At 41.9% G+C, this 287,761-nt stretch overlaps 1 protein-coding gene across 7 annotated transcripts; it reads left to right on the forward strand.

Moving 5' to 3' along the window:
• Positions 1 to 9,514: 9,514 nt before the first annotated feature.
• Positions 9,515 to 225,240, forward strand: NOL4 (nucleolar protein 4). 7 transcript variants are annotated; one of them, XM_070421209.1, is made up of 12 exons: positions 11,263 to 11,360; positions 49,868 to 50,017; positions 50,967 to 51,007; positions 69,222 to 69,333; positions 70,198 to 70,310; positions 73,370 to 73,502; positions 132,542 to 132,825; positions 162,291 to 162,470; positions 163,176 to 163,367; positions 177,186 to 177,299; positions 203,945 to 204,125; positions 223,412 to 225,240. In XM_070421209.1, exons 4-12 carry the CDS (start codon positions 69,273 to 69,275, stop codon positions 223,573 to 223,575), a joined length of 1,422 nt encoding a protein of 473 aa, XP_070277310.1. In that variant the 5' UTR covers positions 11,263 to 11,360; positions 49,868 to 50,017; positions 50,967 to 51,007; positions 69,222 to 69,272; the 3' UTR covers positions 223,576 to 225,240. The 7 variants fall into 7 exon arrangements, with proteins under 7 accessions (XP_070277305.1, XP_070277307.1, XP_070277308.1 ...); XM_070421205.1 differs by lacking the exon at positions 11,263 to 11,360 and adding an exon at positions 12,253 to 12,283; XM_070421204.1 differs by lacking the exon at positions 50,967 to 51,007 and having other exon boundaries at positions 9,515 to 11,360.
• Positions 225,241 to 287,761: the final 62,521 nt, after the last annotated feature.

A 287,761-nucleotide genomic window follows, 5' to 3' on the forward strand; every position in this document is an offset into this window, starting at 1 on the left:
ACTTGATAACTGTTCCATGTGAGCTTGAGAAGAATGTGCACGCTGCTGCTGTTGGATGGAGTGTCCTATAAATGTCTCTTTGATCAAGGTGATTGATAGTACTGTTGGGGCCATCTATATCCTCATTGATTTTCTGCCTGCTTTATCTATCAACACTGGCAGAAAGCTGTTGAAGTCTCAACTGTAGTGGTGGATTTATTTCTCCTTGCAATTCTACCAGGTTTGGCTGATATATTTTCATGTTAGGCACAAGCACATTAATAAAATTGTTATGTGTAATTGAAAAATCAATCACATTATCATTATATGCACCTTATTTATTCCGGATAATCTTTATTGTTCTGAAGTATGCTTGTTTGAAATTAATATAGACTGCCTTCTTTTTATTTTTTTTCCTTGTTTTAATTTTTCTCATCACCATTTAGCTCCCCTATACACTCCTCCAACACCACCACCTTCTCCCCTCCATAATCACCACACTGTTGTCTGTCTGTGAGTTCTTTCTCTTTTTTTCTTTGCTCAATCCCTCCACCACCACCCCCCCAACACACACACACATACACACACACAAAACAGAGCTGTCTATCTGCTCTCTATCTGAGTCTAAGACCAGCTTTTTAAAATTACATCAATGTGCTATATCTTTCTCTATTATTTTACTTTTAATCTATAGGAATTCTTATATTTAAACTCAGTTTCCTGTGGATGAAATATAGTTGGGTCTTCTTTTGCCATCCACTCTGACAATCTCTGTCTTTTAATTGGTGTGTTTAGACCATTTACATTTAAATTTATCATATTTATATCATTGGATCAGTATCTATCATTTTGTAGCTAATTTTTGTATTTGCTGTATTCCTTGTTTCTTTTTCTCCATTTTTACCATCTTCTCTGATTTTAATTATTTTCTATGATCTCATTTTATTTCCTCTCTCAGTATATCAATTGTACTTTAAAAATATTGTTAGTGATTGATCTATAGAGTTTGCATGTTTATTGCTTTTATAGATGTAAACTTTTAAATTGAATATTAACATACATGGGGAAAAGTGCACTAATAATAAGTATATAACTCAATGGATTTTCATAAAGCTAACAGCCTGTGTAATTAGCACATAGATTAGAAAACAGAATGTTACCAGCATTTTAGAGATGCTCTATGTGTCCTCCACCAGTCACTGTGACCAAAAGAAACGCTATACTGACTTCTATTACCGTAGATTAATTGTTGGCTGTTTTTAAATAAAATCTTTCATAGTTTAGTTTTGTTGTTACTTGTGCTGGCTTTTATAGATAATAGTTGGGATTCTTGTTAGACATTTCTAATTGTATGTTCACTTTTGTTTATCTTAATCTGGAGAAAACCTGATTAATCAAATTGTGAATGTTTTCCCCTATAGAGAATTTATATTTACCATGAGCTGGAGGCAAGGCCGACCTCATAACACCCATCAAGGTCTCTGGCTTACTACAGGAGTTTCGGGCACTGATCTAGCAATGTGCTGCTGATCGAATGCTCCATTTCCTACTGTAATGTTGGTATTGACTTTCCTCATAAGATACTCTAGCCCCTTTGGTGTGTTTTCTGCTTTTTGGTCAGTATTCAATGGGTATTTTTGGAGGGGTGGTGTGTGTAAATGAGATACTTTCCCCATGTCCTTTGAGCTCAGCGATGCAATCAAATGTACCCATGTGTGCATCCTTGAGCTATTTCCTTGAAGAAGGGCCTTTTAGAGTCTCTGGTCAGCCACAGCACTAAAAGCAGAAGTCTATATTGAATTTATTCTTAAAATGTATAAAGCAATAGTGTGCCTTTACTTTGATGAGTAGTCATAGGAAAGTGAGCCAGTATTATCACTGTATATTTCATAATTAAATTGGTATTTATAAATAGCATAATTTTCTGATATTTTAAAAAATAATGGTCATTTGAATATTTTGAAACAATTTATACAAGTATAAGGCAGAAGTCACAATTTTACTTGGGCTTAGTAAATTTAATATTCAAACAAAATGGTAAACTCAAATCATTTTATTTGTCAAAGAAATCTTAATATTTCAAGGATGAATGTTGTTTCAAAATTTATCTGAGGATCTATCACTGATCCTCAAGGAGATGCCTTATCTTCCTCTTGTATGTGTGGGAGTTTGTTCCAATCATCACACCTAATTATAAATTACCTAGAGGCCTTCTGCACGAATTCGTGCATGGGTGGGGTCCAGCCAGCCCACCCTGATCGGGGCCCAGGGGAAGGAGCCGCAGGTGGTTGGCCAGCCAGCCCCACCCTCTGGTCGAACTCTCGGTCAAGGGGGTAATTTGCATACCAGCCTTTTATTATATAGGATGGCGAAAATGACTCTTAAAGGTTTGATTGCCTCATAGTGTAATTGAGGCTGTTTTTAATAAGTTGGGCTGTCTGATAGATTAGGCAATAGGTGTCTCCTGAACAAATGTGTAAAGCTCTGCCTGGAAGATTAGTGCAACCTGAAATTTACAATTCACTAAGATAAATGGGTATGTGGCCCAGGATCATCACAACGGAGAGTTTGAGTTGAATTGCCCAAGAGGTATGTGCATATAAGAGGAATACTTCATTTTTTTTTAAGTTAATTCATTTCCAAAACTCGATATAAGCTATAAAAAGAACTTAAATGTTGGAAACCTCTGAATGTTTACACTGCTTATTGATCAACAGGTCTAATGAAAGAATTTCCCATAGAGTTGGGAGATGCTCATTTTAGGAGAGAAAACATGAAAATCTAAAACTTTTCTGCCTTGCTTTTCAATGCCTCTCACAGTACTGTAGACCCAGTGAAACTAAGGGTAGTTATTCCTTCAGCTTCCCCTCCCCCCATTTATTTAAAAAAAAAAAAAAAAAAAGAGGGAAGAAGAAAACTAGTGTTTTGGTATTATTACAGTCATTTTCCAGAGTTTGAACTCAGATGGCTCCCCATGAAAACTATTTCTAGAGTCTGTGATTTTAACCAAGATATTTATGTTCTTATGACTTTTATCTTTCAAGTTAAACAAATGTCCTATCTACACTGAATAACAATATATTATAAGATATAAGGAATAGATGATGATGATGATATTAATCGGTTCACTCAACAGAAATCAGAGTAAAAATAGGACATATGTTAAAATATAATGAAAGTTGGGCAGTGGTAGGTTGCTCCCTTTTCTCAGAAGAGTTATTTTTTATGAGATAATAACTATTCTAAAAGTAGTATAGAAATTCTACAGTAGCACTGTCCATTGCAGTGAAGATGAATATGTGGATTACTGTGTTAAGACATATATTTTGGAGAAAAGATAAGCCATATGGCTAGTGGGAAATAAAGCAGTATTTGGGGCCAGAAAAAAAATGTACTATATTCTCTGATACAAGGGACATGAACACCAGACTATTACATTACTTTGGAGTTTATCATAGCTATAACAGCTAGATAAAGATGGGCGGAGAATTGTTGAATGACATGTGACTATAAAATGCAGGAACTGACTGTGCCATAGTCTTGCTTACACTGAGATGTTAAAGGTGGGAATTCAAGAGAAATTCAAAAAATCCATTAGAATGTCAAATCTAATGTCTTCTTAGTTTGCACACTTAAGTATTTATGGAAATTAACTTTTGGCCAATGCATTATCCTATATAATAAAAGGCTAATATGCAAAGAGACCGAACAGCAGAATGGTCGCTATGATGCTCACTGACCAACAGGGGGCAGATGCTCTATGCAGGGACTGCCCACTGGTGGTCAGTGTGCTCCCACAGGGGGAGCACCACTCAGCCAGAAGCCCTGAGTTGGGCTCACTGCTGGCGAGCGCAGCGCCGGTGGCAGGAGCCTTTCCTGCCTCCGCAGTAGTGCTACTGGGGAAGCAGGCCTAAGTTGTCAGTCGGACATCCCCCGAGGGCTCCTGGACTGCAAGAGGGCACAGGCCAAGCTGAGGGACACCCCTCCCCCCAGGTGCATGAATTTCATGCACCGGGCCTCTAGTATTTAATGATTATCATACCAACCTTGGGGACAAACAACAACATTAAATTTCTAAATTTTTCCTTTGGTTGGAAAATGGAATAAAGATACTGATACTATAGCTTAAAAATAAGCAGGAATGTTTTTCTGTGTCTTAGTAATGATACCCATATAGATCATACAATATTTAAACTCTCTCAAATGTATTTCTTTAATGAAACAAAGGAGAGAGTTAGCATAACTCAGACAGGCTCTTTTCACAGTAGTTTGGGAGAAGAGTCAATAGAATGGAAGTCAACTAATAAAATCAGACTGGTGACATTTTTTATGCAATCCCAACTGTCCCTATCTGCATGAGCTATGCATTTGTTTCTTTGTTTATTCTGTTTCATTTTGAAATCTTACCATGCTATACAGTAATCAAGTTGCTGACTGTGTTGGCCATTTGCTTCCTTTACTAACTCCTTTTGCTTGAAAGAGTTACTAATGCATAAAGATGTCCAGAACTTCCCAGTTTCAAGGGAGGAACTATAATCCAACACAATCTCTAATGAAAAGGGATCAAAATCTCTTAGTGACTCAACTCAGCAGACAAAGTCATTATTTGGTCCCTTCAATGACAGGATCTCTCAAAGGCCATCCTCAAATTTTAGACTCTGGTTTTAACATGCCTCCCGGTCTTGGTCTAATCTAGAATAGATCTAACCTGCGCTTTCAGTCTTCCCTGTAAAAACTTTAAATGATTTTAAAGCCACATAAATTTTGGAACTCACTAAAAGTTTAGGTCTCCTCAAAGACTGACCCGGATGCCTTTGCTCTGTGTCTCAGGCTTCCCCACGATCAGTGTTATACCAATAGAGCCCAACTTCGGCCAGTCAGTGCATGACTTTCTCTTTTAGTCATAGGGTGTACCTGTGTTCAGATCAATATCAAAAGATGGAGGCTTGCTCTTTGGAGGGATGGGGGAATGTGGGTAGAGATGATGTCATTCATTCCTGCGGTTTTAAAGTCACTGTATTTATATCTCCAGCTCAGACGTGTTTTGGAGTTCTTGCTTCTATATTCAAATGCCTGCATGAACAATTCTCCCAGTATTTCAAATTTAACTTTTCTGAAATTAAATTACTTCTTCCTGCCTCTTCTCCCAACCTGCTTCTACTCCTACCTCAGCCTCCAACTCCCAATTTGTTTCTCCCCCAAACTCCCCTCTCTAAGTTAATGGCCTTACTATCCATACTACTGAAGCTATGAGACAAAAGTCATCCTTGACCCAAACTTTTCCTTCCCCTGCCACATGAAATCCCCTGCCTTTTCCTATATTTAAAACATATCTTCAACCTATCATTTCTCTTCCTTTACTCACTTTCTAATCCATCACCACAGTACTTCATCTAAGCTGCAAGGACTACCTCAAGCTCCCTCACTGGTCCTCTTGCTTCCATACTGGCTCGTTGCCATCCTCCACCTCAAAATGGAGTGAAACTTATAAAAATGCATTTCATATCATATAATTCTCCTGCTTAAAATCCTTTATTGACTTTCCGCTGGACCAGTTATAAAATGCAGAGTTCTTATCAGAGCACTGCCCTCCAAGATCTGGCCCCAGAAGACTATTGAGACCTCGTACCCTACCTCTCTTTTAAGCTCATTAAGGTCCAGTGGCCCTGGCCTTGCTTTCATCCCTCAAATGTGCCAACAACTCTTGCCTTCAGCCCTCTGTGCTGTGACTGTCGTTCCCTTTCCTGGATCTTTTTCTGATTGACCCTTTGCCATCCTTTATCCCAAGATAGATGTTACCCATTTAGAGAGAACAGCACTTACCTCAAGCACCAGCTATTTCCCTGCTTATCATGTTTTCTGTAGAAAAAATGTAGTTGCTTTAGATGAGGAGCATCTATCTATATCTATATCTATATCTATATCTATATCTATCTATTATTGACTACTTTAATTCTAGAGCCTACCAGAGTAATTGATGCTCAGTAAATATTTGTTGAATGAAAGCATAATTATATGAATGGATGAAGGCTTATTTATTCTTTGAACACTTATTTTATAATTACAGATTATATGTTATTTGTACTGTAACAGTTTGTTGATGAATATGTAGTGTTGCGTTAATATTTGTGGTTGATAGTAAAAGGTAAGATTTTCAGATTTTAAAAATGTCATAAACAAAATCATCTTAAGTTGGGAGATATTTTATTTTTATAAGAAAATCATATTGATTATACCTCAACATTTGAATTATCTTTAATGAAAATAGAATTCTTGCCTGGCCAGTGTGCTCAGTGGTTGAGCATCAGCCTATGAACCAGGAGGTCACGGTTCGATTCCCAGTCAAGGGCACATGCCTGGGTAGCAGGCTCCATCCTCAGTAGGGGGTGTGCAGGAGGCAGACAGTCACTGATTCTCTGTCATCATTGATGTTTCTCTCTCCCTCTCCCTTCCTCTCTGAAATCAATAAAAAATATACTTAAAAATATAATTCTCTGATATAATAATTCTGACTTCCTCCACCTATAAATAGCTGTCAGGACCCTGGGCTAGGGGTAGGGATGAAGTCATTTTTTGGAGAGAGATGCTCTGTAGAGAAACAATTCTGAAGTCATCTTCTTGGGAAATGGAAAGTTAAGTTCCAGGTAGCCTATTTACATGAAGCATAACTGAGCTGATGAAACTGCTCAGTACGACCCTCTAGGTGGGGCTGGGAGGTCCTGACTCTAGAGAAGTTAAAAGCAAAGGAGGGGAATAAATCCAAAGTTGCTGAAGCGGATGTTAGATTTGTCAGATGCACATGCTCTTAGTCAGGGTGGGGAATGTCTGGCCCATGGACCATATAAGGCCTTTGAAATCATTTGGTCTGGCCCTGCCAAGGCATAATGGGTGAGTTAATAAAATATTTGAACAAATATAAGCAGGCTAATTTTTAAATTGATAATTTTGTATGGCCTGTGAATGATGTTGTAAATATCCAAATGGCCCTTGGCAGAAAAAAAGGTTCCCCATCTCTGCAAGTGGTAAAAGATGTCGACAGCCTAGACAAACAATAATGAGTACGAGTATAGAGCAAAGTACATTTTGGGTTCCACTATGGATAGGAGAATCCACATGGCTCTGAGAGCTTGGCCGATGCAATTCTAGGGCTCTTAATTCCTTTGGTCCAATGTGAATATTATTTCAATAATTAACTGTTTATCTGTGCCTTCTAAAAAGAATGCATCTTGTATGACTTTTAATTTTGTGGGTTTTTCTTTTTGCTTGTATACCAAATTTAGTTAATACAGCTGAGAGTTAATTACACATTAGCTTGTATTCTGTGAATTCTTATGTCTAAAGTGCTCTAATTTATGTGCATTAGAGTATCAAGTATAGTCATAAATCTAATGAACTTGTGTATGTGGTAAGGCCGGGTATTTTCTTAAGACCAACTGTGGGGCGTGGCTACAGTGTTTTGGCCAGGTTCAAGCCTCGGACTAATGAAAGGACAGGGTCCTCTCATTGCCACGTGCAAGTCCCAGCTGGAGTGCAGGGCCCTCCCAGCACAATCATAGCCAACAGCTGTGGTTGTAAGCTTGAACCTATGGTCAGAACACGTTTCCCCACGTGCCTTGTGATAGAGTTCGGCTGCATGTAGTTGAGTGGGGTTGAAACTCACGAGAATGCTGTAAACAACTTGATCATGCCCCTACATTGCCTCGTGGCATCTGCTATAAAATAAAGACACGGCTTGTGGGCGCTGGCGCTGTCTCCTCATCAGGGAGCAGCGTCCCACCGAGACCCAGCTTTCATTCTCTTGTCTGTCTTTTCTCAATCTCCCCCCCTCCCCCCTCAGGATCACCTTTGGCCATAACAACCAACTTTATCCAAACACTACCCAGCAAAGGTCAAAAGGGATGGCCAAGGATTGTGCCTACCTGCTTCTTCTCTAACTCTCTTTCTCTCTCCTTACTATATTAACTAACTCAAAACATATTTACTAAGCACTTACTATATGCATTTTTCATTGTGCTACAGTAACGGGAAAAAACAACAAAACTCTTAGGGGTCTTCCATTCAAGATTCTATTTGACTAATGAAACTATAAATATAGTACAAGGGGGATATACTCTTTATAATCTAAAACAATGTCTTAAAAACTGTTGGTTGCCAGTCATCTTTTGTTGAATCATAAAATAAATGTATTGGGTTGGGGCCGCACATCAGAGTAATAATCATAAATGGGAGCAAATGGCAAATCTCAGTGTGCATTGCTTGTAATCAAATATTTTTCATAACATTTTTGGAGGACAAATGTGCTTATGTGCTGTATGTCAATTAAAGTGCATGTCTCACTATGAGACAAGGTTCAAAATGTTTGAAAGGCAGTATGCAGAGGAGTTTAAAGACATTGTTTTAATGTGAGTAGCCAAGGAAGGCAGGCTTCATGGGTCTGAAAGTACTTGGCTAAGACTTAGAGGAGATGGGATGACTTTTCAGACAAAAGCAACCAAAAGAATTCGGAAACTGTGAGTTAAGTGATAACCATAAGAGAAAGTAAATTTTACAGAACCACAGCGTACTCTTGAATGAATGGCCACCCTAGGACTAACTCTACTTCCAGAATCTTATAGGAACCATGAAACCACATACAATAAAGTCTAGATCTCCCCGCTTGGAATCATTCTCTATCTCTGATGCTCAAGGAAAACTTTTAACAGAGCCATTCTTGTGAGCTACACCACACTGAGGTGATGCAAGAGATTCTGTTCAACTGCTTGTTCCAAATATTTATGTATTTAAGGTACTACATTCTTAAAAGGCCTGCAGATAAATACCCAATTCAGGAAGTTCAAAGTGACTCCCCCGCACACTTGGATTAGATTATTAGATATTGTGTCTTCTAGCCCACGTGTACTCTCTGAGCTCTATTGGTGTAATATTTATTGGGGGGAAATTCAAGGACTCAGGACAACGGATTTATCTGAACATTTTAATATAGATACAAAAGGAGGAAATAAAAAGAATAAAAGCAGTCAGGGTGGCCTCCAGAGAAGAGGAACTGTTGTTGCAGGAGTCTTGCGAGTTAATGAGAATTCACGCGGGACCCCAGAGGGGCGGGGGGGGGGGGGGGGTGGCGGTGGATAAAAACTCTTCCTTTGCAGCTGGCCCTCTCCCTCATTTGTTGCTCCAATAAGCAGTAATTAGGTCCTGAGCTAATGGTGTCAGCTGATCCGCCGTTTTTAGGCTAGACCCAGAGGAATCTCCATGGAAACCCTGCCGGAGTCGTCCCCCCACCTGGATGCTGAGTGCTCCTCGCCGCCACCTGGCTGCGGCCCGGCCCGCTGCTGCCCCCGCCGCCGCGAACCTACCGCCGGCAGCATGCGCACTGCCCCCGGGATCCCTAAATGGGACAATTCTGCCCGTGACGTCAGCGCCCAGCCGTCTCCACAGAAACTTTTGTCCCGTTGACCAATCAGCGAGCTGGGAGAGGGCCGGGGAGGTGGGGGTGGGAGGAGAGGGGAGTGGGAGGGGTGGGGTGAGGAGAGAGGCGAGAGGGTGAGTGTGTGGAGCTGCTCGCGCTCTGCCCGGGCTGTCAGTCCCGGCGCCCGCGCCGCCAGACCTTCCCGGGGACGCGCGCACCCCGCTCCCCGAACCCCGCTCCCACACGCACGCACTCAGGGTGGCCGAGCAGGAGCTACTGACCGTTTTGCGAGGGCCGGACCGGCCGCGGCGCAGGGGGTACAAGCACAGCGTCCCCATTCGGGGCTTTCGTTTTGGACGCGACGACCGGGGGCGAAGGTGGGCACCGGCCGGGCCGCCCGCCTGGCGGAGCCGCCTCCCGGGACGGGCGCGGGCCTCCGCCGAGAGTGGAAGAAACAGGAGCGGCCGCGATCGCCGGGCGCGGAGGATGGGAACTGCCCTCTTCCCGGCTCCATAGCAGACGGTGGGCATCCTGGATGGAGGCGCCGCGGATTGCCTTTGCCTGAGAAAACCGTCCCCGGGAACTCCTCGGTGGCCACTCGGAGCGGTGCAGGGGTGTCCATGACGTGGCGGAGGGAAAACAGACGCCCGACACCTCCCGTGTGAGCTGCAAACTGTAACCAAGCAGGGGAAAATGGTTTCTCGATATCTTTCCATCTCATGCCATGGGTGTTAAGCATCTGTGTCATCAACGTCCTTCGATGGATGCCTGTGCCCAGCTCGGCAGGAGCCAGAGGCGTCCTGTCTGAGGACCCGGCGCCCTCGGGGGCCCTGCCTCCGCCCAGCGGCCTGCCTGCGCCCTCCCGCAGCCCCTGGAGCGAGACCTGCTAGGGCCACCCCTCTCCCTGCCTCCCGTGGAACTAGGGCCCCAGCTCCGTGAATGCTTTGGCTCATCCTGGGACCTCACTCCGGGAACCTACCTGGGGGGCAGGCATTTAGCCTAAATGCCTCTGAAGAAAAGGTCTTTTAAGCCGTTTCAAAAAATACCTTTTAGAAATGTCCTGTGTAGCAGGATTTGATAGGCTGAACAACATGACAGGTAAGAACTTTCTCTCCCTCTAGTCTAGTCTCTCAACGCCCCACGCAGGGGAGGCCGAGGCGGACCGGACCCTGGAGAAAGGGAAGCCGGGGCCGGGGTCTCCGAGCTCCGAGGCGCTAGGCCGGGCGGCCGTTCTCCCGGGAGGCGCAGCCCTCGCTCCGGTCCGCGGGGCCCACGGCCGGGAAGCGTCAGGGGCGCACGCGGGGAGGCGGCGCCGCGCTCACCTGCCCGCCCAGGACACAGCCCGGAGCGAGGCGAGGAGGGCCCACCTGAAGTCAACATCGGGATTTGTCATCAACCGAGGAATGAGATTTTAATTATTCAAAACCCAGCTCCTCTGGCTCGGCGCTGGTGGGATGGTCCTGCTCACACAATTTTAGATCCATCCCGGAGGAGGAGGAGGGCGTCCGCGCGTCGCGGCGACTGCGAAAGGACCGGAGACTTGGCCGCACCGGGCATTGATTGCGGGTGCCCGACCGGACCCTCCTCCCTGCCCCATCCCTCCCCGCACCCGCGACGGGCTCCGGCGGCGGCCGGGACCGCGGGCCCCTGCATCGTGGCGGGGGCCGCCTTCTTCATGAGCCCGGGGTGAACAGGTGCGAAGCGCGCGGGGAGCATGGAGAGCGAGCGCGACATGTACCGCCAGTTCCAGGACTGGTGCCTCCGGACTTACGGGGACTCGGGCAAGACCAAGACGGTGACCCGTAAGAAATACGAGCGGATCGTGCAGCTCCTCCACGGCTCCGAGTCCAGCTCCACAGACAACGCGAAATTTAAATTCTGGGTGAAGTCCAAGGGCTTCCAGCTGGGCCAGCCCGAGGAGGCGCGCGCCGGCGGCGGCGCCAAGCCAGTGCTCTACGTGCCGGTCAAGACCACGGTGAGTGCCTCGCCTGTTATTTGTCTGCGGCGGCAGCGCTGCGGGGAGGGGGAGGGGGGGGGGCGAGAGGGGGAGAAGGGGGAGCCGGGAGCCACCGTTGGCTCGTGTGCCCCCTCCCTCCGCCACCCCCTCCCCAAGTCGCCCCCACTCTCGTCCCCCCATCGCGGAGGCTTTGTGGTCCTTTATTTTAAAGCGGCAGCGCCGCCCGGAGCCCGCCGCCCCTCGCGGGCGTCGCTGCTGCGGGACGCGCTGCCAGAGCCTCCGGCCCGGGGTCGGGCGGCGTCCCGCGCCCTCGTGCGGGGCCATTGTCCCAGGTCCTGCCTGGCGCCCGGCGCGTGTCCGCCTTCGCCGCGGCGCGTGAAGGCCGCGCTGGCACCCCAGCTGCGCGCTCTCAGAACCAACGATTCTGATCGATAGGCTACCGTGTCTCCTTATTGGTACAAAGACCGAGTGTGGCGCTAGTCGCGAATGCGGGGTCCCCTCCCCGACACTGTCAGGTTTTATTGTCACCCAGCCGCCTGGGAGGCGCGCGGCTGTCCGATCGCCCCGCGGCTCCCAGGGATGCTGCCCGGACTGTTTATTGTAGATGAGGCTCTGGGATGACTCCTCCCCGCCCCCATCCCCTTCCTCTCGTCCCGCTTCCACGAATAAAGGCGTAGCTGCTCGGTGAACCACAAAGAGAGATGGGTCTGGGCGCCATCCAATGGGGCTGGTGTTGGGTTCTCGGTCTGGGATGGCACTAGCCTCATGGCCGCACCGCGCTGAGCCTGGGCGCTGCGAGGGGCTGGCGCTCGGAGCCCAGTGTGTCCGCCTCGCCGGGCGGCGGGCAGCGGCGGCGGCAGCAGCGATTTCCTTGGAGAGAAGATGGGAACGAGTGGGATTTCAGATGAGATCCCCGAGACCTCTCTCTCCATCGCGCCACGGTGGGTACTGGCCTGGAGGCGGGCGGGGGAGGGCGTCTGGCGTCCTCTGCATGTTTGCCTGGCTGTGGGGTTGCTTGGCGTTGGCTCCTTCTCCTCCCTCCCCGCCGGCCACGGCTTCCCGTGCGGTATTCCTGGAGGGTGCTGGAAAGGAGGGGTCTGAAAGCCATTCTTCTGTCTCCAACGGGGCACATTAAATGGGAAATATGCATAGGAAAGGTTTCTCAAAGGGTTCCTGGGAGGAATCTTTCAGGTTTGGAAAACAGTTTTTGGTTTCCCGAGGTTAGGTGTAGTTGTTTGAAGGAGGTATATTTGTTTTGGAAATATATGAGAAGTGGAAATAAAGGTGAAGTGAAACATAAAAGTTCTGCTGTGTTGTTGTTTTAATGTTATTGTTGGAAGTTCTAGGAGGTAAATTTATAAATGCAGCTTTCTTTACCATGTGGCGTTGCTAAAGAAGATGCTGAGATTACTGCCTTGTTTTCCTAATTAATGAGGATGAGATGGCCATGGATTAAAACTGAGGTTTATTTACATCTGGATGAGCCCAGAAGTCTGCTGTAGCCAATGAAGTGTTTTGATTCATTTGCATGAGGAGTAGCATTAAGAACCTGATTTTAAAAAATAAATTATTGTTAGACAAAATGGGAATTCAGAACATCGGACTGTATTTTCCTTTGGGCAATATCGAGGTAATTAAATGAACAGAATAATTGTTTAAGATCTATTTACCTAAATATTATTTAATAATATTGTATATGTTTTTTTAAAACATTGTTAGCTGGGAAGTTTGTTTTTCATTCTTTTCATGTTGCCAGCTGATAGCGTCACCTGGTCCAGTAGTTTATACTTGCATAGATTTGATTATACCCGCTATGTATAAAACATTAATAAAAAATTCTAAGTAATATAAATTCTGTAATAGTTACCGAGGCACTACGATAAACATGGATGCCAGTAATTCAAGCCAGCATTCTTATACTCGGATACACACATTTTCATTCGAAAATTAATGCAGAGTTCTTAAAGAATTACTGTTAATACACCTAATAGAGCGTAACAACTCCCAGGTTACAAATAAAGAAACACTTTTTTTTTCATTTCAGTAAAGATTCCACATATTTATGGGAGAAAATGTAATCCATCAATTGATATTCTTAGTTAACAGTTTCCATGGAGCATTTAAAAGCCCTGCTCTTCATTCAAGGCTGTTTTGAAATGTTGAAGAGGTATTTAATTCATGAACTCTTCTATTGCTCTTTATGAAATTTTTATGCTGCTCTAGACATAGAATTATAGGCTCCTCCTTCTCCGAGAGACAGCCAATCGTCATTTCGACAAGTTAAAAAAATGATCCCTTTTTAGCCAGTGTTTCCCCACATCTCACATTATTTCTTCCTTAGAAATACCTTGGCTTTTTTTTAATAGCCAGAGTACAATCACCAGAGAATCAGAAATGATATTTTCGTTCCCTTCAAAGGCATATATGGGTTGAATAAAATGCTGCATTTGAATGGTATTTTCAACTAGACTGGGAATCATTCTAGCTACTTGAAGCTGGCTTGCTGTCAGCGAGAGAGATCTGCACCTGAGGTTGCTGTTGATAATTAGACATCATTACTACTGAGAAAAGGGAAAGAGAGAAGGGGAGAGGACAGGCTGTGGCTAATTAACTACTAGTGTTTAATGAAGGAAAGGGAGACTGCTAGCAACTGGGAGGTTGGTTGTACGAGGAGAGAGTAGACACACCATACACAGCTAATTGAAACAATATCTTTCCATCTGAAAGCAGCTCGGTTCTACCTCTTATTTTCCCCAAAGCATATAGATGTAGCTTTGAGAATATGCTTTCTCCTGAAGCCTACATTTAACAGATGATAAAATCAAGCAAGTGTCAACTGGCATAAAATAAAAGATACGTAGAATACTGGAAAAGATGAAAATGCCCTTCCATATTTGTCCTGGCTGTGCCTAAAGCTGAGAGGACATACCTCTCACTGTTTAGATTACTTTGTGGCTGAGGAGATACTGATTGGTCACCAAGCAACAGCATCCTGCAACTCAGCCATTTTAGGCCTAGGTGGGCCCTGTTTGCATGTGCAAGCAGCGCACACGTGTATACACACACACACACACACACACACACGCAGCTTGTGGAGCATGGCATCTAGGTTTTTTCCATAGGAGAAAACTGACCCTTTTATTTTTACATGATCTTTCACTAAAGGTGTCAGAAATTTAGAAGAATGGCATGATGAATAACTCATAATAGTTCTGTAAAAGATATAGCAAGTTTCTGACACTGGTTACAAAAAATGTTTAATCAGTGATCATTTTAAATTAGCATTACTATGGTTACTCTAGTTTACAAATTTGAGAGTTCTAGTTTAGTTTGTTTTTAGCAGCTTTTCATCTTGATTGACTTTTTTTTTCTGGCAGCAATTAGCTGAAGCAGCACACATACAATTTGAACCACCAAAACACATTATACCACTTGATATTATGAAAAGTAAATTTGGAAAATAACCAGAAAATTCATTAAGGCTTTCCATTAGTCATGAGACTCATGCATTATTGTGTATTTGTAAAAAGCCCACTACACTGTGTAGACAGTAGGAAATTTGGTGAACTCACATTTTTATTTGTTTTTCCATCTTAAATAGAGGCTGATGAATATCCAAACTGTAAAATCAAATAATGTGAGTGATGCTTTCGTGACCTGTATGTGTAGGGACAGACACATCTAATTTTTTGCCTTTTATGTATTTTTACCTTCTATTTATTCCACTGGGGAACATGAAATGACTTTTTTTATCCAGAAAGGAAAATGCATTATCTGTAGTATGCCATTTAAAAATGCTGATGTATTCAGTTCTGCAGTCATGTAGCCTCAGATTTCACATTGTTCTTGCTGTGCATGCTTCTAATTGTTGCTGTACAGTGATTAGAATAAATATTCATGGACTGGTTCATGCACAGATACTGGTTTTTTGTTTGTGTAGTTTTTTCTGGTTTTGGTTATAAATTCTTGAGGCTGCATCAGATTGAAGGAAATAATGCCTCATACAGAGTTTGTATACATTCCACCTGGCCTAACATCATGCCTGAGGCATATATCACATATATTAGGTCTTGATCTGGATGCTACAGAACTTTCAGAAAACATAGCTGAGGAGCAGCACCAGCTATATATTAGGAGATGTTATATCTATGACAGAGACAAATCGTAATTGTAGTCACTGAGACATAAGGGAAATTTTGCTTATCCCTGATATGTTCACAGTGGGCATTGCTATTGGTAACTGATGCATTTTTCTCTTCATTTGAAGTATTTTGAGACACTCCCTATATAGAATAGGTCTTTGGAGTCAAAAGATACTAAGTATGTTTCTCAGCAATGTAGGTTATTAGTTGACTTTAGTGGCCCCTTATGAGTTGCACTGAGGAAAACATTGTGAGTGGCAAGTCCCTAGCACAGTGCCTATGTAAGGCTCTCTAGAGACCAGTCTGGCATGAGAATTAGGGGTCCAAAGGCTGCAGATATAACTTACCTGAATATGAGGAGGAAATCAGATCCTATTAATCTATCCTATATAATAAAAGGCTAATATGCAAATCGACCAAATGGCAGAACAACTGGTCACTATCATGTGCACTGATCACCAGGGGGCAGACGTTCAATGCAGGAGCTGCCCCCTGGTGGTCAGTGCGCTCCCACAGGCGTGCACCGCTCAGCCAGAAGCTGGGCTCACTGCTGACAAGCACAGCAGGGTGGCAGGAGCCTCTCCCGCCTCCATGGCAGCGCTAAGGATGTCCAACTGATGGCTTAGGCCCTGTCCCCCTGGGGAGCGGGCCTAAGCCGTCAGTCGGACATCCCCTGAGGGCTCCTGGACTGCAAGAGGGCGCAGGCCAGGCTGAGGGACCCCCCCGCACACACACACACAGAGTGCACAAATCTCATGCATTGAGCCTCTAGTGTGTGTGTGTGTGTGTGTTGGTGTGTGTGTGTGTATATAAATAAGCCTAAGCAACTGAATGACTGAACACCCGGTTGACCAGTTGCTATGATGCGCACTGACCACCAGGAGGCAGATGCTCAATGCAGGAGATGCCTCCTGGTGGTCAGTGCACTCCCACAGCCAACCTCCCATGGCCGGCCAACCTCCCGTGGTCTCTCCCCCCAGCTGCCTGGCCCAACCATCGGCCCCGATTGGGGGGGTGGGGGGGCGCTGCCAGCCAACCTCCCGTGGTCCCTTCTCCTAGTCAGCTGGCCCCCCAATTGGCCCTGATCGCCAGCCAGGCTGAGGGATCTCACCCGTGCACAAATTCATGCACCAGGCCTCTAGTATATGAAGACTACCTCACACTAATTTTCTATGATATGAATTCTTTTTTAAAATATATTTTTATTGATTTGAGAGAGAAAAGGAGAGGGAGAGAGAAAAACATCAATGATGAGAGAGAATCATTGGCTGCCTCCTGCATGGCCCCTACTGGGGATTGAGCCCCCAACCTGGGCATGTGCCCTGACCAGAATCGAACCCGGGACTCTTCAGTCCACAGGCTGATGCTCTATCCACTGAGTAATACTGGCCAGGGCTGATACCAATTATTGACTTTAACATTGGTTCCTTGTCTTATTAGTAACCACAGTGGGATGAGGGGCAAGATTCAGCACTCGTATATATTATTTCTAAACCTCTGGAACCAGCTAAGCTTCAACTTTTAAGGATTTTATACTCCAGACCAGGGGTCCTCAAGCTACGGCCCGCGGGCCACATGCAAATACAAATATTCGTTCCCGTTTTGTTTTTTTTACTTCAAAATAAGATGTGCAGTGTGCATAGGAATTTGTTCATAGTTTTTTTTTTTTAAACTATAGTCCAGCCCTCCAATGGTCTGAGGGACAGTGAACTGGCCCCCTGTTTAAAAAGTTTGAGGACCCCTGCTACAGACTTTCTGCATAGGATAGAGGAAAGATGAAGAAGTACAAGGTTGTGGCAGCAGAAGTTCTATGAACTTCAATCCTGTGTGGAGAGCATAAAGGCTTTTCCCTAATAGCTGTTGTATTTGCTAAGACTCTTTATATCTAATCAGGAAAGATGAATGTGAATCTAATACGTTTTAGGTTACATGCATTTTCATAATACTGGGATAACAAGATAAAATATACTTTGGACACATAGATGGCAGGATATAGGTTTTAGAACAAGATTTAAATCCTAGATTTGATATTTACTGGAGCTAGGAGTTAGGGGAAGTTTCTTAAAGATGCAGTTTCTCTGTGAATGTCAGTAATAATATTTGTCTAACTGGCTTTGAATAAGAATAACTAATTATAATTCATAAGCATATAGCATATGCCTAGCACATAATAAATGCTAAAATATATACTCTTTTTAAATATTATTAAGAAATCAAGAACACAATGATATAATGAAAATTGGGTATATGTTATAAACTCAAAAAAACACGGTAACAAAGTTAAAATACTATATTACTCAGCTATTTTTCTTTTCTTTGTTTTTTTTTTTGTTGTGTTTTTTTTTAGAAGGAAGGATGGGAAGGAAGGAAGCATTTTTTAAAAAATATATATTTTATTGATTTTTTTACAGAGAGGAAGAGAGAGGGATAGAAACATCGATGAGAGAGAAACATCGATTAGCTGCCTCCTGCACACCTCCCACTGGGAATGTGCCGGCAACTAAGGTACATGCCCTTGACCAGAATCGAACCTGGGACCTTTCAGTCCGCAGGCCGACTCTCTATCCACTGAGCCAAACTGGTTAGGGCCAGCTATTTTTTCTTGCGTGCTTATGTATCTGTATGTATTATTCAGCTATTTTTCCTGCCTACTTCATTTTTAGAAAATAAAAATGACTGTAAATCTGGTATATTCCCATTATATAAAAAATCTAAGTGAAAAGGAAATAAAGTTGAAAAGTCATACTAAATCGCCTACCTAGATATAACCACCATTAACTGTGAGTATTATTATAGATGTCTCTCTAAAGATTTATACCAAAGTATTAGATATAACGATTGATATAAAGATTAATATGGACAGGCAGAAATAATTTTCCAAACCTGGATGATAATTAGATGCTAATTTAAGTAAGAAGAATAAAAAGATTACCAAAATATAACAAAAGTAAAAGAAAGACATGAAATTCAAAAAATTGCTGGTAGATAAATACTTTTTCCCGGGGTATTTATTTCTGAACTTAATAGAAAAGATTAAGAAAAATATTAAGAGATGGAATTATTTTTACCTATACATTTCAATGTTATACATATCATTGACTTCCTCCTATGGTAGATGAGGAACAAGCCTATTTCACTTTCTACCTCGTTGTTACTTCCTCTTAATATTGTATTACATTTATTGTAGTATAATTATTTTATATTTTATTGTATTTTTTATACTTATTATATCATTATATATTATAATTGTTTTTACTGTTAAGTATTTTTTGTATTTATGTTACACTATATAATTTAGTTCTCACAATTATTTTTCCTTTGCTTTAATTTCAATGCTAATCCGTTCTTTGGCGTGGGTTTCCTTACTTCTGAATCTTTGATTTGATTCATTACTTGATAGGCTGTCATTACTGATTTTTAAAAAAAATCTCAGGAACGGTTAATGTGTTTTATTCTTTGAGATCTGTCTGCAATTGAAAATATTTTTCATTTGCCTTTTTTACGTAAAGTACAACTTAACTAGGTAAACTCTTACCCTTTGCAACAGCATGGATAGACCTGGAGATATTTATGCTAAGTGATATAAGCCAGTCTGAGAAAGACACATACCATATGATCTCACTTATACTTGGAAACTAATGAACAAAAAAACTGATGAAAAAATAGAAACAGAGGCATGGATACTTGGAACAGACTGACAGCTATCAGAGTGGGGGAGGGGATAGAACTGATGAAAGAAGGCAAAGGGATTAGCCAAAGAACATACATGCATAACTCATAGATACAGACAATAGTGTGGTGATGGTAGAGGGAAGTGTGGGTGAGGGATGGGTGGAGGCGGGTAAAAGGGGGAAATTGGGACATCTGTAATAGTGTCAACAATAAAAATAAAGTTAAAATAAATGAATAAATATTTAGGACTGATATTAAAATACATATAAATATACATTTTTGTATTTACTTATTCCAGCGATGGCAAACCTATGACACACGTGTCAGAGGTGACACGCGAACTCATTTTTTTGGTTGATTTTTCTTTGTTAAATGGCATTTAAACATATAAAATAAATATCAAAAATATAAGTCTTTGTTTTACTATGGTTGCAAATATCAAAAAAGTTCTATATGTGACATGGCACCAGAGTTAATTTAGGGTTTTTTAAAATGCTGACACGCCGAGCTCAAAAGGTTCGCCATCACTGACTTATTCAATAGGTCATCTCATGTACTCTTTGGGGTATACATATACGAACTTGGAGACAATTCTTCTAATCCATAGTAAAATATTGCTTCACAGTAGAACATTGTGGTTAAGACCTTACGCTTCAGCTAAATATTATCTCCTCTATTACAAGGGGTGTCTCTTTACTTCTCCTGCACAATATTGAAATAAGATCTAAGCGATACCAATCTGTGACATCCATAAGAGAATTATATGCACTTGGTGTTGGTACAAGGGAAGAGATTTCATCAAAGGCATATTCAGGGAAAGGTGCCCAGTTAGGAGCTGATGTGTAGGGTACAGTGGGAAATGAGGTTGGAAAATTAGGCTGGGAAAAAATGATGGGAACTCTTTTCTGCCATGTTATGAAGTTTGGACTTCATTCTGTAGGGAGTGGCAGCTACTAAGAGTGTTGAAGTAGGTATGTCACAATTTAGGTCTTCTTATACATAGAGAATAGATGTCTCTCAGTGGTTTATGTTGCAAAATATAAATCAGATGATTAAAGAATAAAAGTTAAATAGTTCCATTGACTCACTATGGTGTTTGAACTAGCCTATCTAATAAAAGAGTGATATGCAAATTGACCATCACTCCAACACAAGATGGCCACCACCAGATGGCCAGCAGGGGAGGGCAGTTGTGGGTGATCAGGTCTGCAGGGGAGGGCAGTTGGGGGCGACCAGGCCTGCAGGGGAGGGCAGTTAAGGGTGACCAGGTCGGCAGTGGAGGGCAGTTAGGCATTGATCAGGCTGGCAGGGAAATGGTTAGGGGCAATAAGGCAGGCAGGCAAGCGATTGGGAGCCAGCAGTCCTGGATTGTGAGAGGGATGTCTGACTGCCTGTTTTGGCCCGATCCCACCGGGATCGGGGTGGGATCGGGCCTAAACGGGCAGTCAGACATCCCTCGAGGGGTCCCAGATTGGAGAGGGTGCAGGCTGGGCTGAGGGACACCCCCTACCCCCTGTGCACGAATTTCGTGCACCAGGCCTCTAGTAGTTATAAATAAATGTTATACAGGTATTAAAATAAAATTATCAAGCAGTAAATCAATATAATCCAACAGCTTGATGTTGCTGTGTAGTTGAATCAGCTGTACAGATATGTCTTCATTAATTCAAAGAAAATATTAATAAGATTCTATGAAACTTAAGAAAGAATAGATTTAAAGGCACTTAAAAAGAACATATATGGATCAGAAGAAATAATTATTGACCTCTTAGTTGTTACTACATCAACAACTGCAAAGACTTCCAAAAGAAATCTTTCTAAAAACCCAAGTAGAGAATTCTATAGACTTATTCAAGCACAGACCTTCAAAGTAAAGTGAATATCAATTCAAAAATTTCTTAACACATTGAGTTTATTCTTTAAGGAAATATTCTAAATCTTATCCCAAGTTGTTTCTTGTTGTTACTTTGGTTTTATATCCACGTGTCTGTCTCTGCCATTAAGGGTCTTCCCCGTGGTTTTATGCTTTGTGGGAAGCAGGATTCTACAATATCTCCCAAATGACTCTCATGCTTGGATAATCCCCTCCCCCTTGGGTGTAGGTGGAACCTGTGAATATGATGAGCTATGACTCCTGTCTTTCTGTCATGCTGTCTGGTAGGAACCATTAGCTTTAAGAAAGGGGGTCTTTCAGGTGAGTCTGACTTAGTCACACTAGCCTTTTGAAAGAGAGCTTTCTTCCTGGCTCCAGGCAGAATAAGTGAGGGTTTCAAAGCCTGAGATGGATTCAATGCCAAGAAGATTCTCTGTTGTTGAGATGGAGGGGGTCATGTGGTTAGAACTGACATTGCTGAGAGCATGCTTTGCCACCGCTAGCAAAACAGTGGGGACCCAACTCCTACAACCACAAGGGACTTAATTCTGCCAGCAACACAGGGGAGCTTGGAAGTGGGTCTTTTCCTAGTTGAGCTTCCAAATAAAAACGCAATTGGCTGACATCTTTATTTCAACTTCATGAGAACCTGAGCAGAGGGCCCATTTGAAATGTGCTGGAATTCTGACCCACAGGAATTATGAGATAATAAGTTTGTGATGTTTCAAGACACCCAATTTGTCACGATCAGTTATAGTAGCAAAAGGAAACGAATGCATAAGCGTTTGGCATTAATTTTTCCAAAAGCATTTGTGCAGTTAAAACAAGTCAACTCTTTAAGAAACTTATTTGAGTTAAGATTATTTTTTGGTTTAAGATACAGCTGGGAAAAATTTAAATTTCTTTTATCCTAATGTGTTGCCATTTTATAGTTTTTGATGAGATGGTCATTCATAATTAAGTAAAATATATAATTTTTAACAAATGATTTGAAATATTTAATGATGGCATATATATTATATATATGTAATATATAAATCATTTTTATTTTTCTTCTAATGTTTTAATTTTAAACATTTTTATTTTATTATATTTCATCTATCTCCTAAATAGAACACAATATGGCCAACTGTGTTAGCTTTTTAATGAGAGGATGGAGACAGATGAGGGCACATAGCAAGAGATTATTATTCACATAATTATATTAATGCACATTTAAAAGTTTTTTAAAAAATATTTTTATTGATTTCAGAGAGGAAGGGAGAAAGAGAGATAGAAACATCAATGATGAGAGAGAATCATTGATTGGCTGCCTGATTGAGCCAGTAACGAGGCCATGTGCCTTAACTGGGAATCAAACTGTGACCTTCTGGTTCATAGGCTGACGCTCAACCACTAAGCAACACCAGCCAGGCTTAAGAATTTTTGAAAACAATACATAGAAGAAACTATAACAAAACATAACATTTGTTCTGATCTATAGAAATAACCATTCTATAATTTTATTTTTAAATATTTTTCCTATGTAATAAAAGGGTAATATGCATATAGACCGAACGGCAGAACAACCGAACAACCAATCAAAGTGTAATATGCTAATGATATGTTAAGGCTGCTCAACCGCTCGCTATGACATGCACTGACCACCAGGGGGCAGACAGTCAACTGGTTGACCAGTCACTATGACGTGCACTGACCACCAGGGGGCAGATGCTCCGACCAGTAGGTTAGCTTGCTGCTGGGGTCCGGCTGATTGGGACTGAGCGAGATAGGCCAGACATGCCCTGGAGCCCTCCCGCTGCCCCTCCCATGCCCAATCGTGTACCAGTGGGGTACCCCAGCCTCATCTGCACCCTCTCGCAATCTGGGACCCCTCAGGGGATGTCCAAGAGCCTGTTTCAGCCCGATCCCGCAGGCCACTCCCCTTGGGAGGGTGCCAGATGCTGGACTCATGGCTAGCTAGCGCTGCTGTGGCAACGGGAGCTTCTCCTGATCGGGACTAATTGGGTGTGAGCCCATGGCAGGCACAGTGGGGCCGGGATGAGTGGGAGCACTACGTAGGAGCTGCAGGCAGCGTTGGACTGTGGGTTTTGGCCAGATCCCTGCAGGCCACCCAGAGGGACCCCACCTGTGCATGAATTCGTGTGCCGGGCCTCTAGTTTTAATATAATATTATACATTTTAAAGAATACATAATCTCTGGGGAGTAGAATATAGAAAATAACCATAACAGGTTGATCTTTTTCAGTTGTTAAAATGTTAGAGGGAACTGGAAATGATAGAGAAGGAAAACTATTTTGATTTTCTTCCCTTTTTTCTCTATGAGGTTTATGCAATAGGCTCTTCTGTTCCACTCTTCCTAATTTTAATCAGGTATTCATTTGTGGTAGTTCTCCTCACAGCTATTGATTTTTCAAGTGTTTGGAACTGTAAGAAAACCAGAAGGTTGAGAAGAAGAGTCAGAAATAAGCCCAGGAGTTGGAAGCTTAACTTGGGTAATAATGAGAAGAAATAACCTGTCTTAGAGGCAGAGCTGGTGTTCTCAGTAGCAGTAATTATTTTTCTCTCTTCTAAAGTTATAATGCGTTTTCAGAAAATGTCACATGACTATTTGTGTCTCATCATTAGGCATGGAGAGAGTAGTCATTGAGGTGAGATTGGTTGGGTTTTTTTGAAGTTTTGTTGTTACTGGACTTGGGGGCTGGGTGTGGTAGAATAGCATGGGCCTGAAGTGAGCCAGAGACAGCCTTGCCCTGGGTTTTCAGTGGACCTAACTGCAGTTGCCAGATGGTGGAGGGTTTAGGCTTTAATCTAAGGACATGGGTCACAACTGAGTGGCACATGTTAGGATCTAGTGTCTAGCTGGGTCATATTAGTACTGTGCTATAACCAATTGACCTAATTAGATGAGATTTTCAAATCTAGTATCAAAGGTTTGGTTGCAGCTATGGGCTATTGTTCTCCTGCTGGACTCTGCTTGCATGCTCATTGGTGTTTACCTGAGGTCAAGAAAGGAGTTGTGCTCTATTTGTTATAGTTCGACGTTTTTTTCTCTTTGAGAGCCAACATTATAAAACAATTCATTTGCTGATGTGACTGGCCTCACTTACTTGGAATATGTTAATTTAGAATTAGCATTAATTTGAATGGGGGTAGAATGCCACTACCTTGAACTATTAAAGGAGGATTTATCTGCAAATTCGTAATTAATAAGATAGCAAGGGGGCATGCTTATCTTCTATAATGAGAAAAAAACTTTTCCTTAAACCAGCTCTATCCTCAAATAAACAATTCATATGTCCAATTAATCATAAATGGCTTTCTACTTAGTACAGTAGGTGTTATGAATTAAGTACCCTTAGCTAATTTGCATTACTGTGTTTGTTGCCAATACATAGAGCATTAAGAGTGATGTGTTTCTTAGAACTTCCAAATAAGGAAGATAATATATCCCTCTAGAATTAAGTTTAAAATAATCAAAGTTAAGCAATTCAGTGATATTTAAAGTCACTTTAAAGTGACAGAGTGGCTACTACGCTTTAAGGTTGGATGGTATCTTGCATGAAATTATTATAAAAGCTTTCTTAATAGAGCATCACTAGTAAATGAACCAGAAATCTCTCTTCTCTCTACAACATACTGATTCCCAGGGCGTGGGCACACTCATGCATAGTAGTCTACCCTGTAGTTACTTGCAATTTGTGCTCATAAATTGAGTTGTATGCATAGCATTTGTTATGTTCTTCCCATGCCTCTTTTTGCTATTTTCATTTTTAAGTATGTGATTTAAATATTTCATACACTGGTGAAGTGATTGCAAGAACTTAATACAATGCTTTATAAAGGCTCAAATGTGAATCACTAAAAACAACTGGGAAAATAGGGAAAAAGAAAGAAAACAGGTTTCTACACTGCCTGGGTTGCTTCTTGTTTTACTTTAAAGTAACTGAAACTGGAAATCAGAGCAATGCATATTTAAAGAGAGCTCCAAGTGGAATGTCAGTCAGTAGACCCACATTTAAAGACCTTTGTCCTATCTCAAAAGTATAGACAAAAAAAGTTAAGCAAAGAATTATATATAATACTAGAGGCCTGATGCACAAAATTCGTGCAAGAGTACACCTTCCTTCCCCAGTTGCCGGCACTGGCTTCCCTCGCAGCCCCTGCTTTGTCCAGAAGGATGTCCGTGTAATTAGCGTATTATGCTTTTATTATTATAAATGTATTAAATGAAAATTTGATATTAAGATGTGTGTTTTATGGCTTCCAGCTTATGGTGGGTGCAGAGCAGATTTCTGTGGATGACCTGCTGCTCTCCCATACTGCCGGCAATATTGAAATAAACTCTCATATGTGATTCAATCCTGTCTCTGCTTAATTGGCTCAAGTAGTGACAGGCAGCATGGACCCATTGATTGCCTGGTCACATATTCTGGCGACCAGGATGGGGATGTAAACAGGGGACTCCTTCGGTGAGTACTGGGGATCCCACTTGCTGCCTGGGCTGGGGTTTCTCGGGGCTGAGGCCTCGACTCCTGTTTGCAGCACTTCCAGGAATTTTCCTGTTCGGAGTCCCAGCCCCAGCCTCAGCAATCCCCGTTGTCTCACCTAAGACAGGAATCAAGCGTGTTTGTACGACATGAGAAGCGCTTGCTGCTGCTCGTCTGGGCTTTTTTGCAAGGAAGCATGTACTATGTATGGCACTGGAGGCATTTTACTGCCTCTCCTCTGGGCGAGCCTGATCGGCTCCCGATGGTAAGAGACCTGCAGTGGTCCTTGGCCTGGTTTCCAAGCCCTTAGTCTGTTCCAAGAACACCATGCAGGACAAATGCCTCAAAAACATACACGCAGGGGTGTCATTTTCAAATGACCGAAAATCCAAGATAAAGAAAAAAAATCCTGAAAGAAACCAGAGGAATAAAATACCTTACCTATATAGGAACAAAGATAAGAATGACATCCAACTTCACAGAAATAATGAATTAAATAAAAATGAAATATCTAAGGAGTTATAAAATTGTGTTTTTGTACCACATATGATTAAATTACAGTCATTCAATTTAGAGGAAATAGTCATTTGTTGAATGTTATTTCCTGAACCTTTCAGTGTGGCTTCTCTAAGTCAGTGTGAAAGGAACTATTGCAGGGGAACAGTCTTTTCCTGGTTGATTCTGTAAATGCCAAGAAATCTTTCCACTGTATGGAAGTTCACTGCAAATTCCTGTTTTGCAGTGAAAGGGTGACTTAAATCTCCAGAGAAATATTTGCTTGAAGACCCTCAACTGCCTGCTGTGAACATCTACTCAAAATTCATGTTGTATTGACAGTAGTTCACTGATGGCAACTTCTCCTCTAGGACAAGCCATTTAGCTTATTATTTATTGAATTAGAGTGTGTTCTAAAACAGTTTGTGATTCTGACTCTGTGAATCTGATTCTAATGGTTTAAGATGTGAATGTGTGTGGTTTCCAGTCCCAAATGGCTCTGAGGAGCAATTTCTTTACTTTGATTAAAACAAGATGATGGAGTCCTTGCAATCTCGTTGACTGTCCTTGGTACTTGTTGGTGCACGCATTTAAGCAGCCATCTCCTCCTAACTTTAAGATTTCATGAACCAGATACAATAGTAGAAATAATTTATCTGTGTCCTAGAGGGATATAAAGGAAACAGTTTTCAGAAAGGGCATTTCTGAAGGGAATCTGTTATTTAATAATAAATGCATTCTTCCCAAACATAAGAAGAAAACAAAGGTGCATGCAATGGTGCATAACGATCTTTTTTTGTTGTTTGTTGTTTTTTTTTGGTCAGAAAATGAGGTTTTATTATCTTTTATGGGTCTCTGTGAATACATATATTTCTTGTGTGGTCTTCTATAGTTATCTAGTTTTTTTAAGTGGGAAAGTTGGGTAGGGATTAGATTGGAGATTAGAAAAATAAATTCATAATATATTGACAGAGATTTAAAGAAAATATTAATCTATTTTTGCACCGATGTCAATGTCATGCCATTTCACCTTACTGAAGTAATGCTAGCAAGGAATTCCAGATAGGGAGACACTTATTAAGGTTTCAGATATCTTGGCCAATGTTAATGGAGAATAAAATGCATTCAGCCACTTATAAAATTGGCATAATTGGCCTCAACGCAATGCCAGCATAAAAGCTTATTTTGGCACACACAGGTGCACGGCTACATTGCATATGTCTTGGGAAAACTAACGTGTTTTACAGACACTGAGACTTAATGGAAAACATGGTGGTATGACTTTAAAAGGATACTATCTATCAATAGACATAAAATTTACACAAACTCAGATTGGCCTTTTCATTATTTTGCATTAATAGAATCATCAAGACTTGCAACTTCTGTTTTTACTTGGCTGCTTGGATTTTTATGTTGATAAATATTAATTTTGTATTTGTGACTCATCCTTAGATTATTCTTTTTATTAAGTTCAGCTTTAAGAAAGAGTAATTAGAAAGGGCATATGCAGGTCAGAAATAAAATTCATAAAATTTGCAATTGAGAAAAAGGATGCAGTCATGTTTTAGTATTTAATAAAAACTCTTCCAATAATTTCTGATAAAGTGTCATTTTCAATATTATTTGTAAGATTTTACACAAACCTGTAATCACAAGAATCTGGTAAGTCACTTGAAAATCCCCTTTTCACTGTAAACTTCTATTAATTTGAATTAATTAGGTTGGAGTCAGTTAAATATCTGTATGTCAAGTCTTAGATCTTTAAAATATATTTGCATTTAGGTGTGTAATCTTTATTAATTACATGCAAAAATAATCTACAGTCTTATTCAAAAACTGCTCTTACAATAAGCCCTATTATCCTTTTAAAACATGTTTATTTTCTTTATAGTTATGTTTAGACTAGAGGCCTGTGGCACCAGTAGGGTCCCTCGGCCTGGCCTCTGCCCTCTCACAGTCCGGCCCGGGAGGGACCACGGGAGGTTGGCCAGCTGGGGAGGGACCACAGGAGGACTCACCCAGTCCCAATAGGCCGGACCCCAGCAGCATGCTTACCTACTGGTTGGAGCGTCTGCCCCCTGGTGGTCAGTGTGCATCATAGCAACTGGTGGAATGGTTGAACAAACGGGCGCATGAACGGTCGGACACTTAGCATATTACGCTTTTATTACATAGGATTGCAACTAAACATGTTTTTAAAAGGATAATAGGGCTTTAATATATTCACCGTGGGTGAGGGAGGACGAAGAAATAGACTCAGAGGTTGAGCCTGGATTATTAGTGCAATGGGGGTACAGGCAGCTGGGGAGACTTGAGGCAGATTTGTGTCTGATGTATGTAGAACATGTGAGGTGTTTGTTTTGGAAATAGGAAACTTAAATATTTTTAACACATAAGTGAGAAATTTCTAGCAAGGAATTAGCAATAAAGAGTGAACAATTCAGAGAAGTCCAAACTGGTTTGCAAGTCGTGCTTATACAAGTTGCGAACTTGGTGGACTCAAAAGGATGTTAAGGTGAGTAAAGAAAAGGACAAGAGAAATATGCACACTTAAGTCCAGTGAACTTTTGCTGGGCATGTACCAGTCCTCAGCTATGCTAGGTGTGTGATAGTCAAAGGATTCTGTTCTTAGACATTCTCACTTCCATTCCAATAGTGGTGCATGGCTGTTCTATCCCTGTTGCTGAAGGACTCTGAGGGCAGTACCGGTCACTTGGTTTTGGTTGACAAGGAGGGAACACATCAGGTTGACTAATGTAATTTTATATGTGGTTTATATTTGTGAAATTTACATATTGACATATTGCATGACATCCTGAATTCACCATAGAGGACCAGGGAAATTAGATGCGTTAAAACATAAAAAATAATGTAACACAACGAAGTGAACAAAATAGAGAATACGGGTATACATGTGTCAGGATAAATGGACTTTCATGCGTAGTATTTCCACCCAGATACCCAAAAAGTAAAGTTACATAGAAAATATAATGATAAATATGTGAAAATTTGGTTTTTGACTGTGCATGTATGCATCCTCTTTTCCTTGACATTGGCAATAGTAAAGCTATCAAACAGCACTTGACACGAAATTTTTTGCTTTGATTTCCAAAAAAGAAAACACTCTGATGTATTTATAAAGCAATCAAAACTGTCTTTTGAGCAAGAGTAAAACAGCAGTTTCTGTAATAAAATAAATCATTATTGTAAGGCAAGGCCAAAAAGTTATGTGACGTTTTCTAAAACTGAAGATATCTTTGCCAAACAAGCTTGGTTGTTTCTGATAACACTAGAGGCCTGGTGCACAAAATTCGTGCACTTGGGGTGGGGGGGGCCCTCAGCATGGCCTGCACCCTCTCGCAGTCCAGGAGCCTCAGGGGAGCTGGCCTTAGTCGGCAGTCAGACATCCTTAGCGCCACCTCCGCTGTGCTCCCCAGCCACGAGCCCGGCTCAGGGCTTCTGGCTGAGCGGCACTCCCCCTGTGGGAGCACACTGACTACCAGGGGGCAGCTCCCCCTGGTGGCCAGTGTGCATCATAGTGACCTATCATTCCGCCATTTGGTCAATTTGCATATTAGCCTGTTATTATATAGGATTGTGAAACTATTTATAAGCCTAGTAACTAATCTGAAGTAAAGGGAAAATATTTTTCTGATCAAAGGACTGTTAGTTGTCACATCATATTAGGCATAAGTGTAAAATAAAAATATATGTATATGTTCTAGACTAAACAGATGACATTTTAGGTCTTTTGAGGCAGAGAGAGAGGAGCTAAATTGTTAGCTTGCAAGAAGGGCAGAATCTCAGATCCTTCATAGTTCTTGAAAGTTATCCAGATTTTAAGTTAGACATTGTTTCCCATGGGGTCTGGGTGTATGAAGGCAAGCGAGACTGAGAAATGAACTGATAATTGGAAAGATAGAAGAGCATGAGGTAACTGAAATCCTTAACCAGGGACAAAATAGACAGTCAGTATAGTGAGTGGGTGAGATGCCAGGAAAGAAAAATGTGAACCCCTAATCTGAGATAATGTTTTGCCTCCACAGAGATTTCTACTGATTACCTTTGAACCCTAACTTTTCCTTTTCCTAATTGCAGTCCCATCAATTTATTACTTCTGTGTTTTCTTCACATTTGTTTATGCAAACATTTGGTTTCTTGTGGTTTATTTTCATAAAGAGTTTGACAGTGGGCCATTTGATTACTCCGTAAATCACATAGACAACCTTTATATCAGCTAGATATTCATTCCCCTCCCCATCTAAAGGAGATTGGTTTGAGCCTCCATTCTAAAATTTGAAAAGTCAAATGCTCGCCCCAAATTTCTGAGAATTCGTGAGGGACTTTTATTGCCATGTAATTTTAAAAATATATATATTTTTATTGATTTCAGAGAGGAAGGGAGAGGGAGAGAGAGAAACATCAATGACGAGAGGGAATCACTGATTGGCTGCTGCCTGCATGCCCCCCACTGGAGATCGAGCTCACAACCCTGGCATGTGCTCTTGACCAGAATAAAACCCAGGACCCTTTAGTCCGCAGGCTGATGCTCTATTCACTGAGCCAAACCAGCTAAGGCTGCCATGTCATTTTTTTATCTGATAAAATAAAAAATTTATTTATTTTTTCAGAATTCATGTTATTCACTCTGTCCCTTGTGGCTCTTGCTGTGTCATCAGACTGAAATCACCCAAACATGAAATTCAGGCTCTTCCTTGAATTCCTTACTGCCACCTGCCTCACTCCATGTTCTCTCTCTTTGTTGTAGATTTTACTGACATTTGGGGTGAAATATCAAAGTAATGCAAATAGCATGCAAGTATTAGTTATCCTTATATAGATGCTCTTGACTTATCTTCATGTTGCTTGCCCACTTTCCATTATATTAGTACATATATTTTTAAAATATATTTTATTATTGCTTTCAGAGTGGAAGGGAGAGGGAGAGAGAGATAGAAACATCAATGATGAGAGAGAATTGTTGATTGGCTCCCTCCTGGACGCCCCACACTGGGATTGAGCCCACAGCCTGAGCATGTGCCCTGACTGGGAATCCAACCATGACCTCCTGGTTCATAGGTTGATGCTCAACCACAGAACCACACCAGCTGGGCATATGTTAGTAAATTTTTAATTGGAATGTTCTTCTTAGAAATATAATTATAACATGCTATTATATATAAATATATAATAAGATATATATTGTCTAGACATATATACTATAATATACATAATATTGTATAATATTATAATGTTATGATAACAATAATAGTAATGGTAGAAATTATTTTCTCATTCAGAGAAATTTAGCAGTTAGCACTGAGCCAAAGTTTTAAGTTACTTTGCAAAGTTAGTATGTTCAATGTTTAGACAAAAACCACTCTTCCCTAATTTGCTTTTGTAATCAGCTGTAATCCTTTTTATTTATGTAGGTGGGGAGTAATGTTCCCTTTTAAATACCTTATTTAAGTGATCTGAATCTTTCCTCTTTTTGAAATTAGTCAGTCTAGCTAAAGATTCATCCTTGCTTTCTATCTTTTCCATGAGCCAACTTTATATTTCATTGATTCTTGTTGTTTTATTCTTTATTTCATTGTTTCATGCTGGCTTGCATTTAGTTTGCTTGTCTTTTTAAGCTCCTCGTGGAAAATTAGGCTATTCATTTTCTTCTTTTAAATCGGGTGAACGTGCAGCCCACGGTCCATATAAGGGCCGATAGATCATTTGGTCTGGCCCTGCCAAGGCATTGGGGTGAGTTAATTAAATATTTGGCCAAATAGAGCAGGCTACTTTTTTAAGTTGATAATTTTGTATGGCTTGCGAATGATGTTGCAAATATCCGAATGGCCCTTGGCAGAAGAAAGGTTCCCCACCCATGTTTTAAATGTAAGCAATTACCATGATAAATTTTCTTCAAGCACTTCTTTTGCTGTGTTCCATAAGTTTTTATATGTTACTAGAGGCCCAGTGCACAGATTCGTGCACCAGTAGGGTCCCTCAACCTGGCCTGCACCCTCTCACAATCTGGGACCCCTTGGGGGATGTCAGACTGCCTGTTTCAGCTGACCTGTAGGAATTAGGCCAAAACCGACAGTCCTATATCCTCCGAGGAATGTAGTAGTGCGCAAAGCAGCAGGTGGCCGGGGAGGAGCCTGAACCCAGGCCAGGTGCCATGCTGCTCCCACTCATCCTGGCCCCGCTGAACCTGCCACCACCGCCGGCTCAGTAGCGTTGCTGCGGAGGCGGGAGAGGCTCGTGCTGCTGCAGCTGCACTCGCCAGTCATGAACCCAGTGTCTGGTGCCTGTCAGTCAGTTGAGTGGCGCTCCTGCTGTGGGAGCACAATGACCACCAGGGGGCAGCTCCTGCGTTGAGTGTCTGCCCCCTGGTGGTCAGTGCATGTCATAGTGACCGGTCAACCAGTTGTTCAGTTATTTGGTCGCTTAGGCTTTTATATATATAGACTAGAGGCCCGGTGCACGAATTCATGCACAGGTGGGGTCCCTCGGCCTGCCTGGCAATTGGGGCCAATTGGAGCCATCTGGCCCAGTCCTGATCAGGCCCACCGGGGCTAGCCAGCTGGGGGGAGGGACCGCAGAAGATTGGCCTGCTGTGTGAGATTGGCTGTGGGAGTGCACTCACCACCAGGGGGCAGCTCCTGCATCAAGCATCTGCCCCCTAGTGGTCAGTGTGCATCATAGCGACCGGTTGACTGGTCGTTTGGTTGATAGGTCATAACAGTTACTTAGGCTTTTATATATATAGATGTTTTTGTTTTTTATTTATCTCAAAGTATTGACTCACTGGTTATTTTCCACGGATTTGTCAGTTTTCCAACTTTATTTGTTATTGATTTATTATTTATCTATATGTGACTTTAGAATATACCTTATATGATTTCAATTCTGTTCCATTTGTTAACACATTTCAAGGCCTACCATATGGCCTAAAATGCAGAATATTATGTATGAACTTGAGAAGAATGTGTATTTCTGCTGTTGTTGGGTAGAGTGCTCTACAGATGTCTGTCTGGTTTAGTTGGTTTATAATGTAGTTCCAGTTGTCTATTTCTTTGCTGCTCTTCTGTCTAGTTGTTTTATTCATTATTTCAAAGTTGAGTATTGAAGTCTATTACACCCCTCAGTTCTGTCAGTTTTTTCTTCTTGTATTTGTGGCTCTGTTATTCATTGTATATTTGTTAATTATTATATATTCTTGAGGATTGACATTTTTATAATTATAAGATATCATTCTTTGTCTCTAGGAATAATTTTTCTTAAAATCTACTTGGTCAAATATTATTATAGCCCCTTCACCTCTCCTTTGCTTTATGTTTATATGGTATATTTTTTTATCCTTCAACATTTGGTGTCATAAAATGTTCCTCTTATAGATATTTTTTCTGGATGTTTTAAAATCTATTCTGCCATGTGTTTTTTAAATTGTTCTACTTAATCTATTTACATTTGATGTTATTACTGATAAGGAAGAACTTATTTTTACTAATTAGTTATTTGTTTACAATTTGTCATGTTTTTTGTTTCTCCTTTCTCACTGTCTTCATTTGTATTCAATGGTTATTTTCTTATGTACCTTTTTAGTTTTCTTTTTATTTCTTTTACTATATATTTTTGAGTAATTTTCTTAGTGGAGATTTTCTTAGGAGATTTTCATCAACTTCTTAACATATAATAGTCCAGCTAGGATTTTTACCATCAGAATTTCAATAGTATACAAAACCTTTGCTTCTACAGAGCCCTACCACTTATGCTCTTATTGCTACAAATTAAATCTTTATACATTGTGTGTCTATTAACATACATTTCTAATAATTGCTTTATACATTTATGTTTTAAATTAGGTAGGAGAAAAAAATTTCACACAAAAAATACACTGTGCTATATTTATTTCTCTTTTTATATTAATCTGTATAGTTACCTTTATCAGAAAAGTGTTGCTGAATATAGAATTCTGACTGACACTTTTTTTTTCTTTTTCCTTTAGCACTTATAACATATGGTTTCTGGCCTTTCTGCTTTCAAGCCTCCCTGATTTTGACTAAAAATCAACTATTTATCATGCTGAGAGTCTCTGCAAATGATGAGTTGCTTCTCTCTTGTTGCTTTCAATATTTCCTTTGTCTTTAGCTGCCCGCAGTTTGATGAAGTATCTAGGTGTCTTTGGCTGCTTGGGCTGCCATAGCAAAATGTTACAGTCTGGTGGCTTAAGCAGCAATAATTACTTGTTCAAAGTTTTGGAGGCTAGAAGTCCAATATCCAGGTATCAGCATAGTCAGTTTCTGTTGAGAACTATGTTCCTAGACTGTAGGTGGCCACCTAGCCACTGTTCTCACCTGGTGGGAAAAGGAACACAAGTTCCCACCCTCGTAACCTCATCTCATGCTTATTCTTTTTCAAAAGCCCCATTTCCAAATACCATCACATTGGGGATTACAGCTTCAAAATATGAAGTACTAGAGGCCCGATGTACGAAATTCGTGCAAGGAGCTCAGCCCTCGCACCCAAGCTGCCTTGGCCCTTGTGGCCCCACAGCTCTGCCCACTGGTCGTCTGGAAGGTCATTCCGCCATTGGTCTAATTAGCATATTAGTTTTTTTTTATTATTATAGATGGGCATACACTAATCAGTTCATAATTCTAACCTATTTGGAGTTCATTGAGCTTTCTGTATGTGTAGATTCATTATTTTCATTGAATTTGGGAAGTTTTCCCCATTCTTTTCCAAATGGTTTTTTCTGCTCCTTTCTCACTTCTCTCAACCTGGGACGCTCATTATGCATTGGTGCCCCACACATCTCTAAGGTGCTATTCATTTTTCTTTATTTTGTTTCTGCTTTTCAGAATGGATCATTTCAGTTGACTTTGGGTTCACTGATTCTTTCTTCTGCTCAAATAACTTTTGCCTTTGTTTCTTCTGCTCTCTTCTGCTGAGCCCCTTTCATGAATTGCTCATTTCAGTGATTCTGCTTTTCAAACTCAGAATTCATATTGGTCCTTTCTTAAGAAAATAATTTTTCTCATTATTGATATTTCTGTTTTGTATGATATTGTTTTCAGACTTTTCTTTTGTTCTTTACATATGATGTTCCTAAACTCTTTGTGCATATTTAAATAGCTGATTTAAACAATTTATCTAGAAAATCCCAACAATTGGGCTTCCTTTGAGATATTTTCTATTGATTGATTTTACTCTTGTGTATGGGTACTACTTTGTTTCTTTGAATCTGTCATTCAATTTATTATTGAAAAATGAATATTTTCAATAGCGTGATGTGTGAATTTTTGGAAATGAACATTTTTTTTTCTCTCTCCAGGTTTTGTTGTTGCTGCCAATTAGTTATATTGTTTTTGGTTTGTTTGTTTAATGAATTTTCTGAATTAATTCTGTAAAGTCTGTATTGCTTGTCATGTGTAGCCACTGATGTCTTTTCTCTGCATGAGTAGTCTAATTTTGAAGAATGACTCTCTTAAATTTCTGGAACCAGTACATGTCCCAGTATATGCTAAGGGGCTCTCTATGTTAGGGCAAACCTTTGACCCTGAGCCATGTAGCTGACAACCATTTCCTAACCTTTACCTCCTTGTCTTTGTAGGGTCTGGAGGCCAGTTAGAAGTGAGACATCAGGCTTTCGTAGGCCTTCCCTGAGCATGCCCACATCAACATGTCAGAGCCTTTCAATACCCAATGGACATCTCATTCGATAGTTTTTACTTTTAAGCTTTTGTGTAGTCTGAGTCACATATTGACTCAAATGTTACCCACTGTCTTAGGCAGCTGCAATGGGAAAATTTTTTTTTTTAATAATTGCTTTCCATAAATTCTCCCAGGAAGAAGGCTTTCACACTGGGTGAGCTCTGAGTCATGTCGACTTCAGACAGCCTGCTAAATGGGATCTCCCTGAGAACCGCCAGACAGGTGAAAGAATACGGCTGTACTTTGGTACCCGGGCTTTGAAGAGCTTCCAGTTTTATTCTTTTCTCTCTCATGCCGACCAGGCTGTACTAATAATGTGGGCTGTGATTTTTCCAGGGTACTGCAGGGCAACGCCGGAGGAGATGGAACTAGTGCCAGTTAAAACACCATACAGTTTCCTGTTCTTTCCAAGATGCAGGTCTTTTTCTTTAATGCATGCTCACAGGGTTGTTGTAAGCTTTGATGAGTGCCCGGTGATTTGGGGAAGTTGATTCTGACCACTTTTTTCCATTGCTTTTGGGAAGAGCATCTTTTCAGAGGTCCTCACGCTGCCGTGTTGGTCGATGCCACCTCCATACACTGAGTTCGGATAGTATAGTTGGAGCTTCCTGCCCAAGTGTGTGGGTTAGGCGGGCAGTTAGCTCAGGATCCCTCTAAAGGAGCAAGCAGACTGGTAGGACACTGCTCACTGAATAATGCAGGGCAGCTGGCCAACCATCGTCCACTTTTCTGGTTGCGAAATGGCGCTGAACCAATTAGCTGCTCTGAGTCACTCTTTGAGGTCCTGTGTTTCCTAAGGAATTCTTAAACTTTTTTTTAAAATTTTTTTTATTGGTTAAGGTATTACAAATGTGTCCTCATCCCCTCATTAACCCCCAACCTCCCCCCCCCCCCCCACTCATACTCTCATCCCCCTGTTGTCCGTGTCCATTTGCCGGGGTCCAGCGGTTCCCAAAGGTGTGGACGGAGTCGGCGAAGAATGTTTTACACTGACGGAGACAGCGTTCAGAACTCTCTAGCTCTCTTTAGTCTCCCTGGATCTTCCTGTGCCTGGCTGAGGCCACAGAGAAAGATCCCGAGGCAAGCTGAGCCTTTATTTTATAGTCAGAGGTAAACAAGGTAGTGGTTTCCATAGTTACACTGTTCTTGTGAGTTTCACTTGTTTTGACCATAGTTACACTGTTCTTGTGAGTTTCACTTGTTTTTGTTCTTGTTCTTGCTGCACTTCCCTCAGCCCATTAGCTTCCCAGATAAGATCTAGGGAGGTCATAAGGTCAAGCCTAATTATGCTTAAGAGGACTGTGCCCTCTAAGCTGGGACTTGTTTGTGACTTTGCCAACAGGTCAGTCCGAGGCTTAATCCGTTGGTTTGGCTTATATGCATGCATACAAGTCCTTTGGTTGATCTCTTCCTCTTAACCCCACCCTCCCCTACTTTCCCTCTGGGGATGGATAGTCTGATCGCTGTTTCTCTGTCTTTGGGTCTGTCCCTGTTCATCAGTCTATGTTGTTCTCTATATTCCACAAATGAGTGAGATTATGTGGTATTTAGGAATTCTTAAACTTTAAGTAAAACAGTAAAGAAGCCTCAATTGACATCAAAAGGAGGTTCCCAAATGAAGAAGTAGTGAACAGTTATGATGATTGAAGTTGAAATATTATCATTCACATTGCTAAAAACATATCACCCGTGTTGGGATGAATTTTTCCCCTAGTAAAAGCACATTTAGACAACACATGGCACTGCCAAATTTTTGATTTTGATACATTTGTAACATCTGTGAGTGTGGCAAAGAATTGCCACTCAAGAATTAATATAATACTCTGAATATAGATCAAGATATGTGGAGCCCCAGAGCAAGCTGGTAATTTGGTGCCACTTAAGCAGATAGTCTTTGAATGTGTTCCAGTATTTATTTGGTGGATACAGGAGAAATTGATTTTCTATTTATAAAATATTCTTTATTCTCATAAAAAATTAAAAATAATATTTTAATTAATTTAGAAGATGAAAATTTCTTATTTTAATCAGCATTTAAACATGGATACTTCAAAATTACATCAGTTAATAGATTAATATTAATATACTAGAGGCCTGGTGCATGAATTCATGCACTAGTGGGGTCCCTCAGCCTGGCCTGTGGGATCGGGCCGAAACTGGCTCTCCAACATCCCCTGAGGGGTCCCGGATTTCAAGAGGGCACAGGCCAGGCCGAGGGACCCCACTCGTGCACGATCGGGGCTGGGGAGGGACGAGGGAAGTTGGCCAGCCAGGGAGGGACCACAGGAGGGCTCTAGGGCATGTCTCACTCAGTCCTGATCAGCTAGACCCCAGCAGCAAGCTAATCTACTGGTCGACTGTCTGCCCCCTGGTAGTCAGTGAATGTCATAGCAACTGGTCAACTGGTAGATTATCTGCCCCCTGGTGGTCAGTGCACATCATAGGGAGTGGTTGAGCAGCCTTAGTATATCATCATTAGCATATTATGCTTTGATTGGTTGAACGGATGACCGGACACTTAGCATATTAGGCTTTTATTATATAGGATTGATGTAGTTACCAAAATATATTTAGGTCATTTGCTATTATAATGCTAGGTGATGATATAGTAGAGATATTTAATAATTCAAGTATTTAATAGAACCTCACCTAGGTTGTAAAAATATAATTTGTAATAATTTGAAAAATATGTTATATATATTACATATATATGTATATATAAAATATATATATGTACAGTGTGTATATATACATACATATATATTAAATTCTAGGTTAGAAATTATTGGAATTTTAAATACAATATTGTTTTTTTGTCTCAAGGAATACCCTATCCAGATTGAAAGAAAACAACAATAAAGTGATATATTAAAAAAATGACAGGTGATATTAAGATTGCATATTCCTATATTCATCAACAGACTGAGACCTTTGATTCCAGAAGGAAGGTCCTATAGAAGTATAGCACATACAAGTATGCACAGTACTTATACTTGATAGTGATAATAAAACTATATTGCTAGTCATATACTTACTCTATGTTTATTGTTATTTTAGAGCACACTCTTTATACTTATAAAAAGTTTGTTCTAATACCATATGCTGCTATGCAGACAGCAGCCTCATACATCTCGTGTTTACCACGTCATTTTCTTGATTGCATCATTCGCTCTTGTGCTCGTTTTAATCCTGAGTTGTTTGGTGCAGTGACATGCTGTAGAGGCTTCTAGCCCAGGAACAATAGGCTATATACCCTATGGCCTCGGTGTGTAGGAGGGCATCTCATCTAGGTTCCTGTAAGTCACTCTGTGATGTTCGCGCAATGACAGAATTGGTTAATGATACATTTTTTGGAACATGTCCGAGTCTTTAAGTGGCACATGCTGTACATTTGCCTTTACTCAATATGGTCAAAAAGGGACCAAATTTGGTATTTGAGGGCATGAGTAATATTCTTAGGGAGATAGGAGATTTCTGCTGTTATAGAAATAGTTTGGCAGTTTTGGAGATGATTAATGACATATTGTTTGTATTAATCCCCTACTTACAGCACATCACATTTAAAATGGAATTCTTTAGAAAAATCATCTTGGGAAATAACTGCCTTATAACGTTGAGTATATCAGTGCACAGACACCAGGGCCCAATCTGGTAGGGCTTCCGTTTGCATTTTAAGGCTTACACAGAATCTCAAAACGCTCTTTCAAAGATCCTTTGTTTTAGGATCCAAATTTACTTGGTTCCCAAATGTATACATGTACACATATGTAAAAATGGCCTTAAAATTTCTTAAGCAAACTATTAAACCTAATTTTAATGGACAAATACTTTTTGTTTCTCTATGTATGTCCCCCAGTCAAATATTATCTTTGCCAAATGCACCAGGAAGTCAGCATTTAGCAATACACTTACTTATCAAGCATCTCCAAATGTGTCTGGAAAAATCAACGATACAATGTATATTCAGCAATACATATATTGCTTATGATTTGTGTTCAAATTGTGTGGATCTTATTAAAAAGATAATAATAAAAGCTTTTATCATGGAAAGTCCTGGCTATCGCAACAGAATATTAATTATTGTCCGAGAAGGGGACAGATCCACATTGTAAACACTGGAAAACCTGTCCTAAAAATTTTCAACTAGAGAATGAACAGCAGTTTCTCTGGCTTTCCCTTTGTTTACATCCGAACAACAGCGTTTCTTTCTTTGAAAATCGTGGCGCATTTTGATGCTTTTGAAAGCAAGGCGGCAGCCCCCACGGACTCCGCTGCCAGGAGCGCCGCCCTTCTCTGCCTGAGCTGGTTTTGCTCCAGTAAATAAACACCGGTTCGGTTCCTTCAGGCTCTGAGAGAAACCAGTTTCCGAATGCAATTCTGAATTGCCCGCTAGGGGCGCCTCTGCCGGACAGGGTGTAGCTGGCTGGGGTGGCAGGACCCGCTGCTGATACCTGCACCCCAGGCCCCTCTGTCTCCCCGGGAAGCCTGGGTCCCCTGAGCCCTGGGCTGCACTGGCCGCTTCCTCCTCCTCCGAGGTGCCCGCCCCTCCACCCTGCGCGCCAGGGAAGGGCGGGGAGAGGGGCAGGGAGAGGACGCGGTGGGTGTCCTAGCCCTTGGGGGTCACTCCAGGTGGGCGAGAAGTGCCGCTCAGTGGGTAGGGACGTAGAGGGAGTGAGGAACTGAGTGCCATCCAGCGGGGTCTCCTGGCCTCGGCCTCGCTTCAAGGTGGAGATGGATTGGGGCCTTGGCCTGCCTCCTGCAGGCGTTGACGTTGCCAGGGCAACTGTGCGGTTGGCCAGGGACACCGGAGGCTGAGCGCGTGGAGGGGCTGGCGTGGGGCATGTGGGTGGAGGACCAGCCCGGAGCCAGCGCCAGGTAGTGAGGTCTGGAGGCGGCGGGGGCTTTGGGGTGCAGGGCCCCTTTCTTCCCTCCACCCCTCCTGGGTTGTCATGGAGACGCTGGGGCAGCCTCGCCTGCACTGGCTGCTGCTGCTGCTCCTGCTCCTGCAGGGGCTGGAGTAGAAACAGCAACCAGAGCCCTTCTGCCCCAGCGGCTCCTCCAGGAGCCCCAACCAGCAGCTGCCGCCTGTCGCCTCCCACAAACAGGAAATGAGAGGGCAGGTGTCCAGAAGTTACCCCGGGTCCCCTCCCCCCACCCCCACGCCTTTGTTTGCTCGGCTTTCCACCCAGATTTCTGTCTCTGCGCCTGTCTTCCACTCACCGCGGAGCAGGATGGAAACGTGGCTCCCTTTACACTGTGTCTGCCACAGGCTCCCCTGTTAGCAAGCAGCTCACCAGCTCCGCAGGACACTGTCCTGCCCAGATCTAAGGACCAACAGAAAGAGCTCCCAGTTGTGTGTCCTTTTCATTACAGAAGACGCGTGGAATTCCTGTTTTCACTTAGAGGATATGGATACTCTTTATAGGAATGTCCTCTTGATGGAATGAGCTGCTTTCTGACAAATGAGTGAAGTCAGATGTGTTGGAATATCGGGGGACATAATAGAGAAAAAAAAGGCCTGCTCAGAGCCCCGTCCTTGTGTGTGTGTGTGTGTGTGTGTGTGTGTCCAACTCTATATGTCAATCCAGTGCTAAAAATCTCTTTTTTTCTGGGCTCTGTTTCTTCCATGTTTGAGAGCCATTTTTGGCTTTGCAAAGGGGGTTATTTTAGCCTGGGTCTGCCTTGGAACTGGGGTAGGAGGGTGTAGCCTAGAATACTGACACTTAGCTCAGGTTCAAGATTAAGTGCAAGATGCATCTCTCCTGACTACAGACATGAGTGCACTTAGCAGGAAGGACTGCCCGATTAGAGCAGGTTGAGGCATCTGTGACCTTGAGTTGCCAGCCCTACTGGCAGGCTCTGTGAACCACATTGGTCACAGCCCCTTGCTTCTCAGTTTCTGCCTGCTTACTGTGGCTACGGCCCGGCTCTCATTCTCTGAGAGCTCCCTGTAGCTTTTGCTACTGATAATCATGAGTTTCCTTCCTTAGTTCTGCAATTTTGAATAGACCAGCCTTTTCAGCTGACTTTAATACGATGTCTTTAGAAAACCCCAACAATGCAGGACAACAATTCCTTTCCTAAAGCTGATGGGTGAGATAGGTAATAATTTGGGTTTTCCCCACATTTTCTGTGTCATGGGGTTTTCAAAACCACTAGGAGAGTTTTATACCGTCCAAGCCCCAGGGAAAGCTCAGAATGCGAGACACACTTGTCTTCAGTGTCCTATCACTTGGCTGCAGCCTCTTCGAGAGGTTTCCGGGGTTCCCCAGGCACGGAATCTGGTTCTCCCTTTCACCTGTCACCCCACTGCTAAGAATTGGACCCTCTTGACCTAACCTGTCCTTTTCCTTGAAAATCTCCCCATCTCTCCTGGCATTTCTCTGTCCTCTTCGAAAGCTCTTTCTCAGTCTTTCACTTTTTCCTTTTCCTTTTTTTAAAATTTTATTATTGTATATTGCTTTTCTGTCGTATCCATCTTACATATTTTCATGGGCCTTCACATTCCCATCCATAGCTTCATACGCCCTGTCATTCTCTTGTCTCTTTAGTGTGTGTTATCTTGTGCAGACTTTGCTTGAACTCTAGACCCCTATTTCTAGCTACTTCGTGGACCTTGACACTTGTCTTTCCAGTAGGCCTCTTCAGTTCAACCCACCCCTGACTGAACCATGTTCCTTTCCAGTTTCTTATTCTGTTCTGACTTTCACTCTCCATGATAGTTACATGATAGCTGACAAGGGGCATGCAGACAACCATGGATAAGCTGGTGCGAGGATCAAGCTGCCTTGGTTCATAGCCAAGCTCCACAACTTGCTAGCGGCGTCATTTGGGACATTGCTGAACCTTTCTGCTCTTCTGGGGACTTTGCAGGAGTTAAATAGCGCAGTGCATGTTACACCGTGCATGTTACACCGTGCATGTTACACCGTGCATGTTACACAGTGCATGTTACACCGTGCATGTTACACCGTGCATGTTACACCGTGCATGTTACATCGTGCATGTTACACCGTGCATGTTACACAGTGTATGTGAGTGCTCGATAGATGTTAGAAGACGTTGGTTATGATGAGGGTCTTGAGATCTCACTGACAGGATTTTTTAAAATATATTTTATTGATTTTTTACAGAGAGGAAGGGAAAGGGATAGAGAGTTAGAAACATCGATGAGAGAGAAACATCGATCAGCTGCCTCCTGCACATCTCCTACTGGGGATGTGTCCGCAACCCAGGTACATGCCCTTGACCGGAATTGAACCTGGGACCCTTGAGTCCGAAGGCCGACGATTTATTGACTGAGCCAAACCGGTTAGGGCTCCCTGACAGGATTTTTATGGAGTCACTTGGGGGAAGTTCCGCAGCCTTTACTTCTAACAGACGGGAAGTTTAAGAACCAGAAGAGGAAGGGCACACGCTCACCTTTAGGGTGGCGGACATTGGAAACGTTTTCGCAAACAGGCATTTTCAGTTGCTACTCCGTGAATATATTGGTATATTCTCTTTGTGGAAAGAATGTCCTGTTCCTTGCTGATTGTTTTGAAACATACTTTCCTTAAGCCTGCATTTTGTCATTTCAGTTTTCTTTTTCTGAGTGCTCGGAAAGAAAGATGGATATGGAATTGTGAATCATGGCAAGAATGATAGAATCCCTTTAGGTTGGGAAAAATTGGGCCTGGCTGCTGCGTGGTGGTCTTTTTCATGTCCTGCTCATTCCATAGTAACCAGTCCTCAGTAATTCCAAACTTACGTTTCCATTGGTTCTCATCTTCCAGTACTGACTGCCTGTTTTACCAAATATTACTGTCCTTTGTAAATGTGAAGCCTATTTTTCTACTCGTTTTCCCTTGTATCTTTGCACATGTCCTGTGTTTCTGTCAGGTCTGGCTAGTAAATGAAGCGGAGGCTCCCGCTAGTCCTTCATGTTCATTGGTTTCTTCCTCTGACTCACAGCGGGACACGGGACTGCATTGCTAGCTTTCCTTGCCTCTCGGTGTGGCCCAGCGATTGAGTGTGGGCCTTAAGCACGACGAGCACAACTTATTTCCTGCACTTTCTCACTTTTACTTCTGGATGGGAAATAGTGAAGTCTGGAGAGCCCTGGGCATTCATGTGTTTCTGACAGCAGAGCTACGCCCCAGCCCACTGGACTGTTAGATGAGAGATAAATACATTTCCATCTAAATATCTTGAGGTCCTTTTATTACGATACAGTCTCTGTCTTAACACAGTATTTTGTAAACATTATGACTCGTGTTTGTGGTGGTATTTCATTTTTTAATTTGCGATTTCCTGATGACATATTAGTAGAACATCTTTTCACATACTTAATTTCCATTTGTACATCTTCAGTGAGATATCTGTTTAGATGTTTTGTCCATTTTTTAATCAGACTTTTGTTTTCTTATTGTAGGATTTTAAGGCTTTGTATATTTTGGATAATAATTTTTTATCAGATATATCTTTTGCAAATATTTTCTCCTCATGTGTGACTTATCTTTTTAATCTCTTGACCATGTCTCTTACAGAGCAGAACTTTTTAATTATAATGAAGTCCAGCCTATGAATTATTTTTTTCATCCATAGTACCCTCAGTGTTGTACCAAAAAAAAAAAATCATTGTGATGCCCAAGTTCATTGAGGTATTTTTCCTGTATTCTAGGAGTTTTTATCGTTTGGAATATTTACATTTAGGGCTATGCTCCATTTTGAATCACTCTTTATGAAGAGTGTAGCTCTGTGTCTAGATTCTTTCTCTTTTTGTTGCATGTAGATGTCTATTTTCCTAGCACCAGTTGTTGAAAAGACTATCTTTATCCATTGTATTGCCTTTGCCCCTTTGTCAAGACCAGTTTATGTTTATGTGGGTCTATTCATGTACTTCATATTCTGTTGCATTGATCTATTCATCTGTTCTTTTGTCTGTATGACACTGTCTTGGTTACAGTAGCTTTTAGTAAATCTTGAAGTTGGGTAGTGTCAATCCTCTCACTTTGCTCTTCTCCTTTAATATTGTGTTGGCTTTTCTGGGTGCCCTTTACTTTTCTTTTAGGGAACTATCACCAGAACTCTGTCTCTTTATGTCAGAGGCTTAGTCAGGCATTAGAAGGACACACATTATCCTATATAATAAAAGCCTAATATGTTAAGTGTCCAGTCGTCCATTCAACCAATCAAAGTGTAGTATGCTAATGACATGCTAAGGCTGCTCAACCGCTTGCTATGACGTGCACTGACCACCAGGGGGCAGACAGCAGACTGGTTGACCATTTGCTATGATGTGCACTGACCACCAGGGGGCAGACACTCCGACAGGTAGGTTAGCTTGCTGCTGGGGCCTGGCCGATCAGGACTGAGCGAGATGGGCTGGACACGCCCTGGAGCCCTCCCAAGGCCCCTCTCTGGCTGGCCAACCTCCTGCGGCCCTCCCTGGCCCTGATTGTGCACTGGTGGGGTCTCTCAGTCTGGCCTGTGCCCTCTCGCAATCTGGGACCCCTCAGGGGATGTCGGAGAGCCAGTTTGGGCCCAATCCTGCTCAACACAGGAGCTGCCCCCTGGTGGTCAGTGCGCTCTCCCACAGCGCTAAGGATGTCTGACTGTCAGGGAGCAGGCCTATACCATCAGTCGGACATCCCCCGAGGACTCCAGAACTGTGAGAGGGTGCAGGCTGGGCTGAGGGACACCCCCCCCCCCCCCCCCGCTCAAGTGCACTAATTTTGTGCACCAGACCTCTAGTCTATAATAATAAAAGCATAATATGCTAATTAGACTGGACATCCTTCTGGGATGAAGCCGGGGCTGCAGCTGCGGGATCGAGGTAGCTGCCTTAGCTGCGATGGAGGGATCCAGGCAGCCATGACTGCAGAGGCCTACTCTTGCATGAGTTTCATACATCGGGCCTCTAGTAATAAAATAACAACTTACCTTTGTTGAGTGCTTACTAAATTCCATGCAAAGTTCCAGTAATCCCCAAATCAAGCCAAATAAATGTAATGGAATTGCCCAAGTAAATGATGGAATATGATAGTTTACTTCAAAGAGGCATAATGTGCTATCTCTTCCCAATATCTATAAGCATGAGCCAACTGCATGGCAAAGAGTTTGTACAAATTATCCAGGTTATAGAGACACACATTATGTTCTAATTGGATATTTACTGACCAAGTACTGTACACCAAGGACTACTCCCGGTATTAGCATTTCTCAATAATTATCACTAAGCATCCTTTCCTGGTGAGCTCATTGTGCAGAGTAAGGATCTTACAGTGATGAGATGATTTAAAATACAAACTGTTCACCTTTCCCCCCTACAATAGTGCCAAACTGGAATCAACCCAGATGCCCATCAACAGGAAAATGGACATATTGTGACTTAGCCATGCAATGGGACATTATTCAGATGTAAAAAGCATGAAACTCTGATGCACACAAAAACATGAATAAGTCTCTAAATTATTACACTAAATGAGAAAAGTGAGACACAGAAGTACACAAGTACATACTTTATGATCCCAGCATGTAAACGTTTGGAATATGCAAATACTATCCTGGGGGTTGAAATCATCAGTCATTGCTTTGAAGGAGTTGACTAAGAAAGAATATGAAAGGATTATCTGGGATGGTGGAAATGTTATTTGATACATTTACTTAAACTGGCTGAACCAACATACTTAAGATCTGAGCATTTCGCTGTATATATTATAAAAAAGAAATAAACAATAAAATATGTAATGCTAAAAATTGGAATGAGCAAAGGGAGGTAGAAGCACAGGGAAATAAGTGAGTAGCTTAGCTTTAAGGAGTCAGGCAATGCTTCATGGAAGACTGGACATGTGAGATGGGTTTCAAAGACTGAACAGGAATTTGCCAGTTGAAAGATATTCTAGGGCAGTGGTTCTCAACCTTCTAAATGCAGTTCCTTATGTTGTGACCCAACCATAAAATTATTTTCGTTGCTACTTCATAACTGTAATGTTGCTACTGTTATGAATCGTCATGTAAATATCTGATATGCAGGATGGTCTTAGGAGATCCCTGTGAAAGGGTCGTTTGACCGCCAAAGTGGTCTCGACCCACAGGTTGAGAACCGCTGTTCTAGGGGAAAAGCAGAGAACATTCATTTATTGATTTCTGATTTATCTACTCAAAAATTATGGTCCATTTATTTTCTGCTTGGTACAATTCTATGTTCTTGTGATGGCAGCAGTGAAAAAGACAGATGCAGTTTTTGCCTGCAGAAAGCTTAGACTCTAATGGGGAAGTCATAAGTTTTATGGAAACTTCATAAAAAATTTCAGGGAAAGTTGAGTTCATTGTGATTAGAATGTGTTGTAATGATAAGAGATAAGGTGGGTAGTGGTAAGTAAATTGGAATCAGATCAAGAATATTTAAATGTATAATACATTAAGGAGTGTGAATTGTATCTTAGAGGTGTGAGAGTCTAGTACAAATTTATAAATCCTAAGTTGATGTAGTTACCATGTTTTTATTTTTGAATTACAGTTAACATTTAATATTATGTTAGTTTCAGAGATAGTTATAATTTTCAAGGAAGATTATTTAGACTATTTGAGGACACATTGGAATAGAGAGAAATTAGTGGAAAAGTGGTAAAGAGAATGCTGTTCCCAAAGTTAAGCCAAGGTTGGCAGAAACTCAGTACATGTGCCACCTCACATTTTTTAGCCCATTGTAAGCAATGCTAACCCATAAAAGTACTCTTCCTCACCAAGTCAAAACAAGACTTTTAACACTACACACACATCATCCAAAGTAGATTTGGCACATGCACTATATGTGATTTCTGGTGGAGGTTCCAAAGGTCACTTCCTGGGTTCATTAGTCAGGAGCCCAGTAGAAAAAGGGGAGAGAGTAGATTGGAGAGCTAGCTCATAGGTAGAATTATTTGATTACTAGATAAGAGACTGATTCAGACTTTGATAGTGTGAATCTAGGAGACAGTAACATTAATAATAATAATAGCAATAAATCATGGCACAGAATGCATTTAGATTCTCGGGGAAGTGTGATAGTTTTGACAAGATCTCACTTCCACATCTCATTAATTAATGTTCACATTTACTTCTCAGAGAAAGTCTACTGTAGCTCTTCTGATCAATTTAGAGTAAAGAACCTTTATTTCTAGGCTTTAATTCCTTGCCTTATAATTAGGTCAATAATTTTTACTTCGTTGTCAAATGCACATAGCTCAATTCTTACTCTCAGAGCTTTCCTAAAAATGTCTCTCCCTCCTCCCTCAAACCCCCCCCCCCCCGCCCCCCAGGATTATGACTCACAAGATTGGTTTCTTAGCTGTAAAGGCTTTAAATTATTTTTATTTTGTTAGCATCTCTTTCCAAATATACTCATGCATTATAGGCCATTAGCCATGAACACCATATGTCTTTTGACCTATTAATTTTGTTATCATTGAGTGTTCAATGAATATTAGCATCTCTAAAACTCATTTTTATTTGCCTCACTCTGGTTCTTAGTACTACGGGTGTAACTTTACTCTTTCAGCTAATGATTGTGTCTGTTCGTTAAGGGAAAACGCTAGAACATGCCTTTGTGCTGCTCAATCACAGCCAAATACTGCATTATCCACAATGACGACCAAAGGAGATAGCTCAGTTGACTAAATCTTCAAATGAACCCTAAATTTACGTAAAAATAAACCTGTTTTCAAGGAGAGAAAATTCGTTTTTACCTTGCCCTTGTTTACTCCATAAGCTGTTAGTAGATGTTAGTGCAGTGAGATGTTGAAAAAACAGGGGAGCCCGGTCGGCGTGGCCAAGCGGTTGAGCGTCCACCCATGAACCAGGAGGTCATGGTTCGATTCCCGGTCAGGGCACATGCCCTGATGCAAGCTCGATCTGCAGTGTGGGGCGTGGAGGAGGCAGCCGATCCATGATTCTCTCTCATCATTGATGTTTCTCTCTCTCTCTCTCTCCCTCTCACGTCCTCTCTGAAGTGAATAAAAATATATTTAAGAAGAAAAGCAGGGAAGCAAGCAGCCTCAATGACGCGTGGTTAATCGGGACCTTGAAAGGGAAAGTGATTTGTGCTTCCAGGGCAGCAGCAGAGCAGGCGTGGAGGAGGCGGTGGAAGCCCCTCCTGCCAGACAGCATCTGACAAGTGCAGCGCCGCGTGCAGCCTGAGCATATGGCCGGGCAGCGCTGCCCAGGCCTCTTTGTGCCGAAGGCAAGGGCTCCTAGGGACTCAGACCTTTGTTTGTGCTGAAGGAGAATGAATATGCTCCGTAAACACTTGTAATTATCTTCTCATTGAAGAAGCATAAACTTGGACCTCAATACTGTTTTCTTGGGTAAATCATCAATCTTGGAAAGAAGTGGAATTACATTTTCTCTAGTTTTGCAAATGAAATGCTGGTACGAAATGAATGCATTTTTGGAGGGTTGCCACTCAAAACAGTCTTTTTTTTTTAGGTTGAAGTATTATTTTAGGTTGAAATACTTCATTTCTCTCTTTATGCTACTTTTACTTTGTTCTATTTTCTTTCTTTTCCTAGAAATATTGTTTGTTTGAATTTTTACAAGTTATTTTGTTGTTTCCCTTTTAAAAAAAATAATATGGTTCATAACAAACACTTTAGAAGATATTAAAGAATGCTGCAGATTAAAGGTTCATAATTTGGTTTACCAATGTGCTATTTTTATATAATTACAATGAATTTATTCAATAGTCAACACATAAAATGAAAGATTTATTTCAGCCCCAGATTTTCACAAATTACTTGCTTCACCAGATGTTCTGTTGTCGCTGTTTGTGTGTTTGTGAATGTGTGAGTGGACTGAAGGCCTGGGGGCCAAATGGCAGGGTCTGCCCCTGAGGCTGAAGAGAGAGCCTGGGCCACTGTGAGAATTAGCCCGTTCTGCCCGGACACAGGGAAAAAGTCCATTTTCCTGTCCCTCTCATCTCACAGGGCAAACGGCTTCGGCCTGGAGCCCTGGTGTGTGTCCCAGTGCAGTGCAGTGAGTGAGAAAGTTACCTACATGCCCTGGTTCAGTGTGTGAAAATGTTTTTGTTGAAGCAACTTTGTGTTCACTCTGTGTTAAATACGCTTTTTTTTTTTTTTTTTTTTTTACTAATTTCGTGCTGCTGTTCTGCTTCTGTTTCAGGATGGCGTAGGGGTGGACGAGAAGCTGTCCCTGCGGCGGGTGGCCGTGGTCGAAGATTTCTTCGACATCATCTACTCCATGCACGTGGAGACAGGGCCAAATGGAGAACAAATTCGGAAGCACGCTGGGCAGAAGAGAACGTACAAAGCGGTAGGTTGCGAAGGCATGACAAGAGGACAAGGCGTGCATTTTGAAATTCGGTATTAGGCGTGCTCATTAAACGGGGTTAAAGAAGGATAACTATTCTATCTGCGACATAAATTAGACCATCTCATGGTCACACCCAACTTTTAAGCTATAATTTAATTATTACTGGTTCTGTTTTGGTCGTGTGTTCACCAGTCTATTGTATATAACTTAAACCTGTCTCTAGGAGTCTCATTGTAGTCTTTAAATATACATAATATGTGGGAGTCCCAGTCAAATATGTTATTTATTCACTGCATCATAATATGGCTGGAACTTTTGAATATTGGTACTACCACTACAGTTTTAAGATTCCTTCCCCTTCAAATCATATTAATATGTTTGGGTAGTTCCTCTTTAATGCTTATAATCACATGGATAAGAAAATTTTATGTACTCTTTAAATGTCTCCTTATATGAATACATTGTACCAAAGGGTATACATTTCTTACAGAATAGGTTATTAAAAGATATGTGTTATTTTTATAGATTTAATGCCCTGGGACATTTTTGAATGTTATAATATATAACTTTTATATCATAAATTATGTGAAAAGAAGGTTTAATTAACTGTTAGATTTTGAAATATATATTGTCAAGCTGGAGTAATATATTATTTCTAAAGGGTCTAATTATTACTTACTGTTTGATCTAGACACTTTAATCTAGCTTTTTTTAATTAAAAAGTTTATAAAATCATCTTAATATAGATATTTCATCCTTTCTAGGAAAATGGAACAGTAAGTTATTCTTTTCCAATATGAGCAAAGTGTACGTCAGAGGTACTTTATCAGCAATCAGAAGAATATGCTTTTTTAGAATTCTTATTGAACTTTGCTTTTGGCTGCCTTTATATTAACTGTTTTCAGCTCTATTGATACACAATATCAGTCTGGATCCATTTTTTTTTCAGATACAGAAAAATGTGTGAAATGCTCAAAGTTTCAGATACAGGTACATATGTTTGAAAATTAGCTATTGAGCGTAAGAAAGAGCTTCTTTTCCATAACTATTTTTTGCTATATTTCCAGGGTCATAGTGAACCCGTGTAGTTGAATAATAACCCCTAATACATGTTGTATTTATCTCTCCTTCTCTATGGTTTTGTTTCTTGGCTGTTTCCAAACTGCATGGTTTGTGGGCAGGCACTATTATAACTTTCCTCACATAATTCTGCCACATAAACTTTCTTTTGACTTACATATCTCAGGAGGTACTCTTATCATGACTAATAGCAGTGACCTACCTTCTTTAGGATATTTTTATGTCGACTAATATTCCTGCACATGCTCATTTCACCTGTCTCCTAAGTCAGGTTTTTATCTCTGGATGGTCATAGGAAAATAATTGTTTATTGATCTACTAATGTCACTAACTGTGTACTCTTATGATAACCTATTTTCATGAAATAACTACCTGAACTTGATAGGACTCTGTAAGGTAGACATACATCAGTTTAATTGTATTAAATGAAAAGCTAACAAGAAAGGAGTGGTTTCATTGTCTGTAGGAGGGTGGCAGCCAAATCTGATTAGATGCCAAAAGCAATTTAAAACAATTTAATCTTTCCAATGCACTAGATTGAGATCTTAAACTAAAGTGGGAACATGAGTCAGACCCAAATAGCTCACCTTTGTTTTCTGAAATGAAATGTGAGAATCTGATCCATTCCCATGCTGCATGCTAAACACTCTCAGTATATCGGTAAGCATGCTTTAACATACGTTATTTTGCATTAACATTATAAAGGCATTTTCTGCAATTTGGAGTAAGGATACCAACTTTTAAAGTCTAAGCAGCATCTAAAACGTGATCTAATCCCTATTGAGAATATTCTGTTTGAAGATCTTTCTCTTTCCCAAATTTATTGTTTATTTTCACATCTAAAGTATTTCCAACCTTTTCCTAATATCATGAAGGTTCTTTTTTGGCCTAACCAATCACCTTCTGGTATCTCTAAAGAGATTCCTAATTAGGAAACATTTCCATTTTGTGGACTAATAACTCATCGTAGAAAAAAAAAACACCTACTACAATACCAGCAAAATTGTGTACTTGACTCTGCAGTGAACTTAAGTCTAATGTTAAAAATTAATATAAATGTTCAAGTAATGGAGCATAAAACTAAATGCAATTTGAAATGGAGTGGTGTTGGGTCAGAGTTGAGTTCTCGATACTAATACTGGGATTGGCTAGTTATTAGTAGATTAGCTAGATACCTATGGCAATTGTAATGGTTCCATTAAGTTTAAGATTTTTTCTACTTCTAACTCATTAGCTCATAGAGCATGCATGATTATGTTTATTGACCTTTTTTTTCTTCCTTTTCCTACATGGCCAAGAAACCATACTTATACAACTAATCATTAAAGCGTCTCAGATTGTCTTAATATTATCAGTAGATTTAGTGATCATTTTATTTACTTTGCCTTTTTTGCAAATCTTTCTATGTTTTCACTCTGCAGGAAATGGTGGTTCTTTAATATCAGATTAACTTTGAATGCTATTTGTTTTTACCTATTTGCAGTATATCATTCCTTGAAATATCTAGGCATTCTATAACTTAAAGTTTATTGCAAATTGATTTGGCTGTAGATAAAATTGGAAAGTATATGTTCTATTACTCACGAGTTCTTTGAAAAACAAATCCACATAAAATGACACATTTTAGGAATATGTGAAGGCTATCATAGTTATTATTTTCAGACATTGTTGAATTTTAGTGTCTTAGGTACTTTCTCCGTATTCATCACTGTCTCCTTATTAACTGTGATTGGTCCATTGAATGTGTTTCTTTCAGTAGACTTGACTAGAGTAAACTCTTGATTTAACAGAGTAAAGACGAGGTGTGGATCATTCAATTACTAGTATACATATATATTTGAACATAAAATGCATTTTTGTGCAGAAAATCGAATGCCGGCACTTATAATTTGGAGAGTCACTTCAGAATGAATGATGCAACATTATACAAAACTAGTGTGGATGCTGTTTGTCTTCCCGTCTACCTCTTCTCCACGCGTCCTGAGCTCCCTTCAGGGAACTCACCGCTCCTCGAGGGAGGTCTTAACGCTTGTGTCCACCACAGGCTCAGCACAGCTGCCTTTCCAGGGTTTTATGTCAGGGGCCCTTGAAAGATTCAGTTTCAATGCTCTTTCATGAAAAAACAAACAGAAAACTAGAGTAACTGGTGGAAATCCAGGTACTAAGGGGGAATGTTCGTGTTTTCAATAGAGAGAACAGTGTGCATATGTATGTGCATGTATGTAAACGCACACACACCCCTTGTAGTGTGATGCAATAAGCCTACGTGCATTGTTCACATACATAGCTGCCAGTAATTACATTCCTTTAATTCAGAGTGGCTCGTGTGCACTAGAGCTAAAAGAAACTGGACTAGAACCCAGACCAACTCAGTTTCAAATGACAAGTCTAGCACTTTCTACCTGTGTCTCTTTGGGCAAATTATTTACTTTTTTCTCTCTTTCTGTCTAGACCAGCGGTTCTCAACCTGTGGGTCGCGACCCCTTTGGGGGTCGAACGATCCTTTCACAGGGGTCGCCTAAGACCATTGGAAAGCACATATATAATTACATATTGTTTTTGTGATTAATCACTATGCTTTAATTATGTTCGATTTGTAACAATGAAAATACATCCTGCATATCAGATATTTACATTATGATTCATAACAGTAGCAAAATTACAGTTATGAAGTAGCAACGAAAATAATTTTATGGTTGGGGGTCTCCACAACATGAGGAACTGTATTAAAGGGTGGCGGCATTGGGAAGGTTGAGAACCACTGGTCTAGAGGGAGATAAGGGTATTTGTGGTGTGGTAAAATAAGTGAGTTAAGATGTGTGAAGTGCTTGGCATCTGGTTAGCATTTGAATATTGTTACTTCTTCTTTATCCAGTCACTACTCAAGTTCCAGGTAGAAGGACAAGCAGGACAATAGCACAGGGCTACCACGAACCTAATCATATTTTGGACATAATTTCCTCTCCCTGACCCCTCCCCCTCGCCCCCCCCCCCCCCCCCAACACTCCCCACTCCCTTGTTGGGAGATACTAATGGCAATAGCCTGTGCATGTTTCGTGTGCATCCTGTAGGTGGCACTATCCCTGGAAGTCCACCCTGTAACTTTTAGCCAAGGTTTGCCTGGGCTGAAGGAAAACATGAAAGCAGGCAGAGCCCCCGATTAGGGGTTCTCTTGTAGGTTAGGTTTATGAGTGTTTTAATGATTTCATTACACTTTTCCACAGGTTAATTCTGTTAAATTAATTTTCAGAAAAATTTAAAACCTGGCTCTATTTAAAGAATATGTTTTCAATATTTATTGAATATTTCTTTCCAGATACATACTACAGAAAAATACTATCTCATGCAGAATTTCTATGCTCCTGTCTGAAAATTAAAAAAGGGAATCTTTATTTTATTAGATCTAGAACACTTGACCTTAAAAGTATATTAGTATCATTTTTGTCCTTTAAAAAAAATAAATCCCTATTGGTTCATCATCTCTACTGCTCAGTAGGATATTATAACTTGCACTGGTTTCTGCTCACTTGTCATGTTAACATTCTCAGAATTCTTGTCAACATATAGGGAGATTAAATGACCAGAATTTGTAGCCATTTTGGTATGAAAAAAATAGCACTAAACTATAATCCATGAGTTCCAAACTATTAATTTAACCTTTATTTTTACTTTTTTTTTTGCTTAGGCCACAGTTTGCTGACATGTAAAATGAGAGGGTTATAGTTCAGTTTTCTTAAAACCAATGAGAATGTGTGTGGGGCCATCACTGCTGGGGACACAGTGAAGATGGTAACCAATGTGAGTAGCAGGTTGGCACCAACAATGCAGCAAATAAACAGACATGGACACTGCCTTCTTAATGCAGGTGGTGGTGTTCACTTCATGTTACTATTATAAGCTAGGGTGGCTTAAATCAATGACTGTTCTGGAGATCAAATAGAGATAAAACCTTAAAATTATTCCAAATTTAAATGTGTTTAAGGACATTCTCTAATATTGAGCTCCATGATACTGTTATACATTAAGTCAGTGACGTAGAAGTATATTTTATAACTAGTTCATCTTGGAAAGTTTATGAGCATAAAACATTGCTCAATTACATATTTATATCACAGTACTTTTATATATGGTTTATGGTACAATTATAGATCTTTTATGGTACTTTTGTGAGGTTCCTTTTGTTTGCTTTTCTTTTTTTATGGCTAGAGTAGATGTTAAAATACCATACAATCCCTGCTGGTGGGAGACCATGTCTGTTTTTCATGTCCCTGTGTCAGCACACAGCTCAGCAGAAGACCAGTCTCGTAGTAGGTCCTCAGCAAGTACCTGCCGGAGGAGTAAGTTCTCCTGGTCTCTGTCAGCCCTTGCCTTTGTGATGCCAGCTCAGCAGATAAAGAAGTTACCATAAATAGGAATAATGACACCGAATTGGAGCTGTAGCCCAGGCCTGGAAAGGCCGGGCACTGCCCAGCTCACATTCACATGGAACAGTGAGAGGACTTATGCCATCTCAGAGGCTCTGAATAAGGTAAACAACTCATTTAACACAAGTGCTTCCTGTGTGCTCTTCAGGGAGAAAATTTTCCACATTGGTTTATCAGATGCACACCCGTACCCGTGTATCCCACACACATGTTTAGGTTTCACATAGGCAATTTCTAAATATTGAAGACAGCCATTACATTTAAACACAGTACACATAATATTCAATCCATTTTTGCCTTAGAATAGTCACATTGTTTTTTTGTTTTGTTTTAAATGCTCACCCAAGGATATTTTTCCCACTGATTTTTCAGAAAGAGTGGAAAGGAAGGGAGAGGGGGAGAGAGAGAAACATCCATGTGAGAGACACCAATTGGTTGCCTTCTGCACCCACCCCAGCAGGGCGGGGATGAGCCTGCAACTCAGGTACTTGCCCTTGACCGGGAATCGATGCTGCGACCCTTCGGTGCTCGGGCCGAAGCGCTAACCACAGAGTGACGCTGGCCAGGGCCCACTGTTTTGATAACTAAAATAACATTATTCAGACTGACAAGTCAGGTGTCTAAAGCATCTCAGAAAGAAAAATACAAGTGGCATGGGGATTAGAGTATGAAGTAGCAACCCTAAAACAGAATGGTGGACTGCCATTGATCAAAATGGATTTGTTTCTCATACAGTGTAGTTAGAGTTATCACAGGAGGGCACGAATCAGCGCAAAATGCTGTCTGCTTAGAAGGTGGTAGTGGAGACCCTCAAAAGACATAAGCGCTCACCCAACCAGCGTATCATCACAAACCCCGTCATTGCTAGTTTTCATATTAAACAATAATATCCCAGGAAATAGATCTATTCCCTGAAAGGGATGAACCTTGGAGAAACCTCATTAACTCTTTATGTCCAGCCTAGACATAAATTGCTACTTTAGTGCACCCTTGTGGTGAGAGTGAGCCAATGCAGCGTCTACAACCACTCATGACATTTAATGCCTATACCACTTAGATCCAGAGGTTTAGGTACTCCTGGGTTCGGTGACGGTGAAGTAAATAAAACCTTTTGAAGTCCCTCAAGGACGTGCCTGTGCGCACCTGTACAAGTACGTGGAAATGTGAATAATTTGGATAAAATGTAATAGGAAGAACACCAGTGACATCAGCTGGACGAGGACTTGAATCCTGAAAAGGAAAGTCCTATTAGGGATGACTTTGGTGTGGATTATTAGTAGGTTTGTTTTGAAGCTCAGAAATAATATACGTAACGTGTTGAACATAATAACTACTTCAAACCTGCATGAAGTTGTTTGTGGGGGCCAGATGCTGTAAACAGCTTTTCAAAAATCATAATTAGCCATTGAAAAGTCAGGTTCTCTCTCTGTGTCACCTGTGCTCCTCCGTGACCTATGGACGCCACCCGCCCGTGACTTCATTCCTGACTTTCCCAGCATTGAGATTATTTACTGGCTTGATTAGTAGCAGTCTTAATCATTTCATGGTAGGTAAAAAGAAACCACCCTTCATCTATTTTTTAAAGATATTTTTATTGATTTCAGAGAGGAAGGGAGAGGGAGAGAGAGAGAGAGAAACTTCTGTGAGAGAGAATCATTGATTGGCTGCCTCCTGCATGATCCACACTGGGGCTGGGAATCAAACTGACCTTCTGGTTCAGAGGTTGAAGCTCAACCACTGAGCCACGCCAGCTGGCCCTTCACCTATTTTTAAAATTTTTTTTATCTGCTCTGCTCCTCCCCCTTTGCTTTCTTTTTTCTGGGAATGTCCTCTCCGAGGCACCTGTAGCCCGACCGTGTCTGAATGTGGCTCTGCCCCCTGACCGTGGTGTGGGAAACGAGGGTATCCTCAGAGAAACTGATGTGGTGACTTAGCTGCTGCTTCTGGGGATTTAGACCCCAAAAATTTCTATCTTGGGGTGCTTTTTCTCTTCAGGGGAGAACATGCAAACATGATATCTTTTGTTATGTGTATCCCTTAGTTGTATAATTATTTGTATACTAGAGGCCCGATGCACCAAGATTCGTGCAAGAATAGGCCTTCCTTCCCCTGGCTGCCGGCACCGGGACCCGGGCCTTCACTCCGGCCAGAGCCACCTTCCACCTTGGCTCTGGCCAGAGCCAGCTTTCACCTTCGCTCCGGCCCTGCCGCCCTCCTGTAGCTCCCTCCACCCCCCACCCCTCCCACCCTCATAGCAGGCGTCCTATCCTGCCCTGGCTGCTCCTCGCCTGCACGCACACGTTGCCCAAAGGCCAGGAGCAGCTGGGGCGGGGCAGAATGCCTGCATCCTGACCAGGCCACCACCATCTTTGTCGCATCAATTTGCATATTCCCTCCTTATTGGCTGTGGGCACCGCCATCTTTATTGTGGGGTGGTGGTCAATTTGCATATTCCATCTTTATTAGATAGGATAGGGTGGGGCAAAAGTAGATTTATAGTTGTGAGTACGCAAAACACAGAATTTATCCTTGTATTCTTATTTATTGATTATTGTGTTATTTTCCATACGAGCAATCAGAAGCCTACCTTTGCCCCGCCCAGTGGTCTAGAGCAGCATTTCTCAAGGTGGGACTCCACGCGTCTGGGCAGATGTTGGCTTTGCCCCAGGTGCTCCCAGGAATTTCATTCCTTAATCCCTGGGTGCAACGTTCCAGGAACCAAGCCCCAGTTACTGGGAAAAAATGCACCCACTTCCCCATTTGCAAAGGCCCCATTTAGAACACAGTAAACACCCCAAGTAGAGAGACACTTTATCCAGGAAACCACGTGGCCACTTCTCTCCTTAGTATGTCAGAAAGATGTCTTCATTGTCTGCCAGGAGTTGCGCCATTCCAGAGCCCAGACAATGAAGTCCATGCCCGGAGCCCACCCTTGTCATCTCTCAGACTCTGCAGCTGCTGCCTCCAGAGCTGTGCCCTGGAGTCAAGTCTCACCTTCCCCACCTCCCTCCCCCGAAGCTGCTGATTCTTGCCGCTTTGAATGGCTGCAGCCACACTATTCTTGGCACCTCGTTCAAAGAAGTGTGGCGTTCCCGCTGACGAGCAAGGTGTAGAAAAGGAACTTGAACAGTAAAATACGAATGCATCATGCCCTACGTTCGCTTCAGGAAAAATGGAGAAGTCAGTTCCCCATGCTTCCCAGGTGTGGCTGCAGATTTCAGTGTGGCTTCTCCTGCCGCACGGGAGACACTGGATCTGCTGAGTAAGTCCCCTCACGTGCAATATGAATGGAGTCTCTCTATTTTACTCTTAGGAAGCACCTGACGAAAGCCCTTCTCGGTGCCCATCTGCTCATTTTCTCCTCTAATCTCAGGATTCTCTGCTACCACAGTCTGTTCCTTCACAGCTAAATATTCTACCATCACACAAGAAGTGACACAGAAGTAGCACCCACACTTTCAAGCTATAACTTGAGTTGGACTCTTTTTGACATTGTCTCATTTGCTCAGTCGGTGACTATTTTAATTATTGCAAGAAACAACTCCAAATTATGCTCACCATTTATCTTTATTATATGAAAAAAAAAAAGAAAATAAAGGTTTTTTGGGGGGCGGGGGGAGGGGGGCAAAGCAACACAGCATTGAAGTGGAATCAATGAAGCAAAAACTTTCCAATAAAATTTGATTATTTATAATGAACTTAATCACAGTCTACTTCTTGTTTGCCGATACCTGATCTACTCATGTGTCATGATGTCCTGGTGCCCTGGGATGCTGTTGCCTCTCTGTTGTCCTCCTCTGGGGTCTTTTGTCACACGGCGGATTCCTGCGCCTTCGCCCAAACCCAGCGTCTGCCTTTTGCCTCACCTGGGACCACTGCTCCATCCCCGCAGCCTGCCATCCTCTGTCCCTGCTCCACATGCACTTTCCATCCTGCTCAGCCTGCATTGACGCATCTGCCTCGAGTTTCCAAATTGCTTGTGGCTGCATGAAACATGGCCAGAACTGCCTAAAAATAGTCCCGCCTGCTTTCGACCGCCTTTGGATGTTCCAGCCTTCATCTTAAACCTGACCACAGAGCCACCATCTCCTCTCAACACCACGCACAGCAAATGTGTCTGGGTTGGCGGGCTGCCTCCCTCTGCTTCCGACCAGTGACTTAAACGTCGCCTGTCATAACCTATTGGCGAGCTGTCAAGTCGGGGTGGTGGGTGTGATCACTTTATTTTTTTAAATATGTTGATTTTATTGATTTCAGAGAGGAAGGAAGTGGGAGAGAGAGATAGGAACATCAATGATGAGAGAATCATTGTTTGGCTGCCTCCTGTACGCCCCGTACTGGGGACTAAGCCCATAACCTGGGCATGTGCCCTGACTGGGAATGGAACCGTGACCTCCTGGCTCATAGGTCAACGCTCAACCACTGAGCCATGGCGGCTGGGCATGATCACTTTTAAAAAGTAAAATAGAAGAGAATAGAAATGAATCTTATATAAATGTGTATGTAAAATATGTTCATACCTGTGGTGTTGGTCTACAAAGTGGGAAAACATTGCTTAAATTGGGCACTGCGATTTCAAATCCCCTGTAGACTGCCTTGCTTCTCACTTCTGCTCTTGGCATAGTCTTAGTTTTTCCTAACATATCAACTTGTTCCAAGTTTTAAATCATCTTTAGGCTCTGATCCACATTTTCATTCATCATTGATAAATGTACACTGCGAAGTGGCCAGATTTAACAAGATACAAGATGCCCAGGTATATTTGAATTTCAGATAAACAATAATTTTTAATATGTCAGCCCCAATGTTACATGCTTAACTGGAATTCAGATTTAATTGTATGTGCTGTATTTTAGCTGGCAACCTGAAATCTATTTAAAAATTACTCCTGAGTAAGCCAGGGGAGCTGATGAGTGGGTGTGGAGATTGAATGCGGGAGAGGATCAGAGAAGGAAGAGGAAAAAGAAATAGTGATAGGAACTGAAAATAGCAAATTGGAGTAAATGATAACAGAACCAGAGTCAGAGCAAAACATCCATGCTGCCTGGTTGACGGGAACCCAAACAGCATGAGTACCTCTGCCAGGGGAGCAGTGGCGAAGCCGGGGTCAAAGTGTAAATCTGGCAGCCTCCTGGTTTGGGAATTAGCGACACTATTAAAGAACAGAAATTGCCCTGGTTAGTGTGCTCAGTGGTTAGAGAGTCAGCCCTCCCTTTCCCTGTACTGCAGTGTCATGGGTTCAGTTGTTGGTCAAGGGCAGTACCTGGGTTGTGGGTTCCATCCCTGGCCCTGGTTGAGGTACATGCAGGAGGCAACCAGTGGATGTGTGTCTCTTACATCGATGCTTCTCTCTCTCTCCCCCCTCCTCCCTCCCTCCCTTCCACTCTCTAAAAATCAGTGGAAAAAAAATCCTCAGGTGAGGATTTACAAAAATGTAATAGTTGGTTATTTAACAAATGTTTATAGGTCTGACAGATTCAACATAGCACAAGTCTTTCTAAAATAGTAGTTAGGATTCTGAAGCAAAATTGTTACGGTGCAGAGTGAATGCATATTTGATTACACAGGCCAACTTTTTGTCTAATTTATTATTACTATGAATGCACTTTTAACTAGAGTATTTATATTTATATTTTCTGGGTAAAAGTATTTTCCTGAAAAACTTCAAAATTAACCAAACAATTACCAATAGGTGATTCCAATAGTTCGAGATACCCAGGCACATTAGTGGCATAGAACCGTATCTAGCAGAATTCGTAGATACTGCAGTGCCTTTGCATTCAGTTGCTATTTGTTGAGTAAATAAATGTTTAGTTGAAAAATGTCTTCACATTTACAAGACTATTTCATACCTCCACAAATTAATAATGTCCTCTGTAAAAGACGATCACTACTCATGTTTCCTCGTGCAAGAAATGGGTAAAGAGAGCTCATAGAAATATAGAGCAAACCATTAGTTGGACATTTCATTTTTTTTTAACACATCTAAGAATGCTTGGGCCCAATGTTATAGCATTTGCAAGCTGTGTGAGCGTGTGTGTGCATGTGAGTGCATGTGTGTGCATGTGTGTGTGTGTGTGTATCATAAAGCCTTCCTTTCAAAAGTGTGTAAAGACATACAGTGTGCCAACCAGATGAAGGCAGAGTGATCCTTGTTGAATGAGAGATGTGGCCCAGGACCATGCCTTACATCCTCAGACAGGGGAGTCCCTGGACTATGGCGGGCTCTGTGTTTATGAAACAGGACTTTTGGGGCCTTTAATAGCACTTGGATTTACAGGCTCTGTTGAAGAATATTTTAACTTAATTAGTTTTAAAAAATAAATTTTCTAGTTTCATTATCCAGTTATGTGCAGTGCAGGTGGTTTGTGATAGAATATCACAATATTAAATATTTAAAAATCATAAGCCATATGGTAGGCTAAACACATTTCACTAGGTTATTATTTGTAACTAGAGGCCCAGTGCACGAAATTCATGCATGGGTAGGGTCCCTAGGCCTGGCAGGAGATCAGGGCTGATCTGTGGGGTTACCGGCGGGGCGATTGGGGGGCCTCCGCTGGCACCCGCCTTGGCTGGCCTGGCACCGCCCACTCGCCAGCCCCGCCCTCCCTCTGCTGCCGCAGGTTGACTCATTAGGCAGGGCAATTCGGGGTGAGGGCCCACTGGCACTTGCCTTGGCTCGCCTGGAGCCTGTGGGCTGGGGGCAGCTCCTGCTTTGAGCGTCTGCCCTCTGGTGGTCAGTGCTCATCATAGCGACTGGTCGTTCCACCAGTCATTCTGCTGTTTTGTCCATTTGCATACTAGGCTTTTATTAAATCGGATTTGTTCTTTATTCATAATTCCAAGAATGTTCATTAGCGAAAACGTCAAATGTTTGGCCCTGCAGACCAATTTTTCATTGAGGCTGTTGCATGGAATTTAGCACAAAACATGGTTTTAATGTCATCATTCCAGTAAAACACATGTTATTGCTATTCTCTAAATTCATCTTATAAAGCAAAGGTGGAGAAGGCCATTTTTAAAAACATTCTGATGAGGCCAATTTCATTTTTCGCTAAAGCTCAGTGTCTGATACGGAGCGAAGCATGCCCGCGTCACTCTGCGGAGCAGTGAAACTGTTCTCAAAATTCAGCACGTGCCCATGACCTTCCACATTCCTGGTATATAGTACCATGGACAGTCTTGTGACTTTAGCGTTTTGCTTTAAGAAGTGATTGCTTATGCTCTCGATTCACCAGTGTCAGGCAGTGTCTCTATCTCAGCTCACGCATTAGGTACAAATCTTAACCCAAGAGTCACCGCTCCACTGGTGAATGTCTTCTAACAATGAGAAGCCCTGCGCCTTCACACGTAGGCTACATCAGCGACTTTCAACCCTTTTCATCGCATGGCACACATAAGCTAATTACTAAAATCCTTGGCACACCAAGAAATATATTTTATGCAGCCCTGACCAAAATAATAGGTATGATTTTGATCCATTCCCACCAGATGGCTATTGTTGTGTTGCTGTTGTCATTTTTTATTTGACGATCTCAGAGAACAGAGGTCAGTGCCCCTGACGACATAGTCAGGTATTGCGAATTAAATTTCCTTCATGTAATTGTGAGACACACAGCAAAGCAATCATTTATTACAGTTTTGATTAATTAACTTTGTTAATTTTTATAACTTTATCTTACTTCATGTGTTCACATCCAAGAAGAAAGGGGATTTATTTCTGAAGGTAAAACTCTGCTACTCATTTTTATTTATTTTAGAAACCATCTTAATATGGAAGTAAGAATAAGCATGGAGTCACAATAGCTAAGGGGCTAGGAAGTAGTTAAGGCTGAGAATTTTATTTTCACATTTTAAAATAATTTCAGACTTTTCCTGTTGAAATGACTTCACTTGAAAATATGTTATAGATACAGCACAAAACTTTCTGTGTACTTTTTTTAAAATGAATTTATTTTTTAATCCTCATCCTAGGATATAGTTTTGTTGATTTTACAAAGAGAGGAAGGGAAAGAGAGAGAAACGTCACTTTTTATTTTTATATCCATTTCCTTTGGATAACTGCCATTTTTACCTTAACTGAACTGTGTTGAGAGGAAGGTGAGTGGCACTTGAGAACTGCCAGAGATTGGCTCTGTACTTGTAAGGTTTTTAAAAGCACCGGCTGTTCTTTCTTCAGAAAGCCAGGGACACTGACAAGGTAAATGCCCATCATCTTTTCTATTATGACATTTGTCAGTAAACTTTTCAGAAATGTGTTCTGTATATATCAGATATAGATACAGATATATATATATAGATATAGGTATATATATAGGTATAGATATATATAGATATATAGATATAGATGATATAGATATAGATGATTAGATATAGGTATAGGTATAGATATAGATGATATAGATATAGATATAAAATACATATTTAAATTTTAACCCATAAGTGGAATATCAGTAGCAGTGCCCTTTATGGGATTTGATCCTCCGCCTTCTTCAGGGATCAGTCTATCTTTAGATGACTAATGTTACACTTTTGTTGCTCCAGAGGCCAATTTTATTGTCTAGTCCATCAAAAGATGCTCTAGTGCAGCGGTTCTCAACCTGTGGGTCGCGACCCCTTTGGGGGTTGAACGACTCTTTCACAGGGGTCGCCTAAGACCATCGGAAAACACATATATAATTACATATTGTTTTTGTGATTAATCACTATGCTTTATTTATGTTCAATTTGTAACAATGAAATTGGGGGTCACCACAACATGAGGAACTGTATTAAACGGTCGCGGCGTTGGGAAGGTTGAGAATCACTGCTCTAGTGCAGTGTTTTTATGTAGAAGTATTACCATATTTTTTGATGGGAGAGATCATTTCTACTTGTAATTGTTATATGGGATTTAGTATTTTCTGCATTACTGATGAATTTCAGTCTTAATGGATCTAGAATTTAATATTTTCACTGAAGACAATGGCAGTGTTCACTACACAGATTAATCAGGGACCTTAGAAGTGGTGGGTAACGAACAAGCCATGGAGTGTCACTGCGCCCCACCTCTCACTGTAGCTCATTCAAAGTTAAAGAGCAACAAGGCGTCTTCAGCCATAACTCAGGTTTAACAAAGTTTCTCAAGTGCTGACTTTGTCCTATGATAATGCTTTGACTCTGGGGTTTTTCCAATATAAAGTTTTTAAATATCGATTTCAATGCTCCTGCTTCCCATGGACCTTGAGCATTTGTCTGCTCTGCCAGCTGGATAAGCCCACCACGGTCCATTCCATTTACAGAAACGAAGCAGGATTTAGGAGATCAGGGTTGAGTTCTATAGCTCTTTGCTTTGTCCTCTACTGTCTAACAACGGCAATTCATTTAGTCTCTTTATCAGTTAATCTATTTTTCAAAACGTTACCATAAAATCTGTTTTAGCCACTGTTTAAAACAATGGGTGCAAAAAGCCAGTGAAAAGTATAACGTATATATACTTGTAAGAAACAAGGCTAGATTTGTAGAAAATAACATTTCTAATGAGGAAATTCCCTGATGAACAATGCTTAGGTCATGAGTGTGTCTGTGTCATTGCGGCCATGTTCTAGTCCTTCCTGTGTATGTTTAGTTCTGTTAGGAGCAATATATGTGGCTGGTCACATGGCTGGTGCCTTGCTAGAGCTTAGCTCAGAGGGAGCAAGACTAATCTCAATTCATGCTATCTTTTGCTTCCTGTTATTAACATGATGCATTCATGGCTTCTGTGTTCATGAACAAATTCTAGGGAAGTGCTCTCCCTCTTCCCCAGATACAGAGGTATTTTCTAAGGATGCATTTTCAAGTGAAGTGTTCTCCTCGCCCATGTTCTCACAGATGTCTGTGTTGTGTATTCAAAGTCCACTTTCCATCTCAGAAACAGAGATGTGATTCAATTTGGAAAGTGGGTCAAGGCAAGAGACATTTATGAATGATTAAAGCATTTTATGTGATTAATTACGGCGTTAGTAGATGGTATCTCAAGTATCTGAATCAAAATATTTTCCCATTCCTGCCCTGTACTGCTAGGTCTTACCTGCAGCTGCTTTTTCCTATCGCATGAGGGATGTTAGGACTTTGATGAATGGACACCCAAGAAGAACACGTCCCGGCATCTTATCAAGGTTTATGACCATCTGTTTAGGTTGATTTAGCATCTCAAACATTCGTGGAAACCTGGCCTTTCTTTAGAGCCGAGGCCAGAGGGGCCTTTAGCCCCGGCTATACATTCAAACAAAGCTCCTCATGGAAGCTTTTAGCGTTCTCTCTGAAGGAGGTCACCAAGGGATGCAGACACGATCAAAGGACAGGGTTTCATCCCGTGGCTTTAATCCTGAAATGCAGTTATTCTAATGACAGTCATTTAAGAATTTTTAAAGCATTTTTATTTTTATTTTTATTTTTTTAAAATATATTTTATTGATTTTTTACAGAGAAGAGGGAGAGGGATAGAGAGCCAGAAACATCGATGAGAGAGATCAATCAGCTACCTCCTGCAGGCCCCTCAGTAGGGATGTGCCCACAACCAAGGTACATGCCCTTGACTGGAATCGAACCCGGGACCCCCCAGTCCTCAGGCCAATACTCCATCCACTGAGCCAAACCAGCTCGGCAAAAGCTTTTTTATTTTTATTTTGAAGAATGTTCTAAGAAGCCAGCAATGGAGGGTGCCACAGACTCAATTTCAGAGAGATCTGGGAGGAAAAATTATAGAAGAAGGAAAAGGAACCATTTTCCCCCTTCACCTCCAGGGCAGGAGAAATATTGTTTCAGATTCAGTGGGAGACGAGGAGCGTCTGTTTGGGGGGCTTCTCCTCCGGGTACCTAAGAAGTTGGGGGGGGGGTGGGCCCAGCGAGCATGAGGTGGGGGAGAAAAGACCTGAGGAGAGTGAGAAGCCGAGGCAGGTCTCCCCATTAAATGGATTTTACACCAAGGAAACTACACTCACCTAAGAGCCCTCACCCACATATAGAACAGATAGTAGCACGCCAGACACTGTGCAGAATACCACCGCAGAGAACACTGTGATGGGATACTTGCTAAGCATCTTTTCTAAGATGCAAAGTGGGACCTTATATTAGTTCAAGCACACAGGTGCACACGAACACAAACACATTTGTAACCATTACGGGTACTTGTTTCTCAGAGTAGAACTATAAGGGAAATGCAGTGTGATGAATAATGGTCCCAAGATGGGGTCCATCATAAATGTGTCCTGAGGGGGTTCCTATACCAGTGCTTTATCAGCAGTGGAAACAGATGGGGCAGACGGTGGGGTGCGCAGCAGGGCCACGGGGGCCAGTGGGGCGTCTCCCCAACCCCATCGCTGTCCTGTTTTCCTTCTGGGGAAGATTTCTCTTTTATGTAAGGAGAGGAAAGGTTCAATAGAAATCCTCTATGAAAACGAAAGGAGCCTTCTTCTCAAACCTTATTTGTTAACGAATTGACTGCTCAGCCCATTATTTCCATGTAAGTTAAAAAAAAATAAAGGATAAGGACTGGGAATGAATCATAAATTTTGTTTTTACTTAGCAGTATGGTAATATAGACATCCAGAGAGACAGAAAAAAAATGACCTCTAGTCAGATAAAATAAGTCAGACAAAGGTGTTAGTTCTTTCTGCATAATAAATGAATAGGAATCAAATTCGTGTATGTGCATGCGTGTGTGTGTAGAGAATCGGCAGTCAGACATCCCTCTCACAATCTGAGACCGCTGGCTCCTAACTTCTCACCTGCCTGCCTGTCTGATCACCCCTAACTGCCCCCGCCCCCCCCGCCAGCCTGATCACCCCTAACCACCTCTGCCTGCTAGCCTGATCTCACCTAACTGCTCCCTCTGCCAGCCTGGTTGCCCCTAACTGCTGCCCCCTACCGGCCTGGTTGTCCCCAACTGTCACCCCTGCCAGCCTGGTTGTCCCAACTGTCCCCCCCTGCTGGCCTGGTCACCCCTTACTGCCCCCCTTGCTGGCCTGGTTGCCCCTCACTGCCCCCCTCTGCCTGCCTGGTTGCCCCTAAATGCCCCCCTACCGGCCTGGTCACCCCCGACTGCCCCCCCCACCCCGCTGGCCTGGTCACCCCACACAGCCTGCTGTTCAGTCATTTGGTCGTCCCTCACTAACCACCCTGCCAGCCTGGTCGCCCCACGCAGCATTCAGTCGTCTGTCTGGTTGTTTTGGTCGTGATGGCCCCTGGCTTTTTATATATCAGGATAGCTAACATGAAATAGTTTGATGAAATACTTCCAAATTTTTCTGCCTTTTCTTCCACATTTTCTTGTATAATACGAAGACATTTTTTTTAAAGCTGGACCTCTTAACTTACAAATGATAATCATATTACAAATCAGAGTTTCATACTTCCGATCCTAGTAAAGTTGAAATGTAATTACCTGTATATGGATCATCCCTGGTAGATTCTAATTATAGACTCATCCCTATCTCTCTGTCGTGCTCATGGCTTCTTTCCCTGAGAGTCCATGGGACAGGCTAAGTGACATAAGCTGATTTTAATGTTAAGTTCAGGGAAAATATGGCTTACAATTCTAGATCTGAACATGCAGGGTCTCCCAGTGCTGTGCTTCTGCAGCGTGGAGAAGCAGAAATTAACCTCGTCACCATTAATGGAATTGTATTCAATGATACATGAGGTGCATATTTTTTTTCCTTTCTACAAACTTAAAATATGGTAGTGTTCACAACAGTCATTATGCAACTGAGACATTGTCTGTGGCATCTGCGCCTAATTTGCATCTTATTTACTTGTTGTCTGGTTATCTCATATTTCATGCACCAGTGCTAGTGCCATGGCGGAAAACTAGTGCCTTGTATCTGACTTCTTAGTAGCACTGAGTCAGCATTAACTTTTGTTTAGGAATATTGAACAGTCTATCCGTTTCACTTCAGAAATTCTTTGCTTTGACGAGAGAACTAGGTTGGTTTTTGAAAAGTTAATATTTAAAAACATAATGACAGGAGAATTGATGTCTAACTTGGCTCTAGATCATAGATCTGGCAACAGTAGCTCTGTGCAGGGCGGAGGGAAAGCTTGCTCTGGCACTGGGAGCTATTGGGGACAAACATGATAAAAAACAGATAAAGTAACAAAATAGGTGGCCAGATGCATTTCCAAGTGTGTCATTTTCTGTGGATGGGATGATTCACTGCCGTGAATATATACATGAGGACGGTGAGCATTCTCTTTATTTTCACTGACAATATTATGAAAAGCAATAATGAAGAAATGCTTATTAATGCAAAATTCAAAGTTTATTGTTTCTACTTGGGGCAAAATTTTAAAATATATATGTACAATTGGATAAAATATTGCTGATGCTAGCTGTAACTTTTAAAAACAGTGTTGGCAATTTTTAATAAGGAAAAGTCACAAGAATATCTGTACACTGTGATTGTTCTTACTAAAAGAAATGGAGAAATGTAAACATATCCATTCCGATGTGGTTGTTTTTCCCTCCACGTCACGTTATTAACTATGATTACGAGACACGCAACCGAGCTGGATAGATATTTCTGGAAATGATGCATGGTACGCAGTGCATGCTTCCATTGTGCTCCCTGCCGCTATGGAATAATGCGTCTTATTTGGGAATACAGTGATCATCTCTGTCGAGTTGCGCCGGGTCGGCCTGTGTGCTCACACTCCTCTTTTGTGTACCCTTGCAGATTTCAGAGAGCTATGCCTTCCTACCCAGAGAGGCGGTGACGCGGTTCCTCATGAGCTGCTCCGAGTGCCAGAAAAGAATGCACTTAAACCCCGACGGAACCGATCACAAAGGTAGCGCGGGGTCAGATAGTGAGCTTGAAAGGGGTTTCATTCACAGTGGCCATCTGCACCTCACGTTCTAATGGGAACGTGGTGGACTGAAGCGGTTGGACAAGTACCTCATCTCATCTAGTCCAGTGGGACGCAGGGAGCTTTGAGTATCGACCTACAGGGCAGTTCGGTGCCCGCTCTCAGAATAAAGACAGCGTTGACTGTGAAAAACAATTTTTTCTAAAATAATGCTTTAACATTCACGTACGGTGTGTATTTGGTGGCAGTTTAGACATATTTGCAAGGAAAGGGAAGTTCCTTTGGTGTCCTTTTAAACCTGCCTGTCCTTATTTCTAAGTGATGAGTAGTATGGAGCCCCTTCGTTGGAAATTCTTACAAACACATTGTAATCAGGCTTTAGCTTTCCTTAAAACATAGCTATGCTTATTTTCCTAATCTATACAATTCTCAGATGAAATTAATCTCAAATATACATTTAGGCTAGGTTATTTGAAGATGAATAAGTAGACTAGCAAAAAAAAACCAAAAGAGCGAGTACATAGATAAAGTAAGTTTACAGCAAAAGAGAGAAATGCAAACGTACAAGTAATTGTGCTTAATTACTATACTGCCTTCACTCATTGTTACCCAGGATAGCAAAAGCCCCTCCCAAAGTTAGAAATAACTAGTTTACCTATAATGCGAATTTGTCGCACGACACCTTTCAAGAGACTCCAGTTATTTTACAATCCATCTCTGACGCTTGCAGTCTCCTAAACACTTGCTCTCTGGGGTCTTATTTCCAGGTGAGCAAGTGGAGTCGTTCTGAAAGTGCAGGTGGAATGCAGGGCCCGTTCGTTACCCATTCACTGTGTTTCCTTGCAGATAATGGGAAGCCTCCCACTTTGGTGACCAGCATGATTGACTACAACATGCCGATCACCATGGCCTACATGAAGCACATGAAACTGCAGCTGCTCAGCTCACAGCAAGACGAGGTAACGCGGAAACCCCCATGTCTGTGATCACAAGTCGGAATGGCGTTGGATAACCATGACTGTCTTATTGAGCGCCATGGCAGGTCGAAGATGGTCATTTATTTCTTAATGAAAGGCAGGTCACCAGGACTGCATGGACGAAGACCATGGAGATTCCCTGTTTTAACAAACCTGCCTTAGCGCCACATGGGAATTTGTTCATTCCCAAGAAGGTTCATTTTCCTTAATGAGCTCCATGGAGCTCGCCATGGTAAAGTGCTAGAAACTTCAGGGGAAGTATCCCAAATGAATGAGTGTCCAAGCCTTTAGCACTAAGGCTAGTTTGTCTGGAAATCAGAAAAGTTAACTTAATAGGTATTTCAAATATAGTTATTTCTCTACCATCCAAATCTTGCATATATTTTATTTATTTTTTAATTCTTTGACACTCTATCCAATGAGCAAGCCAGCTAGGGCAAATCTTGCATATATTTTAAAGTTATATCTCACCTGACCATTCTATGTATTTGTCTACTTCTATGCATTTTCTAGAGACAATTTGTAGTGATTCTTCTTCTTAGAGGTGTTTTGAAGTTTCAAATTATTCTACTTAAATTGTATAGTAACAATCTGGCAATGTTCTTGTTGGCATGTATTAGACACAAAATGTGCACTTGTTGCATACTCTCTAGAATGCTAATTAACTCCCCAGTTTAGTTGAAGTATCTCAAAGGCAGGGACCAAGTTGTATATATACCCTGTGTGTATTTCCCAAAAGACATACAATATGGGCCTAGTAAGTCCTTATTAACTAGTTAGCAGCCATTAACGGATAAACATATTTAGGTTATCTATATTCGGAATAATTTCTCAGGCTAATACATTCTCTCTTCTTTGAAATTTCACTGTAACAGGAATATGATTAAATATTTATTCTTCAAAAATAGCATTATTTGGTAAAGTATTATTACATTCTTTTAAAATTACTTTGTTGAGCTAACTTTATAAAATTCAAATTAAATTTTTGGTTTTCTTTATCTGAGCAGATTTAATTTCAAAACTATATTTATAAAATTGTTTTATCTCAAAGACTACACAGGTACACTCTATAAGAATATCTGGATTAACTGTAACAGTAGTGTCAGATTCCGTATTACCAGATGGCTCTATGTAAATGATAAAATAAATTATAATAAAATTATTGGGTTAAAGTCATGAGCAACAATTAATAAAATATCAATGTCAACCCATCCTGAGATTGGAAAAAATGATTCCCATGATTCATCACATAATTGAAAAAATAATTTCAATCTCATTAACTAGTTAGAGCTGTCCAAGTGTTTGTAGAAAGCTCATTTAGATGTTGACATGTTTATTTCTAGGCCATAAAGTAAGAAGATCAACTTTGTACCAACAATAAACCTCTCCTATGCTGATCCCTTATGGCTTCTAAAAAATCATAAGTACTTCACACAAAGGAATTGGATTCTTTCAAATTTATAACTAGATGAGGAAAAAAATTCTTATCCTTAAATTTTGAAGTGCCAAATTAGATGTACATTGTCTTAAAAAAATATGCAGATAAATGATGAGATTATTTAAAAATTTTATCAGTTGTAACTATTGAAAGATAGAAAGGTCATTAAGGAAGTTAAATCATGTTAAAATGACATTCATGTGAGATGGTCTTTTCTGATCAGTTGTATTTAAATTATGATAAATTCAATATTTATTGAGTACCTTCCATGTAACTGATACTCTTGTAGATGAAGGAGATAAACAGTAAATAAATTGACAGCATTTTGCCTGCTCTGTTCCTCAATTTCTCAATCTGTAAAATTGGATGAATCCTGGTGCCCAACTCATAGTTGTGATGAAGATGAAGTGAGTGAACAAATATAAAGAATGGTGTTTGCAACATACAGAGCAGCTCTGCTACTATTAATTATTATAGTAATGTGAAACTTTCACATGAGACATTTACAACTGAGAGTCAAACCTGGTGATTTCAATGAAATATTTCCTATATTTTACAAAGGTTTCCCAGGCCTTCCTGTCTACATAAGCACACCATTTGTCCAAAAGCCAATTCTCCAAAAGGGGTTTCCTTCAGTGCAACGTCTACTGTGAACTATTTTAGAGGTTGTTTAATACTGGACAGGTTTTGATGAATTGGCCATTTGGCAAACTAGCCTTTGGCTAATTGAGCCATTTGGTGAACTGGCTTTTGGTACGTGCATCCTTCACACTTCACCTAGACCTCCGCTTTGTGGTTGCAGTGCCATGTATATTCCCTTGTAAGGAAGGGACGGATGTGCTAGGCTCTCTTGCTCCCAGCAACGTGGCCTTTGAATCTGGCATGCAAGTTTGTCTATTACTAGAGTCCACTTCCTGTTTGCCAATGAGTAGTTTTTGGTTAAGGTATTTTGGTTTTTTATTTTAATCGCAATCTAAGATTTTTGCTTATAATATTTTATTAGGTCATTCATTTTTAAAATCGAAACGTATTTCTCTTTATGCTATGTTTTGTGATTGACTCTTTAGGAAGTTTTATGCTAATTTAAAAAAATCCATTCTTTTGTAATTCAGAATAAATCCCCAACTCTATCCTCCCTAAACATATAATTTTATTTCCTTGTTTTTAAAATATATTTTTATTGATTTCAGAGAGGAAAGGAGGAGGAGAGAGATAGTAACATCAATGATGAGAGAGAATCATTGATTGGCTGCCTCCTGTACGCCTCACACTGGGGATCAAGCCGCAGCCCGGGCATTGATGATCTCCTGATTCATAGGTCCAGGCTCAACCACTGAGCCACACCGGCCGGACCAAACACATTATTTTACCTTTTAAATCTGCCCATACGTAGATACATTGCTTGCATCTTCACAAGCCTTGCAATTCCTTAACAGGAGAAATTCCATTATTTGTTATTTCAAGTATCTATTGATGTGTAACGTATTTCACTGAGTTCCGAAAAAGTACTGACTAAACTCTAATTGACCCTACTGATAAAATGGTCACTATGTCAATGTATAATATTGTAATCTTGCTGATGATGTTTTAAAATCATTTGCAGGATGAGAGCTCAATAGAAAGTGACGAATTTGATATGAGCGATTCCACGCGGATGTCGGCTGTGAACTCTGATCTCAGCTCCAATCTTGAGGAAAGAGTGCAAAGTCCCCAGGCTCTTCAAGGCCAGCAGGATGGTAAGCCCTTGAAGTTGAACCACACACACCCACGCAAAAAGCAACAACAACAACGGGGTCAGAATGTAGTCAAGCAACTGCCTCTTACTCTTGTGTCAACTCTATCTGTTTCTGAGGGGACTTTTCTGTGTTCTCAGGTTGTATTAGCCAGTTTGTTATTTTGGGGTTCAAGTACCTTTCCTCAAAACTGGGGAGTTAGACTGATTTCGAAACAGATGTTAGTTGTAAAAGTCCAAGCTTGCCCATGGTCTGCTCCCTGAACTACTCTGGGTTTCTAGCTATGGTTTCTCGGGCCTTCATTCTTCTGACTAAATTAAGAGTTTAAATATGATCATATGGGTAATTTGGATTATTCATTTCACTAAAGACAAGGTGGTAACTAAAAACAGTTGACATAAAAAGATGATTTTACTGGAGTGATTTTGCTGGGTAAGATGATTTTTGCTGGGAAATTGAGCTCCTTTACTCAGCTGTACAGGGAAGAAAGATCATGATGTCTTTTTTTAAAAATTTATCTTCATTGTTGAAAGCATTACAGATGTCCCACTTTTCCCCCATGGACCCCCTATCCCGTGGTGATCTCTTATTTTCCTTGGCCCATTGAAGATTCATGAATCACCCCGTTGTTCTTGACAGAAAGAAAGCTGGATATGCAGAGAAAGTAGACTTGGTAGTTAAGATACTTAAGGTCTAATATTTTCAGAGATCTTTAAAAACTATCTTTGTAGATTTTTGTCTTTGTAAGTTTGAAGTTATACATGTAAGTAAATGTATTACTTGGTTAATTATGGATTAAAATTAAGAGTTATAAGTAGAAGGAAACTGGCCAATTTTACTCAACATCGGTTTTTTATTCTTGTAATGAGTTTACGTGAATTTTCTGTGACTGTATAGTTTCGTGCCTACATCTGTAGAAGGAAATAAAAATATTTCCTTGCACCAGACCGGTGTGGCTCAGTGGTTGAGCATTGACCTATGAACCAGGAGGTCACGGTTTGATTCCCCATCAGGGCACATGCCAAGGTTGCGGGCTCAATCCCCAGTGTGGGGCGTGCAGGAGGCAGCCGATCAGTGGTTCTCATCATTGATGTTTCTATCTTCCTCGCCCTCTCCTTTCCTCTTTGAAATCAATTTAAAAAAAAAAGAAAAGAAAAGAAACACTGGTTGCAAAATATGTATTGCTGAATTTCTAGCTGCTATTAGCGTTGTGCTTATGTTGTCAAGGTTTAAGAAAGCTCTAGTTTTAAGCATATAAAACATCCAACAAAAGGCAGGGGGTTTCTTTTTCACACTTCAGATGAGTTTAAAAGATGCCGGTGTTTGTTGGCATAAGTTAGGAGTGCATTGATCAGTGCTTTTAAAATTGCATCTTATTCGCCACAGAGTAGAATAGCTAGAGTAGCAGGAAGGACACATCTATATGGGCACTGTCTAAGAATGAAGCTCTGGTTTAGGTATGAACTATCTCTTTTCTTCTAATATATGTAGACTTGTTCAGAGTTGGATTTTGAATGGAAATTACATTTCACTGGGATAATAGAATAACTGAAAAATATGTATGTATTTCTCACTATTAATACTTGTTCATGTATTTTATGTGTTTATGCTATTATCTGGTTTAATCTATAACTTTGGAGAATTTAAATAACAAGAAAATGTCATGGTGTAAATTCATGGTTTTCCTGATTGGAACTGCCAGTTGTGGATCTTTGGCTAGGGACAGCGGGTGTGATTTAAACCTACACTGATTTTAATAAAACGTAGTGGAATACCTTCCAGTATTACGTGCTCTGCGGAGAGAGCCCTTTCTCATCATATATGGATGTGTGCCTCAGGGATAAACAATATCTAATTGTTTCTTCTCCCACCTAAGCCTAAGCCTTTTCTTATAGTTTAAATGCCTTTTCCTCATACTCCTCATTGAGTTTTCTCTTGAAATAATATCTTCTTTCTCCTGCATCACAGGTTTTCCATGATCATATAAACATGGTATAATGAACATCCTCTTTAGAAAGCCCTGCAGATCCCATTTTGTCTTTCCATTCATTGCATTTCTCGGCGCCTCCCTATAACACACTTCACAGTGAAACTCATTGAAAGAGTGGCCTCAGCATCTTGGCTTCCTCACCTCTACTTTTTTTGGGGGGAGGGGGAGTTGGCGGGGAGGGGGGGGGGCTCATCTCAGGTAGACTCATCCTCGCCCCTCTCCTTTACTTGCTTTTGTGAATATCACCAGCAGTCTTCGTGTTGCCTGATTCATTGGTCAGACCTTATTCCTCATCTTCAACACTGACTTTAAAGGAAAACACACCCTTTGTTTCCTGGTGGGCCTCTCCCTTGCTCACCTCTGTGCTTCCTTCCCACATCCTAATCTTGGAATGCTGGAGTGCTCTAGGGCACAGCCCTTCCTCTCCTCCACACCACTCTCCTGATAATCACAAGGAGCCCTGTGGCTTTCCTGACCTCAAGATTATCTTCCCTATCTATTACCCCAATCCTAACATTTTCAGAGGATTTATCACTGTATGGAACCATATTATCTTTACCTATTAGCTGTTTTTCTTCTGAAATGCAAATACCATATTAATTAATATATCTTATGCTGTTGATTTCCTTTTAGTTTCTTCATTTGAGATAGTTCTTAAGTAATGCATTATTTACACGATTCAAAGATAACTTTCCACCATAATCATGATTTGTGATGTCAGTTTTACATATTTTCGATGCTTTCTTTTTTTTCTCCTTTCCCCTGACAGGTGCACTCTCAGTGACAAACTACTGTGTCATTCCTTATTTTTCCCTCTACTTAAACACACAGGCACATAGACATATATACGTACTCAGAAGATTTTGTCATCATTATTTTAGAGAGAGAGGTTCATATAACTTGCACTATTGCTCATGTAATATTATCTTTCTCTTAGAGTTTTCTGCATGCTAAAATATGTATATATAATGGTGAGCAAAAACAAAAACAAAAAACAAGACATAGTCCCTACCGTTAAGTAACATACTATCTAAAGGAATAAAAATATACACGGTGACATTCACATTTGGTTAGACTTCATTTAACCAATGTGAGAAAATTTCTGCTTACCAAAAACAAGAATTCATAGAAGTAAAACTTTTAGTTTATGCCTCTTTCTCAAATCGGAGTGGAGATTCTGGGTGCTAGGTCTAAATAGGGACTAAACAACATTAAATTGTAAAAGTTAAATAAGGGAGTTCTATTTTTTAACACTACATAATTTATTATTTTAAAGAAATTGAAATATCATCTTGTGATTTTTAAGAATCCTTCCTAGTAATTTTAATGCAGGTAGTTAGAACAATGTCTTTGTTGGACACCATATAAAATGCAGAGTGAAAAACATTTTTTTCCAGTTTTCACCTTCCTATGGTTATAAAGATTTGCAGTCTAATATCAAGGGAAAGAACGAATATAAAATAGACATCATATTAGAGATATAAGACTTCATAACATAAGCTTCATAACGACCCATAGGTCAGCAAAAATAGGTTTACAGCTATATGTGAAACAGTTTATTCTTGTTTATTACTTATTACTTACTGTATTACTTCTCATACAAACAACTAGAAACCTCCCTTTGCCCCACCCTGTATGTTGTCTGTATATTGGGGCCCGGGAGGAAAAGAAGGGAAATGTCTTGCTAGCAGGCTAGATAACGAGGTAAAGAACAAAAAGACAGACTGGAATGAAAAATTTAGAGAAGAATGCTTCAAGATTGATGCATAATACTTAGCGAATGTTGCTTATTTTAAGTTTATAGTGCTTCCTTTACTCAATAAAAACAGAAACTCAAAAAAAATGCACAGAAAGTGCATAGGGAGTATTTTAAAACATTAAGTAAAATATGTTAAGCTATTTAAAAGGTTTTCTGGAGACTTAAAATAATGCCTTGAGGTTAAACTCTCTTAAAGGTTGTATAATCGCTTGCTTTGCTTACAAACGTGTGACCGAGGTCCCCGCAGCCCTGTGGAATGAGGGGCGGACTGTGAAAGCGGCTCCCTGTGTGCGGGGCTGCGCATCACTTCATGGAATTCCAAAGAGCAGTTCTAGGATCGAAAGCTTATGGGTGCTCTGTACTGAGGTTCAACAGGTTGGAAGTGTGCTTGTTCTGCTGTTCATTTCAATGTATTATAAGTAGAAATGTTGTCACTTAGGCTTTTGTCTTTAAATCCCAGATCCTAGAAATTTGTGGGAGCATGGAGAAGCTAAAAAAATATTGTTAATTGATTATTATTTTTAATTCTTTATTGTTTAAAGTATTACATACTGTATAGTATTACAATGTCTCCATTTTTCCCCATTGTCCTTCCCCTGGCCACCCCACCCCCTAGCATATGCCCTCACCCCCCTAGTGTCTGTGTCCATTGGTTATGCTCATATGCATGCATGCAAGTTCTTTGGTTGATCTCTAACCCCCCACCTCCACCCTCCCCTGCCTTCCCTCTAAAGTTTGATGATCTGTTTGATGCTTCTATGTCTATGGCTCTATTTCTGTTCATCAGTCTAAGTTGTTCGTTATATTCCACAAATGAGTGAGATCATGTGATACTTACCTTTCTCCGACTGGCTTATTTTGCTTAGCACAATGCTCTCCAGGTCCATCCATGCTGTTGCAAATGGTAAGAATTCCTTCTTTTTTACATCAGCATAGTATTCCATTGTGTAGATGTACCACAGATTTTTAATCCACTCATATGTGGATGGGCAGTTAGGCTGTTTCCAAATCTTAGCTATGGTAAATTGTGCTGCTATGAACATAGGGATGCATATATCCTTTCTGATTGGTGTTTCTGGTTTCTTGGGATATAGTCCTAGAAGTCCTAAACCTGGGATTATTGGGTCAAATGGGAGTTCGATTTTTAACTTTTTGAGGAAACTCCATACTATTTTCCACAGTGGCTGCACCAGTCTGCATTCCCACCAGCAGTGCACGAGGGTTCCTTTTTCTCCACATCCTCTCCAGCACTTGTTGTTTGTTGATCTGTTGAGGTTAGCCATTCTGACATGTGTGAGATGGTATCTCATTGTCCTTTTGATTTGCATCTCTGGGATGACTAGTGACTGACAATGTTTTCATATACATCCTGGCCTTCTGTATGTTCACTTTCGAAAAGTGTCTAAGTCCTTTGCCAATTTTTTTGATTGGATTGTTTATCTTCCTTTTGTTAAGAAGTATGACTTCCCTATAAATTTTGGAGATTAGGCCCCTTATTGGATATAAAATTGGCAAATATGTTCTCCCATGCAGTGGGCTTTCTTGTTGCGTTGTTGATGGTTTCTTTTGCTGTGCAGAAGCTTTTTATTTTGATGTAGTCCCATTTGTTTATTTTCTCCTTAGTTTCCATTGGCCTAGGAGCTGTTTTAGTAAAGATATGTCTGAGATTTTGCTGCCTATAGATTCTAAGATTTTTATGGTTTCCCATCTTACATTTAAGTCTTTTATCCATTTTGAATTTATTTTTGTGTATGGTGTAAGTTGGTGGTCTAGTTTCATTTTTTTTGCATGTATCTGTCCAATTTTCCCAACACCATTTATTGAAGAGACTGTCGTGACTCCATTGTATGCTCTTGCCTCCTTTGTCAAATATTAATTGAGCATAATGGCTAGCTAGCCAAAATGGAGACAGATTGCCCCACTCAGAGAAATAATTCTCAAAAGTATCTTACTTGGAGTCTTGAGAATACTTAGACAAGGGAAAGTGGAGAGAGGCCCAATATTTCATTACTCATTCAACAATTACTATTGAACTCTACAGTGAACCACTCAATGAGGTTACGGGGTGGGGGTGGGGGATGAATGTGTCATATTAAGTTGAACAACACAAAATTGTCACGCTCTCAAGTAACTTAAAGTGCTGCAACATGAAGAATGTGAAAGCAAAATGTTTATGAAATTGGGAAATATTTCTGTTTCAGAACAATGGTACATGCACTGGTATGTCCTGTATACCTTAACTTGTGCACTTGTAAAACAACTGTAGTCTTCTTTGGAGTGGGAAAAGAAGGAAGTAAATTAAAAATAGTGATTTAGTTGTGAGATGAATAAGTGGGGAAAGAGATGTGGTGGTGGGAGTTTTACTTTTTCTCCTGTCCTAATTTAGATTATATGCTGAGCATAGACTCCTACCTTGGGAACGTAAAACACACTCACACACAGACAGACACACACACACACTCACACACAGATTTATGGGACCCGTCTCAGATGGGATGACTGACTGTCATGTGGGAAAAAGCATGGAGCCAGTGTACCAGACCATTCTTTTGAAGACATTCCTCATATTTCTACTTGACAGTTTTGGAGTGCCAAGATGGCAGCTGTCTACAGGGCATTTAATCATGTAGGTGTAGTTCATGCTCAAATGCTAATTTGACCAGTGTTACCTTCTGCATTACCTGAGTGAGGATTAATATGCATGTTTATATGGGTTTCAGGTAATACTGTTTTCTTAGTTATGACAATCGCCATGTACTGCAGTTCTTGAATGCTTTTAAAAATACCCTTCTAATATATTTTACATTTTGTTTGCAGTCTTATCTATCTGATTATTGTACACATGGGATTTAATTTAAGAACACACACACAAACACATAATACTCTTTTACTGCTCCTTCTATATGCAAATAAAATTTTAGTAAAAGTATGTTTGTGACTAAAATTACATCTAATTTAGCTGAATAGGATACGTTCAAGTATTTATTAAAGCATATAAACCAGCAATAAAAGCAACCATTCACCATTTAATTTAGTTGGAAAATCTAATAAAACATGTTTTTAATAAAAATGATGTAAAACAGTATGCTTAATAGGAAATTAAATCTAGTGGTTAATTTTTTATGATGGTGAGTTTTAATTAGAAACACTATTAAAGTTTTTTTAGGCTGAACACCAAATTTCCTACTGAGGTTATACTTTCTTATCTAAGACATTTTCTTTGTTCTATAACTTTCTCTTCCTTTAATGGTTTCTAATTGCGTAGGAAATTTTGCATAAAGCAAAATGACTAAAATAATGTGTTTTTTTGTTTGTGCATAAATTTAATTTATGCAAAAACAAAAAATTGCATCTGTTCTTTTTTTTTTTTTTTATAAATATATTTTATTGATTTTTTACAGAGAGGAAGGGAGAGAGATAGAGAGCTAGAAACATCGATGAGAGAGAAACATCGATCAGCTGCCTCCTGCACATCTCCTACTGGGGATGTGCCCGCAACCCAGGTACATGCCCTTGACCGGAATCGAACCTGGGACCTCTCAGTCCGCAGGCCGACGCTCTATCCACTGAGCCAAACTGGTTTTGGCTGCATCTGTTCTTAACAGTGTTATTGTTCTAAGTTTTTAAGTTGCATGTACTTCTGATTTTAAAATACTTGAAAATAATAGCATGCTGCTCCTTATTCTTAATTCCAGTTGTTCTAATGCCAGATTGAGAAATAATTTGCATAATAAATTAATTGAATTAATTATTCTGAGTTGAGGTAGATACACTGATGAAACTTTTAGAAAGCTTTATTTTCATGGAACTTATTCTATAAATAAATATACATCAGAATTTGCAAAAATATAAAGTATCTTTATAAGTACTATAATAATTAGAAGGAAAGTTACTACGAATTAGAGGAAATTTTGATTGCTAGATTGTTTTGTAATATTGTGTACACTATTTGTGTGTGTATTCAATCATTTGAAAGGGTTAAGTAGTAATTCTCTGTTTCCAAAAGTAGAATAAATAGCTACTTAGCTTACATATAAATCATAAGTATTGAAAAAAGAAGCTGAAGTTTTGGATTTATTTAAAATGCTTTTGTGGGGATTTGCCTAGGTTCCAGGCTTGTCTTAGAGAATCTAATCTGGTCAGTGAAGGGTATCGGATTAATTGCGAGTTTTTCTTCTGGGCTGGTTCTTGCTTTTGAGGTATTGCTCTGTGGTTTGACATTATCCTCATGATAGTGTTCGCTGGTCCAGGAATGACTGCATGGATTTAATGTTCAGTGTTTCAGCACCTCAAGGAAATACCAAAATTCTATTAGAACCAAGTAACAGACAGTAGATCCTTTTATCCTTGAATATGAAATTCTGTCGGTTTGATAATAAATAAGATTAAGAATCCATATGAGAGATGTTAGAAAATGTCTTTTGAGCATTTAGTTCCAAATAACAATTTTTTTATTGGCTTTTAGAGAGGAAAGGAGAGGAAGAGAAACTTCGATGTGAGAGGGAAACGTGGATTGGCTGCCCCCTACCTATGGCCAATGGAGACCACAACCAGGTCATGTGCCCTGATGGGGGATTAATGAACCCACAACCTTTCTTCGGTGCACAGTTCAATGCCCAACCAACTAGGCCACACTGGTCAGGGCCAAATAAATTTTGAACCTATAAATTCACATATCCAGCTGCATTATAGAATCAGCACCGCTCTCATTTTCCCAATTTGAACATCTCAGCCACCAGTTTGTTTGTTTCACGTCACCTGGCTGGCCTTTGTAAACTCCCACTGTGAAGTCAACACCGTGCTGTGTTTCTTTACAACTTTGTTGTTGCGAGAGCGGGCAGTGTGTTTAAGAAAAGCACAGCGTTAGCCTTTAGGCAACAGAATTTCAATGTTGGATGGGGCTTTGAAGCTGGTGTTGCATTAGAGATAAATCAGCTGCAAAATGGGTCTACATTGACCATAAAAAATTTTATTTGCTAAGTTTTCTTTTATCAACCATTTCATGGTAGGTTGATAAAAAAAAAGAACTGTCAGAGGGTATTAAAGAAAGCAGTTGGAAGGATTTTTATTGTAAACTAGAGGCCCGGGGCACGATATTCGTGCAAGAGTAGGCCTTTATAGCTGTGGCTGCCTTGGCCCTCGCAGCCCTGGCTTTGTCTGGAATGTCGTCTGGTCGTTCCTCTGTTCAGCTGTTCGGTCAATTTGCATATTACACTTTTATTATTATAGATTCAGAGTTTAATAATTTTGTTATCGGTCTCACTTCTTCATCCGCCTGGGAGCGCCTTGGGGGCAGGAAGCAGTAGCCCTCGGCATTCTTGCACACTGCTTCCGAAGCCACACAGTGTTTGAGGTAGTAAAATAAAGCTTTTGAATTGAAATAGTGTTTTGGACTCTCTTCCCCACCTGCTTGCTTCTATGGTGAAAGTGCACTCAGTATTTCTTTTCTTGCCAGACATTAGATAGGTAGGGGACGTCCTTGCCATGAAGGAATATGCTGTCCTTTTCCCATCTCACTTTGGAGCCCCTGCAGCCTGTGTGTCTCCCTTGTCTACCTCCCAGAGCCACTCAGGAGCAATGGGACCATGAAGTCGCTTTGAGATTCTGAAGTAAATGCATTAAGAAGGCAGCAGGAGGACGCTTCACTTTAAATCTTGAGCCCTGGTTTCCTATCCCAGCTCTGCCATGACTAGCTTTGCAGCCTTATTTAAGAACTAGAGGCACGGTGCATGGATTTGTGCACTGGTGGGTCCCTTGGCCTGGCCTGTGGGCATCAGGCTGAAACCAGCTCTCCGACATCCCCTGAAGGGTCCCAGATTGCGAGAGGGCGCAGGCTAGGCCGAGGGACCCCACTGGTGCATGAATCCGTGTACCTGACCTCTAGTATGTGTATAAGATCTTTGGTTAATTTCCTCCCACCCTTCCCACTCCCCCCCTCCCTCTGAGATTCATCAGTCTGTTCCATGTTTCCATGCCTGTGCATTGAGCGTCTGCCTCCTGGTGGTCAGTGTGCATCATAGCTATCGGTCAAATGGTTGAACAGTAGAACTGTAGCTTAGGCTTTTATATATATAGATTATTAACGTCTTTAAGCAACCATTTCTACATCTGTGAGTCAGAAGCCTAGCGAAGCCTCTGAGATTCATTCCAGCTCCAGTTGCTCGGGGTACTCACCCTCTCAGGATGCCCTTTCTCATCTATAGCATTTTCCGTTGTCTTTGTCTTGACAAAACACGTTCCTTTGAAAAGTAAAATGGGCCGGGCCTGCATGGCTCAGTGGTTGAGTGTCGACCTTTGAACCAGGAGGTCACAGTTCTATTCCCCGTCAGGGCACATGCCCAGGTTGTGGGTTCGATTCCCAGTGTGGGGCATGCAGGGGCGGCCAATCAATAATTCTCTCTCATCATTGATGTTTCTATCTCTCTCCCTCTCCCTTCCTCTTTGAAATCAATAGAAATATATTTTAAAAAACAGAAAGTGAAATGGGACTCCATAATTTCCTACAGGTCTCTAAATTGTTTTAAGTGTTTTTAATGATGGAGACACCCCCCTCCATCTCCCAGCCAGCTCTTCCCATCTGTAAAGAGCCACTTTGCTTCCGAGGTGCACATCTGAGGAGTGCTTAGAAAGCGGGGTGTTACTGACAGAGCAGACTCCCCACTCTTCCTCCAGGCTTGACTGCAGGAATCATCCCGAGTCATTCTCTGCCATGTTTTTTCTGCCAATCTTCCATTCCTTTGGTAAGAAACTGTGGTCAACCCAAAGGCTTGTGGCTACAACTAAAATGTAAAATGAACGCTTCCCCCTCTCTTTATGAACATAATAAGAACAGTTGTCCCTTATTCTTTCCTGAGTGTATGTGTGCACATATGTGTGCACATATATATGCATGTGTGGGTATGTGAGTATGTGGGGGGAGAGAGTATTTTTTTTTTTAATAATGATTATTTTCCTTCAAGTGCTTTTCATAAAATTTATCCTGAGATTCTTAGATACTGGCAGATTTCTTAGGACTTCCTTCAGTAGCAACATCCTTAAAGCTTTGGCATATCATTCATCAGCTCGTCTCTCATTATGGAGATTTATTCACTAACATATTGTTATAACAGTATCTTGGAGAACAGATTCTACCATCGTGGAATGAAAAAATAGTGCTCATCACTGTTTACCTCTCTCTTTGTTCAAATCCATGATAGAGTAATCAAGAAAGATCACTTAGCATGACAGGTCCATGGGAACAGCACCGTGAGCGTACCAGTGCATGTCCAGCGTTCCCCCCTGCTCTCAGTGAGGACACGCTGGCTCTCCCATGCCTGCCAGCAGCATCAGCAGCCGCTTAGAATGTCACGTGCAGAACTCTGTTTTAGAATTGGTGAGCACGTCTACATCCTCATCTAGAGCCAGCCATCTAAAATCAAATTCTTTTAGGGTACTTCCAATCCAAAGCGAGGCTAGGTGATGGTGATTGCTTACTGTAGGCCAGGGACTGTCCCAAGAATTACCTTTTTAGGTTTTCATAATAAGCCTACGAAGTAGGACTATTTTTATGGTATAGATGAGGACACTGAGGCTAAGCAACTGGCGTGGCATCACCCAACTGCTGAGTGGTACCAGGAGGATTGGGGCACGGGCATCTGGGTCCGGAGCTGTGTCTGTACAGAGGAGGTGCTCGGTTGCCACAGCCCACCCCTGCACCCTTGCATTTGTTATGCTCTGTAGCTATGCTTGCTCACACACCTTATTTCATGCCATCCACGTCCAGCCTCCCATCATGTTCATATTTTCTACACAGAGAATTAATATTCTGGCTAATATTTTAGTGTCCCCGTGCTTTCTGCACTGTCTGTCATAGCTACTCATAGATGTCCCACCATACTTGCCTCTTCTCGTGCACGTATCCCTCTGTGTCTGCACTGTCATGAAGGAATGATTGTTTCTTGCCATTGAAATCTGTTGGTTTCATCTAGCTTTCTAACACAGGAGTAGCATATTTAAATTCTGTTTATTTCAATAACATCTCTGGACAATCATTACCCTATGTTTAAAATTCATATTTCCTTTTATCTGTTAAATATGTAATTGACTTTTGACAATTTCTTTCATTTCCCCACTGCTTTCCCTGTATGGAAAGGACAAGAGGGAATTGTGATTGACCTCCTGTATTGCATTAATTATTTTGAGTCGTCTCATTTTATTTTACCGGGCTTTACTCTAAATAATAAGACAGCTTTGGGAGAAGGAAATAAAACAAAACACTTTTTATTTATAACTATCCACTCATGACAATACTGATTTGTCTTATTTTATAAGCTTTTTGCTTTTGGATAACATTTCAGCTTTCTCTATGTGAAATAACAATAAAGGTTATACCCTTTTTTATAAATATAAAGGGCATTATTTTTCTTCATAAAGCATCTAGATCAGCCGTGGGCAAACTACGGCCCGCGGGCCGGATCCGGCCCGTTTGAAATGAATAAAACTAAAAAAAAAAAAAAAAAGACCGTACCCTTTTATGTAATGATGTTTACTTTGAATTTATATTAGTTCACACAAACACTCCATCCATGCTTTTGTTCCGGCCCTCCGGTCCAGTTTAAGAACCCATTGTGGCCCTCGAGTCAAAAAGTTTGCCCACCCCTGATCTAGATGAATAGGCTATTCTGAAATAACAATTATTTAAGTCACATGCCTTAAAATAACATAGTTTATATGATAATGGTAGTCATGTTAATCTCGTAAAAACATCTTAAAATACTAGTAATGGGTGCTTAATGTGGAAATTACCCAGATTCAGTAAATGTATATAATAATGGGATAATCAGCCCTACTCAAATGTGAGCAAACTTTCAAAATAAAAGAGAACATCAAACTTCAAAAGAAAATTCTAATATTATAAATTGAAATTACTTACATTTGTGAAAAGAACAAAACTAGACCAATAAAGTATATTAAATGGTATTTGGTGAATTGAGGGGTGAGTCATAGAACCAGTTAGCAGCTGGCATGTTCTTTGTGTAATGGTTATGAATGTTTGCATGTTTTAACAGGGCTGGTCAGCTAGTCTGTAAATAGGCCAGCTTCTGCATTAACTTCTTATAGATAAGAGCCTACTCCTACTTAAAAAGTAGACTACATCATATTATTCTGTGTAAGACAATTTTATAAATGACTTTCAGATTACCAGGTATTTTGACTTTCTTTTGAAAAGAATTTCTTACCCTATTGAGGTGATGTTATGGTAGCTATTGTATCTAATCTAATAATAGACAAACATGGTAATTGACCATACCTCTGCTACTCTTCCCATTGGCTATCAGGATATGCAAATTAACCCAACCAAGATGTCGGCCGGCAGCCACGCAGCTGAAGCGAGCACAAGGCTTGCTTGCTCCAGTGATGGAGGAAGCCAAGCTTCCTCCCTGCTGCGGCCCGGCTCTGAGCTGCACTCTAAGCAACAAAGTTGCAATTATAGAAGCTAAACAAACCCCAGATACCTGCTTTCAGCACGCTGTGGCCTCGGAGCTGGAGCAGCAACAAAGTTTCAATTATAGAAGGTAAATAAATCCTAGAATAAAAAAAAAAAGAAAAAAAGGAGAGGCTGGGAGCTTCAGTCGCAGGCTTGGCCAGCCTGAAAACAGCCCTCAGCCCCTCATCCAGGCTGGCCAGGCACCCAAGCGGGACCCCCCTCCCTGATCCGGGACACCCTTCAGGGCAAACCAGCCGGCCCCTACCCGTGCACCAGGCCTCTATCCTATATAATAAAGGGGTAATATGCAAACTGACCCTAAAAGCAGAAAGACTGGGAATGACTGGTCACTATGACACACACTGACCACCAGGGGGCAGACGCTCAATGCAGGAGCTACTTCCTGGTGGTCAGTGCGCTCCCACATGGGGGAGCAATGCTCAGCCACAAGCCAGGCTGATGGCTGCCAGTACAGCGGTGGTGGTGGGAGCCTCTCCTGCCTCCTCAGCAGCGCTAAGGATGTCCGACTGCAGCTTAGGTCTGCTCCCTGCTGGCAAGTGGGCATCCCCCAAGGGCTCCTGGGCTGCCAGAGGGATGTCTGATTGCCAGCTTAGGCCCAATCCCCCCACCTAAGCCAGCAGGTGGTCATCCCCCGAGGGGTCCAGGACTGCGAGAGGACACAGGCCAGGCTGAGGGACCCCCCCCCCCTCAGTGTGCACAAATCTTTGTGCACCGGGCCTCTAGTGGTTTAATAATCAAAGTTGTCTTTTGAGTCACATATTACTCTCATTTCAAAGTTAAATGCTGTCTTTTATTTTCTGTCTTTTAAATCATGCTGTTTTTTTGCTACTAAAATGTTTTAACTTGTTCAGCAAGTGGTTCCAATGTTTTCACTTGCTAAGCAAAGCAGATTCCAAACTGTTGCTGAAGCTGATCGTGAGCAAGGACATGACACAATGGACGGCCATGGCTCAGGGTCACAGAACCGAAGTTTAGATCCCAGATCTGTGACATGATCTGTATGACCTGCTGCCTGCCATGTTGATACCATCATAATAACCTGGTTATTGCTCAGCAGGAAAGGAATAATGGGAGAACTAGAGAATGTATGCATACCATTATGCAGCTTGGTCAACAAGCTGCATTACGGCTCTCCAGGTCTATTCTCTAGTGATCAATGTGGGGAGGGCATGGACAAAGGCAGCTTAGACACATGCCCCTTAAAGTCTGAGTGATGTGGGCAGGTGCTGGGCTGTCAGTCACACCTGGGAACAGGCAGTTGGCCAGAATGGGAGTGGCCGCTGCAAGGGCATGAAACCTGACATTTAAACTTCTGAGCACAGGATTGCCCTGTCCTCCCTTGGCTCCTGGCTCGCTGGCTCCAAGTCTGTGCCCGAGTCCTGCCACAGGGCACACTCCCCTGCATTCACCACGTGGCTCAGGCTGTGTGGGACCCACAGAGTGGCTAACGGACTTAATTAACAACGCTGAGCCAGACCCAGCTGCCACACGGAAGGGAAACTCCAGACACTGGCCCTCCTTTTGGTTTGCTGAATCCACAGCTGCCCCTCCTGCAGGACCAGGTTAAGGGGCCTGGTCTTTGCAATCCGAGGAATGTAACTCCACACAAATAAGCCCTATTTCTCCCGGGAGGCTTCTGAAAGTACTGCACCCCAAGAACCCCACTCCTACTCATGTCTGGAAAGTCTGGCCCACTGATTTCTCTGGTAACAATTTCACATACCTTAGTCCTCTATTTTCAATTAAGGGTAATATTTCCCTTATTAACATCACAGTCTATGACAGGAACCAATAAGATGACATAGTCATTTGCACACAATATTTATTGACCACACTAGGCACCAGAATTATAGGAAGTGCTGGAAATGTAGCAGTGTGCAGAGCGTAAAAGGGGCCTACACTGTTCACATGGATGGATACATGGTCAAGTGGGGCGGGGACACAAGTTGACATTTATCACTGCAAATTGTGACAAGCACTGTGACTGGCAAGAGCCTCAATAGAGAGGATGGCAGGGGTGCCGATTAGCCTGGCGGAGCTGGACATGCCTCTCAGAAGAAGGGTCAGAGATCAGAGGGTGAAGGGCAGCTCCCAGGTGGACAGCAGCAGGAGAGCACTCCAGCATGGCATGTGCAAAGACCCTGTGCTTTGTGAACTGGGAAGGTACAATGGAGCAATCTTCTGATAAGCAATGTGTGCTTTGTTTTTCAAATTGTCTTATTTCTGTGGCCACATCTTTCCAGCAGAATCCACGGTCTGCCCTCGGGCTAAGCATGGTATAGAAAGAAAAAAATCAATTGCTTGGATTTTGAGTGCTTAAGAACATACTTTAAAGTCAATAGCATAGGTCTGCATGTTGAAAGCCTTGGCTTTGACTGGCAAGATCCAGACATAGAACATAATGCTAAGAAATTGACTTTGAATAGGAGCACAGGCCTGGAGGCCTGAACGCATACATTATAGAAAGGACCAGAATGCATAATTACATTAGAACTTTTTTTTTCCCTCCCTGGGGAAGTTAACAATCCCACTCTACGTATGTGGGGAAGAGCAATTAGAGAGATGAGCTGCAGGGTTCTCTGGGAGACGCGTGGCGGCCGGGGCAGGGCAGCAGGCTAATTGGAACAGGCATGAAGGGTAACGGATCTGAGTGGGTGTGGGTCTCATCACCCAGGTGTGGGCAGGAAGACTGCAGACCTCGTAGGGAGATGCCTGTGTCCGACATGGCATCTGAAGGCTGCCATAGACTAGCAGGAGGCACTGAGGTAGGAGGAGGACGGACACCCCACCTGGGAGGGGATGGCAGCCAGCAGCAGGAGGGTCCCCGTGGGTGGGATAAGTCCTGAATCTATCACCTGGATGCCCTGGCAGGGTCATCAGCCAGTTCAGCAAGGACCGACCTCAGATGAGGAGGCTGCTCATCCCTGTAGGACCGTGAGGAGAGAATAAACTGTGCCTTCCCCCCTCCCCTCCCCTTCCCAAGCTCCGCTGGACATGCCGGCCCTCAGGCTGCCAGGGAGAAGGAGGCTCGACCGGCTGCTGGTGGTTAGAACCTGATAGTTTACAAAAAAGGCTGAGTTTTCACTGGAAATGACCAAATCATCTCAATCTGACATGAATGGCCCTCCCTACCGGAAGTGAGGCAGATAAACTGAATTCAATTAAAAAGGGGAAATGCCCTCTTTTTTGTATTCTTGAATCGGTGACTGTCAATTTACACCAGCCCTATATGGAAAGCAAACGTCATTAGTAATCAGCAGTAAATTTGGGCAGAACCAAGAAGTGAGCATTTCTAAGGCACCTTCACATTCCCTTCACTTACCATCCGGGTCAATTTTCCTCCTTTTTGAATTCTTGTAGGAAAATAGAAAGCAGGCTCATCGACAGCCGGTATTCTTTATAAGGGATCACTAGGCATTTGGAAATACCCCTCCCGATCAGGACACATGTTCCAAAATCATGCTCGATGTTTGACACCATGTGAGTAATTACTGAATTACTGATTGTCATATTGGCTTGTTACTATACCTACACAGTTGTATTGAAAACAACTTACTAAGTATTTGACCCTCTACACTTACGTTCAGACAAATTACTAGTATTTGATCAGATGCAGCAAAGGAACACATTGTTCAGTGATGGCACGGAGAGTGTGTCACTGTCTCATTGGAATTGTTCTGTACCCTCAACATCCGGTGCTGCTTGAAGAGCGATGCTGCTTGAAGACATCATTTGCATTTTGCCAGTTGTCTCTCTTGACAAAAGACATCCTATATAACAAAAGGCTCATATGCAAATTGACCAGATGGCAGAACGACCGGTTGCTATGATGCGCACTGACCACCAGGGGGCAGACGCTCAACACAGGAGCTGCCCTCTGGTGGTCAGTGTGCTTCTACAGGGGGAGCGCTGCTTAGCCAGAAGCCGGGCTCATGGCTGGCAAGCGCAGTGGCGAGGGGTCCCAGACTGTGAGAGGGATGTTTGCATGCCAGCTTAGGCCCCAGTGCATCCCCCAAGGGGTCCAGGATGGCAAGAGGGCACTGGCTGGGCTGAGGCACCTCCCCCTGTCCAGTGCACAAAATTTCGTGCACCGGGCCTCTAGTCATTAATAAGAATGCCTTGAATCTAGAAGAAGGAAATTAACTTCACCTGAGACATTTCCACTTTCAATTAGAGTCCAGCTTAAGTCCACCCAGTGTGAGTTTCTATGACGACCAATGCTGTGAAGCTTATAACCATCCTCCTCCAAAAATGACATTCATTTCATTCTCATTTAAAGAGAAAATGGGTACTTATTACCTCTATTGCAAGGATACTCAGGTATTTATTGCTCACATATTTAAGTTTAGATAAACATATTGGCTTCAAGCAAATGCTAAAATGCTTCAAGTAAACATAGATATACATTGGATCCTTTTTTTCATAAAGGCTTTTTTTTCCCAAGTGTAAATATAATAGAATATATTTATTTGGTAGTTTGTGGTCAACCTACTTTGGAAGTTAGTTTATTTTATTTATGTTTTTCCAACATAAATAGACATGAATAGATATTTGCTACTATTTGCAGTATTATTGTGGAAGGTAATATTATGGAAACTTAAATACTTTGTTTTATGTTGAAGGAGGCAGTAATGAAAAACAGTAAAATCATCAATTGCTGTAGTAACCACTAGAGGTCTACTGATATCAAATTTCTGCCAACATCCTTCATTTCTACAAATATTTGAAATGGACACTTTCATGTGAATTTAAGTGAATTTCTTCTTCGTTGTTGTATGTATCTTTCATTCTGCGAACTTTTAATTCCACATAAAATTAAGGGTATGTGGTAGTTTCTTGGATTTTTGTTTGTTTGGGTTTGTTTTGTTTAGTTTTAGGTTTTTGTTGTGTTTAAATACTGTATCATGACTATGAACTGGGGAAGACAACTTGGAAGTGGTTGGTAGGCGTTGATTACTTAATTCACGCACACATGTATTAGTTCACAATAAATGTCCATCTTGCTTTTTATTCAGTGGGCCATATGAATTCCATTTGATTCTAAAGCCAGAATTTACTACCTGCTGTTACACGTTTTTACTTCGACTTGTGAATGTACCTCAGGGAGTTTGCAATGCACATGCAAATCAGATGTAAGCAGAGTTCACCATTCAAGGACTAACACCTTGTTCAGTCCTGTTGCTAAAAACAGCCGCCGTCTATTTTGTTAGAAATAATACATGTTGCTAGCCAACATTATGCAGAAATTTTGCATCTAAGGACCTTGAAAGTATGAAATGTTACTGCGCTATTCAACATGATTTGCCATGTTACATCTTTTTATATAAAAGAAGGCAGCAGTTGAAATCTGTGTGCAAGGATTAAAGTGCCCATCTCTGAGCCCTGTGCTTAGGAGGAACTCCGTACATGCTGTTCCTGGGACGGTCTGTCTCCCTGTTGGAGCACAGGTGGCATTTGAAGAACTGAGACACACCAGGTAGTCCAGGCTCTCCTGCACCCACAGTACTTGGCAGAGTCCCAGCTTAGAAAAGTCACGTTCCTCCTCCTCTCACTCTACTCCAGCTTCAGCCCCTCATCTTGCAACGGTGACGAGTGACCTTGGAAACATGGTGCCATCTTGTATGGAAGAGGAGGAAGGGAAATGTGTCAGTTCTGGGATTCCTTGCCTCATTAGCCAAATTACTATGAATACATCTGCAATAAGGGAAAATAATCTGAATTTAAGGAAACACTGTATCTACATTTTTTGGAACACTTATTTATTTTTAAAATATATTTCTATTGATTTCAGAGAGGGAAGAAGAAGGAGAGGGAGATAGAAACATCAATACTGAAGGAGAAACATTGATCAGCTGACTCCTGCACACCCCACACTGGGGATCCAGCCTGCAAACCCGGGCATGTGCCCTGACAGGGCATTGAACCATGACCTCCTGGTTCATAGGTCGAGCTCAACCACTGAGCCATGCTGGCCGGGCTTCTGGAACACTCAGTGAGCTGCCCCTGGATTTATTTTCAGACATCACTCTACTTAGGAGGCAGGAGCAAAGGCTGACTTCCCTTCCATTCGGTCCAGGTAGCCCACATACATGTGTTTGCCAGGTGTTGCTAGGTAACGTTTTACTCCATCCAGGATGGCCTTCTGAGCGAGCAGAACAGGCCCTGCTGCAGGAAGGATGAGGAGGTTGCCAGCAGCGGCTTCATCGCTGTTTGTGTGTGAACGGAAGTCTGCGCACCCGGGTGAGTGCGGGCTGGTGCCAGGTCAGGCTCTGCTCTGCCGGCCACAGGCACTGGTGCAAGGCTGCACCCGGCCGAGGAGAGAGGAGCGGGCATCTTCTATAATGTACCTGACAAGAGGCAGCGCGTGTGCCCGCAGCCAGGTTCCTGAGGTTTGCCCAGGCACCCGGTGTGCTGTGCTCCTCTCTGCCCCGCTGAAGCGCCTACGCCACTCACCTGTCGGGACATTCAGTTGTGCCAGTATGCCTTTGGGAAGGTTCTTAGGTTCCCCCTCCTCATCAACATTAAAATAATACACACCCCTCAAAACAAAACTCTTACAGCTGTGAATGAATACCTGCATTTAAATTACCATCTACTACCTGGGAGGCTTTGTCGGAATTTCTTGCATTTATGGGACGTGTGTGTGTGTGTGTGTGTGTGTGTGTGTGTGTGTACAAACTATATACAAACGAACCAAGCAAACAAATAAAGGAAGCAGTAGTGTGTGTGCATTCGTAGTAGAACACACTCACCCCCCAGCTTCACACAGCATCCACCTGTGAACTGTTCAGATTGGGGAGAGGCGCACAGGAGGAGAACAGGCTTTCGACATTTTAGAATCTGTCTCACTTCGGCTACGCCTCTTGGGCCAAGGTCACAGTGAAATCTACATGAGGTCATCCCTTCTTTCTCTTTGTTCAACTGTGATCAAAATGATGTAAGAATCCTAACCGGTTTGGCTCAGTAGATAGAGTGTCGGCCTATGGACTCAAGGGTCCCAGGTTCGATTCCGGTCAAGGGCATGTACCTTGGTTGCGGGCACATACCCAGTAGGGAGTGTGCAGGAGGCAGCTGATCAATTGATCGATGTTTCTCTCTCATTGATGTTTCTAACTCTCTATCCATCTCCCTTCCTCTCTGTAAAAAATCAATAAAATATATATATATTTTTAAAAAATGATATAAGAAATGAAAAAACTTTTTCATTTGCTACTTCCGGAAGCATTTCATAAATATGATTTAAAAGACTTACAATGATCAGTACATTGGGTTCAAGAATAATTCAGCCATTTCTCAGTTACTGTGTCCTCACAGTGAACCAGACATTTACCTGCTGGCCCCATAGCAATAAAAAAGGCAGACAAGAGACCGGTCATCTTGGATTTAACCGTTTGAGTATTTCTCGACATAAAATAAAACAAGCGCTATCACGCTGTTTGGGTCTTTTCGTACTCATTTAGAGAAAGCGCGGTTGCGCTGTTTGGGATTCTTCGACAGTGTTTTTTCAATACCCCCTGGGACTCAAACGAATCGTATGTTTTCTCGACATAAAATCTCAGCAGCGCAATCGCGCTGCTTGGGACTCAAACGGTTAATATTCTAACAAAAGAAAGCCTAACTATATAAACTAAAACACGAAATCCTGTATATGAGAGAAAGTAAGAACTATTAAAACTGCTTTTTTTTAGAATAAAATCAGAAATATAGGGTTTTTTTAAAGAATTGATAATTAATTTTTAAAAGTAATAATTGTCCACTTGTATATTTATTTTTTATTTTAACCTTTATTGTTGAAAGTATTGTATGTGTCTCCCTTTTCCCCATTGATGCCTTCTAGCCCCCCCACTTCCTCAAACCTTCTCCACACTATTGTCTGTGTCCATGGGGCATGCATATATGCATGCAAGTTCTTCGGTTAATCTCTTCCCACCCACCCTATATTCATTCTTTATTTATGTATTTTGTCTCTGTCTTCTTTTAAGATTTTCTTTTATTTCTGTTTTTTTTGGCAGTTTTCCTATAATATGTCCATGGCTGTGTGTATGTATTTGTGTAAATTCTGATTAGGGTTTGTTGAGCATAGTAATAGCTCTGTGGTTTGAGATTTTTTTAAATCAAGTTCTTCAAACTTTCAGATTTCCCCCACCCCCCACCTGAAAATTTCAGTCCCATATGCTCTCTTCTCTCCTGTTGAGATTCCAATAGCATTGCATGTCTATTAATTGATATTATGTCACAGATTACTGACATTTTTTAAACAGTCTTTCTCTCTCTGTGTTTTAATTTTTTTTATTTGGCTTCAGATTCACTTATTCTTTCTTTATCCATGTCCAATCTTCTGTTTACAATGATCAATACAATGAACTTTAATTTCAGACACAGCATTCTTCAATTCCATAATTTCCATTTGGTGCTTTTCTTAGAACCTCCAATTAGCTACTGAAATATGCTATTACTTTACCCACTATATCAGTCTTTTGCTATAAATTATTTAACATATTAATAATGATGCTTCAAAAGCTCAGGCATTCTCATTTAAATAACTGAACTAGATATAGATCTTCATCTGTTTACTTTGATTTCCTCTTATTGTGGACTAGAGGCCCGGTGCATGAAAATTCATGCACTGGAGGGAGGGGAGTCCCTCAGCCCAGCCTGCCTCCTCTCACAGTCCGGGAGCCCTCAGGGGTGGGAGGCAATGCCCCATCACACCTTGGCTGCTGCCACTGCCTGCAGTGCAAGCCTTGGCCGGCCCTGGTTACCTGAGCCTCGGGCGGCCCTGGGCGGCTGGGGGGCGGAGGGGACTGGGCACCACCATCTTGTGGCTTGGGCGCCACCATCTTTGAGGGCATGGCAGTCAATTAGCATATTTCCTCCTTATTGGCTGTGGGTGCTGCCATCTTTAAGGGCATGGCAGTCAATTAGCATATTCCCTCCTTATTGGCTGTGGGCGCTGTCATCTTTGGTATGAGGGTCAATTAGCATATTCCCTCTTTATTAGATAAGATAATAATAATATCCACATAAAGACAAACTACAGAAGTTTATATAATGATCGTTTATATCACAGTTAACAGCACTATTGAATTGCATGTCACAATTCACAGGTAAAGTATTACATCTACTACTATTAATAACCCACATATTTGTTTCACATTTACAATGTTTCAAACAGCTATATTTCTGTTTTCTAAAGTACTTTATTGTATTTCCTTCTCTCTCTTCTGTGAGACTTCTATTACTCTCTTTATTGTTCCTTCAAATGCATCTTCATGTTACTCATTAATATTTCAGGCTTTGATATTTGCCATTTCTCATTTTAATTCCTCATTCATTTTCCTCTTTGGTCCTTTTCCTTACCTCACCCAGTCTTGTCCTCATGTCACTGTGTTCATGTTTCTGCTTTATCTTTTTTTCCAGTTGGGAAAGATGTAATGTCCTTTTGGTATATGTTATTCTAAATAATACATAATTTGTTCCTCTGGTAATTAAAGCAAGCGTTTGTTCCTAAAAACATATCTGGAGGAGTTGCAGCAACTCTGTGAACAATGTTAACTGTCTACGAAGTGTTCACTCCTGGAAGCTGGACAGATACAACAGGTAGTTAAGACTTGGTCCCTTTGCCTCAATAAACTTATAATGCTGCTGGTTAAAAGTATTACCTGATACATAAATAAACAAAAGAAGCTCTAGATGTTACAGTACACTGTCTATGCTTCCGTTCCCTCATTGATGCATGGTTCCATTCGTGGAGAGCTGATGACAACAGCAAATGCAGCCAGCTTTATAGTTAGTCCAACAGTGTGACCCTACCAGTGCTGGGTATGTGCCTTGAAAGAGAGTTTAGCCAGACCACTGGTTGACCTTGTGGGACCATCGTAATGCCCTGGCCACCATCCCATACGTCATCTAGTGTACGTGGTGGTCTTCCAAGCACTCTTGGCTGTCTCCATGTAGAACCACTGTAGTGAACATGGCAAGACATTACCAGTGCTCTTCGCTCCCCATGCAGCTGGGCCTACAGGGTTAGGATGTTGGTAGTAACACCTCATTGCATTTTTCTTATTCACTGTATCTTGAAGAGTACCATTAAGATAATGCTTATAAACATTATTATTAAAATTATATGTAAGATTGGTGTTTATTCATTCAACACTAATTTGGCAAACATCTTTCACATATCTATTATGCAGTAGTGATTAAACTAACTACATGTATATACTAGTTCTTAATTATACTCTCTGACATTTTTATACTTTACTAGAGGCCCAGTGCACAAACATTTGTCTCCCAGCTCAGCCTGCCCCCTCTCACAGTCTGGGAGCCCTCAGGGGATGTCCTACGACAGGAGGTAACTGGGCTGATCAAGGGATGGCCCTGCTGCTGCTGCCACTGCCAGCCGCGGTGGCTGCGAGGCCTAAGACCCAGGCCTTGCAGCCACCGGCGCTCATGGCTGCCTGAACCCTGGGCCTCATAGCTGCTGTGGCTTTGTCCGGATGGACGTCCAGAAGACGTTTGCCCTAATTAGCATATTACCCTTTTATTAGTATAGATAATACACTTAAGTCACTACTACATGATAATATAAAGCCTTTTTTGTTTTATAAGACATCTTAGTATGAAATTTGGCCACTTAGGGCATATCTGCCTCTAAGTTAATTTGAAGTTTTGTTTCCTGGAGACATTAATACTGAATGTCTGAGAAATATCTTTGCAATTTGGAGTCAACCACAGAGCGAGGCAGAGTGTTTCTGCGTCTGCATAGCACCTGTGTGCTGAGCAGCTCAGGGCTTTCCATGTACAGCATCTCATCCCCACCCATTGCCTTCTGCACTCACTGCCAGAACACAGAGAAGTAAGATTTCTTGTCTCAGGTCATGTAGGCCTCCTCCTTAGAAACCAACTGTGTACCTTCTCTAAGCTCTGGTTTGCTCACAAATATGTCTATTTCCTCCTCAAATAGAGAATTAATTCAACCAACACATACTGGGCATTGCTGTGGGTACTTGGGAGAAATCAGTAAACCAAACAGGAAGAAACAGGCACCCTGTACTTTTCAAACATTGCATTCAATGTTTCAACCTGCATATACTCTACTGATCTGTTTCCCAGGTCACTAATACTCTGTATGTTTCTCTCCAATTATTATCCATTGTATCTATTAAAGGCTAAATGTTAATTACTTCACATTTAAAATTCTTGAATTTCCTTTTATAGATTCCAGTTCTGATGAAATTCACACTTCTTTTCTTCTAACCTCTTTAACATAATAATTAGTTATTTTAAAACCCGTTTCTTATAACTCCAATAACTGGGTTATCTGTGTATGTCTATTGTCTCTTTTCTGTAGTCAGTATTTTTCTTGATCCGGCTTCTTGGCTTGCCTTGTACTTTTTAAATTAATTTATGGATATTGTATATTAAATGTAGCAGAGAGTGTCAGGAATGGTAGCTGGTTGTGGTCTCACTTCCCTTTCAATTGGAACTTGCCTACTCACACCCGGGCTACCTTTTTTGATCTGAAATCCATCTTTTTTGTTCCTTATAATATCATGAGATTTCCAAAAGTCTTCTTTTCTTCTCTGCCCCTGAGCAATAGATGCTGATATTCTTGGTCTCTCTCCCCACGCAAATCAGCATTTGTCCTGAAGGAAAGCTGCATAGAGAATGTTGGGTCTCAGTCTCTAATTTCCTTCTGTCTGAGAGCTTGGGCTCTCAAGTGCCAGTTGCCTGTTAGCTGTCTGATGCCTTCAAACAGATCTGAAGCATGCGCGTTTAAACATTTGCTTTCCTGGTGATCCTCAGTGGTAGCATGGCCTGCTCCAATCTATTCCATTACGGCGGCGTCTACTGCTCCTTTGATGATATCATGTGTCCTCCTCCCTGGACCAGGACAGTTCTCTTCTAGATCCTCTCGTAGCATCCTGTGCATCACTTCATTATAGTGTCTATCACCAAGCGCTAGAGGCTGTGTACTTGTCTGTCTCTACTGCTAGGCCATAACTTCTAGAAGGCACATCATCTTTTTTTTTTTTTTTTTTTTGAATTTCCTTTCTTCACACATGATTGCTGCTGAATAAATGATCGTTTAATAAATAATTAAAAAGTGGGGATAGGCATGCATGTGTGGTTTCTGGACCACATGGGATGCTCTTTATCTAACAGTTATTTCAGAGTTTGTTTTCCGCTATGTTTATGCTTTTAAAATCTCAATATTTTACCGTGCATTTACAACTTTTTTTTAAAAAAAATTTGAACCATCTGTAATTTATTTTGTATTATAACACAATACTGAGTTATTTGTTGTTGTTTTTTATTTTATATCTTAGGAAAATGAGCAGTAGTGTCAAAGTAACTTGCAAAAATAACATGTTTTTTTAATTGACTGCAATATTTTTATTAGCAGTATAAACCCATAATAATTAGTTAGTAGATTTATCTTTCCCTTTTGACATGCTTTAGTATTTTTAAATGTTATTTTTCACTTTGTGGCATTAGGTATTAAAATCCTAGAGATGATGTGAAAAAATACAAAATACATGTTCATGTACAATTAAGAATTTTTACATATTTATTTTTAAAATTCCTAGTTGGAACTCCCCTTCCCCTCAACCCCCCATTGGGAGCCTCCTCAGATTCCTTGGGGAAAAGTTAGCTTCCCTGGGCCCTTCATGTCTACTGTGCTTCCTAGTTCCTAATCTGGCTTTAGTTTCCTCTCAAGCAGTTACACTACACTTACATGTCCACATTGTCTGCCCCCAACACACGTACACACACACACACACACACACACACGCACGCACACACACACGCACACACACACTCTCTGGGGTAAACTTCTAGAAATATGGCATTTCTCTCTCTCTGGTTTACTCTTGTATCCCCAGCTCCTCAAACTGTGCCTGGCACAGAGCATGTGCTGAATGAATGTCAGTTGCTATTAGATGGTGAACCAACTGAAGACAGGGACAGCACCTGGAATATTACTCTTAAAGCAGTGGCTTTTTTTTTTAATAATAAATAACTCATTCTCTTGTGAAACTAAATGGGGTTATGTCGTTTATATTGAAAGACCCCACTAATAGTAGTGAGTAGCAGTTGTTCAGCAAATCGTTCTTCAAACAGAATTAATACACAAGATCTACATATTTAAACTTGACTTCATTCATTATTTGAATACATATTTATGTGTTGAATTTTATAAACCCATAGCAATTAGTTATATAGGATGAATGCTTCTCTTCTGATATATTTTAGAATCCTTAGATATCATGTATTCATTTTACTCTATCAGATATTAAAATCCTGTAGATGCTATGAGAAATACTTCTGTACAATTATTGCGTACATGTCCTGTAGCTAACATTGTGTTTGGAACAGCAGAAGCAACAATGAATAATATTTAGTCTCTGTCTTCAAAACCCTAAATAAAACCTGACACTACATAGTATTTTCCATATTCTAGGCACTGTGAGGAGATCTTTACGGATGTTTACTCCTTGGATTCTCTTAAGATTTCCATGAGACAAGCACTGTTATTTCCCCCATTTTGAAAGTGAGGAAACTGAGGCCCAGCAAGATTAGGAATCATTTGTCTGTGCACAGTGCCCCCGAAGTCTAGAGCCTGGGCCTCAGGCTTTCTATAAGAGTTGGCTTCTAGAAAAATGGCTCTTGACCCGCCCAGGGCCCAGGATCTCTCTTGGCCTCTTTCCCCAGAGCTTCCTTGGGGTTCGGCTTCAAAACTGGTTTTGACAACAATGCTCTTCCCCGTATTTTCTCTGCTCGTCTTTCTCCCAAGACAAACAGATTATTCTAATTTAACAATTACACTGATTATCATGTTGAAAAATCATGGGCTATTAAAATTAACACATGAAAAATATTTATAAAACTCTTAAGTTTCTAACAGCATTGATTTCTTGGATTTATATAGCCTTAGTGAAGGGCTATAAATCGCTTTCAAAATTTAAGTCTAAGTTGGCGCACTCTCAACATGACCTACTTAAAAATAAATTTAAAAAAGAATATTACCCTTTGGGGCGAAGGAGAGCTGGAAAACATATAATATGACTGATTTCCAGGTAGTTAGTCTTAAAAGATTAGCAGATGGTAAACATTAGTTGTTAGAGCGGGAAATTATTTTTTAACTTTTTTTTTTTTTTAAGCTCAGAGGTTCATCAGAAATAAGTAATTCTGGTTGGTTGATTTTGAAAGTACCATATGTTGTTTATGTGTTTTGGCATTTATCCAGTTTTCCCTGAAGATGAGAGTGAAAAATGAAAAAAAAAAAAGCTCGTTACTAATTAGATAATAATGCACATAATGGAAACAGTTGCTGTAACTTTTTGAATTATGAGAATGTATCAGAAAGGGCTGCACGAATAGGATCCTGGGGGTGCTCTGCTCGTACCCAGGAGGCAAAGGCATGTGTCCTGAACACACGTACCAAGGCACATGAAACACATTTAGCTATTACTTTTTTACTGTGATAGAAATTAAAAACCCAAATGAATTTCACAGTGCCCTGTCCATGTTATATGTATGACTCGGTGTAAACACTCATTACCTGCAATATTGGCATTCTCCTAGTAGTTAATGTCTTGAGGCTTTTCTTTTCCTTTTTTTGTTACTCTCTCTCTCTTTTTTGTTGTTGTTGTTAATCCGCATGTAAGGATATTTTCTTCCCATTGCTTCTTAGAGAGAATGGAAAGGAGGGAGGAGGGAGAAGAGAGAAACATTGATATGAGAGAGACACCTCAATTGGTTGCCTCCTGCACAGACCCTGTCTAGGTTCTGGGTGGAGATTGAACCTGGGCAGGTTCATGCCCTTGACGGGGAAGGGAACCCAGGGCCCGTAGGTGCCTGGGCTCACCCTCTAACCACTGAGCAACACCAGCCAGGGCTATCTTAAGGCTTTGACACTCACGTGGGTGATAAACAACAAGTAACTAAGATAGCCTGTCAGGCCCTAGCCGGTTTGGCTCAGTGGATAGAGCATCGGCCTGTGAACTGAAAGGTGCTGGGTTCGGTTCCGGTCAAGGGCACATGCCTGGGTTGTGGGCTCGATCTCCTGTGGGGGGCTTGCAGGAGGCAGCTGATCAATGATTCTCTCTCATCATTGATGTTTCTATCTCTCTCTCCCTCTTCCTTCCTCTCTGAAATCAATAAAAATATTTATTAAAAAAAAAAAAAGATAGCCTGTCAGTCCCATAGGACTTTGGATCCGCTAAGCTATAGGTCCCCTCACCTGTGAGTGACAGCAACATTCATAAGGTGATATTCTCTCTCTGCACTCGAAATAGTAGGTGTAGATCAAGAATGTCAAACTCAAAGCCTCACATGGGCCAAATAAACGGGGCCGAGAGTTTGACACGCCTGGTGCAGATGTTTCGAATGACATTGCTTCAGCCACAAAGGAGCGTAATTGCAGCCTAGTGTGGGGGCAGGGTGGTATAGTAAGAGGCTTCAGGCATAGGGGATTGAGGAGTGGGAAGGACAGTGTGGATCACCCCTGGGTGGAAGCCTCACTCGGGGTGGATAGTAAACCGAACCTCTGCTGCTGAGAGAAGAACACTTTCCCAGCCCCGTGTCCTTTCCTTCCAAGGAAAGAGATGGGCGGGTGGAATCCACAGGAATGCTCCTGAAGAAGAATGAATGCTCCAAACTGTACCAGTCAGGACTATGGGAATGCCTTAAAATGACAAAATCTTATTAACCACGGTGACCTCAATAAGTTTAATTAAAAATTAAAGAAGAAAACGTGCATTATTGACTAGATAAAATGTGTAATAATGCATGTGTTAATAATTTTCAAAAAAACGTAACTGCTGTGTTCACAAGTAGTACCTGTAATGGTGGCTCTACAATGTGACCTGATGGCAGATCTCTGCCCTGCTCGCAGGCACTGGCCCTCCACTGAGGAGTATGCTTCTGAGTGATTAAGGCTCCTGGTGATTACCCTGGGGCTAATGTCTGTATGCAAAATGTGGCTGCAGGGATGTGCTTTTGTTAGCATAGCCCCTCCCCCAGCCGGAAGCCTCCAGGCTCCAGACATGGATGCTGGAGAGAGAAAATGGATGTGTGTGTGTGTGTGTGTGTGTGTGTGTGTGTGTGTGTGTGTCTCACCTTCAGGTAGATACAGTCGGGATGATATACAAACAAACAAAAAACAAAGATAGAGCTCTCCCTTTCCTGATGCCATCCCTAACACATTGCTCTCATTGTAGAAAAAACTTTCGAGTAAGCAGTATGCTTGAAAATTAGGGTGGTGTTTTAAAACAGCTATCCAGAGCATTCACAGCTGGAAAGGCAACATGACTGAGAATGGCACTTCTGTTAAATAATCCCGTGATCTTCCAGCCGTGTGGCTACCCAGCCATCTCCCCCGTAGCAAAAGGCACCGATCATTTATCAACAGCCCAGCTGTCGGTGAACTTGCCGGGGGATTGCATCCTAGCGGAAGGAGCCCATGGCCCTGAAGGAAAACTGAGTGTCTGCTTGCCCGAGTCTTTGAAGGTTCATCTCCGTAGTCCCACTGCTAGAATGTGCTCTGTTGTCATAGCAACACCATCTCCTGCTTCATACAGGAAAGATTAGCTCTTACTGTGCAAAGGAGAGAATTTAGGGGAAGTCAGACTAATCCCTGGGTGCACTTGGAGAGCAAGGTTGGACCTCGCCTGAGGGATGCTGCTTCCGCAATGATAGCCTTGGCCCGCCACAGACACGGGGGTTTAAGTTGAAGAGCAGAATTCACAGTAAGTGCCAGTTCCTGCAGCCGAGAATACTGATGGATGAGGCTTGTGGGAGTCTCGCTGGAGACTGTCCCGTGCAGCAGGAGAATGACTGCAGGGGCTCCGATCAGATGAGCGATACTTTCCTCGTCTAGGTGGTTTGGAAAGGGTTGGTCACACCAGAAACTTGAGGGAACATTTTGGAGACTTTTGAAACATCCATCTGAAATCCTGGGAGCATGTCAAAATTAGATAAGCAAAAAAAGTATTAATATGCTTATGCACTTAATTTATTGACCTTAGATTTTTGTGATTTTAAATTTTATATAGAGAGAAAAAGACTCATGAAAAAAACCTGTATGTGTCAGGAGGTATGTTTTTCAACACCAAAAGTGATGAGATTTCATTTTAGGATTGCAAATGTGCTTTTTCAATGATGTATACATTTTTTTTTTCAAAATCCTTTCAGATATATACAAGCGGCGTAGTTCTTTTAAGTTAGTTATAATATGACAAAAAGGTGGTCTTTGGGGAAGATTAATTAATTTAGCTTTTCTATGTGGTGCTACTGCTTCAGTTTGTCAGCATAAAGCAGTACAATGTGTAAATCCTCCAAGATTTTCTGTTGCCTCAAATGCATTTTGTTCTGGGGGTGCTGTGAGGTGGATTTATTTAGTCCCCCCCCCCCCCTTGATTTGTATTTGCACAGTTCTTTCCACAATTGCTAAGGATTCATTATATTTTAGCTTAAGAGCTGGGAAATCTTGTCATGGATTTGAACTGTTTGATGTTAATAGCTACAATGGAGATGTCTGCTCTTTCAGAAACTTAATTACTTCAAAGTACACTTTAATCCACCTCCAAACATAAAAACATCTCAAGAATACCTAGGTTTTGCCTACTATATTACTCATATGTTCACTGTGTGGTTTTGACTCTCAGTGCGTATGACTCTAAAAGTGTATATTTTCAATATAAACTGTTCATAGTGAAAATTCATTATGTGGTCTGTCATGTTTCTCAGTTGTTTTGATCATGGCCATTTATTTTTGATGTATATTTAGAAACAGAGTTCTGTGTACCAAATCCTAGGATCCTAATGTACTGTCACACTCCAATTAATATCGCAGAGTAGGCTAAGTATAGCCATTACCATAAAAATCGTTAATTGCCATCTGAAGTGTGCTGCTCTGATTGAGCAGGAGGGAGAGGCTTGGGTGTCGCTGCCAGAGCGAGCAGAGACCACACATACTCCTTTTCTCTGGAACTCAATGCTCGAATAGACCAGGGGTCTGAGACTTGAAGGGACAACCATGTGCGAAGGGTACATGAAATGGTTCTCTTTGTATGTAAGGGAATACACACAACGCCATAGGGTCATACCTGGCTTAATGGCATTCAGGCTGTAACTATGCAGAAGCCCGATGCTCTTAAGAAAATGGAGACAAAGCAGGAAGTCAGGAGCCCCTTTTGTGAATGACGGCTAATTATTCCAACAACCTCTCTTCAGTGATTTCCACCAATAATTCAGAATAGGGCCCTTTAGAATCACAGAGAAAGAGGAAATCTTCTGTTTCTCCCCAATTCCCCCCCCCCCCGCTTCCCCATAGAAAACAAATTAGCGTAACTATCTCTCTTCATAGACTTTGGACAGAAAAAATGAGGGAACCGATGACCTCAGGCCAAAAAGAGAGATACTTGGGGCTCACATATGCTAAGTTCAGAATCAACCAAAGAGAACTGGAAAAGAAGAAGATGGCTAAGAAAAAGGGGCACCATTTATTGAGATAACAGAATAAAGTATATAAAAATAACTAAATAATAACTGAAAAGCAATTAAGTCAGAGACTTAACTCATTCACTACCTTCGCCAAAGTTTCTGAGAGGTATTCTTAACCAGTTAAAGAAAAGCAAAACCACATCAGTTGCTGTTCTGGCACTTAGGGTTTCCCAACTCCTGTCTATGCACTTCGTTTCTTCTAGTAATAAAGCGGCCATTGAACCATTGCCAATGCTGCAGGCTGCACACGGCGGAGAGGCCCCGCCTCTGAGGCCACTTGGACTGGGCCTCTGCTGCGCGGCCCAGGTCTGGCTCGGGGAGAAGCCAGTCACTTCCAAAGCCCAGTCAGTCCTGGGAAGGCAGCCCTTGGGCGTCTTTGGAAGAACAGGCCACTGCGGTCTCGAGCTGGCCTCAGAGGTGCGGAATGTCATTGGGAAAATCCAGGAGTCACTTGAGGATGAGAAATCTTCAGGAACTCAAGGTCGTCTGAAAGCTCTGGGGTTGTGACCTAGAAATGGTGGGAGCATTTGCACGGGAAACCAGGGCACAGAGAGAGAAAGAGGAGGACCACACGCTCAGCTCGTAGGGAGCACTCAACAAGCAACCTGGTGCCAGAGGCATTAACGCCCGGTTTCATAACGGTCAGGTTTCATGGAAACGGAGGAAGGCTTCTAAAACTGCCCAGTGTGCTTAGTGTACGTATCGATTTAACAAAAGAGCTAATACTGTGGTATGAACACTTAGCTTTTGCTTTTAAAAATCACATTAAGGTTCAATTTGACTGTTGTGTAAGGTTCAGGTCTATGACACACCGCTGGTTAGAAAGACCACTCTATAGAACTGTAATATGGCAATGATTCATCTTCTCTTTTTTAAATTGTAGGCTTTATGCTGATGTAAAAAATCTTCTCATATTTTCAGAGTTTGGCTTTATATGTCCCTGGAGAAATATGTAAGATGCTAAATTTATCTGTTTTCTTAGGGCTGCCTGTAAGCAAACAGGTAGCCTGCTGTATGGGGAGGATGGCTGGCGCACTTGTTGAAATTAGGTTTCAGAAAGACCAGAATGTCAGTCTGGGCTGCATACTTTTGATGATGTACGTTTGAAGGCAGATGGGGGACAGTGAGTATTTGTGACCCAGCAGGAAGAAATCGGAGCAGTGCTCAGTGGAGGCACATCCTACAAATGTGGAGTAAGACGAATAGACAGTATGAGCCATAGGGGAGCTGATTAGGACTGAGAGCCTAAACTAGCAGAGAAGCGCTGAGAATTAAAACTAGGGACCAGATGAGAAAGGAGTCACAGACATATAATCTGTGGAATTCATGTATTAATTAAATCAACCAAGGCTTATTTAGCCTCTGCCAAGTGACAGGTGACAAGACAGATGCAAAATGTTAAAGTTCAGGCATTCATAAAAACAGTCTGGGGAAAATGACCGATAGAAAACTCAATGCGGTACATCTGAAACTAATACAAAAGAAGATTGAGTGTTATGTGTAATTGAAAAAAAATTATAGAGGAAAATATATAGCCCAGCTGGCATGGCTCAGTGGTTGAGTGTTGACCTATGAACCAGGAGGAAGGTCATGGTTCGATTCCCTGTCAGGGCATATGCCTGGGTTGTGGGCTCGATCCCCAGTGTGGGGCATGCAGGAGGCAGCTGATCAATGATTCTCTCTCATCATTGATGTTTCTAGCTCTCTCTCTCCCTTCTGCTCTGAAATCAATAAAAATATATTTTAAAAAAGAAAATCTGTATATATATATATATATATATATACATATACACACACACACACACACACACACACACATATATACACACTCTTGTAGTAAGCAGTACGACAAAGCAAACAGAGTATGAACTATGAGCTTGGCCGATGATTGGGTAGCATTAGAAAATTCTCTCAAACCTGGAAACCATTGCTAGACAAAGGGGAAATCAGTAGGAAGGGGGTTTGTGAGGAAGTCAATGGTGGTAACGGAGGCAGCAGTACAACTTGATTCAGACAACTTGTTTGATATTTAAGTCTTAAACATAAATACTACATTTAATTGTAAGTTACTCACAATGTAGTTTATTTTAGTTCACATTATTGATGAAATTTTACGGCATCTTTAGCATTCCACTGCTCTCTCTTTTGCGTTTCCTCTTTAATATTTGTGTATAGCAATTAGAGTATGTAATAACTTGACATCAGTTTTTCTGTCCAAGTACAACTTTTTAGTAGGTTAAAAAGAAGTTTATCACTTATTACCAGAGTCTGAGAATTCTAAAATTGAATGATTTTTTTTGCTAGAGAACTTTTATGTTCTGCGCTTGGCATTAATACATGATAAAAGTAAATTTAATATATAGGAAAAAAGTACATAGCTGCATTTTTGAGAAAAACACTTTTGTAGGACCTACGCAGTTAGGGGCAGCAGTATTGTCTCTTTTATGTGGAGAACTGTCAATTTTCTATCCATGTAATCCTGAAATGATAATGATTATAATAATTATAATAACCTCAGCAATTAACATGTTGATCCTTTATAGTTCATAATGGTCGGGGAAATAATCCTGCCAAAATAAGACCCCTCTCTGCCCATATAGAAGAAAAAAAAAACACAGTTTGTTTTAAAGTAAGGATGTAAGGTGTTATGAAAGTGACTACAAAGTCTGGGTAGACTTTCACACATATTTATACAGTCAAGTAGAATAAGGAACAATGACAACTTCTCTATCGCCTTGAGAGATAAATAGATGCACTTTGGATTATCTCCCGTCTATCTTGTGGAAGCCTTGAGCTAACTCTGCAGGCAGGCACTCAGAAGTTGAAGGATCAGAAGTTCTACTCTTGCATTGACAATCAAAAGGTTGGTCCTCTTCCACACCTACATGTTTTCCAAAAGACACCCCATAGAGGGGATGGTGGGGAGGCAGCTGCCTCTCTCCTCAAGGAAAGTTTATTCTTTTATCCTCCTGTAACTTCCGTAACACACCTTTTTATACACATGATCTCATTTAATTCTCACAGTCCTGCCAGGCACACATAATTATATCCCATTTTAGAACGAGGAAACTGATGCTTAGAAAGGTCCAGGAATATTTTTAAAGTCATAAGACTAATAGCAGAGGATTATTCCAGATCACTCTGCAACTCACATCCTCATTTCTTAAATGAGGCATTTTGGATGCCACATGGAGAGTTAATGATAAGGAAACAATCATTTTTATTGTTTTTGCCTGGGATGTGCGTGTGTGTGTGTGTGTGGATGTGTGTGCGCACGCACGCTTTATGTTTTAAATAAGCAGGCCATTGGACACAGTCTAGATGAATTTTTCTACATAATATCTATGTCAAGGAGTTGTTTGGGGAATGAAAGGCTAAAACTACCATAAGGAAACTTGTCCTGCACTGGGTGCTTAATATACGAGTATGATAGAAGCCACTTACTGTCACAGAACCATCTTGTACTCCAGGAAGAGGAAAATGCTGAAGACAATGGGAGCTTCAATAGAAATAACGCTTTCCAAAGATTATTCATCCATCCATCCATGCATGTGTCCACTCATCACTCATTCCACCAGCACTTGAAACCCCGCCTCTGGGCCTGCCTCTACATGGGCACGCTTCGGGGAATGAAGAGACCAGAGACTGTTTCTCCTCTTAAATACAGCACTAAACCCTTCCTTGATATGAACCAGGTCAGGGGCCAGATGCTTTGTAAACATTAAGCAAGTTAATCTCATCAGTTGCGCTGTAATGTGGACGCCACACCTGCCCCTGTTGTCCCTGTGAGGAGACTAAGTTTATGTCTAAACCACTCAACTAGTAAGTGAGAGACCCAGGTTTGAATCTATGGTGTTTTTGACTGCTAAACCCATTCATTTTCTCAACCACAATGTTACTGTGCTAATTGCACGGATATGGAAAGCGCCGTGACGGAGGGTCCTGCCAGGTGCAGTGCTGACAGAGAGGAGAGAGCATGGCGCATCGCGGGGCGGTCCTCCAGGTGGGCCCTGGCAGGTACCGCTTTCTTTAGGGAATCCGCACACACACTCTTTCTGGATAGTGGCTCTTGGATGGAATTCTTTGGGGAGTTTCTAATACACGGAAGCTTGCTCTCCCAGCTGCTTCATAAAAGATAGCAGCCCCGTGCGATCACGCACCTACCAATTTAAGTCCCAATCACAGCTTAGGTTTTCTTTATCTTTCTTTCCTATTTCTTTGTTTGTTTCATAAACAATCTTTGAATATACGGGATACCTTTTCTTCATTTTGCCTAAAAGTTTGGATGATTATTAATTAAAGATCCAAAGACAACTTTTCCAACATTGAATCTTCCATGTGGATCCACTGGAGTTCATAACAATTGGGATTAGAAAATGGTGGACACATTCCCCTAAACTTTAGAGAATAGCATCACCTTTTTGGTCCAATTTTTTTCCTTTTTCTTTCTTTTTTTTCCTTTAAATTTACAGAGAAAAGGGGCTTGTTTGGAGGGGTACCTTGAGAGTATTCCATTTTGGAAAGTGAAGGCACCATTACTGACAGGGAAGGCGGCTCTTTCTGGATGCAGCCTTTATTCGTAGGTTTCACTGAATGTGTTGGAGAGAAAGGTCAGGAAATTAGAGCCGGAGAAAGGAAAGGGCCAAATGAATAACCCGCTCTTCAATGGGACCAGCGGGTCAGTATCGGAGTCAAAACCTCCAGGCACAGGATGTGCAAACTCTGTATTCCGTAGAATCAGCTTTTCACTCTTTGGTCCTGAAGCACAGCTAGGTGTAAGTCTACATCGCTGCCCGAGTCTGTCCTTTCAAATCTCATGCGGGACTCCCTGCGGCAGAACACTTTGTGAAGGCGATTACTTCATGGCAGAGTCACCTACATCTCACGCCTTGCAGTCAAGGCCAACTCTAAGATGATCAAGTTCAGCCCTGTGCGATGAATAGTAAGACCAGCACTCCACATTACAGTATAATATGGCCAATACAATGATGTGTGAAACAAACCTAAGGTCATTTCGTAAAAGGAGAAGAAGCAATAAACTTTGATGGGTGCTGGCTAAACCTCCTAACCTTGTCTAACACTGGTAGCCGTTAGTGAAAAAGGAGAAAAGAAGAAAGGCAAGCACATGCAATGCGTTTCCAGTGCTCGAAAAGACATTGGGGAACTCGGGCAATCCCAGAAGCCATCCGTGTTAGAGCATGTGCACATGTGTGCGCGCTCTCAGACATTGCTCTAGGCAAGGAGGACATTGAAGGTGGATAACCAAGTTTTGGATTTTTTTTCCCTTTAGCTAATAAGGTCCCAAGGGATGACTATTACGTGTACCAGAAGGAGACACGTGCTTCTCTTGTCACCTGCCAAGTAGGGGTGCCGAGGTCCTCCTCGCCTGGAGTCCCTTCCTCTGGCTGCTGGTCCTCATAGTTGGGGTGGGAGGGGGGCGGGGGGCCTCAGGAGCATGGTCTTACATTTCCTGCTCTTTTGTTGTTGTTGTTACACATCCTCACAACACTGTTCCCACGTTCTTCTCTTAAGGTTTCCTCAGAGCTTGGCATTTTAACCCGTTACCTTTAGCACCATTTCTTCTTGACCCCAGAACTTTGTTTCAGTGGCCCGCCCTCGCCTAAAACACACGTCAGTTCTGATCTGGTCAAGAGACACAGCAGTGCCCTGACCGGTTTGACTCAGTGCATAGAGCGTTGGCCTGCGGACTGAAGGGTCCCGGGTTCGATTCCCATCAAGGGCATGTGCCTTGGTTGCGGGCGCATCCACGGTGGGGAGTGTGCAGGAGGCAGCTGAATCGATGTTTCTCTCATCGATGTTTCTACCTCTCTATCCCTCTCTTTCTCCCTTCCTCTCTGTAAAAAAATCAATAAAATATATTTTTTAAAAAAGGAGACACAGCAGTGCTGGGACTAGCATGAAATCATTAGTAACTCTTATTTTGAACATTTGAAACTGCTAGGTTTTAGGGAATTAAAAGCAAATTCTGGGTTAGTGGACCTGTGATAAAAAAAAATTAGGTTTATAATCTGGCAAATATTTTTATCATGCTTTCTCTGCCTTAGGCTATTTTTGGTTATCAAGTAAATTAATCTTCAGTGGGATGTGGCCCTTGCCAACGTAACCTGCTCTCTGCAGCCATCTCTGACGTTTTAGAGACTAAAGGATCTCTCACTGATTTTGCAATGACGGGGGGGGGATGAGTTGGATGATTACAATATGAAATATACTCTGAGCCAAGTTACATGGACAATTTTGGCCCAGGGTTACCTGCATTCTGGGTTGTATCACTGTCACCAGTGCGTGTTTCACATGATTCTTTTTGTTGTTTTTCCGCCCCATGATAACTAAGTTAAAAATACAAGTAGATTCCATTAAGTGACACAGCGTATTCATTTTTCACTGCCCTGTAGCATAGAGAAACAGGAAGCACACAAACTTTGCCATTATACATGCAGGGTGTCCCCAAAGTATATACACAGTTTGAATCATTATTCATTCCAATGCGTTACATCTGAAAAGAAAGAAACGTCAATTGAGCACCAGCTGTAAAGTGTGTATACACTATTTTGGGACGCCCTATATTTCCCTTGGAACCTCGTCTCGTATCTCCACTGTAGTTTCCTCATCTGTCTACTAAAGGGTTAAGGATGTACCTTGCATATGGTTTAATGAATCAAGTAATAAAATATGACACATTTGTTTTAAAATATACATGATGGAAGTCTTTGACTGGAATTGCTTCTATCATCAATGTATTATTAATAAAATATTACATATTCATCTAAATATATATTCATGAGAAGAATTTCCAAAAATACCGGAATGTATAAAGAAAAAAAGGAAGGCTCCCCTATTCTCCACTCCCAATCCACTGTACTCCCAGTAGGTTATTTCTGTTAACAGTTTGGCATATGTATTTTTTAGACAAGATAGATAAATGGTAGATAGTTCAGTAGATATCCTCAAGCCCTGGCCAGTGTGGCTTGGTTGGTTGGGTGTGGTCCCCTGCACCAAAATGTTGCCCATTCAGGGTGCATGCTGGGGTTGCTGGCTTGATCCTAGTAGGGGGCGTGCAGGATGCAGCGAACAGATGTTTCTCTCTCACACATCAATGTTTCTCTTTCTCCCTCTCCCTTCCTCTCTGTCTTCTTTAAAACATTGATATCCTCAAAAAGTGGTCACCAAGTTTTTGAACATAGGTTTCATTTTTATCATTGTTTTGAATCAGTTGTTGGAAAGAGCATTTTGCTAATGATTTGCAAATGAGTTCTCATGGCTTTTATATTGTTTTCATACTAGCTGTTTTATACTAGCTGTTACTACAAAGACTTAATTTATAGACTAAAGAAAAGTGGAATGAGACTAAACAGTGATAGCGAACCTATGACACGCGTGTCAGAGGTGACACGCGAACTCATTTTTTTGGTTGATTTTTCTTTGTTAAATGGCATTTAAATATATAAAATAAATATCAAAAATATAAGTCTTTGTTTCACTATGATTGCAAATATCAAAAAATTTCTATATGTGACACGGCACCAGAGTTAAGTTAGGGTTTTTCAAAATGCTGACACGCTGAGCTCAAAAGGTTCGCCATCACTAGACTAACAACACACTTACCTTTTGGGAACAATTGGTTAATTGTGGCAAGATTATTTAACTGCAGGAGTACCCTTTAATATACATCTTAACGTTATAGATACAGAAATGGAGGCTAAGCCAAATTGAAAAGCAGCAGTGCTGAAATGTGTATGTTATAAGTTCTGCTAGCCAAAGGTGAGGACAGAAGTGCCCATAGCTCATTGATTAACGCTGCCTGTCCAATAGGGCTGCAGGGAAAAGAGCCACTGAGACTTTTGGAAAAAAGCAACGGCCTGGGTGTCAAGAGAACCGAAGTCTCTTCTGTTTTGCAACTCCATAAGGGACCATGAGTTAGCAAGCCTGTCCTCCCCTCCTCAAACCACTTTAAAGCAGGGTCATACTCACCACCTGTGAGCTTTTAGGAATTGTGGTAGCAATTAAATGGGGGAAATAAATAGATCACGTTCCAGAAAAAACGCTCTGGTTTATTGCTGACCTGTTAATGTGAGGATGTCTACACTAGATATTTTACAAATTTTGAACGAGTTTCTACCAGGTCAGGCTCTCCCGGGAGCAGGTAGTGGCCCACGGTTGGGCCTGAAGACTAACTGGCCCATGAGGCGAGAAGTACAGGATTTGGAACAGAACAGTTTTATCTCCGTAGAATGTAATAATAAGTAAATGGGCTTGCATTTGGTATGTCATGTTCCAGGAGTTTTCTTTAATTTTGTGAACTATTTGTCCATGCCAGATTAGAAATAAAAAGACCCAATTTGTCATGACATTGTCTGAGAAGCACTTGGGGATTGGGCTGTGCTAGATACAGCAGAGAGCAACACTGACCCAGTTCCCACTCTTTCAGAGCTTGGGGTCCTGGGGGAGACCCAGCTGTTAACCATACCTAAGTGGTTACTATTCAAACGGAAGCCAGTGCTCCTCCTCAACCCCTTTCCTCCTTTCTCCCTCTCCTAACCACCCCACCACTCTCCCCTTCTCCCCCCTGCCCCACCCTTGGTCTTCTCCTTCCTGCTCCTTCTGCCCCCATGCATCTCTCTTCGCCTTGCACTTGGCTTCAACCATGACTTGCTCTCCCTCTGTCCTCAATCTTCCATTTGCTTTTCACCGACTCTAGTGTATATTTCTGATGATATTTATCAATTTACATAATAGAATAAGTATCTTATCAGTAATCATAAGCAACAAAGAGCTATTCCAGGATTCCAATTTTTACTTATTAATTCTTTCTGATGGCCAAAGAGTGTGTACTACATCCCTATGCCTTTCCTCTCCCCTTCTTTCCTTTCATCCATTGGGCTATTTCTTTCTTAATTTATTGTGTCCCTACTATGTGGCAAGCATTGTGTCTTGCTCCTGCACCCCCCCCCCCCCCCCACACACACACACTACATCTCTGTTCCTGTCCTTTAAAGGAAAAATAAGCAAAAGTATTAAGAGAATTGGAATTCCGGATTCTGTGACTATTTAACCTGGGCATGTGGTGTTTTAGGATTCATTGTTCTTGTGAGTATTATTTTTAAAAAAAGATAGTAAGACAGAGCATGTAAAATTGAAAGTTTGAGCATTTATTATTGTTATTATCTACACTAATAAAAGAGAAACATGGTAATTAGTGTACGACCGCTACCCTTCCCATTGGCTAATCAGCATATCCTTATGCAAATTAACTGTCAGCCAAGATGGTGGCCGGCAGCCATGCACTGAAGCGAGCAGGGAGGCTTGCTTGCTTCAGTGACTGCGGACTCCAATGTTCCCCGCCTAACTTGCCGGCCTCTCAGCTGCAAGTCTAAGCAACTATGTACTATGTGGCAAATAAGAAGCTAAACAAAACCCCAGAAACCAGCCGGACTGAAAGCCAGCCGGACCGCAACATTGTATCGATGTTTTCAGCAGCGAGGCCTCAGAGCTAAAGCTGGCCCAGAATAAAAAAAAAAAAAGAAAAAGAAAACAAGGAGCTGTTGGAAGCTTCAGTCACCCGCTTCCGGAAAACAGCCCTCAGCCCCTCACCCAGACTGGCCAGGCATCCCAGTGGGGACCCCCACCCTGATCCAGGACACCCTTCAGGGCAAACCAGCCAGCCCCTACCCATGCACCAGGCCTCTACTCTATATAGTAAAAGGGTAATATGCCTCCCGGCACCGGGATCAGCGGAGCAGCGAGGCTCCTGGCACCGGGATCAGCGTGACGGGACAGCGCCCAAACCCCCTGATCGCCCTGTGGCTCTGTGTATGACAGGGGGCGGTGCCCCAACTCCCCTATCAGCCCTACTCTGTGAGTGACAGGGGGGAGCTCCTCAACCCCCTGATCGGCCCTGCTCTGTGCGTGACAGGGGGGAGCTCCCCAACCCCCTGATCGACCCTGCTCTGTGTGTGACAGGGTACGGAGCCCCAACCCCCTTGATGGGCCCTGCTCTGTGAGTGACAGGGGCCAGCGCCCCAACCCCCCTCCACGGGCCTTGCTCTGTGTGTGACAGGGTAGAGCCATAACCTCCCCATTGGCCCTGCCCTGAGTGTGACAGGGTGCAGCGCCCCAACCCCCTGATCCGGCCTGCTCTGTGTGTGACAGGGGGTGGTGCCCCAACCCCCCAATCGGCCCTGCTCTGAGCCTGACCAGGGGCTGCACTTAGGGATTGGGCCTGCCCTCTGCCACCCGGGAGCAGGCCTAAGCCAGCAGGTCGTTATCTCCCGAGGGGTCCCAGACTGTGAGAGAGCACAGGCCGAGCTGGGGGACGATGCACAAATTTTTGTGCACCGGGCCTCTAGTTGAGAATATAAATGCAATGGCATAATTCTGATTCAGTGGGTCTGGAGTAAGGCCTGAAAGTTGGTATTGCTAAGAAGTTCACAGGTGATGTTGATGCTGTTTATTGAGGAGAAAGGTATTAGCTCAAATTCTAAGAGATGGAGTCTTCTTGATCTACTTCACCTTTCTCATCAGACCACATTGGTGTGGCCTTGACCTGTTTTGGTTCCATGGTCCTTTGCTCAGGTTGCCTGCCTTGGTAGTTTTGGCCTAGGGAGGTCATGGGGCAGTGGACTGTTGGCAGGTTCATTTGTTCTAAAAGGAAGTAGAGAGAGAAGATTCATACACTAAAACGATATGTTCAGTGTCATTAGTTGTCCTGTTTAGTTTCTTTGCATGGAGACACTGAGGACGGAGCTTAGCGAGGTGTGAGGGGCAGTGAACACCCATCTAAATCAGGCCATTCAAAGCCCCGTAAATGTTTCCTCTGTCTTAACTCAAAAAGCAAGGGCTTTCAAACCAGAATCCCCTGTACTTTATTCAAAGAATGCTTTTGTAGAAGGCCATGGTGATGTACCATTGCTATAGTGGCATAAATGTAGGGTCAGGGTGTGGGAAGTGTATTGGGAGCAGCTTTTGGCTAATTAAAAATAATCACATTAGAAGACCTCTTATCTTGGTATTATTTAGAGTCTAAATTGATACAGTCAGTGCAGAAACTTAGAGAAAGTATTTTGTAATGGTCAACCAAGACAAATATTATAGTTCTGATTTGAGGAGAGTTCAGTGATTTATCATGATAGAAACATTATAAATGAGCATGAGCATATACACCACCACTATAAAAGCATTTGTTACCTGGGAATCATTTCAATTCTTAGTTGTTTTTTCTTTTTCTCAGGCTCACTCTGACATTACTTTTTGCCAACACTCTTACTATGATAGATTAAACATCAGAAAAAAGCAAAATGTTTTCTCTTTTTCTACTGACTTTTTTTTGAAACATTGTGCTTTTGCTTGGTGACTTTCTACATATACCGGTACTGCTTTATGGATGGGAGTGTTAGAGCAAGGCCACATTTTCCATGAGCATTTGGGACAATGGGACTTGGACATGTGTGAAAACTGAGCGTATAATCTAAAAAGTTTTGAAATATGAAAAGCATGAGCTTAGGAAATAGGATCAGTGTAGGTTGGAATCACTAACTTAATTCTTTCGGCGTTTGCTGAAGAGCCGCTACCTGGAAGTCACAGAGCTGGCTTCAGAGTGTGCAGCAAAGAGGGAAAGCTTGGCGCCTGGTCGCCAGAGGAACAGGCTGAGGATCTGTCTCCGGAGCACGCGCCTTCAGCCTCAGGCCCCCGACCTTACCAATACCCAGTGACGACCACTTTGTCACTTCATTCCTGACGCCCCCCAGTATGTTTCTTCCCTCTCCCATGACCCCGTTCCCCTGTCCTTCACCGAATACCTGTTGTCCTGCCTTCGTCACAGTTCTCGGCCTTGAAATTTGTTCGAAGCTGCTTTCATCATGGTCTTCCTTCTCCTCTTCTTTCTCCTCAGTGTACTTTCTTTTTTAAAAAATATATTTTATTGATTTTTTACAGAGAGGAAGGGAGAGGGATAGAGAGTTAGAAGCATTCATCAGCTGCCTCCTGCACACTCCCTACTGGAGTTGTGCCCGCAACCAAGGTACATGCCCTTGACCGGAATCGAACCTGGGACCCTTGAGTCCGCAGGCTGATGCTCTATTCACTGAGCCAAACCGGTTAGGGCAGTGTACTTTCTTTTTGTTCTGGTTTCGTGCACACACCATTTCTAAAGCCCGCCTTCCTTGAGAGAGAACGTAGCACAGTGGTTTCTGGCACTAAATGCGACACCTGCCATTAGGTGCAAGCTTCGCATTCAGTAACTGCCACCATTAGTGAATCACAGGATCCTTGCGAAGATTCAGACATTTTCACGATAGTAAAAAGAGGTAATTAAATTGCCTATCTGTTTTCCCTCACCAGGTCCCTATAATGTGTATATTAGATCAGTTGTGAAAATCACTTTTTAAATAGAAAAGTGACAAATATGTTACTATTCTCCTTCAACAATAGGATTTTAATGTTCTGTATCCTCCAAATACTAATGTGTTAATGCTGGTCTTCCTTTATCTCATACTAGAGGCCCAGGGCATGAAATTCGTGCACAGGTAGGGTCCCTAGGCCTGGCCTGCAATCAGGGCTGATCAGGGTCTTCCTTCCAGCTGCCGGCTGGGGCCTTCCTTCCCCCAGCTGCCAGCTGCCGGCTGCCTACCAAGGCCTTCCTTCGTTCCTCACCACCCCCTGGTGGTCAGTGCATGTCATAGCAAGTGATCGAACTCCCGGTCTCCTGGTCAAACTCCCAAGGGGACACTTTGCATATTAGCTATATATATATATATATATATATATATATATATATATATATATATATATATATATATATATTTGTAAATTATTTTCTTATTTTCTCCTCCTATGTATTCAAATCTTTAGCATATTTCCTATGATGACTTCATTTTACATCATGCAGCCCTGAGTGTCAAGTAGCATTGTCTTTGGTTATAAATACCATGTAATTGATCATCTTGTGCTTTTGTAATCTTGGTGATATTATAAGTTCATCTGCATTGATACAAACATCGTGGTGGTTCCGTTTATGCCCATTTCAGGAAAGGGCAGGCAGGCAGCCTTTGTGCAGTGAGTGGAAGGTGCTAGCAGGCTCTTCATTGTGACTCCTGATGTTATGAGGTACTGCAAAGTGGGTACCTCAGATGACACTTTTCAATTTTGTTTGTCTCAAAGAGCCTCCTAAATCTAAAGTTAAACCATTTCCCCCACAGAGCACACCACCTGTCTTTTCAGACTCTTCTCACAAAGCCAAACGCATCTCCTGCTGAGAGGCAATGATAGAGTTTAGACAGATCTCCAGCAGGAAATGGGGAGCCTGTTTCTGAGCCTGTGTTTGTCACTGTCACTGTGACTTGAGCAAGTTCTTCATTTCATCTTTATCAGGATCTTTTAAGTAGGAAACCCGAGGATGTTGGATGTTATCTTCTTCTGGGGTCTGTTTTGAATATTGGAAAGATAATGAATACAAAATGATTTGTATAATTAAAATGGTGAATGATTCAAAGCAATTGTTATTACTCAGATGAATCTATTCTAGGCCTCTTTGTTTAAATAAAACAGAATGATTCAATCTTTGTTAAAAGGATGCTAGTCCTTTGACAAGTATTTAAATAATAATGCTTTGTGATTAGCCATCCAAAACTTTCATTGACTTCAAATCCTTTATGCTTCTTGTAAGCTTATTTATACCACTGTTACTGGTGACGAGGGATTTCAACTCCTGAGATAAAAGTACTAAAGGAAGCTTGGTGAAAATGTTTTGATTATCAAATAGTGAATTGACATTAAGAAAAAAGTAACAGCCTGGGTGGCAGGCTCAGTGGCTGAGTGTTGACTTGTGAACCAGGAGGTCCTGGTTTGATTCCCAGTGGGGGCACGTGCCCAGGGTTGTGGGCTCAATCCCCACTCGGGGCTGTGCAGGAGGCAGCGATCAATGACTCTCTCTCATCATTGATGTTTCTAGCTCTCTCTCCCTCTACCTTCCTCTCTAAAATCACTAAAAATATATTTTAAAAAAGGAAAGAACATAACAAAATATTGACTATAATAGCAGGTACTAGAAAACAGGAGTCTTGAGACCAAAGTGAGGCATGTTGTATCAATTTCCATAAAACGGAGCCCATTCCATGTCATTCACCAGATAAACTTAACACAAGGCCTTCTTTACAGTGGCGTTGGGAGAGCTCTAAAGCTAAACAGAATAGTAAAGCACAATGGAAATTAATAATAGAAGGTGCAGGCGCCGCTGCAGCCAGGTGGAAAGCAAGGAAGGAGTTTGGTATTCCTGGAGCCCGAGAGCCAGAGCTGCCTGGTGGGATGAGCTTCACTGAAGATGCTTCCTGGCAAGAGCTTGGTGTGGGAAGGTGTGCTCCCCGCTGGTGCTGAAGATGCCCCTGCGCCAGGGAGGGTGTGTGCATGGGAGGGGACAGGAATACCCAGCCTCAAGCTCTCGCCAGTATCTCCCATTGTTTGAACCAAGTCATAAGACAACAGGCAAGGGAATCTAGGAAATGTATTGCAAAGAAAGGGGGAAAAGAGGATCTGAGATCAAACCAGAGAATCTATAATAATAAAAGCGTAATATGAAAATTAGTCCGATGTCCTTCCGGGCGACGCCAGGGCTGCGAGGGAAGCCCGGGTCCCAGGTGCCTGCAGGTGGCCAGAGGGAAGCCTGAGGGAAGCCTGGGTCCCCAGTGCCAGGGGGAAGCCGGTGACAGCAGCCGGGGGAAGGAATGCCTACTCTTGCATGAATTTCATGCATCTGGCCTCTAGTTACCAGTATAAGATGAAGGAGTGTGTGTGTGGGGGGGGGGGGGGGAGCTTTTCATATACTTATTTTAGGATTTACTCATTCTTTAAGTCCAAGAAGTGCTTGGCGACTTAGGCTGCTCATCATCTCAGAATGTTGGAACGAGGCTTCAGCTTCCTCGTTGAGTAAGCAGTCCTGGCTCACACACTACAGTAAGGAGTGGAAAAAAATTGGGGGTGGGGAGATTGATATAGGAGGGCTTAGGAGAAAACATCGTGGATCATGCACTCTAATCATCAGCCTCAAAGTTTCTCCAAAGCCTGGGCACTAAATAGACCTGGTGTGCATGCAGGATCTCTCGCTCCATGCACTCTCCTGAAGCTCCATGCACTCCTTCACCTGCCTCCTCATGCCTAGGAATACCCAGAGACAATTAGAGAGAAAAGGTTTGAATTACAAGTGTCTAACTGAAGTAACATTCTTCTGTGGGGGAATTTCAGTCAAAGGATAATCAATCAATCAATTTGTCAGTCTATTTCTCAGTCAAATGACTTACAGAGAGCCAGTGTGCATACAAGTAGCTGGAGGATTTACCATAAAGATGGAACAGAGAACATGAGGGACCCAGAGAACAACATTTGAAGATTTTTTTTTCTTTTCTTTTTTTTATTGTTCGTGCAGCATTTATTTTTTATTTTTTTCTTTATTGAATAATTTGAAGATTTTTAAAAATATATATTTTTATTGATTTCAGAGAGGAAGGGAGCAGGAGAGAGAGATAAAAACATCAATGATGAGAGGGAATCATTGATGGGCTGCCTCCTGCAAGCCCCACACTGGGGATGGAGCCTGCAACCTGGGCATGTGCCCTGACTGGGAACCAAACCATGACCTCCTGGTTCATAGGCTCAACCCCTGAGTCACGTCAGTTGGGCAACCTTTGAGGATTTTTGACAATTTCCTCTAGAATGATTCTCTTTACCTACTATGTGAGCAAAACCAACAGTGATTTTAGCATGTGAACACTCAGACAGTACACAGTTCTACTTTATGGGCAAAGATTCTTGATCTTTGCAAACATACACTTGACCTCAGTCAAGACCTTCTTTCCCAGGAATTTGTTAAGGTAATCAAGGTGACCCTTTTCCCTGCACTAACATCTTTAACCCTGTAGTACACATATAAGCTCTTTGGGCCATATCATATCCTTTTATGGGTCTTATAAGGAGTGAGGCCACATTGTTCTTGCTTATTAGTTTTGATTAAGGGAGAGAATATTTGGTTTGCTGCCTCCTATTTTTAAAAATTTCCTAGATATTTACTACATGGGGTTGATATAACCTCAGATTCAGTCTTTCTAAACCAGAATTGAAGGCTGTCAGTCATATTTAGTTCTCTTGCTATCAACAGTGGCCTCCCACAATTGCATACTAACCTCTTAGTGGTTGGATATTACCTATGCTAACTTCTCACATGTGGCCCCAAAACTCTTGTATGAGAAGGAATGTTTCTGGATTCCCTGCCTCTGAGCAAGATGAATTAAACCAAGTTGTTGGCAGAGTTTAACTCCTTGTGGTTGTAGGACTGAGGTCCCCATTTCCTTGCCGGCTGTCATTGGGGCTCTCTACCAGCTCCATAAAACTGCCTGCATTCATTCCGTCTTATGTGACCTTCTCCATCTTCAAGTCCTCAGCGGTACACTGAGAAACCTTTGTGCTCTGCATCTCTCTGACTTCCTTTCCTGCCCCTAAGCAGAGAAAACTCTGTGCTTTTAAGTGCCGAGTTGAATAAATCTGGCCTACCTGGTTCATTTCCAAACTTCAGGTCCACTGTACCACATGCCATTGCATAATCACAGAAGTTCTACCTAATCATATTTACAAGTTCTGGGAATTAGGGTGTGGGATCCTTGATGGAGGGGCACACTGATATCCGTCCTGCACAGTACCTAATGCAGTAATACGTACAATAAGTAGTTCAAGAACGTTATTATAAGAACATAAAAAGACTCACAGTCTATCTCTTAAACAGACACTAGATCTATGTGTGAATGTGGTATCTTGTGGTTGTCCAATTCAATGAATAGTTACTGAGTATTTCCTGTGTGCCAGTCACATACTGATAAAGTAATCAGAGCTGGAACCTGCCCTTTTATAGCTCACATTTTGTGCTCACACACCACACCTCTTAGAAACCTGTTTGATATTTTGGTAATTTTGTCAGGATCGTTTCCCACTTATTACACCGAAAACTGATCCTGTATGACTTCAAATCCTTGAAATTCTGACAGGTAATTAAAAACATAAAAGTCTTCAAATCTTTGATTCAGTTATATCTCTTCCCATTATTTCTGAAAGTGTTCTTTTTTTCAGGATAGAACCTCCTACTTATTTGACTATATTTTGTTACATGATTTCAAGTCCCTTCAACATGTAGGTTATGTTTTTAACTGGACATAGTCAATTCACTTAAGGTGTCTGTTTCCTGGTTGTTGTTTTTTTCCAAAAGTAAAACAACTATTACGCATTAGTTACTGCTGCTTTTTCAAATTACAAATTGTCTTTGGATAAATTAAGCAAAAACAATACTAAGAATGATAATCTGTTGGAGGGGCGCTGCAGTCTCTCACAAAATTCATAGAAGAGCTGGTCCCCCAGTAATCGGAAAGGGAAGAATGAAAGGAGGCCCCAGTTTTAGAAAAAGTGACGGTAACTCCAGTGACTGTAAGTTTTATCCTTTGTTCCTAACGGCTAGCATACAAATACCAAGTCTGATGAGTCCCTTTTCCTCTGTCTCATAGTTCCAGATCTTTCCAGGGCTGCAAGAGATCATGCCTCCTGGAGCCGGTCCTTGTGTGTTAGGAAGGGATTGTGTGAACTAGGTTTCCATTCCTTTAGGTGCTTGGTACATACCATGTGTGGCTGCTAAAACACACACCCAGCATACCCGCACACCTCACACAACTTCTCCACATATCCAAATACAATTGTACCGAATGCCTACCACCGATTTCACAGACACCAGCAACAGCCTCATTTCCCCCAGGGGAACTGATCTAACACCACAAACAGCCCAATTCCCCCCCAGTGGAACTCATCCAGGTCCTGGCCAGCCGGGGTGCTCAGGTGTTAGCAAAAAGCCCGCTTTTCTGAGGCTAGATCGCCAGGTGGTGCACACGCCTCTTCTAGTTCTGGGACAATTGAAATTATACAATTAATGGAGGAATGCGTATATTTGTCCACCGCCACCATACCCTAGATACAGCGGTGGAAATCAAATTTAAGGAAATAAGGAAGGTGTTTTTAATCTTCAGACACTTGACAGCAAACAAGACAATCCAGATAAAAAAATGAAGACAGCCAAGACTTGTTTCAAACAATGTGTTATTCTCGGGTCTTGTTTTTATCACTGCTTCACAGTTTTTTTAGGATAACGTAGTTCCTGATTTCTTATTGGCAAGGCACCAGAACCCTGAAGTTCTTGTTTGGCTAAATGCCAAGGTAGGGGAACGTCCTTTTGGCTCACATTCATTTCAGTCTCAATTAGAACATTTCTTTTCAGAATAACTTATCTCAAATCTGTGACTTTTCCCCCCCATTTACTTAGTTATCAGCTTAGAATAATTAATGATAAAACCATGAGCCATTTCTTCTATAAATTGTCCAATTATTTTTCTAAGAGAATGACTTTCTAATAATACTATATGACTTTGTTTCTATTGTCCATTTAATGTTTCCTAAGACATTTCTCTCCAGTGATTAGCTGTCAGCTCCTTTGAAAACGCTGAACTGTGGTCTAATGATTGTCTTAGATCCACTTTAAATTTAACATGAGGATTTATCATTGTATATTCTGCTTGTTGGATGAGACAGGACATCAAAAACCCACAGTATTAATTGCTTTGGTTTCCATTTGCAGCAGTAAATAGCTTCATAAGTGAGCTGCCAATACAGGAATGCATTACACAGCTGCATGAGTTTATTACACTATTTATGACTTTGTCTTATTTACCAATCAATTGATTGATAAATCAATCTATCTGTAGAGAGACAGTCAGTCATATCTCTACCATGTCAACTTTGTGTAAAGCACTAAAATGGTTTCTCTAGATGACCACTATGACCTGTAAAATACATACTATATAGACACTTTCAGTCTAACTGGTAAATAAAATATATAGATTTTAGAATCATAGATGACAGGTGTTGTAAGATAAGAAAAAAGACTAAACAAACCCCTACTGAAATCTAGAATATCAGGATTTGAGTAGATACCTGAAAATCTGTAACAGATACGGTTGTTATGGTACATTTCAGATAAATTTAAAAAAATAACATGTCATCTAGTTCAAAACCTCTTATCTTGGAGTCAATGAATACATTAGAAGATTCATGACTTGGGGGGAGAATATAAATATTTATATATAAATTTTCACTTACTTCTAACTGAAATTTAACATTTCAATGTATTATGAATGTAGGCAGTAAAACACAGTGGTATTCACAGTGATGTGATTTTATCAGCAAAAGAAATCATAGGTATTTTTAATTCATTGTAACGATATAAAAATGTTTATGCATATCACTTTCTATAAAATATCCAGTTCTTTGAAACCCTAAGCATGGAAATTATAGTGTATGCTTTTTTTAGGCAGTTGAGAAACTGTAGATAAGTGTTCGCATTAATGGCCATCTTAAAAAGCGAGTCACCTCAGAACTCGGAGAAAGCTCTGTGACAGGCCCGTTGACAGAGGCTCCAGGGGCGGGAGAGGGCGACACATCTCAGACCACACTCTCGGAATCAGTGGGAAGCAGTGCACACGTCCCCAGACACCTGCCCTGGGGAAAGAAGCCCATAGGTGCCACAGAGAAGGGGTACACAGCAAAATGTCCAGGACTCGGAGACTCTGAGATGTACCATTCCCCGCCTAGTGTGTAGAGTGGATCAATTCTCTGAGCTCTTCCGGCTCTTTCCGGCTTTGGTGCTGTTCTTTATACATTCTCCTGACCTAGAATCATCATTGTGCACCCACATACGTCTCTCCCTCTTCAAACTGCACCCCCAGTGAAGGCCTTTCCCAATCCCACCCTCGTCCCGAGATCACAGGTGACTTTTCTTTGTGTGCAAGACCTTGTCTATGTGTCGCCTTACATGGCTCTCGCATGGGTTAGATGCTTCCTTCTACCTGGCCTTGCAGTTCTTCAGTTAGAGTCCAAGTTAAGACCAAATTCCATATGGAGTCTCAGTTGACTCCCAGTGCCAACTAGGGTGCCTAGCATACAGTAGGTATTTGGTTAGCATTTTTAGACGGAGTAGCATAAAGAATGTGCCTCGCCTCTTATGAACAGCACCAAAATATTGTTATTGAGTTTTTGTGCTGAGCCTTCGTTATCTGCTTTAAAACGTGCAGCTGTTCTCTGGGCCTTCTCTGCATTCTCCTTAAACTAGAGCCCCTTCTTCTAACAGCCGAGGCTGAGTGAGGAGCTACCAACCAAAGGCCACCCTCCCTGCAGAATTAATTAGTGGAAAACTGAATCCCCTTGTTACGTTCTGACCAGCAATGTCGGTTTTATCATTTTAAAATCAATGCCCTTTAACGTTTTAGCAGTAGTCACACATAAATATATACATGCATATGTATTTATCTACATTAGTAAACTTAGTTTTAAGTGTTTTGACTTCCAAATGTAGCATCATTTTTTGGTACATGTTTAACAAAGCATGAATAACCTGGATAATATTTTGAAAATACAAACAAAAATAGACCATTGCTTTAAAAAAATATTTTTGTTGTTGTTGAAAGTATTGCATATGCCCCCTTTTTTATTCACTAACCTCTTCTAGCCCACCCCCACCCCCTGCCCCAGGCCCTCACCACCTTCTTGTCTGTGCCCATGGGTTATGCATATATGCAGACAAGTTCTTTGGTTGATCTCTTCCCAACCACCCCCGCCTTCTCTCTGAGATTCAGAACATTGCATTTTTAAACTTTATTTTTTCTAAGGCTTTTGTGGTATTGAGGACTTGGAAATCCAGGGCTTTTGTAGTCAACAAAGATGTTTTTGCATATAAGAAAACAAAAGATGAAACACAGAACAGGTGTTTACTTACGTTTTAAAAACTGTATTTTCAGGCTTTAGTAAAATAGAAATTCAAAGAATGGAAAGGCCATCAGGAGGATTTGAAGAGGGGAAATGGGAATAATGTGGAAGGCATTTCAAGATGGGCAAAGAGGGTATCGAGGCAGGAATGAGTCAGGGCGGTGGGTGGTGGGCGGTGGGCAAGGCCGGGCTGTGGGCTTTGCTGCAAAGGATCAGTTGGCACCTGATTGCGTGCTTCGTGTTGGAGAGTGGAGGGAGCTCCGGGGGAAGATGTAAGAGGTAAGGTACAGCCTAGTAATGGATAAGTTCACATTTTTTTTTACCGGGACCCCAGAGCTGAGAGAAGACAGAGCAGACATCAGGAGCAATGGAAGGAATTGCACCGAAACTCTACTTTGCAAGTAGATTTTGAAGAATTTAAAAATAAGTTCACCTTTTTGGCTCTTAAGGTACCGATCTTCTGGAGTGAAGTCATATTTTTGGTTTAAAAGTCAGTTTCATGGTCAGATATGAAAGGCAGGTTTTCTCAGGAGGCATCACTGGACTAGCACTGGAGAATGTGGTGCACTTGGGGGAAACCATGAAAAGCTTCGGACTCTCTAAGCATCTGACCTGGATTTCAGGACTGAATTTCCAAGTAGCAATCTGAAAATGAGGATTCTATATTTTCCCTTTGCATTTTGCCCAAGGCACTTGGCCTAAAGGCCATAATAAAGAGTGACTGAAAGTAGCTGAATAAGAAAGTAGGTCAGGTGCTTGGGAGATCTCAAACACATTTAGCACATATTATTAGGTAGGTAGGTACATACATACATGCATACATACATGTAAATACAGATATACATATAAATACATATCAGACATAGGTTATAGGTTAATTCTCTTTAAATAGCAAGAGCTGACCTTTGAGTCTGGTGCTGATGAAACTATCTACTTAAACCAGTGATGGCAAACCTATGACAAGCGTGTCAGAGGTGACAAGCGAACTCATTTTTTTGGTTGATTTTTCTTTGTTAAACGGCATTTAAATATATAAAATAAATATCAAAAATATAAGTCTTTGTTTTACTATGGTTGCAAAGATCAAAAAATTTCTATATGTGACACAGCACCAGAGTGAAGTTAGGGTTTTTCAAAATGCTGACACGCCGAGCTCAGAAGGCTCGCCATCACTGACTTAAACAATCACATTTCTAACCTGTTCTAACTGGTGGGGGGAAAGGGCAGTAGGGAACGGAAGGAGGAAGAAAACCGTGAGTGGCCTGCCGCCTGGTCCATGTGACTGTGACTTACGGACGAAGCCACCGCTGAGCTCACTCGGACGGCCCACCCCACAGTCCTAAGTCCATCCCATCGACACTGACCTCAGCACAAGTGCCACCCCAACATCCAACTGCCCTTCTGATGTCACTGGATTCCGCGCTCCCTTGTCACCACCTCCCACGTTTTCCTCTGTTGCTAGGTACCCTGGGCGATCTTATTACCCAGAGCTCGGGGGCTCTTTCCCCTCGGGGCTCCAATACAGAGTCTGGTTCCAATGCCCCGGTGCCCAGGCTAACCTTGGGGAGGAGCGCCGTCGCCCTGGGCCTGTGAACCCCAGGCCCTTCCTCCAGATGTAAAGGCCACCCCCTCCGTGTAGCAGCCCGGTGTCCACACACCAGAGGCACCCAGGATGGGTAAGGACACAGATGTCCCCGCTTTAAGGCCAGAAACTGATGTGAACTGGTTATGACAAAGACGAGTCTGGGATTTGTGGGTTTTGATTATGAAAAAGTCTCTTTAAGAGAGAATAAAAACCTTCAACGTGGTCACCCAAAGCTACACAATAGAAAACGTTTCATTTATCCTCCGTTTAATGTCTGCTCACTCCTTTACATTGAATTTCTCTAATGTAGACAACACAAACTTTGTTTTGAATTTTGATTTTTAAAATAGTGGCATGTGACAGTTACTGATTCTTTTACTATTTACAGTATAAAATATGTGAATATATATTCGATGCAAATGAGTAAATCACTCATTTGTTCATCATAAAAAAAATACTGATTTACTCAGGAATGAAATATGTAAAGCTGTTGAATTTAGTTACCTTGGTAACATCTGGAGAGAACTACTTTGTCTAAAAATATTTTCTCCTTTATTCATTTACTGTTTTGTACCAAAATTATAAATACATGACTTTTATTAAAGACTTTCCTGATAAATAGTAATGTTTACCTTCCCTGAAAAATGAATAACTGGTACACTATTCATTAAATATTTATGATGATTTCAGATTAAAGGAACAAATATAGCATGTTTGAATTTTAACTACAATGGGTATTGGATTTGTTTCATGCTAATGTGAAGATTTTATTTTAAAATGTAATATTTCTTTAGGGTTATTCATTCTTTTACTATATTGATAACATTTCCTACATGGAATGTTTAGTAATTTTTAAAGGATTTTAGTACAAAATGTTAAATCACATTTTTCTTCATAAATTAAATAATTGGACATGTATAAGTCCATTATGTTTTTCTTTGGACTTCCTTGGAAAGGAATAACTTAACCCCAAATTACCCTTCATACTTTAACCTAAGGATTTGACATAACATAAAAAATATGCACAATTTTTCAAATTATTTATGTGTAATTATGTGTAAGTATATATATATATATATATATATATTTCCCCAATTATTTGAAAAACCTTAGCTATTTCATTGTTAAAAGGATGTTTTTGATTTCTCAAACTAATAGTAAGGGAAGTGCAATTTCACATTATTTATGGACAGTTTCCTAAATTCTCTTATGTATGTTTTCGCTCCACATGAAGTATTTTCTTTTTTTTAAATAATTAAATCTTGATTGTTCATATTATTACATTTGTTCCTCTTCCCCCCCCCCCCATAACTCCCCTCCTCCCAGTTCCCACCCCACCCTCCGCCCTCACTCCCCACCCACTGTCCTCATCCATAGGTGCACGATTTTTGTCCAGTCTCTTCCCGCATCTCCCACACCTCTTTCCCCCCCAAGCATAGTCAGTCCATTCCCTTTCTATGTCCCTGATTCTATTATAAACACCAGTTCATTCTGTTCATCAGATTATTTATTCACTTGATTCTTAGATTCACTTGTTGATAGATGCGTATTTGTTGTTCATAATTTGTATTTTTACCTTTTTCTTCTTCTTCCTCTTCTTAAAGGATACCTTTCAGCATTTCATATAATACTGGTTTGGTGGTGATGAACTCCTTTAGCTTTTCCTTATCTGTGAAGCTCTTTATCTGGCCTTCAATTCTGAATGATAGCTTTGCTGGATAAAGTACTCTTGGTTGTAGGTTCTTGGTATTCATCACTTTGAATATTTCTTGCCACTCCCTTCTGGCCTGCAAAGTTTCTGTTGAGAAATCAGCTGACAGTCGTATGGGTATTCCCTTGTAGGTAACTGAGTTTCTTTCTCTTGCTGCTTTTAAGATTCTCTCTTTGTCTTTTGCTCTTGGCATTTTAATTATGATGTGTCTTGGTGTGGTCCTCTTTGGATTCCTTTTGCTTGGGGTTCTCTGCGCTTCCTGGACTTGTAAGTCTATTTCTTTCACCAAGTAGGGGAAGTTTTCTGTCATTATTTCTTCAAATAGGTTTTCAGTATCTTGCTCTCTCTCATCTTCTGGCACCCCTATAATTCTGATGTTGGTACGCTTGTAGCTGTCCCAGAGGCTCCTTACACTATTGAAGTCTTTTCTTGAGTGGGTACATAAAAAGAATAATTTAATAGAAGAATATTTGAACACATTTTAACTTTTCCTCAAAATACTTTTAGAATACTTGTTCTAAAAGAGCATTTTACCGAAATTAAACTCAGCGCTCTTCGTTTTCATGTTTTCCTGGAGCTAGAGACCTGGGTGCTCCTGGGCCTTGTCCACCCACAGTCCGTCTCCCCGTCTCTCCTTAGGGTTGTTCCGGTCCCTCTTTCTCTGCACAACTGCTGCTTTAGTCTCAGCTTCCCTGCAGCAATGCTGACTTGGGTGACTTACAGATCTCTTAACCGGTCTCCCCAACTTCCATTTCGTTGCCTTCATTCCGTTCTCATCAGAATCAGAGTAATCTCTTTAAAACACCATTTTCCACAATAAAGTCACTTCTATTGACTCTCAAGCTGCAGTCGAGCTCTCTGATACACAGCACTTCCCATCGCCTCTTCCTCCTCCTCCCTGCCTGGGTTTCTCTTTCTTTCATTTCTCTTTCGTGCTCAGCCCTGCGTGTGCTTTTCTCTGTGACAGGCACCTGCTGATCTCTAAGTGAGAGACCCTCTCCTCCAACTGCTTCAGCTGGTGGGAAGGCCACCGCCTCTGCTGGAGCTCAGTCATATGTCAGCGTCCTTGGGAAATGTTCTGTGATGTTTGGGATCATGGCTTGCTTTGGCTCATAGCCCTTTTTTTGCCATGAGTTCTAGTTGCACATTTATTTTTCTGCCCCTTTTAATTGAGAACATGTTGAAGGCAGAATCTCTAGGGGCCAGGTATTTAACCCCTTTTAGGCCAAGGGTGGGCACTCAGCACAGATGAATAAATGATTAGACTTTAGTGTTTCCATGAATTTAATTGATTAGAAGGCATTGACTATTTCATTGCACTCTACAAAAGTAATGCATACTTAAAAATATTCAGAAATCACTCTGACTGGTGTGATACAGTGGTTAGAGCATCAGGCACACACCATAGGGTCATGGGTTCGATTCCTGGTCAAGAGTATGTACCTGGATTGCAGGTTTGATCCCAGACCCAGTCCCAGCACATGAGGGAGGTCACCAATCCATGTCCCCCCACCCCCCTCTCTCTCTCTCTTCCTCCTTTTTTTCCTCCCTACTCTATCTAAAATCAATGGAAAATTATGCTCTTGTGAGGATTAAAAATAAGTAAATAAATAAGTCAGAAATCAAACAAAAATAAAAATATTGAATATTATTACTCCTACTCATATTTATATGGTTTCATCAATAGCCTTTAACTAACAAAAACATTTAAATATATGTGTTCTTTATAACCCTTTAAAATTAATAGCAAATTATTATATATGAAAAAATGAAATTAAGAGAAATAAAGGGTGATTCTTTTATGTAAACTTATTTCTTGGTCTCAATAAAATATCATTAATATACTTTTTCTAAACAAGCTTATTTACTAGAGGCCCGGTGCACGGATTCATGCACTGGTGGGGTCCCTCGGCTTAGCCTGCACCCTCTTGCAGTCTGGGACCCCTCAGGTGATGTCGGACTGCTGGTTTCAGCCCGATCCCCGCAGGCCAGACTGAAGGACCCCACTGGTGCATAATTCCATGCACCTGGCCTCTAGTATGCATATAAGATCTTTGGTGAATCTCTTCCCGCCTCCCTCCTCCCCTCTTCCCTCTGAGATTCATCAGTCTGTTCCATGTTTCCATGCCTGTGCATTGAGCATCTGTCCTCTGGTGGTCAGTGTGCGTTATAGCTACCTGTCAAACAGTTGGATGGTCAAACAGTTGCTTAGGCTTTTCTATATATAGATTTTAAAGCCAGAAAAATGTTAATGCTGCTGCTCCACTTCTTCCCTATTTTGCTTTTATTCTATAGTTATCTTGTTTTTGTTATTGGAAAATTGTATGTTATAGATAATAAAGAATATTAGAAAATCCAGTGCCATATAGTTAAGAAGTAGTCAATATTAACATTTAGGATCATATCTTTTCAATCTTTTCCATCCATGTTTATGTGTTTGCTCTATGAAATTGGCATTATATTGACCACGCTGTTTGTAACTAGATTTTTCCCTGGAATACTTTGACTCACAGTTTCCTATACCTTTAAAATGGAATGTTGAATTATTCCATAACATCCTAATCATTCCATGTGCCTTAAGCAAGTCTCCTTTTTCGGCAATTTATATCAAGTTTTTGCCATTGTAAACAACACTGGCATAAATGTCTTCTTTCCTACACAGAAGTACACACAGTGATTAAACTTCTTACGCTTAAAATCCTACAAGTGTAATGGCTGGAACGGCATTTTTGAGCCTTTCTAATGCTTTAGATGCATATTAAACGCCCACAAAGCTTGAATCAATATGTTCCCCATTAGCAGGATAGGCAGCGCTTTTATCAGAGCATTTTTACCAAATACGGATGTTCTCACTGGAAAGACAAAGCTATTGGCAAAATAACTGACAATTATCTTATTCTCTTCATTTAAATTTACATTTTTGGGATTGTTTGAAATTAAACTGTTTTCTCTATTTTTCATTTTTTCTTATTTTCACTTATTTTTGTGCCTAAATGTGCCTACTATATTAAAAGTAACAATGGGACTGTACAGACTTATTCTTAAAGATACATTACACATTGTATGTAAACTTAGCGCAATGCCGAGCACACAGTAGGAGCTCAGTGAGTGCTAGTTGAAGTAGAAAATCATCTGTTTTCTTTCCAACAGATGATTCCGCTGCAGAGAGCTTTAATGGCAATGAGACTGTGGGGCAAAGTTCAACTGCTTCAGGGGGAACACACAGCAGGGAGATGGGCGACTCCAATGAGGACGACAAAACTGGGCTGGAGCAGGACCAGCAGCCACTGAACCTGAGCGACAGCCCCCTCTCAGCACAGCTCACTTCGGAATACAGACTAGACGACCCCAGCAGTGATGGGAAAAACAAGTACAAGCCTCTGCTAATTTCTGACCTCAAGATGGAACAGGAGGCGAGAGAAAATGGAAGCAAGGTAAGATCACATTCCAATTTTCATGGACTTTTTAATGTGGCCATGAAGGTCACAAAGAAATAACGAGATGAAGATTCTTGTAAAAAAAAAATCTAAAAATATTTTAAACAGGTCCCAATAATATATTACCAAGAAACTTATAACCACGATATCATGTGTCCCTGTAATAGAAGCGGTGAATTTCAGGAATAACAGTGAGCAAAACGGGTCATGTCACGGGAAAAGTTGTGGTGTGCTTTTATATATGGAATTACTTGATTTAATGTTTCTCGTTTATATAATCTTTTATGGGTCTGGGTCTGGGAGTTTGTGGAGCTCTGATGTGAAAGTTAAGCTCTCAGAACACAATATTCAACTATAAAAAAAAATCACTATCTCGTTTCTCCAAGATTAGACAGGTGTATACAGCAATAAAGTTTCTGTTGAAGCCTCTAGTTTTCTTTAGAGACCGGAGGACTTTGGTCAGTAATTTACTGCACGTACAGAGGAGAATGTGCCAGTGTTCTAGATGAAACGTGCAGGTTAAATAAGTGCTCCAACAAGTATTGTATCATACTCTGTGCTGAACGGAGGAGCATTCTCTCTTGGTTTGTACTCCCTCTGGCGCACTGGGTTCCTGTGACGCCTGCTCAGGGGGTGAGCGCCCTTGCGCCGACATGGCTCACGGCCATGTGGGACCCCACACAATGGAGTAAGGGACTTTAATTAGCTTGGATGCTGAGCTAACCTGGCTGCAACATGGGATGGAAACTCTGGATGCTGGCCTTGCTTTTGGCTCTAATGGAGCCCCAGGACTGGCTTAAGGAGCAGGGGCCTTTACAACCTGAGGAATGTAACTCCACACACACAAAGCCCTCTACCACATCTCATTCTCCTAGGGAGTCGTCTGAAAATGCTCATTTCAGCGGCACCCCAAGGACCTCGCTCCCACTGTGTCTGAGAGATCTGGCCCATTGACTCCTCCCGCAGCAAAACTAGGCCACCTTCTTATATCACACACAAGAATAAACGACTTCATTGTTAGACTCAAAACCATAAAAATCCTAGAAGAAAATATAGGCAGTAAAATCAAGGACATTTCTTCTAGCAATGTTTTTTCTGCTATATCTCCTCAGACAAGGGAAACAAACAAACAAACAAGCAAGCAAACAAATGGGACTACTACTTCAGACTGAAAAGCTTTTGCACAGCAAAGGAAACTACCAACAAAATGAAAAGACAGCCCACTGAATGGGAGAACATATTTGCCAATGACACATCTGATGTGGGTTAATACCCAGAATTTATAAAGAACTTAGAAAACTCAACACAAAAACACACACAATCCGATTAAAAAATGGGCAAAGGACCTGAATAGACACTTCTCCAAAGAGGACATACAGATGGCCAGTAGACATATGAAAAGATGCTCAACATCACTGATCACCAGAGAAATGCAAATTAAAACCACAATGTGATACCATCTCACAACTAGATTCTTTATATTAGAATAAGTTACAGTGTTCCTGATCTATTTATTTTTTTACATTAAGCTTATATTGCTACAGTTTGAAATATCACATGGCGGTGACTTGGTTCTATGATTTTTAAGGTATACTTTATGGAGTATACATTTGACCTCATCCCCCCGACCCCGCTCTAAGGTAGAGTTGTAGAATATGCCTTTTTACTAGTACATAGATCCCCTAAAAGCAAAATGTCTTCATCTGGATTAATTCCTGACTTTGCTGAGGCACGATGCTTTCTTAAATGGCTCTATTTAATCTGCCTTCTTGCCTGAGGATGTGTTGTTTTATCCTCTTTTAAGGAAGTCACCAGACATCATCAGACACTTTAGCACTTCCGCCTCAGGGAGGCGGCTGTGCCTTTTGCTGTGGTAAATGCACAAGGACCCTCCTCAGTGGTTTAAAGCCCAGTCGAAAAAACGGGAGTGATTTTATTTTATTTTTTTAAAATATATTTTATTGATTTTTTACAGGAGGAAGGGAGAGAGATAGAGAGTTAGAAACATCGATGAGAGAGAAACATCGATCAGCTGCCTCCTGCACATCTCCTACTGGGGATGTGCCCACAACCCAGGTACATGCCCTTGACCGGAATCGAACCTGGGACCCTTCAGTCCGCAGGCCGACGCTCTATCCACTGAGCCAAACCGGTTTCGGCTGGGAGTGATTTTATATTCACTAACAGGGTCTGCGTCTGTGTGTGACATTTTATAGAACAAAATAACCCTTAAGTTTCCCTGCCACCCACATAATCCTGTCTCCATAAAACTTAAATAATCATGAACTGTCCTCTGTACACCATGAATCTGTTGATTAAAAAATACCACCCCGTGGTTTGCTCTTTTCTTTATCCCCCTGCTTGTGATTACCACGTGAACTATGCTCATTGAAACACATTCTCGCACTCATTGGACAGAATGAAGTGACTTTTGCTCTCCTACTAAAATGGAGCTGTACGCAAGCACAGATGGTTTGGGCTGCTTGTAAGGAGTGAGAAAGGGACCTGGGGAGGAGGTCCCCCCAGGAACTGAAAGTTGAATGGTTTGGTAAAGGAAAAACATCTCCCACAGCTGACTGGGAAGGGGCCAGAGGGGCAGGAGAAAAATCAGAAGGGTATAGTGCAGCCGTGGGCAAACTATGGCCCGCGGGCCGGATCCGGCCCGTTTGAAATGAATAAAACTAAAAAAAAAAAAAGACCGTACCCTTTTATGTAATGATGTTTACTTTGAATTTATATTAGTTCACACAAACACTCCATCCATGCTTTTGTTCCGGCCCTCCGGTCCAGTTTAAGAACCCATTGTGGCCCTCGAGTCAAAAAGTTTGCCCACCCCTGGTATAGTGTATGGAAGCTCAGTAACTTCCACTTTCAAGAATGAGGGCGTGGTCAGCTCTGGTGGACAATGCTGAGATATCAGATAAGATGAAGAGAGAAAAGAGTTGAACTGTGAGGCCTTGCATGGTAGCACATTGGGAGCAGAATCCAGAGGGACTCTAGTCATTCCTCCAAAGGGGACAAATTAAATACCTGTCACCCTTGCACCAATGAAGCAGTCGGCAGGGGCAACTGAAAGAGGGCAGACTTTATTCATGAGGCTCTTAGATAAGTAGTTTTGGTAAAGAAGGCACATATACATAGAGACGTTTCTTAATGAATCTGTATACGCAAATACAGGTTCCTGTGTTAAGATACTGAGAGTTCAAAGTAAGGAAATGCTATTTCTGTTGAACTAAAGAGGGTTGAAGGCCTAGAGGAAGTGAGTCTCAAACTTTGAAGGAAATAATTTCTTTATCAGATGACCATTTTTTTTCCCAAAAGGGGTCTCCTGTTTTCACTGTGAAGGGCCTGGAATGCAGACAGGGAAGATGCGTTGATTTCATAGGGTTGGGAAGCATTGTCTGTTCAGAACTAGGTGTGACTGCATGCAAGGGATTCCTGCATGCAAGGCACTGTTGTGGGGAGCAAAAACATAGACATGAACAAAGCAGGGTCCCTGTCCCTCAAAAACTCAGAACCCAGCAGGAAAGAGAGGCAAACTTGTGATTATAATCTAATTCCATAAGTAAAATGACGGGCATATGGCAGGGGAAGAGAGAACAGATGTGGGGCACCCATCGGACTACGGTGATTCCTAGGGAAGACTTTATAGAGACTTCTGCTTGGCGTGGAGATGTGTAGGGAATTTAGCGTGGCCACAGCAGAGAGTATGTATGGAGGGATGGGGTATAAGGAGGCTCCATCAACAAAGGCTTTGTGGGCCAGTTTAAGGACTCTGCATTGTATCCAGCAGTAGAGTTTAGCATGGTAAGGTTGTGGTCAGCTTGGAATTTTAGAATTTTCTGGCAACATTATAGTGGATGAATAGGATATGGACCAGGGGGGGAAAAAGATGGAAACTGGTTAGAGAGCTATTGTGGCAATTCAGAAAGAAAAGAACGCAGAGATATTATTCCTTCTGTTCTTTTGAAATTGTATTTGTAGGGCCACTCTATAGAGTTCCATAGGTTGTAGATTGCCAAACTCCTGGAAATGTCTTTCACATATGAATAGGCTCTTTACCTCTGTACATCCCATTAGGATGTCAATTCTATGAGTATAAACATGATGTCTACTTTGCTTATTACTGTATGTTTAGCACCTGACTTGATATCTGGTACATAGTAGTTTCTCAAATATTTTGAAGAAATGAAGTTATACTAAATGTGGTAAATGAAGCAGAGAACATTCTAGAATGACTCCATTATTTGGGGCTGGTTGCCTGAGTGGATATGATTCCATTCCCCAAAATTCGGGATGAGGAACAGTTGAAGAAGCAGTTTTGACATGTGAAGTGTATGGTGCCCAGGCAGTGGCTCTTGGATAGGTTTAACAGGCATAGGGGAGCATGTGTCAGCGCCAAAAACACATCAGTTGGAGAGAGAAACATTAGGAAGATCTGAGAGCAGCAGTGCTGACTGAAGCTTATGTAGTTGATAGGATTACCTCAGAAAAGCAAAGACTGAGAAGAGAGTGAAAATGTATCATCCTACAGAAGAACAACCCACAGGAGCAAGTAGCTTAAAGGCAGTTTGTGGAGGAAAAAGAACTGAAAAGGGAAGTGAAGGCAACCAAATAAGAAAGGGAGGTAGTTTAGAAGCAAACACACAGGGCGTTCCAAAACAGTGGTAAGTGGTTAAGTGGAGTTACCCGTAGGTGAAGTGATCCAGGTCTTGGACAGTGGTTGGGAGAGTTAATGCTAAGAGTTGGATTCAAAACACATGGCAGATGAAAAATTAGCATAATTGGTGGGAAACTGGATTGGGGTAAGAGCTCGGAATCATGTTAATGTGAAGAAGACAATGTCTGGAACTTTTTTTTAGGGATCCTTCTTGCACTCCGAGTCCATATGCTGAGTCCTCTAGGGCTCCTGGCTTTCCTGTCTTACCCCAAGGCTCTCAGGTGAACTTTACGCTGAAGGTTTAACACTTATCTGTTCAGTCATTGCTACCTTTTGTAGTTCTCAGGATTGTCCCTCAGTTCTGTGCCCATTTATAAAGTGACCCCACTATGAACTTCCAGCATTTTTCAGGCTAGTCGCTACTCTACCTTGGAGGGCTATGAAAGCCTAATTACATAGTATCTCTGAGGAGCTTAGATTCTTGCAAGTTTGATATTGATTTATTTCACAATTTTATTATGAATAATATCAAACAAAACTGATTATAAAGCCTTTGAAAAACTAAACAGTGACTAGGAATTCTTAAAAAGAATAGCTGTGCAGGACTGTGCCTTTGACTGATTTGCTTATTACTATGCAAATCCACTCACTAGACTAGCAGGGAATCATATTAACCAATCTAAAGAATAAATATATTGCATTGAGACTTTAGGTGATATTTATTTTCTACACAATTTTAGAGGACAACTAGTAACATTAGAGCTCAGAAGAAAAGCAGAAATGTTGATTAAATCTTGAAAAGTAAGTCTCATGAGGAAGTGTTAAGGGATTAATTATGTGGAAGAAAGAAAGGTTAAGAATATACAAACCCAGATGTAAATATGTTTTAAATTATTCATAAGTGAGAATAAAAACAAAACTAAAACACTAAAGGAGGAAATATATAACTTTAAAACACTATTATTGTTCCCCCTTTTTTTAAATCCTCACTTGAGACTATTTTTCCATTGGTTTTTAGAGAGAGTGGGTGGGAGTGAGAGAGACAGAGAGAGAGAGAAGCATCAATTGGTTGCCTTCCCCACGCCCCAACCAGGGCCAGGGATGGAGCCCAACCAAGGTGCATGCCCTTGACTGAATCGAACCCGGATCCTTCAGTCCATGGGCCAAGGCTCTATTCACTGAGCAAGACTGGCAAGGGCATATTTTTCGTTTTCTTTTCTTCTTTTAGTATTTGTGACCCAACTTCATTTTACTTAATATGGTAAAATATTCTGAATCAGTCGCCCAAAAGAATAATGTTTCAAGTGATAACTATGGTGGGAAAGGTGATTAATGTTGGAGGGTTAATGTGTCACTGTGGTTACTACATACTTAGTTTTTGGCTCAGTTCCTAAGACCCTTTGATCTTCACTTTATTTAAATAATATTTCCTCAATGTGGTCCATGTGACATAAAATCAATTAATCTTTTCTTTAAATTTTTACCAAAGTGATTATTACCATTCAAATTAAAATATATAGAATATTTATCATAATTACCATTAATAATTGCTATGTGATTTTATGTAGCTATGACGAACAGAAGTGCATTTTTTAGAATACCTCTTTGAAATATTTAGGTGTAATGAGATTGCCTTTTAAAACAAGATAAATGGATTCACTTTTGGAATTGTGTCTTGTTGATCTTGGTTATGTGGATACTCCAGCTCATTATCATTTTAATTTGATCATTTTCAATGCTTGACTTTTTGGTGTTACATAGAGGTTTTGGCTTAGACGTTTTTCCGGGTAGAAGCAACAGTGCCAGTACATATTAAACAAGCGTGCCTATCCTGGGTGCTAGAGCAAAAGGGAAAAAAAGGTCCCTGTCATTAAAAATCTTATATTTTGCCCTGTCAGTGTTGCTTAGCTGGTGTTGCACTGAATGGTCTCAGGTTTGATTCCCCGTCAAGGACACGTACCTGGGCTGCAGGTGCAATCCTGGCCCAGGGCACATGCAGGAGGGAACCAATACATATGCCTCTCTCATATCAATGTTTCTCTCTTTCCCCCTCCCTCCCTTTCACTCTCTCTAACATTCAATGGGGAAAATATCGTTGAGTGAGGATTAACAACAAGAACAAAAGAACCTATAGACGCATAAGTAAATAAGTGTACTATAATACAGAAATTAATTTGTATGCGGGATTCCCCTCTAGGCCTACTAACCATGCCTTGGAAAGTTCCTGATTTAATTATTTGAAATGTTTTATTTCTTGATTTTCAGAGAGAAAGGAGGGGAGAGAGACGGTGAGAGAAACTTAAATTTGTTGTTCCGCTTCTTTGTGCTTTCATTGTTGATGCTTATATGTGCCCTGGCCCAGGATGGGCCTCGCCACCGTGGTGTATTGGGACGACACTGGAACCAACTGAGCTCCCCTGCCAGGGCCCATTTAATATTTAATGTTTAATTAAGAGGCGGCCGTTTGGCAGAAGGGAATTCTCCATAAAGAGAGCATTCAGGTAGAACCTGTCAACATTGAGGCTGGGAGTGGTAAGAGATAAATCTGGAGAGTTGGTCTAGGGGGCCAGACTGGGGTAGGCTGTGAACGAATGCCTTTTAAAATGTGAACTTGGCAGTTGAGGGGGGATGTACTTCAGGATGTAGGAGAGGAAACTAGCATGGTCAGATTGTGTGTTGGGGTCGATCGTTGTGGCATTTGGCATCTTTGATACAAGATGGCTTTAAGCGGCATAAAAGGGAGGAGGAGGCTGGGGACAGAGGACAGGGTCCTAGCTTTGTGAGGTGGTAGTGGGGACAGAAATCTAGGCCTAGCTTTAAAATATGGGAGAACGTCCCATGCACAGAATGGGGAGTAGGTAAGCGATGGAGGGTGTGAAGGGAACTAACAGCCAGAGGACACAGGATCTGTCAGTTCTCATATTACATGTCGGCTGTGATAATAATGAACGCTTGTATGATGCTTTCATATTTTGAACTCAGACCAACTCAGTGTGGTAAGGAGAGCAAGTGTAATTATCAGCCTCATTTAAACATAAGGACATAAAATCCAGGGCATTATAAGTAGTAATTTAAGTGACAGCAATTAAACAGGTTGTTAAGTAATCAAACCTGGTATGGAACCTGGGTCTGACACTGTAGCTCCTGTGCGGTTCCCTATCCCCCCACTGCTGATGCTCTGCCAACCTGTCATCTCTACGGCCAGACGGTAACCAAGCCCCGCAAGCTATCAAGAGAGGCAGAATTCTCAGAGACCCGGGACAATTAGTGGGTAGTTCCTTGATCAGTGGCAAATACTTGCATTGACACTTCTTAGACAAATATTTGTTTTGCTCGAATAATTGGTATTACCCCAGGACTTATTGAAACACATCAGTTTTGACTCAAATTTTAGAAAAGAGCAAAAAACAAACAAAAAAAGTGACAGAGAGCTATATATTCCAACTTGTCAATATAATAGTTTAAAAAATATGAAATATTTGGTGAGTCTTAATGTATATTCCTAAAAGCAGTTATCTATGGCCTTGCTATTCGCATTTTTAAAGTGTATTTTTGAAATGGAGACCTTGAGTTTAGCGAGGGAGGGGGAGGTTGGGGTTAAGAAGAAATCTTGGATGATGGAGTGAAAAAGAATGAGGTCCTAAACTTGGCGCCCAAAATAATAATGGAAGTTAGTAAAAGGTAAGCTTTGTCGCCAGGCACTATTCTAAGAACTAATTTTTGTCATCTTCATAATAACCCCACGGAAATAGGCTCAGTTATTATTCCCATTGTTACGAATGGGAAAGCTAAGGCCCACAGACATTACCAAATGGCTACACTAAGAATGTCTAGAATGTGGATTTCTGGAATTGCGCCGTTATTTGAGCCGCTACAATGCAGTTTGAGATCACAGGGTAGGGCCTGACAATGGCAGCAGCAAATTCGACTTGATGCCAAGACCCCCCAGCTGCTCTTTTATGGCTCATAGTTATTTGCTGACCGAAAAGCCACACTTAGCCCTAGCCGGTTTGGCTCAGTGGATAGAGTGTCAGCCTGCAGACTGAAGGGTCCCAGGTTCCATTCCAGTCAAGGGCACAAGCCGAGGTTGTGGGCTGGATCCCCAGTAGGGGGCATGCAGGAGGCCTACTCGATCCCCAATCAATGTTTCTCTCTCATCATTGATATTTCTCTCTCTCTCTCCCTCTCCCTTTCTCTCTGAAATCAATACAAATATATTTTTAAAAAACCACACTTATTAGTTCTGTGACTTTGATCAAGTCTTTAACTTTTAAGCCTAAATATTCATCAGTAAAACAGGGATAATAGCACTTCCCTATAGGAAATTGTGAAGGTTAAATAAGACTGTGTGCATTTTTCATATAAACACATAATGAACAGAATGGTGGTGGTGGTTATTGGCTCCAGAATTTGGGGCTTAGTTGAATCTTGCAAAATTGTTCTCAATTTATAAATATTTATTTTAATAGCCTACAAATCCCTTAATGAGATTGGCAGTTTGAAGAAGCAGATTAATTCATTTCAACTAGTAAATACTACTTTCCTTTTCTTCCTTCCTTTGTCCCCTTTTCCTTCCTATTTTCTTATACTTATACCTGTTTCCCATGAATCTGGATGTAATTCATTCCCAGATGCATTTTATAGGCATTTTTTCTAGGACCTATTTCTGTAAATGTATAGCATGTACTCATAGAAATAGATCCTAGGATACTTTGCAATTCCTGCTCGTTAAAATCTTTGCTTATCCTGTTGGAATCTGTCCAATTCAAATGCCACTTCCTTCATACACCCATCTGGTCACCTCAGCCCAGGGGAACGAGTCGTGAGGAATGCGGACAATGTGGCGGGTGGTGGATGATGGGTGATGGGTTATAAGGGTGGTGGATGATGGGTGATAGGTTATAAGGGTGGTGGATGATGGGTGATAGGTTATAAGGGTGGTGGATGATGGGTGATAGGTTATAAGGGTGATGGATGATGGGTGATGGGTTATAAGGGTGGTGGATGATGGGTGATGGGTTATAAGGGTGGTGGATGATGGGTGATGGGTTATAAGGGTGGTGGATGATGGGTGATGGGTTATAAGGGTGGTGGATGATGGGTGATGGGTTATAAGGGTGGTGGGTGATGGGTTATAAGGGTGGTGGATGATGGGTGATGGGTTATAAGGGTGGTGGATGATGGGTGATGGGTTATAAGAGTGGTGGATGATGGGTGATGGGTTATAAGGGTGGTGGATGATGGGTGATGGGTTATAAGGGTGGTGGATGATGGGTGATGGGTTATAAGGGTGGTGGATGATGGGTGATGGGTTATAAGGGTGGTGGATGATGGGTGATGGGTTATAAGGGTGGTGGATGATGGGTGATGGGTTATAAGGGTGGTGGATGATGGGTGATGGGTTATAAGGGTGGTGGATGATGGGTGATGGGTTATAAGGGTGTTGTTTGTATGGTCACACACTAATGTGGTTTAGATGCATGAAGCTTGCTCCCTATAAAATGTTTGCTAAAGGAAACATATGCAGCAATGTGGGAATACATCATTTTTATCTTATCCCACCCACTTTCTCATACCAGCAGTTTCCTCAAATTGTTTGGCTTCCCCAAACTCCCCACTATGCACTTGACTGGGACCTTAATCCAGAATATGACCATGCCCCATTCCAGTTCAAATGTATATGTTCTTATCTCTCTGGGCCAGAGATTCTCCTTTGAAAATGTTACCATAAACAATGACTCAATTGAATCTGACACTGGAAACACAAACAACAAAATCAATAATCAACAAATGGGACCACATGGAACTTAAAGCTTCTGCACAGCAAAGAAACACTCAGAATGAAAAGGTTATCTACAGAAGGGGAGAACATTTTTAGAAGTCAGATATTGGATAAAGGATTAGTATCCAAAACATATAAAAGGCTTATAAAACTCAATAATAACAAATCTATTTAAAAAAGGGGAGAGGAACTAAATAGACAGCCCCCACCCCCCAAAAAAGTCATCTAAATGGTCAACAGGTACATAAGAAAAGATATTCAAAATTAGTAATCATCAGGGTAATGTGAATCAAGATCTTAATGAGATATAACCTCACACCTGTTAGAATACCTAGCATCAGAAAAACACAAGATAAGTGTGGGCATGTATGTGGATCAAGGGGAACCCTCTGTTAGTAGGAATGCAAATTGGTTCAGCCACTACGGAAAACAATATGGATGTTTCTCAAAAAATGAGAAATAGAGCTATATGATCCAGCAGTTCCACGTTTGGGTATGTATCCCAAGGATATGAAAACCGTATCAAAGAGGAATATGCACTCTTTCGCAATAGTCAAGATATGGAAACAACCTACGTGCCTATGAATGGAGGAATGGATAAATCGGTGCTATTTACACTGTACACATACAATGGAATGTTACTCAGCCACGAGAAAAGACACCTTGCCATTTGCGACAACATGAATGGACCATGAGGACATTATGCTAAGTGAGACAAGTTAGACAGAGAAAGACACGTAGTGTCTCATAAAATCAGAGCAAAATGATGGTTACCAGGCAATGAGGTGGGTGAGAGAGACAGACGCTGAGGATAAAACTTCAGTGAGTAGTAAATAAGTTCTACTACAATGAATAGAGACAAGACTGCATTATAATAATCAAACTTGCTAACAGACTAGATCTCAATTATTCCAGTCACTAAAAAATGATAATTATGTGATATTATGGAGGTGCTAATTATCGTGACAATGACAATCATATTGCACTCTATAACTATCAAATTAACTCACATACACCTTAAGTTTACACTATGTTATATGCCAAATATATTTTAATTAAAAAAAAAAACAGTGACTAAAATAAAGTGAATTTCCATTATGATGATGGAGGAGGATAGAGTCACAGCAGGCTGGCAAAGGAGACATTTAGGGGTTTATGAGGACTTTATTGTGATTCTCAAATGTGAACATTTAATATAAAGAAAACTGACTTTTTATCAGTTTCACTTTGATGCTTAAGACAAAATTTTTTGAGACTTAATTTTTTAGAGCAGTTTTAAGTTCACAGCAAAATTAAGCGGGAGGAATAGAGATTACGCATAGTCCCCCTCCCCCATTACCAATACCCCCACCAGAGTAGTGCATTTGTTACAATTGGTGAGCCTCTATGGATGCATCATAACTTCCTAAAGTCCACAGTTTGCCTGAGGATTGTATATTCTATGGATTCAGACAAATATATAGACATAGGTTCACCTTTATGGTCATGCAGAATGTCTTCATTGTCCTGCTTAAGACAAAGTTTAAAAACCAAAATGAACCCATGATGTTTATTTCTACATTTTCATTAACAAAACCATTATTCCTGGTGTTAGCCTTCTCATCAGAGATGCCTCTATAGCGCTGAAATAATTCAGCAAAACCAGTAGTATTTGGGGAGAACATCCCTGGGTCACCATTGTCCAGGTCGTCAAATATCCCTCTGTTCTGCTGCAGGTAGGGTGCCCTCCTAGGGGCTGCGGGGCTATAGAATTATTTCTAAAGGAGCCACCACATAACCACATATTAAAGATAAAAATATATGAATGTCAATCTTTATGTGCAAAATGTTCTGTGAAAACACGAAGTAGGGAATTGAAGAAAGTTTCAGGGAGGACTCAAAGAATAAAGGTAGTTATGTTGAGATAAATTTGAGGAAGGGAAAATACAGAGGAGAATAAAGTCACAAATGTAAGAAGGCACCAGAATGATCTGGGAGCAAAAGGGTTTGGATGGATGAAGGGGTGCCTAAAAGCGAGTTGGGGGACTTTTTCCAGGCCCAGGTCTGGTTGGTGACCCTGAGCGTGGGGGACCGTGCAAGGATCTGAGCAGGAGAGGGATGCAGCGGGCCTGCGCCTGGGGCCAGGAAGATGGAGGCCTCAGCCCTACATTGGATGGTGGGAGGGTGCTAGAGAAGGAGGCGGAGAGAGCTTTTCTCTGGGGCAGCTACGAGGGCCTTTGCCAGGGCAGAACAGTGCCAACCTGTTTTGAGATTATGGCGTTTCAGGTGCTAGTGGATCAGTTAGGGATGCCTGGCTGGCAAGTCAGGAGAAAGACTGGGGAGGAGACAAGTAGGGGTCATCCTCAGATGTCAACAGGCCGTCAAACAGGAAGCTACCAGCCAACAGACCCAAGCCAGAAAACAGAACACCCATCCCAGCGCAAAGAAAGGGAGGTGGTGGGTCATTTTGAAGGATGGATCACTTTAACAGGTAGGGAGAAGGAAGAGTGAAAGGAGCCATTTGCTGGATTGACTTTCATGATACCTACCAATGTCTGAATCATCTTGGTTAATTGTCACCTGGTGACAGTCCTCCCCTAGTTGAAGATAGTCTCCCATGAGAGTAGGGTCTTGAGTTTCACTTGGTGACTATACCTCCAGCCCTCAGAACAGCAACGGGTACATAATAAGTGCTCAGTAAATATTTGGTAAACAAAATAATTCATTTACATTCTGCCATGTTATAGTGAGTGAGAATAAGAGGCTAAAGGGTTGTGCTGATCTCATTGGACATTGTACATGACATATTGTACATCAAACTCATGCCACAGCTATAGTGAGGTGTTGACAAGGAAGTACCCCTGACATAACTATGATACTTATTTTTATCAAACACTTCTATGGTGCTTCGATAGGCTAGGAATTGTGCTAACTTTACTAACATTAACTCACTAATTATTAATGATAAACTATTATACTGCCTTAGTAGTTCTCCAAGGAGTTTGCTTGGGGTTTTATAGAGGCCCAGGGCACAAATTCGTGCACAGGTGAGGTCCCTCTGCCTGGCCAGTGATGGGGGCCAATCGGTGTGTGTGTGTAGGGGGGGGGCGGTCAGCTGGCCTGAGGCCTGAGGGAGGGACTGGGGGAGGTTAGCTATGGGAGCGCACCAACCACCAGGGGGCAGCTCCTGCATTGAGCATCTGCCCCCTGATGGTCAGTGCGCATCATAGCAACCAGTCTTTCAGTCGTTCAGTCATTTGGTCATTTGGTCACTTAGCCTTTTATATATATAGACTAGAGGCCCGATGCATGAAGATTCATGCAAGAAAGGCCTTCCCGTCCCCTGGCTGCCAGCACCAGCTTCCCTCCGGCACCCAGGACCCAGGCCTTCGCTCAGGCTGCCATCTTCAGCCTTCGCTCCGGACCAGAGCCGCCTTCCATCTTCGCTCTGGCCCTGCCTCCCTCCTGTAGCTCCCTCCACCCCCTGCCCTCTCCCCCATAGCAAGTGCCTGCCCCACCCAGGCCGCTCAGTGGGTACTGCCCAGAGGCCCGGAGCAGCCGGGGAGGGGCGGAACCTGTGTCCCGGCCCAGCCACTGCCATCTCTGTTGTGTCAATTTGCACATTCCCTTCTTATTGGCTGTGGGTGCCGCCATCTTTGTCGCAAAGTGATGGTCAGTTTGCATATTCCGTCTTTATTAGATAGGATGGCTTCAGCAATGGAAAAATGCTGAGCATAAGAATGTCATTTACCATCTGTGACTCTACATAAACTAAATATTATAATGAGTTTAAGTGAATTATCTTAGGAGCTCTTTGCTGGGCCAGGCACTATTTATGAAAACACATCCTTTTTGTCTGATGCCATATATAAACTATTTAAAGCCCTATTAATAGATGCTGTAAAGTTATTTCTGTATTGGTTTGGCTTCTAGCAAACTATCTCCATTGTTTTGTTTAAAGCTGTTGTGTGTGATGAATTTCTAGTGTTTTTCCCTACCCGGCTGCTTCATAATTATTAACAGATGCCATCCTTCATCACACTAAGCAAATCCCTTTCATGTCAGTAATCCGTTTATGCTTTAGGCCTGGATTCAGGATGACTTTTGCCATTGATTTTAAACATCTACTTTAAATACTTCTGATGGAATTTCACAAATTAGATTCGATGCCATTGTCCACAGAAAGGGGAGATGGTGTATGTAGTGTAGGGATTTTCAAAGCAGTACTTTTCTTTAGCCTTTGACAGCATTCTGCTGTATAAAATGTATATCCAGTGTGGTGTAGGTGTCTTCTGTTCCTTTCCCCTAGCATGTATGTGTAGCTGCCTTGGTTGGAGGTGGGGTGTGACTCTGAGTAATTGATCTTACCCACTCTTCAGCTGAGTCATAGTCTACATCATCCACGCCGGTGGTTCCTTGTGGCCCCAAATCCAATAGTTATCATTTGGTGGGTGCTTCTTGCACTTCAGTAATGCACAACGAGTCTCACACACATGACTGCATGACTATGAAAGAGGGCTGCCCCCTGCGGGTTCCTAACCGCACCTTATCTCGCCTTCAGTGAGCAAGGCTACACTATCTGGGCCATTTCCTGGGATGAGTTCTCTTTCCCCAAAGACATAATCAAGACTCAAGTATCTTCTCATGCTTGAACATTTTATACTTCTGTCATCCTTTGCTTGTTTTTCCTTCTTTATTTTCTTTTTTAATTGAACTTACTGGGGTGACATTGGTTTGCAAAACCATACAGGTTTCAAGGGTACAACTCAACAAAACATAATCTGCACACTGCATCGTGCACCCCTCACCAAAGCAAAGCCTCTTTCCATCCCTAACCCCTCCCCACCTTTGCTCACCTCCACCTACCCCAACCCCTTTCCCTCTTCTGTCATCCCTTGAAACTCTGAGGCTCTCCACCTCCGTATGGTTTCTTGGGCACTGCAAAGGAGGAGAGAGGAGCGGTCATTAGTACCAGTGTGGGATAGGGGAGGTCAGAAAAATAATATTGACAATATCCACTTTTCTGGCTAAGGGTATACTGTGCATCTCTTCTTAACTCTCTGTTCAGTGAGTAGCTTGACATTGGCCATAATAGGAGTATTCACACTATAGAAATCTGCAAGTGCTATCTATTGTGTTTCTGTCCCCATCCTCTCTCCCCCTCCCCCGTTGGTTGTTAGACTTCTACCAGCACTCCTTTGAATATATGTGTTTTATTTAGTGTTTTGCTGCTGATGATGGAGAAAAATATAAGAAAATCAAAGCTTTTGTTTTGCTTTCATTTATTCCTTTGTCAGTGTTCCTCCTTTATGTAGACCCAAGTCTCCAAACTATATTATTTGCTTCTTTGTCAAGAATTTCTTTTAGCATTTCTTGCAAAGCAGGTTTGCCACAATAATTCCCCTCATTTTTTGTTTGTCTGAGAAAATCTTTATTTCTCCTTCACTTCTGAGGGATAAGTTTCAAGGTACAGAATTTGGGGTGTGTTTTCTTTCTCTCAACACTTTAATTTATATTTCACTCCACTCTGTTCTTGCCTGCGTGGTTTCCGAGGCGTTGGGTGTCATCCTTGCCTTTGTTCCTATATAGGTGAGGTGTTTTATTCCTCTGGTTTCTTTATCTTGGGTTTTCTGTAATTTGAAAATGATATACCCGTGTGCAGGTTTTTGGAGGCATGTATCCTGCGTGGTGTTCTTGGAGCTTTGTGGATCTGCAGTTTAATGTCTGACATTGATTTGGGGAAATTCTTAGTCATTGCTTTAAATATTTCTTCTTTTCCTTTATTTTTTATTTGAAAAAAATGTGTATGTCATACCTTTTGTAGTTTTCCCATAGTCCTTAGATATCCTGGGTTTGTTTATTTTTTTTGCTTATTTTGTGTTTTCTTTTGGTCATTGTTCTCTTTGCTTTTCTGCTTTTGTGTCGTCTACCGATATGTCCTTTAGCCTAGAGCAGTGGTCGGCAAACTCATTAGTCAACAGAGCCAAATATCAACAGTACAACGATTGAAATTTCTTTTGAGAGCCAAATTTTTTAAACTTAAACTATATAGGTAGGTACATTGTTATTAACTTAATTAGGGTACTCCTAAGGCTTAGGAAGAGCCACACTCAAGGGGCCAAAAAGCCACATGTGGCTCCCCAGCCGCAGTTTGCCGACCACGGGCCTAGAGATTTCGTTTTCCTCAGCTGTGTCCAATCTACTATAAGCCTATCAAAGGCTGTTTTTATTTCTGTTACAGATTTTTTCCTAGCACTTCTTTTTGTTTTGTTTATTTCATCAGGACTTGCGTCCCTCTCTTCAGTGTCCATCCCTTCTTGCATTAGTGGTCATTGGTGAGAGTTTATTGTGCACACACCAGAAAGAGAGTTCGTGACCTGGGATCACTCAAATGGAATGAGGCTCAGGGGTATATTATTATAAAGCAGTTATTTGGGGAGAAGGCAGTGACTGTCTGTTCTTCACAGAGATTGGTTATAACACTAGAATTTTCTTAAATGACAGGGAATTAGTTAGTGGCTACCTGATACCAATTTTGGAAAATAAAAGTTTTGCTTATGGTTTCCAGAGACATCGTAAGAAATTACCCAGCTCCAGTTAGCCTTGCGATCATCTTAATTAAGCTGTTTATATGGCTGATTGGCTTTGCCCGCGCAGGGAATTTTCAAGGCTGGTCTCTGTTTCTTTATTTTAACACTGTCTACTTTATCCTCCAGAGCCCTTAGCAGGTGAGTCCTAGTTTCTTTTAAGAAACTCCCAGTCCATAATCCAACACCCCGGCCATGTCTGATTCTGACGCTGCGTCTCTCCCACGTGTGTTTTGGCCTTTGGGTTGCCTTGTGATGGTCCTTGGTAGCCAGTTTCAGAGTCCTGGGTGAAGGGAACTGCTGTAAGTAGGCCTTAGTGATGAGGTACTGAGGTGTGGGGGTCGGGGACCAGTCCATAGATTCATGATAAGGTCTGGGGCCTTTGGGGAGCCTGTGCCTCAGGGCTGTGACCTTCACAAGCTTTTTGCAGATTCCTCTTCCTCCCTCCCCAGGTGGGAGGGGACGGGTGGCTGGAGTCAGGTGGCTCCCTCCCCAGGGCAGCGGCTATGATGGCCCCCAGCAGGTAGTGAGAGGCAGCAGGTTGGCTCCCCTCAATTAGCTCAGCCTGAGGGCCACCTATTAAAGGCTCTGGCTCATTTCCTCCTGGCCCTTCCTCCTCTCCCTGCGGACCCGAGGGGACCCTTCTCCATTATCTATCTGGGAACCTTGGTCAAGGCCTTGGAGGTGACCCTCGCAATACTGTGGGCGCCCCTGGAATTGGGCCCCGGGAATTGCCAGCTCTCAGAGTCCTCAGCCCCAGGCTCCAGCAGTTACATCCAGTTCAGGCTTCACCTGCGCTGGGCGGCTCAGGGTTTCTGCTGTGAGACCCTCAGGTAAGGGGGTCCCTGCTGGGGGCAGCATGGGCTCTGTGCCCTGTCCTCCCTCGCTGGGATCACATGAGTTGTTACATCTCCTTGTCAAGCACACGGACTTTAGCTCATGCAGCCATCATAACGGTTTCCTAAAACGCATCTCCCCCAGAAAACACCATGCAATCCCTCATGATGGCTTTTGTTGTTGTTTTTCCTAGTCAAAACACAAAAGAGTAAAACTGTCTAACTGTGCCTTACATGTAGTAGATTGTATATTAATACTCCGCTAACATCCTGGGCTGGGGGATAATTTGAAGCATTTCACTAGGTTCTGTTGAATTAAGGATTTTTAAAAATTAATTGGAGCGATATAGGTTAATAAATTATCTAAGTTTCAGGGGTATAATTCCATAGTACACCATCTGTATGTGGTGTTGTGTGTCTCTACTCCAAGTCAAGGCTCCTTCCATCACCTCGTATCCCCCCTAAACCCTCTTCTACCCCCTGCCCCTCTGGTAATCTCCGTACTGTTCTCTGTGTCTATGAGGTTGTGTGTGTTTTTCTTTGTTGTTTTTTCTTTTTTTCCCCTTTGCGCTTAATCCCTTCACCTTTAAGGATTAAGAATTAATTTTTCTTTAGAATGTTAAGTAACAGTCGATAATTTGTAGATATTTTAATCCTTATTAAAGTCATTGTAAAATCAACATCCTTTTGTTGTAACAACGTATTGCAGATCAGCCCATCAAACGGCTTAGCTTTTACTTTCTAAATAAAAATGCTCAATGTCCTTACACAGTTCACCAGCATAAACTAGGAACTTGGGGGGGAGGATTAACTATTTCAGAGCGGTAAGACCCATTTTAGTCGCTGACACAGGATAGTAATTGAATTACTGGTGGTCCCTGAGGTCCGAAAGATTGGCGACCGCTGAATACAGTTTCCTTTTAAACCTCTCTTATAACAGGAAGAGTCACACAGGATAAACTGGGCCTAGTGTTTCATTGCAGGAGGAGTATGTCTTTATTTAAACCTATAAGGAATCTATACAATAGAGGTAATAAACTTAGTGGTTAATTCCGAATTTCAAACTTAATTTTCATTTTACAAATGGTTGTTTTCATAAAATATTAAGTACCTGATTTAGTTCTTTGCTGTTTGGACTTCCCTGTTTCATGTAAATTGACTTCATTTATACATTGGTTAACAGCTCCTCCCTGTTGTAAAAGAAAACTATTATTTGTTATTCAGAAGTTATTAAAAAGTGCATTAATATACATTAAATCAATAGATGAAATAGCTTTACTGTTTTCAATAAATATCCCTTTCAAACTAAGAAGTATAAGGGAATATAACGTAGTTTGTACGATGAAGATTTATAGCCCCATATTAGAAAGATATTTCATATCAGGCACACTTATTTTTTATTGGTTTATTATATTTTGGCTTGAGAATAAAGTAGTGAAACGTGGTTGATTTGATCAAAGCTCATAGCCAATCCCAGTGATGATTTATCTACACATCTACGTCCAGTTTCTTTATCTGTAAAAATCCACGTGGGGGAAAGCCATTGGCTCCGTGGCTCTCGGCTTTGGTCTGTGGTGATGAGGCAGTCCACTCCGAGGGAGCAAGGAGGTCGGGAGTTGGTCTGCATTTAAATCTCTCTGTGTATTTCATACCTTCCCCAGCAGACACCAAGATAGATGACGGTTAGAATTTTACCTAAAATCTGTTGAACGTCAGCCTTTGCTGCAAAACTACAATGATTGATTGCATTTAATTTCACCCAGTATTATGTTATTTATTTTGTTACTCCATAATAATAAAAAATATTAAGGAAGACTAAGATATGAGGAATTTTCAGTATTGGTCTAGAGCAGTGGTCGGCAAACTGCGGCTCCCGAGCCACATGTGGCTCTCTGGCCACTTGAGTGTGGCCACGAAGTTTCAATCGCATTGTACGTGCGCGCCCACACATGGTATTTTGTGGAAGAGCCACACTCAAGGGGCCTCAGTTTGCCGACCACTGGTCTAGAGCAGTGGTTCTCAACCTTGGCTGCACATTAGAATCACCTGGGAATCTTTTTAAAATCCTGATTTCTGGGCCTCATCCTCCGGAAATTCTGTTTCTTTGTTACTAATGTTGTGGCCCCACCCCATAACAAAGAAACAGAATTTCTGGAGGATGAGGCCCAGAAATCAGGATTTTAAAAAGATTCCCGGGTAATTCTAATGTGTAGCCAAGGTTGAGAACCACTGGTCTAGGCAGGGATCCTCAAACTACGGCCCACGGGCCACATGCAAATACAAATACTGTATTTGTTCCCGTTTTGTTTTTTTACTTCAAAATAAGATATGTGCAGTGTGCATAGGAATTTGTTCATAGTTTTTTTTTAAACTATAGTCCGGCCCTCCAACGGTCTGAGGGACAGTGAACTGGCCCCCTGTTAAAAAAGTTTGAGGACCACTGGTAGAGAGAAAATGTGAATGTGTAAAAGGAGATTTTTTTTAATCAGCCATGACTGAGTAATAAACTATTGCTAAACTAAAATTACACCATTTTGAAGTGCACACAAAATACTAAATCTCAAGCAATCAAAATGTTGGAAGGTATAATATTTAGACACTCAATTAAATGCCTATGTTTCATTTTCCCCATTGGCCACAGGGTAAACGCTGTATCACTACGTAAACACTCTCATATGCCGGAATTCCCTAGCTGTGAAAACATTCCTAGAAAAATGACCTCTTGCAGTTTTACAATTGGTGCAACCATTTAGGATGGATTTGATTCTTAAAAAGAATTTTTAAGCCCTAACTGGTTTGGCTCAGTGGGTAGAGCGTGGGCCTGCAGACTGAAAGGTCCCTGGTTTGATTCCGGTCAAGGGCATGTACCTTCGTTGCGGGCACATCCCCAGTAGGAGGTGTGCAGGAGGCAGCTGATCGATGTTTCTCATTGATGTTTCTGACTCTATCGTTCTCCCTTCCTTTCTGTAAAAAATCAATAAAAATATATTTTAAAATAAATAAATAAAAAGAATTTTTAAAATAATCTTTAATTTTTTAATCATACTGTAGCCTTCACTTGAATCGCTGGTTTGGTGCACGATAGCATTTCTCTCCTTGAGACATAATTTTCCTCAGTCCGTTTTTGTTCTTTCCCTCTCCCATATTCTTCATTGCCATTCGGTGAGGCAGGCACCATGTCACCCTCAGGTTGTACCAGAGAACCTGAGGCTTCGGTGAAATAAACCATTCAAGGTCACACAGATAGCAATGAGGGAGGGAGAATTGAATTACTTAAAGTGAGCCCTTGGACAAATGTTGATAATTTGTAAAACCTTGAAGCCATATTACATTTCTTCAGAGTTGATAAAGGAACAAAAATCACTTGATTTTTTTAAAAAAATATATTTTATTGATTTTTTACAGAGAGGAAGGGAGAGAGATAGAGAGTTAGAAACATCGATGAGAGAGAAACATCGATCAGCTGCCTCCTGCACATCTCCCACTGGGGATGTGCCCGCAACCCAGGTACATGCCCTTGACCGGAATCAAACCTGGGACCTTTCAGTCCGCAGGCTGACGCTCTATCCACTGAGCCAAACCGGTTTCGGCTCACTTGATTTTTTTGTTGTGGATCTGGTTTGGGTTTTCCTTTTGGTTTTTAATGATAAAATTGACCTGCATTTGAGAAGTTTGCAAATTCACTTGTGCCATCCCAGGAAAATATTTCTATGTAAGTCTGCGGTGGTGTTTTTCTGGAGGTAAATTCCCTGGAGGTAAATTTCCCTAAAAGTATATTTCCCTTTATATTTGGGCCTAGGATAGTTGTAAGAGTCAAAATTGGATCCGGATTAAGCTTTCATTACACTCCTTCATAATTTATTGTGATTTAATTTGTTGATGGGAAAAAATATATTCTTGTTTCCCTGTTGTTGAAGATATGGCCCTGTGGCAAGAAAAAAGTTGGTGTGTATTAATCATGTATAAGGCTAAATTTTTTTGCATGTGGATATCTAATTGTTCCAACATCACTGTTGAAAAGATCATTCTTTCTTCATTGTTCCTTTGTCAACGATCAGTTGACTATATTCGTGTGGGTCTATTTCTGGACTTCTGTTCCATTGATTTATCCATTATTTAATCAGTGCCATACTGTCTCAGTTACTGTGGCTTTAGAGTAAATATTGAAGTTAGGAAGTGTCAGCCCTTCGACTTTGGTTTTATTCTTCTTCAATATTAAATAGTTTCTTTTGGGTCTTTCGCCTGTCAATATCAACTTTAGAATCAATTTGTTGATATTAATACAAAAACTTGGGATTTTGATTGTATTGATTCACTAGATCCAGTTGGGAAGAACTGATTTCTTGACAATATTGAGTCTCCCTATTAGTGAAAATGGAATATCTTTCAATTTTTCTGTTCATGTAATTGATCTGTTTATGTGAGGATTAATCTGTTGATGTGATGAATCACTATTGATTTGTGAATGTTCAACCAGCCTTGCATATATGGGATAAATCCAGTTGGTCATGGTATATAACTTTTTATACATTGTTGGATTCAATTTGCTAATATTTTCTTAAAGTCTTTTGCATTTATGCTCATGAGTGATACTGTTTTGGAGTTTTCTTGTCGTCAGTGTGTCTGATTTTGGTATTAGGGTAGTTTTGACCTCACACAAGTAGAGTGAATCCAGAGGGTAATTTTGACCTCACACAAGTAGAGTGAATCCAGAAGTAGTCCCTCTGCTTCTGTCCTTCGCAGGTAATTTATTCATAAGTGTTGGATAGATTTCACCAGGGAACCCATCTAGTTCTGATGCCTTCCGTTTTCAGAAGGGATTGACTCAATTTTAGTAGGTAAAGGCCTATTCATATATCCTGTTTCTTCCTGTGTGAGATTTTGCAGGTTGTACCTTTCCAGGCACCGGTCCTTTTTATCTGGGTTATGGAAATTGTAGATATAGTTGTTTGTAGTAATCCTGTATTATCCCCTTGATATCCATGAATCTGTAGTGATGTCACTTGTTTCATTTGTGATATTAGTAATTTGTGTCTTTTTTTTTAACTAGAGGTTTATATCATTGACCGATACTTAAAAACAACAGTTTTTGGGTTCTTTTATTTTCTTTATTATTTTCCTGTTTTCAACTTTATTGATTTCTGTCTTATTTTCATTATTTTCATCTGGTTACTTTGAATATAATTTGTTGCCCTTCAAGTCTCCTCAAGTGGAAGCTTCTTTTCGAATATATACATTTAATGCTAGAAAATTCCCTCTAAACACTGCTTTTGCTGCATCCCACAAATTTTGATAAATTTTCACATAGTTCAAGGTATTTTTTAACTTCTTTTGAGAGTTATTCTTTGACCTCTGTGTTATTTAGAAGCGTGTTATATGCTCTCCAAATACTTGGAGATTTTCCAGCTAACTTTCTGTTTTCGATTTCTAGTTTGTTTCCTCTGTGGTCTGAGAGGCTATGTTGTATGATTTCTTTTAAACGTGTTAAGGCACTTTTATCGACCTGAATGTGTTCTATCTTGGTGAATGTTTCATGTGAGCTTGAAAAGAATGCATTCTGCTGTTGTTGAGATCTCCCAAATTCATCAATTAGCATTCAGGTTTTCCTGCCCTAACCCTGGTTTCTGTGGATGTAGGTTTCTGCTCCACTAAGTCATGGTTCCCTCTCTCTCTCTACCTGCTTGTCTCTCTGGGGGAGCCACAGTTTGCCCTGTGAACTCACGTCTCTGATGGATCGAGGAACAGTTGTGGATTTTTTCTCTCTCTCTCTCTCTTTTTTTTTTTACTTGTTTGGACTAGTTAATGTCTTTTAAGCTGCTTAAATGCTGGACTAGAAATCACCAAAAGCATTGTTTTAAATTTGACTATACGAGAGTTGTTTGAAATGTTTGAAGTATTTACATAATTGTCACTCATTAAAATTGCTTCATGAAGAGGCAGCTTAGAAACAATATCTAATTTAAACATAGAAGATTTAATTGGATTAGGAGCTCTGAGTTCCTTTTCCACAATTCTAAAATCAAAAAGCCTCTCAAAAACTTCTTTTAACTTAAATTTGTGGAAAACTCATGTTTTGCAAAGCCTGGCCTAAATTGACATGAAACTATATATAGTCTTTATTTATGTATTTATTTGTTTTAGTGTAAATATTCATATGATTTTCTGGAGAAATATGCAAGTATTTTTGTGTGCTCTGGGATATTTCAAACTCTATAGTTTATGCCTCACATGTTCTATCTAAATCCAAAGTATTCTAAGTCCCAAACATATCTAGGGCCAAAGGTTTCAAATAAAAGATTATAAACCTGTAATGATATATATTAATCTCAGAATTCAAGTTATTTTGTCAATAGATGGTATGTTATTTTGCAATTAACTCGGTATGGAGTCAGACAATATGGTTAGATCATTTAATGGATGGGTTTAAAAAAAGGTGAACAGATAATTTTATTTATAATTTTAAAGGATATGATTGTGTCTGGCATATTATTTGAGCATCAATAAACCTGAAATTTCAATGAGATAACTGACTTATTATCTTATTATAATTCATTTATTAGTTATCAAAGTCTTCTTCTTGCCCTCTTATCCTACTGATTTCATATCCAAAAGAATATGTGAAGTTGATTTTGTTTTTAATTTTGTCCTGGATACCTAAGAACAAGCATGATATAATGTCTATTGAGCCTTGTTTTCAGATTTTACAATTTTTTAAAAGTTCATGTGCTTTATATATAACAAGCATTGCTCAACCATTACCACTATACCTGCTTTAAAAAGTAAATTTAAAAGGAAAAGAGTCTCAGGTTTCTGTAAGCCTTTATTTAATTTATAGTCATAGTTTGGATTCTCTCTTTTTCGCTCTACCATTAAAAACCAATATTACCTAAACAATAATCCATAAGCTTCTATTAAGCACTTCTTGTATCCCTAGCACAAAGTGTTTACAGAGCACTTATTTAAATTAACCATTAACAAACCCAGAATATCTTGGGATGTTTACTATGTATCAATAACCATGCAGTCAAAATTTCTCAAGAAATTCTATAAATTCTACAAAAATCTTAATTTCTTGCCGCAGGGACAGAGGAGAACAGGGGGCCTTAAGTAGATAAATGTTCCTCCTGGAAGAGCAAGGGAGCTGTTAGTAGAGACCTCCCTGATGGAGAACCACCACTGTAGCTCTTCCTCCTAATGCCCAAAGGTTCCCTCTTGGCCAGGATGTTGCCATTTTTCAATTCTTACTCTAACTTCACAACATCCTTTGTAGGTACTAGTAGCATTCATTTTGATGAATACCTATGGCGTCTCTAGAAAAGATAGAGATGTCTAGTAGAGTAAGTATTAGTTTGGGAGCAAGAAAATGAGTAAAACATCACTAGGAAGATAGATAAAGATGTGGGCGGTATTGGCCAGCTGCTCACCAGTCCAGTTTTCTCCTGGGCACATAGCTGAACAGAATTTCCAAGTCTTCCTCATCCCTGTGATTGAGGTCTGGGCGATGGAAAGTGAGTGGAGGTGAAATGTACCAGGTTCAGGGTGGGCCCATGGCAACTTCCCATGGATGGTCCTCCTTTCTTTCTCTACTGGCTGGGCGTAGAGGACTCTCAGGCCCTAGGTTTTCACAGGTGGAAGGAGCCTCGGTCCCTGGATTACCTCGTGAACTCCCCTGCCACTCAGGGAAATAATTTGAACTTCCACCTGAAGGAGAATTGAATTGTGTCTATTCACTAAATTTTGGAGGATTTTGTCGGTTACAGCAGGTAGCATTATATTGATTAAGGGTAGATTAATTATGTCTCATAGCGTCCAAATAATCTCAAGCCAGAGGTGGTATGATTTAAATCTTGTATTCTGTAACATAGAGATGCGGGTGGGCGGGCACTGAAACAAGCCTGCAGGAGTTCAAATCACAACTCTGCCATTTTTTTACTCTGCCTTTCTCACTAGTCAAATAAGCATACTAGTATTTCCTCACAGGGTCCTTGTGGGAATACATTTGTATAAGGTATTAAGTACAGAACGGGAACATAATATGCACAATAAAAGTCCTAGTTATCAATGTTATTATTACTATTGATGTTACTATTATTTATGACTAGACTTATTTTTTTAAAAAATAAGACAAATGAAACATTTAATCTGCAAGTTAAAAGCATTGTAATAATAGATAGCAGGTGTGGCAATTCTACTTGTCAAACATCAATTGTTTTTTAGTATTGAAGCCTAGGCTGATGAAATTATTACTCAACATTGCTAAGTATTTATACAACCCCAGTCCCTTGAGAACAAAAATGGTAATAATGCCTCAAAACCACTATAGTATTACAGTCGTTTGTGTTGCTGGTGATGGAATCAATGGTTCACTTTGAAGGCTCACTTTAAATTCCAATTTAACTTTAAAAAGAAAAAGAAGTTCTTCTAAAAACATATGAGATAATATTATAGCAAAATAAGGGTTTTGGGGAAAATACACTAATGATTCCCGTAACATTTTTTGTCTTTTTAGAAATACTTGAAGAAAATCTAATTGATATTCACAATAGACGTTCTGAGATCTGATGCCTACATTTCCCTTGTATTATTTTAGTTGTAGAGCTAAACTGAAATGTTAGAAAATGCATTTTGCCATCTGGAGATTTCTCTTTCAGAGTGATGGGTTAATGTCTTTAGTAGTTGTTTTTGAAACGTTGGAAGGACAGTTAAATCAGGGATGCACATTTGAACTCACTGGATCGCAAGACTCCTGTTATCTGTGTGTTCTAACCTTGTGATACAAGATAAACCAGTGTCCCTGACAACATCTGTCTCGAGAAGCTGAAAGAACATATACTTCGTTGGATTCTTCTCTCAAAAGTGGTGTAATCATAGGAGCTTGGAATTGAAAGAAACTTTAAATGTCATTCCTAACACACATTTCTGTCCTCATTTGTATCATAAAAATAAAAGCCTTGACAAATTGGCTAAAATGTATAACTCTCTCAGGAGCAATTCTTTCACATAGAAACATACAGCAACTTCACATAAAACGCATTGCTTTTGACTTACGGCTTCTGTTTCTAAGTGGAATCTGTTGAATGATGGGCATCTATTTTTCCTCAGGAAGAAAAACTGCAGTAACCATTTAGTACATGAGGCATGCGTGCCAGGAGACTGCCCTGAATCAGTTGTTCTAAATCCATTTCAGAATACAGCTTAGACTCCCTCCTCGCCCCCTGCTCCATCAGCGTTTATGGAGCCTGTCCAAAGTGTCTCTTCTTCTTCTTTTTTTTGCCTTGAATTGTGTACTAAGATTTTTTGTTATCTGTTTACAGTGTTGAATCTCTCTGTATGATTTCATTGCATCCTCAAAAACTGCTTCTCAGAAATGACTTCCTATCACGCATAAAGGTCTTTGGTCCTTTTTAAATCTGATTGTTTTCTTGTTGAGTTTTCAGTGTTCTTTGTATATTTGGGATTACAGTCCTTTATCAGACGTGTTTTTAGCAATTCTCTTCTCCCCGTCTGTGGCTTATCTTCTTTCCGTTTTTAAGACCAGCTAGTTTTGTGGAAAATGAGAAACTAGTTTTGAGCAGCAACTCTGCGGAGAGCACGCCCTGGGTGGTGTGCGGGGACACGTGGAAGGATCTGCTTTGCTGCCTCTCTCAGTGTAGCTTGAAGGAAAGTGCACGTTAACATGAGAAGAAAGGAGAAAGCAACGGAGGTGTTTACTTCTGTGTCAAATGCCATAGTCCAGTCGTGATGAGCTCACAGTTTCGCAAAGGATTGAAGATGGACTGAGGCACACGTGGGGTTCTTTGTAGAAATGGAACTTAATCTGATTGGCCCAGTGAGAGAGGCAAGAAATGAAACTCCACTTGAGAAACAGAATTCAAAGTTTTTATCATTTTAGTTTACATTGTAGAGGGTCATTTAGTTTATGTGGATTATGCTTGAGATTTAGAGCCTGAATATTCTCAAATACATTAAGGATGGGCTTTGTTTACCTGAAGAGACTAGGACTATACATCCTTTGTGGTTCCAGCTGATTCTGTTTGTAGCAGATGCTGGTTTGTGTGTCTCATAGATTGCGTAGAAAGAATAAATTAGCTTGGCATATTTGAATGCAGATAAGTGTATTATAACATTTTCTAAATATTGCACACTGCCATTTAAAAACATATTCTATATGGTGTGTTTTTTCAAACCTATGGAATATTTGCCTTAGGTAATTCCACTTCTTAATGTTTTGAACTATAAAAAATTCTGGTTTTTAAATTTTAACTTCATTTTGAGGTCAGTTGTCTATTCTAGTTTTACAATTTCTCCTCTCATTATACAGCTAAATTTGTGTGATCCTTAAAACATGCTACACACATGTTAACATTTCACAGGGGCATTTTTTGAATACCATTGATTTAAAATTTTCCATTGTCAAGGTCTTTCAGGAGGATTTGACTTTATGGATAGATTTGAGGAAAGCTGCTGCTGTTCACAGATATTGTTATCTGTGTATCGGGAGCCACCTATGTATCTAAATTAGTATGTGTGAAATCTGCATCATTACTCTGGCCTTATAATGATTGATTTCTGTGCTCCAGACTCAATTACATGCGACTAAACTCAGATTTAATCAACATAAAGGGGGGTGCAGGGAGGATGTATTTTATCATACATCTGAGAAATGTGTAGGTTAATTTCAATCACAGTGGGATCTAGATGTTATGGGAGGTTCTGCTTAGCTCCGCTGGACTCAGCTTGGTTTCAGTTACAGGCGAGTTAGGTGTGTTTTTTCACCTGGAGGAGAAGGTGAGGCACACGCAGAAGGCGGAGAAGGTTGGTGCCCTGGGATCGCCACATCACGTGGTGGAAAGAAGAGCTGGTTCCCAAAGGAAAAGGCTCTGGGCTGACAGAGAAGCAGGAGCCACACAGCAGGACCCAGGGTTGGTCTCGGGCCCAGTGATCAGCTGGGAACATTGTCTTGGTTGGCCTTCCTCATCTCTTCCGAGTCAGGAAACACTAAGTGTGACACACCATTGGAGGGATCCTGGTTCCTTGTTTTCTAAACCAAAATCAGATGCCATCCTGAGACTCAGACAGTTTCTAAACTGATTTGAAAGCATGCTGTCAGACAAAGCACAAGCCTGGTCTCAGCAATACTTTGTCTGGTCCTCGTTGGGCAAGCCAGTAGGGCACGTCCGCCCCTCAGTGTCCTTATCCATTTGAAGAATCCTAATGCAGTGAGGCCGGCTCAGCTCTGAGGTCATTTCCATCGCGAAGAACATGTGATTGAATGGTTCTCTAGCAAAATTTACTACAGGTTGGTTTTTCTTTGGAACAGGGACATTGAGTGGAAACAGCAATTGCTCTCAAAAAGCTAAATCCAATCATGTCATGATGGGAATATCCCCTGGGCCTCTTGAGCACTTGAAATGTGACTGGTGTGACTGAGGAAATGCATTTTTAATGAAATTTTAATTAATTTTCATTTAAATTAGAATAGCCACAGCTCTAGAAATTATCAACTCATTTCAGCAAGACTTTCTTTGAGATACAGCTCAAATTCAGAAAGAAAACACTGTGTCTAAGTTTGGGCAGTGCGTGTAAACCGGCCATCTCCTCCTCTCCTCTCTCTTCAGTCCCCTGCACACAGCTACTCCAGCTACGACTCCAGCAAACACGAGGGCGGAGAGCGAGGGGCCGAGGACCTGTCCCTGCACAGGGGGGACGAGGATGATGAGGACCACGAGGACCACGACGACGCCGAGAAGGTGGCCGAGACGGACGGCGTGGAGGCCGAGCGGCTGAAGGCTTTCAACGTGAGTCCCCCACCTCCCCGGTGGCTCACTGCTCACCCTGCACTCTCATGTCGCCTGCTGGTAAATGTGGATACTTTAGAGACGTGTTTGTTTAATTTGCAGAGGCATTTATTAAAAGTACATGAAATACTCTTTGCCAACCAGACACCAGAATGGCTGTGTTTTGCTTAGGATGTTAAGGCCCGTGTGGCTGGACACGGGCGTGCTGTGTGAGTATCATGTCTACCCGGTGGGTGAAGAGTCCACAGCCCGCCACCAGCTCGCTCTTCTGCTTCCCAGCTTGTTAACAATGCATGACAAAGAGTCCGTGGTCTGTGTGCAGAGACCAGTGCTCTGTGCAGAGTAGCAAAGTGGCGGCCGTATTGCATTTCTCTCTGACAGAGAATTCGATGGGGTGCTTCATTGTCGCAGTCTACTGTTGCCTCCTGTTTTTTTTCTACACGATAGTCTATACTTTTCTGTCTGTCTGTGTCTGTCTGCCTTTCTCTCTCTCTCTCTCTCTTTTTCTCTCTCTTTTTTTATCCAACCATTGAGAAAGTCTTTAAAGGGTGTTTGCTTAAAATCTCTGGCTTTCCATTGCAAAGTTCTCCAGTGAATACACCAAAAAACAAGAGTATTTTTCCTATCCGTGATCAAGACAGGAAGCAAGGAACAGCCGAGAGCAGCCCTCCAAACCCTTCTCCTCTGTCTCCCTCTTGCCAACAGATGTTTGTCAGGCTGTTTGTAGATGAAAACTTGGACCGAATGGTCCCAATCTCTAAGCAGCCCAAAGAAAAGATCCAGGCTATCATTGACTCATGCAGGCGACAATTCCCTGAGTACCAAGAGCGTGCCAGAAAGCGCATCCGTACTTACCTCAAGTCCTGCAGGCGGATGAAAAGAAGTGGTTTTGAGATGGTGAGTTTTGACTGAAAACACAGCCCTAGATTCCATCCAAATCCCACATGTAAACCATGACACTATTTATTTTTTCATCCTAGTGTCTTTTTTTATTTTTTCCATGATGTCAGGTCACAGGGGTTCTGTTTGCTCGTTTGTTTCCCCCCTTCTCCTTTTCATCTTCCTGAGGTATATTTATCCCTTGTGTATTCAACCAGGAACACCTCGTGAGCCCAGCGCTCTCAGGCCCACGTGGTATCGTGCCATAGAAAATGAGGGTGCTATGAGTCAAATCCCATGAGAACCAGCATCCCATTCATGTTTGTTTGCTTTCTGTTACTACTGAAGTGGAGATGAGGATGAGCAAGCCTTGAGGCTTTCGATGGCTGGGAGAAGGGCTTTTGGTGGAATGGGAGGAAATGGATGGGTCCTTCTAAGCAACAGCGTTCTTGTGCCAACGCTTAACAGACAGCAAGCCTTGAAAGTAGCCATCAGAGGTGGAGACCCTCATGTGAAAAATAAGGCTTTGTTGTACTCAGCGCATCTGTGTGCTTGTGGGTGAAAGCATGAGCTCTTATATTCAGCTGGGCTGTATACATGGGTGAGCTTATGCGGAGGTTAGATTACTTATGGGTGGAAATCAGATACTGTTTTTTTTTTAACTTGGTTATAATTCACCTTGCTCTCTAAATGTACACCTGTAGATAGTGCATGCATCTGCAGTGTATTTTTAATTTTTTAAATGTAGGCGAGCAGAAATGTATTGGGAATTTTCTGAAATCTTTTTTCCTCTCTCGGCTCCATACAAGCCAAGACCGTGAGGGTTTGTGATCTGCGCCTCTCATTCTTCGGTGCAAGGGGCCAGGAGCTGGTGTGGATAGGAGAGGTTTCAGAGGATGTCGTATATGAGAAATCCTTTTTTCAGACGTAAATGAAATGACACAATAACAAATCCACCGTCTGCTATCAAATTTTCTGCATTGGCTTGTGAAAATATCATTGATATTTTTTTTAAAAAGGGACTGTTCTTATGGAGAAGCAGTGGTCTGCCTAGATGGGAAAGAGCATGGGTTTGGACCCCAGGGAGCCTGGCTTGGAGTTCCAGATTCACACTTTGTAGCTGGGTGGCTCCGGCAAGCCACCTCAACTGCCTGTGTCAGACACCTCCCTGCGGTGACACTGATTCCTAAGTTATAAAGCTATGAGAATTCTACAAACTGCCGTACGTAAAGCTCTGGGAGCCATTTCTGACCCACAGTCATCACTAAATAAAATCTTAACTCTGAAAATATTATCAAACATTTTTTAATTCATCATCTGAAAAAAGCTCCCATTATACAAGCAAAAAATCCTCCATGAAAGTAGTTGCTTACTTCTCAGAATAACTACATTAAAATCAGAGGTGTGGTGCATCAGCCATTTTAAAATAAGAATGGCATAGCTGTGTCTGATCAAACTAAATTATTACAAGCAGAGGTGATGTGGTATAAAAGAGGAGAGACACTTGGGGGGGAAAATTATTTTCCCCATTATTGCATTGTTAAAAAGTTATTATCATTTACCCAATAGGAGAGAGATAACAGACAAAAAGGATATCTAAGCAGGTGGAAAAGCCCAGAATCCTGGCACTGACATAGAATCTGGCTCAGGAGCACTAAGTAGCTGATGTGAAATTCCAATTAAACTATGTCGCACTCAGAGCACAAAGTATTTTTTTTTAATATTTTTTATTGATTTTTTACAGAGAGGAAGAGAGAGGGGTAGAGAGTTAGAAACATCGATGAGAGAGAAACATCGATCAGCTGCCTCCTGCATACCCCCTACTGGGGATGTGCCTGCAACCAAGGCACATGCCCTTGACCAGAATCGAACCTGGGACCTTTCAGTTCGCAGGCCGACGCTCTATCCACTGAGCCAAACCGGTTAGGGCAAGCACAAAGTATTTAACATAGCTTCCTTTTTCAGTTACAATAAAGATAATATTATATATCAATATTTTTTATTTTAACAGCATCTGGCATTACTCTTTCTTCCTAAGCATTTAATGTTTAGAGATTATTTTCTTTGGCAAAATTTATTATTTTTCATAGTATAAATGTTTCATTAATAACTATTTCAGAGAAGAAACAATTTTCATGGAGAACTCTCAGTTTCTCTAAGGCATATTTGAGACATTCATGGGTTTTTTCATTAATTGTATATTTTACTTCCATGGACATCTGTTGTCAACCTCACACTATGCATAGAGGACAAAAAGTTGACTACTTCAAAGTCAAGGGATTTTATAAAGGAATCTTATGCTGTACAGAAATGCTATTAAATGTGAATGTAATCATTTCATTCACTCTTTATTTAATCTTACTAAAAAAGCCTGGGTGGTCCTCACGCTGTCACGCCATGATGCCTCCACGCCATCACAAGATGGCTGCATGCACAGCAGAGGCGAGTCCTGGCGGCTGCTCCATGCAACTTCCGCCAGGGTTCCCACGGCCCTGCATCCACCGTGGAGGCGGGACCCCCGGCTCTGGCCTACCTCTTTGGAGCAATCCATTGAGGAGCCCCAGATGGGTGGGCAGGGCCTACCTCTTTGGAGCGATTGATTGCAGGGCTCCTGCACTGTGAGAGGGCACAGACCAGGCTGGGGGACTGCCTCCCCTGGGTGCACGAATTTTGTGCACTGGGCCACTAGTAGATATATAATGCACATAACATTATACAACATAATAAGGAGAAGTGGAAGAGATGTCTGATCAGTTAATTAGGAAAATATAACATGTTCCTTGATTAGTATGATTCATTGAGGTGACAAGTTGTGGGAAGTGAAATGCTTAAGTAATAATACAAGGCCTAATGTAATTAAATGTTAAGTGAACAACACGGATGCAAATTGATATTGTACTTTAGCCCATTTTTTATGCATTACTCAGCAGTGTACTCCTGGCAATAACAAATTAGACCTGCCATCTAGTTGACACTTGGAAGTTTGATTTGTTTTATGTGTCACTTCATTGACATGGAGTGTGGGGAGGATTCTGTGTCACTGTGAATAGTCATCATCTATAACAGGTGGGAAAAGGCATGAGTAGAGCAGAGAGGAATCACAGCTAAGTATTGTACATGAATACTTTCCCAGCATAATTGTTAAATTTGATATACTATCAACAGGTAATCTTTTTAAATTGAAAGAACTCTAAACAAAAATTATTTTTCTATTGTGTTTAGTGTAGGTAGACATGAAGAAAATGTATCATTTTCAGTATGTGATAGTTTTCACATGCAAATTATTCTACAATACTTAACAGGCCAACAAGGCAACCTGAAGTTTTTAACATTTTTTTATAATGGAATGGTTAAGTGTAGGGGATTCTACAATGAAAGGGGCATTCAATAAACTTAGCTCTTCAGTTATTTGGGATGTCTAAACCAGGAGACTCCTTAAGTAGTGTGAAATATTGAATTATATGTTTCCTGCTGACTGTGATTAAAAAATTCAAAGAAGTATTCCCATAGAATACTTTATCACAGCATATTTTAGTACTTTACTTGAGAATCTTGGCATTCATTTTGACTAATTTTCTGCTGTCATTAATACAAAATCTATTCGTGTTTAATTATTCGGCACTATCCCTCAAGAATTTACATTTCAACACAGATACTTTCAATTGACTGCCTATAATAATTCAAGTTCATATTTATGCATTTTTATTTAACTGGAATTATCAAGACCCCCACAGATCTTGATTGCTAAAGCAGCCAAAATTTCTGTTATCACCATAAGTATTTTCTATAATGCATGAAATATAATAACTGCATTATGACACTTTTCTACACATTCTTCACATTTTTACCAATTCATTGCTAACGAACATCTCAAACCATAAAATCCTCAGTGTTGAATATCAAAGGGTATGTTTTGTGAAAAATCTAATAAGCTTGATCCAAAGTACTGTCTTACTTTTCATTAGATTTTAAAGACCCCATGAGTTAAATAGCCATTAACTTAATCCTTAGACAGAAATATCAAATTGTTATTGAGTCTATTGTGTGGCTATGGCAAACATATTCCGCTACTTTTTTGTGAAGAATATTTGTTGATTGTTCCAGAAAAGAAATGCATTTCTTCAGGGTGTCCTGAGCCTGAATTCAAGAGTAACTGTCATAGATAAGATCACAGAGACAAAGCTTTATAAAAAGGTGGGGTTGGCCCATAGCTGAGTGTCACCTGTGTTACACAATACGATTCCCATGCTGCATAGGTTTAATGCAAGTTTATAAAACTCAAGTGAAAATATTTAGGTGAGATGATCTCCTAAGACTCAGTCCTTCATTCCTCCTGTACCTTAAATTTTGCCACTGTACCAAGTTCTATCAACTATCCTAGATATTTGAATTCACAAATCTCAGCCTCTTGAAAAATGACCTATTTACTTTCATTTTAATATTATGCAAGTGACTGTGTGTTTGAAGGAATAAGTCTCATGTAATTACTTGGTAAAATTTTGCGAAGGACATTGTCCACTAAGTTACTCAGTGTCCACTACAAATGATTTTATTTCAGAAACTTCTAGAAGGAAAAGCAAGAAAAAAATGGTTTCTCCTGCAGAAATAGTGCTTTTATGTTTTCTCATCACGAGGACTCAGTGTAACCTTGTATGTTCACTTTTGTGCCTTGCCTCCAAGAAGTTCAGAGTCAAAGTCTTTCTAAGGTCCCCATTTCCCTTTTGCTGAATTTATTTTAGTGTGCATGTGTCTATTTTAGGGAAAAAGTGAGATGTGAATTCTAAAAACAAATATGTAAATAATCTAATTATGGCAACACCATACTTTCATACTATCTTCTAAATTCTTGTCCTTAGTATTTCTTTTTAATTGTGTCCTATAATACCCATTTCAGTAATTTTGATATCTGATCTCTTGATCTTACAGTTCTTTCATCAGAAAATAAATATTTAATGCTTAGGAATAGTACATTTTTAAGAGAATTTGACTAATTACATCATTTGCTTCTATTCTTCTAATGCAGCCCCAAAGTAGAGGGATCAGAATTTGTTTTTAATTCACAGCTTCCCTGATATCAGAAGCATTGCAAAAGCTACAGTGACATTTGCTATTCCTTCTTTAGCAAATAGAGATATTATAAAAAATTAATTAGAGTGCTTCTTTAAACTAAATTTTTGATCAGAAATAGACCCAGTCCTTCATACAAGAGTTTGATTAAAAACTTTATAAACCTCTATAGCCAGTATTATTTAGAGTGTTGCTCCATCAACCATCCCAGCTCTTCCCCGTTTTTAGTTTTCCTTTAGTTTTAGTTTTCCTGAGAGGAAAATTTCTTATCTTCTGTGAAATGGAAAAGTTTCCATATTCCAAGGAAATAGTTAATCTCATAACTTCTCTTTCACAGTCTGAGTCCATCTTTCTTTGCCAGATCTTCTGAAGGGTTATTTGACACTCACAGATCAGACCCATCACCACCAACTCTCTTGATCATCCCTCACATTAAAATTCTGGTTCTCACCATATTGAATTAGTTCCTAGGATGATCACATGACTACATTTGCACCGAACCCAAAGGTTGAATCCTCAACTCAAACAGCCCCATTTTCTTGAGACTCTTATTCCTATCCCTCCTTTTTTTAATTTTTTTTTTTTTTATTTTGGGCACTTTCTAAGATTCTGGGCTTGGCAATGTACAGCATATGACCCTACCCAGAGCTGCAGAAGTCTGCCCTGTATGCCGTACTCCACTCTCAAAGTAGAATTCCAGTCGTCGACAAAGCTTCGGTATTTCATTCCAAATGTCAGCCAGACATCTGACAAATGTACTGATACATCTTCACTGAACTCTTTATATTCGCCACCGCCCACCGTCTTCACTGATAGTCCACCTTATTCCGCCCTATCTACTCTGTCACTGGTAAATTCCTCTTGGCTTGCCTATTTCTGGTACGAACTCCACTGTTGCCATTTAACCAGTGTTCATAAACTTGGGATGAGATGTGACTGTTGATTACACTTATGGCTTGCATCCTACCACTCACTGAATTCTGTTTATTCTTCGTTGCTGAGTTTCAAATCAGTCCCATCATTTTGAACTTTATCTGCTATCACTTTAGTTCTAATCCTTCCTAACTCATGCCTATATTCTTGTATAGTTTTTTTTTTTAATTCATTGATTTCTAAAGAGAGAGGAAGGGAGAGGGAGAGAGGGGGAGAGAGAGACATATATATGCGAGAGCAGAACATCGACTTGCTGTCTCCTATACACCCCATACTGGGGATTGAGCCCATCACCTGGGCATGTGCCCTGACCAGGAATCAAACTGTAAACCTTCTGGTACGTGGGATGACACCCAACCAACTGAGACACACTGGCCAGGGCTCTTGCTTAATTCTTTAAACTCAATTCCATCTCATACTTCCTCCCTATCGTCTATTCTTAGGCAGGCACAAAACTAGGATTTGTGCCTGGAAATTATAAAATTTGGGGCCTTTTCTTTTTTGAAAGAAAAGGAATACACCATTATGAGCAAAAATGATGTATATTTATTTACAGTTAGGAAAGATACCATATACACAGAAAAGGATTTAAAAACAGGGAAGTTTTGAAGATTCAAACCCTTTTCTTCTGACATCTTAGAAAATGTGCAGACACACTTACATATAATACTTCCTGGCTTTTGCTTGGCTCCCAGCAGAGCGCTTACACATGCGGAAGGTGTAGGAGTCCCATCGGAGCGAGGGGGACTGGCACCTGTGCTTCATTGGTTGTATGAAAAGTCTCCTTGGCTCCTGGAGCAGTCTTTCCCAATTCTGGCTGTGATGGTGTCCAGCGTTGCCATTTTACAGCAAAGTCTACGTTGTTTATCTAAGTTGTTTATATGTTAGTATAGTCTTTTGAAATCGACAGGCCAAGTTTCAGTTCCGGGCTTAGTTGAATTTCCATACAATTTGATGTGATGTTTCTGAGCCTCCATCTTTCTAAAGGAGAGGCTGTTGGAGTCTTACATGTGATAATGTATATACAATGCTTAGCACACAATCTTGCCCCCTTCTATCCTTTTTAAAAATATGTCCAGTTAGTTCCTCTAGCACAATAGACCATCATATGGGATTGCTGCTCCCTCTCAATGTGTGCTGTCTTGGTCCACTGATGTTTCCTGGTTCAGGGGTTATGGGTACAGTTCTCTCATTATTTACTAAATGTATTAAATGGAAGAATAACCAAAATGGATAGCCAAATAGTTGTCAGAGTTACTAATTATTGTATCTTTTAGTTTTAGCAAAATATTGACCTGAGCCTCATAGAATACCACAGACACACTCACATACCACCCCCCTTTCCTCTACAAATATATACAACTCCTAAGTAAAATATAATTTTTAATTACCTTTCTAAGCTCAAAAAAAAAAGAAAAGAAAAAGGAATTCCCAGGCCAAGAAATTAATAAATTAATAGAAAACTCATAACCAGAATTGTAAGCCCTTAATTTCATGGGGTAGTAGACTAGGAAGGTAGAAAAAATGAGGTCTGAATACCTTGTCAAGCTCAGGAGACAGATTTTGGTGTGGGACTGGGCAGGAAATGAATGGAATACTGTACAGAAAGGTCAGGCCCTGGAAGGCCTGCTCTATTAACGAGGAATTAAAATGTCTCCTTACAACTTGAAGAAATAAAATAGGCATTGTAAGCATTGAGATTAAAATCTTACCGAGTGGGTTAAGTAGAAGGTAAGATTCAGCCAAAGAGAAAATCCATAAACACAAAACTATGGGAATTACAGAGAGAAAAAGAGAAGGGAAATATGAAAAAAATGTAAACTAAAGAATAGAATGATGAAGACATAGCTTAATTCCAGAGGAGAACTTGGAATAAGGACCTCATTCAAACAGATGAGGACAAGGCTTTTTGGAACTGAGTAGTGAGGAGACCATTGAATCCTACGACCAAAGAAGACCGGTGCTGAGTAGCATAAATTTAAAAAAAAACCATACCCACTGATATCACAGTATAAACTGCAGCTCCATGGCATTCTTTTTTTTAAATATATTTTTATTGATTTCAGAGAGGAAGGGAGAGGAAGAGAGAGATAGAAACATCAATGACAAGAATCACTGATCAGTTGCCCCGTTCATGCCCCCCACTGGGGATCAAGCCCACAACCCAGGCATGTGCCCTTGACCAGAATAGAACCCGGGACCCTTCAGTCCGCAGGCTGATGCTCTATCCACTGAGCCAACCCAGCTAGGGCCCATGGCATTCTTAAAATGTCAACAGGAAGAAACAAGATATGATCGAAAACAGGACGGAATGAACACACATCTTGTCCTCAAAAATAGGTGTCAGAGCCAATCTTCAAAGTCCTAAGAAAACGTCTTCAACATTTGTAGAGAAACCACTTTTAACCTACAAATCGATGCAGCTGAAGCCACTTCCAGAGAGAGGAAGGAGATGCTGCCGCGACTGAGGTTCCCACACTCAGGCTGTCTCCGGGCAACCTAGAAGTCCTCTGAGAAGAAGAAAACTGACCCCAGAAGGAAACAGTGGAAGTTGGCAGTAATGGTGAGGAAATTGGAAGAAAAACACCTCGATTTTATATCAGTGGATTTGAGTTTTTATCTGTGCTTCACCGGTTGTTCGTTAAGGACCTTGTCAACCCGGGTTTTCGTTTATTTCTGGGAAAATGGAAATAAATGGCACTTACACATGAAACCAGCCGCACTTGAAATGACAATGTGAACACTCCTGCGTAGCCCTGTCCGTGGTGTGTGAGGAACGTGATAAAATGCAACTTAATCTGAAATGTCATTCCACGGTCCCTTACTGGGAAACCCTCGCTGCCTTACTCTGTTGAACTGCTTGGAGAACTGAATCAATTATGTCCTTATCTACTTAACCCTCCCTTCTGGCTAAGAACAGCCTTATATCTCTCTCTCTTCTGTGTGCAAATTTTACTTGTGGTACCTCTTCTGTAGCTTTATTTTATCCTGTCTTATATTACTGTGCCTTAGACATGGGCCTTGGCTCCCTACCGTGGAGTTACATTTCTTGAGTACTATGCTGCTTAGTTTGTGCGTATCTGTATCGCCCACAGTGTCGTGTACAGTGCAATTAGTTGCTCATGAATGCTGCTCAATACATGTTCAATTCAATTGAATTAAAATGATGGAATGAAAGATGAGTGAGTGAATGGATATTTACTAATGTGTTACTTTGTGGTAGAAATTAGTTGGGAGATAAGCAAATTTTTATTGTGTACTATGTGTTTCACAGTATTCTGCAATTGGCATTTGAATTTAAAAGCTACCACTGACTGAAAATCTAGCCGAATATATTTTAAATCTTTAGGGAGTTTTTTCCACTAAACAAGACAATTATATAACATTTAATTTTTATAACATTTAATTTCTACTCTTTTTAATTCTTGAAACATTATTTTAAACATATTTTCATCTACTTGTCAATTGTTGTCACTAGGTAGTGACATTAAATGTATAAATAGATATTTGTATAGTTTTAGGTTTCAAATGTAAACTATTAGGGGGAAGATGCTGTGATCCACAATAATCATAAGTGTATATAGTCACTTTTTTCAGAATTAAAAGATGCTTCCTCGTGGAGATTTAGATACATGGTCACTTAGTTAAAAGTGAAAATAGCATTTTGGTTGATAATTTAATTTATCTTATTTTGATCAGAGGTATTTTCATATGACATTAACTAAACTGGACTTCTAAGTATCGACTCTAACACTATCTATATATATAAAAGCCTAAGCGACCGTTATGACCGAATGACCAGAATGACAGGAATGACCAGTCGCTAAGACGTGCACTGACCACCAGGGGGCAGATGCTCAATACAGGAGCTGACCCATGGTGGTCAGTGCACTCCCTCAGCCAACTTCCTGCGGCCTCTCCCCACAGCTGGCCCAGCTCCAATGGGCCTCGATTGGGGGCGGAGCCGGCCATCCAACCTCCTGCTGCAGCCCCTCCCCCTGGCCAGCCAACCTCCTGCAGTCCCTTCCCCCAGCTGGTCTGGCCTCGATGAGTCCCGATTGCTGTCCAGACTCAGGGACCCCACCTGTGCATGAATTTGTGCACTGGGCCTCTAGTATAAGTATTAAGTATATGTAGGTACCAACTGTTATTCCCCATGCATTTGTGAAAGATCATTATTAATGGTCAATAATGTTTTAAAATTAAGGCCAAAGCATAGAGCATCACTTCATAGAAAAATATGTATAATCAAACCATCAATGAAGATTAATTAGCATGTTTGTTACAAACACGTTTTCAAGCTCCTTTGAATTAGTCAAGAGAATTTTCTAGAGAAACTGGAGAAAGTCCAATGGTTTCACATACAGCTTGGTCCAAGTGCTCAAATGCCAGGGGTTTGATGCTCCCCCATTTCTTACATATGCTTCTTTATGTACTGCTTGACCTCTCAGGTGGTCCTTGCTACCTGCTGGGAAATGTTGCATTAGCAGCTCTTAACCTCTATTCTTAAAACCCACAATCTAAGAGCAGTCTCCCAGCTTCAGGTCCTGGTTCCCATGAAAGGACTTGGATTGGCCCTTTTTGGATCATAAGTCCATCTCTTGGGTCAGTCACTGGGAATAAAGTGATGAGCTCCATGATTGTCTAATCCTAAATCATGTGGCCAGGGTCAGGCCAATGAGACACTTTGCTTACCATTTCCACCAAAACTATACAGGATGAGGTCGGGACAGTCGACCTGCTATTGTAGCCCACATTCACCATCCTTACCTGAAATATTGGATCATCTCAGGTTCCGAATTCAGAACTTCTCAGATTTTGGAAACATGATAGTGTATAGATTCTGATTATTGCATAACAGCAGGAATCTGGGAAAACATCCCATATATAAATTTATTATTTCTGCCACAAAACATATGACTATGCCCAGAAAGTAGGAAAAAGAAGGATTGTAGGTATTCTCATGTCATTTTTATGCCAATTGAGTTTGCCCCAAGTTTTAAAAAATCTTTGTTTGTACAATATTAGGATTTCAAGATTGCCAGTAAAAGGTTGAGAGTCTATACTACACATACTTGGTTGGATGTGTGCTAGGCACCATGTTAGCTTGTGCAGTAAAGTCTATGATGGCAGAGACAGCTGTGTTTGCCTCCGTGTCTTTGGACTTGGCATAGCTCCTGACATGTAGGATGTACTCATTAAATGTGCTTGTTGAATAAGTAAGTGAGGCTAGCAGTGATTTTTGTGTACACTACTCCATGGAAGTAATGCTAACAACTGCTCCATGACATAGAGATGATTTTTCCTATTCAGAACTTACCGAATGAACCTCAGTTTTGCCATTTCTGAAAAGGGAGATAATGATACTTGGCAAGATGAGTGAAGCTCAGAGAGATTAAATAGCAAATTGGTCAGACAGATTGCAATTAGTTGATTACAGAGAAATAGCCACGTCCATCTGACTTCGTTGCTGAACTGTTAGGTTATTCCACTGATGTCTACAAATGCCGCTACCTAGTTAACCAAAGGGTCCCTTAGGAGCTGGAACATTCTGTGCAGCCTGTAACAGTTATGCATTTAGGCGTAGAGATACCATTTATGGGAGATAGGGCATGCATATCATCCAAGCTACAGAATTCTTAAATTACATATTTTTATAAGATATCAAGATTAGAAGAAACAGTCTTTATTTTGGCCCTCCCTAAACTCTGACTAGTGGATAATTTGCTTTAATTATTTTGAAGGAGCTCATTCTACTTAAAATCTTGGGTGGGTGTCACTATTGCTCTCAATCTGGCCTTGTCTACTACGTGATTAAGCTATACTTCAACATTAGAGCCTAGAGACATTAATAAATTAACCCACGAACAGAATCTTACATTTTTTTTATTTCTTTGTACATTTTTATAATTTTAAAAATCCTAAAGCATCTCACATGTACAGCACAAGTTCAGAGGACGCTAACATTGTTTAGAGCGAAAACTGGGATAGTTTGTTGGTGCGGTGGTAAGAATCACACACACATACAAGGAAAGACTCCTTTACGTCGTGCCAACAGCAGTCACATCTTAAGTCTCCAATTAAAATGTGATTTTTTTTAACTCCAAAAGCTCCATGTGACTGTGTAGCCATCTGTTTAACAGCCGCCACTGCTTTGGGCATAGATAATTATTAGGATGAGGACAGTGCTGGGGAAAGATCACATCTCAGTTGAAAATGACAGTTAATTAAGAGGTAATTAGGGAGGGGTGCTTAGCATTATATTATATCCTGGGAAAGAAATCGGTATCCAGTCTTATCAATCTAGGTATAAGTCATGTAGCGTATAAGACTATACATTTTGAATCATTATTTTAAAATCTAATATGTACATTAAAATATATATATTAATAAATAGCATATTTACTGAACTATATTCAATCAGGGGAAGTATTGTTTTCATAAATTATTTTTTGAATTGTTTGCATTTGTTTTTGGGTGTTGTTGTTTTTTTTTGGTCAGAATATTTTTTATCTCAAGTTACTACTTGGAAGTTTTGTGTTATCTAGCTCCCCTTCCTGCTGTGAGGGCATCTTCAGCCCTCGTCTCTGGAGGCATCCATGGCCACAGCCCTGCAGCACACAGATTCCACTGAGGAGCCCCTGTTAAAGCAGTGTGGTCTGCAGTTAGCCGTTCTAGGATATTGTCTGAGACATACAACCAAGGGTTCAATTCGCTGAAGCACTTCTTACATGCCAGAGGGAGCGACATGAATCAAGTAGCATAAAGCTATGCTCAGATTCATTCATTTACCAGAAAAGAAAAAAAGAAAAAGAAAAAAGGCCAGGTCTCTGTGGGTTCAGAGGCTTCTAATAAGTAGCATCCATACAGATTTTAGTGTGAGGCTTTTGAAAACCCTAATGTACGTCACTGTACATTCTAGATTCCCAAAGGATCTTTTATTTTTTAATTTCATATTTATCTCATCTGGCTTAATTTTCATGTTATTTCTTATCTTTCATTTGCTTATCTTCATTTAAAAAAAACTGTTTAGTGTCACTAAGGACTTCATCTTTCAGTTAGATGATTTTGAATGTAATTATCGGAAAAGAGATGAAAAACTTCCTTGATTATCACAAATGATAAGAGTTGAAAACAACTGGTAATTAATTAGGAGCTTGGTTTGGGGTGTTAATTTCTATGTGGGCTACATAGAAGATGGATGTGCCTGTTAAATTGATATTAACTCACATTTTAGAAATAAAACACGTAGGCACGAATACATCTCACATCTAAAACATCACATTTTTGTTGTATCAGAATTGTTTTAGTACTGCTTTTTAGTTTGTATCTAAACTGAATTCCTTTTTAAAGGATTTAATCATATCACTGGTCCCAACTTAGACTGTCAGTCTTCATAAATATTTCATGTGGATGTTGTTTGACATGGTCTGAGTGTCTGTCAGGTTTTTCCAGCTCCGTTCCAGCCCTGTCACTTGTTGTTGTTTGGCTGTGTCATGTGTCATGAAAGAACTGAAGGACTTGTCTTATTTGCTAAGCCCAGTCAGCACTCTCTTCACTGCCCCTCAAACTCCAGCTTCATGGCCTAGGCCAGACGAAGTCCTCGCCACAGTGGAGTTCTGGGAATGAATGATGGATCTGTATCGCACCCGGAGCCTTCCCTCTAACTAGCGTTCATTTTCCATCTTTGCAATGTCCATTTCCTCTTTTATTTAAGTAAGTTGGAATAAATGGATGCTCCTGCACGTGCCGTGAGCTCTCCTGAGCGGAGCGTGGGCCTCTGGGTGATACTGTTAATAATTTGTTCACGTTCTCTCTCTCTCTCTTCTTTTGTAGTCGCGACCTATCCCTTCCCACCTTACCTCAGCAGTTGCAGAGAGCATCCTGGCCTCGGCCTGTGAGAGCGAGAGCAGAAATGCTGCCAAGAGGATGCGCCTGGAGAAGCAGCAGGTACTGCGCGGCGTGGGCCGGGCACCCAGCCAGCGCGTGCGGCTCGCTGAGCCTCCTGTACAAGCGGAATGGGTGGGTGTTGCAGTTCAGGAAGACGGGGCTTTTGTGTCTTCCCGATAAGAACTTAAACTTGACACTGAAGGTTCGTGAGCGCCATGGAGACCTAACAGCCCAGATGTTCTGTGGTGGGAACCGGACAGTTGTAAATGGATGGGTTACAATTCTGTATGGCATCCTCTCTGAAGGCTGGTTGGTCAAGTACCGGGTCCTAAGTGATCACTTACAATACTGTTGTCAGTGTTCCTGGTTGGTTATGCTAAGGACCTGATTGTGTTCATTCTTCATGAGCATCAACTTGTCTTGTGATCCCTGTGGCCCAGCTGCGAAGTGGCGGCATGTTGCGCTGGGGGTGGCGAGAGCACAACATCATGGGGCCGATGGGATGTCCATGACGTGGGAACATGCCATAATGGAGGTCCATATCCCCGGCTCACTTCCTCATTTGTGAATCATTCACTACGTGCCGTCACGTGTCCACTCCTGTGTCCCTTTCCTCAGGGAGGACGTCCGGGGGGTGTGGGTGTGAGTATCTTTTGTTCATTGTTCCCTGGGGTTTCACTCAGTTTCTCCCTCGCTTTATCTACATCTGTCTGTCTCCCCTTCTTGTGTCTGGTATGTCTGTCTTTGTTTTATTTTTCTCTCTAGCCCTCTTCCTTAATTATCCATAATACAAAATTAAATTATAGCACAGAATTTAAATATTACCCATAATGTAAGTATTGCACATAGAAGTGTGCTGTATTCTTACTTTTAAATTATTTTTACAACAAATGATGGTGTGCTTCATATTTCTAATTGAGATTGGGTTGGGAAGATTAAATTGTTAATCCAATTTTGTTTTTCCTGTGAGCCAAAGAAAATAGAAAAATAAAAATAAATGTTTTTCTATTCCAGGCTTCAATATTGAAAAGTGTTTCAGAATGGCATTATTATAAATTTAATATACCTGTTATTAATATGGCATGTGTTAATAATTTTAAACAATGCAAAAGATGAAGCCTGTAGTTAAATAAAAAATAGTATTGGCTTCAGATAAAATTTACATATGAAAAAACTAACTTTGAATTTGCTAATAATTCTTTGCTAAGTGTTTATTCACATATTCATGTTCTCAGTTGAGACTTTTATCATTATTATAATTCTAAACTTTATATTAAAATGAGTTATAGAACTATAAATGGTGGGGCAAAAGTAGGCTTACAGTTGTGAGCATGCAAAATAGAGTTTATTCTTGTATTATTATTTATTATTGTATTATTTTCATATGAACAATGGTAGGCCTACTTTTGCCCAATCCTACCACCTCATGTAGTGATTGAGATTACACATTTTGGAGTTAAATACATCTGGTTTTGAGTCTCAGCTCTACTCTTACTAATTGCGTAACTTTCAGAAAACTATTTCAATTCTCTCTACCTCTATTTCTTCATATGCAAGATAACAAGATAGCAGTATTAGTCCTATAGGGTTGTTATGAGAACTCTAAATGACAGATTGACAGATTTATATTATGTACTTAGCATTTTGCAGGGCACATAGTAAGTATTAATAAATCAGCCTAGAAAAGATGATTTTAACTGATATCCTAGCTTTTCTGTTGCATCAATATAAGTAAAACTAAAAAAAGCATTATTTGTACTATCTCTTTCATAGGAGTTTTAAAATCAGACTCGGTCTATTTGAGAGATTATAATTCTAGAAATTTCAGTGGCAGGATTCTGGGATTCAGTGGGCTCTCCTGGTTATCGTCTTGCCATATAGCCATTTAGTCTACACTCTACAATATTCCTGCATTGTGTCAGTCACATATAGAGTTGTTATGACTGATTCACGTTAAGTAGTACCTATGACATCATTCTGTAATATCCCCCAAAGCTGTTCATCCCCCACTATGTGGTCAATTACTGACCACTGTTGGCCTAATCTGTGAAATCGGCATGTGAATATCAAACACATAGATTTATCTTGAGGATTTAAGAAGGCAGTGCATGTGAAAGCACAGTATGTTTCATAGTTTAAAGATGTATGATATCCACCATTTGCTTGTGTACCTCAAGTGGTGGGGCAATACCACCCCCAGCACTAAAGGCCTGCTTGTTACTGCAGCGCATGTGCTGTTGGCAGACAGCTGGCGTCATTCCCATGGTCTTTCACTGGGCTCCCATTTGCTTCCTGGAGCTTCTACCCATTGAAGAAAAACTGCTCACAATCATGAGGAGTGTGGCTTCTTACTACTGTCCTGGGAGTAGGGACAGGAATGGGTGGGGACCAGTTGGCCTTCACCCTACTTCCCATAGGAGCCATTTCTTCTCCGTCCTCAGACACAGTGCTCGTTCATGGCCAGGCTCTGTCACCTGGGAAGGCGGGATGTCCAGTATCACCCCAAAGCAGTGCTCTTTCCAGGCCCTGCGAGGGCTCGGTGTAGGATTCATGAGAGATACGGAAGGAATGACAAAAAAATACATCTTAGGATTTGTGAGAAATCTGATAGGCACTTTACAGACGTTTCTCTCATGTAGCATTTTCAACAACCCCATGAAAGCAGGCATCATTATTCTCATTTACAGAGGAGGGAGCTGAGGCCTAGAGAAGTCGGGCGGTTCGTACAGGATTGCTCAACTGCGTGAGCAAGTCCGGTATAAGTTCATATGGCTTGAGGCTGACACTTGCCATCTCTCCGCGACCCTGTCCCTTTGTGTTGTGTTCATTGAGGGAAAACCCATGTTCAGGAACCAACTCTTCAGTCTCGTCCCATCTGTGTCTCTGCTCAGTGTTTTTGGCAGTGTGGCTTCTGTTGGAAAACTCTCTGCTTTATTCAGAGACTTTTCCTTCTTCATAGCAACAGGCCTCCCCAGCGAGCAGAGTTACTTCGAGATGATGTTTCTATCTCAATATGCGCTTGACCGAGGTTCCCACCTTCCCAAAGTGCTTCGCATCCTCAGAAACTGGTCATGCACTGAGAGTGCTGGCTTCCTGAGGGAGTTTTACTTTAAAATGTCTACACTACTCCTTACTGTGAATTCTACAGATCTCATTGGACATGCCACACAGAGGCTTCTGCTGGGGATTCTGCACTCCCACCACAGCATGGCGGTGGGGCATCCTCTCCTGATGGGACCCAAACCCTCTCTTTGCACAGGTAGAAGCAGCCAGAGTTCTTGAGGGTTGGCAAGGAGATCATCTTTGGCCGTGAGCATTCTTAACCCAACTCACGAGTCTTGGACTTTGCCGGTGACTCAGAGATTCGTCACTGACCCCTGTCTTTCTGTAGGTACTTGAGGGTCCAAAACCTGGACAGTTAAAACCTGGGTTCTATTGAGCCGCACGCCTGCCTGCTGGCCGCCTGTGGTGAGCCTCAGGTAGGGCTGTAAGTGTGTATGCCCTTCTGAGTTTGTGAAGCTTGATGAATCAGGTGCATTTGATAAAGCTCTTCTACCTGTGCACATGAGAGGTGCTGTGGACGGGCGAAGCGCCTTTCCTGCAAGCCCACCTCGGCCAGGATCCGGAGGAGGCGTGTTATCATGCAGCCTCGGCCCTGCAGCAGGCCCGGGGCCAGGACGGCACCTCTTGCTCCATCAGGAATCCAGTATCTCAGAGCTGAGGTCAGTCTGCAGCGCGTTGCAGAATATATTCAGCATCACGTTTCTGTTCACATGAAAACCTAGACTTTTTAACCTATCTAGGAAATTGTTCCACACTCTGACATTTCAAAAAGATGGGCAATGTCAGCCTTCCCTTTCATAATTCTGTGACACCGCACATGTGAAAAGATGGTCTTTTTCTCTGCCTTTGCTGTTTCATTACTTTTTCCTCAAAAACAAAGAGATCTCAATGTTCTTGGTGACAATTTAACTAACTATACAGAGGCAGGGAATCAAACCAGCAACCTCTGTGTGCATGGGACAACATTCAACCAACTAGAACAGTGATGGCGAACCTATGACATGCATGTCAGAGGCGACACGCGAACTCATTTTTTTGCTTGGTTTTTCTTTGTTAAATGGCATTTAAATATATAAAATAAATAGCAAAAATATAAGTGTTTGTTTTTCTATGGTTGCAAATATCAAAAAATTTCTATATGTGACACGGCACCAGAGTTAAGTTAGGGTTTTTCAAAATGCTGACACGCCGAGCTCAAAAGGTTCGCCATCACTGAACTAGAACATACCAGCCTGGCCAACCGTTTCCCTCTTTTATGGACAGGACTCTGAATCTGGAAACTTCATTTCTTTTGGGTGACATGTATGGGTTTGGGGGAGAAAGTAGGAACCAGGCTCAATTTCTGATTTTTTTTTTTTTGCCTTTCTGTTGCTCATTTGTATTCTGGCTTCATTGAGAATTCTCCCACATTTTTATAGAAATTATTTTTTTAAAACTTTGGGCACATCTTTAGCTTAGGGTGTTGTTAATTTCAAGTTGATAAATGTCAGTACGTGAGTAGGTGGTTTGAATTCAGACAGAGAAATTCAACATGTTATGTTGATACACTTCTCAGTGCCAAAGTCAGGGGAACATATGGTTTCCTAGGTTCTCCATGAAGACAGCATTTTCATTAATATCACTTGTTTTACAACCACTTATTTTTAGGCTTAGCAGATAAATGAAGAATCTGACATATTTGGTTTATGCTAATATATTCCTTTTTTTGTAATTTGTTTTCTCATAATCTGTTCATTCCTTGCCCTGTCTCTTCTCTTTAACCATGTTAAAACCCATTAGTTACTCTGGAAAAAATAATGTTTTATGTATTGGGGAAATTTAGTCATAGTCACAAAGTTTTTATAAAATTAGCTAATGCAATAGCCAGGCAAATGGAACTGTGCTTCCTGCAGAGACAGGTGTTTGGCACGGTTCATGGGGGACCGCGGCCACGAGACACGCATGCTGCCCCGTTACCCAGCACTTAGGAGAGCAGGGCTTCTGGAGAGCTGGTCTTCCAGGCAGCTGAGGACTGCCGCCTTTCTTTTTCTTTATTGATTAAGGTATTACATATGTGTCCTTCTCCCCCCATTGCCCTCCCTCCACCCCTCCACTCATGCCCTCACCCCCCCTGGTGTCTGTGTCCATTGACTGCCGCCTTTTAAAATGCTTTTGTGATCAGAGTGACGGGGTGTCCGCTCCACATGGGTTCTCGGGGTGGAGCCCTTAGGCTAGCTCAGGAAAAGGGCTGCATGATCTCATTTGTGTGGAAGTGCATCCCTGGGTTCCCGAGGTCCCCTTCCCGGCATGGGAGTGCTGCTGGGTCTCAGCAGAGCTAGAGGCAAAGCCAGGGTCCGGAGCTTCCGTTAGTGCTGGCGCCGGGTCCAGTTCCCCATCAGGCTGGCTGCAGCCCACCAGTCCGCGGTGTTGGGGTGAATGCAGGAGAGCGCGCCCCGAGCAGTAGCCCCAGGAGCATGAGAGGAACCAAAAAGCACAAGAGCCCCAGAGCGCAGATTCCTTTTAGAGATTAAATGTCCCCAATTTCATGCCCTTGCGGTGGCCACGCCCGTTCTGGCCAATGACCTGTTCCCAGGTGGGACTGACAGCCAAGGACCTTCCAGATGTCACCCCAACTTTACTGGGCCTGCGTCTATTGTCCTCCCTGTCCGGTCCCTTCCCCCGCGATCCCGGGAGAATAGACTGGTAGCTCCCTGGGGAGAGTAAGGCTTTAGCTTCCGGATGAAGCTGCCCCAGTAACATGCCTGTAACATCTGGCCTTCCCTTTGTGTCTTTCCTGCTGTTTATAACGAGGTTAATTATAATGGCATCGATTTCGCTTTCATTTTTAGTGGAACTCTTTCTAAAATATCGGGGCATCTTTATAACAAAAGGCTTCTGACCATAAGTTTCAATGATGGGTCCATCTGTTAACGGCATCTGAGCGGCAGCCCTAGGCCTGGGTATAAATTTTATTTTATATGAGAACAGGTGCCAGGACAGGTGGTCTTACAGAGTCCGTGCGGGAGCGAATCCCCAGGAGGTCAGCTTGCTCTCTTGGCGATTTGCCTCTTTTCCCTGATGTCGAAGGGCGCCTGACATTCTGATTCGCTTGCCAGCAATGCTGACCTTTTCCGATCAATTTTGCCAAAATGGCTCAATCTCCCAAGTTCCTCACCTTCACAAAGACGCCCCGTCATGTTTTCTTTGCCTTGTCAACAGTATATTTTTAAAATTTTCCCTTTGCTTCAACCAGTGGTTTTTAGATGACTAAAGGACAGCCTGTACTTGTTTTTATTTGCATCCTGCTCATCGGGTGTAAGGAAAAATGGCTCTGGCTGCTTTAAGAGTTTATGCAGAGCAGTTTTCTAAGAGTCCTTACCTGCTCTCTCAAGAGAAACCTGATGCTTCTGTAGATCGAACACCAAGCCACACTCATCTGTCCCCTTTTCACGTTTGCCGAGAAGGTAAGCAGGATGGGGACAGCACTGTAACTTAAGCAATTACATGGGAAGTCCGGTAAGATTTCCTACATTCAGAGCCAACTTCTCATGAAACACTTCTCTAGTAACACCCTGGGCTCTTTGTGGTTTGTTGGTTTGGGTGTTCGTTTTTTTTAGGAAACATACAGTGCGTCTGGCCCTGCCGCTCACGGACACTCGGCACCTCAGCACGTGGCAGGCACAGTCACTTCTTTCGTCCCTGGGGTTTGTGTGTGGCCTCCAGTTCCCAAATCCTCTAGAAAAGCTGCGTGAGGCTTAAGGCTTGGTGCTGGAAAGAGGGCGGCGAGCCGAAGTTCAAAAGAGGTCAGAGCTGTGACTATAAACTTAATAAAATAGGTGGATGCAAGAGAGAAGTTTATCTAAATCCCAGAGGCATTAAGATTTCCATCAAATGCAGTAGTTAAAGCTCTTTACCAGTGTCTTTCCCATTGGTTATTACTCCATCTCTGCTACATAACTGCTTTCTGGTGGGAGGGCTTGAGGCGTGTGAGGAGGGGAGCCTGTGAGTCAGGCCTGGGGAGCAGTGTGGGGGTGTCCTAGATATACACGTGGGCATCCACACAAGTCGCTCCAGTTGGGGATTACTAATGCACAGCTTTTCAGAAGAGCCTCCTTTTGCACATGATTAAATTAACATTTTTACAACTGGGACATATTAGATTCATTTTTAAAAATTAGAGCTACTGAGGACCTTATACACCACTTAATTAAATGAATTTATTTTATATAAGAAACAGGCCTGACAACTACTATTTTTTCAATTTAGATTCTCCTTCTTCATTCCTTCTTCTGTGATTTTTCCATATTTCATTAGAAACAGAATTTCTCTTAAAAAAAAAAAAAGACCAATACAGCACAAAGAATTTAGCTACCTTTTGACTTCAGGGTAATGTTCTGAGTAATGAAACTCAGAATGCTTCATAAATTGCAAATCATATGCCATCAGATATTCGAACATGCAAGGGTTTGAATGCTCTTTGGGATGCAGAACCCAGGAGGTCACATGATTCCATTGCATTTTTCTATCAGTTGTTATTGCCAATGAAGCAAATTAGAGAAGGCCAATGAAGCTGTCATACTTTCTAGGGAACTTCCCAGGTATCCATGTGTCTTCTTTAATCCTTTATGTAGGATTCTGCACTTGAGGTAGTTTTAAAAACTACAGAATCCTTTCTATACTTTTTTTGACATTAAATTAGTTTATTGAGCTATTCTTTTGTTAGTTATTTGATCATTTTATTTTCTAAGAACAAAGTTTTTTGAAACCATTTCAAATACCCTGATTCAATTTTAAATTCTAGCGTCTTCATTACTCAAAGTGTCCGCTCAACTATATTTGGGAAGTAAGTCAGCGTATGTATGGGAAGCATACATATATCACTACACTATTGCAGGTGTATTATCTTGTATGTTAATGTTGACCTCCCGTAAATTTTCTCACGTATATTTGCCCAAAACTCAGTGAGGTGTATGTCATCACTATCACTACTTATGACAAAAAATTACACTGGAGGAATGCAGGTCCCCATGGTTGTTCCTGCTCTCTGTCTGTATCAATGCCAGTTTGAGGATGTAGAGGGAGGTGGGTGTAGAGCAGGATTCTTAATCCTCTAAGGGCAGTGGTTCTCAACCTTCCTAATGCCGCGACCCTTTAATACAGTTCCTCATGTTGTGGTGACCCCCAACCATAAAATTATTTTCGTTGCTACTTCATAACTATAATGTTGCTACTGTGATGAATCGTAATGTAAATATCTGATAGGCAGGATGTATTTTCATTGTTACAAATCGAACATAATTAAAGCATAGTGATTAATCACGAAAACAATATGTAATTATGTGTTTTCTGATGGTCTAAGGCGACCCCTGTGAAAGGGTCATTCGACCCCCAAAGGGGTCGCGACCCACAGGTTGAGAACCGCTATCTAAGGGCATCCTGACCCTGCCCACCAGTCTGCAGCCCGGGCCTTGTGTGGCTCCCCCTCTGCTTGTGTCTGTTTGCCCGCCCACCTTAAAGGGTACCTGCCTTAAGGAGCCCCTCCTGGAGCAGATCTCAGCCCACAAAGCCGAGTCCCTCTCCTCGCTCTCTATGGAGACAACGTATGCCAGGACTCCATTGTGAATCCCATGCAGCATTGCAGTGGCCCCCACGTGTCTCCGAATAAGGCTCTACCATTTGTATCACGCTGTAGAACTGAAACATCTTGGGCTTTTCATTACTCTGAGCCCCCAAAGATTCCTAGTTATGTACTGGGAATGGGGTAACCGCTCAATAAGTAATCCATATGCGGCTGGACGTAGCATGGCAAGAAGGTTGGTTTCAGGGAAGGAGAGAGCCTTCTAATGAGGTGCCGGCTAACACAATAGGAAAGCTTCCTGAGAAACATAAGTAAGGTGTGGCCGAATGGAGCAGGAATCACCGGAATTAACATTGCGACTCGAAATGTTGTCGGACGGCCTGGTGAACACAGTTTTAGCATCGGATAGAGAAAATCACAAGACAGTGTGGTAGGAACCAGAGGGGTAGGCTGGGAGGGGACGGAGAACGTCTCACATTTTGTTCTTTGGACACGGCTGCTTTTCACCGTTCGCTGTGAAAAGGCGTCAGCTTTTAGGTTTCTGGCAAAGCAATTACAGCGAGACACATGCCGGGAGCTGACCCGCCACTTGCCCCTGTAGTTGTCATAGCAGCAGGCCGGCTGCACAGCTTGTCACCAGTGCGACCCCAGCTGTGGGGGAAGTTCCGCCCTAAATGCAACATATGGAACATTAATATTCAAGTTTGTATGCTGTTCCTTAGTGGTGGCCGTCCTTCTCCTCTATTCTGCGCTTATCTGATGTTTCAGAACTCGTTCCATGAGAAGTCCAGGTTTAAAGGCACAGACCATAGGTAGATACTGTGCATCTAGGCTCTTGTTCCTTGGGGAGAAGCTATTTTAAAGTGTTACTGAGGAGAGAAAGGTTGGGGTGCTGTAAGCTGGGTGTAGTTTTTCTTTTCTTTTTTAAGCTATGTGTGCTGTGTCTGTACTCAGCAAATAAATGACTTATACTTATTTACTCTTTACTTATTCACAAACATATACATGTGCCTGCTATGTCTATGTCTTATACACAAAAGAGAACTCTTAAAAGCTATGTATAGCCCTGACCAGTTTGGCTCAGCGGATAGAGCATCGGCCTGCGGACTGAAGGGTCCCAGGTTCGATTCTGGTCAAGGGCATGTACCTTGGTTGCGGGCACATCTCCAGTGGGGAGTGTGCAGGAGGCAGCTGATCGATGTTCCTCTCTCATCGATGTTTCTAACTCTCTATCCCTCTCCCTTCCTCTCTGTAAAAAATCAATAAAATATATATTTTTTAGAAAAGCTATGTATAAAAAGGTCTACATGCCTTGGCCAGTTTTTCCCAGTGATTAGAGCATTGGCCCACAGACCAAAGGGTCCTGGGTTTGATTTCTGGCCAATGGCACATACTTGGTGGCAGGTTCAATCCCTGGCCCTGGTCGGGGCATGTATGGAAACAATCAATCTATGTGTCTCTCTAATGTAGATGTTTCTCTCTCTCTCCCCCTCCTCCCTCTCTTCCACTTTCACATACACACACAAAATCAATGGAAAAAATATCCTCAGGTGAGGATTAAAAGAAAATAATAATAAAAAAGGTATGCATATATATAAATACATTATCCTATATAATAAAAGGCTAATATGCAAATTGTCCCCTTGACTGGGAGCTCCACCTGGAGTTTGACCAGGGGGCGGGGCAAGCCCCAGCCCCTCCCCTGGCTGGCCCAGCCCCCGATTGCCCCTCCCATCCCAATCGGGGATGGGGCTGGCCAGCCAACCACCCGTGACTTCTCCCCCACCCCAGCTGGCCTGGCCCAATTGGCCCAATGCGGAGGACTGGCCGGAACCCACCTGTGCACAAATTTGTGCACCGGGCCTCTAGTTTCCACATAAAACTAGAGAGTATCAATATGTTACAAAAGGAAGCTTTGGGATCATTGCTGGGGTACTCATTTGTGGTTTTGAAATGGTGCTTTTGGTTTAGTAGGCTAAATTTCACACTAATGTGGACATGTCCTCCCCAAACTGAAGTCTTAATAGCAACATGAAATAATGTATCATTATGAGTCATGTTTTATAAACAGAGCAACATTAAATAGCATATCATTATGTAGTCATATCTTGTAAGCAGTTACAAATATTAATGCATGCACAATCTAAACATTCAGATAAACTGTTGACAACTGCCTAATTTTTAGCAAGGAAAAAAGTGAGTTCTGTTCCAGTGATAAGTAAGATGCATGCCAATCTTGGATGATTTTACCTAAAACAACAAAAAAATTAAAATCCTAATACTATGATCAACAGAGACCCTGTATATTCTAAATCATAATCTTAAAGAATTTCTAAATGTTTACTAAACCTTATGGAATTCTGGAGCAGGCATCAGGTAAGGGTTATAAGATGTGGGTGTTAGTATATCCATATCCTTGAGGGTATTTTTTTCTCCCCCTTTGTTTCTCGGTCAACATGTAATTGTTACCTTTAGGGGAAGGCAAAAAATTGCATCTTTTTCACATTTTTTTTTAGCTAATGAAAATATAAATAATGCTACTGACAAAGAAAAAATAGAAGTATAATCAAAGTAGGAATATTTTGTTTTTGCTTAAAGCTTAAGGAAAATTAATATATTGACTCTATAGCAATTTCAAACCAGCATTTCATATTACAAAAAAAAAATGCATATATAATAAACAATTCATGATAAACTAAATTTAAGATTGAGAATTTAAATTGCTTTAGGAGACTTTTAAAAAAGCTCAGAAGCACAATTTGTGTGGACACGATAATATGTAAAATTTAGTGTATTATTATGTTAACTTACTAGAGGCCTGATGCATGAAATTCGTGCAAGAGTAGGCCTTCCTTCCCCCGGCTGCCGGCACCCGCTTCCCTCTGGCACCCAGGACCAGGGCTTTCCTCCAGCCGCTGGCAGGCACCCGGGACCCTGGCTTCCCTTGCAGCCATGGCTTCCTCCGGAAGGTTGTCCAGTCTAATTAGCATATTATGCTTTTATTGTTATAGATCTTTAGAATGTTTAAAAACAGAAAGTACGTTCACCTGAATGGCACAGAAATTGAGACTACACCCAATCTAATCTAAGTCCATGCACTGTATATGAAGAGACACTTCTATATAGTTCCTGCAATAGGCATAGTATACCCATTCCAAAAGAGAGAAATGGGATTTAAAAAAAAAAAGGTTGCTAGGTACCAACAAGTTCAAAGCCCAGAAGGATACATTCCATTTGATTTCAAGCCTGAGAATCATTATCTGTGGCCCCAACTCTGTCCTCCCTGCCGCCCTGGGCCCTTCCTGCCCAAGAACATCTGGTCGGCTGGCCTCAGTCAGCTCTGCCCTCTCTCTCTCTGCATCTCCAGCTGTGCCAGGGGTCATTCTTCTCTCATTCCGTCCCCTTCAGTCTTTATCCGTTCAGCCTGCCTGTCTTCATCTGCCAGTCTCCCTCAGAGTCTGAGGGACTGGGCTGCTTGACTTGAGGACCTCTCACACCTCCTTCCTGGGTAGCCTCTCTGTCACCAGCCCCTGCTGAGATGGCTGGGCGGACCCGCGGCGTCACGCACCTAATCTCCTTAGCTAGCCAAGGATTGTCCAGCACACCCTGTTTTCCAAGCAAGCTTTCTGGAAAATCTCCCTGGTCGTCAAGTGCTGGTTCCTGTGTGTTAAGAAATCCAACTCGTAACTTGAGCTAACTTCCAATTTTAATTTTCCATTTTTTGAAGAAATGTGTATATGGCTTTATGCCCATGAGTTACACCTAATAGGAATTTACCAACAGAACTATTGAAGACTTAGCATTTAAAGTGTATTATATGCAAAATATATAACCGCTTTCAACAATTTTTAAATGGAAATAACATAAATTATCTTTGAGTTTTATTTATTTATTTTATTAAATTGATTGGGGTGACATAGATCAACATGAACATACAGGTTTCAGGTGTGGGTTTCTGTGTCACCAGATCTGTATATTGTACCCTGTGCTGAACAACCAAAGTCAAATCTCCTCCTGTCACCATATATTAGGACCCACTTTCCTCTGGTAACATTGAGTTTTATTTAGAGACTTCAAGTAGGGACAATATTTCTACTCATTTTTTTAATTACAGGAGACTAGAATAGAGTCAGTCTCTCTCTCTCTCTCTCTCTCTCTCCCTCTCCCCCCCCCCCAGAGTGTACATAGTATAGATAACGCTTACAAAAAATGAAAATTTATATCAAAATATGAAGAAATTCAGAGCATTTGAATTCTAAGCTGGAATTCAAAAGGAGGAGAATTAGCCCTGTTGCCTATCGACATACGCTTTGCTCTTTCATGAACCATGTACTCCATTGTGATCTTCCTGTCAAACAGGTGTAAGTGCTGTGTGTAAAGTACCTCCACACCCCCACCACACAATCTATGCTTTCTACAAAACCTTACTCTTTTGCGTTTTCCTAAGTATTTTTAGTTGTGACGTTAAGTATAAGATGGGGATATTATGTAGATTTAATTTTTTTCTGCTTGAGAGAAAGAGAGAGAGAGAGCGCGCTCTTACAGACCCCTTGGTTATGCATTGCAGTCCTGCGCACAGCTCCTAATGGAGGCCGTCTGTGATTAGACTTGTAATAAGTGCTTTTTAATGGTGGGTAGGAAACCAGTTAATAATGAGCTGCTTCTTGAAAAGTACTGTCCATACATTCGCTCTCAAGTGCTGACCACGCTTTAAATGTGTCTACCCTGTTCTAAAATCAAACCGAAATGAACACGGTTTGTGCATCTGTCTTTTGTTTCCCTTATGGCCTTCCTCTGAATCTGAGAGCACTGGCACATTTGCAGCGATCTATTCACTATCCAGAGGCCTTCAGCAAGGCCACTGCTGAAAAGTTTATGCACCTTAAAATGAAGGCAAGCACATCAGCATCCCGAATTCACCCCCAGACAAGACTGGGGCTGCTGGCCACTAATTCCTTCCCTTCGTCCCTTTCTGAGCAGCCCGCTCAGGACCAGGAGAGGGGCTGCCACTCTGTCTTTGTGACATGCCAGGGTCTCGTGTTCCTCCAACCCCAGATGTGAGGTCAACGTAGTGGGTGCTTTTGTACCAAGCAACTCGAGAGCTCCTGTTCGTGAAGCCCCGATGAGGACCCTGGGGCTGGGCCACAGCTGTGGCCACAGGCTCCCATGTGAAGATGAGTCACACTCATTAGGTCTTTGGTTATTTCCAGGAATAGTTGTCACGACTTGCTTCAGCAAGCCAGAAAAGCACTGCTCCAGTATTTCTGAAAAGAAGCAAAAAGAAAAAGAATTGAATCATGCATTTCTCAGTGCACTAACCCCAAGTCTGTCAAAAGAGTACAGTGGGGGTGGCCCATGGGCGGTGGACTGCAGAAGTGTTTTGTTTGGCCTGGACGTTGCTGTAAAATGTTTGCCTCTGAACGCTTCTCAGTGGTGCGTGTGCTCTTGAGTTCACCACTGTCCCCAGTACTTCCTGCTGTCCTATCCCAGATCTCTTCACTCATGTATAATCCTCGCCTGGCCCCTAGAGGCGGCTGAGTTTGGCATCTGAAGTGTAGCAAGACTTTGATTGACCGTATTCTTACAGTCTTTTATCAGCTGAACATACTTGCCAAATTTGTGCTTTAAAAATTAAAGCTTTGCTAATCCTTGGAAAAAATAATTGGGGTGAGAAATAAGATAGTATTTAGATGTTTTGCCCATTTCCACTTACACGAATGCACAGATACTGCCTCCTCTATACATTTTTATAGTACACTAGAAAATTATGTGAATGGAACAGGAATAAGGAACCTATTTAAATTGGACTCTTTCCTGTATTTCAGTCTGGAAAAACGTGTTTTTGCCCTTGAGAGGATACTTGCTATATTAGAAATAATACATATATTAGTAAGAACATGTGAAGAATATATGAATACTAGAGGCCGGATGCATGAAATTTGTGCAAGAGTAGGCCTTCCTTCCCTCGGCTGCCAGCACCGGCTTCCCTCTGGCACCTGGGACCCGGGCTTCCCTCCGGCCACTGGCAGGCACCTGGGGCTTCATCCGGAAGGTCGTCCGGAAGGATGTCCAGTCTAATTAGCATATTATGCTTTTATTATTATAGATAAATCAAACTCAATTAGGAACTTTGGTACAAAACATGAAAGGAAAACAATTGAGCAAAATCATTTCTTTACCTCTTGGCATGTGTCCATCTGTATTCAGATGGAACGGAATTGCCTGTGACTTGTGGGGAGCTCAGAGGGAAAGAGCCTCAGGGTCCCCAAGTAGGTGAAAACATTTATGTCCGGTCGTAGCCAAGATGTGTTTAGTTTGTAGATGGGGCCAGAGCCTCTAAGCTGGGATGATAAGATATTTATAAGGCAAAAAATTAACTAGTTCATTAGTCTCTGAAAGTGAAGGGTGCCTGGGATTCAGCACCCTGAAAGCCCACGGCTCATGGGACACTTGAAAGCAGTGGGTGGGAAGGCAGCCGCCAGATAGCACCCACGGGCACACAGCTGACAAACACACTGTGGAACTAGGGCCTCAGTGTGACGTTAGTCTTCTATGGAATTTAAGAGGCTCAGACCGTTTCTCTTTTCTGGCTGGTGGTGTTAAATACTCTCCCCATGTAACATTTCACTCTACCGTCCTCAAAAAGCTTTACAAAGATCAATGTGAGCCTATTGGGATGGATTCTGCAGGGCAGACAGAACTGTGTCCCTTTGTTAGCCCAAAGGCACCAGGACAGAAAAACAGGAGTGGAGAGTGAGCCCCCACATTTAACTGCGCCCCTGACCGGAAACAGGGTGTCTCACAAGCTGCTCCCGGGGTCACAGGCAGGACTGTGCCCTCATTCCCATGGGAAGGCTCACAGAGGCAGAGCAGGAGGAAGGCTTAGTTCATTTGCATAATGTAGGCCCCTGGAAATTCAAAGTATTAATCACCTTGCTAATTCTGTATGGAAATGAAACACTGCTGGTCAGCAAACCCAGCTTCCTGCACGGCGCCTGGGCTGAAACTAGCAGCCAGGCCACCCATGGGGAGTTCTGAGTGAAGATGATGCTGAATTCATAGGGAAATATCCCGGGCCGTTTCATTGTCTTGCACTTTTCTTCATTTTTATTTTAAAGGCTGTTTTAGGATAAAAACAGCCCCGCCTTCATAAAAACTGAATGGTGTTTGTAATTGAAGCTGTAGTTTAGTGCAGTTAGCACATTTTACAAGATTAAGAAACAAGTTTGAATTTCTGCAGCTGAAGTTATACCTAAAAACAGATATTTACTGTGGATGCAAAAAATATCAATATTTAGCATCCATTATAGTATTTTGTATGAAGGAAACATGAAAACAGGGTACTTTTATTTGAATATTTCTCAATTCTGTTGCCACAGAGGAGTATTGGGTATTAAAACAGTATCACTGGTTAGACCAAGTTATGTGAATGCTTCCATGACATAATTAAACCAAACCCTGGGGATCACCGAGGTCTTTGGATATGAGAAACGTTTCAGGACAAGTGTAGAATGGATTTCTGTGCTCTGTTTACACACACACACACATACATACACATCTAAATCTTCACATGATTGCCTCTTTTTTATCATTCCATTTTTGGCTAATTGGCTCATGTATATTTCTCAGCAAGGCCTTCCCTCTTGGACATCCATCTCTAATCATTTTTTATATCCTGTATTATTTTATTAACGGTTATCACTGTCTGAACTTACATTTTTTCACTTCTTCCTCTCCTCTTGTCTGTCTCCTGTTGCATGCCTCTAGGCCCCTGGAGGGCAGGGATCCCGTCTGTTTTATCTGACGGTAGATTCTCAGCACCCGCTGTGTGCAGCCTAGCGAACAGAAGACATGTGATAGAACATTGTTTAGACAACTCGCTAACCAGTAACAGTGATTGAATGAGACTTTGTCCTGGGTTGTGCATGGGAGATCATGAAAAGGGGGCCTGTTGAATATGACACGGGCCTCCAGCTCAGGAGACTGTATCGATGAAGGCATCATGAATCGAGATCAAGAATTCAGGAGGCAGAGCAAATTATGGCTGAGAAGTGAGAATGTGAGAAGATCAAGTGTTCAGTTTGACGTGCTGAGTGGGAAGCCCCTATGCGGCATGTAGTGTTTATGTCCGGTAAAGAGCTGAAAATGTGGACCCGGGGACAGGTCTTCATTACAGATGTGGGTTTAGATTTCGAGGTCTTTAGTGCAGAAGGGGGTCGAGGAAGACCTAAACGGGATGAAATCTTGCCGGGAAAGGAAGAGACTCAGAATCAGAATGGAAGGAAAAGAGAAACTTAGACTGATTCTACCAAAATTTATCCTGGAGTCGATGACCGTTATATAACCAGCATCTACAGGAAGAGAGCCACTAATCTGCAAACACAGGTGATGCTCAAGAACATGAGTGTGTTTACTTGTGCGTATTTTTGATAAGTCAGAGAACTTCTTAAAATTAATGACTTCCTGAATAACAAACGAACTTCTCGTTGTAGAGGCAAACAATTATAAACTTTATATCTGATATATGAAGAAATATGCCAACAGTGGTATTTCTCTTTCTACATACCCTACCCCCACAGTCACCATGCTAAACAGGAGCACTTCACATAACTAAGTTGTGAGTAACAGAAGCAGGACTGGTGAGGGGAGCATTTTTAACAGCAGCGCGTTTACGTCTATGTGCATGTAACACCCACATGTGGTCAGGCATAAACAATGTGTTCTAAATTCATTGCAAGGTTATTTATTATTAGATTACTTCATGTTGTCTGATGCACGTCCCCTTTAAAACTTAATTTCACACTAATGTAAAAGCATTATCACTCTGCGATTCGGGCCTCACCATTTTTTATGGCTTTTCTAATTACCTTAATTTGACTATTTCATAATTAATATACTAGAAAACTCAGAATGGATGGGTAATTTTTAATGCCCAGTTTAAACCAAATTAGAATAATCTGTAAGCTTTTATTCCAACGTGTAGGAATTCAGATCTCAGGTATATGGCGCCTGCAAGGTGTACAGTTCAGGTGGACTTACGTTTGCTAAATGAGTGATCATAATGGTCATCAAAAGGAGCCGAAGGAACCCACTGTGTGGCGTGACCGTGGGGAGGGGTCATTCATTCTGCTCCGGCGACCGTGCAGGCTCACCTGTTTCTCATTTTGAAACCACCTATGATTCCCTCCCAACATCGGCGTTGAAACAGCATCATTAGTCAAGTATCTCGACTTGCTCAAAAGGAAATGAAAAAGGACGAAAATAGCCACGACCAACTTTTTTTAAACTTTAATTATATTTTTCAAGTGTCTGTCGGCCAGTTCAGCCTGATCTTCTTTAAGTCCGAAGTGGGAACTCGCAAGACCATACTCAGAAGTGTCATCGGATGGATGGGTGGGACTTCTCTGCTGCTAGTGGGGGTGAGGTTCTTGGGTTACTGCTGAAATCAGCATTTCTGGAGGCCCTCACGGGAGGATGAGATGGGGTAGAAAGCGTTATTTATGTGGAATTACACCCCTACATTTGCCAAGTCCCATTTCCCTTAACCCAGTCCTGGAAGTGCTGCAGCTGGCAATTCAGCGGGGCCGGAAGCAGAGCCAGTGTCCGGAGCATCCCTCCCATGGGGAGCTGGTCCAGCAGAGCATCAGGCTAGTTCCCGTCCAGCAGTCCATTGTGCGGGTCCATCAGGCTCTGAGCCATGTGGGCAGATGCAGGGGAGCCGAGGGAGCATGCCCCCCACAACAGGAGTCCCAAGAGAAACAAGAGAGCTTATGTATCTCAAATCTCTGAGCTTGCAGCTGCCACACCTACTTTGGCCACTGACCCATTCCCAGGTGTGACTTACAGGAAAGTACCTCCCCAGCACCACCCAGACTTTCCTGGGCATGCTTGTAAATTGCAGCTTTCTGACAACGCTTCACTGATGGCACATCTATAAAATTTGGCATTCCCTTTGCTCCTTTCCTCTTATTAATAACTAGGTTATTACATCCGCATCATTGGATTCAGGGTAACTGACATCTGGAGTAAATAAATAGGATCTGAGAAGTCACTTGTAAAGTGCTCGCCCTGAGTTTTGTTGACTTACGCTTCTATAGCAATCTGTGGCAATGCATCCAACCTTCATTGTAACATAAATTGTAGCCTAACCTTGTGCTTTGGGAAAACATAGCCATGGACATGAAAAGAAAGTCCATTTGTTTCTCTTATTTTATCTTTTAAAGTGGCATGCATTATTTTTACTTGATTTGAATGAAAATGTTAGTCAAAAAAAAGGTTAAAACCTGTGAGTTTAGTTGAGCATTAATAATATAGACATATTATGTGGACAACATAAATTAAACATGTAGCTTTGTTATCAGAGTCATGACCCAGCAGAAACTAATTAAATCCCTTTATCAAGCCCCTTTATGGATCACAGATTTGATTACATTGTAGATAAAATAATGTACCTCTTGCTGCCCAGCATCATACTCCAGATAACCATTATGTGGGTATTAGCTTAATCTGCTGACATCACCGTGTTAATAGGATCTTTATGTAACAGCTAATGGTGAACTGCTCTAAAAAGTCTTATCAACCGCCACTGTGCCTCTCAAAGTTTAACATAAGAAGTATTTTTTTCTGAATTTTTAGTACAGCTGCAGTGTTTTATGGCTAAAGATATATGGCTATAACTCTCATGCTTGGAGGGAATTTACTAATTGTTAGAATGTAATGGTGTTGGCACTGTTTAGACTCCGCATCTTCAATAGGATATTTGGCTCAAGGTATTTTATCTGTAGCAAGCATGTCAAACAAGGCGTGTGGCCCGCTGGTGCAAGTTTGACATGCTTGACCTATAGCAATCTGAAAACTAAAGAACTAATGTATATACAGTCGAATTATTCTTCTCTCATCGGTTACCTTTTATTCCCTATGTGGTTTTCTTGCATATTTCCATAAAAATAATTGTATACCAGAGAAGAGAGATAGGAATTTCAAATAGGTGCCCTGCTTCTTCTTTGTTTGTTTGCTTGGTTTTTGTGTTATTTTTTTTTTTTAGGCCCTCTAGTGCAGTGATGGCGAACCTATGACACACGTGTCAGAGGTGACACGCGAACTCATTTTTTTGGTTGATTTTTCTTTGTTAAATGGCATTTAAGTATATAAAATAAATATCAAAAATATAAGTCTTTGTTTTACTATGGTTGCAAAGATCAAAAAATTTCTATATGTGACATGGCACCAGAGTTAAGTTAGGGTTTTTCAAAATGCTGACACGCCGAGCTCAAAAGGTTCGCCATCACTGCTCTAGAGGATAGATTAGAGATTTAGCAAGAAAGACCTTTTGTCAATCTGGAATTTAGGTTAGTAAGGACGTGAAACAGGAAAATACCATATTTCCCGTTACTTTTTATGAAAGCCATTTCTAAGCCTGCTTTATCTAAATAATACTTTTTCATTTCACACAAAAAGTACAAAAAATGATTAAAAAAAAACTTTTAAGAAAAAATGTAGTTTGTTTTTAATATTACATACATGTGCTAAAATTCTGAAAAGAAGACTAAAAATTAAATGACAAAATATCCTGGTAGGATAGAACACGTACAATAATGAGAAACTTGCTGCTCACTGGTGCACATACAGGGCAACTCAGGCGGCTCCGAAAACTACAGTGTCCAGGTTTTATTTTTTAGTTTAGTTTATGATCAGAGGATGGAGCGCGCAAGAGGAAGTGACAGAAACTGGTGGGCGAGATTGATCTCAAACTCTGAGGAGCTTTGGATGTCAGGAACGTTGGGTTTTCATCTCCAGGGGAGAAAAGAAATCTAAGATTTCAAAGAGACACCAACATGATAAGTGATGGATTTGAGAGGATACAGACAGATGAAGGCGTGAACACAGGTCAGAAGTCATCACGGTCGGCGAGGGGGAGCTTCTGGAGCCAGAGCCACGGGTGAGCCAGGAGAGGGGCCCAGCGCCTGCCAGGGAGGCCGCTTCCGAGACGGAGCTGAGAGGACGCGGGTGTCCAGAGCGAGGGAGGAGAAACCTTGGCATGACGTGATGACCGGGACCAGAAACACTGGTGCCAGAACAGGTGGTGTTTTGCCTTTTAATTAAACATTTTGCAACGGGTATCTGGAAGAAAGAGAAGATACGTTCAGTTTCAAAATGTTAAACTTGACACGCCTGAGCAATAGGAAATTCAGGCACAAGCCGCGGAGGAAAGGCTGGGAGTGGAAGGAGGAATCGGGAGGAACGGATGTGCAGTCACTACCAGGAACCGTGCAGGCCCGAACCGCCAAGAGAGAATGTTGTGAAGGGGACTCAAACATGATTTCAGGGCTTTTTACAAAAACCAGTACAGCCCAATGGCAAATAGAGGGGTGGTTTCAAAGATGTTTTTAAAAGAACATATTTCTTATACCTAAAATACAGGGTGAAGGAAAAGTAGGTTTACAGTTGTGAATACACAAAACACAGAGTTTATTCTTGTATTATCATTTATTAATTGTTGTGTTTTCCATGCGAACAACTGTAAACCTATTTTCACCCTTTATATTAAAGTTTAATGTTAAAGATACCAATTTGGCATTGCTGTATTAAAATGGAAAGACTTTATTAAAACTGAAAGAATGTATCGGGGTGACACTGGTTGACAAAATTATACGAGTTTCAGGTACACGGTTCCACAACACATCTGTACACTGTATTGTGCGTTCATCACACCCAGTCAGGCCTCCTTCCAACTCCATTTATCCCCCCTCTGCCCTCGTCTGCCTCCCCCAACACTCTCCCTCCAGCAATCACCACACTGTTGTTTGTGTCCATGAGTTTCTTGTTTCTTTTTCTTTTCCTCAATCTCTCCAAACCACAAAAAGGGTTTGAAGGTTAATGAAAATGAAAAATAGGAAGCGTGCACATTTATTTTGAATATTCTCAGATCATATGCTAGTAACTTACGACTTGAGATAAGTGAGCTGCTGAGGAATCCTCTGATTGTCGTCAAAATTTCCACTTCTCTAGTTTCCACAGTGATGTTCCGTTTGAGGGAAGCGTGTGGGGCAGGGAGGGGATATCTGACTTCCCTTTGATGTCAGAATTAAATAAAACTGAAAGAATTTTCTGAGGGGAAAATACTATGATGTGCATATAAAATTATTTCCAAAAGGTTTATATCTGTAATCAGATTTTAGAACCTCAAAGAAACCGTACTTTTAAATTTTCATTTTGGTTATATCAACAAAGGAACTCAAAATTGCATGTTATAGACCTATAGAAAAAGACATTTACTTTTTAAATTAGATTTTTTTTTTTTTGGTCAATAGCTAAATGGCAGAGTATTACATTTAAAATGGCAATTTAAAGGTGCTAAGTCTCTACTTTTATTTTTTAATAATAAAACGTTATGCCCCCAGGAAGAATGTCAGAGTAGGTAACTTCCCAGTGTAGGTGGTGGCTTCTTGCCAGCATACTTTTACACATGTTTGAGTTGGAGACCCTACTTATTTTGTAATTTTCTTTAAGGCAACAGTTCTCAAAGCTTTACTATTTATAAAGTCATGTGAGTATGTGTGTGTGAAAATACTGCTGCAAGGAGAGTTTGTCCACATAACCTGTTCTTCAGAGATTTTGATAAAACTCTGGGTAACAGCTGTGCCTCAGGGGTTTTGGTTTCTCAAGTCAGAAACCAGATCTGTTATTTGAAATCTGATCATGGTTTCTTGGATTTAGACAAATCGTGCCTGTCCTTATTATCTTAGTGGGTTTGGGAGCATCTTTGCAAGGACTTACCTTCTGTGTTGGCGTTTTAATCATTTGTGGGGCCAGCAATTGCAGGAGGCTGTACGGAATGCTTCTGACTATGTGAAAGGAATTACTTCCTGAGTGTTATTACATATCTGAGTGTGTGTGTGTGTGTGTTTGATGGCATCATAAGTCACCTCTCATTATCCTAGGTAATCAGCACATTTACTTTGAGTGCATGCAATTTTTTTCCTAGGAAAGCAGTCTGAATGGGACCTCTGATTCTCCCTGATCTTTTATGAATTTCCCTGGAAACGCATAGCGATGTGCTTAGTTCTGGAACAATTACTGTCAATGGAAGAAGAGAAGCTTTTAGAAAGTAGACACGTTTTCCAGCAATTTATACGTGAAGCATATTGCACTCCCTCAGCCCATCTATGCTAATAGAGCGAAGGAGAAGTTCAGAGCACTCACTTAAGTAAAAATGCTCTGTTACATAGACTACAAAGAACATGTAAAGGCAGGAGACGTCCAGTAACAATCTTCTAGACCAGCAGTTCTCAACCTGTGGGTCGAGACCCCTTTGGGGGTCAAACGACCCTTTCACAGGGGTCACCTAAGACCATCGGAAAGCACATATATAATTACATATTGTTTTTGTGATTAATCACTATGCTTTAGTTATGTTCAATTTGTAACAATGAAAATGGGGGTCACCACAACATGAGGAACTGTATTAAAGGGTGGCGGCATTAGGAAGGTTGAGAACCACTGCTCTAGACAGTTCAGGCGAATGATGCCAGCATTACCGATGGGCTTCCTATTTTGCATTGATAAGCTGATCTGAGGCCTCTGCATGTTTCTTTACTTTTAAAAGGTGGGTCCCTAGTGCCCTGACCAGCTCAATGATGAACTAAAAATGTAATTTGACACCGAGGCAAACTCCAGTGGAGTTTGAGGCCTTGCAAACTCCAATTGCTGTAACAGTGCGAGGTAACAGGCAAGCAGAAGAAAGGTGACTGGATTATTGAATCTAGCGGTAAGATTATTGTTTTGATTAGCTTTATAGATGGAGAAAAGCTAATGAAAATGTACAGTAGATGGTAGAGGTAAAGTCTAAGAAAGAAATACTCTCTACTCTTCCCATTTCAACTTTTTGGAAACCTACTTTCAGAAAGTTGAGTGGAATCAAGCAAATCTCATTAACAACAACAGCAACAAAACTTGTCTAAGATACTTGAGTGAAGGATTCCTTAGGCATTTCGGTGGGTTAGGAACACAACCTGTGTAATCCAAGTAGCAGATCAGGTTCAGCAATCTTCAGTTTGCCTCTGTCCAGTTTCTGTGGGTAGGGTACAAAGGAATACTGACCAGCCTTCTCAAACAGTGTGTTCATGGGTGGGTCACAAGTAGACAATGTTTAGTCTTCCAAACTATTTCCATTCCTGCCCACATCTATAAGTAATCACCCATCCTATTATTAGCCCATTTAAAAAAATATGAAATACATAATATATATTTAATTTTTAAAAATTAATTGATTTATGGAATCATATAAGCTTTATGCATGCAGCATTACCAACCAGCAGGGGATGTACTGCATCATGCTCACCACCAAATGTCTAGCTTCCCTCTGTCACTATACACCTTTATTGGCTTTGCCCTCCCCCCACCCTCTTCCCCTCCGGTAACCACAAATCTGTTGTGTGCCTCCATAAGTCTGTTTTTGTTTTGTTTTTATATTTCACATCTGAGTGAGTGAAATCATAGGTATTTGTCTTTTTCCATCTGACTTATTTCACTAAGCATAATATCCTCTTAATCCAAGGAATGAAGACAACCGAAGTGTCCATTAATGGATGAATGATAAAAAAGATGTGCATACACACACACACACACACACACACACACACACACACACTGGAATACTACTCAGCCATAAACGGTGAAATCTTGCCTTTGCAACAACATGGGTAAACCTTGAAGGGTGTATTTATTGATAAGGCCAGAGCCTAATTATAGAAGTCACCATAGTGTTTCTTTTTTTAAAATATATTTTTTATTCAGGAAGGAAGAGGGAGAGAGAAAAAAAATCATTGATGAAAGAGAATCATTGATCGGCTGCCAGCCTACTAGGGATCGAGCCCACAACCTGGGACCCTTCAGTCTGCAGGCCAATGCTCTATCCACTGAGCCAAACCAGCTCGGGCACCATAAGTGTTTCTTTAATCCAGGGATGGGGAACATCCAGTGTGTGGGTTATATAAGGCCCGAGAAATAATTTGGTCTGGCCCTGCCAAGGAATTAGGGGTGAGTTAAATATCTGACCAAATTTTGCAGGCTAATTTTTAAATTGATAATTTTGTATGGCCTGCGAGTGATGTTATAAATATCCAAATGGTCCTTGGCAGAAAAAAAGATTCCCCACCCCTGCTTAATCTATTGTATATTTTTAATCAGTGAAATTGGAATGAAAATGATCTGTATTATCTAGTGCACTGCTGGAGGTCATTCAAGCTACCTTATTTTTCTGGAATCTTTAAAAGAAAATTTGAAATTCGTCTCATAAAAGCTGGGATAGAAATTTTTCTGTTTGATTAAATTGCCTAGACATGCAGTATTGTAACATATTAATATCAGCCTCTTTTGAAAATAATCTTCACAGCAACCCAGGGGCAAGCTGTCATTTTGAGACTTGGGGAAGGAGCAATTATTAAAAAGTTCTTCCTGAGGTAACATTTGACTTCAGGAGGTATTTCTTTTTTATGCCATTAAAATCTGTGCTGCTTTGAAACCAATATTAGTGATCATTCAAAAGAAAAGCATCAATTAACTTCACATTAAACTTTTCCTCAAGACAATGCAGACTGGATTTTATTGGAATTTTCATGTGTTGTATTTCTCTATGTATAGTTGGCTGCCAAGGACCTTAATAATGTAAATTTTTAAGTACAAATGACTCCCTACAAGGCCTGTTGTGATTATTAATGGAATCAATTATCTGTTCAGTGAAGTTACAATGGCTTGAAATAACAGTTAATAATGAAAGACTGAGGTAGATTTTAAGTATAGTGTGTTTATGTTTAACAATACACATTCTATTATACTAAAAATCAATGAGAAAATATGGTGGGGACAATGCCTTTTCACTTTCTTCTTTTCTTTAAGAAACTCTTCCTGTGAGTGTATTTGTTTTGTCATTTTCTTATCACAGGAAAGTAGGCTGGTATGTTTCAGAAGAGCCACCGATTTCCCCAGACTAGGAACTGAAATTCTATTATGCTGCCCAAGTTATTTACCATCAGGAAACTGGGAGTTTACACTGTTGGTGGAATTGTTTGAGGCCAGCCCCTTGCTGAGGGCCTCCAAATCGCTTTGCAGTGTAGGATATTCTTCTCTGAGTCTCAGTGACCACAGGTCTTTACAGTAAGAAGACCTGAGCGCGCAGCGGTGTTCATGGTACTTCACAGCGGTTTTCTGAGGGAGAGCAGAGCACCCGGAGCTGCTGGTCTGGGTAATAGGAAGGGTGCGTGGCTGAGAGTCTGACCCGTGAACGACTCCCCACCACCCCGGCCCCAGCCCCTTGAAACCTCCTTTCTACTTCCTCTCTCTCTGAGTTTGACTACTTGAGATCCTTGTATAAGTGGAGTCATGCAAGGTTCGTCTTTCTGTGACTGGCTTCTGTCACTCAGCTTTGTGTCCTCAAGGTTCATCCATGCTGTAGGCTGTGACAAGGTTTCCCTCTTTCCTCAAGGCTGGGTACTGTCGCATTGTGTTTCTCTGCCATGTCTTTATTCGTCTGTCAGTGGACAGGTAGCTCGCTTCCACCTCTTGGCTATTGTGAACGACTCTCTTCAGACATTGAAATTCAGTGGGAAATCAGGAGTTGCTCCATCTCCAATGGCATCTCACGTTGTTGCTTTGCTTTCTTTTTTCTTTTTCTTTTTTTTTCAGTTTTTAGCAAAGTTGTTGAAAATGTGCATGGTGCCAACTTCCTAGGGCAGTGATGGCGAACCTATGACACGCGTGTCAGAGGTGACACGCGAACTCATTTTTTTTTGGTTGATTTTTCTTTGTTAAATGGCATTTAAATATTTAAAATAAATATCAAAAACATAAGTCTTTGTTTTACTATGATTGCAAATATCCAAAAATTTCTCTACGTGACACGGCACCAGAGTTAAGTTAGGGTTTTTCAAAATGCTGACACGCCGAGCTCAAAAGGTTCGCCATCACTGTCCTAGGGACTCGGTTTTTTTTTTCTTGTTCAATACAGACATGTGGGTAAGAATAAGACAGTCCTGCTCGCGGTCAAACCGCACAGGGCTCAGTCGCTAATGGACTGTTGTCATTGCAGGACAAGTCCGCGCCAGCCGACAAGCAGAGCAAACCGGAGGCGGCCCCGGCCACGCACGCAGCCTCGGCGGTGTCCGGCTCTCAGGAGGTGCTGTACATCAACGGCAACGGGACCTACAGTTACCATAGTTACCGAGGCCTCGGAGGGGGGCTGCTGAGCCTGAGTGACGCCTCCAGTAGTGGTGAGTGTCTATTATAGGCTACGATTTCTATGTCCATTTGGAGGTAGTCAATTCTGTGAACCCCAGAGAAGAAAATGAATATATTGTTAAAGCAATAGTCCGTGCCAACCTGCTAAACACAAGGCCGTTTAATACAGAACATCCATCTCGCTACAAGGATGCCCCCTGTTCCGTTGCTGTTTCTGGAAGTAGTAGCACTGCTATGCAGCTGGAGGATTGCTGTTCTTATACTGAAAATAATTCTCAACTAGAGAAATAGCCTTTTAAGACAAATAGTTTTTCATTTCCCCCCCACCCAAAGCTGTTATGTACTATTCTTCAAGAATAATGACACATTTTCTTAATGTTTGAAGTTTTTAATTTGGAAATTTGAGGCCCAAGAACTTGACTGACTTGATGAAAAATGCATACTGAGTCCTTCCTTATACCCAGGACCCTCCGGTTACAGTGCATCCCAGCGGGGGTAGCATGCAGCTGTAAAAAGTAATGAAAAACATCTTTATATGCGCCAGGTGATGAAAAGTCCGTGTGCCAATATTCATTCAAGAAGGACTTATAAAATATCTTGAAAAGTTACATAGAGGCAGGGCTGAGAGAGAACGATACGGGAAAAGGAATATAAGGCAGAATTCTCTGCTTGCACTTGTTTCTATACTTGGTTTGGTAAGTTTAACTTTGGAACAGCTTATGTATTTATATAATTAGGAATGAAATTGACTAAGAATCTCTAATGTTGAGGGGAAATGATGGGAATGAACCTCATCTGTTTGAGTGAGTGGTTGGCATCACCTCAGAGAGGAAGGGACTTCTCCCGGTGACCTCAGAGCTCCCGCTCCACAGCGTGCCGGCGTACAGCCAACCTTAGGTTGTTCCAGCAATGACTCTAGTATCCTGGTTCTGATGTCTGTGTATTGTGGTTCAAAACAAACTTATAATTATGTGGTGTCAGTGCAAGCTGGGATTTTTCAGCAGGAGGCCAAGTAGACACAGATGTAAAATTGGTGAGTTTCAGCAAGAACTTCACAGTCTTGTATTTGAATTGTTAGTATCGGTGAGAACTGATATTTCCTCTCTCTTTCCACTGAAAATGCCTGAAAACGAAGACTAATTTGAATTCTAAAAGTTGACTGGGCTTGGTGGGCTTTTACTAGATTTGGGGGGGGAGTTGCATTATAGTGTCAGTACCTGCACAGTATTGGGAAGCTGCTGTGCGTCTAAGCAGGGGCTACTCTGCTGGGAGGCGGGGCTCCTAGGTCTGCTCACAACCAAAGGTCCTCCAAGGACAGGGCCCTGAGCTTCAGTTTCTATCAGTTGCCTCCAGCTTAAAACACACATGCGCGTGTGCACACACACACACACACACACACACACGTACACACGTGCGCGCACGCCCGAGGTGCCTCAAGTAGAAGGAAAAAGGAGCTTATTTTGGAAAGGGATGTAGTTCCCAATGTAGGTTCAGTGAGCCTTCTCAGCTGCTTTCACTTCTTAATTTTATTTGGACAATAAATCTGCAGGAAAGAGCAAATCTGAGATTAGAAAAGGAAAACATAAACAAAAACTAGAAAGCTGGAAACTCTAATATTTAAAAAAAAATACTTTACATATGAAGTAAGAACTGATAGGTAGTTCAGAGCTTAACCACCAAATCAAAAAATGGGGTGGTGGTGGGGAATAGAGTGTATTCACTAAAGATTTTATTGACACAAAACATTTTGTAATTTAGACTTTAAAGAGCATTCATCTATTAAATTAATGTATTTCACATAAATAACAATGACTAGTACTTATTGAGTCCCCTCAGTGTAATATCCATCGAATCCATACACAGTACTACGAGATACATCCTGCCATTTGGAGGAAATTTTTATAAAATTAAAATCGCCCCACATTTAAAAATAATGCCGAGGCACCACTTCCCTTTTCCCTAACACGATTGAAGCCTATTCCGGGAGGCTCAGAGGGGTTGAGTGACTTGCCCAAAGCCCCTCCGTAAAGGGAGGGTCCAGGATTTGCACACAGGCCTTCTGACATTAGAGTCCGCATTGGAAGCTACTGAGCTAATAATCTGTGTAATAGACACAAGTACTGAAGCAAGTGATCGTCTCCGGTAAGTACAATATACTGTCTGTGTCCAGAAACTCTCCGAGTCTGAACATATCATGTAAGTGAATGCATCACATAATATGTTATCTCTTATGTCTGGCCTCTTTCACTTAGCATATTTTCAAGGTTCATCTATGTTGTAGCATGTATCAACACTGCGTTCTTTTTTAATTGCCAGATGCTCTATTCTATGGATAGGCTATATTTTGTTTAACCATTCAAATTGATGGGCACTGGGATATTTTCCACCTTTTGAGTTACTATGAATGATGCTACTATATAAATCTTTGCTTTACGTCTGTGTGTGTAATCAATGTATTGTGCTTATACTTAGAAGTGGAATTACTGGTTCATGTGGTAACTCTGAGTTTAACATTTTGAGGAAATAACTGAACATGAGATGGCTTTATGTTCATTTTATCCTTTTTAAATGTCTTTCAACTATGTCTCATAGTATCTATATATATATAAAAGGCTAATATGCAAAGTGTCCCCTTGGGAGTTTGACCGGGAGAATGGGAGTTCAATTGCTCGCTATGATGTGCGCTGACCACAAGGGGGCGATGTGGAACATGTTGGGCAACCAGTGGCGGCGGGGTGCTGAGGGAGCAAGGGAAGGAGGAGGTGGAGAAGAGGGCAACCTGATCCACCCTGATCGCTGGCCAGGCCTAGGGACCCTACCAGTGCATGAATTTCGTGCACTGGGCCTCTAGTTTATAATACAAGCTTTACACTTTTTATTTTTACTGCTAAATATTTCTCTCTGTGATGCTACTGTAGATGGAATGTTTTCATTAAAACGTTAGTCTACATTTTTCTATGTTTTGGAAGAGTTTGTGAGGTGTTGATATTCATACTCTAAATGTTTCATAGAATTCAGGAGTGGCCTGTGCCTGGGCTTTTCTGGGAAATTTTTGATTACTAACTCAACCTCTTGACTTGCTATAAAGTCCAGTTATATTCTCCGATTCCTCTTGAGAAGTTTGTTTCCAGGAATATGTCCATTTCAACTGAATTATCTAATTTATTGACGTAGTTGTTCATAGTATTCCTTCGTAATCCTTTTTATTTTTGGAAGGTCAGTAGTTATGGCCCCTCTATCATTTCTAGTTCTAGTCATTTGAGTGTTCTCCCTTTTCTTCTTCGTGATATTCTAGATAAATTTTGTCAAATGCTGCCATCTTTTCAAAGAACAGCTCTTGGTTTCATTGATTTTTCTCTATTGTTTTCTACTCTCTTATTTCATTGATTCCTATTCTCATATTATCTTCTTCATTTTCCTTACATCATTTAGTTTGCTCTTATTTTTCAGTGGAAAATGGAAAGTTAAGACGTTTGTTTGAAGTCTTCTTTTCTCAGGCATTTACAGCTATACACTTCCTTTTAAGCACTGCTGTATCTGCATCACAAAATTTTGGTATGTTGTGTTTTAGTTTTCATTCACCTCAAAGTATTTTCTAATTTCTTTTGACCCATTGGCTGTTTAGGTATGGTGTTCAATTGCCACATATTTGTAAGTTTCCCAAATTTCTTTCTGTTACCGATTTCTAGTTGTATTCCACTATGGCCAGACAACATACTTCATATAATTTCTATAATCCTGTCAAGTTTATTGAAGCTTGTTTTGTGATCCAGATCATGGTCTGTCCTGGAGAATGTTTCATGTTTCATGGAGAATGTACCTGGGAATAATGTGCATTCTGCTGTTGGTGGTGGGGCATTTTGTAAATGTATATTGGGCCTAGTTGTTTTATAGTGTTTAAATCTCCTATATTCTTGTTGACCATCAGTCTAATTTTTATAGCCATTATTGAAAGAAGGGTATTGAAGCCTTCAAATACTATTGTTGAATTGTTTATTGTTGCCTTCAATTCTGACAATTTTGTTTCCTTTATTTTGGGACTCTGTTGTTAGGTATTGATATTGGTATATCTTAATTGACTCTTTTATCATTGTAAAATATCCTTTATCACTAGTAACTTTTTAAGTCTATTTTGCCTAATATTAGTTATTTATGTAATATCAGGAAAAGACAATGGTAATTTGGATTATTGTGGTAGTACTGAAAATGAAGGTAAGTGGGCAAAGCTTTGGACATGGTAGTGACATACAGAAGAATATGGAACAAATTGAGTATTGCTCACCTCTACTCAAATACAACCAAAATAATTTTTTTGATCCATAAATGGCTAAGTAATTTTGGGAGCCCAATGCCAAATTAATATGTGGGCCCTTTCTATAAACATTAAGTATTTCAAGATGCTGATAACAGAGCATTAAACAAAGTTTAGAGCTCTTCTGAGCACAGGCTCATGTGGGTCTACACATGTTTAACACCCCACTCTTTTTTTCTTTATTTAGTAAGTTGGAGAAAGCATTGCATTTTCATGAAAAAGGTAGAGAGCTAGGAATTTAGCTCCTTCCCAATATGGACTTAACCCTTCCCCTTGCTACCATTACTATAGCGAGAGTCCTTTCTCAAATGTGAACTAAAGAAATTCTCTTCAGTTTAAGTCAAAAGCAGTTATTTGCTAAGACTGGTGTTTTGCCTTTTGTTTGTTTTGGTAATGACTTTGGGCTTGTCACTGAGTTACAAAGAGCCACCTCAGTTGTGATTTGCTGCATGCGTCCTGGTTATCCTGCTATGCCTGGCTTTTCCCAGCAGACGGTCTGAGTTGTTCAATGTTGTTCTTTACTGTATCCTTAAGGGATCTTTATCTCATCACGCAAAAGCCAAAAGATGTATTGACTAAGCACTCACAAAGTCAACCTGTGTGACCTTGAGCAAATCGCCCAGCTCTCCTGACCTATTTCTTCGTAGCCTTTAAAAAGGAGCTCTAAATACCTTTCATCTCAAAAACCCGCACTGCCTGTCGCGCTGGTGTTGGCTCTCGCCACTTTGATTTCTTTTATGGGGTGTGGCGGGGGAGGCTTGTTTTAACAGAAAGGCAGCCTGATTGATCAGGCCCAGGATTGCCTTTACGTGGGGACTTCCTTCATAAATTCTGGGAACCCCAAACATTCTGACTTTGTTTAAAAAATGTTATCTTTAGCTTATTTTTTTCATTTTTTAAGACATCAGAACAGTCATTCCCTGTAACACATTTGGAGCCGTGGAGAAAGGAACTATACACATATACATAAATCTTGAGAGCTAAAGAGGGTATAGACGGTGAGCATTACATGACATGCCAACATCGTATCTGAAGGCCAACAATTCCAGTTAACCTAAGTGTGGAATTCTTGACTTTAAAGTTTGCAGAGATGTCTGAAAAGTGTAGAAGGGAGCAAGGACTTTTTTTTAGCATTTATATTTCTTTATTTTTCTTTATTTTCTTTACCATCACCATTTATCCCCTCTGTACCCTGTTCTACCCCACCCCACAGTCACCACACTGTTGTCCGTGTCCATGAGTTGTTCTTCTTTTTTTATTTAATTATTTAATTTTTGTGGGAGCAACAACTTTTAAGAGACCAAGTTGAATTAGCTATACATCTGACAATGTATAAAGCAGATGAAGACCAGCAGAATTCAAACCTTTAACAGAAAAACTGGGAAGTATGATGTGGATTGGCAGTGGCAGCATAAATAGTAGGACAAAGATTGAAGGAGATAGGGTGCTTGCAGGACCTTTTAAGCCAGTGTAATAGGAACATCAGCTCTGCAGATTGTACTGTGTTCAAGAAGAATGCAAAGGCAGAATGAGAAAGGAAACGTAACAGTGTTTGGATTTAACTTAAGTATTTTTGGGTCCTTGTGTTCAAATCACTGTAATGGGTGCTTTGTTAGTCTGTTCGGGCTGCTAGAATAAAAATACCGTAGACTGGATGGCTTGAACAACAAACATTATTTCTCACAATTCTGGAGGCCGAGAAGTCCATGAGCAGGGCCTGGATAGAGCCTGCTTCCTGGTTCTTAGATGGCTGTCTTTGCACTGTGTGCCCACGTGGGGGAAGGGGAAAGGAGCTCTCAGGGTCTCACTTGTAAGGGCGCTAATCCCATTCAGGAAGGCCCCACCCTCCTGACTTACCTCCTAAGGACCCCATCTCCAAATCCCATCACATTGGAGATTAGCTTTCTGTAACTGAATTTTGAGGGAACTGCAAACAGTCTGTCTATAGCCACTACTTTGAGAAACAAGGTTGAGGAAGGCAGAATCATGGACCTCAAGAAACTGACAGATCAATTAGAGATAAAACATTTGTCCTCTTCTTGTCTACATCTCAGAATCCTTTAGGACTTTGATTAAATAGCACTTCCTCTGTGAAACTTCACCTGGCTGCCTCCCACCCTTTTGGAGATGAGTCACTTTCCTGCATGTGCCTTTATTCTAGCACTTCACTCACTGACTTGCGACATGTTTTCCAATATTTTCCCTGTGCACTCCTTCAAAGCTGAAACTCTGCCTCGTTCACGGTGACGTCTCCTGAATAAGGCCAGACATATGAGTGCTCCACTGTAGTGACATAATGAATACCTTTTTAAAAAATAGAACATGTGCTGCCCAAAATCAAAAAGCCACAAAGAGAATTATTTATGTATATCGGAGGGCAGGGTGAAGGGCTTCTCTTTGATAAAGGAATCAGTAAAGAAGGAAGACTAACCTGAGTAGACGGATTCTGTGGATGAAAGAGGATGGCTCCCGGGTGTGGTATAATTTTGAATACAGTGGCAGGGGGAAAAGCCTGCCCGTGGCAGAGACCTGGTAGCCTGAAGAGGGTGCCCTTCAAACCCTCCATTAGCCAATCTCCATTTGTTTGGAGCTGGCAAGAGTCTGCCCCCAACAACCCAGATTTTCAAGTGGGAGTGTTATCAAAATGACAGCAGTTGCAATTTGCATGAAGAGTTTATTCAAATTACCCAGCTGAAGTGAGAAGCAAGGAAGCAGCCAATCCTCCAGTTGTGATCACATCCAATTGCACAGGACTCCGGGCTGCTTTCTTCCTATCGGGAAGTTCACACTGAGCCGTCTACAGGGGGCAGCTGTGGTTCGCTGTGTGATCCCGGGGATCTCAAGTGTAAATTATATACATGAGACGTAAGTCAGCTGCTGAGCTTTCCCTTCCATGAGCTCCACTGGGCAGACTTTTCCATTTGTTTTTCATCTCTGATATACACTGGGCTGATGGGCAGACGGAAATCTAACAAGACCAAATTGTAGGAATAATGACCATAATAACTAACATTTGTATGGCAATTGCTAGTTTGCCCGAATCTTGACATTCATTATCTTTATTCCCCACCAACATTCAGGATTTGTGGCTATAAAGGTTCCTTGGATCCTGGCCTGTAGTTAGGAATTGAAGGAGGCCTGGCCTTAAGATTCACCCACCCCCTAGAGCTGGTCCATAATGCGTAGCTGGCGTTGTACACGGACAGTGCTGTCCCTAGGCACCAGCATTTGGAAGTGTCACTTCTCACTTGAGATTTTCAAAGAGGTGCTTCTGTTCATTTACTGTCTTCACTTCTCATCAACCATTCACTCTTCAATCCACTATAAATGGCTTCTCCCCACCATTTTACTGAAATTGGTCAGGGTAAGTTTATCAGTGAGTTCACTTAAAGATTATTTTTTCCATTTGTCTTATCAGATTTTTTTCTTTATTAAGGTATTACATATGTGTCCTTATCCCCCCCATATCCCCCCACTCATGCCCTCACCCCCCCTGGTGTCTGTGTCCATTGGTTATGCTTATATGCCTGCATACAAGTCCTTTGGTTTCAGTTATTTTAGGATTCTAAGAATTGCTAATAAGTTGTAATATAGGTACTTAAAACCTCTTTGACATTGACTGGGATTTGTAAAACTAAAAACTATTGACCTAAAGAGGTAAACTGAGGCAAGCTAAAACGGTGAGTTTATTCTGGAATAGTAATTCAGAACATGCAAATGGTAGCAAGCTACAGGTGAGTGGCTGGGAGTTTGGGCAGGGACTGTAAAGAGGAGAGTTCAGTCAGATTCTGTTAAAAAAAAATGGAGACACAAACAGTTCAGTTATACAAACAAGGCTCAATTTAGCTCATTTTGCAAGTTCAGCAACCTGAGTCATTTTTTTGTTCATACCTCTGGAAACCATAAACAAAACTTTCCAAGGTTGAAAGGAGACAACCTCTAGCATTTTTTAAATTTTTTATTGATTAAAGTATTACATACATCTCCTCCCCGCCCCCCTTCCCCCCCAGACTTCTCCCTAGTATCTGTGTCCATTGGTTATGCTTATATGCATGCATACAAGTCCTTCGGTTTTTCTCTTACCTCCCACCCCCAGCCTTCCCTCCGAGGTTTGACTGTTCAATGCTTCTCTGTATTTATTTTTGTCCATCAGTTTATGTTCATTATATTCCACAAATGAGTGAGACCATGTGATATATATCTTCCTCTGACTGGCTCATTTCACTTAGCATTAATGCTCTCCAGATCCATCCATGCTGTTGCAAATGGTAAGAGTTCCTTCTTTTTCACAGCTGTGTAGTATTCCATTGTGTAGATGTACCACAGATTTTTAATCCACTCATCTGCTGATGCAGGAACTTAAACTGTTTCCATATCTTAGCTATGGTAAATTGTGCTGCTGTGAACATGGGGGTGCATATATCCTGTCTGATTTCCTGGGATATATTCTTAGAAGTGGGATCACTGGGTCAAATGGCAGTTCCAGTTTTAATTTTTTGAGAAAACTCCATACTGTTTTCAGTGGCTGCACCAGTCTGCATTCCCACCAGCAGTTCACGAGGGTTCCTTTTTCTCCACATCCTCACCAGCACTTGTCGTTTGTTGATGATAGCCATTCTGATAGGTATGAGATGGTACTGCATTGTCTTTTTTATTTGCATCTCTCAGATGTTTAGTGGCTTTGAGCATGTTTTCATATGTCTCTTGGCCTTCTGTATGCCAACCTATAGCATTTAAGACAATTCCAGTATCATCAGTTTTCTGTAAACCAGTCCTTCGTGACTTTTGTTTTCCTGAGGGCACACATGTGAGACTTTCCATTTTTAGATTGAATTTCTTGACAAAACACATTTAAAAAGAATATCCTTGACTTTTGCAGGAAGCAAACCCAAACTTTTAATGATTGGGATTGATGTTACTCACTTGCTGGAAATGTTAAAGGAAAATGCAGCATCTTTCGGGTTTTCGGGAGCCCTCAGTCTTTCACCCATTTCTGAAGGTCAAGGGTCTCTGAGAAAAGGAGAGGTGAGCACCCCGTGTTTGCCCTGAACTGCCAGCACATGGCATTGGCTTTGCAGCTCAATATCGGCCAGCTCTTCCTGGCATCAGCTTTCTAAAAGCCTGTTCTCTCCAGTAAAAGGGATCGTTATGTACTGCAGATCTTCTTGAGAATTTTGAGTTGTGCCTTCTCACTGAAGCAGGGGAATGAAAAGGAGACTCCTTCTTGAGCCTGCTGGTATACCATTCAGGACTATCCAGGTGGCATGAGTTCATTATGGTTGGCTTGTTGTTTTCCTTACACAACTCCCTTCGGCATGTCCTCTGGGAATGTCTGAACGTGTCCGTTAAATTTGACTGGCCTCACCAGCCCTCTGCTACTCAGGAAAGAGCTCTCTTGGGGAATTCAGAATGTTCTACTAGTCTAGGAAGTGAAAATTATCAGAGTTATTATAGATGAGGATTTAGGAACTTATTCCTGATTGTTTTGTTTATTTATCTTTGTAAATTGGTGATTTTCTGAAGTGGTATGCTCTGTTTCTTTTGTTAGTCAATCTGCTATAGGTTCTTTGTAGTTACCGTTAGGCTTACATAAAAATGGAACAATAATAAAAGTGTAAAAGAATAAAACAAATCCCTAATCTTTACTGAGGATATCCTGGAGGTTTTTATCGTATGTTGATCCTTGTTACTATATTTCCCATTCATCTGTGGGAATCATTGGAAAGATAAAACTAATAGTGGCCCAAAAGGTAGAACCTGAGTCTGAGCTCTCTGAAAACCAAGGGATGAACACTTTTGTTTTCTGGTTTTAGGAACTGTTTCCTGTTGCTTGAAAACAAAAAGCTATATAGGCATATAAGTACATATATAAGAATTCATTATGCTCTCATGTAGTGTAATTGATTCAACTGAAGCTAACTCCTCTCTTTCTTTACTGCAATATTTGTATTTTTCCCACAAGCCAAAAGTATGCAGAAAGAGAAGCCTGCTAAGAGTCTTTCCCCTCACAAATCTCTGAGACTACTGGGAAAGTGACTCACTTTCAGATCATCCTAGTTTATCAGAATGATTTATCAGGTCTCTGCAAAACACTGAATTGGGAGGTCAAATGGGAAGGCCACGCGCTGAGTGCCAGAAATTAGCAAATATAAATAGACGAACAACTAGGAAGGCCGATGGGGGAAAGGACTGAGTCTTTCCAAATTGATTGTGTAGAGACAGTCAGTGAGATGAGAACAAAAATATTGAGATGTTTACGGTTTTTCTCTGAATAAGAGACACTTAGATGCGAAAAATGAAATAAGATGAAATACAGAAGGACCTGAAAAGGAAAATTTTAATAGGTGGGTTTTTAAAGACAGGTCCAAGAGATTTACATTTTGAGGTATATGAAGATTCAGCTAAATTTGTCTCCGGGCAATCGGGTGTGTTATTTTTTAAAATGTATGGGATATTGACTATTATAATCTAAAGTAAATACTCATGATGGAGCTGTAACTTTACCTATAATTGCTGTCAGTGTTTGATTTTTAGTTTTTCTAGAAATAAGACATAATTGGGGGGAGGGGTGGGGGGAACTATATACTCCCCTTCTCTCCTGGCATAATGCCGTAATCAGCTACTTATCCTTGACAGCGATCTGTATCTTGCTTTTTGTGTTTTCTTAAATGTCTGTAGAATATGAATACCAGCATATTGTTACCTACTTTATAAACACCCTGTTCCTTGGTAACCTAATGTTGATTAACCAGCCTTTAAGTAGAGAAGGGTAAATGTGATGAAGTGGAGAGGAGTAAAGTATTTGACCGAACAATCGTTAGAATTACAGCAGACCTAAATGGGTTTAAAGATGGCTTCAGTTTGACATAGACCTCAGAGGAGACAAACATTTCCACTGAACTGTAGCATCTGACCATCTCTCCCACTCAAACCCCTAACAATGGCGTTACTATTAGGCCTGGGATCACTCCATGTTTTGTTCTGTTGTAACCTATTATTTGTTAAGGGACAGATGCATAAGTAAAATGTAGCTCTAATTTGAGAAAAATAGACCCATAACAAAACAATCTTCCAAGAGTAAAGGAAATATTTGTACATATATATGCCCAAAACGGTCTTTTAAGAAAAAAGCTTTGGAGTCTAAAAGATGTGTTACGTTATAATGAAGGGAAATCATTTTTCAGAAAGTCACAATTGTCTAGAAACTATGTGCCCCAATAACATAACCTCCAATTAATTAATTACAAGAAGAAAATGACACATCCACAATCATAGCCATTGACTTTCAACACACTTCTCTCAGAAACTTATGGACAGAAAAAATAATTTAGATTTGAAAAAATAATTAAAATGGAATCTGGTTACATCTAGAACCTACCCCGACTTTCTGGTAATACACGTTCTTTCTAACATATTGACACTTAAGCAACTGATGACAACCAAAGACTTAATATACTGATAGCATTGTGTTCAGAAATATTTGTAATTAGTGGGACAGAAAACTGGTTTGGTACTCACATTAGAAAATTAAGAAGATACTCATTTAACTCAAGAAGTTAGAAACAGAAAATGCAAACTACAGAAGAAAATAAATGGAGAAATTAAATAGAAAACAAAGAATAGAGAAGACCAACAAAATCAAAAGCAGAATCTTTGAAAGATTTAAAAAACATCTGAGAAGATGAACCAAGATAAAGGAAGCTTAAAATAATAGGAATTCAAATAAAGGAACAAATAAGAATGTTTATACCTTTGTGATGGCATACCTGACAATTTAGATATGATATTATCTTTTACAAGTATATAATTGACCAATACACAAAGGAATAGCTATTCCAAATGTATTTTTGATGATTAAACATATTGAATCATTATTGTAAAACTCTATCCAGCCCTGGCCGGTTTGGCTCAGTGGATAGAGCATCGGCCTGTGGACCCAAGGGTCCCAGGTTCGATTCCGGTCAAGGGCATGTACCTTGGTTTCGGGCACATCCCCAGTTGGGGGTGTGCAGGATGCAGCTAATCGATGTTTCTAACTCTCTATCCCTCTCCCTTCCTCTCTGTAAAAAAAATCAATAAAATATATTTTTTAAAAAACAAAAAAAAAACTCTACCCATTAAAAAATCAGACCCAAATGGTTTACAAATGAGTTTTACTCAAACTTGAAGGACTAAGCAATCACATTCCACAAACAGATCTAAAAGAGGGGAGAAGAAAAGAAAGTAGAAAGCACCAGGCTCATTTTGTGATGCTTCTGTAATCCTATCATCCAGAACAGTATTGCCTTTTTAGGCAAATTATATTGCAATGACTTGCGAATATAAATGCAAGTCATTAGCATACTGACTCTAGTATCTGCTGTAATCCAGGCCTTATGTTGAGTGTTTCAGAGGCATTAGCGATTTTGCCTCAATGCTGAGAGTAACAGTTACTTTTTTCACCCTTTGGCAGAAAAGTATGAAAATATTGATAAAATACCTCTATTAAACATCTGATCAAAATATAAAATGAGCCTGCAATCAAAGTAAGTTTACAAGTGGTTCATGGATTAAGTCAAGCAGGGGAAGTCATATACCTACCGATGGTGAGTTTATTAAATTGTTTGCTCACAGTGGCTGAAGGATTGTGTCCAGGGAAAACAAACTTGTTTGTTAGCATTATGACAAAAACTGCTTGAAGAGTTGAAGAAATTGAGATATTGACAATATCAATAGTCAATTTAAAAAAGCAATTCAACTGATTTCAAGTGGTTTTCCAGTAAGTTGAGATGTTATTGATACTAATCTCTTGTTTACTCTGAGTTTGAAGTGACAGAAGAATTAGCATCTATGCATTATATGAATGAAACTTTAGCTGAATACATTTTCAAAGTTAAGGAAGAAAATGAATTCAGTACAACCTGAAGTAGAATTTGCTAAGAAGGGTGAAGCAAAAATGGGCTTGGACAAATTTACAAAGTTTGTTAAAACATAGGCAGCTGGTAATTCCTTGAACTATTTATCAGCAGGTAAATTGTAGAAAACGTTTGCATCTATTATGTGTTGTAGAAACAGTAGTGTCAACTTCATTTGTTCTCATTAATTTCAGCATCACTTCTATGAAATTTTGTCAGAAATAAAATCAGATCATCATGGTAAAGTTGTATTGCAATTTTTCTCAGGTCAGGGCTAAGACTGAAGAGAACTGTTCTCACACTATTAACAAACAATGAATGGCTTTGGAAATTTTGCTACAGAAATGACAAAGTTTCTTGATTAAGTTAATCTAAAACTACAAGGCAGAACAGTGCTTTTATGTGAAGCTTTTGCTGTGCTAAAGTTATTTTGCTGATGACCAACGTTGTTTGATCACAAGTAACGATCAGCTGCTTTATAAACTTCCCACACAAATTTCTAGTTGATATATTTACTGAGCACACACTACAGGCTCAGCAATGTTTTTTGGTCCTTGATGTAAGGGCTTAAGTAAATTCCCATCTTTCAAAATTGTTTTCACTGCTCAATTGCAAAGCTTCTCCTTTAAGTGGAAGTTAACTAATCTGCAATGCACTTCTAAGAGGCAATTCTGTAGCAATAAATGCCTTCCTCAAACAAGTCAACTTTACAACTCAAGGACTAGAAAAAGAAAGCCCACAGTTAGTAGAAGGAAGGAAATAACAAAGTCCAGAGCAGAAGTAAATAAAATAAAGACTGAGACTGTTGAAAAGATAAACAGAATCTATAATACTTTCGTAGACTTGGTAAGAAAAAGACATGACTCAAAAAATCAAAATTGAAAAGAGAACACATTACAGTTGATACCACTGAAATATATAGGATCATAAGAGACTACTATGGATAATTATATGCCAACAAATGGGACAATCTAGAAGAAAATGGATAAATTGCTAGAAACATAGTCGACCAAGACTGAATTATGAAGAAATAGGAAATCTGACAGAATAATTACTAGTACGGAGATTGAATCAATAACCAAATCTTCCAACAAAAGCCCAGGCTTTTCTGGTGAGTTCCATCAAACTCATCCACAAAATAGAAGCTAAGGAAACACTTCCAAACTCATTTTACGAGTCCAGGATGACCCAGCATCATCTCAGGTACCCAAGCTGATCATCACAGGACCTGGTTTCAAAGCATATTGCCAGGAGGATGTTGCAGACTTTTATAACAGATGCTGGGAGTCAGGAAACCACTGCTACCCAACTGGAGGGATGACTGGGGCAGTGACAACCAGGATCAAATTGAGGCTCTAGCCATGAACGAACCAACAGCCGCCACCTCAGTGTGACCTCGTGTTAAACCTGGGCATCTTCGGGCCCTTGGCCTCTGGTCTCTTGAACATTTTTAAATAGAAATAAATGATGGTTTTAAATAAACAGCCCGATCACCACTCGCTCCAGCCAGCAGGCCGTCCCTACACACCACACCTTTGCTTGCCTTCCTCTGGGGCAGCCGTCCTTCTCTACCTAATACTCACGTTTCCTCCGAGCTGGGCCACGGCAGTGCAGGACCAAGGGCCAAGCTGTCTTTATGGCTTCGGACAAGCCAGTGAACCTGTCAGGGCTCAGTTTCACCTGCTTTAAAACGGGCGGTCATCCTGCTCTGCTGTCCCCGCCCAGCTGTTGAGAGGCTCTGAGGGGAGAAGTGGGCAATAATTTGTCCACTTGTGAATATTTTTGCTTCCCTGACTGATCTAATAACTTGGAAGTTTTGAATAAACACTCATCCAAAATAATTTCTTGTGGTTTTCATTTATCTATGCAATCCTGAGCCTGTAGATCCAAAAGCAGTCAACTTTCTTCCAGAAAACAAAGTCACAGGTGTGGATGGCTACTAAATTACTGAGCTATCTATAGAGTTGCCTGTGTTAATAGTGATCTGAGTAAAAGAGTGGAAGCCCTGTCTTCGTTTGGAAGTTTATCTCCTTGAGGCAGAGGTGGAGAGTAATCCATAAACTGCAGTCCAGATTCCATTTCCACAGATTTAACCAACCCAGATGGGAAATATTTGAAGACAGAAAAAGTTATGTTGTTGCCGACATCTCCTACATAGGTAGGCCAATGATGGCTGCATCTGTACAAAACACACACTGTGTCATTTTCCCCTAAACAATACAGCACAACTATTTACATAGCACTTACATGGTATCAGGTATTAAGTAATACAGAAATGATTGAAAGTATATGGAAGGATATGCAGATACTATGCCATTTTATATAAGCAACTTGGACATCACAGATTTTGGTATCCTCAGAGGTCCTGGAATTATTCCCACGGATACCAAGAGATGGCTATATTCAAATAAAATAATTTCTCTTACCCCAAAGAGAACTGGAGCCCTAATCCCACCTTTTCTCAATCCCAGTTAAGAGCACCTAACAGCAACTTGGCAGCAAAACCATCACAAAATGGTACACCTTCAAATGATGCATCAGGCAACCGGACATAGAGACCTACAGAGCTGAGAGCAAAACCCTTTCTGTTTTCTTTCATAAAGATTTGCACGGTCCTGGGATTCCTGAAAGTCAAACAAATTTTTTAAGTAGCTTATGATGCTCAGGGTGGGACCAGGGCTCCAGTTCTCTTTGGGGTAAGAGAGGTTATTTTATTTGAATACTAGAGGCCCAATGCATGAAATTCATGCAAGGGGCTCGGCCTCCACCTGCCGCAGCTTTGTCTGGAAGGACATCCGGATGGACGTCTGGTCTAATTAGCCTATTACGCTTTTTTTATTATAGTCATCCCTTGGTATCCGTGGGGGAATGATTGCTGTTAACGATTTGCTTGAATGCTTGTTCAGTCATTTCTGTTTGCAGGTGTGACCTCCCTACCTCTCGCCCTTCCAGCTTGTTATGTGAGCATCACGATTTTATAACCTGAACGAGTGGAAGCTAGCTGCTTCTGCATAACCAAAGCTTTGACAGGCCAGAGCAGAAGTGTATATAAGTTTCTCTCGGATGTCAGAGTTCTTGTGTGCTCATCTCCTCTCTGCCCTAATTAAATTCCAAGGGAAGCTATTTCTCTCTCCTGGGACCATTGCCTCCTGGCTGACAGAAGCCTTCTCCCTTCAGGGGAGAGGGTGGGCGGGGTCATGTCTTGACCTATCTCCATGCCTCAAGGAGAACTAGAAGGATAAAATAACATCCCTGGTTTAGTTCATGAAAGGAATACTGTTCTCTGAAAAGTTCTGGCTTTAGAAAAATCTGTTGAAATACTTTCAAGTTATAGAATCATTACAATTTTGAGTGTGCCTTTAGTTAAGTGCTTAGTTATATTCAAGGACTTCACATCTATTACCAGCTGAAAATTTAATAATTATAGCAATTAAGTGTTCATTGTCACAGTTCTTACCTTTATCTATATAATAAAGTCTTATTAATTATCAAATAAAAATTGATATAAAAGGTCTTAACACACATGTCTGATTTGAAGATCTTTAAAAAACTGTAAATTTATCTAATTAAATGTACTGGGGGCAACATTGGTTAATAACACAATTCTATAATACACCATCTGTATATTGCATTGTATGTTCACCACCCAGAGTCTAGTCTCTTTCTGTGGCCATAAATTTGACCACTTTACTTTCTTCATTCTCCCCTCACCCCACCCACCCCTGTGCCCCTCTGGCAAACACCATACTGTTGTCTGTGCGCTTGTTTGTCTGTTTGCTATGGCTTTCTGCTTTATATATCCCACATATAAGTGAAATCATGTGAAATCGTATGGTTCTTGTCCTTTTTCATCTTATTTCACTCAGCATCATACTCTCAAGATCCATCCACGTTGTCACAAATGGCAATATTTCATTTTTTCACAGACCAATGGAATATACTTGAGAGCCCAGAAATAAACCCACACACACACATGGGAAACTAATTTTTGACAAAGAAGCAAAAAAACATACAATGGAGAAAGGAAAACCTCTTCAATAAATGTTGGAAAAACGTGAATGTAACTAGCCTGCTATGTGATAGCATACACAAAAATGAACTCAGCATAGTTTAAAGACAACAGTAAAATATATAGAAAAAAAACATAGGCACTAAATGTATGGACCTTGGTCTCAGAGTGGTTTTCGTGAACTTAACCCCAAACACAAGGAAAGTAAAAGCAAAAATAAATGAATGGGACTACATCAAGCTAAAAAGCTTCTGTAAAGCAAAAAACAAACAAACCTGACAACAAAACCAAAAGGCAAACAATGCCTCTGATAAGGGGGTCAATATCCAAAATATACAAAGAACTTACACAGCTCAACAAAAACCAAGCCATCCAATTTACAAATGGGCGGGCCTGCACAGACCCTTCCCCACGAGGGCGTACAGAAGGTCAGCAGACACATGAAAAGATGCCCAGCCTCACCTGCTCTAGGGACACGCGAATGACCACCACAGTGAGAGGCCACCTCACTCCCGCCCGCTGCAATGGCTGTTCGCCTTATGACGAGAAGTGAGTGCTGAAGAGGGTGTGGAGAAAGGGAACCCACTTACACTTCGAGTAGGAACCTAAATTGGTTCAGCCACTCCGGAGGTTCCTCAAAAAACTAGGAATAGCGCTACCATATGACCCAGCAATCCCTCTTCCAGGTATCAACCCGAAAAATTGGAAAACACTTATACAGATCTATATATGGGGGGGGGGGGGGGCGAGGAGCAGCTGGGGAGAGGTCAATGGGGGGAGACATCTGTAATATCTTCAACAATAAAAAATTTAAATTTTAAAAAAATCTATGTAGCCCTATGTTCTTCGCAGCATTATTCACAGTAGCCAAGACATGGGAGCAACTGAAGTGTCCTTCGCAGGTGGTTGGATAAAGACGGGGCACATGCATGAGAAATGATGAAATATAAATGATTCAGTAAACATTTACAAAATGTCAGAAGGCAGAGCTATCTGACTCGCTTTAAATATATGTTAAAAAAAAAAGTTTTGACACATGTTTTTGCAAATAAATACAGAAGGGACGTGAACGGGACCTAAGCCAGTGTTCCCAGCCCAGTGTCTTTGTGGCTTTGTTTGTACTAGTCATTTGCTTACTGCACACTTCAGACTTCACTCTACGTCCACAGGTTTTATCAGAAGCAAGCCTTGGTCTGAAAGGAAAAAGCACCCAGATTCGCGTCCATACTGTGCCACTTACAAGTTGAACTTAAACATGTGACATGCTCCCCAGCCTCTCTCGTCGATGAGTAATTCAGCACCATTAGCATTACAGCCGGGGGTGTTTATGCGTCTGAATTGGTGGGGTCTAATTATTTAACAAACAGCAAATGAAAAGCATTTGTGAGCCGCGTCATTTACTCGTCAGAGAAACTTCTACCTGTGGGAGGTAGACCTGACATTGAATTTTCTAAAAGGCACACGTTAAAGAAAAGGTCTTTCCACCATGAGAGGTGATTGCCAGAAATTAGACCCGGAGAACGCCCAGCCGCTCATTTTGCATGTGTTGCTCTTTAGTCTTTCTGAGTGGTAACTTTTTTAAAAATATATTTTATTTCAGGGAGGGAGGAAGAGGGAGAGAGAGATAGAAACATTAATAATGAGAGAGAATGATGGATCGGCTGCCTCCTGCACGCTCTCTCCTGGGGACCGAGGCCACAACCCGGGAACGTGCCCTGACCGAGAATGGAACCTTGACCTCCTGGTTCACAGGTGGACACTCAACCACTGAGCCACACCAGCCGGGCCTGAGAGATGTCTTTGATTAAAGCAGGGGTCCTCAAACTACGGCCCGCCGAAAACATTTATCGGGCCCGCCGGGTGTTTTTGCCCCCGCTGTGTGCATAGGAATTTGTTCATAGTTTTTTTTTAAACTATAGTCCGGCCCTCCAACGGTCTGAGGGACAGTGAACTGGCCCCGTTTAAAAAGTTTGAGGACCCCTGGATTAAAGGTATCAGCAGCTTCCCCTGAAGGAGTACATGAATTAAGTCAACAACGAATTATGCTTATGTTCAAAGTACCAGAATGAAAGCTGTGTTTTGATTCTGTGACCATTTCTCTAGGGCCCACGGATCTCAGCATGAAGAGGCAGCTGGCGCCCAGCTCGGGGTCCTCCAGCAGCTCCAGCTCCAGGCCCCAGCTGAGTCCCACCGAGATCAACGCGGTGAGGCAGCTGGTGGCCGGGGTACCGAGAATCAGCTGCGTTTTTACTGCGTTCCGCGGATGAACTGGAAAACCTTATTTTACAGCAGAACTGACTCAGAAGGCGACCCTCGTCACCGAGGTCTCCGTTTGCACTAATGACATTCTGACTTCCCAGCAGAGAGGGCCCTGCTGCACAGTCTTAAGGGAAACACTTCCATTCTGCCACGTTGTCTTGGGTCCATAGTGTGATGTGTTCAGGTGCTTCAAAGGAACTCTGGCCTCTGAAGCACTTGAGATGCTGTGTGTCCGGCCTGCTGCTTTTTGTTTTCGTGTCAGCATAACTGTCTGGGCCAAAAAAAAAAAAAGGCTGTAGATTCCTACTTCAAGGATAAAATGGAAGAAGCTTGTGGTATAAAGAATAGCTCCAGATCCAACTGAAATATTAGTGGAATTTGCTACTGACTTATTGGACTGAAAGCTGCAGGATCTGGCAAAGAAGAAAACACAAAGCCAAAATTTCTTGTTACAGGTTATCACAATGAAAAGGATCTTGTATTTTAAAAAATATATATATATGTAATTTTTATAAAAAGGAAACTTGTTTTTCATTCAAAATGGTCATTTTTACTTTGGTAACTTTTTCATAGGTCCTAAAAGAAAACTGTTTTGAGAAACTACTGTAAGTACCTTTTCCACATCCCTTTGCCTTCTCCTCTTTCCAAATTCTTTCTACAAAAATAACACTTGATGCTGGAAAAACAACAACCCTTGCCTATGTTCTTTACATCGTCATATCAGGAAGTACTTCCAGGAGAAGCCTGCACTCAAGCTTTGCCGTAGAGGTTTTCATCACAGTTTAATATTTCAAAAGACATATCATTGTGGGGAGGGGGGTCACACCTTGGTTTCCTGCAGCTCACCCCACATAGCCGCTGCTCCGACAGGCATCCCTCCAGCAGCAACTGGATGTAGATGTCAATGTTAGGAGGTTGCAAGTGACAATCTGAAAATTTGCACTCGTGTGTAGTTTAATTTTCATTTCTCCATTTCAGACATAGTTTCCAAAAAGACCATTGCCTCTCCTGATATGACATGTATGACTTACAGTCCTGGGTCAACATGGTGTAAGGGACTCTTGGTGGCTGCAGCGGCAACTTACATGACCGGCCCCTCCTCGGCCCCATCCTCTGCCCTTCTTTCTGATTTTGTCGCGTTGGGTACACATGAAGGGTGTTTTCTTTGTGCACTGAGGCGAGCCTGTTTTAAGCTATGTAGGGAGTACATCAGTTAATGCTTCTCTTACAGTTTTTCTGTTGTTTAGCTTTGGTTGGATTAAAAGTTCTTTGCGCATTCCTGAACTTTGCCTTATTTTTATGTAAAATTTATGTCATTCAGTTTTTGATACGTTTAGGCATCAGTGAAATTTCTTATCTACTTGTTATAGTTTTTCAAGTAATGACTGTGATTGTGACCAAGTAATGTGCACTTTTTCTTGTAACTGTGGACATTGCTATGCTTTTTTCTTCTAGTGTTTCTAGAACGACTGTTCCTTACAAGTTATGTAAACAAAAAACAAAAACAAACAAAAAATTTTGTGATACTGTTGGTGAACATAATGTGAAAAATCTTATTGAAATATGAGTATTTTGGAAATACATAGATGCACAAACATCTTTTAAGATGTGGATTTAGAGTTTGCTTATTTAAATGAAAATTCAAAAATTGAGGGCTGGTATAATTTTGTTTTGTTGGGTTTAATAAACAGATTTCTGTGTTAAAACAATGATTTCGAAACCTTATAAACTTTCTGAACAGCATCATTATTAACTTTTAGCAGTTTTTAAAGCAGGACATGATAACGTGTGCCTACATTTACCACAAAATTGATAACCCATACTTGTACTCAGAAACAGCCTAAGGTGCAGCATCTCCACAGCCAGTCTAATAATTTATTCCAACAAGGGGAAAGCAAACTAGCAAAATCAAGGATGTTTCATTTGATTATTTAAATCTGATTTAAGAATTTATTCTTTTGTTGTTAACCCTCACCAGAAGGTATTTTTTCCATTGATTTTTTTTAGAGGGAGGGGGAGATGGTGGGGGGATAGAAAGAGAGAAACATCAATGTGAGAGAGACACATTGCTTGGTTGCCTCCTGCACAACGGGGTCTGGAATCGAACCTGCAACCCAGGTTCATGCCCTTGACCAGGAATCGAACCCAAGACCCTTCACTGCCTGTGCCAATGCTCTAACCACTGGGCAACACTAGCCAGGGCATGAATTTATCTTTTATGCCTCCTTTTTACGTGAGTAACTTGCTCTTCAGGTCACTCATACTTAACTCGGAAGAAACACAGACCTGCTTTAAGTGCCTGCTTTATGCTTTGGGTTTTGTGGGAACAGTATCGGAGGCTTTGATATGATTGCTATGTAGCCAAGTAAGGCTCGGGCTGGAGTTCAGCATGTACATCAGAGGTCCTTCCTTGGGGTCTGAATGAAGCCAGTGGCGTGGAGAAGGTAAGTTCCAGCGAGGTGCTATTGTTTTGTGAAACGTACATCTTCAATTATAACTTTCATGACGTCCACCAAAGGCTAAATCCCCCAGTGTCTTCGCTCTTTGCACATCTACCTGAAGGGCTGAGGATGCCGGGTCCCACTCCCCGCCCCCTCCCCCAGTTCCCCTGGGAGAGCTGGAGCCCACGTGAAGGGCCAGTTTGTCTTCCTCTTCCTTGGTGACCGGTACCTGACAACAGCCTGATCCTCCCAGATGCTCTATCACAGGAGGAGAGAGACCGTACCCGTTACAAAGCGTCGGAGACGCTGGCTGCAGGCTCCTAATGCCATTGCAGTGAGCGACAGAATGCCCACGAACGGGACGCAAGGCTGCCGCTCCTGCCGATAGCCTGGACACCGGAGGGGTCGGGCACACAGGAGTCACTTCATCACGACAAGGAAACAGGCCTCGAAATAGCCCCAGAGGATGCAAACACAGCAGTTCCTGAATGCCGTCCAGGTGCGACATCTCAGTACCAGGCCTCAGTAATAAAGGCGCTCAGATGCCGGGAGACCCACCCTTTCCCGACTCCCGCACCGGGAGAGGCACGTCTCTTCCTGGACTTCTCACAGGAGCCCCAGGGGGCAGGCAGTCACAGTCCACCTCCCACGGCGGAGCGCAGACACCGAGCTGGAGCCACCCCCGACCCCAGCTCCCCGAGGCTCAGCCCTCCGGTCCCTGCAGTCGCTGCCCCCCGCGTACGTAATGACATCCCGCCCGCCCCCCCCCCGGAGCCAGGCCTTTACACTAACGGTTCGCCGTTTTATTTATGTCACTAAGTAATATTTTTAAAAATGCACTTGACATCCAGTGAGACGACGAAACAAGTTTTATGCTGCTTAGAGAGGGTTAGTTTCCTTTACATTTTGCTCTCTACACATACAAAGAACAACAATAAAAACCACTCCTGATGAAAACCCAGTCCACAGAGCGTGGGGAGGAGGCGGGGCCTCTAAGGATGATGGGTGCCCTGCTGCCTCCACTATGACCAGTAAAGGGTCATCCAGCCGACCCAGAGGGAAGTTCAAGCACCGGGGACTTAGGTCTTAGACCAGGGGTGGGCAAACTTTTTGACTCGGGGGCCACAATGGGTTCTTAAACTGGACCGGAGGGCCGGAACAAAAGCATGGATGGAGTGTTTGTGTGAACTAATATAAATTCAAAGTAAACATCATTACATAAAAGGGTACGGTCTTTTTTTTTTTTTTTTTTTTTAGTTTTATTCATTTCAAACGGGGCCGGATCCAGCCTGCGGGCCTTAGTTTGCCCACGGCTGTCTTAGACCAATGATGGTGAACCTTTTGAGCTCGGCGTGTCAGCATTTTGAAAAACCCTAACTTAACTCTGGTGCCGTGTCACATATAGAAATTTTTTGATCTTTGCAACCATAGTAAAACAAAGACTTATATTTTTGATATTTATTTTATATATTTAAATGCCATTTAACAAAGAAAAATCAACCAAAAAAATGAGTTCGCGTGTCACCTCTGACATGCGTGTCATAGGTTCGCCATCACTGTTTGACACTATGCAGGTGCTAACTAGCTATTGAAATTAACCCTGGCGCCATTAATGCAAATAGCATTCAAAGTCTAATCGTGGCATGATAGGAATTCTAACTCCTCCCCTTTCTTGAAAACAATATTTTTTGAAAGGAGCTGCAATGCTGTTGGTAGAATAACCTTCAGGAAGATGGGCAATCATATTTAACTTTTCACTTTCTGATTACAAAAGAAACATGGGAAATGCAGAAAAGGAAAAAACCAATCCTAGCATCCACAGAGAACCACGAAGAACTTATCCTTCAGCTTTTATCTAAACAGGTCAGTATTTTATTTTATTTTATTTTATTTTATTTTATTTTATTTTATTTTATTGCAGGTGGTGTTTCCTCGCCTGCCTTGCCAACCTGGCAATAGGCCGTGAATATTTCCCCTCATTAGGCATCTTGGTCTTATTCCAATGACGGTGGAGCATTACATTGTCTGATGCAGCTGGGTTAGTTTCCCGTTGCTGCTGTAACACATCACCCCAGACCACATGGGTTTCCTGCACCCCCATGGGTGGGAAGCCTAGTGGGTGGCAGGGTTGTGTTCCTCTCCTCTCGGAGGCCTAGTGGGAACCCATTCCCTTGCCTACTCTTGCCCCTTAAGTCCCCTCCTTGAGTACATTGGCCCCACATGGGTTTAAGAAAAAACGACAATCTCTTTAAGGTCAGCTAATTAGCAGCCTTAATTCCACCTACAACTTTCGTAAGTTGATCTGTACCCAAACATTGGCAGGTTCTGATGACTAGGACGTGGCCATCTGGGCCGGGGGGGTGGGGAGGGGGGGGACTGTTCTGCCTAAGACAGTACCTTCATTTCCTTCTTTTGTAAAGAAAGACTTCTCTGGACCCGCCTAGTCACCTGTGCCCATTCCCCTGCACTAAGGACCCTCAGGCAGCGGCACAAACATTTTGGAAGTTAATTGTCCGCTGCTGTACCCGCAGTTTTCCTTCTGTATAAAGGATATGGTTCTCTTGGAAATTATTTTAATGGCATTTTTCTCAAATGCCTCACATTTGAATTAAATGGATAAAACAAATAAATATGGTACAAGTGCAGCTAAATCTTTCAGGGGTAATAACACAAATGTGTCTGGATCCTTTCCTCCACCACTTTGATTTAGAAGGGGGTTCTGTCCAAGGAATTGCAGAGAGAAGGTTGAGGAGGCTCCAAACCGCGGCTCTCGAGCCACATGCGGCTCTTTGGCCTCTTGAGTGTGGCTCTTCCACAAAATACCGACTTCTGCGCATGGGCCACGGAGTTTCAATCGCACTGTACATGCGCACCCACACATGGTATTTTGTGGAAGAGCCACACTCAAGGGGCCAAAGAGCCGCATGTGGCCCTCCAGCTGCAGTTTGCCGACTACTGCCGGTTAGGCGGCGATGGGTGGCCCGATCTGCAAGCAATCCAACCACATGCCTAACACTCCCACTGGCAATTGCCAGCAGCGTTGTATTTACTCTGAACAATTAAAAGATACACTTAACCTTAGGTGTTATGAGATGACACGTCTTTTAAAAGGAAGGATCTGGGAATAACATCTACTGAATTTAGGAAAATTAATCCAAAAATTAAACCTCTTTGCTTCACTTTCTTTGCTAGATACTTTATTTACATATTAAAATTTCATTTCCTCTTGTTTACTTTGTTCCTTTTTCCTTTCAAAGGCAAAGAAGATCAAAAATAATTCAAGACCATTTTTAATGCTACGAGAAAGAAAACATACAACAAAAGCATAGAGCACAGAGAGCAAATGCTATTACAGGTGTGGGATTGGCGCCTTTTTTTCCCCTTGTCTTTTTTTTTTTAAATATGATTTTATTGATTTCAGAGAGAGGAAGAGAGAAGGAGAGAGAGAAACATCAATGATGAGAGAGAATCACGGATCCAATCCGCCTCCTGCACGCCCCACACTGGGGATGGAGCCTGCAACCCCTGCATGTGCCCTGACTGGGCATGGAACCGTGACCTCCTGGCTCATGTGTCAACGCTCAACCACTGAGCCACCCAGCCAGGCTTGCCTTGACTGTTTTGATTTCTCAGATTCTCTGGGTTAGGGCTTGGCCTGGGAAATGGTTTTAACACGCCTGAAGCACGCTAATGCAGCGAGGGAACCAGTGGCTCCACCAGATTTCTCCTTTGTTCCTTGGCTGCTGGAGGATTCTGAGGTCAGCTGTAAAGTAAACCCCAGGGAGGAGAAAGCCTCTTAGCCTCTTAGCTCATTTTTAAATTTTCATTCATTTTAGCCAAGGTATGTTTTCTGACCTACTATGTGCTAGGCATTCATTGTCTCTGTCCCAGAAAAACTATTCCTGCTTCAAGAGTCACATCCAGTGGGGGAGAGGGACCGAAGTTAGAAAACCAAAGGCTAGAGCAACCGGGCAGCATGTAACGATAGATGCATCCAGGCGGGTCAGAGGGGGACCCGGCCCTGCCTCCACGGGGTGCGGGCAGCTGGCTGGTCGCAAAGCCCAGAGCTGAGGGGAGTCCTGGCAGAACTTTCCAGTGTGTTTGGGAGGACGGAAGAGACAGATGTCAGTGAGGGGCATGCACATGTGCAGGGGAAAATCACAGTCAGGCGCCCCAATCTCAACACCGGCAACTGGACTTCCAAAGACACTGCAGAGGACAGTCACGGACGGGCACCCCAACCTCACCTCCCAGGCCCCTGCTCTCCGTGTCCTCCAGAAAAAAAGAAAAAAAAGCAGCAGAACTGAAATGCCAGCCTTCCAGCCACAGGTGGAGAAGAGGTCCGGGTTTCAGAGCGAGGGGCAGGCACCGGAACCATACAGGGGCCCCGAGTCCTGCTGAGGCCAAACAGCAGTGAGGCAGGGACCGAGGCCCGTGAGTATGAATAGAAGGTAAGGGACCTGCCTGGCACCCACACATCCAACACAGCAAAGCCTGAAGGCGGGCAGACAAGAAGAGTTCCTGCACGCTAAAAAAAGATGCATTTGAAATAAAATGTCTACCAATAAAACATTTCTTTCTACAATAAATGCTTTGTTTGCAAACTATGATATGAGGGAACAATTTTTTCGCTTCATTTGACAACCTGAAATTATAACAAGGTCACCTACGACCAACCTTTCATTAAGGAATCTTATCAGCAGCGACTAAAAACAGAAATATCGACATTCAAACACACTTTTGCTGACTGAGGTATTTCTAAGCTGTTTTATAGGTTATATTTTCAGCGGGAAAAGCAGTTCTCAGTGGCGAGCCGCGGACCTAAAAGGAGCTCTTGGAAAACAGCCCGTGTAGAATGAGGGCCTGACCTTAGTCCCGGAGTGGCCACCCCTCCCCTCTCCAACCCATTTCATTTTCTTCCTGACAAGGATGAGGGCTTGCAACCATTTTATTTCCTGGGTAACTTCTATGTGGATCTTCTGTCCCCTTCCTGTAGGAGGCAGGCTTTGTAAGCAGAGCTCTTTTTAAAATATATATATTTTTTTCATTGATTTCAAAGAAGAAGAGAGAGGGAGAGAGATAGAAACATCAATGATGAGAGAGAATCATCAATCAGCTGCCTCCTGCACGCCCCCTATTGGGGATCAAGCCCGCAACCTGGGCATGTGCCCTTGACCGGAATCAAACCCAGGACCCTTCAGTCCACAGACCGATGCTCTATCCACTGAGCCAGACCGGCTAGGGCTAAGCAGAACTCCTTTCCATTCACTTTTGCAACACACAGCCTGGAAGAGGGTCAGGCACGGGTATTGCTACTCATAAGTATTTGACATCTGGCTCTCCTTGTAATAATAAATGTTTATATTGTTTTCTTTCCTAAAATACAACATCTGGATAGAAATCTAGATGCTCCAGCCTCTGTTTACTCCTTTACCAACAGTGGAAAATGATTTCCTGAAGTCCACGGGCTAGGTGTCAATTTGTTACAATAAAAAATTTTGCAAGTTATCAGGCTCTCCACTGGGGACTTAATTAATCCAGAGCACATACATCAGGAAAAAGTAAGTGTTTAAGTTAATTAAATTGTAACTCCGAACAATTATGATACTCTTCATTTAACCCCCTAGAACAAGCATGTCAAACTCACGGCCCATGGGCCACATGCCTCCTTTATTTGGCCCATGTTAGCCTTTGAGTTTGACATGCTTGCCCTAGAAGTTAGAGTTTACAGATTGCTACATCCTGCCCCCTACTGGAAGAGAGAGTAACAACAAACAGCAACTAGTCACAAAGCATTTCAAGCTTTTTTATTTGAAAACAAATGTTTTCTCTTTGCTAGAGTAAATTACATGCTCAATTGCCCCTCCCCCATATATTTCTTTCTACTTCCAAAATAAACCAACAGTGAAGCAAGGGGAGCATTAAGATGACTAGCAGTGAAACAGGAAAAAAAGGAGCCTATAGATAGGACGTCTTTTGAAAACAAATCATCTTTTATTTTTGGAGAACTATTTAAACAGTTTGAGCTGTTCAGTAATTATCTCCCTATATGGAAACTCTCTTTATATGGCATACAATTGTAAGGGCTATCTAGCTTCTATAAATTAAACTTTTCTGAATATTAGAGAACACATTCTTATATTTACTTTCATGGACTCATATTTACTTGTTTCTCTTTAATTCTTAGATAATAAAGTAAATTTCATGCATAATAAAAATCCTATATAATAAAAGGGTAATATGAAAATTGACCCTAAGGACAGAACTACTGAAATGACTGGTCGCTATGATGCACACTGACCACCAAGGGGCAGACGCTCAACACAGGAGCTGCCCCCTGGTGGTCAGTGCACTCCCTCAGGGGGAGCTCTGCTCAGCCACAATCCAGGCTGATGGCTGCGAGCGCAGCGGCGGTGGCAGGAGCCTCTCCCACCTCCTCAGCAGTGCTAAGGATGCCTGACTGGTAGCTTAGGCCCATTCCTTGCCAGAAAGTGGGCCTAAGCCATCAGTTGACATCCCCCAAGGGCTCCTGGGCTGCCAGAGGAGGTCTGACTGACAGGTTAGGCCTGATCCCCTGGGGAGCGGGCCTAAGCTGGCAGGTTGACATCCCCTGAGGTGTCCCAGACTGCGAGAGGGCACAGGCCAGGCCGAGGGGACCCCACCCCTGAGTGCATGAATTCTTGTGCACTGGGCCTCTAGTATAATCTATAATAATAAAAATTAGTAATATGCTAATTAGACAGGACAGCCAAACGACTTTCCGGACGACCTTCTGGACAAAGCTGGGGCTGTGAGGGCCGAGCCCCTTGCATGAATTTCATGCATTGGGCCTCTAGTGATAATATATAAATATAGCCCTTGATTTTAATCAGATGCTATACTATGTTTATAGTATGTTTCTTTTCTAGATAAGACTAATTTTTTCCTGCCCAAATCTGCCCATAGCTCACCCTCCCAAACCCCATGTGGAGACAGAGCAGGTCATTCCTATTGCATGACCTGTGCCCAATCAGATGAGGACAACCACCTATACACCAGCATTCTGACTTCTATTTAATCAATAACCTGCACTATGTATGTTTAAGCATTGGCCAAATAAACCAACTGCCCACTGATTTCAAGCAGATACTTAAAAAATCTTGCTAAAATATCTGACATATGAGCAAGATAGTCTAAGAAGTTTACTAAAATATCTTCCAGGACCTTTAAACCCTAATCCTGTGCTTTATAATATTATAAAGCAATAGTGCACACATATTGTCAAATCATTTCTAGTCAGCATGTATATCATAATCAATTCGTAATTACTAAACTTTGAGAAAACAGCAACCCTTCCATAAATGTACCCCTCTTCTTGCTCCAGATCCATCAATCATGGTGGTTTCTGTCAACGAGCTCTATTCAGTATCTGGTTCTTACTCAGGGCCATCTCACCTAAAGTCACCAACTTTCCCTTATATAAGACATGTCGATGCATTAATGACTAATTGGCCCATGCAGACGCATGACTGTGGTATCATGCCTTTGGTATTGTTTAAATTGGAGATATGGTAGGATCCATCTGTGGCCATTAAAGGCCTTAACACACTCAAGCAACTTGTAGCTGAGCTTATATTTAGTATCATCATCAACACTGAAAACTACCAGGTGTAATTCAGTTAATGGTCACAGGTCATGATCATGGCTTCCTCACATGGCAGGTTTGAATGTGCAATGACTCACATATTGTTCACCAGCATCAAACAACCACAGAGTGCAACTCAGTCAATGGTTACAGGACAAACCCCTACTACCTCCCTATTAAACCTTATATTGTATATAATCATTAATATCTTGCCAAAATCCCTAAACAAGATTAAGTCTATGATAATATACAAAGCCTAGTTCCCACCCATGGTAATACAAATAAGCATGTTATATAATCAAGCAAATTCAATAACAAAATATACTCAGCCTAATAATTATGGAACCATTCAATGGAAAAATCCTGCCCTGATACACTCATGCTACTTGCATGAATGAATTTTCCTTAGACAACTACACCTCTAGACCTGCACTTCCTTTTAATCATCCAAAACAACTATATTTATTGATGCCCACAAATTTCCCCAAATCACTAATATTCCCAAATTGGCGTCTGATTAACACTGAACACCTTACACTAACCCATTACCTATATGCAACCTAGACTCAATCTGTTAATGTCGTCTAATGTCAAAGCAAGGCAGTGAAAACGCCTCGGTGAGTTCACTTACTCCATAAACACACAGGTTTGGTCCCAGCCTTTCTATTAGTTTTTACTAAAATTACACATGAAAGTATCTGCATCCCACTGAGATTGCCCTTTAATCATATATGAGTGAAAGGAGCAGGCATCGAGCACACTTAGAATAGCGAATGATGCCTTGTTCAACCAAACCCCATGGGAGACGGCAGTAATAAAAATTAAGCCATAAATGGAAGTCTGGCTAAGTTATATTAACTAGTAGGATTGGTAACTTTTGTGCTAGCCACCATGGTCATAGGATTAACCCAAGGTAATAGAATCTGACATACACCCCATTAAGTATTTTTAATAATAGAGTTAAATTTTAACTAGGCCATAAAAAGCTATAGCTAAAGTGAAATTAAGCCACAAAGGTGACATTAAGAATCCGGACTATGTGATAGCTGAGATCCAAGACTCAAGCTGGATTTAGATACCCCACTAGGTTTGTCCCTAAACCCACACAATTTCTATAATAAAATTTGTAAGAGTACTGCTAATGCTCAAAGAACTTGGCCAGGGTCTATATGTCTCTAGAGAATTCTGTCTATAATCGATAAATCCCTATAAACCTCGCCAACCCTTGCTAATATAGCCTATATATGGCCATCTTTAGCAAACCCTACAAATGAACTACAGTAAAAATATTAAGCATAAAAACGTTAGGTTAAGGTGTAGCTTATGGGGTGAAAAAAAATGGGCTACATTATCTATTTCAAAAACATTATTCTTTTTTAAAAAATATATATATTTTATTGATTTTTCACAGAGAGGAAAGGAGAGGGATAAAGAGTTAGAAATATCGATGAGAGAGAAACATCGATCAGCTGCCTCCTGCACACTTCCTACTGGGGATGTGCCTGCAACCAAGGTACATGCCCTTGACCGGAATGGAACCTGGGACCTTTCAGTCCTCAGGCCGACGCTCTATCCACTGAGCCAAACTGGTTAGGGCAAGAACATTATTCTTATAAGTACCGCGCGCTAACCGACTGCGCCACTGGAGCCCCAAGAACATTATTCTTAACAGACGTTTTTTGTCGAACTAAAGGAGGATTTAGTAGTAAAATTAAGGACAGAGAGCTTAATTGAATCAGGCCACGAAGCACAAATAAATTGCCGATCAATTCAAAGCCTCATAGCAACAACATATTCAATTATGCATGCTTATGTGTCAGTAAAATGAATGACAGAAATGATATGAAGGATGGGGGGGGGATTAGGATTATAATTATTATTACAAGGTATTCAAATTACCTATGAAGTGGTATAGCATTATGTGAAAGTGGACTTGGATTAGTTGTGAATGTATCTTGCAAACTCTAGGGCAAACACTAAAAATATTTTTAAAACCGGAAGTGAAAGAAAAATGGAATCATAAAATTCTCAGTTAAAATCACAGAATTCTCAGTTAAAAGGCAGAAAAAGAGCAGAACACAAAAGCTGGAAAAAAATAAGTGCAACAAATAGAAAAAAGTAATAAATGCAGTAGATAGTAATTCAAGTACATCAATAATCATTTAGAATGCCAATGGCCTAAATGCACAAATTAAAAGACTGAAATTGCCAGAGTGGATCAGAAAACATGACCCAACTATATGTTGCCTACTAGAAAGGTATCCTATCTAATAAAGAGGGAATATGCTAATTGACCCTCACACTGTTGCAAAGAAGGCGGCACCCACAGCCAATAAGGAGGGAATATGCTAATTGACTGCCCCGCCCTCAAAGATGGTGGCACCCACAGCCAACAGATGGTGGCGCCCAGTCCCCTCAGCCCCGCCGGGGCAGCAGGCATGCGACAAGGCCAGAGTCCCCCAATCCCCTCAGCCCCCCAGCCGCCCAGGGCTGGCCGAGGCTCAGGTAACCAGGGCTGGCCGAGGCTTGTGCTGCCGGCAGTGGCAGCAGCTGAGGTGTGATGGGGGCATCGCCTCCCGCCCCTGAGGGCTCCGGGACTGTGAGATGGGGCAAGGTGAGCTGAGGGACTCCCCCTACAGTGCATGAATTTTCATGCACCGGGCCTCTAGTTTTAACAATAAAGACTCATTATTAAAGGTAAAAGGGTAGGGAAAGATAGACTATGCTAACACTAAAAGAAGGAAAGAAGGAGTAGTATACTAATTTCAGGCTAAGCAGTTTCAGAGCAAGGACAGTTATCAGCAATACAGAGGTGTGTTACATAATGATAAAGGGGTTAATTCTTCAAGTAGACAAACAACCCTTAATGTGTATGTGTCTAATGACAGAGTGCCGAACTATGGGAGGCAAAAGCTGATAGAACTACAAGGAGAAATAGATGAATCCACTACCATAGTTGGAGACCTTGTTGCCTCTCTTTCAAAAATGGGCAGACCCAGCAGGCAGGAAAATCAGGAATAACATCTCTAGTTCTATAGCACTAACAGTCAACTGGATTGATATAATTGACATCTATAGATGACTTCATCCAACAACAGCAGAACACACATTCTCCTCAATCTCACATGAAACATTCACCAAGAAAGAGCTCATTGTGGGCCATAAAATATACCTTAATAAATTTTTAAAAATTATAATATTTATACTCTCATACCAAAATGGAATTAAACCAGAAACAAATAACAGAAAGATAGCTAGAAAATCCTTAAATACTTGGAGATTAAACAACACAGTTCTAAATAATTCCAAGTAAGAGAATCTAATCAAATAAGAAATCTCAAGATACTAAAAAATACTTTGAAGTAAATAAAAATGAGAGCACAATATTTCAAAATTTTGGGGATGCAATGAAAGCAGTATTTAGAGTGAGATTAGAGCATTAAATATTATTTTAAGAGAGAGCGATCCCACATCAATAATCTATGATTTTATTTTAGGAAACTAAGACAAAGAAGTCCAAATTAAGTTAAAAGTATCCAGAAAATAAAAATCAGCAGAAATTAAATTGAAAATAAGAAATCAAGAGAAAGATTAAATAAGCCAAAAGTTAGTTTTTGAAAAGACCAGTAAAATTGATAAACCTCTAGCCACAGTAATTAAGTAAATAAGATAGAAATTAATATCACAAATAAAAGAAGAAACATCCCTCCAGGTCCCAGGGACATAATAAAATTAAAATACTATTAACGACTCTATGGCCATTAATTTTTATAACCAATGACATGGACCAATTCCTTGAAAGACAAGTTCTGCCAAAACTCACACATGAACAGATGATCTGAATACAAATATTATCTGTTAAAATATTAAATTAAAACTGCCCATAACAGAAAGCACAGGGCCCATATAGATTCATTAGTGAATTGTACCAAACATTTAAGGAAGACATTACATGAATTCTCTAAAATCTTTGAGAAGGTAGAAGGTATGGGAATACTTTCTAACTCATTCTATGAGGCCAGCATTATTCTTTTTTTCCCCATCCCCATCACCAACCATTTTCCACCACCTCCCCCCACAATCACCAAAGGCAAAGAAGTCCTTGAATTAAGCCACGGGTGGGGCTGGGGGCTGAAGCACTTTATCTAGAGAGGAGCGAGAATAAGACTAAAAGCAGCTCCTAGTCAAAAGCCATGAACACAGGAAGGAAAGAGGCAAAATATTTAAAGTTTTGAAAGAAAACAAACCCAACGTGTAATTTTATATCCAGCAAAACTTTTCTTCTACCATGTGTGAGAGAGAGAGAGAGAAGAACAAAACCCGGCTTGTTGCTATCTCTCTCTGCAGAGTTCCTTGCAAAGGGCTTTGGGGCAGGCATGCCTTTTGGGGACGGCACCACAGGAACCTGAATGCATCTTCCAAAAACTCCTTTGCCTTATTTTTTCTTTGTTTGGTTTTTCCACTCTTTTTTCCCATGCTATATACTCTGTGGGTCTTTCTGAGCTACCTTAACACATGTTAATAAGATAAAAAAGAACATATACATCAATCAGCATTGTTGTAAGTACTTCTGAGGCATCTTAGGATAAAATAGTTTTCACTTTGAGTGAATCAAATGACATGTTATCCTTTTAATGCTGACAAAGTAGTTTATTTTTGTAGTTGCCTGGCTGTTTTAGAACCACACTAAGGGAGTAATAATGTCATTATGGCTTTGCCATCTTTTGATACAGTTTTCTGATGTCACAGTTATTAAGTACTTGTCACTCTTTGAAAAGTATTAATCGTCAGCAAAACAACAAAATTATTGTGATGTGGTTTATGCTCACCACTTCACAGGAACATATAATCCTAGAGCTGGAATCTATTTCAAAGGATCGTTTTGTGCTAGTCCTTTCTGTCAGCTGGTAATTATTTGCAAATCTCTCCATTACAAAACCCTCAGGTCCTCCCACAGCTTAAAATCTTTACACTTTTTTTTTCTTCCAATAATCTCAGTCTGAATATCAAATATTTAATTTACAAGAATAAAAAAATCTTTCCCTATTTACAGTAAACATTTTAGTGCCCCTCAAAAAATTTAATACCATGATCAATAAACATTTTCTATTTCTGGGAAATGGCTAGTAGAACTCTTAGCTGAAGACACAGAGAAAAAAAGTACCCCACATTTTAAAGAGAGCTATAAAATGAAGTCAGATTCCTGGTGGGTGTGGCTGAGCATCGACACAATGAACCAGGAGGTCAGGGTTCCATTCCTGGTCAGGGCGCACGCCTGGGTTGCGGGCTCGATCCCCAGTAGGGGCGTGAAGGAGGCAGCCGATGATTCTCTCTCATCATTGATGGTCCTATCCCTTTCTCCCTCTCCCTTCCTCTCTGAAATCAATAAAAACATTTTTTAAAGAAACCAGGTCAGATTACCATCAGCCCTGAGTTTAATAGAGGAAGCCTCAGAAGACCCCGTACCATTGTGCCTGCCCCAGGACCCTCTGAAATTCCTCAAGGCTGCCCGAGGAGAAGAGCAGGGCTTGCCCACAAATGACTAATCTTCTGTCTTGAATCAGAAGATGATGTTATAGAATTTACAATTGGAACCCATATAATTTTATCAGCCGTGTCACCCCAATAAATTTAATTAAGAAGAAAAGTAAATAAAACATAAAAGAGGAAGGGTTGTGCTGCCTGCAGCCCTGGGCCTGCCCTCTGTGGTGAACCAGGTGAGTGGGGCTGCCGGACACGATCACTCATGGAGACGGATGATGTCTGCGCAAGGGGAGATGGAATCGCATCCCCGCTGTACGTGTGTGAGGAAACTGCCCCTGTTGCTTGGCCTGTGTGGCTCAGTGGTTAAGCATCGATGGATAAACCAGGAGGTCATGGCTTGATTCCCCCCCGAGGCCTCCCCCCGCCCCCCCCCGTCAGGGCACAGGCCTGGGTTTCTGGCTCGATCCCCAGTGAGGGGCGTGCAGGAGGCGGCCCATCAATGGTTCTCTCTCATCACTGATGTTTTTATCTCTCTCTCCCTGTCCCTTCCTCTCTGAAATCAATACAAAATAAAATAAAACAAGAAACTGCCGATTGCATCTGGTGGAGTCCCAGGGACTCCTGGTTTGCCCTAGGAGCTCATCCTCGCTTTCTCTGAGAACAATGTCAGCTCCTTTTCCTATCCCTCTTCTTTCCCCCAAATTAAAGCCCCCATGAAGCTGACAGTACAAAGTCATTTACTAGGGAGATGTACTCCCCAGGAGATTCAATGAGATAGAAGAGGGCGAACTGCTGGTTTCCGGGAGGGGCAGGAGGTGAAGAGTGTTTTCCCGATTATGGCCCCTGGGCTTGCTTCCCACAGGAACCACTGCGGGCCGAGTGTCCCGTGGAGTGCATGGCGGGCAACACCTCACCAGCCTCATGAAAATCAGCGAGAGGAGGATGCTATTACTCCTTAACCTTGTTTTAAATATTAATCAGACCAATGCAACAAAAATTAAAAAGCAGAATTATGGGAAAGGAGAAATAAACTTTTATAACACGCTGCTGATGTGATAATACAGAGGATTCATAACAATAAATTTCAAACATAGTGTTAAGACAGCATGATTAACTATAAGAAAGTGCTCCACATTATTAACTTTTTTACATACAAGCAGGAAAGAACAAAAGGCTCTCATGGAGAAAAGTTCGTCGTCCATAGAAAAATATATAAAATAATTTAAAATATCTCAAAGAAAAATGTAAAAACCATTAAATAGGATATGCGATCTTGCTAAGAGTTTTTAAGTGTTTGAACAAAAGGAAAAATATTCTACATTACCTCATGGGAAGACATTATAAAATAATAAATCTTTCCAAATTTATTTATAGAGTTAATGCAACTAAGATAAAAATTTACTGGGCATTCTTTTGTAACTTGATAAAATTATTTTAGATTTGCTGTAGTTGAATAAGAAAAAGAACTAAGAAATTTTTGAAAAATACCTTTCACTATCAAATATGAATACAGAGCACATCTTTTATTAAGGATAGTGTGGTACTAGCAACCCAGTCAACAGGTAGATTAATGAGAAAATATGTGAGGCCCTGAGAGAGTAAAAATTATAATAACTTTTTAATAATCATAAATAAATAGGGAAATAATTATTCAACAGATGATGTTGAGAGAATTGACTAAATATATGGAATGCTCAAGTAGCAATTTTTCCTGATACAATACAACAAAGTAAATTTTACAGAGTATAAGAATAGTATTTTTTTTTTGCCCTAACCAGTTTGGCTCAGTGGATAGAGCATTGGCCTGCAGACTGAAAGGTCCCAGGTTCAATTCCGGTCAAGGGCGTGTACCTTGGTTGCAGGCACATCCCCAGTGGGAGGTGCGCAAGAGGCAGCTGATCCATGTTTCTCTCTCATCGATGTTTCTAACTCTCTATCCCTTTCCCTTCCTCTCTGTAAAAAATCAATAAAATATATATTTTTAAAAAAAGAATAGTATTTTTGTTGTTGTTGTTAATCTTTACCCAAGAGTATTTTTTTCCATTGATTTTTGGAAAAACTGGGAGGGAGGGAGGGAAAAGGGAAGAAAGAAGGAGGGGAGAGAGAGACGAGAGAGAAAGAGAAACATTGATGTGAGAGAGACATCGATTGGTTGCCTCCTGTACATACATCAACCAGGGCCAGGGATTGAACCTGCAACCCACGGATGTGTCCTTGATCAGAAATCGGACCCGTGACCCTTTGGTGTGCAGGTCGATGCACTGAGATACACTGGCCAGAGTGAAAAGCATTTTAAAAAATAAAAAAATATACACGCACCAATTTTATAACATATCCAACACTTTTCAGATGGGGCGGGCAGTTCTCTCTGAAAAACTCATACCAATGAAGAATTCCATCGGCCTGGATAAAAAGCAGCGTATGGGCTGGCATTCCATGGGAATGAAACAGAGCCAGCCCTCACCATGAAAGGAACTGGGAACTGGAAGTGCAGGTTCTGTGTCTCGCCTCTGAGGGTTCCACCCGCTGTTAGCTGGGTGCTCTCTGTATCTGCCGTTTGTCCTTCTGCACTAGCTCTAACCCCAAGTAACTTGAGTGGGCTTCCCCTAATCTATGTGCAGCACAAGTACTAGCTCAAGTTCCTGCAAAGGGCCCGCAAAAACTCTGTAAGCTTCTGGTTCACATTTCTAGAAAGGGCTGATAGGACTGAACTCAGTTTTTGAGTCCAGTCACACCAATCCAGTGGGTGACTCATGATTTCTCACCTGAAGCGGGACTCAGGAGTGAAAGCATGCTCAGATCATGATTAGGGTCAACCAGGGCTATTCCAGGCCAGGGGGCTGTTTCCCCAGCCTAGGCCAGCCAGCTGGGCCTCCTGCCCCTCCAGTGTATGCACCCACTACCCCAGCCGAGGCCACAGAGGACAGGGAGCTCCTGCTGCCCACCAGGCTGAGGCTGGGGCAGGGCCCATGGGAAGCAGGTGGAACAAGCACTTCAGACCATGTCCGCTCTAACAAGGACTTTGTGAGAATGAAGGCGAGGCCTGGCCAGTGTGGCTCAGTGGCTGAGTATTGACCTATGAACCAGCTCATGATTTGATTCCTGATCAGGGCACATGCCCGGGTTGTGGACTTGATCCCCAGTTGTGGGTGTGCAGAAGGCAGCTGATCAATGATTCTCTCATCATTGATGTTTCTATCTCTCTATCCTTCTCCTTTCTGCTCTGAAAGAAATTTTTTTAAAAAGAATGAAGATGACTATATATAAAAGATGCACTTAGTAAAAAAAATATTCTCACCAAAATTAATAATAAAACATTAAAAAGCAAATTCATGCAACAGACATTAACCTGTTTTGCTGTATTTCCCAATCTCCCTCTCTTCAGACAGCAATTGCTTTCCCCAAAGTCTTATCTGCACCACAAATGATCCACAGAACTTTTAATTAGCAGAGCCACAGTGCTTGCATTAACAAACCAGCTTAGACTAAAAAACAAATGTTTAAGCAAAATAGAAATTTAAGAAGCTTCATCTGTTTAATTCATTTCTAACCCCTTACCCTGAATAGAACTATAATCAGCATTTCTAATTACAATCATACATGCAATTTATAAGTAATACTTCTCAAGGGATACCACTGTAATGTTATTTAAATCAGAGTTATTTCGTGTAAGCTTATTTAGAAGTAAAAGAGGATCGTAGACATCAAGTTTTAAATTGCTCATTCTAGAACATTTAGAATCTAGGACTAGTAATTTTTTTTTTTTAACCCTCACCCGAGGATATTTTTCCATTGATTTTTAGGGAGCGGTGGGAGAAAATGAAAGACAGAGAGAAACAGAGAAACATTGATATGAGAGAAACACATGGATTGGTTGCCTCTTGCAAGAGCCTCAACCAGGGCCCAGGTAGCGGAGGAGGCTGCAACCAAGGTACCTGCCCTTGACCAGAGTGGATCCAGGGACCCTTTGGTCTGCGGGCCGATGCTCTATCCACTGAGCCAAACCAGGTAGGACAGGATTATAATTTTAAAAAGACACCATTTCCACTCTGATCCTTTGTGCCCCTCACACCGACCGTCTCCTTTGCGCATTGCAGACCAAGGAAACAGGTCCTGTCTTTCTCCACATCCTCACCACCTGTCCTCTTCAGTGACATTCCCTTCAGCATGGACTGCCACTCAGTGTGTCAGGTGCTCAGGCCACTCCGCTTCCTGACTTTCTCCTGCCCAGCGACTGTCTGTCCTCCACCCGAGTCTTCAACATCCATGGCCACAGCCTGGCTCTTACCTGTTCACACTCTTCCTCAAAAATCATATCCTGAAGCAGCCCACTCCCTTCCCTAGTCTTTCCAGCCAGTCACCACCCACTCTCCACCCTGCTATTCCTCTCCTGCTCAGCTCATTAGACATTCTAGTCCTCTGGTCTCCCTTTCTTTCCAAACCTCCTTCTCTCCTTTTTAATTTATGGAGCCGAGATCCTGTAAGGATCACTTGAATAAATTCTTGCCTATAATGTAGTAGCCATCTTTTTTTGTCATAGCTACTGGGCAAAGCCCCAACCCCCAGTGAACACATCTACATAGAACACATCGACATCCTCGCTTTGTGGCTGCATCCATGGAGCCGAGAGCTGGCGGAGAAAGCCACTTAACATGGAAGACTAGCTCCACACACACTCATGAACGCTAGCCTCAGTGGGGCTCAAACCTGCAAGGAAGAGTGTTTCAGTCATGAGCTCACTCTCCTGTTCTCCACAGTGACAATTTTCAAACCTTCTCATCATTACAATCACCCAGTTGCTCCATATTCATATATACTCATTCTCACATCCTCTCTATCCCTGTCTCTCTTCAAAGCCACCCACATCTATTTCCAGTGCTCTAATGAAGTGCATATGGTATACTTCTTTCATTGGTCTTGCTATACTTACAAATTAGAGAAATATATTAATTAAATAAATTTAATACATATTCGTTATAAATTATGTTATAAAGATACTATAAATTATATGAATACTTCATATTCATTCTGTGAGAATTTGTAATCAATAAAAATCTTACTCATTAACTTATACCTGAGGGCAAGACCATTCTATCTCTGCCAAGTGTTGCAGCACCTAACAGTAAATGCGAAAAAATTTATAGAATAAACACATATACCTCAGTAAACACAGTCAGTCTCTAAAAATAGCTTTAAATACTATGCATTGACACGATTTATGCTTACAACTGAGCGCTCTTCAATATACATGTCTCATATGAGTGGATATGATATCTAATATATAGTATGATTCCCCTTTAGCACATTCTTTATGTGAATTCTGTTCTGAACAGTCACTGCTTTCATGTACCTTTTAATTGTCACTGTTTTTCCATGCCTTGCCTTGTAATGAGAAAATATCAGGAAGTACATTTTTACCTTGATTAGATTCTATAAATATATTATTATTATTTTTTTTAAATGTATTTTATTGATTTTTTACAGAGAGGAAGGGAGAGAGATAGAGAGTTAGAAACATCGATGAGAGAGAAACATCGATCAGCTGCCTCCTGCACATCTCCTACGGGGGATGTGCCCGCAACCCAGGTACATGCCCTTGACCGGAATCGAACCTGGGACCTTTCAGTCCGCAGGCCGATGCTCTATCCACTGAGCCAAACCGGTTTTGGCAATAAATATATTATTTAAAAAATATTTTTGGCAATTGATGTATGTCATGCCCTGTGTTAGTTGCTGGGAAGTGATTCGAGATAGATGCAAAATAAGACATAACACCTGCTACCAAGTGTTATGGTCTCACACTCTCGTGGGGGAGAGACATGTTTACAAAGGTCTGATTGTTAGGATTGGATTTCATTTCAAATGACAGCATAACAACAGACTGGAATTGGAAATGTGTGACCTTCTCATGAAATATAAGTAGGACAATACAACTTGGGAAGGAGCCCAGGATCATTACGATCACAGTTCCCTTTCTCCTCACAGCCCAGCATGGCGCTCCCACTCCAGCCATCACATCTGTATTCAGAACAGCAACAAGAAAGAAGGGGGGGGGGTACACTTTTTTCCTTTGGTGATATTTTCTGGACTTTTCCACACCAATTCTACTTGTTCCCCTTCAACAAACAGCCTCAAAGATATGTGTAGCAGCCAAAAAGCTGCTTCTGTGCTTCTAACAATAGAAGTTCCAATGCTGAGAAAGAAGGTGAGAACGGATGCTGGGAATGGATTCTCTTCCAGAAGACCATTCTTGATAATATTAAAAATAAAAAAACTTTACAAACAGATTTTTTTAAAAGAGGGCAAGGGGTGGGGTGTATAATTGATATGAAATCCAGAAAACACTCAGTGACCAGAGAGAGCAGGAAGTAGCCCGGGGCAGCCAGAACCCCAGAGGAGCGGGCCCCAGGGGGATGCAAGGAGATGGAGGCAGAGGATGAAAACGAGGGTGGAGGGTAAGATGTTGAGGGCTGTGAATGCCAGCCTGGACACACTGGCATCGATATTTCAGAAACATTAACCGTTGCTATTGTTATTGATAGTTGGCCGTTAAGATCTGTCTATTTTTCATGAGTCCTCCATTACCTCTGGAAATGTGTAAGGAGTACTTTCCATGTCACATCTCACAGACAGCGGAGGTCTGGGCTTTGCTACTGGTCCGGGTGTGTGGCACCTGGAGCCCTTGCTCTACTTTATAACAGAGAAGTCACCGATGGGAAGCAGTTATCACTAAGGGAATCATCCCGCTCCTAGAAACTGCCTACCTCCCAGGCCCAGGCAGCCAGGAGAACCTGGGTACCAAACATGCAACGTGCTCTTAGGATGAAACAAAAAACTTATCCCCACGCCCAGCACCCCCATTCAGCCCGAGGCCCTCTGCTTCTCAGCCAGAGAGGAACACGTCCTCCATCTTCAGGGTATGAGGAGGGAGAGGGTGGGGAGAGCGGAGAGAGTAGAGGGAAGGATGGGGATGGGGAGGGGAGGGATGGACAGGGATGGGGAGGGGAGGGTAAAGCAGGGGATGGAAAGGTACAGGAGGGGATGGGAAGGGACAGAAAAGAGCCACAGCTGCCTCTGGCCCCTTGAGTGTCAGCTGTGAAAGCAGCCACGAGGACGGCTCTGCCAGGCGGCACCCCTTGGCTGCTGCCCCAGGTGTTGGGGAGCCGCAGGGAAGTGCTTTCCCTCCTGACTCAAGGATATTGGGATCTGGGGTTCAGTCGGAGCTCTCTCGCTGGAGTGAGCTCAGATTGGAAAAGTAAAAACCGAACATTCATTCCTCCCTCCCACACATAGGCTGCCCGTCCTCTTTCTGCCCCTGTAGTTACACAGACACCCTCTGGAGAAACTCCCAGTGTGACCGTCACTGGGTCACCCCGGCTCCAGCGCCCACGGGGAGGGGGGCGGCCTGGTCACGGGCCCTCACATTTTGTGTCCAGGGCGCAGCGCCCCAAGGATTCCATCTATTACCTGCACCTGCAGGTTCTAAGTGGGGGGCGGGGAAATCATCTCCACGTGGTTATCCGTCCGTAAACCAATCCTGCTCACGTCTAGTGCCTCATGCCCTCCCCCACGGACACGCAGAAGCCCCTGCGTCTCCCCTCCCCGCATGCCCAACTCTTGCAGCAAACTCTCAAACTCTCCCTCCCGCTACGACCAGATCAAAATATAATTTCAGGAAAATGCTCACAGAACTCAGCATCGTGGTTACGGTAGTGTGGGTGAAGGCAATGCAGATTAACTCGACGGTGGCTGCCACGGCCCATGTGCCAAGTCTAAGTTCACCGTGGCTACAGATACAGGGGGAGCTAAGTCACCAAGTGCCAGGGAGGGGGCCAGGCAGCCGGGATCCCGTGCTGCTGGGGGACGCAGAGCAGCACAGCCGCTGGGATCAAGTTAGACATTCTCCTCGCGCCTCAGCATTTTACTGAACAGAATGGAAATGTATGTTCACCCAGTATCTGTATGTGAATGTGTATTGCAGCTTTATCAATAATTGCCAAAGTCTGAAAAAAATTCAGATGCCTTTCAATCAAAGAATAAGCAAACTGAGGTGTGTCCTATCAACAGAATACTACTCAGCAATGAAAAGGAGCAAATTCCCAGTCCACACAACAACGCGGTGACTCCTCCATGCCTTTGGCGAAGTTCAAGCCGGACACCAAATGCTGCGAACTGCAGGGTTCCTGACGTGACAGGGCAGGACTTGGAGGATGAAGACAAGAAATTGGGGCGTTGTTGAGCCCAGAGGGGCCGCACAGGCATTGAGGGAGTGGAGGAGTGAGGAGTGGTGGGGTGGTGGGGGGTGTGTGTGTGTTACAGCTGCTCTGCATTATACACTCATCAAACCATAGAACCAACCACGCTCCACAGACAGCGACTTCAACTACGTGCATCTTTTTCTAGAAACCAGACTCTGATCCCAGGTTCTCACTAAGGAGCTTGCAGGTTGCCACTCTGTTCCAACAGTCAATGAAACGCTGAATTTACTGAAAAACAAACAACTCTTCTGGGACCCCCAAGAGAGGGGCGCGCCCAGGGCACACCACCGCCCCGAGGCGGGAAATGGAGACCAGAACTGACCGGAGGAGCCGGGCAGGGCATCTGCAGGGCATGTGCGGGGCACAGTGCTGCCTATGAAAACCTGGGACTGAAAAGCTGCTGGAGGCGCCGTGTGGACCAGTCTAAGAGTGACCAAATCCAGGGGGACCCAGGAGGGAACCCCTAACACTCCCACCCCCAGCGACATGTGAGCCTTACCTTGGGGGGCTCAGGTTCCCACAGTAGATATTGGAGAAGGGTCCCCTCAGGTCCGCAGGGAGAGGAGGAAGGGCCATGATGAAATGAGCCAGGGCCCTTATTCCTCCTTAAATAGGCGGCCCTCAGGCGGAGCTAATTGACCTGAGACCTGCTGCCTCTCACCACCTGCTGGGGGGGGGGGGGGGGGACATCAGAGCCGCTGCCCTGGGGAGGGAGCCACCTGACTCCAGCCACCCGCCCCCTCCCACCCGGGGAGCAGGAGGAATCTGAGGAACCTGTGAACCCACGGCTGCGTTCCAGAAGAGGAAAACCCACGGCAACTTGGAAATGAGAGTTTTCTCCCTACTTCCTCTCCTCAGGGTTCCAAGGCCCTATGTGTGGGTTCCCCCCTGGGCACCCCGCTCACCCTAGTATAATTTGGGACTTCACTATGTGCTGTGTATAATGCATCAAAAATTACAGAGCCTTATGATCTCTCCGCAGTGAAAATGAGTTTTTATGATACATACAAACGCCTGTATTGCAACAACGGAATAGGCCAGTGATGGCGAACCTTTTGAGCTCGGCGTGTCAGCATTTTGAAAAACCCTAACGTAACTCTGGTGCCGTGTCACATATAGAAATTTTTTGATATTTGCAACCATAATAAAACAAAGACATATTTTTGATATTTATTTTATATATTTAAATGCCATTTAACAAAGAAAAATCAACCAAAAAAATGAGTTTGCGTGTCACCTCTGACACACGTGTCACTGGAATAGGATGATACTTCACAAAACGCGGCTGGCTACAGTTAGGGAAATAAGACAGGAGTCCAATCAAGAATGTCCTCTGGCTTTGGGCCCATCTCCTTCCATTTAATTGCCAACAGAATGCATTTCCACTCACAGCGATCACTTGCCTCCTGGCACTTGGCTATTCTGAGAGGGGCAGCAGGTGCCGGTGACCATGTCTGGCCCCGGATGGCCACTTTTCCACGTGAAGGACCTGTTTCTGCTCATCACTGCCAGCTCACGTGGCCACACGCATGCTGACCGTTCACTGGAAGAATTAATTAGCACGTGCTTCTCCCCCGTGGCTTGCTGGCCTGCAGAGTACACCCAGGCAGCCCCAGGCTTTTTAAATAATAATTTTCCTGGCCCTAGCCCAGTGGTTCTCAACCTTGGCTGCACATTAGAATCACCTGGGAATCTTTTTAAAATCCTGATTTCGGGGCCTCATCCTCCGGAAATTCTGTTTCTTTGTTATGGGTTGGGGCCACAACGTGAGTAACAAAGAAACAGAATTTCCAAAGGATGAGGACCAGAAATCAGGATTTTAAAAAGATTCCCAGGTGATTCTAATGTGCAGCCAAGGTTGAGAACCACTGCCCTAGCCGGTGTTGCTCAGTGGCTAGAGTGTTAGCCCATGGATGGAAGGGTCCTGGGTTCAGCTCTGGTCAGAGCATGTATCTGGTGGCAGCCTCGAACCCCGGCCCTGGTTGGGGCACATGCGGGAGGCAATCGATCTATGTGTCTCACGCTCTGATGTTTCTCTCTCTCTGTCTCTCCCCCTCTATTCCACTCTCTCTAAAAAAAATATCCTTGGGTGAAGATTAACAAACAAACCAAAAAAAAAAAAAAAAAAGACTGTTCTTTCCTGGCCTCAATGCCACACTAGAGACAGAATCAGGGTCACATGTATTACATATTGTTATTGGAAATAGCAGAGTCTAAGAATGTGAGTGTTTTCAGTTATTCTCCGTTCTCCACTCCTCCTGAACCCCCTTCCCTCTTTCTGTGTGACTGTGTGCAGACGGGTCCCTGCTTCCTGGCTACCGTGTGAGTTTGGCTAGTGGGGCGCGGGGAGAGATGGAGATGCGAACGAGAGAGGTCATGGCAGGTCCCCTCCCTTTGCACCTGCCGGAAGCCCTTCTGTGGGGGGCTGCATTGCTCCTGGGAATTAGCTGTGTTCTGGACGCGGACTTGCCTTCCCTCCCCAACATTCTGCTGCTAAGCCGCTGTGTGTGAAGGCCTGCATTGTGTACCATGGTACCCCACGCAACGTCATCTTTGACCTGGGAACATTTTTTATGGCAAAAAAGCGTGACAGTACAATTACCTCCAGTTGTACTTGTCTTACCATGGTCCCTCATCATCCAGAAGCCACTAGTGTTTGGGGTTTGGGGAGATGTTCTTTCTCAACTTCAATAAATAAGCATTCATACTTTGTAATACCTTATAGGAAGAAAAAATGAATGAAGTAGGAAGCTCCCTTCTAGTCCTAAACTCTCCAGATTTTCATCATGAATGGGTGTTGGATTTTGTCCAGATTTTTTTCTGCATCTACTGATAAAATCATAAAAGTTTTCTTCTTCAGCCTATGGATGCGGTGGATTCCATTAATTGATTTTCAAATGTGGAACCAGCTTTTTCTACCTGGATTCATTCTCACTTGGTTGTGGGGCGTAAACTGTTTTTAACATTGTTGGATTAGACTTGCTAATACTTTGCTTAGGAATTTTACATTGATGTTCATGAGAGATGTTGGCCTATCCTTTTTCTTTCTTTCAATGTCGTCTGTTTTTGACATGAGGGTAATACTAGCCTCATAGAATTGTTAGTATTCCCTTGGCTTCTGTCTCCTGGAGAGGCTGTGGAGAACGGGTATGACTTCTGGAATCAGGGAGGGTTACCCAGTGGGCTTCCATAATATTGCTGATACGTTATTTCTTAAACTTGACAGTGATTTCACAAGCAGCAATCTTTTATCTTAAGTATTGCCAATAAATAAGCATTCATACTTTGTAATACTTTATAGGTAGAAAAATGAAGTAGAATTATATATACACCATAGGAAAGATCCCAAAACATAGTTCTAACAAAGCAAGCACGCACCCTATGAATAAAATGATGAGCATGCTTGAGATTGAGTATTGGGGCATATAATACACATACAAGTTTTCTTATCAAACATTTAGTAATGTCCTCTGAGGAGGACAGTTTGAGTTCACAATATGAAAAAGGAAGAAAAATATATTCATGTTGGATTTTCCTATTTATGTATTGACTCCTTTACAGAGGAATGTATTTACTAAGGCCATAGGAGAAAATGACATTGCTTCACTCTCCTAAAATGTTTAAACTCTACATATGATAAGTGGGAGACAGAAACTAATGAGGAGGAAGGATCCGAGGAGAAAGTGAGAAGATGAAGCAGGGAAACGTAAGCACTCAACGTTCCAAACGGAAACCCTGGAGTTAAGGTGAGGGATCTCCTCTCTTAAAAGTCATTGCACAGAAACGGGGCGGGGGGGGGGGGGGGGCGGCGCGGAGGGTGAGGGCATGAATGGAAGTGGGGTGGGGGTGGGGCAATGGGGGGATAAGGACACATATGTAATACCTTAATCAATAAAGAAAAAAATTTTTTTAAAAAAAGTCATTGCAGCAGACTTGTCCAGGGAGAGCAAACTCGAGAATCTGTGGGTAGAGAGTAGACTGGTGGATGAAATGATGGCTCAGCAACCCAGGACCCTGAAATCTTCAGAAGAGAAATTCCTGGAAGAGCAGAATAGGGCCCTTACGAAAGCCCAGTGGTTTTCTCCTGTGTATATTTGCACGATATGATCCTGACTATCGCCCAAAGACTACCTCAACCAAAGAGACTCCCAAGGGAGAGAACGTGCCATCTGCAAAAGGTTTGCTTCCTTTGTAGTTGGCTAGTAAACCTCAAAGACGAACTTCCTAATTGTTCCCTTGTGATTCAAACTGTCAGCTCCTGGCATTGATTCTATGCTTTGGTTTTGTCCGGGGAAAAGAACAGAGATTTCCTCAGATAGTTGACTATGCTATTGAATGATTGCATAACATTTAAAATTATACTAGGGTCTAATATTCACATTTTGAAATGAGAAATGATAACCTTATAATTGTGATCGCGTTGTTAAAATTAAGATAAATCAGAGGTCACAAAAAGGTTTCTTACGCTTGGAGGAAAGAATATTAGGTGCCAATACCTGACATTTTACAAGTTTCATGAAGATAGGGTTATAATATTGACATTCAGTGATCAGAGGCTCAAAGGAAACCTCAAGTGCAAGTAGAGAGAGCTATAGGGAAGGGAAGCTTCTATTTACATGTGTGAAGGCTCTGTCCCTGGTGAGGTCTTAGTTATGATAATGAAGAAGGAACTGCAAGTTAGTTTGGTGCTTGTTTTTCCTGGGACATGAAACAGCTCCTGTGTCATCTCCCAGGCACAGAGCACTCAGCCTTCCCGAGGCAGGTAAGACACCGTATTTTCAATGTCGCCCACAGAACACATTTGTTGCAGAAAGGGCAGTATTTTCACAAGTTGAAAATAAACTGACCGACCTTGTGCGTCAGTAGATAAAGTACATGGGCTATTCTGCGAGTCAGAAAAACACATTCCCGTGGGTCTAGTTTTTCCTATAGATTACTAATAAAATTTAACAGTGCCGCTAGCCGACCACATTGTACTTCAGTGCGAAGTTCATTGACAACCATATACAAGATCACCCTAGGTGTGTGTTAACATGATTTTAGTTATCTCTTTATTCTGTATATCGAAACTATTTAAGCCAACTGGGGTGATGATTTCTTTATGGTGAGGTACTGTGTCAGATCTAACTGGCTGTTCCTTTTCATCTGTACCTACAGGTCCTTACTCATTAATTCATTATTTTAACTATGATCATCACTTTTCTCAACATCCATTTGCTTATTTTTATTGACTCCCTGAATGAGAGAGTCCTCAATTTCATCTTCATTGATTATTACATTAGCAGAAAAATAATTATGAGTTTATACATTTGCAAGATGTGTAAACTCATAATTATTTATACATTTCTACCTAAGAATAAAATAAAACTTACTTTCTAGAGGTCAGAAAGTAAACAAGAAAGAAAGGACTGTATTTCACATTTTGTAGGAATTACTTTTTCAGACAAAATTACCTGCTATCTATACTAACAAAAGGGTAATATGCTAATTAGGGCAGAGGTCTTCCAGATGACCTTCCAGACATCCTTCCAGACAAAGCCACAGTGGCTGAGAAGGGCCAAGGCATGGCTGGTAAGGACCCAGGCTCAGGCCGGCAGTGGCAGCAGCAGCGGGGTAATGTGGGCGGTGCCTTCCTCTGATCCGCCAGGTTGCTTCCCACAGAGGGAGGCCAGACTGTGGCTTAGGCCAGGGGCCCGAGGCAGAGGTGGTTAGGGATGATCAGGCTAGCAGGGGGGCAAGGTAGGGGCAATCAGGGTGGCAGGAGGGCAAGGTAGGGGCGATCAGGCCGGCAGGCAGAGGCAGTTAGCCTACACCGGCAGTCAGACATCCCCTGTGGGGTCCCAGATTGGAGAGGGTGCAAGCCAAGCTACGGGATCCCCCCCCCCCCCCATGCATGAATTTCATGCACTGGGCCTCTGGTAAGAAAATAAATGTGTTAAAATCTAATCTTACTACCTAACTGCAATAGTTAGCACTTAGTGCTCATTTGCTGAGGACCAGGCTCTATTTAAATACGTTACCTGCATTATCTATTTATTTAATCTTTTCAGTAACCTTATGGGTGTAAAATTTCATCTCATTTTATTAAAGACAAAACTGGCAAACAGGGAAAATAACTCCCCCAAAGCACACAGCTGCATTTACATATCAAAACCAGACTATTTAGCTCAAGTTTGTTCTTTTGATCTTATCCTGATTGTTTCCAACACCCTACTCACATCGTGTGTGTGCCAGCATCCTGTTCACACTCGCTATCCTTAGTCATCAGCAGTCACTGCCAGTAAAACAACAAAACCACCTAAAATTGTAATATGGACATCAAAACACAACACGTGCCAAACCTATGGTATCGAGTCCTTCTAAAGCCTAAAGTAGCCCTAGCCAGTTTGGCTCAGTGGATAAAGCATCGGCCTGCAGACTGAAAAGTCGCGGGTTTGATTCTGTCATGGGCACATGCCCAGGTTGCTGGCTCGAACCCTAGTAGGAGGTGTGCAGGAGGCAGCCAATCAATGATTCCCTCTCATCATTGATGTTCCTATCTCTCTCTCCCTCTCCCTTCCTCTCTGAAATCAATAAAAATATATTTTTATAAAATAAAACCTAAAGTAAACATAGAAAAAATTCCCTTTTATTTCTAGTATCCTATACAATAAAGGCTAATATGCAAATTGACTGAATGGCAGAATGACTGGTCACTATGATGTGCACTGACCACCAGGGGCAGACGCTCAACGCAGAAGCTGCCCCTGGTGGTCAGAAACCTTTCCCACCTCTGCAGCAGCGCTAAGGATGTCCGGCTGCTAGCTTAGGCCCGCCCCCCCCCCCCCCCCCACCACGCTGTCAGTTGGACATCCCCCGAGGGCTCCTGAACTACCAGAGGGCATGAGCTGGGCTGAAGGCCCCCCCAAATGCATGAATTTCATGCACCAGGCCTCTAGTTTGTAAATATAACCTTAGCAGTTTTATAAGTATATTTTCATATTTTTTCAGATACATATGTTCTATATTTTTTTACAATCATTTTGTTCACCGTGTAGTTTGTTATTCTTTTTCTCCTGACTCCCTATCTAGAAAATGACTTTTATTCTTTTATGTTGTTTCCTACGAAAGCACCTCCTGCTTTCTTCCCCTTCAGCTTGGCTGCCCCGTGTGTGTCCTGGCAACATGGCCTTGGTCGGTCTCCGTGCTGAGCTGCACCTCTGGGCTGTCCCGGGGGAAAGGCTCCTTCCCTGTGTGACCTCCATCTGTCGAGCTTCACATCCTTTCCTCCTCATTTCCTGGCAGCCATGGCCAAAGGTCAGTCTAGTTTACAAGAATGTGTCTCTGCTACCTGGTGCTTTTCCTGATTTTTAAAGAATCAGTCTCTCGCGGTGGCTTCAAACATTTTTGATGGAAGCAGCTGTGGATGCTCAGGAGAGACATGGCAATGGGGGCCCGTTCCTTCTCAGGTATAATAACCTCCAGGTTCTCTGAGGCAGCGTCTATGCTACCATAGCCACAGGTGCACATTAATGAAGGCCTGTGCCAACGAAAGGGGAAGTGGGAGGCCGCACGGAGCTCGATGCACCTAATAAAAGTAACAATGAGTTCCATGCGCACGGAGGCAGTGGCTCTGAACTATTTCCCTGAACGATGGGGAGGAGGCAGCAGAGACTCACATTCATGCAAAAGCCTTTCCCACAGACAGTAATAACCACCCCTCACCCCACCTGCTGCAGGTCCCCCACCAGGAATGCCAAGATGTGGCCAATCCCCACCTCAGTGGAAGGAACCAGAAGGTCCTCTCAGACAGAATTTGACCAAAGAGACTTCATCTGTATTTGCAACTAAGCAAAGGGGGGAAATGACAATTTCTCTGGCACCCACTGTGTCCAGCGCTGTCCTCGGGGTTCTCACGTGTTGCCACTGAATGGAAATGTCCTCAGTAACCTTCTGTGAAAGGTGCTGATGCTATTAACCATGATGTGTGCGGATGAGGGGACAGAGCTTACCATGCCTGCCTTAGTCAGCCAGTAGCCAAACCAGATCTGAATCACTGCTCCCCCAACACCCAGTGTCCCCTAGGGAGCACAGGTGGGCTCCTCCAAGGATGGGCATGGAGGGCTGGTCAGTAAGCCTGGGCGTGCAACCCAGACCTGCCTCTGCTTCCCCAACACCCCTTCTCTCTTCGCCAAAACGTAACCTTTCAGAAGTAGGTGTTTTTCTGTTTTCCCCTTCATTTCATATTTATTATTGTATTCTAAAATGCAAATTTCTAGGGACAGGTGACAAATAGTCTGTATCAGTCATTGATACTTTAGTATGAATGTATTTTTACTTTCCTTCTGGAAGGCAACCTTTTTTAAAGGAAAGCAAATGGGGAAAGGGTACATCAAGAGTGGCTTGAAAATACACTTCAGCCCTGGCCGGTTGCTCAATGGTTAGAGTGTCAGCCTGCAGACCAATGGGTTTGGGTTTGATTCTCAGTCAAGGGCATGTACCTCAGGTGCAGGTTCGCCAGCCCCAGTAGGGGTGCCTACAGGAGGCAACCAATCGATGTGTCTCTGGAGAAATATCCTTGGGTGAGGAGATATATATATATATATATATATATATATATATATATTCCAAATACCACAAACTATTAGCTCGTATGGTCAGAATATCAGGCACCTTTTCAAAGGAAAATTAGAAATACAATGTGTGCAGCTCTAAGATAGCCTTGTTGGACTCTTCATTGAGTTTATTGAGTTTCCACAGCTCTCAGTCTCCTGGTAGATGGCTAAGATTTGTGGACCATGTTTTAACAGGAAGTCTGTCTGTGTTCTGAGTTTATCTGGGGTTAATTTACCAAAGAGAAAAGAGTTGCGATCTCAGCTTTGGAAAACCTCTCGCTTTCTATTTCTTCCACAAGAAGTCTCCCGTTATGTGTGAAAAGGAACCTAAAGACCCAAGTCACACATGTGTTCCAGAGACCAAATAAATGCCAAAGTGATTCCTTCCACTTACTTATGTCTAGTGTGGATATTAAAGTACTTCTCCTCCGTCAACTATTCCAAGAGGAAAACTAGATTTAAAGGCTAAGACTATGGGAGATTTTCAGCACGGGGAGAAAAATGACAGTTTTGATCGCTTCATCCATCAGTTTGGTAATGATAATCAATAACGAATGTGTTATGTCTCTAGCGAGCACCTTTTTTTCTGTTTGGGGTGTTTCCTGTGCTCTCTGAGCGCAGCTGGCAAAGGTAAAGTCCCTCCATCTTCATGAGACCCAACCAGGCTTGCCTCCAGTGCGGGCCAGAAAGCGCTTCCATCTCATCTCTGGCAGCCTCGGCGCGGGGAGTCGGAGCGATGCCTCCTGCTCGGTCAGCGAGGCCTGGGGCGGAAATGCTCTGTACACACCAGCCAGTTAGCACGGGCTGTCGTGCGGGCTGGCAGGTGTTGCCCTGAGCTTCGCTTCACCTGTCACAGCTCATAGGGAAGCGGCACCTGGCAACGGCACAGGGCGCCTCTCTAACTGCTCTGGAGCCGGGGAGCAGCTGCTGCCGCTGCGGACATTGCTAAGTAAACAGCAGGTCTGGCACCTGCTGGGGCAGACGCCTGGCCTCCCTACTGACCCCTCGGGTGACGCCGGGTGACACAGGCAGCCTGAGCTAATGCCACCTACCTAGGAGATTAGGCGCAGCCCATCAGCATGGATTCGCTCCCTCAGATATGTGATACTTGCCCCTGGCTGCCTCTGGAGGGCATTTAATCCACCACTCCTCCCCTCCCCCCATAGGAAAATCAGAGTAATTAAATCGGCCTTCTGAACAGTTCCTTTAGTTCCGCCCCTCCTTTGCCTTCTTTTGAAGATGATGAGAAAAGGGGACTTAGCGCTAAGTTTTCATTTTCTGTGTCATGAACAGACCTTGTTTAGAGACCTACTAGTAGCACGAAGGGAGGGAGGGGGCGAGTGAACGTTCTCCCACTGACTGCCCGAGGAGCCCAGCCCGCAGCCTCCAGGCAAGAAACCACAACATGCATTTGTGTATAAATAGTCCACCTGGATTTCTTCAGAGGTCACTGTCAGTGTCCTCTGGGCTTCTGTAGCGACCACCTTTCCCATGAAGTGAGAGCAGGCAGCTCAGCTCTCAGCCGGGGAAGCAAGAGGGAGTCCGTGCAGCACTGCCTCGCACTTGACATTCCCATCACCCTCCACACACACACGCTCACCTGAGGTTTTTCGCAGGATCTGTGCCAAGGCTCCGGGGAATACAGGCCAGAAAAGAGGAACACAGAGGGTCCACGGAGGAACACGACCCCCAGGGGTCCCCGAGACGTTTCCTCCCTGATCACAGCTTCCACCCGCCATACGCGTCTCTCTTCGAGGAGAAAACCTTGGGTTTGATGGAAACAGCAGCACTTCTGGGGAAAGACACACCAAATACGGTCAATTCACAAAGCAGGTTCCTCAACATGCTCAATGAGTTGGGCTCTGGTCCTAATTAATGTGGGTGCCGTTTAATTCTCGGAGCAAGTCTCCTTGTGACGACTGTTTTCCTAAAACTGGTAAAGGGCTTCAGTTGATCAGAGAGGTAGAACATTAACAACACGAAAAGCACAACGATGTAAGCCGCGTCTTGAAAAGAGAGAGAGAACAGGAAAACTGTGAGCCGGGGGTGGGAATATACCAGGGATTCGACGTTTGAGGTTCCTTCATCTTCATCACAAGAACACAGAGAACATAACCTCCTAGAACACAGACGGGATAGGCCTGAAGGCAACTGAGCAAAAGCCTGTTTCAGATTCTGAAGTTAACAGAGTGCTGTGCTTATGGCTTTCAATTTGCTCTATGAAACACCCATTCACGTAGTTTAAATAAAATAACATGTAAGGTATGTGCCCCATACATTATAAACAGATCATGATGATAAAAATGTACTAGTAAATGCTTGCTTTTGGACTCTCTCTTGGGTCATACTAACCACTACAAAGACTAACAGTGTACAAATGGAGATAAATGTACTCAGAAATTTATGGGGAAATCTCTAGGGGCTTTGTTGAATCCAATTTGTTAAAGTCCCAAAAAACAATTAGATAATTTTAGCCAAGACCTATAGGTTATATAAATAGAGTGTGAAGAAAACTGACAAAAATCACTCTAACGTCGTTCTCCTTTCCTATCCTCTCTTTAAACATCTGCAACAACATTCGAAGGGAGACAGCTATTTAAGACACAAAGAAGGAGCTAGTGTCTCAGTCTGGATAATAGCAGGACAGAAGTAGCACTATTTATTCTTGAAAGATACAGGCAAATATTGGAGAAACGTAAGTAGAAATATACAGTGAAAACAGATACTTGGATTGCTCCTAATTTTTGGCTACTATTAATAGGATGCTATAAACATTTATATACAAACTAGAGGGCTGGTGCATGAAATTTGTGCACAGGTAGGGTCCTTAGGCCTGGCCGGCGATCAGGGCCAATCCGTGGAGTGACCAGCGGGGCGATTGGGGGGGTCCCCACTGGCACCGCTTTCGCTAGCCTGGGGCCTGCGGGCTGGGGGCAGCTCCTACTCGTCTTTCCACCGGTTGTTCCACCATTCAGTCAATTTGCAAATTAGGCTTTTATTATATAGGATGTGACTGTATTTTCATTTAAGATGTCAAGTTTATTGGTGTATTTAGATCAATCATAATATTGCTTATTTTCTGTTTTCCAGCTTTTTTTAAAAATGTTTTTACTGATTTTTAGAGAGAGGGGAAGGGAGAGGGATAAAGAGATAGAAACATTGCTGAGAGAGAAACATCAATCAGTTGCCCCCTGCGCACCTCCCACCAGGGATCGAGCCCACAACCCAGGCATATGCCCTGACCAGGAATTGAACTGGCAAGCTTTAGGTACACTGGTTAACACCCAACCAGCTGAGCCACTCCAGCCAGGCCTGTTTCTTTTTTATTATTAAAAAAAAAAAAGAAAAAAACTCTCCTCTGCTAATGTGAGGATAATATTCTTATACTGTCATAGCCATATGTCCATATAATCCCATCTTATTTTTATTCAAAAATAGAATAATATAACACATCTTGCTTTGTAACTTGCTTTGCTCACTGCCATTCTTCCAAATTAAAAGCTACAGGTTTTGTAATTTCAAATTGTTACAGAGATGCCATCACACAAGTCACCACGATTCATAGTAAGAGTCCTCTACTGAGAGCCATGCAGGCTGCTTCCGTTTCTCACTGCATTGAATATTCTTATAATTATATCTTTAAATATTATTAAAAGAAGGATTTCTAGAACATGAAATATAGATTTTAGTAGGTAAGATAGTTTTGTAAGTTCAAGAAAAAAGATGAAACTATTGCATTTGACCTAATGGTTTAATTTTCATGTTTTCTAATCAGTTATTCACATAAATGCATTAACTATTGTTTATATGCCTACAATTAGTCTTTCTTTTTGACCCAAATATTTGGTTCCTGAAATACTTAATATATAATCATAAAGGCTTGAAATGTGTCCGTAAAGTTCAGTGGGATGAACAGGGGCTGCATTAGCTCTAAGTGGGCCTGAGTCCCTGATCAGCCATGCCCGGCGGTGGTAAGCCTGGAGGGTGGAGTGGGCGCGGTGACAGCTCTGTGAGGACGGTTGTGAGGAGTCAATGAGACTGTTTGCAGGGCACTTACCCACGTTGTAGGTCTATGCTCAGTCACTCACAGTGGCCGTCACTGTGGCCAGAAAAATGCGGATCCCAACGAAAAGAGGGTGAAGACCAGAAAAAATTAAATATAAAAACAATTGATTAACAACTAAATTATGGCTAAAGAAAAACCAGTGCAATAATATGTAAATACATCTTAGGATGATGGAATGCCAGTTTTACATTTCTAAGGTGATTAAAACCAATACCAAGGAAATTGAATTGAAATAATGTGCAATTTCTTTCCTAATGAGCAAGACAATTAAAAAAAAAAAAACTCTTAGAAAAAGAAAGAGGTAAAAAAAAAAAAAAAAAAAAAAAACATGTCTAAAAGTAGAGAGAATGATTTTTGTCTCATGGTAGAAAAAGCGGATGACGGGCAAAAATAGTGGGCTGTTTTAAAATAAATAATGCCCTTGTATGCAGGGGTAATTTTGTTCTTGAAAGAGAGAGAGAGAGAGAGAGAGAGAGAGAGAGAGAGAGAGAATTTCAGTTTCACAATTTACTGGTCAATTAAGCTACAGAAAACAAAACAAAATAAATTGCATTCTTCCCCCTTTTCCTAACACAGTATTAATCCATTTGTAAATCCATTCAAAGAAATGTTCTGCCCAAGTCACTATGGCTCAAGAGACTATGCAGCAACAATTTCTCTTACAGGGCAGAGTTACCATGACGAGGGAAAGAAAATTCTGGGACAGCATATGGCACGGAGGGAGGGAGGAATAACCTACTCACAGTCCCCTCCTAGGCAGGAAAACAGCTCGGCAGATTTTCGGCTCTCCACCCCCTTCCCCGGCGCCTGTGCTCCCAGGGCTCCTGCCACGCCGCCAGGGTGAGAACCCACAGGGTCCGGAGAAGGCCTGACCGCCCCCTCCCACTGTCCTCTAAGCTTCACACAGTGTGTCAGCTCTGATCTGTAGTCTATGAACAGGCTAATTAATTGCAAACGTAGGCGGCAAACTGAGTTGTGGGGGAAATACATATATGGGTGACCATTCCACCCAGCCCCTTCGGTGGAAGCAGACACCAGGTGTCAGAATCCTGTTTTCACTTCCCTTTTCGTGTCCAGATGTGGGGAAGCGGGGCACGGCGGGGGCTGCAGGATCCACCCATGAGCCAGCAGTGCAGACGGGACCACTACAGGCCAATGTCATGGCCCTGCCCTCAGCCTCATCCTGTGCATGGAACACGGTCAACACACTCAGGGACTGACCTGCTCTCACTGATTTTCTCTGTACGTGAAGAAAAAATAAGTGAATATGCTGTAAACATGGCAATAGGAGCCTATACTTTAAAATTTTTTTTAAATGTATTTTTATTGATTTTAGAGAGAAAGGGAGAGGGAGAAAGAGACACATCAATGATGAGTGAGAATCCTCATCATTGAGTGAGATCAGCTGCCTCCTGCACACCCCACACTAGGGATGGACCCTGCAACCCAGGCATGTGCCTCAACCAGGAATCTAATCGTGACCTCCTGGTTCATAGGTCGATGCTCAGTCACTGAGCCACACCAACTGGGGGAGCCTATACTTTTTAAAAAATCTGTTTTCTTCATGTTCCCTCTTTACATTGCATCCTCCCATCCCCTTGGTTTTTGATAACTCAGGGAGAAGGAGCTGTGGACCAGCCTAGATGTTCACCCGATTTCTTTGGGAGGCCTGTCTGATAGCATTTGGGGAACTTTTTTAACAAAGCAGGGAACTGCACATTATCTTCACGGATGTTAAGTCTTCAGGTCTAACCCGGAGGGTAGGGAGGAAACTCCATCGTGAGAAAAACTACTCAGACAAAGAGACCAACACAGGCACAGTCAAGCCTGCCATTCGGGGCCACACTTTCCCACTGGATCTGTTTTGCTTTTCTTCTTCACATGACACTATCCGTCTACCAGAGAGCACACCAGATCCCACAGGGGACGGGAAGGACAGCCACCTTCACTAGGCGTCAAAGGCCCCCTTCTCGCCCAGCCACCATGTTTTTTAAAAGTTACGTTTACCATCACCCAAGGCATCGAGGGGAGGTCAGGTCCAGGCAAAGCCTCTCCCTAAAGACATTCAAAACAAACCAGTGCATACTGCTCTCACTAAGATTCCTTTTTAATTAGAAATACTAAAAGTGGTAGAAATTCATTTCTATAAATGAATGAAAAATCATTTATTTGTTCATTCAACATACAGAGAGAGAGAATGTGAATGAATGAATGAATGAATGAATGAATCCAGGACTGTGCTGAGAACTAGGAATCCAGGACCAAGCCACCCCCTGACCTTCAACAGCCTGGGAAAGGACCTCAGACCCACAGCCCTACTGATCACCAAACCCTGGGCCACATACTCAGTGTGTGTCTTCCACCACACCCATGTGGACCTGTGAACTGCTTTCACGGATGAAGACCCTGAGGCTTGGAGTGGGGAAGTACCTGCCCAGGGACACGCAGCCACTGCAGGGAAAGGGCAGGACGCAGCCAGTGCCTGACGCAGCCAGTTCTCCACTCACCACACCGCTCTAGTGGGAAGACAGGAGGGCAAGCAGATGGCACCGCTCGACCCGGAGAGCTGTGGACAGTAAAGCTCTGGGCATCATAATGTGTTTGTTCTTCCTCCCTCTACATGGAATGGGCAGTTCATCAGAAGGAAAGTCAATATTGTGGCTGGTTTCCTATTCCTGCCTGACAATCCAGATAAAAGGCTCTACTTCATAGTATCTCAGAACCCAAGGCCTCAGCTCTGAGGCATTGGTTCAATAAACACTTCTAATGACATGCTGTAACAGGCAAGCCTTGCCTGGTAAGATTCATGAAAAATGTACATGTTCACTCAATGCCAACCCCCTCTCTCAGCAGATCATGTTTTTTCCAAGAGTGAATGGACTGAGTTCTCCAAAGCCCGCATTCTGTCTATATAGCAGCTATCCCAACTTCTCCCCTCGGATCCAGTCCTTTCAAAATCCAGTATTTTCAACCCTTACACCACTTTCTCGAGTTATTCATCCTTTCAATATTTCCTCACTTCCCTCTATCTTCAACATCTCTCTCCCTGACGAAAGGAAATTCAATCCATACATGTACTAAAAGTCTCTTCCATTTAAAAAGAAGAAAATAAAAACATAAATTCAACAAAACCCTCTTAACTTGGCATCACCCTCTTCCTGTTGATTCTATCTTTCCCTTTTCTGCATTTCCTGGAACTTTTGTCTGTATTTCCTGTGTTCAATTTCTCACTTTTAATTCACTCTTCAACCCCTTGTGTTGTGGTTTCTGGCCCTTCAGAAAAACACCCTGAATTACTGTTGAACTTTATTATTTCACTCATTCAGTCAATATATATAATAAAATATATATATCACAGCATGCTTTGGAAATAATAAAATATATATATATCACAACATGCTTTGGAAAGTCTTAAGTCCACGTTTCCAAATACACAAGACATCTTTTGATCATGACTTTTACTGGCCCTTATAGCTGCATGTGACACTGCTTGGGTCCATACATTTCTACTGTTTTACATCACCGAGTGTGTGATAATTTGCTACAGCTGCCCTCGGAAACCAACAGGGAGACTCCTTTAGTGTGGGGTGTGATAGTGACCTCTTTCAGAGAGTACAGTACAGAAAGGGGACAGGCATTTTAGAGCTATTTTGCAGTAGAGAAACCCAACAAACACTACCTTAGCCGAGTGATCAAGGTCAACATCAACAGTGCTAAATGTTGATAGTATTAACTTTTTAAAAAAATAATCTCTATTGTTGAAAGTATTACAGATGTCCTCTTCTACCCAACCCCACTGACCTCCTTCACCCTGTTCCCTCCCCTCCCCAGGCCATCCCTACACTATTGCCTGTTCATGAGCTATGCATATATGCATCGAAGTTCACTGGTTAATCTCTTCTGACCCCCACCTCCTCCCCTCTGAAATAGGTCGGTCTGTTCCCTGCTTCTATGTCACTGAATCTATGTTGTTCATCAGTTTCTTTTGTTCATTAGAGTCCACTGATGAGTGAGATCATGTGATACTGGTCTTTCTCTGACTGGCTTATTTTGCTAAGCAAAATATTCTCCAGGTCCCTCCATGCTGTCTCAAAGGGTAAGAGATCTTCCTTTTTTCTTACAGCTGCATAGTATTCCATGGTGTAAATGTATCACAGTTTTTAAATCCATTCATATACTGATGGGCATTTGGGCTGTTTCCACATCTTAGCTACTGTAAATTGTGCTGCTATGAACATAGAGGTGTATACATTCTTTCTGATTGGTGTTTTTACGGCTTCTTAGGATATATTCCTAGAAGGGGAATGATATAATGTGGTGAAAATGGCACTTTACCTGTTTTTCCTTCCTAAAACCCACATCCCCAATCTAATCATTAGAAAGATATCAGACAAATTCCAACAGAAGGGCAGCCCATAAAATACCTTCCCGGTTCTTCTCAAAACTTGCAGTCATCACAAACTAGAAGGCCAGGGAACTGTCACAGCCAACACGAGCCCAAGAAGACATGACTAAATGTAACGTGGTGTCCTAGATGGTATCCTGAAACAGAAGGGATATTAGGGAAAGCCAGAGAAATATGAATAAATGAGGGACTTCAGTTCATAATAATACATCAATATTGTTTTATTAACTGAAATAAATACACCATACTACTGTAAAATGTTCTTAATAGGGAAAACTAAGTACAGGGCACATGGAACTCTCTTCTGCAGCTTCAATTTTTCTATCAATCTAAAACTGCTCTAAAAATAAAGTTAACTTTTTAAAAAAGAGGGCCTTACTTTAAAAAGTAACTTTAAGTCATTACATCAGGGGTGACCAGGTTCGTCCACATGTAATTTCTGAATCCCCCCTCCTGCTATTCTCAGAACATAAAGATGATATATTTTCTTTATCCGCCTGAGTGTAATGTGTGTAAATTAGCAAAAAAATTAATAGTCAGATAATTAAAAATTACACAGCAACTAACAGCACGGCTGTGACTCAAACCCCAGATCTGAGACTTTAGAGTCCAAGTGCTTTCTACTTTACCTTTAAAAGCACGACGGTAAGTGAACCAAAAATAAAGCGGGCTCTTTCCTTTCAGGCTAGCTGCTTCATGCTTATGCCAAATCCACAGGAATGGGTGACAGTCAATTTCCCGTAGCCTGAGGATGCCGGATGGCATGTTTCAGGAGGATAATGTAGAGAGCCACAGTGTGGGCACAGAACAAGAAAGATCTAGAGTCACATCTGTGTCTGTAGGGGTTCAAAGAACCATACTTAGGAATAAAATGAGAACCAAGATAACTCAGTTATTCACATCAAACGAATCGTTATTGCTCTGTCTTTTATGAGCTTTGTTCAGGGTCATTTGGTTACTGTGGATCAAAAGCTTAAAGACCTCACCTGCAATCTAATTTGCTATGGTTTGTTACTATTTTATAACTTAGAAGGTTAAAAAATTTAATTAGTTCACTTTATCACAGCCAATTTTTAACACTACAGCAGTAAATTACCACAAATCTGAAATATTCTCTTCTTTTAAAATTCTGACCATCAGTATTTATTTCCAATATACGAATAGTAAAAGTAGATAAGACAAAACTTAAAATTGTTAAATTGTATGTTAGCACTTATGGAAGCAAGTGTTACCCAATTATCCCAAATCTTATTCAGTAATGAGCTGTGCAAATTCAAATAGCTGGAGGACATTTTGAATACAATATTAATCCAGGAATGAAGTGCAATAAAATTAATGCCATATTAAATGTGTAGTATATGATCCCACATGTATGTAAACAAAGATGATACACGAGATATTTAGAATAACACATACTTGCTCAATGGTGGAAATGTCAAGAAGTGTACACTTCTGGTTTCTACAAGCAGAGAAAAATAATTACATAACTCTAGTTCATTCAGCATAAGGGTTGATGACAAGTGAGAAAATAAATTACGGCAAAGAGACTTCATTTTCAACCAGAAGATACACTTGCTTTTCGAATGAAATGCTCTTGAGTGAAAAGGGCTAATAGGAAATTATTATTAAGTACGTGACAACTCACAGAGTGGATTTCAATTTGTCAAAAACTTACTTTGATCCTCTTACTCACGTCGCCTACGGGGTGAACAGTCAAATGCATTACAAAGGTAAAATGGAGGAAACAGGAACGTTGGAGCTCAAACTAAATTTGAAAAGCAAGGAAAGGGAACCATAGCGTTTGCCTATGTGCAACACCGTGACATGAGCTCATTTCCTATGTTTGCAAAGTCCCCGGCCATTTAGTTTCCCACCAATGCACAAACCAGCCTTCTCCATGTCGGAGGTAGCCATGGTGTGGCTCTCACTGCCACGCTTCTTCAGGAGTTAAGTCCAAAAGAGATGACTAGAATTACACTGCATACCAGGTTATAGCAACCACAGACTCGAAATCTCTACACTATGTATGTCAGAGGCACTTGAGTTGCCTGTTGCATGGAGAGGTCCGTGGATCCCACTCCGGATGTACCAATTTCCCTGCCAGAGACCCAGCATACATACCTTTTCAACAAGCATCCATGTTGATTCTTGGCATACTAATATTTAATAACCTTTGCTTCAAGCTAATATAATTCATTATAGAGTGAATAGATGTAACTATTGAAAAGGGACTAAAAATGTAAACAAATATTAAATAAAGGTTTAATGACCTCGTGCCTGATTAATTTGTTTACAATGTTAAAGAAGAATATCTCTAAAAATATTACAATGTGAAGGAAGTGATAGTAATGTAGATCAAATCTCAAATAGATTTCAGCCCTGTTTGAAGACATTTTGTGTTTGAAAATTGTCCTTTTTCCTTCTTCTTTTTTTTTTTTTTAAGGAAAAACAAAACAAAATATCTAAACGATGTTTGAGCTGACTTTGAAACCAGGAAAATATAAAAGCACCATATAAGTTATATAAATGACTTCTGCACGTTTGTTTTTATCCCAAGCTGTTCTTCAGGCTTTGTCTCTGATGATGATAATCACAGAGAGGAAAATACCAATGGGTAAGGGGAAGAGAGAGAGGGGACTGGGGAAGACTAGCACTTAATCTTATAAAGGCATGGCAGCAGATTCTTTCATTGGTCTTAATGGATTTCCTGTATGGTTTCAAAAACATGGGTAGTTTCATCAGTAATATATCAACTGCTACTGTTCTGAAACTATTAAGATACATTTTGATTAAATTTCAACCAGTTTAGAAACATCATTTATTGACTTTTACTTTATTTTTTAATTTATTTTTATTGTTGAAAGTAGCACAGACGTGCCTTTGTTGTTGTTTTTTTCCCATTGACGCCCTCCACCGAGCACTCGCCCCTCCCAGGCCTTCACCACACTACTGTCTGTGTCCATGGGCTATGCATATAAGTTTCCCGGTTAATCTCCCCACATGCATACCTCCCCACCCCCATCCTTCCCTCTGAGATTCCACAGTCTGTTCCATGCGTCTATGTCTCTGGATCTATTTTGTTCATCAGTTTATTTTGTACATTAGATTCCACATATGAGTGAGATCATGTGATACTTGTCTTTCTCTGACTGGCTTATTTCGCTCAGCATAATACTCTCCGGGTCCCTCCATGCTGTTGCAAATGATAGAATTGAAACAAACATGTGCTAGGTCGTTTTATATGTTCTCAGCAATATAAATCACTTGTGTTTCTAAATTGGTCAATAGAAGGCAATAACAAGTTTACCTCTTTGAGGTTTGCTGCTTCTCCAAGAGGAGACAAGTCACACACAGAACTCCGTATGCCTTCGAGGCCACAGACGTCCACTGTCCAAACCTGCCAGGAGCAAGGCCAACAAACAAGTGTCATAGGATTTGAGGCCTAGGACACAAAACTCACGTGAAAACCATGCCCATCCCTTTGAGCTTAAAATAAGCCCTTAGCACCGGGTCTAGAAAAGACCCCTGCAGGAATGAAAGCCTGGAACCCACGTCTTTACAGCTGACCAGCCCTGGGCCACCCTCCAAAGTCTTCAGGGCCGATCCCAGCTGCAGAATGAATCCCCCAGGGGCACCGCGGGGAGTCCCCTGTTCACCTCGAGGCAGAGGGGTTTCCCAGTCTGCCCTGCACGGAGCACACATTGGCAGTCACTGTGGCTCACTCCCAATCGGAAATGTGCCATTATCTCATACAAGTGCTTTTTTAAATTCGTTTTCCTTTAGCTCCTAAATTACTTTTTGACTTTGCCCTTTCAAAAGTGGGATTTAGTATCTGCTTCAGCGTCGTGAGTTGCCTTTCAATTAGATGCCTCCATTTCACAGCCGCCTGACCTGGTTGCTGGTTAGTCCCTAAACTGCCTGGCTTTGTGTTGAGGCCTCCGGACCTTCACCCTTTCTGGAATCCATGTCCGCTTTGGGGAGAATGACCCTTTGACAGCCCTGAAGACAATTCCATGGTGTTGTTCTCTCCTCGCACCCAAAGAAATGCATGAAGAGGCCAGCAGGCCAGTGCTTCTTATAGTTTCCTTGATTTCACAATAATTATTTCATGGGCTTTTAAAGCTTTTAAAGTGTTATGTACCCTCACTGTGACGATTTAAAAAGTGGAACTGGGGGGGGGAAGGTAGTTTTCCCCGTTAGTCCATCCACATCATGTAACCAATGGTAGGTAATCCTTTGGTGTGTCTCTCTCCATTCTTATCCCGCGGCTTCTGCAAATCGATGCAAGCACCGGTTTACATGTGTGACCCTCACACTTCCCATCTCGCTTTCTAGATGGGGCTTGTTTTCTGATATGGCCCTGTGCTGGAATTGCACCTTGTTCAGGTATCGTGTTTTCCTCCTTTTCCTTCATGATCTTATTTGGTTTCATTCAAACCGCGCTCTGGGGACCTTGCTTCAGCCCGTAGCAAACTTGCCAGCCCTCTTCATCTGTCCGTGTCCCTGCGGAACTGCAGTGGCTGCCCTCTGGGGATGTCCAAGTGCAATTGGGCCTCTTCCTCACCGTTGCTCTTCTCTGAGGGTCACAGGTGACGGGACCCAGTTCACTGAGTGAGTGATAACGATTGCTCCTGTGTGGCAACCTCCCTGGCACAGGTCTCCCGGCACCGTAGCTTAAGGACTGTGCTGCCCTGTGGCTCAGTTGGTTGGCCTGTCATCCCGCACGCACACTCAAAGGGTTTGATTCCCAGTCCGCTGGGACGCATAGGAAGGCAACCGATGGATGTTTCTCTCTGTGTCGCTCTCTCCCTTCCCCCTCTCTCTAAAATCATACACATATCCTCAAGTGAGGATTTTTAAAAGGAAGGACTGTGCTACAGCAAGAAAGAGATTCTAGAATTTGTGGAACAAACAACCCTGTTTGGCAACTTACTCATGTGGACCCTAAACATCTTAGGACTGTTCTATTGCAAGATTGTTCTTTTTTAAAATATTTTTGTTTAGAGAGAGGGAGAAAGGAGAGAGAGAGAGAGAGAGAGAGAGAGAGAGAGAGTGAGAGAGAGATCATTTCTGTTACCTGATAGGATTTAAGGGTCACCTTAGGACTAGAAAATCCTGGCTTCTTCCGGGCAGGTTGATTTTACCCACGAATGATGTAGTCTTCAAAAATAACTTGACTGATCCATTAGCTAGGTGAGCACTACATGTAAAACAGACTGGGCAGCCACTGGGTGGCAGCAGAAATTTGATAAGTATACTTTCTTGTCGTTTTATGCTTTCTTACTGTCTAGCATACTAAAAGACAACATTTTCAACAAAATGTCTTTTGATAGATACTATTAATTTAACTTAGCTCTTTAACGTAAACTAGTATATTCAACTATGAGAAAATAAATATAGAAAACATTAAACCTTATCAGCCAATATTCTATGAATATAGCATACATTTTCAGTATTATTCAGAATGACTTTGTAGACCGACATAAGCTGTTTTCCTAACAATTAAAAGTTTCCATTACTTTTAATAGCTTTAAAAATCTGCTAACAGAAGTCATATATATTCAAAGAGGAAATCTTGAAGAAAATATAAAGAATAAAATTAAAATTACCCCAAGTCCCAAACCTAATTAAACCATTGATAGTCACTTGCATATATATATATATATATATATATATATATATATATATATTGCATTTTCTCAGATATAGTTGTTTTTTCAATAATGGTTTTTTAAATATTAATTTTTTTAGAGAGAGGAAGGGGCGGGAGGAGAAAGGAACATCTATGGGCTGCCTCCTGCGTGCCCCCCAATGGGGATCGAGCCAGCAACCAGGGCATGTGCCCCCCCAGTGACCTTGCATGCATGGGATGAAGCTCAACAGACTGAGTCAAACCTGGCGAGGCAATAATCATGTCTTTTTTACATAACTCTTTAAACTGCTGGCTTTTTTCTCCATTTAATATACTGTGAATTATTTCTCCATGTTATTAAATATCCTTTTATAATATCAAATTTAGTTATTGAATAATATTCCATCATATGGCTAGACCAATGTATAACTGATTGTTAAGGATATACTAATAATTTACCATTTTTTGGTAATATTTACTTTTTAAAAAAAATATAGAGTATTCAGTCACAGAAGTACTTTTAAGTGACTTGGTCATCCCCACTCCATTTTCTTTATTTTGATTTATTTACTATTTTATTGTCAATTACAGTGTGTACTCAGTCTTGTATGAGTTTCAGGTTACATGGATAGACTCTTCATAGACAACTGTCACTAATTTTAATCAGTTAACTGCCACATGTCCAAAACGAAAACCATCCCCACACGCCACGATATTTTGAATTTAGTAAAAAAAAAATCAACTTGCAATGAATCTTATAAAAATAAATGTTACAATTCGGGTGTTCTTGAATATTTTCAGCTGAAAATTCTCACAAAAAATGATGTTAAAGTTGGTCAGGGCTGCCACTTAGGGAAACATTGTTTTTAATAGACACGCGTGGCGTGTGGGGGAGGTCGGCCACTTGCTCTACAGCCGTGTATGGCGCACAATGGGCTATGGCAGCCGTGGGCAAACTACGGCCCTCGGGCCAGGTCCGGCCCGTTTGAAATGAATAAAACTAAAAAAAAAAAAAGACCGTACCCTTTTATGTAATGATGTTTACTTTGAATTTATATTAGTTCACACAAACACTCCATCCATGCTTTTGTTCCGGCCCTCCGGTCCAGTTTAAGAACCCATTGTGGCCCTCGAGTCAAAAAGTTTGCCCACCCCTGGCTAAGGACTGGGTGGCTGCAGCTTTCTGGCCTCCAAGGTTCAGTGGTCAGCTAATAGCACACACAGGGAGAGGTCCTAGTGCAACGGGCTTTCAGCTTCCTGAGCGGAATTTCTAGAATTACCGACTGGCCCTAAGTCAGGCTCCCAGGTTGTAGCCCAGGCTTCTGCGTGTTAATAAGCTACCTGTGCTCTTTGCATGCGTCCCAGAGCGTAAGCAGCACAGGCACAGGGCACAGCCATGCGGTCAGAGGAACTCAGCAGTATTAACAGGAAAGACATAAACGTGGGGAAACATTGACATTTCACTCGTCTCCATGGCTTCCTTTACTAAATGGAAATGATGACATAGCCTAAGGTTAAGTGATGTCCAGGGAATGTGGTGTTTATCATGAGTCTGTTTCCAACTCGCACACGCAGGCTCTGGAAACACTGTGGGGAGAGTAGCCTTCTTGGATAGCAGACTGTATATCACACTCACTTATAGTGAGTGTCACACAGCAAGCACAGGCTCCGCAGCTCTATGCGCTGTCATCCCTCACAACAACCCTGCCAGGTTACCATTCAAATCCTTCTTCTAAAAATTTACTTTGGCACATTAAACACACCGGGACGAGGCTTTCGGGTGCCCTTTTTAAAAGTGCAACTTGATGGCATCCACTTTTCAAGGACAATAAAATGAAATCATTCTTTTTTAAAAAATAGACCCATGTTACCTTGTTTGTCAAAGCCCAAATCTGAATTCGAACAAGTCTTTCTGGTGATGTGACCTCCTTCGACTCTAGCCATGGACAGAACAGAGCATGTGTCCGTGGGCCCATGACGTTTCTTCCTGGTGGGACGTTACGTGCTGCTACGGCTTCACCTCTTCCCCGTGCTATTTACAAATGGCAAGGGAGCACGTCAGAGCTGATGCTGTAATCATCATGGTTACCTGAGAGGAGAAAATTGGATTTATTTGTCCTTTGGATTTGTTTTTAAGCTTCTGCATTGTAAATGGTGTCATTATCAACTAACTAAGGTCAGAGAGTGGTGTATATATTTTTCAGAGTTTTTTTTAAATATATTTTTATTGATTTCAGAGAGGAAGGGAGAGAGATAGAAATGTCAATGATGAGAGAGAATCACTGATTGGCTGCCTCCTGCATGCCCCACACTGGGGACTGAGCCTGCAACCTGGGCATGTGACCTTGACCAAAATTGAACCTGGGACCCTTCGGTCCAAAAGCCGACGCTCTATCCACTGAGCCAAACCAGCCAGGGCTCAGAGTTTATTTTAAAAAAATGTAATAAAATGCTCCACAAGACAAAATCATGTCCCTGATGACAGTTTCTTTTAAAATTAGCAGACATTTTAAAGCTACTCACAACTAGAAGTGAGCTATGGCAGAGAAGATCATTCTGGAGCGATTCGCTCATGCCAACAGATACCTAGAACTTCATGGTTTGAAAAAGGGCATGGCCTTTGGAGAGAGAAGGTCCTTTCCCGATGACTTAACATGTTTGATGTTACTTTTCTTATCCGGAAACGGGGTCAGACCATTCCTCAGCTCTCAGAGGGACTTTTGACCTCGCCAGGCATTAGACCAGTGGTTCTCAACCTTCCTAATGCCGCAACCCTTTAATACAGTTCCTCATGTTGTGGTGACCCCAACCATAAAATTATTTTTGTGGCTACTTCATAACTGTAATTTTGCTACTGTAATGAATCGTCATGTAAATATCTGATATGCAGGATGTATTTCCATTGTTACAAATTGAACATAATGAAAGCATAGTGATTAATCACAAAAACAATATGTAATTATATATGTGTTTTCTGATGGTCTTAGGTGACCCCTGTGAAAGGGTCGTTCGACCCCCAAAGGGGTCGCGACCCACAGGTTGAGAACCGCTGCATTTGACGATCTGATACATGAGGCCCTTTTAATATCTTGCTCAGTGAATAAATAACCCAACTTTTTGTTAGAAGCCTGATGACATGGGGGGAAATGAGTGATTCGAATCACGTACTGGGAAAGTTACACTTTCTTCTCAAGTTGGACCTTTGGAAATAGCTGACCCCATCAGGCAAGCAAGAGTCTGGAGAAGTGGGAGGCCTGCAAGTTCATGATGTCGCCTGGTGTAGAAGCCTCCCCTTCTCGGACAGTCTAGGACAGGGGTGGGCAAACTTTTTGACTCGAGGGCCACAATGGGTTCTTAAACTGGACCGGAGGGCCGGAACAAAAGCATGGATGGCGTGTTCGTGTGAACTAATATAAATTCAAAGTAAACATCATTACATAAAAAGGGTACGGTCTTTTTTTTTTAGTTTTATTCATTTCAAATGGGCCGGATCCGGCCCGCGGGCCGTAGTTTGCCCACGGCTGGTCTAGGAATTCGAGGTGATCTATGTAGTGCATCTGCCGCAGCAGCGTGCTGAGACTCGGGGCCTCCCGTCTGCTCTTGTCCAGACCGGGAAGGCCTCTCTCCATCAGGTGCCCTTGGCAAGCTCCTGCACCTCCACCTTCAATGCCGCCTCCTGTGCTCGTCAGGGTGGGCAGCCACAACAAAAGACCACGGACCGGGGGGCTTCAAGGACAGAAAGGTGTTTCCTCACAGTCCTGGGGGCTGGGAAGTCCCAGACCAGGTGCTGGCTGATGGGGCTCCTGCTGAGGCCTCCTTCCCTGGCTTGCAGATGTCACCTTCTTGCTGTGTCCTTTCACAGAAGAGACAGGCACAGAGGAAGAGAGAGCTCTTGCATCACATTCGAATGTGATGCAATGGCTTCTGCATGCTCATTTTGAAGCTGACAATTCATTGCTTAGCACTGTCTCGGTGAGGCCTTCCCCAGGAATCCATATGCATTTACTCCCTCCATCCCACCACACTCTCTAAGCCAGTGGTTCTCAACCTTCCTGATGCCGCGACCCTTTAATACAGTTCCTCATGCTGTGGTGACCCCCAATTTCATTGTTACAAATTGAACATAGTGATTAATCACAAAAACAATATGTAATTAATATGTGTTTTCTGATGCTCTTAGGGACCCCCAAAGAGGTCGCGACCCACAGGTTGAGAACCGCTGCTCTAAGCTCTTATAGGCTTTTGCGCCACTTCATAGCACTTTCCATGTTCAAGCATGCTTATATGTTATGTATTTCCTATTGCTACCTGTGTCCTGATAGATGAATAAAAGCTCAGGGAGTTCTGACTGTGCGTTTGGGACATTGGTACATTAGGACAGAGCCTAGCGCCGAGGAAGCCAGCCACACAAACACTGTTGTGCACAGGAACGGACAATCCTGTGCTATGCACTATGGAAGCTGCTAGAAATACCCAAGTAGATGCGGTACTACACCTGCTCTCCAGTAGGTCTCAGCCAGGTACACATGGGAGGCTCACCACAGAGGAATGGGACTCTCCGTAACTGTCAACGGTGACTCGGCGGATGATCGAAAGGGAACGGAGAAATCGGTACATGCACAGGCCAGGGAGACATTCGTTTCCCGTGCAGAAGCGAACCTCCTCAGATTTGCATAAATCTATTTGCTGAACTGTGGGTCAAGAAATCAGATTTCCCATTATTAAAGTTATCCTTCATGCTTGGTAATATTTATACGAGCCAACTGCAAATCGTGAGAACAGACCAAATCTCTGGGCTGAAGTACAATTTAAATATCTGTCCTCACAGGAATTTTACGCATAGAACTATCCCGTGACAATATTTTAATAGAGGACCTAGTATGAGAATAGCCGATTGCAGAGCCCAGTTTTTCCTTTCTGATAAATTAGATACTCGCTTTTTAAAAAATGATTTACTAGATCTTGACCAAAGGGCTTCCTAAGTCAAGCCCTTCTATTAAGATTGCAAAGGTATTTTTTAAGCATGCCTTTATTAATCTGAATGTAAAACCATAGAGAAAATAAACGCTAATTTAGCTAGAAGATAACATTCATTTCCCTGGGAAGGCCTAGTGACAGAAGAATGTGAATGCCCACTGCTTGCTACCTGTAACTACAACAGAGCAACCAAAATGCAGTGAGCAGGTGCTGCCTCACCTGCCCTAGCCAGTCAAGCAGAACACGGAACCACAAGCCCTAAACAAACCAGACTATCAGCGCTGTTTCCTCCAGATGAGCCTCATGTAGTGACATGCCATTCTCCATACAAGAGAGTTTCTCTTATTTTTCTACCCGAGGCCCAGTGCACAAAATCCGTGCACTTAGGGAGGTCCCTCGGCCCAGCCTGCGCTCTCTCCCAGTCCCGGAGCCCTTGGGGGATGTCTGATGGCTGGCTTACCAGCCATGAGCCCGGCTTCTGGCTGAGCGGCGCTCCCCCTGTGGGAGCACACTGACCACCAGGGGGCAGCTCCTATGTTAAGCATCTGCCCCCTGGTGGTCAGTGTGCATCATGGCAACCTGTCGTTCCGCCCTTCGGTCTATTTGCATATTAGCCTTTTATTATATAGGATTTTAAGCGAGAAGGTACACCTTCTCCAGTAGAAACATATTTTGCTTCTTGTGCTATATTCCCTAAATATTTTTATTCTGAACCTAAAGTAGTCAAGAAATTAAATGATGACGTCAAAGGAGATTTACTTTTCCAAAACTTCCATGTCCTCAGTTATTCCCCCTTCCCCACCCGAGCTGTTCTGGGAAATAGAAATGTTTTCTAGAAAGGCACTCCTGCATTGCATTGTTGAGAATATTCCTTCCATCTTATGACAATGTTTCATGGTGCAACGCTGATGAGCACTAAAGAAGGGTTTGGTAACATGTTTCTTGAATAATCAAGTCAGCAGTAAAACCCTGTCTCCCCTATAACCCAGCCCTTAGCAGAGAAGTGGTGATCCAAACAATGCTTGCTCATTGAATGATGGATGAAACTTGGCACCAAAGTGCCCCAGGTGTTGGAACCCCCTCAGAAGTCCTGAGGGTCAAGGTAAGCACTGCATAGTCCCTGAGATGACACTCCCCTTAAGTAGAAAGGGACGGTAAACATCTCTCCTTGGAAATAGAAAAATGTAATTTCTCACAAATCTAGCCTCCTAAATAAATTTATGATTACTTTGACATATCTGTAAATAGTTACTTATCAAAGTACTTAAAATATTAGCTTGCCAATTTGCTTTAAAACATAGTTATAAGTGCCCAGACAGTGTGGCTCGGGGGTTGGGTGTTGACCTATGAACCAGGAGGTCACAGTTGAATTCCCAGTCAGGGCACATGCCCGGGTTGCCGGCTCGATCCTCAGGGGGAGTCATGCCGATTGATGATTCTCTCTCATCACTGATGTTTCTATCTCTCTTTCCTTCTCCCTTCCTCTCTGAAATCAATAAAAATATATGTTTTTTAAAAAGTTATAAGTAAGAGGTGGTGAAAGATGGTTTTGTCCTGTGGGGAAGATGGTGAGTCAGACACTCACATAGGAACGTGAATAACCCAGAGCCATGCTCTTACAGCTGTGGCACAGAACAGACAGGAGAGCAGAGGCCACTGTCATTCATGTTCTCAGGTCCCCGGCTGGGAGGAGGGAAGCGGTGGGATTCACGTAGCCAGTCAGGGCTCGCTTGGGAAAATGCTGACACGGGTGACGTTTACCTCTGGCACTGTGCGCCCTGGTGTTATGTGTTGACTGCCTCTTGTATGCGTCTTCATTGTCCCCAGTGACCACAATGTTCCCCTCTGTTTTAAAAAATATATATTTTTATTGATTTCATAGAGGAGAGGGTGAGAGAGACTCACAACTGGCTGCCTCCTGCAAGCTCCCCACTGGGGGGTCAAGCCCACAATCCCGGGCATGTGCCCTTGACCGTAATCAAACCCAGGACCCTTCAGTCCCCAGGCCAACACCCCATCCACTGAGCCAAACCAGGTAGGGCACAATGTTCCCCTCTTGTGATCATCCGCAAAGTGGGACACTTTTATTCCTCAGAAGGACTGGTCAAGGCCCGTGAGCTGGGCTTCAATCCAAACCTGCGACCTGCACATGCAGGACTCACTCTTCGTTCCTACCTGAATCCTATTGAGTAATGTGAATAGTCAGAAGCAAAGTCTTCGCCTTTAAAAAAAAAATAGCTATGTTGCAATTTACATGAGGACACTGCCATTTTTTTGCTATAGCCTCTGTAATATGATTTGACTTTTTAATATGGGAATACATATTGCATTGACTTTAAAAAGTATTAAAAGGTCAATGAACACCAGGGGCATGGGGCACCACACACATCGCTACACTATGTTAACTTATAAAATCGATAATCAGCATTACCTACATCTAAACAAATGCCTAGATTCCTGTAAGAAGAGCGTGGGGCCCGTCTCTAAGATGTGCCAAGGATCCTACACCTCGCGGAGATCATTTTGGGGAAAGGCTGTGTCTTTATTTTATTTATTTTATTGTTAATCCTCCATTGATTTTGAGAGATTGTGGGAGGGAGGGGGAGAGACAGAGAGATAGAAACAAAGATGTGAGAGAGACATATCGATTGGTTGCCTCCCACACGTGCCCGGACTGGGGCCGGGGATGGAGCCTGCAACTAATTCTGTGCCCTTGACTGGGACCCTTCAGTCCATGGGCCAGCGCTCTATCCACTGAGCCAAACTGGCCAGGGCAAGGCTGTGTCTTCACTGATGAGCCCTGCTCAAGGGACATGACAGATGCTGACAGGGAAGAGCATGCCTGCCCCTCAGTGGACGGCCCGGAAACCTGGCCAGTGCGGGCGAGGAGCCTCCGGAGCCTTCATGCTCCTCCAGCGGCAGCCTCAGTGGTTTCACCCTCTTGGTTGCTACCTGCCCCCCTGCACCTTGCACATGTCCTGGTGACACTCTTGTCACATTCAAATTATTTCATCATCTTTCCCACGAGCCTCCCTCGGACTTTTCTCAGAATGCCCAGGACCCGTAGTTTGCCCATGGCTGCTGTAGAGTGTGGTGTCTGATTATTCTCAGTTGTTGCCAAGCAAAGCTTTTTGGACAAGAATTCCACAAAAGAACCTTTCCAAACTCCATACAGTCCTACTCTGAATGTAGTTTTAAAAAGTGTTTTTGAGCCCAGCCGGTGTGGCTCAGTGTTTGAGCATCCACCCATGCACCAGGAGGTCTCAGTTCGAATCCCTCAAACCTTGGGCTGTGGGCTCCATGCCCAGCAGGGGGTGCAGGAGGCAACCAATCAATCCATCATGTCAGTTCTATCTCCCTCTCTCTCTAAAATCAGTTAAAAAAAACACACACACATTAACAGATGAGTTTGATAGTTTCTTTTTAAGACGTCAACTCATTCCAGATAGCTTTCCCCCCTGGAAGTATAAAGATTATTTTAACAAAAAACAAGTAGTACTAAAAAAAAAAAAAGAAAGAAATCAAATCTACATGGAACTCACATGTTAAGTAAAGAAAAGGTATAAAATATCTCAGTGGCTTCTGCTTAGACACCATTATGGAGAACTGTCCCTGCTCATACCCCAAACCTTTACATTCCGCATTGAGAACCTCTGGGAAAAGCTCGTGGGTCCTACAGTCCTTAAGGACAACCTCGCTCTCCTGTATCTGAAAGACGTTACGCCCGGAAGTGGAAAACGGAATGCCAAACGAATCAAGGAAAATGGAACAACAGTTCTGCACTCCAAAACCCCCCCAGGCTCCCTCATCATTGCATTTGAAACATATTGTTTTCCTGAATAAAACCAGATTTTGAAACTAGAGAGCTAAGTTAGGACCAAAGGTAAAACCTATTTTTAATTTATAAGCTTATGATAAAATAATCAAGACTTTCTGCCCTAGCTTGTTTTGCTCAGTGGATAGAGTGTCAGCCTGCAGACTGCAGGGTCCCGGGTTTGATTTTGGTCAAGGGCATGTACCTGGGTTGCGGGCTTGATCCCCAGTAGGGGACATGCAGGAGGCAGCCCTTCTATGATTCTCTCTTATCATTGATGTTTCTCTTTTTTCCTCTCCCTTTCTCTCTGAAATCAATAAAAACCCTATATAATAAAAGGCTAATATGCAAATTGTCCCCTTGACCAGGAGTTTGACCGGGAGTTCAACCAGCCCACAGCCCCTCCCCGAGGCTGACCCCATCCTGGATCGGCCTCTCCCAATCGGGGGCGGGGCCAGCTGGCCAACCGCCCATGGCCCCTCCCCCACCACCAGCCCCACTCCCGATTGGCCCCCCATCTCCGATCGGGGGTAGGGCTGGCCAGACCCCACCCGTGCATGAATTCATGCACCAGGCCTCTAGTATATTAATAAAAAAAGACTTTTTAAAAAATATATATTTTATTGAGTTTTTACAGAGAGGAAGGGAGAGGGATAGAGAGTTTGAAACATTGATGAGAGAGAAACATCAACCAGCTGCCTCCTGCACTTCCCCCACCGGGGATGTGCCCGCAACCAAGGTACATGCCCTTGACCAGAATCGAACCTGGGACCTTTCAGTCTGCAGGCCGACGCTCTACCCACTGAGCCAAACCGGTTAGGGCAAAAAAGACTTTCTGAGCCCAGAGAAAATAAGATGGATCTTACGTGTCTTCAAGCACCCAGCACCTGGTGTTCCTACCTTTTGCTATTTATGGGAAGTGTCCACTGAACAGGGTATTTGGAAAAAGCAACAAGGGGGAACTCCTGGATATTTGATTGTGTTTGGGTTAAAGCTCACCTTTGAACCACCTTTAAGTGATTTCCTTAAAAAATAATGTAAATGAGATTGCAGATGGAAATTCTAGCTTGGGAAAAGTACCTCAGAAACAAATTTTCCCACAAATGCAATGGATAGACTAAGGATAAATCCCGACTATTAATAAAAGCAGATCCAGGCGCTCCTTTGTTCAGAGAGCTGGGATTCAGCCAATCATCACTGGTTTGTTTTAATAGCAGCTTCTCTTTTGATTTGTTTGGCATCTGTGTGGATTGGCTGATGCTTTGCAGGACTACTAAATACTTTCAGCACCAGCTTTACGTATAGTCAGGCATGACAATGGGGTATTACTTAATGTAGCAGAAAAGCAAAGCAAAACTTTTTAAAATAAGATGGCAAAAAATACCCATCCCTTACTTTGCAAATCACTTACTTTGCAAATCACGTGACCTTCCTCCATTTAGTGGAAGTGTATGATAATTCATTACACTGGCAACTTGGATAAAAGTTTCCATAAAAAAGAGAGACCCATTGTGCAATTTAGACTACCAGATTAGCTGTGACATTGGGTTACTCCAACTTCCTACTTCTGCGTATCTCTGTGGATAATCGTGTGTGATCTGAACTTGAAATATTAAATCTAGGCAATGTATATCTAGTCTTTAAATGATTTTGTGGAGTGAGAAACACTTTCTAGGATTCCTGTTCGATTGTGGTTTTTTGTGTTTTTTTTGTGTGTGTGTTGTTGTTGTTGTTTTTTTGCAGAAAGATGCCCCCAAATGTTTTATCAACCACTTTCCTGGCCAGCTCTTTAACAAAGCATCTTACCGTTGATGACAATGAAGTATCTATGTGGAAACTGATCGATCACTGGGTAGGTCACTTGTCCTCAGATAAGCACTATGATGGATACAAATAAATACTTTAGATCCTAAGAGCAATTGCTACTCTTTTAGGCCAAAATATTTTTTTAAATATATTTTATTGATTTTTACAGAGAGGAAGGGAGAGGGATAGAGAGTTAGAAACATCGATGAGAGAGAAACATCAATTCAGCTGCCTCTTGCACGCCCCCTACTGGGGATGTGCCGCAACCCAGGTACATGCCCTTGACCAGAATTAAACCTGGGACCCTTGAGTCCACAGGCCGATGCTCTATCCGCTGAGCCAAACCAGCTAGGGCTAGGCCACAATATTATATTAAGAATAATGGAATCTATCTATCTATATATATAAAAGCCTAAGTGACCATTATGACTGGTCGACCAAAAGACTGGTAGCTATGACCATGCACTGACCACCAGGGGGCAGACGCTCAATGCTGGAGCTGCCTCCTAGTGGTCAGTACCCTCCCACAGCCAACCTCCCACGGCTGGCCAGCCCCAATCGGCCCTGATAGGGACTGGGTGAGATGGGCCCCAATCGGCCCCAATCACTGGCTACACCAAGGGACTGCACCCGTGCATGAATTTGTGCACCGGGCCTCTAGTATTTATATAAAATCATGTAACTGTACCTATTTTATGAGAATAAATGAATTAAAACATGTAAGGCATTTAGTCAGTTTTTTTTTTTTTTATCCTTACCTGAGGATATTTTTCCATTGATTTTTAGAGAGAGTGAAAGAGAGAGGAAAAGACAGAGGGAAATATCGATGTGAGAGAAACATATCAACTGGTTGCATCCTGCACGAGCCCTGACCAGAGCCTGGGCCAGGGAGAAGCTTGCCCTTGAATCCATCCTGGGACCCTGCAATCTGCAGGCCGACACTCTATCCACTGAGCCAAGCAGGCTAGGGCCAGATCAGTTTCAATAAATGCCAGTTTAAAGGATGCTTCACTGTTCAAATTTCTCTAATATAAAATTTGGAAGAGACCGTGGAGTAATGCAAACAAAAAATCCCGTAACACTAAGTGAAATTAATGAAATATTTTGTAAATATTTTAATAGAACAAAAAAGGAATGTCATCCTGCACCGAAAATAATTTAGTGAAACGGAGAAGCATCTATCTTCCACCGACTTACTTGGGGGAGGTGGACTCTCATTATTATAATCATCGAAGTCAGTTTTCGGAGGAGGAAGCCTGCTTTATTCTTCTCTTTTTCTTTCAAAAGTAAACATCCTCTTTCGCCCTCTGGTGGCTAAAGGCAACATTTTCCCTGTGGATGAAAACAGTTGAACTACCGTAACAGCCAATTATGTTTAATGCTTCTGATTCATCTCGCTGTAAAAATATGTCTATTTTTAACCAATGTAAATATAACTGAGGCAGTTTTGCTCTAATGGTTCCCAGCACTTTATTCAAACAACCCTAGTTATAATACCTAAGATAAAAATATTAATGAGCAATGTCAAAAGAATTTTTAAAAGTTAACTCATTTTGACAGTTAAAATTAAATAGGGAAGTAACTTTACTTGAACTGAGTATCCTTTAGTATAAAGAATAAACAAGCTCTTTACGAAAACAGAAAGACCCTAATATATTTTCAAATGATAAGCATAGTAGATACAGTTCATCTCAAAGAGGTTTCAGTTTGGTTTTGACTGTTGTAACAATATTTGTAATCGTATGTTCACAACTCACCACACCAAGGAGAAGGTAGATAATTTAACAGCACACGGTTGGGCTTCCTTATATATTTTTTCTTAAGTAAAATTTTCAATGTACTTATCAGTGCATTTTACGCATACAAACTACCTCACTTCAGAAAAGAACTAAACATGACAACCACTTAATGTTGAATTTCTTTATTTTCGCCAGAACAGTTGAATATTGAAACCCAACTTGTTACTTTGAGAAAGGGAAAAATCGAGAAACATGAAAAGACAAACATTTTGTTTAACTTATGATATTGTGAGCAGTCACTTTTGTAGGCAACACTTTTTTTCTTTGTAGAAAAGAAGAAATAAAAAACAAACAGCACCATTAAAGAATGCGTGATCCCTGAATTCCAAACAAAACGCCGTCTAAAAGTTGTTTAAATCTTGTTGCACTCAGTCCGATTTCGTCGGGTATCCAAGCAAGCACACCAGTTTCCCATCGCAGCCGCCTCGCTGAACCCACCGCGCCCCCTTCTGAGGACTCCCCACTCCTTTGCTGAGGGTTCCGGCGGGAGATATATTCTTTGGTAGAGGACCGAGGAGGGCGTTCCCTCTCTGGACGCTGAGATAAAACGTCTATGTATGTCGAGGGCCTGAGCCCCCAATCTGTTTGTCATACATGTTGTGTTGGGGCGATTTCACATTTTCCCGTTACACTGTAAGAGTAATACCACCTTTAAAAAAAAAAAGGCATTAAATGGCTAATGTCAAACAGATGTAAACATTCAGAATACTGACCAAAGAGGAAAAAAATACACACAAACACATATATAAAAAAGAGGAAACTGCAGTGAAAAAATATGAATCGGATTAGGTTTCCATGAAGCAGGGGAAGAAATACAGCAGTACAAAAAAAATGATGGCAGCCGAGTAGAGCACTTTCTTTGAAACATTCATGAATAGTACAATACAAGCAGGTTTTCCTACCGCCTAAATTCTCCTGCGACTATCAAATAGAGTACAAAGCGAAAGAGTATGTGCTATAAAAAAAAAGCAGCTCCTTTAAATTATGTAAAAATGCGTCTTGTTCGCTCTACAGTGACAGAGCGTGAGGACTGAACACAACACAGATCTTCTATTCAGTGACATTCTGGCTCCGAGGGCCCCTGACAGTCTGGTGAGCTCCTCTGCCCGGACTCACACGGACAGTGGCTCTGGGCTCCGCATGTTCTGTGGGCTCCTGTCCACCAGGCAGCCAGCACGGTGCTTGGCCTTGACCCCAGAGACGACGCAACCCTGACCTGGCTGCAGCTTCTGTCAGTGGGACTTGACCAGACCAAGGAGGAACCCAGGCCAGGGGAACCCCCCCACTTTTGAAATTCTGAGTGTCTGTCAAGGAAACCGGTGCATGATGGGTGCTTGCCCCCGACTGCCTCGTGAAGCCCTGCACCGCAGCTCGCTTGTGTCTGTGTTTATTCTGGAAGAGAAAGACTACCCAAGGTCTGGAAGTCAACTAAACCTTCTACAGCTCGTCCTAGAAGCACGCATCTCCGCAAAGTCTTTATAGCAACCAGGCTCAACCTCATAGGCTTTTCAAGTTTTCTTTCTCACACTCGACCTTAGCAGGGAAGTCTGGTCACCGTGGTGCTCGGTTCACCACCAGCATCCCCGCTCTTCTCACTTGGGGGGGTGGGGGGGGAAGGACATGCTTTTCATTTTGAAAATGAATTTGCATCCGAACATTCTTATGAACATGCCCACTGACAACCTGAACGTCTTTGTACACCTCAGGCAAATGCATATCATGTAGGAGGGGGGTGGGGAGTGGCGCGTCCCTCCTTCCCCTGCTCCGAAAGTGCTACTTACGGAAATACATCCTTTGTGATTAAAAAAAAAAAAAAAAATTGCATGTCACATGTGCAAGTTCTACTCCTGATGAGGATAGATAGCGTAGTGGCCAAGGATCAGGATGATGCACATGCTAAGATTTGCACATTACACCACAATAACCATGTAGGAAGTCACATATTCCATTTGCACGCAGGCAGACACCTGTGGGAGTCAGGAAACTAAGGACCTACTCACCTCATCTAAATAGACTGGCTTGTGTGTATCTAGTCAATGGACCGTCTATTTCTGCATTTGTTTCTTTCTTTCCATTATTTTTTAGCCCAAAGATACTAATTTTTCAGTCATAAAAACCGTATGTCAACATTAGGACTTTAAACTGGGGCAAAAAACAAACAACCAACCAACCACAACAGCAAGGGCATGGAAAAAGTAAGCTCTTTGGACCAGGGGATAGAATCCATGCATGGTCAACGATTGATCTCCCAAACCTATTCTGTGAAAAATCAAAACATACAGAAGGACACTTTTCTTTATTCCCAGTAAGCGACTTGCAGGCAGGATTCCACCAGGACGGAGCGGACAATGGGCTCGGCACCACATCGGCCTCAATCGTACCTCATCGACAGAGTGCAAAGGTTTCGTAGGCTGGAGTTTCTTCCAACACCGTGTCAGTTACTGAGAGGGTAGATGTGAATCTGCTGGTGTGGACAGTACCTGACACTGGTAGAGCAGCAGCTGAGTGTGGAAGGAGTTGGCCTGCACGTGTCTAGATTCAGGGATGCCCCTCTGAGAGCAGGAGGAGATGACAGCATGATCCTCTGACCCCGGTGACACCAGAGCCCCGCTGACCGCTGGGACGCTGGGACAAGGATGCCGCCTTCAGGCCACCGGGAGCGGAGGCAAGGTTCGCGGGTGCTCAGCTGCATCCCTCCTCCCTGGGAAGGGCTGGTTCAGTGCATTGCTATTTTTCTCGGGTAGGAGTTGATCTTGTTACTGTTCATGTGAAAAACAGAAGTGACGGTACTGAAGCACCAAATTGAGGCCACAAAACAGGCCCTTCTTTGCTTGTCTTGATTTGGAAGATAAAATACCTTTCCCTATCAGCAATGCGTTAACGACGATGACAGCTCTGCCACCTAACAAAATTTGGCAACATCACAATAATAAATATGGAAGGGGGGCGGGGGGAACATATACCATAGTTGATCATTGTAAAAAAAAAAAAAAAAAAGAAAATCACAAGTGTGTTTTTTTTCTTCTCCAGAATGCAATTTCTATTCATTCCAGTTAATTTTTAAGACGTATTTTAAGGGAATGTCAGAAGTTTACATGGATTAGGATGATCCCACATGAAAATATCTGTCATTCTCACCGTGGACAGATGATATTTCCCCCCCATGTTCTGTGTTTTTAAATTCTACAGCCTCAATCAATCAACGGGTTAGTGGCACTCCACGTTTTGTGCTCTGTCATCGGAAGTGAAATGGCGTGGCTTTTGTTGTCTTCCATCTTCTCACAACATGCATGTGCTTTTGAACTTGCTTTAGGGAACAGAGCCTCTGGAACTAAAGCTGTTCTCCAGCACGAGGGCGGGCAACGCTCGGGGGAGGGAGCTCAGGTAAGCAACACTCAGACTCACAGGGCACACAGGGGCGGCGCGTGGAAGATGCAGCGTCCCTTTTCCGACGCAGCTCCACTCCCCAAACGGGAAGATTGCACTGCACTCACCCGAGGGGAAAGAAAACAAAACACGCGATGCCTGCGACGATTTCAAAAACGGTGGCTGTTTCAGGGTTAAGCAGAATCGTGTAGATTGTGAATCACGAGGAAAAAGTTGCTCAGAAAAATGTCGGCCCTTCAGCCTTCTGGAGTCCCTTGGATCGTCAAGGACACTTTAAACATGAGGTGGCCAACCTCTGCAGAGCTGGAAGCCGGAGGCACTGGTGCCGCCTGCAGGGTCTACGATAACTTCCCCCCGACTTGAATATCTAGTCGTTGTAAAGGAGTGAAGAGAATGGACCAATGGTGACATGACCCACCCCTTTGTATGTGTTGGCACACACAGCATTTTCCTTTGAATTTTAAGGCATTGTTACAATACTTGCTCTTAAAGCCCACACATGGAGCTCTGACATCCTCTGGGCCTAGGGCTCTCTGGTGGCCAACTGATCGCCCAGGATCAGGTGTCAAAGGGCGCGGACCAGGCTACTGCCATGCAATGTCCGGCCCGAGACACGATAGGACAACGTGTGCACCCTGTCCAAGGCCCACGCAGATGCCCTGCCCGTCTCTGAAAGGGGGGCACAGGGAGGAGAGAGTCAGGAGATACCCCTTTCACTGTATCTTCTGTGATGTGAGTAAAGACCAGGAAGCGAACATTGAAATCAGAGCCCCCTTTCCAACGATGGTTCCACCACGGGGAAAGGTGGTGCCAGAAGAGCCAACGGAAAACCCTCAAACCCTCGCCGTAACGGCTCCTCTACAGGAAATGTGCCGCCCACCTCCCATCACTGACCACGTCTTTCTCCACCTGCATCGGGTTAGTACTAACGGACAATGTCCCTTTCCTATCTGCACCTGAACTGAGACAAACACCACAAACGAAAGGAAAGGTGGGTAGTGACCTGCAAACATGGGCGGAAAGTGTCCACAGCTGGGGAGCCAACTACATACGTGACAGACTCGGATGGGAGGCCCTCTCCTTCCCGAGACACGCAGAGAAACGGCCCCGCGGAGAAGCGGCCACCTGGCCCAGAGGAAGGAAATGAGCGCACCCCCAGCTCCACGCTACTCGACTGGCTGCGGCCGCTGGGCATTTGCACCGTGGAAAAGGGACACCGCACCCCCAGGCACGCCACGCACACGCACACTCACCGCACCCCCAGGCACGCCACGCACACGCACACTCACCGCACCCCCAGGCACGCCACGCACACGCACACTCACTGCACCCCCAGGCACGCCACGCACAAGCACACTCACCGCACCCCCAGGCACGCCACGCTCTCACACTCACCGCACCCCCAGGCACGCCACGCACACGCACTCACCGCACCCCCAGGCATGCCACACACATGCACACTCACCGCACCCCCAGGCATGCCACGCACACGCACACTCACCGCACCCCCAGGCACGCCACGCTCTCACACTCACCGCACCCCCAGGCACGCCACGCACACGCACACTCACCGCACCCCCAGGCACGCCACGCACACGCACACGCACACTCACCGCACCCCCAGGCACGCCACGCACACGCACACTCACCGCACCCCCAGGCACGCCACGCACTCACACTCACCGCACCCCCAGGCACGCCACGCACACGCACTCACCGCACCCCCAGGCATGCCACGCACACGCACACTCACCGCACCCCCAGGCATGCCACGCACACGCACACTCACTGCACCCCCAGGCACGCCACGCACACGCACACTCACCGCACCCCCAGGCACGCCACGCACACGCACACTCACCGCACCCCCAGGCACGCCACGCTCTCACACTCACCGCACCCCCAGG

This window comes from Myotis yumanensis, unplaced genomic scaffold (assembly GCF_028538775.1).
Source record: "Myotis yumanensis isolate MYYU_CA2020_CCGP unplaced genomic scaffold, mMyoYum1.0.hap1 SCAF_7, whole genome shotgun sequence".
Taxonomy (NCBI): Eukaryota; Metazoa; Chordata; class Mammalia; order Chiroptera; family Vespertilionidae; genus Myotis; species Myotis yumanensis.

Bases quoted from the DNA above. Each gene is read 5' to 3' on its own strand.
- NOL4 (XM_070421204.1), top strand. From the start codon at position 11,100: ATGGAGAGCGAGCGCGACATGTACCGCCAGTTCCAGGACTGGTGCCTC. The intron at 70,311-73,369 runs GTAACGCGGAAA...AATCATTTGCAG, and splicing joins TCAGCTCACAGCAAGACGAG to GATGAGAGCTCAATAGAAAG. The intron at 204,126-223,411 runs GTGAGTGTCTAT...CCATTTCTCTAG, and splicing joins GAGTGACGCCTCCAGTAGTG to GGCCCACGGATCTCAGCATG.